Genomic DNA, 288,358 nt, shown 5'->3' with positions numbered 1-288,358 from the left:
CAAATTTATCAACCCATGGAGGTCTGGATTTGGAGTCACACTCAAAATTAAAGTGGAAAACCACACCACAGGCTGATCCAACTTTGATGTAATGTCCTTAAAACAAGTCAAAATGAGGCTCAGTGGTGTGTGTGGCCTCCATGTGCCTGTATGACCTCCCTACAACGCCTGGGCATGCTCCTGATGAGGTGGCGGATGGTCTCCTGAGGGATCTCCTCCCAGACCTGGACTAAAGCATCCGCCAACTCCTGGACAGTCTGTGGTGCAACGTGGCGTTGGTGGATGGAGCGAGACATGATGTCCCAGATGTGCTCAATTGGATTCAGGTCTGGGGAACGGGCGGGCCAGTCCATAGCATCAATGCCTTCCTCTTGCAGGAACTGCTGACACACTCCAGCCACATGAGGTCTAGCATTGTCTTGCATTAGGAGGAACCCAGGGCCAACCGCACCAGCATATGGTCTCACAATGGGTCTGAGGATCTCATCTCGGTACCTAATGGCAGTCAGGCTACCTCTGGCGAGCACATGGAGGGCTGTGCGGCCCCCAAAGAAATGCCACCCCACACCATGACTGACCTACCGCCAAACCGGTCATGCTGAAGGATGTTGCAGGCAGCAGAACATTCTCCACGGCGTCTCCAGACTCTGTCACGTCTGTCACATGTGCTCAGTGTGAACCTGCTTTCATCTGTGAAGAGCACAGGGCGCCAGTGGCGAATTTGCCAATCTTGGTGTTCTCTGGCAAATGCCAAACGTCCTGCACGGTGTTGGGCTGTAAGCACAACCCCCACCTGTGGACGTCGGGCCCTCATACCACCCTCGTGGAGTCTGTTTCTGACCGTTTGAGCAGACACATGCACATTTGTGGCCTGCTGGAGGTCATTTTGCAGGGCTCTGGCAGTGCTCCTCCTGCTCCTCTTTGCACTAAGGCGGAGGTAACGGTCCTGCTGCTGGGTTATTGCCCTCCTACGGCCTCCTCCACGTCTCCTGATGTACTGGCCTGTCTCCTGGTAGCGCCCCATGCTCTGGACACCACGCTGACAGACACAGCAAACCTTCTTGCCACAGCTCGCATTGATGTGCCATCCTGGATGAGCTGCACTACCTGAGCCACTTGTGTGGGTTGCCACTTGCCACTTCTGTGGGTTGTAGACTCCGTCTCATGCTACCACTAGAGTGAAAGCACCGCCAGCATTCAAAAGTGACCAAAACATCAGCCAGGAAGCATAGGAACTGAGAAGTGGTCTGTGGTCACCACCTGCAGAACCACACCTTTATTGGGGGTGTCTTGCTAATTGCCTAATTGACAGTTTGATTTCACAGAAGTGTGATTGACTTGGAGTTACATTATGTTGTTTAAGTGTTCCCTTTATTTTTTGAGCAGTGTATATATACACATGCATGCATGAATCTTAACCAAATACATTTAAACTAAGTTTTTCACAATTCCTGACATTTAATCCTAGTAAAAATTCCCCGTCTTAGGTCAGTTCGGATCACCACTTTATTTTATGAATGTGAAATATCAGAATAACAGTAGAGAGAATGATTTATTTCAGCTTTTATTTCTTTCATCACATTCCCAGTGGGTCAGAAGTTTACATACACTCAATTAGTATTTGATAGCATTGCCTTTAAATTGTTTAACTTGGGTCAAACATTTCAGGTAGCCTTCCACAAGCTTCCCACAATAAATTGGGTGAATTTTGGCCCAGTCACTGAGTCAGGTTTGTAGGCCACCTTGCTCGCACACACTTTTTCAGTTCTGCCCTCAAATTTTCTGTAGGATTGAGGTTAGGGCTTTATAATGGCCACTCCAATTGTTGGAAAAAATTACTTGTGTCATGCACAAAGTAGATGTCCTAACCGACTTGCCAAAACTATAGTTTGTTAACAAGAAATTTGTGGAGTGGTTGAAAAACGAGTTTTAATGACTCCAACCTAAGTGTAAGTAAACTTCCGACTTGCACAAAACAATATCCCATTAGCAAGGAAGCTATGGCCGCTACTAAAGTAGTGGATAAAGATCTATGGGACATGGGTATAGTTGAAAAGACACCATGTAATCCAGCTACTCTGATGTATCCTCCAGACACCACATTACTTGAACACGACTGTTGTGAGTTGTTTTGGATCAGCTCTCTGATGGGTTTATAGAGTCATTTGTTGGAAAACCCAGAGTTTATCTTATACACAGTCGGTTCAAGCATTGTTGAGCGGGGTGTGAGGAAGGTAGGCTGGTCAGTTCCTACAATGGACCCATGTCACTACCAGGCACGTTAGATTTGAGAAAAGCAGACGTTCACTTTATGTAACTATTGCATACAACTCTCTAATGGGGAATAACTCCCGAGTGGGGACATGACATAGTGCCAGGACAGTGGGTGATGGTGAAAAAATATGTGACGGACACATTAGGGCCAAAATGGGAAGGTCCTTACCAAGTTTTGCTCATAACGAGGACAGCAGTAAAAGTTCAGGGAAATTGACGATGGATACATGTCATTCATTGCAAGGTTGTCCATTTTGATGACAAAGCTGAGCCTGGAGAATAAAGAATGATTGATTAGCAATCGGGGCCAATCTCAGGTGAAGAAGCATAGTAAGATGGCCCCGTGTGGCTCAGTTGGTAGAGCATGGCGCTTGCAACGCCAGGGTTGTGGGTTCGATTCCCACGGGGGGCCAGTACAAAAAAAGTATGAATGTATGTACTTGTAAGTCGCTCTGGATAAGAGCGTCTGCTAAATGACTTAAATGTAAGATGATCAGAACCTGATAAGCTTCTATGTTGTATACCGCAGTCGTCATATTAGGAAAAAAATTCACTTTTTTGTTTCCTTCTTTACAGGTTATGAGAATCTATCGCCTGAGGCTGCAGAAAAATCCTTGACTGTACCTAAAACTATACAAGATCACCGGTGAAGTGCAACCAGTGGGACGGAAGAAGAATTCCTCATTACCGGCAGACTGTCAGAACATAATTTCTAATAGTGGGACTGATACCAGTGTGGAAGAGCTGGTCACTTTTAAAGGACTTTGTGAATGATTACCTTGATAATAGGATGATTGAATATTATTGTCTTGCAGACAAGTGAAAGATGTTTGAAGTTATTTTCCTTGTGAGTTTCCTCCTAATACAGGATGTGGGTGGTGTTTCCATTTCTAACACAGAGATGCATCAGCAGGATGAGGGACACTCGGGCATCAATACGTTTCTAGCCCTCTCTCTACACTATGCCAGAGTAGTCAATCAAAGTAGTTGAGTTTGTACGTCTGCTCCATTCACATCATGGGCAGGTATTCCATTAGGGGCTATACCTTTTAACCAGAGTGAAATGTTGGGTATCATGGTTGTGTTATTTGGGATATGTAGTACCCCATGTAAGACATTCTGTGAATTCTCCTTTTTCACACCGTCATAAACGTGTGATTACAGAAACGGGAGGTGTTCTTTGCGATTGCTTTTCCCTCATATGGTATTTCTAAAATAGCACAGGAAGTTATGAATATGGCTAACTCTTTGGAAATCCTAGCTAATTAAATCCTAGCTAACTAAATAGTTCATTTTTTATACATTTGCAAAAATTAAAAAACAGTTTTTTAAATTTAATTCATTTTAGAATAAGGCTGTAACGTAAACAAAATGTTGAAAAAGTCAAGGGGTCTGAAAACTTTCCGAATGCACTGTATGCATTCATAAATCGACTCCCATCCTACCTGTGTAATCTATGGCAGGTGCGTTTGCAAGTGTGTGGGTTGTGAACTTGTGTATATGCAAGCGTGTGCAAGTGCATGTTTTGTTTCTAAGAGACAGAGTATTAATGACCTGTTCCATGTAGTAGGGTGACTGAGTCAGATCGATGACCACCAGGACACAGTATCTGTCCTGTATGCCTCTCAGGAGGCAAGGAGCAGAACTCCTCACTAACTCCCTGCTCTGGTCTTAATTAGCTCACTTTGTTAGTGTCCATGCTCAAGGTTCCCTGAGTTTGGAGATCATGCATCTAGCCTTGTTAGTGACCAGAACATGTCCCTCAATTCGGTTCAAAGGCCTCCTACGCTGCCTAGAGAATGTGGACTTTTTCCCTCCAGCAGGAAACCGAAGCTTGATGTGATTATTCAATTGATCGGGTTGTTGATTGATACCTCAGGGATGTTAGAGATGCCTGTGATATCCTTCAATGCTAGGTCAACTTAATCTAATTTGTGTGTGTGTGTGTGTGTGTGTGTGTGTGTGTGTGTGTGTGTGTGTGTGTGTGTGTGTGTGTGTGTGTGTGTGTGTTTGTGTGTGTGTGTGTGTGTGTGTGTGTGTGTGTGTGTGTGTGTTGTAGCAGCAAACAGCTAGGGTGATAACTGGCTGTTTTGATTTTCACTTGAATGCAATAACTTACCTTTCAGAACTTAACCTTTTTTTCTCCAAAGATCTAAATAAACAAATTTGAAAAACTTAAAAGCAGCTCTGATGTTCCTCGCTTTCATTTGGCATCTCCTCAGGGTTGCGTTGAATTGTTTTGTCTCTTAATGTTCGTCAAAGTTGTAGTTTATTTTGCTAAACCTTTGTGACAAGGCCCCTGCTCTGCTCTGACTGACTCATTAACTCATATGAGTACAGCTGTGGTTCAAGGGAGGGTGAAATTATCAATAATATTTTATCGAAGATGAATTTTTCAGTGTTAATACTACGAGCTACTTAGCAATTTTATGAAGTTGGCTTTAGCTAGCCTACATAGATAGATAGATAGATAGATAGATAGATAGATAGATAGATAGATAGGTTCCCAATCTCCCAACCTCATAACTAGCTACCTAGAAGCCATTTCAGGCTATCAATCAGTTTAGAGTAGCTTGTACTGAATATATTTTACCCAGATTTTAGCAGAGAAGCATATTTCAAGCCACCAGTCGGGAGGATACAGACAACGCAATAGTTATGCTTAGATATGCAGAAAAATATAATTAAGCATAATGATTAGGTCTCTAGATGCAGAAAAAATCTTTCAGGTGTTTGAATTATCAAATTTCCTCACATACTTTGTGCCCTGTTGGATTTTCGGGGTGCATGACGCCCCTGAATGTGCTACCTCCAGGGGGTGAGAGTATGTGGACAATCTCGAGGATCCCGGCTCCAGTGTCAAAAAATCCTCAAACTTATCAGACGACCAGGACCCATCAATGTCACATCTCTCATAGTGGACAAGCCTCACCCAGTCCACCCCTCTGAATATCAGTCAACCCCTCACGCTCGCTACTGGCTGTTGCTCCTGTCGAACAGAACATGTGGTGAAGTTTTATGGCGTCCGCAAGCAGTCATCCTCTGTCTGTGTTTGCGTGTGTCTGAGGACTCAATCAAAAACGAGGTGACAGACCCCCTCTGTCTGACAGACCCATACACACACATTTCAAATGTGGCTTGAAATATCAGATTCCATGTGCCTTTTGGATGTTCAGACTGCAGGAAAAAGAACAGAGTTGAATCGGATATGCAAATATAGGATTTGAGTCACTTCAAACTGCCAATGTGAACACGGCTTTAGTGTAGCGAGCTGAGAGGGATGTGAGTGTGTATGGGGTAGGGGGGGGGGTCACTCCACCGGGTCTGTCAGACTGGGGGGGTTCGTCATCGCTTTTTTTTATTTGGTCCTCAGACACTGATTGACTGCTTGCAGGTAACTTCACCAAACGTCTGATTTCTGGCCATGTGACTTGTCTAAATTAAATGTATTTGCCCTCAAGTGGTTTTTAGACTGTTATTCGGCATATCTTGTTGCTTGCTAGCTACTCTGTTGACAGTTTTGACAATAACATGTGGCTAACTAGCTTGTTAATTGTTTACAAACACATTAGTGAATGTGCTAGAAAGCTAAACGGATACCTAGCTAGCTAGTTGACTGCTGTGGCCAAAAAGGACTTGTTTTGAAAGTTGTATCTTATCCTTTGAGGCTTTAAAAGTGTTCTTACGCTATGATTTTGAATATTCAAAGCAACTGGGAAACGTCCATGGCAGGCATTCTTGTCACCTTAGCTTGCTACATAACTTCTGAGTGATAGAAAGCAGTGTTGCCAACTCCTCAGTAAGGAAAGTAGCTATTGGCTGTCCTAAAAGTCGCTAAATGATGCCATCACCTAATTTGCATAATTTGCCATGTGCATGTAATTGTGATGGACGCTGTAGGAGAGAGGAATAACGTGGGAGAGACAAAAAGTGAGTAAAAAACACCCGAAATATGTTTAGATCTACAAATGAGCAAGCTGCAGAGAGTGGCACACACAGCGAATAAGAACCAGATATTTGAGGCCATACTCCTCCTTCAGCACTTTATGGACCCCATTTTCATTTTTTATTATTTTTTATTATAAATTTTACCCTCTTTTCTCCACAATTTTTTCGTGGTATCCAATCGCTAGTAATTACTATCTTGTCTCATCGCTACAACTCCCGTACGGGCTCGGGAGAGACGAAGGTCGAAAGCCATGCGTCCTCCAAAGCACAACCCAACCAAGCCGCACTGCTTCTTAACAAAGCGCGTATCCAACCCGGAAGCCAGCCGCACCAATGTGTCGGAGGAAACACCGTGCACCTGGCCCCCTCGGTTAGCGCACACTGCGCCCGGCCCGCCACAGGAGTCGCTGGAGCGCGATGAGACAAGGATATCCCTACCGGCCAAACCCTCCCTAACCCGGACGACGCTAGGCCAATTGTGCGTCGCCCCACGGACCTCCCGGTCGCGGCCGGCTGCGACAGAGCCTGGGCGCGAACCCAGAGACTCTGGTGGCGAAGCTAGCGCTGCGATGCAATGCCCTAGACCACTGCGCCACCCGGGAGGCCCATGGACCCCATTTTTAATCCTCGTCATAAATGAGGCATTGTCAGTCCCTATCCCCAGGAGTTTCTCTTTTTTAAGACAACACTTCTCGAGGAAAGCCACAACAGCCCGGGCTATAGATTTGGCATCTCCTCCCTCCAACTCAACAAGCCCCAGAGAGTCTGCTTGGTGTCACTAAAGTACCTTATCACAACCCCCAGGTACTTAGAAACACTAACATCCGTGGACTCATCGAGGAGGAGGCTGAAACGCTGGTCACCCACATCTGCGACCAACTTTTTCAGAAAGTATGGTGCTGGAATACCATTCATCATTTCTGTGCACTTTGTCCTGTGCATTTTGAAGTGGGTAGCAGCAGTGGAGTCTGAGAAAGCAGCTCTACATGCTTCTCCAATGTGATCACATGCCAGCATGGAACAATGTTCAGCGATAGCTAATGCCATGGTGGCCTCAGCCTTTTTTTGCAGAGTAATTTTTTTAAACCAAAAATGGCAGCTTGTTTTGGGTGGAACTGTTATAAGGCTTTGCCTTTTGAGTATGTTTTTGAGTTGTCATGTGTTTTTTTACATCACTAAGTTTGGCGTAGAAATCAGCCTTACAATACAGGCAGTATGCCCGTGTATCATCTCCAATAAACGGCTTCAACCAGCCTTTGAATTCAGGATTTGATTCCCACTCCTTTCTGGATTTTTGAATGTACAGTTTAGACTGAGCCAGCTAGATGTTTAGCTTATGTCACAGAGAGGCACACACACAGTGGACAAGGTGACTACGTGACTGAGGCTGTGTGAGTCAAATGCAGTGATTTATTTTTGTGCAGTGATTTATTTTAGACAAAACATTTTACATTTAAATCCAGTGGAGGGGTGAATATCTCCTGCTCTGACTGCAGCGTGAGGACTGGGCTGCCTGCGATTGCTTTGAGACAGGGGTGGGGCCCACGGCAGCTTGGGGTGGGGCCCAGACACTTGTAACTTCCTTTTTTGGACAGTCAGTAGTACAAAACGGATTTGAAAGACAAAACTGATGTGAGCATTGAGGCTTAATAGCTTCTCATGTTCTAACCTTGTACCCTGTATCAGGGTGGACTCTGTTTGCTCAAACTTGCATTGATGCATGTATATTCATGTTTATGTAAATGCACAAACATTTCTGTTGCCTAGGGGAGGTTTTTTCTATGGAGAAATTGTGATACAGAACATGCTTTTTTCTTTTTACTTCTGCAGTAACTTTGAGTTAGGGTGAAGAGGACTAATGTGTGTAATTATGGCACAGCATTGTGTACCCAGAATACTAAGTCCATATTCTGTTCATTAAGTTGCATTCAGTAGTCTGTATGATGTCTTTCACCTAAAGTAATTAATTTGATTATTTGACGTTGATCCTAACATTGCAGTAAAAAGCAATGCTGAGTCTAAGTCAGAGATCACAGAATGCATCCCATTTAGGATATAGTGATGGAACATCATCTTATTCAATCCTTTGTAAACTAAATGCACTTCAAAGCGCCATTTCTTTGTCTATGATTCACAATCGGCTTGTTTGTGAGTGTCCATATTGTAATGGGTGATGTCACGTCTATCACTTTGTCTTTGTGGCCTCTCTTCTCTGATGGATGATGACACCCTAGCACTTGGGGACTTGTGACTCAAAGGGTTCAGTGGAATGGGCAGTCACTGTGGCAGGGACAGCCTTCCCTATTAGTGGGTTTGGCTGGGTTCCTTGGTAGGGGGAATATAGGGACACCAGCTAAAAGGTGAGGAAGAAGGGATGAGGATGGAGGGTTTTCCCCTCGTTTTCTACTTTACCATAGAGGGTTGTTGCAGAGAAAAAAGAGGAATCATGGTTTTCTTGGACTAGAAATTATAAATACATTGCCTTGACAGGTTCTACAGAACATGGAAAGGTACACTATACATTTAAAGTAATGTTGTCAAAAAAAACTGAGACGGCAAGGAAGGTTTTTCCAGGACGCTGACTTATGTATTTCAGTGTACTTCCAGGGAAATATAGGCATGAGAGAATTGCAACTCATTTCTCATGGGTTCACCTGTGTGTTAGCTGATTAGGATATATGAGAGGAGGAGGGGAGAGGGGTTACAGACAATTGGGCTCTGTCTCTTGTTTCTCTATAAGCTGGTCCCTGACTGATGATGTCAAGCCAGACAGACTGAATAGACACATGCCTCCACACAGCCAGGGCCTCACAGATCTGCCTCTCGTCTCCAAACACTTTTCTTTTCAAAGCGTTGTATGATGTGTCAAAAGCTCTCGGCTTCATTGTGTGACATGAACTGGCCCGCCACATCAACGCCACCAGCAGAGCCCCTGCTTGGTGAACAGAGAAACCGAGCCACAGAGTAAGCTATCAGGCTTTGTCTTCACACCAATCTCAGATGCAATTTCCGACTGCGTTGATTGCGGTCTGATTGCCATGCAGAGTGGGCCTAGTTTACCTGGCATTGTGTTTCTCCTGTGGTACACACTTTCTATTTTCTCTGAGATAGAGCAAGAAGGAGAGAGAGAAAGACAGACAGGCACTTCATCAGTTCAAGGTTTACTTTCTCTCTTGTCTGATAAGCTCCACTGGAGGCCTGTCTGTTAGCTTTTCTTTGAGAGAGAACTGTGATGGTTGGAGCCTAATGATTCAGCGTATTCCTGCCCATGGTCACAGTAATAATAGGTCATGGGACTTGTATAGCGCTTTTCCAGGACTGAAAGTCGTGTTACAATTGTAGAAATGAAACAAGAAACAGTAGTCAAAACAAAACGCCAGACCAAACAAAAACATGAAACAAAGCAAAGAGTGGGCTCAAGGAAGGGAAAGTGTGTGATGGATCACTGTATGTAGTGTGAGAGTGTGTGTCTCTGGAGGGGGGAAGTGGGGCTTTAAAAGGGACTGAAAGATGGTGATGGACTAAGTCATGGATGGCTGGAGGGAGTAGTGAGTTGCAGTAGACTGGAGGAGATGAATGCATGTATGAGGGTTTCAGTGGCAGGACAGGAGATGGAAGACCTGACTTTGGCCAGGTTCCCAAGGTGTAAGAATGAGGATTTGACAGTCTGTCTTATGTGGAGGTCAAAGGAGAGGGTGGAGTCCAGGATGATGCAAAGGTTACGTGCAGAGAGACAGTGGTGAGAGTGGATTTGGTATCTGCAGTATGAGAAGGAGTTCCGTTTTATCACTGTATTGCTTGAGGAAGTTTTTTTGCATCCATGTTTTTATTGCAGAGAGGCAGGATTCAATGTGGGTTGATGAGTGATTTGGTGCTGAAGTAGATCTGGGTGCCATCGGTATGGCAGGGGAAGTCAAGGTTTACGTGACAGAGGATCTGACCAAGGGTGACGTTGTAGATGAATAGTAAGAGCCCTGGGGGACACCCTGTCTAACTGTAGCTGAGGCTGAGGTGTGGCCATTGAGGGAGCTGTAGTGGGTCCGGTTTATGAGGTACGATTGAGGCCAGGGGAATACAGTGCCCTCAACACCCAGACCTTCAAGCCTGGTGAGGAGGATCTGATGGCTCACTGTGTCAAATGCGGCACTCCGGTCAAGGAGAATCAGGGTGTTGAGGGCACTAGCATCAGCAGAGGTAAGGAGCTCATCGACAACTTTGAGGAGTGCAGTTTCAGTACTGTGGAGGGGGTGGAAACCAGACTAGAGGGGCTTGAATAGGTTGTTGCATATCAGGTGGGTTTGTAATTGGGAGGCAACAGTCTGTTCGAGTTTTGGCAAAGAAGGTTGGAAATGGGGCAAAAGTTATTGAGGATGGTGGTGTCCAGTCCCCGCATTTTCATGATAGGGGTGACTGCAGCTGTTTTGTAGTTAGAGGGGACAGTCCATGGGAGAGGTTGATGTTCTGTGTGATATATATGGACAGAGAGCAGGCAGGCAGGCAGGCTTTGATGAGAACTTTGACGGCTTTCCCACGGGGGGACCAGGATGAATATGTATGAACTTTCCAATTTGTAAGTCGCTCTGGATAAGAGCGTCTGCTAAATGACTTAAATGTAAATGTAAATGAGAACCGTGTGGAGGGGGATCCAGGTAGCAGGTTGTAGTTTTGAAATAGAGGGAGAGTCAATGGGGGGGAATTCGGAAAGCTGCATCCCCATCGATGCGGAAAGCTGTGTTTTCATGGGTGACGGTTGGGAGGTTGACGGGGAGGGGCAGCTGAGGAAGATTGATCAGTCAGTGATGAGTTTATTTTAGTGATCTTGTCCTTGGAAAAAGTGAAGAAATGAGTTGCAGAGTTCAGTGGAGGGAGTAGCGAAGGTGTCGTTACGGGGCGGAAGTAGTTTGCTGACAGTGAAGAACAGAGTCCTAGTTCTTATTGGAGCTGTTGATGATGTTGGTGAAGTAGGTGGACCTGGCAGCACTCAGGGCATCTCTGTAGGTGAAGAGGGAGTGTTTGTAGGCTTCAGCAGGGGGTATGGTAATTGGAGGGTGAGAAGTATGACTGATTGTATAATCACACTGCCTTCAGAAAGTATTTACACCCCTTTACTTTTTCCACATTTTGTTACATTACAGCCTGAATTTATGGATTAATGGATTACATTAATAATTTGTGTCAGTGACCTACACACAATACCCCATAATGTCAAAGTGGAATTTTGCTTGTAGACATTTTTTTAAATGAATAAAGTTGATGTCTTGAGTCAATAAGTATTCAACCCCTTTGTTATGGCAAGCATAAATAAGTTCAGGAGTAAAAATATGCTTCACAAATCGCATAGTAAGTTGCAAGGACACATAGGGGTTAACCTGATAATAGGGGTTAACCTGATAACATCTCTGTACCCCACACATACAATTATCTGTAAGGTCCCTCAATCAAGTAGTGAATTTCAAGCACAGATTCAACCACAAAGACCAGGGAGGTTTTTCAATGCCTCTCAAAAAAGGGCACTGATTGGTAGATGTGTAAAAAACAACAGACATCCCTTTGAGCATGGTGAAGTTAGTAATTTGGCTTTGGATGGTAGTGTATCAATACACCAATTCACTTCAAAGGTACAAGCGTCCTTCCTAACTCATTATGTACTTCCGGCGCCGACAGAGATGGCCGCCTTGCTTCGCGTTCCTAGGAAACTATGCAGTAATTCGTTTTTTACGTGTTATTTCTTACATTGGTACCCCAGGTAATCTTAGGTTTTATTACATACAGTCGGGAGGAACTACTGAATATAAGAGCAACGTCAACTCACCATCATTACGACCAGGAATATGACTTTCCCGAAGCGGATCCTGTGTTTTACCTTCCACCCAGGACAATGGATCTGATCCCAGCCGGCGAACCTAAACAACATCGCCGTAAAAGGGGCAAACAAAGCGGTCTTCTGGTCAGGCTACGGAGACGGGCACATCGCGCTCCACTCCCTAGCATACTACTCGCCAATGTCCAGTCTCTTGACAACAAGGTTGATGAAATCCGAGCAAGGGTTGCCTTCCAGAGAGACATCCGAGACTGTAACGTTCTTTTGCTTCACGGAAACATGGCTCACTCGAGAGACGCTATCGGAGTCGGTGCAGCCAGCTGGTTTCTTCACGCATCACGCCGACAGAAACAAGCATCTTTCTGGTAAGAAGAGGGGCGGGGGGGTATGCCTTATGATTAACGAGACGTGGTGTGATCATAACAACATACAGGAACTCAAGTCCTTCTGTTCACCTGACTTAGAATTCCTCACAATCAAATGTCGACCGCATTATCTACCAAGGGAATTCTCTTCGATTATAATCACAGCCGTATATATTCCCCCCAAGCAGACACATCGATGGCCCTGAACAAACTTTATTTGAATCTATGTAAACTGGAAACCACATATCCTGAGGCTGCATTCATTGTAGCTGAGGATTTTAACAAGGCTAATCTGAAAACATGACTCCCTAAATTCTATCAGCATATCGATTGCGCAACCAGGGCTGGTAAAACCCTGGATCATTGTTATTCTAACTTCCGCGGCGCATATAAGGCCCTACCCCGCCCTCCTTTCGGAAAAGCTGACCACGACTCCATTTTGTTGCTTCCAGCCTACAGACAGAAACTAAAACAAGAAGCTCCCGCGCTCAGGTCTGTTCAACGCTGGTCCGACCAATCTAAATCCACGCTTCAAGACTGCTTCGATCACGTGGATTGGGATATGTTACGCATTGCGTCCAACAACAACATTGACGAATACGCTGATTCGGTGAGCAAGTTCATTAGAAAGTGCATCGGCGATGTCGTACCCACAGCAACTATTAAAACATTCCCCAACCAGAAACCGTGGATTGATGGCAGCATTCGCGCGAAACTGAAAGCGCGAACCACTGCTTTTAACCAGGGCACGGTGACCGGAAACATGACCGAATACAAACAGTGTAGCTATTCCCTCCGCAAGGCAATCAAACAAGCTAAGTGTCAGTATAGAGACAAAGTAGAGTTGCAATTCAATGGCTCAGACACAAGAGGTATGTGGCAGGGTCTACAGTCAATCACGGATTACAAAAAGAAAACCAGCACCGTCGCGGACCAGGATGTCTTGCTCCTAGACAGACTAAATAACTTCTTTGCTCGCTTTGAGGACAATACAGTGCCACTGACACGGCCCGCTACCAAAACCTGCGGACTCTCCTTCACTGCAGCCGACGTGAGTAAAACATTTAAACGTGTTCACCCTCGCAAGGCTGCAGGCCCAGACGCGTCCTCAGAGCATGCGCAGACCAGCTGGCTGGTGTGTTTAAGGACATATTCAATCAATCCTTATCCCAGTCTGCTGTTCCCACATGCTTCAAGAGGGCCACCATTGTTCCTGTTCCCAAGAAAGCTAAGGTAACTGAGCTAAACGACTACCGCCCCGTAGCACTCACTTCCGTCATCATGAAGTGCTTTGAGAGACTAGTCAAGGACCATATCACCTCCACCCTACCTGACACCCTAGACCCACTCCAATTTGCTTACCGCCCCAATAGGTCCACAGACGACGCAATCACACTGCACACTGCCCTAACCCATCTGGACAAGAGGAATACCTATGTGAGAATGCTGTTCATCAACTACAGCTCAGCATTTAACACCATAGTACTATCCAAACTCGTCATCAAGCTTGAGATCCTTGGTCTCGACCCCGCCCTGTGCAACTGGGTACTGGACTTCCTGACAGGCTGCCCCCAGGTGGTGAGGGTAGCTAACAACATCTCCACCCCGCTGATCCTCAACACTGGGGCCCCACAAGGGTGTGTTCTGAGCCCTCTCCTGTACTCCCTGTTCACCCATGACTGCGTGGCCATGCACGCCTCCAACTCAATCATCAAGTCCACCCACACAGACAGTGTTGTGAAGAAGGTGCAAACTGTAGTCTGGCTTTTTATGGCGGTTTTGGATCAGTGGCTTCCTCCTTACTGAGCGGTCTTTCAGGTTATGTCGATACAGGACTTGTTTTTTCTGTGGATATGCTGTTGTTCTGGGATTGATTTGCTCTTTTCGCACCAAAGTACATTCATCTCTAGGAGACAGAACACGTCTCCTTCCTTAACGGTTTGAAGACTGCGTGGTCCCATGGTGTTTATACTTACGTACTATTGTTTGGACAGATGAACGTGGTACCTTCAGGAGTTTGGAAATTGCTCCCAAGGATGAACCAGACTTGTGGAGGTCTACAATTTTTTTTCTGAGGTCTTGGCTGATTTCTTTTGATTTTCCAATGATGTCAAGCAAAGAGGCACTGAGTTTGAAGGTAGGCCTTGAAATACATCCACAGGTACACCTCCAATTGACTCAAATGATGTCAATTAGCCTATCAGAAGCTTCTAAAGCCATGACATCATTTTCCAAGCTGTTTAAAGGCACCGTCAACTTAGTGTATGTAAACTTCTGACCCACTGGAATTGTGATACAGTGAACTATAAGTGAAGTAATCTGTCTGTAAACAATTGTTGGAACAATTACTTGTGTCATGCACAAAGTAGTTGTCCTAACTGACTTGCCAAAACTATAGTTTGTTAACAAAGTAAATCTCAGTAAGACCAAGGAACTGTTGGTGGACTACAGGAAAGGGGGGGGATCATGCCCCCATCCACATCGATGGGGATGCAATGGAGCAGGTTGAGAGCGTCAAGTTCCTCGGTGTCCAAATCACTAAGAATTTAAAATTGTCCAGGCACACGCACAGTCATTAAGGTGTAACAGCGCCTCTTCCCCTTCAGGAGGTTGAACAGATTTGGCATTGGCCCTCAAATCCTCAAAACATTCTACAGCTGCACCATTGAGAGCATCTTGACTGGCTGCATTACTGCTTAGTATGGCAATATCACTGCCCTCGATCGCATGGAGCTACAGAGGGTGGTGCAGACAGCCCAGTACATCACTGGGGCCGGGCTCCTTGCCATCCAGGACCTCCAACCCCTTGCCATTAAAGACTCCAACCACCCAAGCTATAGACTGTTCCCTCTCCTTTCACACGGCAAGCGGTACCGGTGCATCAAGTCTGACACCAACAGGCTCCTGAAGAGCTTCTATCCCCATGCCATAGCTAACAAAATGGCTACACGGACTATCTGAGTTGACCTTTGTATTTATTCATTTTTTTGCGCCGTGTCTATGCTCACTCACAGGGCCCTACACACTATGCACACTGATACTCCATTACACATACAAACACTCACTCCATAATTTGCTCACACACACTTAATATGCACATACATTTTTACTGACTCTTCACACACACACCCACTCACATGCAATCATTATATACTCTGCTGCTACTCTGTTTATCATATCCTGATGCCGAGTGAAACCTATACATATCTACCTATATTGATCCAGTATCCCTGCACGTTGCAAATATGGTACTGACCCTGTGTATAGTATACTTACTTTATCGTGGTGTTCTTATTTGTTTATCCCGGTAGAATTGCTAGCCATTGCTAGCATTCACTGGTTGAAATTGAAATTACTTGAGAGTATAATGGAGATGACTGGTGACTATGAAATGAATGCTGTATATACATGTATCATTCACAACATTTGGGCGGGAGCTATAATTCAGTTATAATACAACACATTTTTTAACTACATGTATGTGTATTGCTTTTGCAATTGCTTGAAATCAGGCTTGGCTGCACTGGTTTCAATGGGTAAAGATTGCTTCTGTACCCTGCTCGTCAATGCTTTAGTTAAAAGCGTAACTTTGTCGTATGGACCTCTAGGGTTTCTGAGTCTGGCAGGTAAATGCTGCCAGGAGATGACAATGTTTTTAAATAGGCCTAGCTTGTGCATCATCACTTGCTGTCTCTCTAGACCAGGGATGGGCAACTGTCGCTAACATTTTTTTAATTGGTATATTAGTCTAGTGGCCAGCTAGCTAAACTTGTAGTAATCTTGGCCAAATTACCGACCAGGGGCCCCCCATAGATTTGTTTAATCACTCTCACACAGATATCATATTAAAAACTGCAACAAAAAACGTTTCCACCCTATAACAAAATTTGTAGAATTGCATGAAATGAGTGATACAACTGCAAAATCTTTTCTCCAACCCATTGCAAAATATGTAGAATTGCAGGAAATTAACTCTAAAACAAAAAAAATTACTTAGGGCCCCCAAAAGGCTAGGGCCGGCTCCGACTGCATGTGTGGGTATGGATGTGGGTACTCAGACCCGCGAGCCACTGCGGCCCCTCATGATGATTTCCGATTTGTTTTGGTGCTCTAGAGAGACGCGTTGCGTTTTCACAATGTATCAATGTTCCAGTATACATGTCTGGACAAGTACCTGCGTCAGTTAGGACACAGGTAAACATCCCTGCCAAACACAGTAGTATACTGTAGTATACTACATGAACAAAAGTATGTGGACACCTGCTTGTTGAACATCTCATTCCAAAATCATGGGCATTAATATATAGTTGGTCCCCCCTTTGCTGCTATAACAGCCTCCACTCTTCTGGGAAGGCTTTCCACTAGATGTTGGAACACAGCTGCGGGGACTTGCTGTTGGGCGATTAGGGCTTGGCAGAGGCGTTCCAATTCATCCCAAAGGTGTTCAATTGAGTTGAGGTCAGGGTTCTGTGCAGGCCAGTCAAGTTCTTCCACACCAATCTCGACAACCCATTTCTGCATGGACTTGCTTTGCGCAGGGGGGCATTGTCATGCTGAAACAGGAAAGGGCCTTCCCCAAACTGTTGCAACAAAGTTAGAAGCAGACAATGGTCTAGAATGTCATTGTATGCTGTCGCATTAAGATTTTCCTGCACTGGAACTAAGCATATAGTCTCTCTCTCATTCTAGCCTGAACCATGAAAAACAGCCCCAGACCATTATTCGTCCTCTACCAAACTTTACAGTTGGTACGATGCATTCGGGCAGGTAGCATTCTCTTGCCATCTGCCAAACCCAAGATAATCCATCCACCTGATAGGTGTGGCAAACCAAGAAGCTGATTAAACAGCATGATCATTACACAGGTGCATCTTGTGCTGGGGACAATAAAAGGCCACTATGAACTTCTATGAATTGTAACTCAGTAATATCTTTGAAATTGTTGCATGTTACGTTTTATTTTTGTTCAGTATACTTACATCACATAAATGGCTCCTATCCTCCCATGCTACTTTCTGTCCTTAACACTAAAAGTAAATAATATAAAAATGAAACTGAAATGTATTTATCAAACTAAAACTGAATAAAAACAGTAAATAAAGTCGGAAAACTAACTGAAACTGAATTTCAAATAAAAATGTAAAAAAACGAATAAGAATGAAGATATAAGAATGAAGACAAAATAACCATGGCTGTCACACACAGTTAGATACTACAGTATATTACACATTGTCCTCATTATGAAAGCATATAGTCTCTCTCTCATTCTGTTTCTGTGTTCTTAATTTCTGCTGTTCTTCTCAGACATCATGAGAGTGTCCCTTGAGGACAGCGATGCCCATACGGCAGAGAGAGAGAGTGGTCAGAGAGAGTAATCCTCTCAGCCTAATTGGCCATTGTGAGCCGTTTGGAGCGCTGGACTGTTAGTTGGAGAGAGCAAATTCCCCCAAGGTTCTCAGCTGGACGTGGCTGCTTTTGTTTCCCTTTTGTTTTGGTACTGAATTTGTTTGTGCTCTTCTCTCTCGCTCCCTCGTTGAAAAGCAAATGCTGGAATGCTGGCCGAGCTGTTGGAGAGAGCGGGGCACCGTGGGGGTTTGCCTGGCTGAGCGGGCCTGGAGGGGCTCATATCCCACACGCCTCGCGTGGACTGTTCACATGCAAAGACAGAACCACCTTTCCATGGACTCTTCTCCCCCAAAGGAGCCGTGCAGAACAGCCTTTGTCCGCCCAAAACACAACCCTTTCCGTTCTCTGTGGTTCTAGACCTTGAAAAAGGCCCGCTCATCCAGACAATGGCCCTGAGTAGCTGTGTCAAAAATGCAGCCAGCCCCTGTTTTATTAGAAAAGAGCAGTAATGAATGAAGCTAAGTTTGTTGGCATGGTGGAGCGTAACGTCTGGAGCAAGATGTGTGTGTGTGTGTTTGAAGAAGCCTTGGGAGTGTTTTGTATGTACGGTTTATTGACATAAACTCATGTGGAATATTTGTTATTGTCTCTGTGAGTGTCAATCGAAGGTCAAAGTAATATTGACTCAACAGTGTGTGTGTGTGTGTGTGTGTGTGTGTGTGTGTGTGTGTGTGTGTGTGTGTGTGTGTGTGTGTGTGTGTGCGCATTTGTTTTTGTGTACATGCACAGGCTAGCGCTCCATGCAAGAAGTTTTTAATTTCTATGGACTCCCAAGGACAGTCTGACAATCTCTTATCTGGCTTGCGTCATTGCTCGAGGCATTCAATATATTTACAAAGGCACACATCTCCTTATACTGTATGTAACACCAACAATCTCCAGTCTTTTTCTGGTTAGTGTGGCACTTTGAATTATTTTGTGTCTATTCAGCCCACTCTCCTGTCTCCCCTCTCTCCCCTAACCATGAGTTGTATCAGTGTTTAGTGGGTTGATGTGGTCCCGCTCTTTGATCGAACGTCACACAGTCAGTGTGGTTTTATCCTTTCACTTCCTGTCTAGCTAAAGAAAATCTTTCCTGATGGGCTCAAGGGAGATTAAGGGTTTATTGGTTTATTATTGGTTTATTCAGATCCTCATTATCTCTTGCCAAAGCAGCAGCTATTCTTCCTGGAGTCCACACAAAAACATAAAACATGACAAGTAACAAAACACTGATGGACAGGAGCAGTCACACAAAAAAGATTTGGGTTTAAGAGAGGAACCTGCCCTCCCACTAAACAGAGACACTAACCGCACTAAAATGGATTACAGCACCTTACAGCAGGTGAATGTGATTAAGAGAGGGGAGGAAGGGTGAGAGGGGAAGGCAAGGGGGTGAAGAGGTGGGATAGTAGGATGGAGTTCACCATCTGCGGTGAGTGCAATTTAGCTCATTCACTGGAGTGGTGGTTGTGGTAAGCCTCTGGATCCGGGGAGTTATTGCTCCTGTGGGCGGCAGGTAGCCTAGCAGTTAAGAGAGTTGGGCTAGTAACCGAAAGGTCGCTGGTTCAAATCCCTGGTCCAACTAGGTGACAAAATGTGTCTGTGCCCTTGAGCAAGGCACTTAACCATAATTGCTCCTGTAAGTCCCTCTGGATAAGAGTGTCTGCTAATTGACAAAAAGGTAATGCCAAGGGACCGACGTTGGATTCTTTTTAGAGTTTCCTGTTGACCTTTGACCTCAGATCATATGACCCTCATGCCACTGCTTCTGGGTTCCCAGTGGTCCAATGCTGTGATATACTTTCATCCTGTAAGACATCTATCCCCCAGTGGACCTCCAGTGCTCTCCTCCCCACTCTGATGTTCTACTCCAGCACACACCCAACTTTAAACAAAAAGACAGTGGGGGTCTCAACCTGTTTTGGCTTGATTCTGAATGGCAGCTGGAATCAGCCCTGCTGGTTCCCTCTGGCAATGGGGTACGAAAATGGTTTGCTTTAACACCATAACCTCCACCACTGAGGCAGACACCAGCAACAAACGATAACAGCTCTGCCACTGTCCTTCGGTGCATTCGGCCAGGATATTGTCTTTTGGACTGTCACTGACTCACGGATCGGACCTCTCCCGCTGCATGCACCATTTAGTGGTATTATTGTTCAAACATGTCCTACTGGCTGCAGTTAAAGCACAGTCTTCTGGGATCTTCTGGTCATCTCAACGTTGGTAGCAGGACGCAGAGCTAAAATATAGAAGGTAGAAGGTGCGGTCCAATGCAGGCGACTGCTCAGAGTTTAACGGCCATGGCCATGTTTAATTATTAGAGAGCCCGGCCCAGGGAAATGGCTCATGTTTCTGGTTAAACACGCTAGCTCACTCTGCCCGCTACATGTACCATGTGTTGCGGGTCACAGGTCGGGCTGGGCTGGGGTTTCCTGTATGGGTTGTGTGTGGGTGAAGTAATCTGTGTGGGTGATGTGTTTGGGTCTGGGGTGAGTCCGCATGTATGTGTGAACAGCGCACATTCAGGGAGGATCTGGCTGGCCCCATGCACCTGTCTCTGCACGCCCCATGCACGTTATCATGCCAGACATCGCAAATCTCATGTTTTGGCTATCCTCAGCCAATGTTTTGAAAACTATCTGAACAGTGAATCAGTACAGGATTTTCTTTCAATAGTGAGTAATTCATGGAAAACCCTCATCTCAGGAGGGCTTTCAGTTTACAGTGTAGTGGTTTATTGGGACTGGGGAATTGACTGTATGTATGAAGTGTTGTTTTCTCTACTTTGTGTTGTTACTATTCACTCTCCCTGATTTTCCACTGTGATTACTCCAAAATAACTGCCTTTTTCAGAGCCAACTTTCAGAGAAGCTGGTCATCATTGTCTTGTTGTTCATTCAGACACCTCATTGGCCTAGGACTTTAGAGCTACATTTTTTCTGATTGGTGAAGAATTTAGAGTGGGTGGACCTGAGGGTGGATTATACAATTGTTATTTATACTTTATATTACCAAGGACCTATGTTGATCTCCATATCTATTCAAACAGGAGTTAGGAAAAGTACAAACAGTACCTCCAGCTACAGTGAGCTCCAAAAGTATTGGGACATTGAATAATTATTGTGTTGTTGTTTGGCTCTGTACTCCAGTACTTTGGATTTGAAATGATTCAATGACAATGAGGTTAAAGTGCAGACCGTCAGCTTTAATTTGAGGGTATTTTCATCCATATCGGCTGAACCGTTTAGTAATTACACCACTTTTTATACATAGTCCCCCCAAAAGTATTCGGACAAATTCACTTATGTGTATTAAAGTAGTCAAAAGTTGAGTATTTGGTGCCATATTCCTTGCACGCAATAAATATATAAAGCTTGTGATATCTATGTCTCTAACTTTCTCACTCATCATTACTCATGATTAGCATCCGCATTAATGTAGAAGTGTTTAGAAACATATTCTATTCTTATTTACAATAAAAGTGACTCCAAAATGAAACAATACATTATTTACCATTCATTTATATTGGGCACAGAATAATCTGAAACACAACCAAAACAAACAGCAAATGCATCCAACAAATTTGAAGAGTCACAAGCTTCATGTAGTTATTGTGCACTAGGAATATGGGACCAAATACTTAACTTTTGACTACTTTAATACACATATAAGTTAATTCCCCCCAATACTTTTGGTCCCCTAAAATGGGGGACTATGTACAAGAAGTGCAATAATTTATAAATGGTTCACCCGATATGGAAGAAAATACCCTTGAATTAAAGCTGACAGTCTGCACTTTAACCTCATAGTCAGTGTTATTGTATCAGTGCTGGAGTACAGAGCCAAAAAACAACTTAACGTGTCACTGTCCCAGTACTTTTGGAGCTCACCAGCGTGAATATTCACAGCTTTTTGTCAAGGATTCCTGTTTTCTAAAAGGGAAACAAGTTTCTATTCATCGAAGCGGCTCCATTCTCCATGCAAGAGGTTGTTGTTGAAGACAAGAGTACTTTTACAGCTTGGCTCTTGTCAGCTCATGTTGTTGATCTTTAATACGTTTGGCACTGGCACTGGGGTCTGCATTAAACAGAGAAATGGATCGTTTTTTTCTCCCTTGTGAAGTGAGCCCTGGAGAGGCGTCCTGGGTTTCACTGCCTATTGTGGAGCTGCTTTTAGGAAAGCACTCTGTGAGAGGCTTCGAGTGTCTACTGGCCAGGCATTCAGGAGGGGAAGCACTCCCAATGCTCCTCAACGTGTCGCCCCCCCCCCCCCCCCCCCCCCCACACACACACACACAAGGACCACAGAACAACATTATTTCCAAATCCAAGCCCAGCCCTTGTCCCACTTTGGAATTCGTTATCCTGCCAAGCGGATGGAGTGGCTGTAGTCAGTCGTGACCCCCAGACATGCAGCTCAACAGGATTCAATTGCCCCAAATAGACTGAAACAGGGATATATTTTATCTGATGTTTTTCTTTTTCGGTCCAGATTGTAACTTGGTTGTACAATAAGGTGACCCTGATTTTGGTGGCCTGTCCCCGGCTAGAGCTGTCCGTGGAAAGGTCCCTGATTAGCCCTCAGAAAGACAAAAGCAACTCAGAAGTTCAATTGAGGCTGATGTTTCAAAAATGAAATGCTGTATCCAATCGGATGAGCATGTAAAAATGATGTCTATCACTGTACCCGACTTGTTTGCTCCCCAATTTTAATTTCCAATATCTGGTCTCCTTAATGCGTAATCAATTTTTAATGGATAAGAAATAGGCTTTGAAAAAAGCACAGTCTGTTTCACAAAGGTTGCTTTATTGAGTTTCAATAAGAAACTAGGCCTTTTTTCTCATATTTATGAAATATAGTTCACTTAAATACATTTGGCTTGTTTTTATTCCTTTTCCATTCTGTTCTACAAAGGGCCTTTTCCCACTTCTTATAGCACATTGCAGTAAAACTGTTATTGGTTGGAGTGCCCAATTAGTGGAGAGGAAAAGAGATTCACATTTTGTGTTTTGTGGGTTGGTGTGCTCACTTTGAAAGCCCTCCAACCCTTATTTATGTGGGGCTGGCATGATGGGGGCATGGGCCTCTTGTAGAACTGGATTAAATCACTGTGTGAATGTTTGAATATCAACATAAGCAAAATGCGGGCCTCTGTGTGAATATTTGAATATAAATGTGTAGAGTTATCCACATGTGAATGTTTGAATCTCAACGTAAATTATGATTATCAGAGCACAGGAGCTGTGGATGAGTGAGAGATGTTCCTGGTGTCATAAGACCTTGCCCCCTTGGTGACTTGAAGCACAATGGCATCAGTAATGTTTGTTGTCATAATGAGTCTCATGCTATTCATGAGCATCATCGCAGTGACATCAGCAAAGCATGCCTTTCACTGGCCACTTAAAACCACGTTTTAAAACCACGTTATGTCATATTATAAGATTATTCCCGTAAAGTGTGGAGTAGGTGCAACATTAAAAAAATATATGAATAAGCGGACTAACTGGTGTCTCCAAATAGCCACACACCCATGAATTGTGCACAGTTACTAAGTAATGTAAATGCACTTTTATGACTCAAAGAAGAGTGATTACTCCTGAGGTAATGACCTGTTGCACCCTCTACAACCACTGTGATTACTATTTGACCCTGAACGTTTGAACATCTTGAAGAACAATCTGGCCTTAATGGCCATGTACTCTAATAATCTCCACCCAGTGTAACAGGGTTGGTTATGTTTTCACTTGCCTCTAAAGAAATGTGTATTTAATGTTCAAGCATTCTTATTGGTTAGTTCAACTCTGATGACAATAAGGTGTGTTGTGATTGGCCCCGCTTGCAGATAGGGGGAGATCGCGAACGTCAGGTCTTCCCAGTATGAAAATGTGATGCAAAGGGGTAGGTCACGTTCTGAATACTGTTTTCTATTTTCTATTTTACAATGTGTACAAGTTTGCTGTACGTTACTGATTTATACATGTGTGGGTATATGGTACCTGTTAGGGATTGAGGGGCTTTCTGGGATGTGCTTTGGCATATGATTGCTGTAAATAAGTGTGTTAGCTAGCATACACCGATGTCATGGTCATATAAGCCACGGCTAACACAGTTGTCTTCATGCTACAGATTTTGCCATCGACAGCCATCAATACCGTTAAGCCCTGCACAACTAACGTGCTGTTTCCCATTTAACAACAGGTATTTACACATGTTATATTTTGTATTGTATTTTTGTATTTTGTTCACCCAGTATGAAAATGTGATGCAAGGGATTTTGCCATTGACAGCCATCAATACCGTTAAGCCCTGCACAACTAACGTGCTTCCCAGAACAACAGAAAAATGATGCTCAACTGGGACCACTGGCCGAAGTGATTTATTTTGAGAAAACACAACGCATGGAGAGTACATATACATAAGTTACACCAGCACAGCCCGATGAGGACTGGCCACCCCTCAGAGCCTGGTTCCTCTCTAGGTTTCTTCCTAGGTTCCTGCCTTTCTAGGGAGTTTTTCCTGGCCACCGTGCTTCTAGCGTAGCATCCCTTATAATCGGCATATTTAACAGCATTTAAGAAATATAATACCTTCAACAGTGTTATCTTGCGATCAAGCCATCAATGTTTTGTGATTATTGGTGTCGTAAAAATGTTAGCTAACGGGTTAGCAATTAGCATGTTTGACATTTCAGTGGAAATACTACCTTTATCAGCTTTTTGATAAGCAGTTTAGCAAATAAATTTGTCACGTATTATCGACATACGGTCCCCAGTTATTGGCCACCTAACTATTTTGTTCAATTACCCGATATATCCGTTTAATTTTGTTCAAAAAAAATGCACCAACCTTGTATCCGAAATGTTTACTGGATATTTCCAGTAAAAAATAAATTGCTTGCCTTTCAACTTTTCATTGCGTAGCTCGGTGCGCCCTCCTGTAGACTCTTAAAAATGGTTCTTCACCAACATCTTCAGTGTTGTAACTAAATAATGTCTCATTATTTGTTTTACAGATTAATCTTATGTTTTGAGAAAGTAGATAAGTTTAAAACTATAACATATAAATGAGTATGAATAATTTAGGTAAAAAGTTGGATAGTAAATGATGTCTGGTCCGTTGCGCAGTCGAATTTTACAATATACAGCGTGTCCCACAAGATGTGTATATATATATAACTTTTTTTGAAAACTCTCAAAACCTAACTTAACTTACATAAACTGCAATGAAAATCATTGGTCAGCTGACTAGAAAGGTGTCTTTAGTCGCAAACCATACCGTTATTTTCCAAATGTTGAGCTTGAGGTGATTTAGTCCTCCAACCGCTAGAGACTGTCCGAAGTTAGGGGGTGTCTGATGTTGGGGGGAAATCTGTTTTGCTTCCTGTTTGGGGTTTTAGGCTGGGTTTCTGTATAGCACTTGGTGACATCTGATTTAATTGATTGATTGTTCAACTATAAGGTTATTTTTTGATCTATCCTAGCTGTGCCATTGAGGATCATTGAGCAAACACACATGTAGTTGTTTTGTTTGGAAAAGTACAGAGCAGGGTTGGGTTATAAAAAAAAGATCATAAACTTTGAACATCACACGGAGCACCAATTAAATCCATTATTTAAAAAATGTAAGAATATGGCACCACAACAAACCTGCCGGGGGGAGGAACGCCCACCAAAACTCACGGACCAGGCAAGGAGGGCATTAATCAGAGAGGCAACAAAGAGACGAAAGATAACCCTGAAGGAGCTGCAAAGCTCCACAGCAGAGATTGGAGTATCTGTCCATAGGACCACTTTAAGCCGTACACTCCACAGAGCTGGGCTTTACGGAAGACTGGCCAGAAAGAGCCATTGCTTAAAGAAAAAATAAGAAAACATGTTTGGTGTTCGCCATAAGGCATTTGTCAGACTCCCCAAACATATGGAAGAAAATACTCGGGTCAGATGAGACTAAAATTTAGCTTTTTGGCCATCAAGGAAAACGCTATGTCTGGCGCAAACTCAACACCTCTCATTACCCCGATAACACCATCCATGTTTTTTATTGGCAGGGACTGGGAAACTGGTCAGAATTTAGGGAATGATGGATGGTGCTAAATACAGGGAAATTCTTTAGGGAAACCTGTGTCAGTCTTCCAGAGATTTGAGACTGGGACGGAGGTTCACCTTCCAACAGGACAATGACCCTAAGCATACTGCTAAAGCAACACTTGAGTGGTTTAAGGGGAAACATGTAAATGTCTTGGAATGGTCTATTCAAAGCCCAGACCTCAATCCAATTGAGAATCTGTGGTATGACTTAAAGATTGCTGTACATCAGTGGAACCCATTCAACATGAAGGACCTGGAGAAGATTTGCCTTGAAGAATGCGCAAAAATCCCAGTGGCTAGATGTGCCAAGCTTATAGAGACATACCCCAAGAGACTTGCAGCCGTAATTGCTGCACAAGGTGTCTCTACAAAGTATTGACTTTGGGAGGTGAATAGTTACGCACGCTCAAGTTTCAGTCTTATTTCTTGTTTGTTTCACAATAAAAAATATTTTGCATCTTCAAAGTGGTAAGCATGTTGTGTAAAGTAAATGATACAAACCCCCAAAAAATCCATTTTAATTCCAGGTTGTAAGGCAATAAAATAGGAAAAATGCCAAGGAGGGTTAATACTTTCACAAGCCACTGAACATCAAACATAGTGATCATAAACGTTGACACTGTATATGACATGAGTTTTATGCAATGAAAATGTTAAGTACACATTTGGCTTGCTTGTATGACATCAAAGCGCTATTTATTTTAGTCTTTAACATCTCATCTTTCAAAATACATCAAGTCCTCTAAAATGTACAGCATTTCCCTCACTCAGAGAACAAACAATTTGCAAAAGTGACCCAATTAGCAGGAAGGTTGTGGGCAACTTCTTGTTGTGTACGGTGCTCAAGTTCAGAACAGCTGTCAGTCAAAACCCATACAGCACTGTAAAGCGAAGAGTTCTGATGTCATTTATAGTGTGTTACTATACAGGCATTGTGTTCCAAGTTAGGCGCTTATCATTGCCCAAATCTGCCATTTTCAACCTGTATATGGGTACGAGTGTAAAGGGTTAATTGGGTGTTGGGCCACCACGAGCCAGAAGGTCTTTAATGCAACTTGGCATAGATTATCGAAGTGTCTGGAACTCTATTGGAAGAATTTAACACCATTCTTCCATCATTTGGTGTTTTGTTGATGGTGGTAGAAAACGCTGCCTCGGGTGCCGCTCCAGAATCTCTCATAGGGGACAGATCGAAATGTACAGAATGTTTACCTGAAGGAAAATGGGGGAGGGTCATGCGCTTTCAATTTCAGTCAAGGGGAGGGTTTAGTGTTTTTGAATCTAGTCCAGGGGAGAGTCATGTCATTTGTAATTCATGAAATTTCAATATTTCTCAGTGTGTCACGTCTACCCCCACTCTGTCGCTCGATGTCGCCGGGTTTACTAACCACCGGTCCTGGCAACCCTCATGCACACCTGCGCCCCATCATGAGGCACCCCTGGACTTCATCACTACCATGATTACTTCCCCTGTATCTAGCACTCCTTAGCATCAGTCTTCAGGCAGTATTGGTTCTGTTTTCATGTCCAGATGCTTCTCTTGTTTTGAATCGCTCTGTATCATTCATTATTCTTAAACTCACCAACTGCACCTGCTTCCTGACTCCCAGTGTCTTCGTTACACAGCGTTTTAGAATTAGTTTCTTATTAGGTTATATATCAATGTGGCCCGATGCCGCCCTTCATCTCTGATTCTCCGCCGGGCTCACAATATCAATTGTGCCTATAGGCTATTTATTGTGGTCTCAATCAAAGGATCAATAACCTATAGGCTATGAAGTGCATGCTCTGAGAATCAGGGAGCAAAGTTATATTTCTCAGATAGCTGCTGGGATGGTGTAAATAAAACTAGGCTGCATTACACACTGCAATGTTTATACCGACCCTGAGCCCCAACCTGCTCTGCTGTTGCTGATCAAAAACATGTTTGTGTGCTGCTTAAGCAATGGCTGGGCTGTGTAGGCCTACAGTGCCAGTTCAGGAGGAGAGTACAAGGTTGATTCTGAAAATAATTGTTGATAAATCTTAGACCAAAAAATGCATTATCTTGTGTGCGGACTAGCCTATAGCCTATCTTTTCAGTTTGAGAAGGAGAGCGTGAAGAGGAGAATAACCAGAGGTCAACTTTGATAGCTTGCTACTACTATAATTGATTTGATTAAAAACCATATGTTTCTTGCCCGTGATCTATTTATCAGAGTTATTGACCTCACAATAATCCAGACTTGAGTAATTTACATTGTGGTGTTAAACCTTGAAGCAGCAGCCCCGGCACAATCAATGGGAAATGGACAGCTCATTGTGCTGAAAGTAGGCAAATTCGAGTAGGTATAATTAATTTAAACCGTCTTCATTTTAATTAGACTTTACTAACAACAAGAAGACTTTGTTGGAGCCTATTTTCTCCTATTTAAGAAATAAGAGGTAGGTCTACCTGTTTGACAGACGAAATTAGGCTATAGGCTAATACATCCATAGATTTGTCGGTCAATTCCTTCACCCTCCATGCATTCTTTAAATAGCCTACCTCCATGTCAGTGAAGGGCTATTAAGTTAAAACCAAAACTCGAATTGAGTTGGTCTGATGTGATTTATAAGGAGCATCCAGACGCTGCAATTGATGCGTTTATGAAATTGATAAACATGCACCTGAAACTGACTGTTAGAACTGTTAAGGCTCCATGGATTGACGAGGAATTGAAAAACTATGGTTGAAAGAGATGGGTAAAAAGGAGTGGCTAATAAACTACATGAGCAAAACTATGTGGACACCTGCTCATTCCAAAATCATGGGCATTAATATGGAGTTGGTCCCCCCTTTTATTTATTTTGTTTTATTTAACATTTGTTTAGACATAGAATCTGGTAATGAATGGTGTGGCTGTTGAACAAGTTGAGGAGACTAAATTACTTGGTGTTACCTTAGATTGTAAACTGTCATGGTCAAAACATGTAGATTATATGGTTGTAAAGATGGGGAGAGGTCTGTCCGTAATAAAGAGATGCTCTGCTTTTTTTGACACCACACTCCACACGGCAAGTCCTGCAGGCTCTAGTTGTATCTTATCTTGATTATTGTCCAGTCATATGGTCAAGTCCTGCAGGCTCTAGTTGTATTTTATCTTGATTATTGTCCAGTCATATGGTCAAGTGCTGCAAAGAAATGCCTAGTTAAGCTGCAGCTGGCCCAGAACAGAGCGACACGACTTGCTCTTCACTGTAATGCCTATGCATGCCAGTCTCTCTTGGCTAAGAGTTGAGGAAGACTGACAGCGTCACTTCTTGTTTTTATATGAAACATTAATGTGTTGGAAATTCCAAATTGTTTGCATAGTCAACTTACACACAGCATTGACACACACTTACCCCACCAGACATGCCAGCAGGTTTTTTTTCACAGTCCCCAGGTCCAGAAAAATATTTAATGAAACGTACAGTATTATACAGAGTCGTGAGTGCATGGAACTCCCTTCCATCTTATATAGTGCAAGTGAACGGCAAATCTGGATTCAAAACACAAATAAAGCAACACCTCATGGCACAACGCCTCCACAATGTGACCTACTTGTTGTGTGTGTGTACTGACATTATTGTGTAACTGATAGACGCGCGCACACACACACATTGTAATGTTTTTAAATGTATGTAAATTGTAAAGTCTTTTGTCTGTAATGTCTTTTCCTTTATGTGCCGGACCCCAGAAAGACTAGCTGTCGCCATTGGCATCGGCTAACGGGGATTCTAATAAACCAAATATAACCCTTATTATGAATTAATTCTCTCCCTTAGTGTTCAATTGGGTTGAGATCTGGTGACTGAGAGGGCCATTGCATATGGTTTACGTCATTTTCATGCTCATCAAACCATTCAGTGACCACCCATGCCCTGTGGGTGGGGGCATTGTCATCCTATAGGGGCATAGCCATGGTAGCAAAAATAATAGCCAAAATAATGCCCTGACCAGAGTTTTTATACATGACCCTAAACATGATTGGATGTTAATTGCTTAATGAACTCAGGTACCACACCTGTGTCTAAGCACCTGGTTTCAATGTACTTTGTATCCCTTATTTACTAAAGCGTTTCCGTTATTTTTGGTAGTTACCTGTATTTCTCTGTCCTCGCCATGCTCAGATATTCATCCAAATCTGCAAGCTTGTCATGCCTTCTCCCCTCCTCCTGACTCACATACACCTGTGTTTTTTCTCCACTTATAGAAAAAGTCAGATTAAGTGAGTAGGAGGAGAGAGAAATCGAGTAGGGTGACGCATCATCTCCATTCACAAAATGCCCCAATTACCGTATCGTGCATGTCCTCTTTCTCGACTCCCCTCCAGCCCTTACAGATACAGAAAAAGTGTAGTCAACTACATTTCAGACGGCTTTGTGTGTAGCATTAGCACCCTGAAACAAGATGTTCTGGTTCTACGTGGAAATCACAGTGGACCTTTGTACCGACAAAATACTCCAATTATTACATTCTGAACGGACCACTGCGTTAAGACTTGTTACCAATGGGATTCACTGTGAGTTCCTTCCAAGACAAAGCATAATGAGATTCTTCGATTCATAGATTTGTTCGCTTATGTTCTTGATGTATCGGTGTAGTTGTGATCAATCGCTCAAGTGCTGCAATGTACGGACCACATGCCCGATACACCATCAGGTAATATCAATAGATAGCACACCCAACTACCTCATCCCCGTATTGTTATTTATCCTCTGGCTCTTTTGCACCCCAGTATCTCAACTTGCACATCATCATCTGCACATCTATCACTCCAGTGTTAATGCTAAATTGTAATTATTTTACATCCATGGCCTATTTGTTGCCTACCCCCCTACACTTCTACATTTGCACACACTGTACATAGATTTTTCTGTTGTGTTATTGACTGTACGTTTGTTTATGTGTAACTCTGTGTTGTTGTTTTTGTCGCACTGCTTTGCTCTAACTTGGCCAGGTCGCAGTTGTAAATGAGAACTTGTTCTCAACTGGCCTACCTGGTTAAATAAAGGTGAAATAAAAAAATAAAAAAAGATTTGAATGGGCAATTTAGGTTGGCCTAAAAGCCCTGTTGAACTTGTCATTTTTCCAAATGCTTCCAAAAGACTAGCCATTTTTGCCCTTGACTTGAAAATGTGAATTGTCCATTGAGACAAATTGAATTAAAAAGTGGGTTATGAATCAGGTTTACTGATTTTTATGACAAAACTCTTGCTTGCAGTCTTATGAATATATGAGACCCAGAGAAAGTAGAGGCTGAAAACCCTTATTCATGTCCAAGGGCGAAGATTCGTCTCTCCGCGCCGACCTTGTAGGACACCTTTAAAGGAAAGCGGATGATCAAAAATGATGAAAAAGGGTGATTGCAAAGAAATGGCATTGATTCCACCCTGACTCCAATGAAGTACACTGCCACTGTCACATTTCTGACCGATCTAGCTTCAGCATGTGTGATGAATCTGATCACCAACAGGCAATGGGATTTAATTCTGTTTAGCGGTTTCCCATTTTAAATGGAAATGCAATCAAAAGATAATGAACACAACACAAGTGTCTGCATGAATCAGCTGCATTTCCATGACTGCAGAACCTAGTGTTGATTAGAGAGGTAGAGTTTAAATACGCAGTCTGATTGCTATGTTGTCTGGTTATAAGAAGTAGTATGTGAAACTTAGCTGCTGGGAAGAGGAGCAGTTAGACCTTTACTGAACTTAGTGGTTCAACAGTTTGTCTCTTAACTACGGGATCGGTGTCCCTATACCGGGACGGTTGTTGCTAACGTGCACTAATGTGACCAGAATTACATTGTAAGTAACAGACAACTTTCCAGGACATAAAGTTTAAATTATTGTTCAATCTAACTGAAGTGTTCAATTTACAGTAGCTATTACAGTGAAAAAATACCATGCTGTTGTTTGAGGAGAGTGCACAACAACAAAAAAACTTTTATCACGGCAACTGATTTGATACATTGACCTCTGAAGGTAAATAATGTACTTACATTCAGTAATCTTGCTCTGATTTGCCATCCTGAGGGTCCCAGAGATAAAATGTAGCATAGAATAAAAATATTTTTTTATATTCAAAAGTAGGTACTGGGTTCTACAGTTTGAACCACTGCTGTATCAGATGGGACGTTAAAAGGTGTCCTGACTCTCGGTGGTCTCTTAATTAAGATCCCATGGCACTTATCGTGAGAGTAGGGGTGTTAACCCAGGTGTCCTGGCTAAATTCCTAATCTGGCCCTCATACCATGGTCATCTAATCATCCCGTTTTTAATTGGCTCATTCATCCCCCTAGTCTCCCCTGTAACTATTCCACAGGTCGTTGCTGTAAATGATAATGTGTTCTCAGTGAACTTACCTGGTAAAATAAGGGTTAAATAAAATAAAACATTTAATAACATGAAACATATTTTTTTGAAAAGTTTGTGTTATCTTTTACCAGATCTAATGTGTTATATTCTCCTACATTCTCCCACAAACTTCAAAGTGTTTCCTTTCAAATGGTTTCAAGAATATGCATACAGTATCCTTGTTTCAGGTCCTGAGCTACAGGCAGTTAGATTTGGGTATGTCATTTTAGGCGACAATTGAAAAAAAGGGTCCGATCCTTATTAAGTCATGGACACTGTCATGGATACTGCGTGAGTCTCTCGTGTTAAATGCTCGGGCAGAGAAGAAAATCCTTGGTTTTCTTTTTTAATAGATGGATATCCTTTGCATGGATTGTCTTCCCAATGTCCTTGCTGGTGGAAAGGAACATTTGACAATGGCTGTCTCCACACAATGCCTCCCTCCACAAGCTTCCTCTGCCAGATCTCCATGCAGAACGTCAGCTGCATGGCCTGTCACAATGGAGTCCCTGGGCAGGATGAGGGGAGCAGCCAAATTCTCTCCTCTGATCCTATTGATGGCTGAGCTTAGCTCTAATTGAGGAGGTGCTTGCTCAGAGAGCACACAGCCGATTCCAACCCGCCCGCTTCCCTCCAGCTCCAACTCAGAGCACATTCTGAAACACATTTCATTATTAACAGATACATTTATTTTTTGGAGGAATGTCCTCAATGACTATGATGAGTGCATAGGGGGTTCGTGGAGAAGGAAGGATCCAGACAATTTAGAAAATTAAGTAAGACGGTAAAAAGACAAGCGACATGGAAGGGTTGTTCAGTGTCTACACTGGTAAAGTAAGACACATGCAGCTTTAATAGGGAGAAGCACTGACACACACAGAGCTACTGATTAATGGACTGGATTGGCCAACCACAGCCAATCTAGTCCATCAATCAGTAGCTCTGTTTGTGTCAGTGCATCTCCCTCTAAAAGCTGCATGTGTCTTACTTTACCAGGGTAGACACTGAACAACCTGTCCATGGCGTCTGAGTGCGTTTTATGGAGGGGTACAGGCTGTTTGTTTGTGTTTTGTTATGATGGTTGACATTCCCAGTGGATTGTTAATAGGTAGGAGGGTGTGGAGTGGAGAGAGGCTTTTCACATTCATAGGGATCTCCTTCATTCATATGACCAGGCTCTTTGTGGCCGCTGAAGGACGCTACTCGATGGCAAATAAACAGCTTGTGAATCTCTCTCAATTAAAAACACATGCTTTGTTTATGTAGTGCATGTCTGTCTGTCTGCATGGGTGTGTCAGACATAGAGAGTACATTCTACCCAATATGGTAGCTGTGTCCTTTTGTATCTAAGAACGCAGTTTAGATTAATATTCCCAATTGAAATATTGCATGTCGATTTTTGTCATTTAGCAGACATTTTCATCCAGAGCGATCAGGCTCTGATGCCTTCTTGTCGTGGGCTCAAAATGAAAGAGAAAATCATACCTACTTGCTCTAATTGTGTAGTACCTCGTCTGTTCTCCTTTTTGTTTTGTCAACTTTTTGGTATGTTCTCTGTTATTAAGTAGGCTACAAGATTTGTATACCTTTTTCCACCTTGGCTTAGTGCTAGCGTGCTAGCTGGCGGACATCTGGAATCTATCTATTTTGAATTTCCCGGACTTTCCCTCGACCCCCTCGCTTTGGTAGCTAACTCAGGCTGCACTCTTTTAAAAGTTTTACCATCTGATGGGCCCTAACCATCAAATCTGTAAGTCTCTGCTCTCTCTTGGCTTTGATTTGTGGTTATGTTTTAGTTGTGTTGTGTTCTAGCTGGTATGCAGTAGTTAGACTCTAGCTTACTGTGGTGGTTGTCTAGGCAGGCTACGCTAATAGCTTGTTCGATAAATAGCTAACGTTAGCAGGCCGGCTAGCTTGCTGGCTAACTAGCTTGCTGGCTAAGATAACCGCATATAGATTTTTTTAATTGATGACTGGTTAGATGGTGTTATATATTTCCAAAACTTTGGTTTATTTTAATGTAGCTGTAAGCTAGGTGTTGATCGCATCTGACTGACTCATGTAGTGCTAACGTAAAATTAGCAGGTTGATAGGGATAACGTTAGTAGGCAAGTTGATTTGTAACAATAAATTCATAAAGTACTTGCTTGTAAATTGGCTGAAAATGTAATTGAAACCAGTAGTCATGAGTGCAAATTATTTGGTTTAATTTTGAAGTTATACATTTGAAGTTATTTCTATTGGAGTTTACATTATATGGAACAGTCTGGCTTGCCGGGTGCTCCATATTACATCACACCCTGGCATTGGGTCAGGGGGTCATGCTAACTCATGCCTGCCGGGCATCATAGAGGGGCGATGGCAACATATGTAGCTCTGGTACGCTGACTTTGTCCATGTTCCTTCCACTCCAGCACAACATGACACACACCCACACACATCACGTTCTGTGCGCCGTGATCAGGGAAGTGTGTGTGTCTGTGACGCACGTCCCATATTAAGGGGATCAGAGGTCACGGGATTGACGTGTCATAGCATCTCTCCCTCAGGTCTAACAACGCCCCCACTGCGATGGCGAATCTCTCCTGATCGATGAGATCTGACGGACCGGCCCATCCAATAGCAACAGTACAGCCGAGGGCACTGAGAGGGAGTTTTGGGAATATCTTCATCTCGTTCAAGTGGAAAATGACACATCATGCCATCTCTATGGGAAATGTCCTGAACCATATGATGAGTGCCACCGCCTGAAATCCTCTGGTTCTCCAATCCCCCTCCCTTCAGCGCTCAATTGGGCTCTTTTATCTCTCAGCCCCGTATCCGTGCCCAACCGATGCTGGGCCAGAACCAAAATCCCTCTGCATGTATAATTCAGGGAGCCATGTTTGTGTGCAGCTGTTATGGGCTGATTAGATAGGAACGATATAGAAGCTAATGATACAGTGATGAATGAGCTGTCTCACACACTCTATCTTACAGTAAAGCAATATGGCATGTCTGTCAGAGGGAAGCTCGTAGTGCCAAAGCGCAAAAAAACAACAACATGAAGTTATAAAGTAGACGCAGAAGAAGCTGCTATCATTGACCATGCTGTTTCATTCATTCCATCTTCCAGACGAAGCAGTTGTGGACTGAAGCTGCTGCAGCAATTGAGGGAAAAGCCCCCCGGATCCTCCTCCCTTCCTGCTCCCCACCCCTCCATGTCACTCACTCTGTTCCTGCCTCTTGTTAAGTGAGTGCTTTGAAAAGGTCACCCAGCCCATCCACAGGGACACAAACATCAAGACCCTCTTTCTTTCAGTTGCTGTCCAAGTAGAAACGTCTCAGCAACTGGACAGCGACAAGTGGAGACCGGCGACTGGCAAACGCTGCAAGGATGCATGCGTGAGTGTGTGTGTGTGTCAGACGTGCATGAGTTTGTGTTGTGTTTGAGTGTTTTTTTTTCTGTTTGGCTGCACATGGGCTGGGCCCATTAACTAAATGGATTTGGGCAGCACAGAGAATGGGAGAGTGGAGGGGACAGAGGGAGGGGGGACAGTGGGGAGGGGGACAGAGATGGGAGCCAGTGAGGGTTAGTGGGGATGTGAAAGGGTGACTGCACTTTCTGATTTGGTTCATTAAGAAATGCAAGCAAGCCATGGCTAAATTCAACCTTGGGTTGGTTTCGGGGTGTGGTTTGATGTGAGTGTCTCTTGTGTGTGTTCGCAGGTGGGAAGAGTTAGCCAAATATTGGCAAAGTTGCTTGTCATAGTTAGGTCCCGTCAATAAATGACACAATGTAAATGGGACAATATTTTCATGTGTCACATCTTTTAGTTGTCTGATTAAATGCTTTCAATATACACATCTACAATTGAAAGTTGGTTTGAGGTTTTTACGTCATTGAAATTTGGAGCTATTGCTTATTATGATTGGATCACATGCAGCTGTGCTCCGAATTGATGATTACTTGGGTCCTGCCAGCTGTAGGAAGGTTAAAATAAACCCAACCCACGGAAAACTGTTACAGCACCCTTCATTCCGTGACATACCATTATTTTCCTATCATCTCGCAAATCTCAGTTTTGGACGGGACTGACTTTGACCAAAATGATCCTATTTACACATTGTAGTGGTGGTGACACTACAATAGGTGTTTCTGACTCATGTCGATGCCACATAATGTAGGTTGTTTTCAAAGAAGATGCTTTTTAGGGGCAGTCGCCATTTAATGGCTTCCTCTCTTTCCTTACTGAAGGGCAGAGAAGTGTCTGAGGCACACACACACAAAAAGCCTAATGTACATCCGAGAACGGGAAGCTTAGGCAATTTCACGGAGCCAAAGGAGACGATGATAATCCAGTTAAATTAAAAAATGTGAATGTCAATGGATCCTCGTTGATCCCCGTTTTAATCCATCTGTGTATTCATACACCCAGATAGTTTACATGATTAGAATTGACTTAGGTTTCTAATGTTTTCAATATATCGCTATGGTGAACTACTCTCTGTAGCCCTTGAGATGTTGACTAAATATTTGGTCATGGTGAAAAAAGAAATGGCCATTTGAAAGCTTTTAAATATAGAGAAGGCTGTTAACCCTGGCTCGGCAGAGTTGCTAGGGATAGGTCACCATGTTGTACATTGTGCAGTACCTCCAGAGTGCTTAATGGAACGGTTAAATGAAGGACTACAGGGAAGGTAACGGGGGGGCTGGTTAGACACAGACATGCACACTCACACATGCGCGCACACACACACACACATTCTTCTCGAGCACCAGCCTACATAGAACCTGTGGTCATGGAATCAACCTCTGTAACCACAAGCCACAGTAAACCTTTCCCATCTGTACCCTTCACTCATATCCCCTTGGTGCAGTTAATCAGGGTTAATGAAAGTTTTATGGCTGCCGTTGTTACCTCTGGACCACTCTTTGTATGATGGTAATGGTTGCTGTGTTATTTCCGCTCCTGATTCTAAACTGTGTGTGTCTACCATGACAAGCAATTTTTAAAAGTGTCTGGTTTGTAGTGCCTTATTTATCACTCCATAAGTGAGGGGGTAGGAGGAGGAGTCTGAGTTTATTGGTCACGTACACAGATGTTATAGCGGGTGCAGCGAAATGCTTATGTTACTAGCTCCTAACAATGCTGTAAAATGTCAAACAAGTACATAAATAAAAATAATACATTATTTTGTTTTAAATATATGAAATCCAATTCACTCAGATAGCACTGTAACAGTAATCAAAATCTATACGTATACACCAGATGAATTTACAGGACAATGACCCAACACACCTCCAGGCTGTGTAAGGGCTATTTGACCAAGAAGGAGAGTGATGGAGTGCTGCATCAGATGACCTAGCCTCCACAATCACCCGACCTCAACCCAATTGAGATGGTTTGGGATAAGTTGGACCACAGAGTGAAGGAAAAGCAGTCAAAACGTGCATAGCATAATGTGGGAACTCCTTCAAGACTGTTGGAATAGCATTCCAGGTGACTACCTCATGAAGCTGGTTGACAAAATGCCAAGAGTGTGCAAAGCAGTCATCAAGGCAAAGGGTGGCTACTTTGAAGAATCTAAAATATAAAATGTTTTTTGATTTGTTTAACACTTCTTTGGTTACGACATGATTCCATATGGTTTATTTCAGAATTTTGATGTCTTCACTATTATTCTACAATGTAGAAAATAGTACAAATAAAGAAAAACCCTTGAATGAGTAGGCATGTCAACTTTTGACTGGTACTGTATATTTGTGAGTTATGTCAAGAATCCAGTAAATAGATAAGTATATGGTGTGTATAAACAGTGTAACTAAAATCCAATAATATAAATACTAGAATGAGCTATGTCGAGAATACAGTATTAAAATACACAGTATAAAAGTGTCCGGAATACAGATATACAGTGCATTTGGAAAGTATTCAGATCCCTTGACCTTTTCCACATTTTGTTACGTTAGAGCCTTATTCTAAAATTAATTAAATAAAAAAACTCATTCATCTACACAATACCCCATAATGACCAAGTAAAAACTTTTTTTTGTTTTAATTTAGCAAATGATTTAAAAACGATATATATATCTTATTTACAATAACTATTCAGATCCTTTGCTATGGGACTCAAAATTTAGATCAGGTGCATCCTGTTTCCATTGATCATCCTCGAGATGTTTCTACAACATAATTGACTTGAAATTGAGCTCAGGTGCATCTTGTTTCCTTTGATCACCTTTGAGATGTTTCTACAACTTGATTGAAGTCCACCTATGGTAAATTCAATTGATTGAACATGATTTGGAAAGGCACACACCTGTCTATATAAGGTCCCACAGTTGACAGTTTATGTCAGAGCAAAAACCAAGCCATGAGGTCGAAGGATTTGTCTGTAGAGCTCCAAGACAGGATTGTGTGGAGACACAGAGCACAGTGAAAGTCCCCAAGAACACAGTGGTCGCCATCATTCTTAAATGGAAGGAGTTTGGAACCACCGAGACTCTTCCTAGAGCTGGCCGCCCGGCCAAACTGAGCAATCGGGGGAGAAGGGCCTTCGTCAGGGAGGTGACCAAGAACCCAATGGTCACTCTCACAGAGCTCCAGAGTTCCTCTGTGGAGATGGGAGAACCTTCCAGAAGGACAACCATATCTGCAGCAATCCACCAATCAGGCCTTTATGGTTGAATGGCCAGACAGAAGCCACCCTCAGTAAGAGGCACTTGACAGCCCGCTTGGAGATTGCCAAAAGGCACCGAAGGACTCTCAGACCATGAGAAAAAAGATTCTCTAGTCTGATGAAACTAAGATTGAACTCTCTGGCCTGAATGCCAAGCGTCACGTCTGGAGAAAACCTGGCACAACCTCTATGGTGAAGCATGGTGGTGGCAGCATAATGCTGTGGGGATGTTCTTCTGTGGCAGAGACTGGGAGACTAGTCAGGATCGAGGGAAAGATGAAGGGAGCAAAGTACAGTGAGATCCTTGATGAAAACCTGCTCCAGAGTGCTCAAGACCTCAAACCTTCTTGCCACAGCTCACATTGATGTGCCATCCTGGATGAACTGCACTACCTGAGCCACTTGTGTGGGTTGTAGACTCCGTCTCATGCTACCACTAGAGTGAAAGCACCGCCAGCATTCAAAAGTGACCAAAACATCAGCCAGGAAGCATAGGAACTGAGAAGTGGTCTGTGGTCACCACCTGCAGAACCATTCCTTTTTTGGGGGTGTCTTACTAATTGCCTATAATTTCCACCTTTTGTCTATTCCATTTGCACAACAGCATGTGAAATGTATTGTCAATCAGTGTTGCTTCCTAAGTGGACAGTTTGATTTCACAGAAGTGTGATTGACTTGGAGTTACATTGTGTTGTTTAAGTGTTCCCTTTATTTTTTTGAGCAGTGTACATCTAGATCTCCTTTACTTCACACACAGACACACATACAAAGCTCTCCCTCCATTTAGCAAATCTGACCATAACTCTATCCTCCTGATTCCGACTTACAAGCAACAACTCAAACAGGAAATACCAGTGTAGGTCCGATGAAGCGGATGCTAAGCTACAGGACTGTTTTGCTAGCACAGACTGGAATATGTTCCTGGATTTATCAGATGGCATTGAGGAGTTTACCACATTAGTTACCGGCTTCATTAATAAATGAAATGATTACGTCTTCCCCACAGTCACCGTACGCCATGCAGGAGCCATGGATTACAAGCAACATCCTCGTTGAGCTAAAGGCTAGAGCAGCCACTTTCAAGGAGCAGGACACTAACCCAGCTGCTTTTAATCATGAAACATACACCACCACCTTTCCTCTTCCCGGAGAGTTCTTTATTGCGCAATGTACTGAGAACCCAGCTGGCCATATGGACGGGGACAGTATCTCCGGAGAGAGCCATGATTCATTGAATACCTCTTCACTGCCAGCGGCGTCATGGAGCAGCCTCTGAGAAGTTCAATTGCCCTGGGGGGTACGAACAAAGGATCCATTTCGGGAAAGTCGTATTCCTGGTCGTAATGCTGGTGAGTTACAGCCACTCTGATATCCCAAAATTATTTCCGGCTGTAATAACAAACAAAAAACCTTCTGGGATAATAATGTAAGAAACAACACACAAAAAAACAAAATACTGCAATGTTGCTTAGGACCTAGAAGCAGAGCTGCCATGTCTGTCGGTGCAATCTTCAATGTGTGACTGTGTGGGTAGAGTTCAGTGCGTGTGCATAGAGTCAGTGCAAGTGAGTTAGTACAGAAAAGGGTCAATGCAGGTAGTCCGGTAGCCATTTGATTTGACATTTAGCAGTCTTGTTTGGAAGTCTTATGGCTTGGGGATAGAAGCTGTTTAGGGTCCTGTTTCCAGGCTTAGTGCATTGGTACGGCTTGCAACGCAATAGCAGAGAGAACAGTCTGTGGCTTCGGTGGCAGGAATCTTTGACAATTTATGGGGCCATCCTCTGACACCGCCTGGTATAGATGTCCTGGATGGCAGGTAGCTCGGCCCCAGTAATGTTCTGTGTCGTATGCACTTCCCTCTGTAGCACCTTGCAGTTGATGCATACCAAGCGGTGATGGGGCCAGTCAAGATGCTCTTGATGGTGCAGCTGTAGAACCTTTTGAGGATCTGAGGGCCCATGCAAATCTTTTCAGCCTCCTGAGGGGGAAGAGGCGTTGTCGTGCCCTTGCCCGACTGTGTTGGTGTGTTTGGACCATGATTGATCCTTAGTGATGTGGAAACCGAGGAACTCGAAGCTCTCGTTGTCACGCCCTGACCTTAGAGATCCTTTTAATTCTCTATTTGGTTAGGTCAGGGTGTGACTAGGGTGGGCAATCTATATTTTCTATTTCTTTGTTGGCCTGGTACGGTTCCCAATCAGAGGCAGCTGTCTATCGTTGTCTCTGATTGGGGATCATATTTAGGCAGCCTTTTCCCACCTGTTTGTGGGATCTTGTTTTTGTGTAGCTGCCTGTGAGCAGCCCAGAATGTCACGTTTAGTTTTCTTCTGTATTGTTTTTGGTGAGTTTCATATTTATTAAACATGTGGAACTCTAAGTACGCTGCGCCTTGGTCCATTCATTCAGACGATCGTGACACTCGTCCCGCTCCACTACAGCCCCGTTGATGTGAATGTAGTCCACAGTCAGCTCCTTTGTCTTACTGACGTTGAGGGAGAGGTTGTTGTCCTGGCGCCAGGTCTCTGACCTCCTCCCTATAAGCTTTCTCATCGTCGTTGGTGATCAGGCCTTCCACCGTTGTGTTGTTAGCAACCTTAATGATGATGGCGTTGGAGCCATGTGCAGCCGCGCAGTCATGGGTGAACCTGGAAGTACAGGAGGGGACTAAGCACGCACCCCTGTGGGGCCCCCGTTTTGAGAGTCAGCGTTGCAGATGTGTTGTTGCCTACCCTCACCACTTGGAGGTTGCCTACCCTCAGTCTAGGATCCAGTTGCAGAGGGAGGTGTTCAGTCCCAGGGACTTTAGCTTAGTGATGAGCTTAGATGGCACTATGGTGTGGAACGCTAAACTGTAGTCAGTGAACAGGTGTAGGTGTTCCTTTTGTCCAATTTGGAAAGGGCAGTGTGGAGTGCAATTGAGATTGCATCATCTGTGAATCTGTTGGGGCAGTCTGTGAAATGGAGTAGTTCCAGGGTGTCTGGATGTGAGCTATGACCAGCTTTTCAAAAAATGTAATGGCTACAGATGTGAGTGCTATGGGGTTAAATGACATTTTTCTCCCTGACCCAATCTGTAATACCTACATGTTTCAAGAAGACCACCATAGTCCCTGTACCCAAGAATACCAAGTTAAGACACCAGTTGGTCAGCGTATGCTCTGAGTATGCTTCCTGGTAAGCCATCTGGTAAGGTCTTACTCACATTGGCTACAGAGAGCGTGATCGCATAGTCATGCAGAACAGCTGGTGCTGTCATGCATGGTTCAGTGTTGCTTGCCTTGAAGCGAGTATAGAAGGTATTAGCTCGTCTGGTAGGCTTGTGTCACTGGGCAGCCCATGGCTGGGTTTCCCTTTGAAATCTGTGATAGTTTTTAAGCCCTGCCACATCCAAAGAGCGTCAGAGCCAGTGTAGTAGGATTTGATCTTAGTCCTGTATTGACGCTTTGCGTGTTTGATGGTTCGTCAGAGGGTGTAGCAGGATTTCTTAACTACTCATGGTGTGATTGTGATAATATACAGAAACTCAAGTCCTTTTGTTCATCAACCTAGAATACCTCAAAATCAAATACCTTCCAAGAGAATTCTCTTCGGTTATAGTCACAGCCATGTATAGTCCCCCTCAAGCCGATACCACGACGGCCCTCAAGGAACTACACTGAACTTTGTGCAAACTGGAAATCGCATATCCTGAGGCCGCATTTATTGTAACTGGGGATTTGAACAAAGCAAATCTGAGGAAAACGCAAACAAAGTTCTATCAACACATTCATTGACTGTAGTACTCACGCTGATAAAACACTCGACCACTGTTACTCCCCCTTCTGGGAAGCCTACAAGGCCCTCCCCAGCACTCCCTTTGGCAAATCAGATCACAACAAACATTTTCTCCTCCCGTCCGACAGGCAGAAACTCAAACAGGAAGTACCCGTGCTAAGGTCTATTCAACACTGGTCTGACCAATCGTAATCCATGTTTCAAGATTGTTTTGATCATGTGGACTGGGATGTGTTCCAGGTAGCCTCTGAGAATAACATTGACGTATACAAAGACACTATAACTGAGTTCATCAGGAACTGTATAGGGGATGTTGTTCCCACTGTGTCTATTAAAACCTACGCAAACCAGAAACCGTGGATAGATGGCAGAATTTGCACAAACCTTCTTCGCCCACTTTGAGGACAACACAGTGCCACCGACATGGCCCGCTCCCAAGGACTGTGGGCTCTCGTTCTCCGTGGCCGATGTGAGTAAGACATTTAAGCGTGTTAACTCCCAAGCCGGCAGCCCTAGCTGCATCCTCAGAGTGTCACGTTCCTGACCTATTTATGTTAGTTTGTTGTATGTGTTAGTTGGTCAGGACGTGAGTTTGGGTGGGCATTCTATGTTTTCTGTTTCTATGTTGGTTTATGGGTTGCCTGGTATGGCTCTTAATTAGAGGCAGGTGTTTGGCATTCCTCTAATTGAGAGTCATATTTAGGTAGGTTGTTTCACAGTGTTCGTTGTGGGTGGTTGTCTCCTGTGTCAGTGTTTGTCGCACCATACGGGACTGTTCGGTTTGTTTGTTCATCGTCATTTCTGTGTAGGCTATTTTCCCTGTTCGTGCGTTCTTCGTGTTTATGTGAGTTCGTCGTCCAGGTCTGTCTACACCGTTTGTTGTTTTGTTAGTTTATAGTCAAGTTCGTGTTTTCGTGTTTTCTTTAAATAAATTATGTGTTCACAACCCGCTGCGCCTTGGTTCCATCACTACTCCTCCTTTTCGGTTGAAGAGGAGGAGGACCACCGTTACACAGAGCATTCGCACATCAGCTGGCTGGAGTATTTACTGACGTATTCAATCTCTCCCTGTCCCAGTCTGCTGTCCCCACTTGCTTCAATATGTCCACCATTGTACCTGTACCCAAGAAAGCAAAGGTAACTGAACTAAATTACAATCGCCCCGTAGCACTCACTTCTGACATCAGGAAGTGCTTTGAGAGACTAGTCAAGGATCATATAACCTCTACACCTCGACCCCCTTTAATTTGCATACCATCCCAATAGATCCACAGATGATGCAATCGCCATCACACTGCCCTATCCCATCTGGACAAGAAGAATGCCTATGTAAAAATGCTGTTCATTGACTATAGCTCAGCCTTCAATACCATAGTTTAGCCAGCAGCATACCACCCTGCATACCACTGCTGGCTTACTTCTGAAGCTAAGCAGGGTTGGTCCTGGTCAGTCCCTGGATGGGAGACCAGATGTTGCTGGAAGTGGTGTTGGAGGGCCAGTAGGAGGCACTCTTTCCTCTGGTCTAAAAAAATATCCCAATGCCCCAGGGCAGTGATTGGGGATACTGCCCTGTGTAGGGTGCTGTCTTTCGGATGGGACGTTAACCTGTTGAGGATGGGGGCGCTGTTGTCACTATTTATGCTAATCGTGTAATTTTTGAAACGGCTTCCCACAAAATTCTTGATCGTACAATTTGCATATTATTATTATTATTGGATAGAAAACAGTCTATAGTTTCTATAGGAGTTGAAATTTTGTCTCTAAGTGGAACAGAAGTCATTCTACAGCAATTTCCCTGACATGGAGTCAGATTTCAGAAATTTTGGCCCCTGATCTGGAGTCAGTTAAAAGGTCACAGTTATTGCTATGAGTATACGGACACTGCTTACGTCTTCCCCTGGATGCCTTTACGTGATGACGATTTGAATGGGGTCGATTGCGCGTTCACAGGCACTACAAATTAAAAAACCCTGAGGCTAGTCACTCTTTTGGAGCTGCGTCATGCGCCTAGAGGACACCGACCCGCACCTGTTCCAAGCATTAGTGGAGGGAGTAATATTACTCTGGTCATGTTTCTACTCGTTATGGGAGTTAAAAACATCATAAGGTAGTTAATTTAAAGCGTTTTATAGCAATTTATATCCGTTTAGTGCGATTTTGGGACATTTATTTCTGAAACGCTGTGAATTGCTGGGCACGCTTCCAGTTCATCCCGAACGCAGTTGGCATTTCCACATGGCAAGAGGACAGCTTTCCACCAAAAGACGATTAGACCCAAGAAAGGATCCTTTGCCCAAGATACTGATGGAAGAACAGCTCAAAGTAGGACATTTTTATTATGATAAATCGTGTTTCTGTCGAAAAATGTTAGTGGCTTAGGACGCCATGTTTTTTGACGTAGCTTCGCTTGGCGCAAACTGTATTGAAAAGTAAGGATAATTTAAAAAATGTAATTCCGCGATTGTGTTAAGAATTAAATTGTCTATCAATCCCTGTCCACCCTATATTTTTTAGTCACGTTTATGAGTATTTATGTATAAGAGTAGATCACTGTCTAATATGGCGCACGGACATTTTCTCACCAGCTGGGCTACATTTCACATTGTCTAACCCTGATTTTGGTGGCTAAATATAAACATTTTCGATCAAACTCTATATGGATTGTGTAATATGATGTTACAGGAGTGTCACCCGAAGAATTCTGAGAAGGTTAGTGAAAAAATTAATATATTTTGGCGATGTTGACATCATCGCTCACTTTGGCTAGAATCAATGCTGGGCTGCTATGTGCTATGTGCTATGCTAATATAACGATTTATTGTGTTTTCGCTGTAAGACACTTAGAAAATCTGAAATGTTGTCTGTATTCACAGGATCTGTGTCTTTCGATTAGTGTATGCTGTGTATTTTTACGAAATGTTTGATGATTAGTAAGTAGGTAAACACGTTGCTCTATGTAGTTTTTCTTGTCCATTTGTGACGGTGGGTGCAATTGTAACCTATGCCATCTACCTGAAATATGCACTTTTTTCTAACAAAACCTATCCCATACCATAAATATGTTATCAGACTGTCATCTGATGAGTTTTTTTCTTGGTTAGGGGCTATAAATATCTTAGTTTAGCCGAATTGGTGATAGCTACTGGTGTTGGTGGACAAATAAAAGATGGTGGATTATGCTAATGTGTTTTTAGGTAATAGATGTACATCTTTACATATTGTGTCTTCCCTGTAAAACATTTTAAAAATCGGACATGTTGGCTGGATTCACAAGATCTGTGGGTTTCATTAGCTGTATTGGACTTTAATGTGTGAAAGTTAAATATTTAAAAAAAATATTTTTTTTGAATTTCGCGGCACTGGTTTTTCAGTGGGGGTGGGGGGGAGTGCCGCTAGCGGCACCCTCATCCTAGACAGGTTAAACGGGTGTCCTGACTGTAATGACCTGGGTGTCGGGGGGGTGCGAATGTAACGGATGTGAAATGGCTAGCTAGTTAGCGGGTACGCGCTAGTAGCATTTCAATCAGTTACGTCACTTGCTCTGAGACTTAAGTAGTGTTGCCCCTTGCTTTGCAAGGGCCGTGGCCTTTGTGGAGCGATGGGTAACGATGCTTCGTGGGCGACCGTCGTTGATGTGTGCAGAGGGTCCCTGTTCGCGCCCGTTTCGGGGCGAGGGGACGGTTTAAAGTTATACTGTTACATTGATGCTGTTGACCCGGATCACTGGTTGCTGCGGAAAAGGAGGAGGTTGAAAGGGGGGTGAGTGTAACGGATGTGAAATGGCTAGCTAGTTAGCGGGTACGCGCTAGTAGCATTTCAATCAGTTACGTCACTTGCTCTGAGACTTAAGTAGTGTTGCCCCTTGCTTTGCAAGGGCCGTGGCTTTTGTGGAGCGATGGGTAACGCTGCTTCGTGGGTGACTGTTGTCGATGTGTGCAGAGGGTCCCTGGTTCGCGCCCGTGTCGGGGCGAGGGGATGGTTTAAAGTTATACTGTTACACGAAGTCAAACGCAGGAGACAGCAGAGCTTCAATAAGTTGAGTCTTTTAATCCCCAACAGTCCAACACAAATGTCCAACACGGACGAACTGGGTGAACATACACTACGGTCCAACGACACGAGCAACAATCCCAGTCCACAAATATAATCTCCACTCCCGAAATCCAAAAGGTATACAAAGTAACAATCCCGCACAAAGACGCCTACGGGCTGGCTGACAAATAAAGCCATACTAATTACCCACTTAACTGAACACAGGTGTAACAAATAAACACATAAGGAGGGGGGAGGAAAAAGAGTCAGTGGCAGCTAGTAGGCTGGTGACGACGACCGCCGAACGCCACCCGAACGGGAAGGAGAGCCTGCCTCGGTTGAAGTCGTGACAGTACCCCCCCCTCTGACGCACGGCTCCCGCAGCGCGCCGACACCAGCCTCGAGGTCGACCCGGAGGACGAGGCGCGGGGCGATCCGGATGGAGGCGATGGAAATCCCTTAACATAGATGGATCCAAAATGTCCTCCACCGGTACCCAGCACCTCTCCTCCGGACCGTACCCCTCCCAGTCCACGAGGTACTGCAGGCCCCTCACCCGGCGTCTCGAGTCCAGAATGGCCCGTATCGTGTACGCCGGGGACCCCTTGATGTCCAGAGGGGGAGGAGGGACCTCCGGCACCTCACCGTCCTGCAGGGGACTAGCTACCACCGGCCTGAGGAGAGACACATGAAACGAGGGGTTAATCCGATAATAGGAAGGGAGTTTTAATCGATAACACACCTCGTTTATTCTCCTCAGGACTTTGAAGGGCCCTACACACTGCGGCCTCAGCTTCCGGCAGGGCAAGCGGAGGGGTAGGTTTCGGGTCGAGAGCCAGACCCTCTCCCCCGGTACAAACACGGGAGCCTCACTGCGGTGGCGGTCAGCGCTCCTCTTCTGCCTCCTAGTAGCTTGTTGAAGGGACTCCTGGACGGCCCTCCAGGTCTCTTTGGAGCGCTGCACCCACTCCTCCACCGCAGGAGCCTCGGTCTGGCTCGGATGCCATGGTGCCAGGACCGGCTGGTACCCCAACACACACTGAAAGGGGGACACATTAGTAGAGGAGTGGCGTAGTGAGTTCTGGGCCATCTCGGCCCAGGGAATGTATCTCGCCCACTCCCCTGGCCGGTCCTGGCAATAGGACCGCAGAAACCTACCCACCTCCTGGTTCACTCTCTCCACCTGCCCATTACTCTCGGGGTGAAAACCGGAAGTCAAGCTGACCGTGACCCCCAGACGCTCCATGAACGCCCTCCATACTCGGGACGTGAACTGGGGGCCCCGATCAGAAACGATGTCCTCCGGCACCCCGTAGTGCCGGAAGACGTGAGTGAATAAGGCCTCCGCAGTCTGTAGGGCAGTAGGGATACCGGGCAACGGGAGGAGACGACAGGACTTAGAAAACCGATCCACAATTACCGAACCGTAGTGTTTCCCTGAGAAGGGGGGAGATCGGTCAGGAAGTCCACGGACAGATGAGACCATGGCCGTTGTGGAACGGGGAGGGGTTGCAACTTCCCTCTAGGAAGGTGCCTAGGAGCCTTACTCTGAGCGCATACCGAACAGGAGGAGACATAAACCCTAACGTCCCGAGCTAAGGTAGGCCACCAATACCTTCCCCGAAGGCTCCCCACTGTCCTCGTCACCCCAGGGTGACCCGAGGAGGGTAGGACATGAGCCCACCGAATCAGTCGGTCCCGAACACCAAGCGGTACGTACTTACGGCCCGCCGGGCACTGAGGAGGCGCGGGTTCCGCCCGTAACGCCCGCTCGATGTCCGAGTCCACCTCCCATACCACTGGCGCTATCAGCCTCGAGGCGGGGATGATGGGAGTGGGCTCGGTGGTCCTATCCTCCGTGTCGTAAAGGCGAGACAGTGCGTCAGCCTTTACGTTTTGGGAGCCGGGTCTGTAGGACAACGTGAACCTAAACCGGGTGAAAAACATGGCCCACCTTGCCTGACGCGGGTTCAGTCTCCGAGCTGCCCGAATATACTCCAGATTCTGGTGGTCGGTCCAGATGAGAAAGGGGTGTTTAGCCCCCTCAAGCCAGTGTCTCCACACCTTCAGAGCCCTGACCACCGCTAACAACTCCCGATCCCCCACATCATAGTTACGCTCCGCTGCACTGAGCTTACTAGAGAAGAAAGCGCAGGGGCGGAGTTTTGGTGGCGTACCCGAGCGCTGTGATAGCACGGCACCCACCCCAGCCTCGGACGGGTCCACCTCCACTATGAATGCCAAAGAGGGATCCGGATGCGCCAACACGGGAGCATCCGTGAACAGAGCCTTCAACCTGTTGAAAGCTCCGTCCGCCGCCGCTGACCACCGCAACCGCACCGGGCCCCCCTTTAGCAGTGAGGTAATGGGAGCCGCCACCTGACCAAAACCCCGGATAAATCTCCGGTAGTAGTTGGCAAAACCCAAAAACCGCTGCACCTCTTTCACCGTGGTTGGAGTCGGCCAATTACGCACGGCCTTTATGCGGTCACTCTCCACCACCACCCCCGAGGTGGAAATGCGATAACCCAGGAAGGAGACGGCTTGTTTGGAGAACACACACTTCTCAGCCTTGACGTATAGGTCATGCTCCAGCAGTCTGCCAAGCACTTTGCGCACCAGAGATACATGCGCGGCTTGAGTAGTTGAGTAGATCAGAATGTCATCGATATACACAACTACCCCCTGCACGTGCAGGTCCCTGAGAATGTCGTCTACAAAGGATTGGAAAACAGCTGGAGCATTCTTTAACCCATACGGCATGACGCAGTACTCATAATGGCCCGATGTGGTACTAAATGCGGTTTTCCACTCGTCCCCCTCCCGAATACGCACCAGACTGTACGCGCTCCTGAGGTCCAGTTTTGTAAAGAACTGCGCTCCGTGAAATGATTCCACCGCCGAAGCGATGAGAGGTAGTGGGTAACTAAACCCCACTGTGATGGCATTTAGACCTCTATAATCAATACACGGACGCAAACCTCCCTCCTTCTTCTTCACAAAAAAGAAACTCGAGGAGACGGGTGAGATGGAGGGCCGAATGTACCCCTGTCCCAGAGACTCCGCGACATATGTCTCCATAGCCAACGTCTCCTCTTGGGACAAAGGATACACGTGACTCTTGGGAAGCGCAGCGTTAACCTGGAGATCTATCGCACAATCCCTACCCGGTCGATGTGGTGGTAATTTCGTCTCTTTCTTTTTACAGAAAGCGATTGCCAAATCGGCATACTCGGGGGGAATGCGCACCGTGGAACCCTGGTCTGGACTCTCCACCGACGTGGCACCAATGGAAACTCCCAGACACCTTCCAGAACACTCCTCTGACCACCCCTGGAGAACCCCCTGTCTCCACGAAATATTGGGATTGTGCCGGGCCAACCAGGGAATACCCAGCACCACTGGAAACGCAGGCGAATCAATAATAAAGAGACTGATACGTTCCCTATGATTCCCCTGCGTCACCATGTCCAGGGGAACTGTGGCCTCCCTGACCACCCCTGACCCTAATGGCCGGCTATCTAGGGAGTGCACGGGAAAGGGAGAATCTATCGGCACAAGCGGAACGCCCAACTCTCGGGCGAGTCCGCGATCCATAAAGTTCCCAGCTGTACCTGAATCTACTAGTGCCCTATGCTGGGAAGAGGGGAAAAATAAAGGGAAAAAAATTGAGACAAACATGTGACCAACAGGGGGTTCTGACTGAGTTTGGTGCTGACTCACCTGGGGTGATCGAGAAGCGTTCCGCCTGACATCTCGACTCCCAGACAGACCCCCCCAGCACCGATCGGCCGTGTGTCCTCTCCGACCACAGCTGGTGCAGGGGAGGCCTCCTCCTCCGGTACCCCTAGGCGCGGCCCCTCCCAACTCCATTGGGATGGGAGCCGGGGCGCTGGGTGGTGGAACGCACAGGACCCTCTCCGAACGCTCGCGGGCAGCCAGCAGATTGTCCAGTCGGATGGACATGTCGATAAGCTCATCCAAAGAAAGAGCGATGTCCCGACACGCTAGCTCCCTGCGGACGTCCTCCCGGAGACTACACCGGTAGTGGTCAATAAGGGCCCTGTCGTTCCACCCTGATCCCGCGGCCAATGTCCGGAACTCCAGCGCGAAATCCTGTGCGCTCCTCTTCTCCTGCCTAAGATGAAACAGTCTCTCACCCGCCGCTCGGCCCTCTGGGGGGTGGTCGAACACGGCACGAAAGCGACGGGTAAACTCTGGGTAGTGCTCCTTCGCTGAGTCCGGGCCATTCCAGACTGCGTTGGCCCACTCCAGAGCACGACCCGTTAGGCAGGAGACGAGGACACTCACCCTCTCCGCTCCCGAGGGAGTAGGGCGAACAGTGGCCAGGTATAGCTCCAGCTGGAGTAAAAACCCCTGGCACCCTGCCGCCGCTCCATCATAATCCCTCGGGAGCGTAAGACGGAGCGCGCTGGAGCCGGGGGATGAAGAGTCCTGAGGAAGGGGAGCTGAAGGTGGAGAGAGGAGCCCACTCCTCTCCCATCGCTCCATTCTCTCCATCATCTGGTCCATGGCGGATCCGATTCGATGGAGAACGGTGGTGTGGTGGAGAACCCGTTCCTCCATCGATGGGAGAGGGTTGGCTGCTGCTCCTGCTGACTCCATTCGAGGTGCGGGATTCTGTAATGACCTGGGTGTCGGGGGGGTGCGAAGTCAAACGCAGGAGACAGCAGAGCTTCAATAAGTTGAGTCTTTTAATCCCCAACAGTCCAACACAAATGTCCAACACGGACGAACTGGGTGAACATACACTACGGTCCAACGACACGAGCAACAATCCCAGTCCACAAATGTAATCTCCACTCCCGAAATCCAAAAGGTATACAAAGTAACAATCCCGCACAAAGACGCCTACGGGCTGGCTGACAAATAAAGCCATACTAATTACCCACTTAACTGAACACAGGTGTAACAAATAAACACATAAGGAGGGGGGAGGAAAAAGAGTCAGTGGCAGCTAGTAGGCTGGTGACGACGACCGCCGAACGCCACCCGAACGGGAAGGAGAGCCTGCCTCGGTTGAAGTCGTGACACTGACTCTCTGAGGTCATTAAAGATCCCATGGCACTTATTGTAAGAGTAGGGGTGTTAACCCCGGTGTCCTGGCTAAATTCCCAATCTGGCCCTCAAACCATCATGGTCACCTAATAATCCCCAGTTTACAATTGGCTAATTCATCCCCCTCCTCTCCCCTGTAACTATTCCCCAGGTCGTTGCTGCAAATGAGAATGTGTTCTCAGTCAACTTACCTGGTAAAATAATGGTAAAATAAAAAATAGTACCCTCCAAGCTCATCATTAACTTCTCTAGGGTAGGGGGCAGCATTTGGAATTTTGGATGAAAAGCATGCCCAAATTAAACTGCCAGCTACTCATCCCCAGAAGATAAGATATGCATATTATTTGTAAATGCAAATGAATTACTTAAAAATCATACAATGTGATTTTCAGGATTTTTGTTCTCTCACAGTTGAAGTGTACCTTTGATAAAAATTACAGACCTCTACATGCTTTGTAAGTAGGAAAACCTGCAAAATCGGCAGTGTATCAAATACTTGTTCTCCCCACTGTACGTGTATTGTGTAACATGAAGTCCTATGAGTGTCATCTGATGAAGATCATCAAAGGTTAGTGATTAATTTTATCTCTATTTCTGCTTTTTGTTACTCCTCTCTGGCTGGAAAAATGGCTGTCTTTTTCTGTGACTTGGCTCTGACCTAACATAATCGTTTGGTGTGCTTTCGTCGTGAAACCTTTTTGAAATCGGACACTGTGGCTGGATTTACAACAAGTGTATCTTTAAAATGGTGTAAAATACTTGTATGTTTGAGGGATTTAAATTATGGGATTTCTGTTGTTTTGAATTTGGCGCCCTGCAGTTTCACTGGCTGTTGACGAGGTGGGACGCTAGCGTCTACCCTAGAGAAGTTAAGCTCGGGGCCCTGGGTCTGAACCCCACCCTGTGCAACTGGGTCCTGGACTTCCTGACGGGCCACCCCCAGGTGGTGAAGGTAAGAAAGAACACCTCCACTTCGCTGATCCTCAACAAAGGGGCCCCACAAGGGTGCGTGCTCAACCCCCTCTTTTACTCCTTGTTCACCCATGACTGCGTGGCCATGCACGTCTCCAACTCAATCATCAAGTTTGCAGAAGACACAACAGTGATTACCAACAATGACAAAACAGCCTACAGGGAGGAGGTGATGGCCCTGGCGGTGTGGTGCCAGGAAAATAACCTCTCCCTCAACGTCAACAAAACAAAGGAGCTGATCGTGGACTTCAGGAAAAAGCAGAGGGAGCACGCCCCTATCCACATCGACGGGACCGCAGTGGAGAAGGTGAAAAGCTTCAAGTTCCTCAGCGTACACATCACTCAGCGTACACATCACTGATAGTGTCTCGGCTTGGCCCTTAAGGCCCTCACAAACTTTTACAGATGCACAATTGAGAGCATCCTGTCAACCTGTATCACCACCTTGTATGGCAACTGCACCGCCCGCAAACGCAGGGCTCTCCAGAGGCTGTTGCGGTCTGCCCAAAGCATCACTGGGGGCACACTGCCTGCCCTCCAGGACACCTACAGCACCCAATGTCACAGGAAGGCCAAAATGATCATCAAGGAGATCAACCACCCGAGCCACAGCCTGTTCACCCCGCTACTATCCAGAAGGCGAGGTCATTATAGGTGATCAAAGCTGGGACCGAGAGACTGAAAAACAGCTTCTATCTCAAGGCCTTCAGACTTAAATAGCCATCACTAGCTGGCTACCATCCAGTTACTCAACCCTGCACCTTAGAGGCTGCTGCCCTGGAAATAGACATGGAATCACTGGCCACTTTAATAATGTTTACATATTGTTTTCCAACAAGACAATGACCCAACACACTAAGTGCAGTCGCAAAAACCATCAAGTGCTATTATGAAACTGGCTTTCATGAAGACCACCTCTGCTGCAGAGGATAAATTCATTAGACTTAACCGCACCTCACATTGCAGGCTAAATAAGTGCTTCACAGAGTTCAAGTAACAGACACATCTCAACATCAACTGTTCAGAGGAGACTGTGTGAATCAGGACTTCATGGTCGAATTGCTCCAAAGAAAGCACTACTAAAGGACACGAATAAGAAGAGACTTGCTTGGGCCAAGAAACACAAGCAATTGATATTAGTCCAGTGGAAATCTGTCCTTTCGTCAGATGAGTCTGTCACGTTCGTCATAAGGATCGGACCACTGAATGAACACTGAACAAACTAACAAAATAACAAAACGAACCGTGAAGCTATACAAACGAGTGCTGACAGGCAACTACACATAGACAAGATCCCACAAACACCAAAGGAAAATGGCTACCTAAATATGATCCCCAATCAGAGACAACGATAAACAGCTGCCTCTGATTGGGAACCATATCAGGCCACCATAGACCTACAAATACCTAGACCTACAAAAACCCTAGACAATGCAAAAAATAGAGTACCCACCCTAGTCACGCCCTGACCTAACCAAAATATAAAGAAAAAAGAGATATTTAAGGTCAGGGCATGACAGAGTCCAAATTTTTGATTTTTTATTCCAACCGCCATATCTGTGTGAGACGCAAAGTAGGTGAACGGATGATCTCAGCATGTGTGGATCCCACAGTGAAGCATCGAGGAAGAGGTGTAATGGTGTGGGGGTGCTTTGATGGTGACACTGTCTGTGATGTATTTAGAATTGAAGGCACACTTAACCAGCATGGTTAACACAGCATTCTGCAGCGATTTGCTGTCCCATGTGGTTTGAAAGATGCACATCCCTAATAAGTTAGCAAGGGGAATGATATAGCAGGATAATTCAAGGATTCCAAGTCTGGATTGACAATACTTTTTTATGACCATCCTAAATGCTGTCTAATAACTTGTGCTTTGATTGATGTTTTGATATTGTTTCTTACTAGGGCATTGTTGGGATGACATATTTACTTTTGTAATTAAATTGTGAATGGAGAGAGTTGTCCTCAATTTATAGGTATGAGATCTTATTTCGCGCTCTGGGTCTTTGATCATCTGTGGTATCTTGTAATCAAAGCGCTTGTCTGGCAGAACCTGTAACACCTTGAGAAAGCATCTGGCTACGTCCAAAATGGCATCCTATTCCCTACATAGTGCACTACTTTTGATGGGCTCTGGTCGAAAGTAGTGCACTATATAGGAGATAGGGTGCCACTATATAGGAGATAGGGTATCTTATTATCCCTGTATAGCCCAGCGCTGTCAAAGTCTCCAAATACTATTCAAACAGTAGAAGTAGCTAGTTAATATTCACATACAGAGCTAGAGGTAACTACATACAACATTATTTATCTGATATTAATCAGATATAATTTACTTCGTGTTATTGAATGTTCTCCTTATAATTCAAGCAATAAGAGGAATGGTTTCTTTGTGCAGTTTGGGCACTGAGCTAAAACTGGTAGGTCTTTATCAATGACATGGATTTCCCAAGTCCATTTAACTTTCCTTGATCAATAGCTAAGTCCATTGACAGGAAGAGTGACAGGTGTATCTCACAATGTTAACTGTGAGCATGAATATATTTTTCCAAAGTGTGTGAAACCAGCAACAGAGCCAGGCTTGATTGTTTTTAACACTCCAGAGTATTGACTACACTCTAAGAAAAAGGTTCTTAGGGGTTCCTAAAAAATTGTTCTATATATACTGTAAACCCAGTTCATAAACCCAGTGAAGGCAAAGAACCTTGAGGGTTCTTTCTCTACCCCAGAGTGTAATTGTCACGCCCTGGCCTTAGTATTCTTTGTTTTCTTTATTATTTTAGTTAGGTCAGGGTGTGACATGGGGAATGTTTGTGTTTTGGGTGGTTAAATGGTAAAGGGGGTGTTGGGTGTAGTGAATGGGTTTGTGTTGAGTGAAGGTGTCTAGCTGTGTCTATGGTTGAGTGTAGGTTCTAGGAAAGTCTATGGTTGCCTGAATTGGGTCTCAATTAGAGACAGCTGGTTATTGTTGTCTCTGATTGGGAGCCATATTTAAGGCAACCATAGGCTTTAGCTGTTTGTGGGGAATTGTCTATGTCGATGTTCTATGTTGCATGTATGCACTAGTTCATTCTTAGCTTCACGTTCGTCAGTTGTTATTTTGTTAGTTTGTTAAAGTGGTTTCGTTTTGTGTTTGTTCTCTTCTAAATAAAAGAAGATGTTCTTTTCACGCGCTGCGCCTTGGTGTAACGGCGTTCCTCTCTCTCTTCATAAGAAGAGGTGGAGTAGTGATCGAGCCAAGGCGCAGCGGGTTGTGAATACATGATGAATTTATTAAATAAACAAAACAGACAAAGACGAAAACGAACTATACTTGATATAACTAACAAAATAACAAAACGATGTAGACAGACCTGAACAAACGAACTTACAAATACACGAAGCACGCTGACACAGGAACAGACTACATAAACGCACGAACAAACCGAAACAATCCCGTATGGTGTAACATCGACACAGACACAGGAGACAATCACCCACAAACAAACAGTGAGAACACCCTACCTAAATATGACTCTTAATTAGAGGAGAACGCAAAACACCTGCCTCTAATTAAGAGCCATACCAGGCAACCAAAACCAACATAGAAACAGATAACATAGACTGCCCACCCAAAACACATGCCCTGACCTAAACACATACAAAAACAACATAAAACAGGTCAGGACCGTTACAGAACCCCCCCCCCTCAAGGTGCGAACGCCGGGCGCACCAGCACAAAGTCCAGGGGAGGGTCTGGGTGGGCAGTTGACCACGGTGGTGGCTCCGGCTCTGGACGCTGTCCCCACACCACCATAGTCACCCAACGCTTCTGTCTACCCCTCCCAATGACCACCCTAAAACTCACATCCCCTAAATAAACGGCCAGCACCGGGACAAGGGGCAGCACCGGGACAAGGGGCAGCACCGGGACAAGGGGCAGCACCGGGACAAGGGGCAGCACCGGGACAAGGGGCAGCACCGGGACAAGGGGCAGCACCGGGACAAGGGGCAGCACCGGGACAAGGGGCAGCACCGGGACAAGGGGCAGCACCGGGACAAGGGGCAGCACCGGGACAAGGGGCAACACCGGGACAAGGGGCAACACCGGGACAAGGGGCAGGTCCCGGCTGATATACTCTGGCAGATCCTGGCTGAGGGACTCTGGCAGGTCTATGCAGGCTGACGGCTCTCGACGCTCATGGCAGGCTGACGGCTCTCGACGCTCATGGCGGGCTGACGGCTCTCGACGCTCATGGCGGGCTGACGGCTCTCGACGCTCATGGCGGGCTGACGGCTCTCGACGCTCATGGCGGGCTGACGGCTCTCGACGCTCATGGCGGGCTGACGGCTCTCGACGCTCATGGCGGGCTGACGGCTCTCGACGCTCATGGCGGGCTGACGGCTCTCGACGCTCATGGCGGGCTGACGGCTCTCGACGCTCATGGCGGGCTGACGGCTCTCGACGCTCATGGCTCTCTGACGGCTCTGGCAGATCCTGTCTGGTTGGCGGCTCTGGCAGATCCTGTCTGGTTGGCGGCTCTGGCAGATCCTGTCTGGTTGGCGGCTCTGGCAGATCCTGTCTGGTTGGCGGCTCTGGCAGATCCTGTCTGGTTGGCGGCTCTGGCAGATCCTGTCTGGTTGGCGGCTCTGGCAGATCCTGTCTGGCGGACGGCTCTAGCGGCTCCTGTCTGGCGGACGGCTCTAGCGGCTCCTGTCTGGCGGACGGCTCTGTAGGCTCATGGCAGACGGGCGGCTTTGCAGGCTCATGGCAGACGGGCGGCTTTGCAGGCTCATGGCAGACGGATGGCTCAGACGGCGCTGGGGAGACGGATGGCTCAGATGGCGCTGGGGAGACGGATGACTCAGATGGCGCTGGGGAGACGGATGACTCAGATGGCGCTGGGGAGACGGATGGCTCTGGCCGGATACGGCGCACTGTAGACCTGGTGCGTGGTGCCGGAACTGGAGGCACCGTGCTAAGGATAAGCACCTTCCTACTAGTGCGGGGAGCAGGGACAGGGCACACTGTACTCTCAAAGCCTACTCTATCCCTGATGCGAGGTACCGGCACTGGTGACACCGGGCTGAGGACAAGCACATCAGGATTAGTAGGGGGAGAAGATACAGTGTGTTCAGGGCTCTGGAGACGCACAGGAGGCTTAGTGCGTGGTGCCGGAACTGGAGGCACCGAACTGGATACACGCACTACAGAGAGAGTGCGTGGAGGAGGAACTGGGCTCAGGAGACACACTGATAGCCTAGTGCGTAGTGTAGGCACTGTAGGTACTAGGCTGGGGCGGGGAGGTGGTGCCGGAAATACCGGACCGTGGAGGCGTACTGGCACTCTTGAGCATTGAGCCTGCCCAACCTTACCTGGTTGAATACTCCCGGTTGCCCGACCAGTGCGGGGAGGTGGAATAACCCGCACCGGGCTATGTAGGCGAACCGGGGAAACCATGCGTAAGGCAGGTGCCATGTATGCCGGCCCGAGGAGACGCACTGGAGACCAGACGCGTTGAGCCGGCCTCATGACACCTGGCTCAATACCCAATCTAGCCCTACCAGTGCGGGGAGGTGGAATAACCCGCACTGGGCTATGCACTCGTACAGGAGACACCGTGCGCTCTACTGCGTAACACGGCGCCTGCCCGTACTCCCGCTCTCCACGGTAAGCCTGGGAAGTGGGCGCAGGTCTCCTACCTGCCCTTGGCCCACTACCTCCTAGCCCCCCCCCAAGAAATTTTTGGGAATTACTTACGGGCTTTTTGGGCTTCCGTGCCAGACGCGTTCCCTCATAGCTCCGGTTCCTCTCTCCGGTAGCCTCTGCTCTCCCCAGTGCCTCCAGCTGCTCCCATGGCTTTTCGGGCTTCCAGCCACGTCTCCTTGCTGCCTCCTCAAACCACCGCTCCTGGGCTTTAGCTGCCTCCCTCTCTTCCTGAGAGCGGCGATTCTCTCCTGCCTTAGCCCAGGGACCTTCTCCATTCAATATCTGCTCCCAAGTCCAGAAATCCTTGTTTTCCTGTCCCTTACTCCAATTACTCCGCTGCTTGGCTCTGGAAGGGTGGGTGATTCTGTAACGGTGTTCCTCTCTCTCTTCATAAGAAGAGGTGGAGTAGTGATCGAGCCAAGGCGCAGCGGGTTGTGAATACATGATGAATTTATTAAATAAACAAAACAGACAAAGACGAAAACGAACTATACTTGATATAACTAACAAAATAACAAAACGATGTAGACAGACCTGAACAAACGAACTTACAAATACACGAAGCACGCTGACACAGGAACAGACTACATAAACGCACGAACAAACCGAAACAATCCCGTATGGTGTAACATCGACACAGACACAGGAGACAATCACCCACAAACAAACAGTGAGAACACCCTACCTAAATATGACTCTTAATTAGAGGAGAACGCAAAACACCTGCCTCTAATTAAGAGCCATACCAGGCAACCAAAACCAACATAGAAACAGATAACATAGACTGCCCACCCAAAACACATGCCCTGACCTAAACACATACAAAAACAACATAAAACAGGTCAGGACCGTTACACTTGGTCCTCACTCTCTTCCTTTGACGATCGTGACAGTAATGTGGATTTTAGCCAACAACAGCTAACCAAAGCTAACATTAAATTCTAAATGACAGCTAACTAGATGCTTTTTATTTATTTTTACGTGATGTGCAGTGGGCTGACTGAGAGGAGGTACTGTATGTATCTAAATTATAATAAATTATTAATTATAAGTCTTGGTGATTCAATAGTTAATCATTACATGATTTGCTCATTCTGGCAGAGGATCTACTCTTTCGGCTACTGCTGTGGACAACAAAGGCATGTTCTTTTATTTAACATCATACGTATTATATGTCTTCATAGTGTTTAGTCTTCAATTTGGCAGATTAACTCATGTTTATTACTGACGATGAACTTGTTTATTTCTGAAGATGAACTAATGTTTTTGCTCCTCATTTTTTCTTCTCAAGAACCAGCCAGGAAACAACCCATACTGTACTGTTCCATAAAGGAGTCAGCCAGAGTTGCTACCAAGATTGACGTTGGCCATCATTCAAATAAAGAGATGCCTCCCTGGCTACCGGTGCATATAGTGACAATAAAATCTCAAAACTATGCTGGTATTCTTTTGTACATTATTCTATTGTTTATTATGTTATATTCTCAGCTAGAAATAGTACTATTTATTAGTATAAGCCATAATTCATGAATGGCACCGAACAGGGTTCTTTATGGAACCAATTTTGGTTCAGTGAAGAAGAACCCTTCGGGTTCTGTATTTAGTTCTGTGAATAAGAACCCATAGGGTTCTGATCAAGGAGCCCTATAAAAGGGTTATATTGTATATAAACCTTTTAGGGGTTTTATATATGAAGCAAACAATATAACTGTTTTTGCTTCTATATGAAACCTTTCTTTCTAAGAGTGTACGATTGCTACATCAATTAATTAAAGGAGCAACAGTACACCCTCTGTTTCTATACACAACACCTCACAATGATGTGGCATAGCTATACACAGCTGGAGCGAATAAGCACTGGGGCTTTAATTAAATGGCCAGAGAGAACCAGTGATGTAAAAGTATTGGCAAGTCAGTTCATTATGGGGAGTGTTTGTGTCCCTGAGAGGCAGCCCAGGCTGATGCAAGCCTCCATTAACCTGACAGCACCAGCTACAGGCCTGCCACGGGGAGACCAGCATAGTGCCAAGGGAGCACCAGGGCAACAACGGGCAAGGCACCACACTGTCATCAAGCCACCAGGGCTTTCTCTCTCTCTCTCTCTCTCTCTCTCTCTCTCTCTCTCTCTCTCTCTCTCTGCCCTAGCCCAGAGCCAGCTCTGCTAACAGCCATCGTACAAACCAGGCCCGTTACGTAGCCAACAAAGCTGTCAAACTCCACACCTCCGGCAGAATATACTCTTCTTTAAGTAACTGATGGGCTACTTCCTGCTTTTTATCAGCCCTGTTAAGCACCAGCGTTCCCCCCCAAAAGAGGGTTGATGACAGAGGTATAAAAACCTGTAATTGGAGGGGTAAAAAAATGATGTCATGGTTTTTAGGTGAACCTGTCCCCCGTCCATTTGGTCCCCCGTGCAGTTGGTGCCAAAGTGGGAGTGTTGACACAATTAGGGATCTTTTTTTATACAGGCACCTCGGGCCCAGCCTCTATGGGGCTTTGAGGAAGCTGTGGGCTGGTAATTAGCCGAATAACTAAAAAGTTATTAACCCCACAGTGTTTCACTGTTAGCGGCTAATATTATCCTGCCTAATTAGCCCTCTCGTTGCGTTATGTGGCCTAATTCCAGATATGTGCCACGATGTTCCCAGGAATGTGAGTAAGTATTTTGGAGCGTAACCATGCCCTGAAAATACCTCACTGAAATATGGAGAAGGGGATAGCTGCATCCCAACATGGTGACCGGAGTAAGGGTGAGTGGGTGTGCCAGAAGGAAAATAGTGGGAGTGTGGAAAGGAGTGGGTGTGTCAAAAGCTCTTTTCTGTTGGTTAGACGGTTTTGATTGAGCTGTGCTTTTTTTCTTCTGTTTCTTACCACGCAACTGCCGTACATTGAGCTACTGTACCGCCAGAGTTTGGTCTTCTGTTTTTCAGCCCAATTATGAGTCTGAGTCATAGTTCACTGTTAGTTTTAAGAAAATAATTGTACATTTTCAGTTATAAAACTGACGATTGTTCATTTTTTATGAAAAGTATTGATGATGGGTGTACTGTTGCTTCATGCGTTGTATGTGTGTGCTTACTGTGACTGTCACCCTGTTAGTGGCTAGGTAGCTACTGCCGGACAGAAGTGCTTGTCAAGTGTGAGTATTGATACAATGTTGCCGTTTTGTTATCGTTCATGCCCTTCTCATTGAGTAGTAGACTGTATGTATGTATCAACGTGAGATCTAGATGGTTATCAATAAGAGTTTTTTTATTGTTTAGGCTGCTATAGCTACTTGAAATAAAATCCTGTGAGAGAAAACATTTGCAACGTAGTTACCGCTGGCGACACGACCGTGATACCTAGTAGGAAACACTTAAAGTTGGCAGGCACAACATCGGTGCTGAGTGCACTGGTCACTGGTTTATCAACTCATCGTGATGCTGCCAAATCAACCACACAAAACAGTCTTGAGTGGCAACAGTACAGCCCAATTAGCTGATTAGCTTTCCATACACCCACTGCTTTCGACACTCCCAATCACCCATACCTCGGTTGCCATATTGGGCTGCAGCTACCCATACTTAGAAATATGAGTAAGCGCTACTGAGCAAACTCCACATAACTCCACTGGTACACACTCCAAGCAAAAATAGAGGGCTGTGGATTCTTCTTTTAATGTGCATGATGCAGAATTTCCTCTGCCATTTCCTGGTTGCAAAAATTCTAATAGTTTGCCTAATTTCAGTTTGTGTGACAAAACAAGCAATGTATAGGGTAGAGAATCTAAACCACTGTGAAATATCTTTTCAATAACCAATTATGATGTATTTTCAGCTGTTTGAAGCTGGTGTACAAAACCAAAAGACGCGAAAATGTAACTTCAGAACAGGAAGCATAGAAATAGCGTGCATAGAAAATATCTACTGCTTCTTTACCTTGCTTTTGATGAGAATGACAGATCTATAACTCACATATCTATGTGAATTTGGTCGGGTCACCCAAAGAGTTACATATTGCAGCTTTAACACTAAATGTGCTCGGCTAGGGTCTATTGTCCTGGGTTGCAGTCAGGTAAACAGGGCACATCTTGTTTTGAAGGGAATAACATGATGAGCCAAGCACCCATGAGAATGAGGGATCTCCTCTTTGAACTGCGGTGTGTGCTTAGCAAATACTGCTTGTTGATGTTTTAAATTGTCTTTGTGAAATGCAGCCGACCTTATTCAAAGGCTACTCACATTGATAAATACTGATAATGATGAGGACATTGGTGGTGGGATGGCAGGGGATTGTTGGGAAGGGAAGAAGGGGGAGGATTGAGAGGGTGGAGGACTGACTGGCGCATCAATTCCCAAGATGCATTCCTTTCCTGAATCCTCTGTGGCGAGGATGTTTGAAATCTGTCAGGGCTAGAGCACCATCTTACTGCTGTAGACCAAGAAACAATGTTAACTAGCCGAACCTACACACACACCACACACATACACACCACACACACACAGGAGTAGCATCAAGTTTTATTAGTCGTATGTAGGGATACGCATGGTATACAGTGCATTCGGAAAGTATTCAGACCCCTTGACTTTTTCTACATTTTGTTACGTTACAGCATTATTCTAAAACTGATTAAATTGTTGTTGTTTTATTGTCAATTTACACACAATACCCCATTAGACATTTTTGCACATAAAAAAATTATAATAACTGAAATATCACATTTACATAAGTATTCATACCCTTTACTCAGTACTTTGTTGATGCACCTTTGGCAGCGATTACAGCCTCGAGTCTTCTTGGGTGGGACGCTACAAGCTTGGCACACCTGTATTTGGGGAGTTTCTCCCATTCTTCTCTGCAGATCCTCTCAAGCTCTGTCAGGTTGGATGGGGTGCGCCGCTGCACAGCTATTTTCAGGTCTCTCCAGAGATTTTAGATCCTGGCTGGGCCACTCAAGGACATTCAGAGACTTGTCCCAAAACCCGACCTGCGTTGTCTTGGCTGTGTGCTTAGGGTCGTTGTCCTGTAGGAAGATGAACCTTCGCCAGTGCCTGAGGTACTGAGCACTCTGGAGCAGATTTTCATCAAGGAGCTCTCTGTACTTTACGCCGTTCATCTATCCCTCGATCCTTACTAGTCTCCCAGTCCCTGCTGCTGAAAAACATCCCCACAGCATGATGCTGCCACCACCATGCTTCAAGTTAAATCAAAGTTTATTTGTCACGTGCGCCGAATACAACAGGTGTAGTAGACCTTACAGTGAAATGCTTACTTACAGGCTTTAACCAATAGTGCAAAAACGTATTAGGGGAACAATAGGTAAGTGAGGAAATAAAAACAACAGTAAAAAGACAGTGAAAAACAGTAGCGAGGCTATATACAGTAGCGAGCCTATAAAAGTAGCGAGGCTACATACAGACACCGGTTAGTCAGGCTGACTGCGGTAGTATGTACATGTAGATATGGTTAAAGTGACTATGCGTATATGATGAACAGAGAGTAGCAGTAGCGTAAGAGGTGTTGGTGGGTGGTGGGTGGCAGGACACAATGCAGATAGCCCGGTTAGCCAATGTGCGGGAGCACTGGTTGGTCGGACCAATTGAGGAAGTATGTACATATGTACATGAATGTATAGTTAACTTCTCTAGGGTAGGGGGCAGCATTTTCACGTTTGGATGAAAAGCATACCCAAATTCAACTGCCAGTTACTCATCCCCAGGAGATAAGATATGCATATTATTAGTAGAATTGGATAGAAAACACTCTGAAGTTTCTAAAACTGTTTGAATCATGTCTGTGAGTATAACATAACTTATTTAGCAGGCGAAACCCCGAGGACAAACCATTCTGATTTCTTTTTTTTTGAGGTCACTGTCTTTTCAAGGAGTTTCATTGGGAAACCAGATTTCTAAACGAATTGCTTGCAGTTCCTACGGCTTCCACTAGATGTCAACAGTCATGAGAAATAGGTTGAGGTTATTCCTTTGTGTAATGAAGAAATACGGCCATCTTGAAGTCGAGGCACTCCAGGTGTCCTGGACATGCGCTTCAATCAAACAGAAGTCATGCAACATTTCATTTTAATCCTGTATTGAACACATATCATCCCGTCTTCAATTTGATTGATTATTAACGTTAACCTGTCTGGGACTAGAGTGCCGCTAGCGGCCCCCCCCCCCCCCCCACCCCCACTGAAAAGGCAGAGCCGCGAAATTCAAAAAACAATATTTTTTTTAAATATTTAACTTTCACACAATAAAGTCCAATACAGCTAATGAAAGACACAGATCTTGTGAATCCAGCCAACATGTCCGATTTTTAAAATGTTTTACAGGGAAGACACAATATGTAAAGATGTAAATCTATTAGCTAAAAACACATTAGCATAATCCACAATTTTTCTTTGTCCACCAACAACAGTAGCTATCACTAATTCGGCTAAACTAAGATATTTATAGCCCCTAACCAAGAAAAAAACTCATCAGATGACAGTCTGAGAACATATTTATGGTATGGGATAGGTTTTGTTAGAAAAATGTGCATATTTCAGGTAGATGGCATAGGTTACAATTGCACCCACCGTCACAAATGGACTAGAATAACTACATAGAGCAACGTGTTTACCTACTTACTAATCATCAAACATTTCGTAAAAATACACAGCATACACTAATCGAAAGACACAGATCCTGTGAATACAGACAATATTTCAGATTTTCTAAGTGTCTTACAGCGAAAACACAATAAATCGTTATATTAGCATAGCACATGTGCAAACATTACCCCAGCATTGATTCTAGCCAAAGAGAGCCATAACGTAAACATCGCCAAAATATATTATTTTTTTCACTAACCTTCTCAGAATTCTTCAGATGACACCCCTGTAACATCACATTACAACATACATATACAGTTTGTTCGAAAATGTGCATATTTAGCCACCAAAATCATGGTTACACAATGACAAAAGTAGCCCAGCTGGTGAGAAAATGTCCGTGCGCCATATTAGACAGTGATCTACTCGTATACATAAATACTCATAAACGTGACTAAAAAATATAGGGTGGACAGCGATTGATAGACAATTTAATTCTTAATACAATCGCGGAATTACATTTTTTAAATTATCCTTACTTTTCAATACAGTTTGCGCCAAGCGAAGCTACGTCAAAAAACATGGCGTCCTAAGCCACTAACATTTTTCGACAGAAACACGATTTATCATAATAAACATTTCCTACTTTGAGCTGTTCTTCCATCAGTATCTTGGGCAAAGGATCCTTTCTTGGGTCTAATCGTCTTTTGGTGGAAAGCTGTCCTCTTGCCATGTGGAAATGCCAACTGCGTTCGGGATGAACTGGAAGCGTGCCCAGCGATTCACAGCGTTTCAGAAATAAATGTCCCAAAATCGCACTAAACGGATATAAATTGCTATAAAACGCTTTAAATTAACTACCTTATGATGTTTTTAACTCCTATAACGAGTAAAAACATGACCAGAGAAATATAACAGGCTAAACTAACGCTTGGAAAAATAGCAGGTCGATGTCCTCCACGCGCATGACGCAGCTGGAAAGGAACTCCTACCTACAGGGTTTTTTAATTTATAGTGCCTGTGAACGCGCAATCGACCCCATTCAAATCGTCATCACGTAAAGGCATCCAGGGGAAGACGTAAGCAGTGTCCGTATACTCATAGGAATAACAGTGGGCTTAAAACTGACTCCAGAACAGTGGCCAAAATTTCTGAAATCTGACTCCATGTCAGGGAAATTGCTGTAGAATGGGTTCTGTTCCACTTAGAGACAAAAACTGTTTTCTATCCAATAATAATAATAATATGCATATTGTACGATCAAGAATTTTGTAGGAAGCCGTTTCAAAAATTACACGATTAGCATAAATAGTGACAACAGCGCCCCCAGCCTTAACAGGTTAAAAAATACCTAAAGTTGTATTGCAAAAGTAGTTTGACATTTTTTGGCAAAGTTTCAGGTAACCTTTGAGATATTTTGTCATCATGTTTGAGCAAGTTGGAACCGGTGTTTTTCTGGATCAAACGTGCCAAATAAATGGACATTTTGGATATATATCGACGGAATTAATCGAACAAAAGGACCATTTGTGATGTTTATGGGACATATTGGAGTGCCAACAACAGAAGCTTGTCAAAGGTAAGGCATGAATTATATTTTTATTTCTGCGTTTTGTGTCGCGCCTGCTGGTTTGAATTGTTTTCTCTCTTTTGTTTACTATAAGTGCTATGCTCAGATAATAGCATTGTATGCTTTCGCTGAAAAGCCTATTTGAATTCTGACATGTTCGCTGGATTCACAACCAGTGTAGGTTTAATTTGGTATATTTCATGTGTGATTTAATGAAAGTTTGATTTTATAGTAATTTTCTTAGTAAATCATTTTAATTTGGCGCTGTGCATTTATCAGGCTTTTTGCCAAGTGATACAGTAGCGTCTTGCCTAAACTCAGATTTTAGGATATAAATATGAACTTTACCAAACAAAAAATACATGTATTGTGTAACATGAAGTCCTATGAGTGTCATCTGATGAAGATTATCAAAGGTTAGTGATTAATTTATCTCTATTTCTGCTTTTTGTTAATGCTCTCTTTAGCTGGAAAAATGTCTGTCTTTTTCTGTGACTTGGTTCATACCTAACATAATCGTTTGGTGAGCTTTTGTCGTTAAACCGTTTTGAAATCGGACACTTTGGCTGGATTTACAACAAGTGTAGCTTTAAAATGGTGTAAAATACTTGTATGCTTGAGGAATTTAAATTATGAGATTTCTGTTGTTTTGAATTTGGCGCCCTGCAGTTTCACTGGCTGTTGACGAGGTGGGACGCTACCGTCCCACATACCCTAGAGAGGTTAAAGTGACTGTGCATATATGATAAACAGAGAGTAGCAGCAGCTTAAAAGAGGGGTTGGGGGGGCACACAATGCAGATAGTCCGGGTAGCCATTTGATTACCTGTTCAGGAGTCTTATGGCTTGGGGGTAAAAACTGTCGAGAAGCCTTCACCGTAAAGATGGTGCCAGGTTTCCTCCAAATGTGATGCTTGGCATTCAGGCCAAAGAGTTCAATCTTGTTTTCATCAGACCAGAGAATCTTGTTTCTCATGTTCTGAGAGTCCTTTAGTTGTCTTTTGGCAAACGCTAAGCGGGCTGTCAAGTGGCTTTAACTGAGGAGTGGCTTCCGTCTGGCCACTCTACCATAAAGGCCTGATTGGTGGTGTCACGCCCTGATCTGTTCGCATGTCTTTGTGCTTGTCTCAACCCCCCTCCAGGTGTTGCCCATCTTTCTCATTATACCGAGTGTATTTATAGCTGTGTTCTCTGTTTATTTGTTGCCAGTTCGTTTTGTTTCGTCAAGCCTACCAGTTTTTTCCCCGTGCTCCTGTCTGTCTCTAGTTCCTGTTTTCTAGCTTTCCCGGTTTTTGACCATTCTGCCTGCCCTGAGCCTGCATGTCTTTCTGTACCTTGCCATACCACCCTGGATTACTGACCTCTGCCTGCCCTGACCCTTAGCCTGCCTGTCGTTCTGTACCTTGCCATACCACCCTGGATTACTGACCTCTCCCTGCCCTGACCCTGAGGCTGCCTACCATTCTGTACCTTTCAGACTCTGCTCTGGACTACTGACCTCTGCACTTGACCTATCGTTTGCCTACCCCCCCCTGTTTTTGTAATAAGCTTTTGTTACTTCGAAACTCTGCATCTGGGTCTTCTCGTGAACATTGATAGGTGGAGTGTTGTAGAGATGGTAGTCCTTCTGGAAGGTTCTCCCATCTCCACAGGGGAACTCAGGAGCTCTGTCAGAGTGACCATCGGGTTCTTGGTCACATTCCTGACCAAGGGCCTTCTCCCCCGATTGCTCAGTTTGGCCAGTCGGCCAGCTCTAAGAAGAGTCTTGGTGGTTACAAACTTCTTCCATTTAAGAATGATGGAGGCCACTGTAAAGGTTATCAATGTCGTTCTCCTCCTCAGACGAGGAGGAGCATGGATCGGACCAAGATGCGGAGTAGGAGGTATTCATGATTTTAATGGCAAACCAACAAACACTACAAATTAACAAAACAACAAACGTGACTAACCTGCAACAGTCCTGTGTGGCCCAAACGCTAACACAGGAAACAAACACCCACAAAACACCAGTGAAACCCTGGCTGCCTTAGTATGACTCTCAATCAGAGACAAACGATACACACCTGTCTCTAATTGAGAATCATACCAGGCCGAACACAAAACCCCACATAGAAATAGAAAACATAGACTGCCCACCCAAAACTCACGCCCTGACCAAACTAAAACAAATACATAACAAAGGAAAACAGGTCAGGAACGTGACAGCCACTGTGTTTTTGGGGACCTTCAATGCTGCAGAAATGTTTTGGTACCCTTCCCCAAACCTATGCCTCGACACAATCCTGTCTCGCAGATCTATCGCAATTCCTTCATCTCACCTCATGTGGGACCTTATATAGACAGGTGTGTGCCTTTACAAATCATGTCTAATCAATTGAATTTACCACAGGTGGACTCCAGACAAGTTGTAGAAACATCTCAAGGATGATCTGTAACCCTGACCTGTTCACCGGACGTGCTACCTGTCCCAGACCTGCTGTTTTCAACTCTCTAGACACCGCAGGAGCGGTAGAGATACTCTTAATGATCGGCTATGAAAGCCAACTGACATTTACTCCTGAGGTGCTGCACCCTCGACAACTACTGTGATTATTATTATTTGACCATGCTGGTCATTTATGAACATTTGAACATCTTGGCCATGTTCTGTTATAATCTCCACCCGGCACAGCCAGAAGAGGACTGGTCACCCCTCAGCCTGGTTCCTCTCTAGGTTTCTTCCTAGGTTTTGGCCTTTCTAGGGAGTTTTTCCTAGCCACCGTGCTTCTACACCTGCATTGCTTGCTGTTTGGGGTTTTAGGCTGGGTTTCTGTACAGCACTTTGAGATATCAGCTGATGTACGAAGGGCTATATAAATACATTTGATTTGATTTGATGATCAATGGAAACAGGATGCACCTGAGTTCAATTTCAAGTCTCAAAGGTTCTGATTAGTTATGTAAATAATTATTTTTATTTTTAATACATTTGCAAAAATGTCTAAAAACCTGTTCTCGCAATGTCATTATGGGGTATTGTGTATAGATTGATGAGGGAAAAAAATGTATTAAATCAATTTTAGAATAAGGCTGTAACATAACAAAATGTGGAAAATGTCAAGAAGTCAGAATACTTTCCGAATGCACTGTACATCATCCAACGAAGTGCTTACTTGCAGGTCCCTTCTCGACAATGCAAACAACAATTAGAAGCAATAAAAGATAAGAATACGAATGTAAAGTAAATGGCAATCAAATTGAATAATTTTATCATAAGTATAATACAGAAAGGTTCAATTTATAGTCCAATATTTACATGTGTATTGGGGAAGGGGGGATTGAGGGGCAAATGTAGAAATTTAGCAGTGTAGTAAGAGTCTCGTAGCAGCAGTTGTGTGTGTGTGTGTGTGTGTGTGTGTGTGTGTGTGTGTGTGTGTGTGTGTGTGTGTGTGTGTGTGTGTGTGTGTGTGTGTGTGTGTGTGTGTGTGTGTGTGTGTGTGTGTGTGTGTAGATGTGTGCATGAGTGAGTGCATGTGTGCTGAAGTGCGGAGAATCAGTGCAGGTGGTCAGTCCAGTTCAAGTGTTCAGCAATCTGATGGCTTGTGGATAGAAACTGTCTCTGAGCCTGTTGGTACAGTATCAAACCTTAAACTCCTTTTACCGTCTGCCCAACGCTAAGGGAGAGAACAGCTTGTGGCTGGGGTGTGTGGGGCCCTTCCTCAGGCACCGTTTCGAGTAAATGTTCTGGATGGTATGGGTTCACGGTCCCAGTGATGTACTGGGCAGTCTTCACCTCCTGCTGGAGGCCCTTGCGGTCGTGGACGGAGCAATTCCCATAGCAGGCCGTGATGCAACCGGTCAGGCCGCCCTCGATGGTACAGCGGTAGTATTTGGAGAGGTCCCGGGGTGGCATGCCAAATTTCTTCAGCCGCCTTACAAAGTAGAGACACGGTTGCGCCCTCTTGACAAGAGTGGTGGTGTTGATGGTCAATTAAAATGTCCTCGGTGATGTGGACGCAGAGGAACTTAAAAGCTGTGGCTCTGTCTCCTGCAGTCCCGTTGATGTGGATCGGGGCTTGTTCCCTCCTCTGCTTCCTGAAGGAGTACTCAACTTACACAAGCACAAACGCACACACTCCGCTAGATTGCAATTGGAATCAGAGGACAATCTATGCTGTGCATTATTTGTTTTATTCAGTGTGTGTGTTCCCACTGGGAATGACAAGGGGGAGGTGAGAAATGAGATTACCTCTCTGCTGTTACAGACAAGCCTCTCTCTCAGGCAGCAGAGTACTACGTCCAATCTAGAAAACATCTCTCACAGAGAGACGCAACCGAGAGGGGTTACATTAGAGTCTGATTAACATGAGGAGATAAAAGGTGCATATGTATGGTGCACGTGTATATGTCCTCTGTCTGATTTCAATTTCCCAACGCTGATCTTCTTCAATTAGACACCAGGGATGAAGGTGGTGGGGGTAGATGGAATGAGGGGGGAAACGTGTATATCCACGGCTCTGAAGCATGAACGTTGTTACCCGCCGTCTCGAGCCATCTCTCACTGAGAGTATCAGATTTCATTATGCGATGTCGGCTTTTGGATAAGGCCGGAGATTTAATCAAATGAATAATCATCCGGTTGCCACTAATGATGAATCACAGAGCATTCACCGATCATTTTGCATGTCACAAAGGCAAAACTGCTAACACAAAGCACCTTGTGCATAGCGTGGCGTGTCTGGTGTGAAATCAAAAGTCAAATGTGGAGATCCATGGATTAAATATGGCCTCTAGTGAGTGGTACTGCTTACCCAGAAGGAGAATCCTCCATGTCCCCTGCTTCTATTCATCATGCCTAATCCATAACGTACCATAAATCAGCTTTGGAGCTTAATTTGATTAATTAGCTAATTAATTAAAGGCAAAATGATTGAGAGAATGCCTGGATGAGAGTCTGTTCCACGGGATGCTAGCACATGGTTTTTAGACTCTCGTAAATCCATCAATTTACATTTCGATAATAGATAAAGCACTGCCCAGCAATATACATGGAACAGATAATAGATGAAAAATGGCAAGGAAGAAAAACATGGATATGGGGCGTGGCGTTATAAGACAGGAGAAGGAGACTTTCCACTAGGTAATAAAATAGTACTGTAGCTCAAATGTACAAGTGGTGGTTAGGCAGGGCTTTCTGAACAATATAGCGACACTGAAATTATGCAAGGAATGAGGAAAAGCAGGGTTGATCATTCTTCAGAGATGTGTGAGGAGCGCTAGCTAGCTAACCCACCTGCGGCTCTTGCAGAGGAGGGGGAGAAGAGAGGGCTCCTAGTGTTGGTCTAAATCATTGATGGCTTATTCTGAGAACCTGCAGATCAGAGGAACAAGCTCCTAACACAGAGCGCCGTTTCACATTAAAGGAGTCGCAGGTAGAGGGCTCTATGAACTGCTGCTGCTGTTAAACGTTATAGTAACCGACACCAATGGATGTGAGAGGCCTAGGTGGGAAGGAATACTACTGTATGGTTAAAGATGGCTGTTTCTAAAAGAGAGACTGCAGGGAAAGGAAGATGGACGAGGGTAGTTGGAGTTCAGAGACTAAGCAGAGTAATGGGTGATAAGGGTCTATGTTTTTTTAGGGGATCAACTTGAATAGATCCTTCATGGATCACAAGAGACATGACAAAGCCATTTCCCCCAGGGATTACTGATAATAAACATCTGAGATTGGGTTGCAGAAGGGTTACCATCACTAATGAATGCATGTCAGTATGGTAATAGGTCAACTATTGATGCTGCCTAAGGTGCTGCCTGATTTCCCCAAGGGTGTATTCACCTGGGCATCTCAACCTGTAACCTCCCCTTCTCCTCTTGCCCTTCATCCTCCACCCCCACCTCCTCCTCCACCTCCTCCTCCTCCACCCCCACCTCCAAAAAAAATCAACCCAGACAGGAAGATCACGTCAATGACTCAACCCACTCAAGTGACGCACCCATCCTAGGGACGGCATGAAAGAGCACCAGTAAGCCAGTGACTCAGCCCCTGTAATAGGGTTAGAGGCAGAGAATCCCAGTGGAGAGAGGGGAACCGACCAGGCAGAGACAGCAAGGGTGGTTCGTTGCTTCAAAGCCTTTCCGTTCACTTTCACACTCCTGGGCCAGACTACACTCAATCATCCACCCCCACCTCCACCCCCACTTCCTCCTACTATCCTGTTCCTTACATTGTTGGCCTCGTTTATTTTTTTATTAACCTTTATTTAACTAGACAAGTCAGTTAAGAACAAATTCTTATTTACAATGACGGCCTACCCCGGCCAAACCCTCCACTAACCCGGATGACGCTGGGCCATTTGTGTGCTGCCCTATGGGACTCCCGATCACGGCTGGTTGTGCTAACACTTCTGTGGTGGCTAACAGACGGAGACAAGCTGAAGGGTGACATTGAGGAGGCAGGGAGGGTTGGACACCGCGGCCCATAAATCAGATCCTGTCTCGGGAGGCAGACACATGACCCCCCCCCCCCCCCCCCCCCCCCCCCCGCCTAGACCCTGCACCAGCCCTAGCCACTCCTCATCCGCCACAGACAGCCCCAGTCTGATCCAATCTGGTAAATGCTGACATGTATAACCCGTTTGATTTCCTCTCTTTGATTGAAACACACAATCTCATCTGCAGGGGAGGCAGTTCTGAAGGGTTTTAAATGAAAACAATTAAGGTAAGGAGCACTTTACTCCAAAGGTTGGGCAAATATTGATATGGCGGTTTTATTTGTTCTCCTGGTCTTTCTCTGCATGTTAGCATGCTTTTCTTATGGGTTTCTTTCATGTATGTTCATCCCACATAGTTGACAGTCTTGAAAGATCTACAACATCTCATCAAATGAAACATGAAAAAGTCACCAGTAGCATGTTTTCCCTGTTACCCACCATGTATCCCTATGGCTGACTCTATTGAAGATCAATCATTTTTTCCCAAGATAATTAATTAAAGATACTGTATGTCTGTTGGCCCAATATCTTTGAAAGAAGAGTACGAGCAAGTCCCTGCGTCATTATCTGATGTTATGGGTCATCCATGTATAATAATCCCTATGGGTTACGTCACACACACACACTCATACACACACACACCCAGGGATTGTCACGGAGTATATGGGTGTGTGTAACAAAAGGAAGCTTGACAGGTTGATAACAGCACTTACTTTCTTTTAAAAACGCTTTAAGGTGCTTCCATAAAGCAGAATAAAAAGCATGCATTGAAAGTACCAAAGCCAGACTCTCTCTCAGATAAGGTGTATTTTTTTTTACAGCTGCTCTGGACTGAATGTGAGTGGAGGGAGAAGGCATGATCGGAATGAAAAAAGAAGACACGTTCTCCGGGGAACTGAATAAATGTGACTTCATGTAATCTGTATGTGCATCACAACAATGCAAGACGGCCTTCATACTTTAGGCTATCTGTGTCTTCAGAGAGGGTTCTGGGGTCTTGCTAAGTCTGTTGATGAATAACATTATAGCCTTCTGCAAGAGAGAATATAACACAGGAATCGGATATGATGTGAATATTTCTCATTAACAGTGTAACCTCGACTTCTTGTGTGTGTATGGATCTATAGTATTTTTTATGTTCTACGGAATGCTATTGTCTTTAAGCTTTTTTGGTTATACTTCAGTACTCACACACACACACACACAGACAGACACACACAAAAAGCCAGAAAGTACAAAAGCCGAAGATATTCATTAATGCCCAGTTGACATGTACAGTATGTCTGTTTGTAAAGACTGTAATCTTAACCTGTCCAATGGGAATGCCCATTAGGCAGTGCTGGCAGTGGAGATGCACAGTGTGATAAACACAATTACAGGCAGACAGATACCGTCTCAGACACTGGCTCACAATTCTTTTATTTATATATAGCAAGAAAATATGTTAAAAAGTCCCTCAGCATGAATATCCATACTCAGAATAGACAAGATATAAACTGACAAGTAGACATGAAAACCTTGTGTTCCTTATACATATCCCAGGCTTGGCCTGAGAGGTGAAAAGATTACAGGGTTAGGCATGGTACCAAAACCTGCTCCAAAAATCCTTCAGGTTGTTACCAATAGAATGTCTCTTAAATGTTCTGTTTTGTTATACACAATCATTAAATTGCCTTAGGTCATGTTTGAGGTAATGTTATGTAATCTCACCAAATATGCAATAATTATGTTGCATCATCAGGACCGTAGCTACATATGAGCAGATCGAGGTCCAGACCTCTGTAATTTGGTTGTGCATCAGCAGTTTTCCTCTTGTTATATGTCATTCACTGACAGTCACTCAATTAGCCCATATCTGTTAAAACATTTTAGATTGGTATATTAGTCTAGTTAGTCTAGCCAGCTATCTAAACTTGTAGTAATCATCAAGTTTTTCAATTGTATAGCAATGCAGTGAATGAGCTCGAACTTTTTTTAAATTGGAAATTTGAATTGGAAACACAACATTTCAAAAACATTAATATAATGTTACAGCAATGTCTGCGACTTGAGATTGTAATGCGAGGATATTACCCCTTGGCTCAGATAACTTAATACTGCTTTTGTTGGGAACTAATAAAGCACAATGTATTTTTACATGTTTCAGCCCTCAAGGCTTCATATGAATGACAGTCAGACTGTTGTACCTGATCTGAATAGACAATGTGGGAAGAGAAGGTGTTTATGTGTATTGGCAATGCGTCTCTGGATAGCTTTAGGCCTCTTTTCATGCTTTTTGCATGAAATTGTGTTGATAATGATGGAGTCAAGGGTCAAACAGTCTGGTAGGAATTTTAACACCATCATAGAGACTGCTTAACCTCTCATGTTTTTCATTGAAAGGCTGTCTTTGTGCATATGATTTGAAACATTTCGTAAAAGTTTCAACAGACTATAGTTCAAACACGTTTACATTGTTATATTTGACATTTTAGTAATTCCAGAGCGACTTGAAGTAGCTATCAGCAAAGTCAGTGCTAGTTCACAAGAGGAACAATCTGTCTGTGCCCTTGAGCAAGGCACTTAACCCTAATTTGCTCCAGGGGTGCCATACTACGATGGCTGACCCTGTAAAACAACACATTTCATTGCACCTATCCAGTGTGTGACAATACAAGATCTATTTTCATTTAGTACGAAAAAGTGTTAGTTCCTGAAAGTTCCCCCCAAAAATAGTGGAGGGAGGGGTGCTGTGGGATTATTTAAGATATTCTTTGAAGGGGTAGGGTTTCAGATGTTTTTGGAACATGGGAGGTAGCATAATACAGACATACATACACGCTTACATACAAAGCTTGGTACAATAGGGCTGTCACTTTATTAATTAAACTTGTTTCACAGAGTCGCTCTCCTTACTGGTGACTTTCAACATCACAACACAAAGATGTCATAATTGTGTCTTTTATATTCACAACAACAAAGTGCTACTCATCTGCTATAGAAGAGTATGGATAATCTGATTGTCTGTTCTCCATTGCGAACCCTCTGATTTTGTGTAATTGTGATGATTTCTGCTTTTTTCCGAATTGATTTGTAGTTTTCTGTGATGTCTTTTGAAATACCAGAGTAATGAGGGGTAGAAAATAAAACAGCTTCTGTATTTCAGAGGCATTCGCACTCTTTTCAGTCCAAAGAGTTTGCTGCTGGCGATGTGTATATTTAATTGGGTGTCAGTTGGCTCCCTGAACACTCACTTGTATATTCTGGGGGCTCCTGGTCTCTAACGACAACAAAAAAGCCATAACATGTATCACTGGTTTGCTAAATACCCCAACTGATAAAAGATAATGATAATATCTATTTATGCTTTTATAGAGGAACCATATTTGAAATAAAGATCCATGGTTTTCGGAGGAATGGAGGAGACCTAACTATTCTTTAAAGCTAGAATCCTTTGTTACTACATCATTTCTGGGATTTATAAATGTATGATATACTGGTGGAAAAAGTACCCAATTTCTCAAACTTAAGTAAAAGTAAAGATACCTTAATAGAAAATGAATCAAGTGAAAGTGACCCAGTAAAATACTACGTGAGTAAGAGTATTTGGTTTTAAATATACTTAAGTATCAAAAGTAAATGTAGTTGATTGTTTTTTTTAAACACAAACCAGAAATCACAATTCTCTTTATTTATTTATTTATATATGAATAGGCAGGGTCACACTCCAACACTCAGACATAATTTACAAACAAAGCATTTGTGTTTAGTGAGTCCGCCAGATCAGTGGCAGTAGGGATGACCAGGGATGTTCTCTTGATAAGTGTGCGAGTTGGACCATTTTCTGTCCTGCTAAGTATTCAAAATGTAACGAGTAATTTTGGTCATCAGGGAAAATGTATGGAGTAAAAAGTACATAATTCTCTTTAGGTTTTGCAGTAAAGTAAAGGTTGTCAAAAATGTAAATAGTAAAGTACAGATACTGCAAAAAAACTACTTAAGTAGTACTTTAAAGGTATTTTTATTTATTAAGTACTTTACACCACTGATACTGTATACCCATTGATTCTTGAAGAACATAACTTATAAATGCCTCATGATCTTGGTTCAAATCTCATACCCAATCAGAACCCAAAATATAAGCTATTTCTACTCCAATGTTTGTAAACAATGTAAATGTAAACAAACTCCGAATAACCTCAAAAGTCATTGCATCAAAAGCTCTGTCTACACATTTGAGAATGGTTACATTTCTCCAGGCCAATCCCACAGCTTTTTACCAAAACAAAGGCTGCGTGGGTGTGTGTGCCAGACAAAAACAGTAACCTACATCAGTCAGTTGGCTCTATCTAGAACTGCAGGCTGGTGGGCCCTTACTGCATATCATCATTTTATAGGTACTGCAAGGCCCCATTTGTCAATCATTTCACAATGCTGTGTAAACTCCCCAGTGCCCCTTTAAGTCAGTCATCCCCAGAGTGCCTAACTCTTCAATGGAATGAGGGCACAAACACAGAAGGGCTTTACTAAAACATGTTAGTGTGCTTAGGTGTAAGAAGGATGCACTCTCCAAAATATATGTTACAAATGTGCTATAACCATTTCCATCCTTGAGGAATGGAGATGGCTATAATGTAAAACATATATATTATTGTGTATCTTGATCAACTAGGCCTTCTTCAATGTTAATGTCCTTGGAAGAAGCCAGGTGATTAATACCAATAGACATGTCAGACAGAAGACTCAAGGTCCTATCAGGAAACAGATAAGTTATTACCCAAACTAGTCAACGCACCATCTGTCTAACCTTGGTAGACCCATGGCTGTTATAATTATCATTATATGAGTTCAAATATTACAAAATCTCTCAACTTCGTAAAGGTTGAGAGCAGGGCCTAGCCTCGTCGACTTGTCCAACACGAATAGGCCCATGACATTGATGCGTAGTGTACTTCAAGAGACGTGAAGTTGAAATGCCTCGAGGCATGACTCATGTAAAGAATCAGACACCAGTTCGATACGTGTATATGTTTTTCTATAGATTAAACTTGAAGGCCAAAGAGAAATACTTAATAATGTTGACTGACTTCTGTTGACAGAAGCGGCGCAGTAAGGCGTAAAGGCTACCCACTGATTTCCCTCTGGTGAGACAGCGCGAACATGTTCTCTACAGTTTACCCTCTGCCCAGTGCCCAGGCGTTCACCTCACCTTCTGTACAACATGAGAGAAACCTGGGAGCCGAGGCTTCCTTCGTAGAGATACGTATTTATAATATGTGGCTGTCTTTCTCCTCACTCGTTTTCTCTCTCCGCGCGCATAACCTCGCACCAGGATATACTCAAACCTCTACTTCGTTATATGTTGTTTCCATGTAAGCTAGTCTACTGTAGGCTTGCATCACGTAGGCCAAGTAGGCTACACACAAGTTTTTGCAACATCATCTGGTCTTAAAACATATTGGTGTGCCTATATCAACTTTCTTGGTAGGTAAGCCTTTGAACTATGAGTAGCATCATGTGTAGGTCTATACGTTAATTTGGCTAATGATGAATTTATAGGCCTACGGGCTACATTTCACCCTGCGAAACAATACTTTTTTCATTTGAACAAAATGCAGAGATGGCATCTCTGTTGCGCATGTATAGGCATATCTGATGTGCACACTGTTGTACCTGCAACTCTGAAACCGAGGGTCTATATATTAAAAAGATGTCACAAATTCAATACTATGCACATTCTAAGTGGACTGAATAATGCGCCTTTTGTATCGCCTCCTCCCATTCTGCAACTGGCTAAATTCCTCTCCACTCTCTCATCGTGCGTCTGTCTCAGTCTCTGACACACCGCGCAGGGAGCACGAGCCTATCTCCTTTTGCTTGTGTTACAGAGGGAATATTTAACGGGTTAATTTTCTTTGCCTCATGGGCATATTGGATATTCTGAAATAAATGTAGACTCTTATGCCGGAAGTAGAAGTTATATTTCTTTGTAAATACTGGTAATCGTTGGCGTAATTGGGTGGTCCACCAAGGAACAGCAATGTGACTGAGATGGTTTTTCAGGACGCGGATCTTGATGAAAACGAACTGTTTAATGTTTTTAAAGACATTTTCGTCTCTATGTGATATGTGTTTCATGTGTTTACGCGCAACAGTGAGGTAGAATTCTCGTCCAAATTTGACCGCATATCAGAGGGATCCGGAGCTGGGTGATTTATTTGGTGAATGCGGCGGTCAGGGTCGGTGTTTGAGCGCTGCAGGAGCAGCGAGTGGCGGGGCATGATTTCTCAAATGTTTCAGTTCGCGCGGCGCATTTGGATTATTTCTCCAGAGATGTTCCTGCTTCCCATGTTTTGGTTTTTATCTCAGGCTCTTGCAGCACCATCTCTGACGGCCGAACAGATGGATATGGGGGTGGTAAGTGCCTATATTCTTCCGACACTTTACACTGAATATTTGAACATAGGCTACTGCAGTGGACACATTTTTCTTGGTTAAATAGGCTACGTAGCCTCCACAGTTCCTAGAATAATATAACTAAACTTTTATCCACATAGGCCGACAATAGGCTGTTGAAATAGGTGACCTCATATTAGTTCATTATCAGCATATCAAGACGATGCCAACTATGGTGTATAATAGTAGTGTAACTCCTGCGCTTTCAGTGAACATTGAGAAATTATATAGGTTGCTTTTTATTGTAGCCTTATGGCTTCAGTCGTTTAGAAACAGAAGATAAAAGGCAGAGTGAATAATTTTGACTGAGTATTGTTTCTGTGCCCTGTAGTCTCCCAGATGCATTTGCCTAATATATGAAATTAAATATTCAGTGAAATCAGTCTGACTTTCAGTAAATATTTTAATGGTAGGCTATCCATAATGATTTATTTGGACATCGGTCATGGGCTACTCTGCAATGTGAGCGACTGCTCCGTCCAACCTGGTCTCAGAGCATTTCGTATTATTCTGTATGAAAATCCGAGACACTCCATTTAGTATGATATGTTACGTTTCGTACAAGCTTGTATGAGTGAAAATATCTCTGCATGATCCTCGATATCACTGTGCAGACCGTATCAAAATGTTGTCAATCTTGTATAAGATTGTAATTACCCTGATTTATAATTTTTCACATGCACAATATGATGTAGGCTACAATTCCTATGACATATTACACATACCGTGGCCACTTTACACGCATGGCACAGAACGAGGAAGGAACGCTTTGAACTGTTTGTAAATGCAAATCAGAATCATGGCCGTCATTGCCTGCGGGTGGAGAGGTGAGAGAGGAAGAAATTGAAGAACGGTTGAAGAAAGGCTACCAAAATGTAAGCAGATTTCAAACGCAATATCGCTCAAGAGTGTAGGCCAATTGCCCTGTAGGCTATGGAGCTCATGGAGAAGTAACCCCCGAAGACATGTTTCACTTTGAAATGGCATTTCTGAGTGCCTCAATATTTCTGCTCGCCACAGGAGCCACGGGGTGATGGTGATGCGATGGCGAAGAAGCTCGCTCCTCTCAGCGAGTAGACAAAAATTGCTGCTTAAATAATCAGAGAGGACATTTACACTTTACACAATCATCCAAGCATTAAATTAGTTGAAAGTCGAGAAATTCTATAAATGGTCCTCATTTATCCCTTAAAGAAGTTCTCCAACGCCATTTAATTTAGACAGTACCATCAGAGTAAAATAGTTTTTTATGCAGGCCTGCATTCAAGAACCAGTACCCAAGCTTTACAATGATTTCCCCATTCTATAGAGAAGATTATTGTCCCCAAAATACTTTTGTACAGTATGACAGTCATCTGTAAAATGTCCTGCCACTACCTTACCCTCCCCCCCCAAACTCTCTCTCTCTCTCTCTCTCTCTCTCTCTCTCTCTCTCTCTCTCAACACACAATATGCAGATCTTCCTCCCTATGTTTTCAAAGTTCATTCACTAGCATGAAGGCTGTGAGGGCAGGGGGCAGAAGATGATCTTGTCTCACAGCTTTAGCTCATAAACAAGGGTCACACAAATGCTTTTTCATGTGCTGACCTCTACATGGCCCCCCTGGAGCCCCGTGAGTGGTGTAGGTGCTGTAAGCGTGCACATTTAACAAAGCTGCATCATGTCTCTGTGGAGCCGACACATTCAACACAGTGGACACTCTAATTGCCCGGTGTTACTGTGTGGGCCAGGGCCTGTCTGGCACCATTACTGGGATGTGTCTGTACAGACGATGGCCAGCTTAGCGGGGTAATAAGTTGGCCAATAACTGAACCTTATTAATGTGGCACAGCAAGGAGGCAGAAGGCTTAGGCGGGATCGTTCTGCACTAGTGGTGCGCGGGTCAGCTGTTTGTTCGCCCACAAATGCTAATAACCCATCTGCAACCGCCCGACTAGGCCTATTTTATGTGGTTGAAATACTATCAGCTTTTATGATGCTGATAAAGATAGCACCTCTACAGATGGTATCTCACTGCACATTCACATTCTCTCAAGATGTTGAAAGAAAGAAATCATATTTCTCCTCTCTTGTTGGTGTATCATTTTACTGCACGAAATGCTTAATTCTGCAGGAGTTAATATTAAGGCTATGTGAGACGTCAACCTACAGTTAGAGTCCAGATGTCAGTTTCCATTTAACCCATCTGAACAGTAGGCTACGGTTCCCTTGATGTGCCGTAGGCCTATTTGAAGTCCCCTTCTTGTGACTGTCGAATTTGTATAGCTCTTCACAATCATCACACATCATCTTTACCACTGCAACAACTCTTTGCCAAACATTACTTTTCTGGCCCTCCCTTCTCTTTATTTTCAACTCTCCATTTTGCAGCTTTTCTGTATTTGAATTAACCTCTGACGTTGTTATTTTTGTCTTGATGTTAGCTTTTTCTGCCCGTTCCCAAAAGCATTTGGCGATTGGCGTGAAGGCTATTTGGCGCGTGTACAGTTAGGCTCTAAATCTTAGGCTTACGCACCAATACCAGATAGACTAAAATAATGAAAGAAAAACCTCAATGTACCCTATAGATATAAATAGTTTTTTCTTTATTTAACCCGCCCGCCATCCACCCGCTCTTCATACACACAATATTTATTGACCCTAAACCCGGCCGCCCCATTGATATAACGGCAGGGACTGCGGGTTATGAGTCAACCAGCGCATCATTAATCTGCGCAACCAGCCCATCCACAACACAGGCTTTACAGCAGAGATGTGATCAGATGATTACAGAGACGATTCAACGCGTGTGCTGGTGCATGTCGGTGTGTACTGGTGCAAGTTGTGTGGGTGTGCATTTGGATGTGTCCGGCTCAGCTGGGCAGGCTCAGGTGCGTAGAAGTTACCGCTGCGGGAGGGCATTGGTCAATACTCAGACAGACAGATGTAAAGACTGCTATCCCCTGGAGTGCCACCCCATCTCACCCCCTTCTGCAGCCGGCTGGGATTAAAGTAAGGTTTACGTGGGGCAGGTGAGTGTGTTGCTCACTGATTAGGGTGGGAGGCCATTTCCCCTACTCAGCAGAACCATGTCGGAGACTGCTATTCACCAGGGGCTTGGGATAAGCCCCCTTCCAGACAGCCCACCAGAGACACACTAGACACTGTCTCGATGTCTGGGTTATTGTCATTGTACATCACATGCAAAGTCCGATTGGCAATTTTGTAACATTCTAGGAATTGGGATCAAATGGACACATGCAAGCTATAATCAGCACATATGCTTTCTGCTCATAATGTCATTTTCCCCCTGTGGATTACAGTCTGCTGATACTGAGAGCCCTAACTCACCAGTGGACAACTCTCACAGCTCTCAAGCATCTCTTTAGCTGTCATATAGACCAGTTGAGGAAGCACTGAGATTATGTTTTAATCAGCCAGCAAATCACTCCTGTAGCGAACGTGTAGTTGCAGTAGAGAGAAAACAGCATATTTTGCAAAACTAGAGTTATTATCAGTATAGTATTGCAGTAACGTTATAGTTCTCTGGCTAGTGTGAGCAAGCTGACTAGAAGGTAAGAAGCTAACGTTATAGTTCTCTGGCTAGTGTGAGCAAGCTGACTAGAAGGTAAGAAGCTAACGTTATAGTTCTCTGGCTAGTGTGAGCAAGCTGACTAGAAGGTAAGAAGCTAACGTTAAATGAAGCCTGACCTCAGCAGTAACAAAAGACAACTAAGTTCTCATCATAACTTTGCTTTACAGAGAGTACTAGTGAGACAGACAGTGGCGAGGCTGAGGCAGGCTGCGATGCATGCAGGAGTAGACAGAGGAGACGATGCGAGAGAGGTAGCGAGCAGAGAAAGAGGATACTACAGAGGTTCCCAAACTTGGTGCCGGAGCCCCATGTGGGGTCCCCTGAAAGAATCTGTACTAATTTTATCAAACAAATCAAGAAAAGAAAAATAAGATATGTTTCAATATGAATAACTCCCAATGGCCTACCTTCCCTATATATAGGCCGACATTAAAATGCAACCAAACTGCAAACAATACAGTTTTAAAAATGTTAGACGTTTAAGTTTATATCGGTGGTTGTTTGTCTTAACTCGATTGCCTACTGGAGTTTATGGTTTGCCCACTTCTTTTTACCACTACAACACTGGTTATTATCACACCCTAAATGTAGGCACAATGCTTATAAGAAACAGTGTGAAATGATTCCGGCTGAAATTTGTGTAGCTACGATGTGCCACTGTTTGAGTCCCCCATTCTGTTTGGAGTGTGGCAGGATGGTATCGATCTTACCAGCCCGTCTATATCCTAAAGCGGAGAATCTAATTTTGCTGTAATTTCTTTAATGAGAGCACCATCTGGTCCCATCTCCAGTGGAGTGGAGACGAGAGGAGGATACACGCCCCCCCCCCCCCCCCCAGTCCAGTCGTGTCACTTCCTCTCAGCTCACTCTGTCCCACCTATAGCATTTCTCCTCTGGAACTCTGTAGACAGGATGCATTCCTTTACCAACCCCAGTCTGCTCCAATTACACAGAGAGGCGTCGGGAACAGGTAAATGAAAGAGAGCGGGATTGATTGACGGGGGAAAGGAAAATGGGTAGGAGTTAGTGTAGCTCTAAAAGGAGAAATCAAACAGAGAGGCACAAAAGAAGCGCACACCAAACAAAAAAAGCTACCGCACCACTTAGACAAGTGGCAAACATGAAATCAATACCCTCTCTGCGGCTGGGATGGAACTGTCTCTTTGGGCTAATGCTCTTGGGAGAGATTTGCACCTGTGGAGAGGAGAGAGGATACATTTTTACTTAATTGTCCTCGTCAGCTGTAGTTGTGAGTCGTGACTCAAGTGTGTCTGAGTTATGGTATGTTACTATGGGCTCTATCCAATCCGTAACGTGGAAGTTCAGCATTACAGCATGATTGAAATTGAAAGGAAATGTTAGCGGAGACTGCATTCACGGTAAACGCTGCATATATCGGCGCAATCGGAAATCACCTTCACATTTCTATCGCTTAAATCATACAGATTTGAATAGAGCCCTAGATAAAAGTGATGTGGGATATTAATAATAATGGTATGCCTTCTCTTTCACACACTCCCCTGGTTCCTAGTCCACTTTTAGCACGTCTGTCCTACTTTCAGTTGGCACTTTGGACGCCTGTGACCATACGTCCATTGCACGGCATGGTTGGGACAGATTCCGGGCAAGGAGATTATTTCAGGAACAATGTCTAGGGAGAGGAGGCCGCAGTGCAGGAGAGAATATATTACTGTACAGAGAAGGAGGGATACCCAGCTAACAACAAATGTTCCCACAGCTTTAGAGAATGTTCTCTTAAGAGTCTCATTAGGTTATTACCTAATATTTTCATAGGAATGTTACAGTGATGTGCAAGGACGGTTTCCAAGAGATCATTGACCTTATTATCAAACAGAATTTACCCAGAACTTGGTTGCCATGTTCTCCAAATATAATATATTTATGTTCTAGACGCGTATCATGGGAACGTTGCAAAAGCATTGTATCCAGTTTTCTGTGGGATAGGAGAATATTCCATCAACATCCCACCAAACATACACAGAACATGGTTGCTATGTTCTCAGGACATAAGATATTAATGTTCTAGACACGTTTCATGGGAACAGTGCAAGAACATTTGTGTCCTAAAAATCTTCATTACAAATTATTAGACATTAATGTTGCTTTGCCAATCAAGGCCCTGATTGGTGAATCACTTATCCATTCATAGCTCTTTGTCTGTTAGCAAGGTAAAGGATGCTCACACACACAGTTATTTTAACATACAATTTTTAAAAAATGTATGGAAAATAAAACAATAATATACTGTACACTACATGACCGAAAGTATGTGGACACCTGCTCGTTGAACATCTCATTCTAAAATCATGGGCATGAATATGGAGTTGGTCCCTCCTTTGCCGCTATAACAGCCTCCAATCTTGTGGGAAGGCTTTCCACTAGATGTTGGAACATTGCAGCGGGGACTTGCATCCATTCAGCCGCAAGATCATTAGTGAGGTCGGGCACTGATCTTGGGTGATGAGGCCTGGCTCGCAGTCGGCGTTCCAATTCATCCCAAAGGTGTGCGATGGCGTTGAGGTCAGGGTGGTCCCGTTCTGTGAGCTTGTGTGGCCTACCACTTCGCGGCTGAGCCGTTGTTGCTCCTAGACGTTACCACTTCACAATAACAGCGCTTACAGTTGACCGGGGCAGCTCTAGCAGGGCAGAAATTTGACGAACTCTGTCATTTATGTTAATATATTTATCTAAGCCATTAAACTTTGTAACTGTTTTAAAGTCACCATTTGCCTCATGGTGAAATCCCTGAGCGGTTTCCTTCCTCTCCGGCAACTGAGTTAGGAAGGGTGCCTATAGCTTTGTAGTGACTGGGTGTATTGATACCCCATCCAAAGTGTAATTAAAAGCCCCACCATGCTCAACGTCTGCTTTAAACTAATAGGTACTGTACTACTAATAGGTACAGTACCCTTCTTTGCAAACCATTGGAAAACCTCTTTGCTCTGGTTGAATCTGTGCATAAAATTCACTGGTCGACTGAGGGACCATACAGATAATTGTATGTCTGGGGTACAGAGATGAGGTAGTCATTTAAAAATCATGTTAAACACCATTATTGCGTACAGAGGGAGTCCATGTAACTTATTATGTGACTTGTTAAGCAAATATTTACTCCTGAACTTATTTATGCTTGCCATAACAAAAGGGTTGAATACTTATTGACTCAGACATTTCAGCTTTCTCTTTTTTTATTAATTGTGACCCGTTTCAAGAAGCTAGCCGTATGTCCCGTATGTCGCATGTCACTACATCACAGAAGATGCATTTGAAAGTTTTTAGTTTTTTTATTAAAATGCGTTTTTTTTGGCAGAAATGTCTTCTTGAACATGTGAACTTTTATGTGCCTTAATACAAACTTGTATGCCATCTGTAAATATGAATAAAATTGTTAAATTACAAGCCTAGTTGGTTTAGCCACTCTAGCCATGATTGGCCTAGATAATGGCTAGGCTGGACATGCCGAAAGATGAGTTCATATTGATCTGCCATGTAGAATGCTTCTGTCTATAACATGAGCTGCTCAGCATGTGTAGTTAATCCTTTCTAATGCTACTTTTTTTGAAAGATATCATGAAGAAGTAAAAAAGTTTTGCTTCTGCTCTCAACATTGCCTCTCTGAAGTTATCAGGCGCTATCGACAGCGATCAGTGGGAAAAGGTTGTGATCGACTATTTTCTGGAGGACGATCTTGCCATTCTGACTCTGAAAATGAATCCGACAATGAGGAAATCCCAGATTTAGGTTAACCATTTTCATTGAACCAGACATTGTACAGTCGTGGCCAAAAGTTTTGAGAATGACACAAATATACATTTTCACAAAGTCTGCTGCCTCAGTTTGTATGATGGCAATTTGCATATACTCTAGAATGTTATGAAGAGTGATCAGATGAATTGCAATTCATTTCAAAGTCCCTCTTTGCATTGCAAATGAACTGAATCCCCCAAAAACATTTCCACTGCATTTCAGCCCTGCCACAAAAGGACCAGCTGACATCATGTCAGTGATTCTCTCGTTAACACAGGTGTGAGTGTTGACGAGGACAAGGCTGGAGATCACTCTGTCATGCTGATTGAGTTTGAATAACAGACTGGAAGCTTCAAAAGGAGGATGGTGCTTGGAATCATTGTTCTTCCTCTGTCAAACATGGTTACATGCAAGGAAACACATGCCGTCATCATTGCTTTGCACAAAAGGACTTCACAGGCAGGAATATTGCTGCCAGTAAGATTGCACCTAAATCAACCATTTATCGGATCATCAAGAACTTCAAGGAGAGCGGTTCAATTGTTGTGAAGAAGGCTTCAGGGCGCCCAAGAAAGTCCAGCAAGCGCCAGGACCGTCTACTAAAGTTGATTCAGCTGCGGGATCGGGGCACCACCAGTACAGAGCTTGCTCAGGAATGGCAGCAGGCAGGTGTGAGTGCATCTGCATGCACAGTGAGGCGAAGACTTTTGGAGGATATGCCTGGTGTCAAGAAGGGCAGCAAAGAAGCCACTTCTCTCCAGGAAAAACATCAGACTGATATTCTGCAAAAGGTACAGGGATTGGACTGCTGAGGACTGGGGTAAAGTCATTTTCTCTGATGAATCCCCTTTCCGATTGTTTGGGGCATCCGGGAAAAGCTTGTCCGGAGAAGACAAGGTGAGCGCTACCATCAGTCCTGTGTCACACCAACAGTAAAGCATCCTGAGACCATTCATGTGTGGGGTTGCTTCTCAGCCAAGGGAGTTTTGCCTAAGAACACAGCCATGAATAAAGAATGCTACAAACACATCCTCCGAGAGCAACTTCTCCCAACCATCCAGGAACAGTTTGGTGACAAACAATGCCTTTTCCAGCATGATGGAGCACCTTGCCATAAGGCAAAAGTGATAACTAAGTGGCTTGGGGAATAAAACATCGATATTTTGGGTCCATGGCCAGGAATCGCCCCAGACCTTAATCCCATTGAGAATTTGTGGTCAATCCTCAAGAGGCAGGTGGACAAACAAAAACCCACAAATTCTGACAAACTCCAAGCATTGATTATGCAAGAATGGGCTGCCATCAGTCAGGATGTGGCCCAGAAGTTAATTGACAGCATGCCAGGGCGGATTGCAGAGGTCTTGAAAAAGAAGGGTCAACGCTGCAGATATTGACTCTTTGCATCAACTTCATGTAATTGTCAATAAAAGCCTTTGACACTTATGAAATGCTTGTAATTATACTTCAGTATTCCATAGTAACATCTGACAAAAATATCTAAAGACACGGAAGCAGCAGACTTTGTGAAAATTAATGTTTGTGTCATTCTCAAAACTTTTGGCCACGACTGTAGAGTCTTCTAATGACAGTGATGGGGAATAAATGGAGATCAACAGTGTTGTTGTCACGGAAGAAGTTGACCGAGTTTTGAAATCAGTGGAATGGGGGGTGGAAGCAGAGAGATGATTACCAAATGCGGAGAGTCTCGAAAAGAGAACACAGAAGGCTGTTGTATAAAACACCTGTCCTCCGGATTACATCTTCAAACTAAGGGCAACAATGGGATCCATGGCAGAGAAGGAGAAGCGTTCATCCGTGTATATGGGTAAGAGTCTAGCTACATTTTCAGATATCCTGTTCTAATTTTGTCAGAAAGTTGTTTTCATTGCATGTTAAAGCGTACTGTTAGCTAGCTAGCGAACATTAGCTGGCTCGCTAGCTAACGTTAAGTGTATGACAGTGTTCTAGTACTCGAGACTGGTCTCGGTCTTGAGTCTGGTCTCAAGACCACACATTGAGTGTCTCGGTCTTGTCTCGGTGTGTCAGATACATTTTTACTCAGCCTTTACTCAGTCTAGGACAGTGAGGACTTGTAATAAAAAAATCTCCTCAAACTTTGTCCGAATTTCCTTGACTCGCTCGTAGGGAAGAGAGGGAGACAAAGTTGCGCACTCACTATTAGTAAGGGGAAACAGGGGGACATTGTAACAATTTTTATATCTATTATAGACATGTTTGTGCAATGGTGAACCTATTGGACCTAGGCCTTCAGTGTGTGACAAGCTCGCGGGGCCAATTATGAGCTGCCCTATGGGACTCCTGGTCACGGCTGGTTGTGAAGACAGAAGTGTCCATACGTTTTTGTTAAAACGGGCCCACCCATTACAAGTCAATATAATTGGTTGATTCCACTGTCAGTCCAAAATGTTGCCCTAATACAGTTGAATGGCAGATACCTTCTATCAAGCTTCTGATGGCCTAGCCAATTGCTGACTTAGCTAGCTATAATTATCTCCCCAAAGACCACAAAAAAAAAATCATGATTGGATATTTTTTTCTCGTCAGTGTTAACAGGCTGACTACACCGCTCGCGTGGCATGCGTGACCATTGCAAAATAAATAGAAATCTATATTATTCAATTATTGCGCCCACACTGCTCACGAGCGTCTGCGTTGCCAAGGGCTAAAATAGAAGTCAGTTTTATTTGTGACGCAGATCACGCTGCAAGTCCCGCCTCTCCCATCTCCACATTGGTTTATAGAAGCAGGTACCCATGTGCCAACTACTCATTGGTTATACCCACGTGGGTGACTGAAAGACGAACGAGATCAGTGGTGGAAATGCACCTAATTTATGAAAGTTGCCAATCGCAATATAAAGTCTAGAAGAAAAAGCCTGGAAGGAGGAGAAATGACTAGAAACAATTCGGTTGACCATTTTATGTGTGGATTAATTGGCGAGTAGAGTAGCTTGTGCATTTCCGGTAAAATAACAACAAAAAATGTTATATCCCAGGACAAATTAGCTAGCAACAGCAAGCTAGCTAAATAGGACAAGTTAGCTAGCAAGTGCAAGCTAGCTAGCCTAATTGCCATAAATGTTTAATGCTTTTTGACCTGTCCCCAAATTAATATAATTGGTTCAGAATTTGTTTTTATATTTTAACCTGCGTGTCGTGATCGCGTTTGGTGTGGTGCGACGTAATACATTTATGCACGATGGCGCACAATGGCGCATGCTCGCAGACGGTTTGGGATCCGTGTTAACCCTTTCCCTTTTCAAAAACTGAAGCGATTAAATCAGAACATAATTGAAAATAATATTATTATTATTATTTTATATATCCTTAGCCTTTCTCTGAAAGCATAGGAGGCCTTCATTGTTCCCAACTGTGTTTGGGTTAGTAAAAATGTGTAGAGAGGCTCTATTGTCCTTCAGCATGCATTTATTCTGAATGTTGATGTGAAATATGAACACAGAAATACTGGGCATTTTGAACACTTATTATGGTGACATTTTGACAAAATTACAGTCACGGTCTTGAATGTGGACTCTCCGTTTCTGGTCTTGGCATAGCCGCGGGAAGTAGGAGTGCTGAGGGTTCTACAGCACCCCCTGAAAAATAAAAAGAATAATTAAAAGCTACATAAAAATATTTTGAAATGTTTTTTTTAGAATAGTAGTGCGTGCGCTGGGCCTTTAATCCTTCAAATAAAAAAATAGCCGCACCCCCAAACTACTTCTCTATGGTTCTCGATCTTGACTCGGTCTCAGACCTCTCGTCCCCCTCCCGGTCTCGGTCTTGACTCCGACTCGATTCACTCCGGTCTTGATCTTGAATTGGTCTCACTTTAGGTGGTCTTGAACACAACACTGGTGTATGATCTGTGTAGTAATATTATTTGTATCTCAGAAAGCCATTTGCATTGCTAGTTATAGCCTAATGTTAGCTAGCTAGCTCAATTGAACCTAGTTGGTTATCTTTAGCTACCTGCAGATTCATGCATGGTGCATGGTAGTATGAGTTGGGATTATGGTTCATTGTTTAGCTAGCTAGTTACTGGACAAAACACTCCACTATGCAAGTAACCATTTTACTTTACCGTTTACACATTCTGTATCCTGTGCATGTGACAAATAAACATTCATTTTATTTCATATAGTGTGACTTTACCAGAGATGGTAATGTGAAGAACTGTCACGCCCTGACCTTAGTTATCTATGTTTTCTTTATTATTTTGGTTAGGTCAGGGTGTGACTAGGGTGGGTATGCTAGTTTTGTCTTGTCTAGGGTTTTTTGTAGGTCTAGGTATATATATGTCTATGGTGGCCTGATACGGTTCCCAATCAGAGGCAGCTGTTTATCCTTGTCTCTGATTGGGGACCATATTTAGGTAGCCATTTTCCCTTGGGTATTGTGGGTTCTTGTCTATGTGTAGTTGCCTGTTAGCACTCATTTTGAATAGCTTCACTGTTCGTTTTTGTTATTTTGTTAGTTTTGTTTAGTGTTCATCCTTAGAATAAAGAAAAATGTACGCATACCACGCTGCGCATTGGTCTCCTCCTATTGACGTCCGTGACAAGAACAACATGACCTGCACCAAAGTCAGATTAGCATATTGGCCAAGGACTAGATAAACATGTATTTTTACTACTACTTTTTGCTACTATATTCACCACTTTTAGCCTTGAAATATTTGGTTCTTTACTACACTAACTTATTCACTAACGTAAATAAATGGGTGGGGTTAAGCCTTAAGAGGGTGTGAATGATGCTGAATGGGTGCCATTCATGGGTAATCTTCTCAAAAGTGGGGTTACAAGTTTATCAACTTTCAAAGCAGAATTACTTTTCCATTGTTCCTCAACTACAGTGTATGATATACCTTTTCCTAGCTCTCTACTTTTATCCAATGTAAAAAACACAATTTCAAATTTTTCTACATAGGACCAAATCCAGGCGGTGGGTCACAATATGTAACCATTTCTTAAAACATAATTCCACTTTGGCGTTACGGGATGTTGTGTGTAGATCAGTGACACAAAATCAATTTAATTCATTTAAAATTTAGGCTGTAACACAACAACGTGAAAAAAGTTACAGGGTTTGAATACATTTTGAAGGCACTATATTACCCCCAACACTGGTCCCAAGTGATTCTGTTGTCTATTTTTCATGGACTGTGTTATGTACTGTTTTGGTATAACTGGCATCTTCATTGCTTAAATGGCAAATGTGAGAATGTACAAACATTCTACTGTAAATATACATATTTCTGATACTCTGAGAATACGGCAACCATGTTCTAGGTATGCTTCTGTCAGACGCAACACTCCCTCCTGGACCATGTTTAGGCAAAACATTTGGAATGTTCCAGATAGAAACATTATGACTAGAGCTGATGTGATTCCTTATCAGAGACACGTTTGTTCTACATCTATATGTGGTGTGGATAAAAAAAAAAACACATGATAGAGAGTTCCCTTTGAGATGCTCAGCTATCTGGAATTCTACCAATTCTTATCTTTCAATAAGAAACACATTTGAATTAGATCAGATAGGTGTGTTGTAACTGTTGCCAAACAATTTGGCTGGTGATGTAAGAGTAGGGTGATTCCCCTAGCGGGTCTCGAACCCAGGCCACAAGCACCAATGACAAATACCCTAACCACTGTTCCAATTACTGTTCCAATTCTCAAACTTTTTCACCCGGGCCCGCCTTTCATCAAACCTAGCTAAAACAACTTAGCTGACATTAACTAGTGGATCTAGACATTTCTGGAAAATTATAAATAGCTCTCTAAGGTCTGCAATGACTAAAATGACAAGAGCAAAACTGCTAATGCTCTACCCAATTTCGAAATTGTACGTTATGCAACTTGTCAGAATAACTATGGAGAGTAGTGAGTTCCTTAAAAACAATAATCTGCACCCTGGAGGGCGCACTAGTGATGCGTGGGTTGACTCATAAGCCGCAGTCCCCGCAGTTATATTCGCGGGGCGGCGGGGTTTAGAGTGATACATGTGTGGATGAAGGGCAGGTGGGTGGTGGGCGAGTTGAATAAAGAGAAAACAATACCTGAAAGAAATCCATAAATGTATCATTCTTGTGCAATTTATATCTAAACATTTAGGTTTTTCTTTCATTATTTTAGGCTATCTGGCATTAGTGCATAAGCCTAAGCTTTAGGGCCTAACTTTACACGCGTCAAATAGCCTTCACGCCAATCACCAAATGCTTTTGGGAACATCGATCCAAGTAGGCAAAAAGGACAATGTTGGAGTTGAATTCAATAAGAGAAAAGCTGCAAAATGGAGAGTTGAAAATAAAGAGAAAGGAGGGCCAGAAAAGTAATGTTTGGGAAATATTTGGTGAAGTGGTAAAAGAGGACGATAGCAGTGCCAGCTACTGTATGTTATGTGTGATGATTGTGAGGCGCTATACAAATTCGACAGTCACAAGACGGGACTTCAAATAGGCCTATGGCACGACAAGGGAACAATAGCCTACTGTTCAGATGGGTTAAATGGAAACTGAAATCTGGACACTCATAGCCTTAATATTAACTCCTGCAAGTGGTGAGCTGTCATTCAGGGCAGGTGGGTTAGAGCTTTAAACAAGTCAGCCATGTCAACTATATTTTTGAAAAAGGAAGTAAATGCTGAATTCACTGTTTCCTTGCCAGACAAGGCACCGCCAGGTGTAGTGGTGGTAGGGATTCACTCCATGGTGCTGAAAAGAAAGCTCTGCTGTTGGGACAGCTTTATGTAGGACCTAACAGTTTGTGGGCAACGTTTGTCATCGTTATAATGCAATGAATGTATTGTTTAGTGTTTTGTTGTGTTGTGTAGTGGCTTTGCTGGCATGCATAAAAAAAAAGATGTTGAGTTTGCTCCACCAAGATTTACGTGCTAAAAGCGCCAATGGTTTCTGCAGAATTAAGCATTTGATGCAGTAAAATCATTCACCAAATGTAGGCAATTTTTTTTACTGGGGAACATAAATGGAGAAATACGATTTCTTTCTTTCAGTATCTTGAGAGAATGCAAATGCACAGTGAGATGCTGTCTGTAGAGGTGCTATCTTTATCAGCATCATAGAAGTATTTCAACCACATAAAATATGCATCCAAGCCGAACTGAAATGATCAGACACATATTGGGTCATTTTCACAGCTTTTTATTTCCTTACAACCGGTCAAACTGATGTCATATGGACATTTTGCACAGAAAATCTTTTCATAATTTTATTTTCTCCCTGATCCCTAATCGTCTTTGCTCTGCAAAATTAACAGATTGAAGCATTCATTTTATTGATTTATTACGTTATTCTGGTGAGCGAGGGTTTATTTAGTCTTCTAAGGTAATATATAATGACAGAAGAGAAGCTACTATACATGTATCTAATTATAGACCAGTTGACTAACAAATAGCCTAGCAAAATATTGGATATTATAAGCAGAAACATATCTATTTTTTTTTTACACTTTTTTCCTCCCCAATTGGTAGTTACGGTCTTGTCCCATCGCTGCAACTCCCGTACGGACTCGGGAGAGGCGAAGGTAAAAAAAAAAATGTGTTTGTTTTCTCCCAGACCTAAAAAAAATTGTCTTCTGATGTGATGTAAGTATTGACCTGGACTCAAAACATCAGCTTTTTTTTGTGTTTCTCCATGAACAACTGTAATTTTGTGAGTGAAAAAAAAAGCATGGAAAAGTAAAACTTAGTGGTTAAAAAATCTCAGATTTCATAGAGTTGTTTATTAACCATTATTTTACCAGGTATATTGACAGAAAACATAGTCCACTACTTTCTCTTGTACACTAAGGACCCGGGGAAGAGTTGCAGGTGAGAGGAGAAAAGAAGAATGTGTCCATTTGAAAGCTAGAAAAAATGAGTAGCTCGCAACATGTTTCTTTTTAGCTCTTGTGCTAGAAGATATTGGAGACCCCTGAGTTAGGCCATGTCCAGAAGAAAACCTAACCCCTCCTCCCTAGGCACTTGATAGGTGTAAGCAATAGGGTGAACAAATTAAATCTCAGCTCTATTAAAAGTACATTCAATAAGAACTTTTATTGATCATAGTGATTCAAGAGTATCATTAAAACAGGTTCATATGCCCCAACAACATTAGACAACTATACAGAGAGCCCTTAAATTGTTTAAATAGTTCAATCAATGAGGAGAAAATAGTCAAATTAACTGATAGCTGGGCCTCCCGGGTGGCGCAGTAGTCCAAGGCACTGCATCGCAGTGCTAGCTGTGCCTCCAGAAATTCTGGGTTCGAGCCCAGGCTCTGTCGCGACAGCCGGCCGCGACCGGGAGGCCCATGGGGCGGCGTACAATTGGCCCAGCGTCATCCGGGTTAGGGGGGGTTTGGCCGGCAGGGATATCCTTGTCTCATCGCACACTAGCGACTCCTATGTCGGGCAGGGCGCAGTGCACGCTGACCAGGTCGCCAGGTGTACAGTGTTTCCTCCGACACATTGGTGCGGCTGGCTTCCGGGTTGGATGTGCATTGAGTCAAGAAGCAGTGCAGCTTGGTTTTGTTGTGTTTCGGAGGACGCATGGCTCTCGACCTTTGCCTCTCCACGTCTGTACAGGGGTTGCAGAGATGAGACAAGACTGTAACTACTACCAGTTGGATACCATGAAATTAGGGAGAAAAAAGGAGTAAAAAATAATAATAATTTAAAAAATAATAATAATCCAATATAACTGAGAGCTGACACAGACATGGTGGCGTAGAAGGAAGCGCTGAATGCCGTGAACCAAAAGGTTGTGAGTTCAAATCACAGGTGAGGACATGTTGAATATGAATTACTGTATAAATGAACATGCACAATGTAATCAATCGTGTCAATTCTATGTTTGGTGGGACATTGCTGGAATATTCTCCTTACCCTCAGAAAACTGGACACATAAATGTTCTTGTAATGTCCCATAAAACTCATATAGAACATTAATGTCGTACTGTATATTCTGAGGACATTGTATCCACGTTCTAGATAAGTTCTGCTTAACATTAAGGGAATGTTCTTCTAACTTCAACAACAAAACATGCTAAAAAGGTTTTTTGCTGACATAGATAGAATGTTCCCCAAACTAACGGAAAATGTTCTTGAGGAGATTGTCAGATTTGCTGAAGGGTTTAAGACAGCCTCAAATGCCCTATCCGTGAGGTTTTGCAGATCCTGACACATTGGCAGCCGCAGCAGCTCTGCAGTCTGGGATTACTGCACTGACCTCATCCAGACCCTATCGATCAGCACGAAGACAGGCATATTCAGACCGTTGATAGATCAAATATTCATACTTTGCAGTGAGGTTTAAGATAACAAGATGAAGAAGTTTGTTTTCCTGAAACAACCACACATGCAGAACAGCCACATAAGCATACATAAACTCACACACACCAAATGGGATTACCTCATAATATTCCAAGCAACATTGACTATGATCAGAGTGAAGCAATGGATCATAGCAATGGAACAGCGAAACAATACTTCACTGGCCAGAAATCTGCATTTGCAATCTCTAGACTTAATTCATGCCATTGTAATGTTGCTGGCGTCAAAAAAAGATGTTCAAGGGAATTCCAAATGCCAGAAAGTATGACTTACAGTGGTAATGAATCAAATTGTGTGGGCGAGGGAGTGGGAATTATTGTTCTCCGCAACAGAGCTGCAAGCGATCTCCCTCTCTCTATTGGCTCACATTGATTCCTGCACTCAACTGTGGTTTATGAACGAAGCTGCCACACTCCACGAAAACCCCAAATCAACTCCATGTGCTCCCTCCCAGGTCTTATTTTAGCCGAGGGGTCCCCCCTCTCCCCATCTCATCCCAGATCATGAAATAGTCACCATTGCCATCCAAATGACCAAGGAGCTTTTGTAATTACTGTGGTTACTGGTATTGCGCTGTCTTTCCTGTCACATCACATCTCAATACAGAGTCCAGACAGCTAATCTGGCGATGCCTGACCTTAAGGAAACCACAAAGCAACAACAGAGCTCTTCTTAGATTGTTTGCAGAAATTTGCGGAAGAATACAGAAAAAATTGTGTGCGTGTGTGTCTGCATGTGATCAGGTTTGTGTAGAATGTGTGTGGTATGCATAAAGCATCCGTGTGAGGGCAAGTACGTCAGTAAGGGCAAGTACGTCAGTAAGCTGACAAGCAGTCAGCTCCCACTATGAGTAAGCAGGAAAAATGAATGTAGAAAGCCACCTCGTTACTGATGCAGGTGACAGGACCCTTTGGCTTTTAGTAAGTTTGTTCATTTTCCAGGTTGTTCTAAGCCACACAGCAGGTGATGCCGCCGTTTGTCTCTCATTAGCATTTGTCAGTTCTTAACAAGACGAAAGGAGAGCGGAGCAGTGAAAAAAATGAAAGCGAAAAAGCTCCCTCAGAGAAATCATTATGGGGAATGAAGGCGTTTGATGTGTAGTGTAGAATCAGCTTCAAGCCCGCCGTGTAATGTTCTCACGACAAGACCCTATTCCCCTGCTGGTCCTTATGGAAGGAAGTTGGAAAGAGAAGGAGCAGGAGCAGGTTGGGTTAGCTAGCAGCTTGTTTTCAGAGGCCTACTAGTGCTAATTAGATAGAAGACACTGATAGGATCAGGGAATGAGCTAATAGGTGAAAATAATCAGACTGTGATGAAAATCATCTTAACCACACATATTGGAGAGTCACCATTAGTGGAACAATTCGTTGTTGACATGATTTTCTCTCAGCCGAGCCCATGGGAGAGAGAGAGAGAGTCTATTCTCTGGATGGATGGATGTCTTAATAACAATTTAATTCATTAAAGTGCTGTGCAAAAGTACTTCAGAATGAAACAAGTTACTCCTTGATTGACACTGCTTCTCTAGATTTCTGACAGCCCATACAAAGTCCAAGAACTACCAATTCATAAACCTGTATCAGTCTATAAAAAAAGTTATTGGTGTAGAAGGCAGGCAGGATACCTGTGTGGGCTGGGATTGGCTCAGCAGGGAGCCCACTAAAGGTAATGCCCCTCACTGTGTCCTTGATATGGACTCCTCACCTCACCGGCTTCGTTTAAAATGGATTTTCAGTAAATTGGTTACTGCCTCTGAGTTAACAACATTGTAAGTCACCCTGGGAAATTGTATCTGCTCAGAGAATACTGTGTATGAATGTAGCTAAGCGGGGATAGAAATGGGCTTTCTCTGTCTATATGGTTTATGCTTTCACTTCTTTGACCCCTGTGGCTTCTGGGTATTCCAGTGCTCACATACCTTTCACTGGCTTTGCAGAAAAGTCCACAGATCTGCTGAAGAGCTCTAGCCTTCACATATAAAGAAATAGTTAGTCCCACAAGCCAGAAACAAAGCAGAAGATTTGCTTTTTCTGAGTGGCCAAAGTACTGTTTTTACTGATTGGTTCATTCTCTGCTGATGTTGGGGGATCTTTATAACAGTGTTGCAGTACCTGCATTGCTTGCTGTTTGGGGTTTTAGGCCGGGTTTCTGTACAGCACTTTGAGATATCAGCTGATGTAAGAAGGGCTATATAAATACATTTGATTTGACTTGCAGTAGATTCTTGTCACGCCTGACCATAGAGAGTCCTTATTTTCTATGGTGGAGTAGGTCAGGGTGTGACCGGGGGGTTAGTCTAGTTTATATTTTCTATGTGGGGTTCTAGTTTTGTTATCTATGTTGGTTTTTGGTATGATTCCCAATTAGAGGCAGCTGGCTATTGTTGTCTCTAATTGGGGATCGTATTTAAGTAGCATTTTTTCCACCTGCGTTTTATGGGATATTGTATTTTGAGTAAGTGTATGTAGCACCTCTGTAGTCACGGTTCGTTGTTCATTTATTGTTTTTGTTAAGTTTCACTGTTAAATAATTATGTGGAACTCAACATTCGCTGCGCCTTGGTCAGATCATCATTCCAGCGAACGTGACAGAATATCCCATCAAACCAGGACCAAGCTGCGTGCCCAAAGAGGGAAGGATTTCTGGACTTGGGAAGAAGTGATGGGGAGATGCGAAACCATTCCTTGGTGACAGACGGAAAGAGATAATGGAGGACAGCAATGACGACAGGGTTCGCGGCTACAGAAAGCCCAAGGACAACCCCAAGTTTTTTGGGGGGGGCACATGGAGCTGGCGGCTGAGCAGAGGTAAGAGCCAGAGACTGTCAGGGAGGCAATGACGAAGTTGGGAGAGAGTGAGATGAGAGAGAGGTCCCCAGTCCAGAGCTTCCGGCGACGGTCCCCAGTCCAGAGCTTCCGGCGACGGTCCCCAGTCCAGAGCTTCCGGCGACGGTCCCCAGTCCAGAGCTTCCGGCGACGGTCCCCAGTCCAGAGCTTCCGGCGACGGTCCCCAGTCCAGAGCTTCCGGCGACGGTTCCCAGTCCAGAGCTTCCGGCGACGGTCCCCAGTCCAGAGCTTCCGGCGACGGTTCCCAGTCCAGAGCTTCCGGCGACGGTTCCCAGTCCAGAGCTTCCGGCGACGGTCCCCAGTCCAGAGCTTCCGGCGACGTTTCACAGTCCGGACCTCCAACGGCGGTCCACAGTCCGGAACCTCCTGAGATGGTCCACGGTCCGGAACCTCCTGAGACGGTCCGGAACGTCCTGAAACGGTCCACGGTCCGGAACCTCCGGAGACGGTCCGGAACCTCCTGAGACGGTCAACGGTCTGGAACCTCCAGCTCCATGGCCGGAGCCTTCCCCTGCGCCGATGCCCAGTCTAAGCATGGCGTCCAGTCCAGCTCCAAGGCCAGAGTCTTCTTCTGCATTGTTGCCCAGTCCAGGCACAGTGTCCAGTCCAGCTCCATGGCCGGAGCCTTCTCCTGTGCCGGTGCTCATTCCAGGTACGGCGTCCAGTCCTGCTCCATGGCAGGAGCCTTCCTCTGCACCGATGTCCAGGCCAGGGCCGGTGTCCAGTCCCGCTCCATGGCAAGACCCTTCCTCTGCGCCAATGCCCAGTCCGAGCACGGTGTCCAGTCCAGCTCCATGGCAGGAGCCCTGCTCTGCGCCGATGCCCAGTCCAGACACGGCATCCAGTCCCGCTCCATGGCAGGAGTCTTCCTCTGCACCGATGTCCAGGCCAGCGCCGGTGTCCAGTCCCGCTCCATGGCAGGAGCCTTCCTCGGCATCTAGGTACAGTCCAGGCACAGTGTTCAGCCTGGGTCCATGGCTGGATCCGCAGGATGAGCGGGTTCTTCGGCCCGCACCAGAGCCGCCACCAACACTAGACACCCCCCCCTAACCCTCCCTTTTGGTTTCAGGTTTTGCGGCCGGAGTCCGCACCTTTTGGGGGGGGGGGGGTACTGTCACATCCTGACCATAGAGAGTCCTTTTTTTCTATGGTGGAGTAGGTCAGGGCGTGACTGGGGGGTTAGTCTAGTTTATATTTTCTATGTGGGGTTCTAGGTTGTTTTTCTATGTTGGTGATTTTGTATGATTCCCAATTAGAGGCAGCTGGCTATTGTTGTCTCTAATTGGGGATCATATTTAAGTAGCATTTTTTCCACCTGCGTTTTATGGGATATTGTATTTTGAGTAAGTGTATGTAGCACCTCTGTAGTCACGGTTCGTTGTTCATTTATTGTTTTTGTTAAGTTTCACTATTAAATAATTATGTGGAACTCAACATTCGCTGCGCCTTGGCCCGATCATTATTCCAGTGAACGTGACATTTCTAGGCCTTTACAGGGAGTCTGTATAAATGCTTGATGTACACACTATGTTGTGTTGTGATGCAAGATACTCAATATCTTTACAATCTCTTTCTCCACTCCCTCTTATGGCTTTCATTTAAAAAATCTGAACCTTAGAGGGGGGGACCCTCTTCTCTTCTTCCATCCCCACTTTGGCTTTAGGATGGACACTTGTCCCTGTGAAGATGCATAGTGCTGCAACTGGAAGCTGGTTGGCATTTAATAACCTAGCAAGTCAATATGACCTTAATGGTTGGCCATTCATTCAGTTATGTGCCGGATCATCAGTTCCATAATTTTTTTATGCCCTTATTAATATGATTTCACGCCGGCGTTGATCTGATTGGTCGTTATTGGCACACCAACCAAGAGTAATGGGCCGAGCCCAGCTAGAATGAAGCTGGTGCACTTTAAAACAGGGGCACAGTAGGGTGTCTTATATATTTATGTATAGGAAAGGAAATGCAGCCTCACTAATACATTGCCCTCCAAATGACTCAAAGAGATGCTCCAGGTCCTTACTTGCGTTAAGACACCTTAAGAGCATGTAGCCCACAGAGATCCTACAAATTACTCATTTTTAATTCTATGATGTAGCCTATGTTCTGGGGAAAAACCTTGCCCTCTTCAACTCTGCCCTCCATCCAACATCTAACAAGAAGTGTTCGGCGAAAGAGAGATGTTGTTCTTCCCAGTCTTTTGTGGCACGACTGTTCCTTCCCAAGTCCATAAACAAGCGAACCCAGCTGAATCCTCTCATTTTGTGTCGTCTCTCATTGTTAAGTAGCACCCTGTAATGGACTAAATCAGGATTTGCTGCATAAAGTGAAGATAATAAAGAACAGGCCTACTGTGCTCAGCGCCGTGTTATTATCAATTTACCCAGATCAATTGTCTCCTCCATCTGTCTGTGGTTTGCATCCTGCAACCCTAACTGCCTTTTCCACTTTACGAATACACTGGTTTAATAAAACTCTGATTCACCTTGGAATTAAATGGTTCTGTTTCACCAAGTGCCAATATGTCAGTCTATGAATAAATTAGACCGGAAGACAGTCCCAAAAAATTGTTTTTATTCACACCGACAAATATATGCATTTTTCCCCCTGTTTTTGTGAAACGATCCAAGGTCGATGAATATGCATTGCGATAACTCATAGAAGTGTGTAAACATGCTGTGTGAAGTGCTGTATTTATCATTTAGCTCATCATGAGCACGCATTCTTCACATACAGTATATGTGTGAATGGGATTAGTCTTTTGGTAGGCGATTTGCATTTTTTTCATAGAGCGCCGCAGCCCACTGCTGTTGCCTGGCTGCCAGACTGTCATTAAGGTTACATTGATGTTTCCGTCCTCTTGGATCTCCTTGCTCTGCCTAGGGGTAAGTGTCTGGGCCTGTGGTTTGACAGCAGCCCTGCGGTGAGGTGAGCCCCCTGATCCCAGTCTGGCATCACAGACTAATCTGGGTCATTCCACAAAATGAGTTCCCTTTCATATTTTAAGTAGAAATTGTACACCAATATAGAATTTCAAAAGCCTGTTATATTAAATGAAGTGGCTTTTAATATAGACCACATGGAAAATTATGTTATATGAATAAAGACTTGCTAATGTGCCAAAATTCAGCATTTTGGCATGTCACTCTGTGCACTTGCTCTGACTTCTAGGGAGATTTTAACCCACATAAGTTTTCACCATTATTGTAAAGCCCTAGTTGTTCTGTTGTTTTGACAAAGTCATTTCTGGAGACTATTATTTATTTTAATGTGATCAGTGATTCATTTTAAGGTAAAACAAATATTAAATAATAACTGTCCCTGATTTTAAGGTTGACCCTATTACGTGGACTGAACTGGGGATTAATATGGAGAAACTATTCCTTTTAAAAAAAAATCAAAAGAAACATTGAACATCTAATAGTCAAATCATAATGTAAAAGCAGGTGATCTGATTTGACTCTTTTTGGACATTTTCTGGTGTTTTGTGGTGGAAAACTAAGTGGCATAACACGTCAAGAATAACATATGAAAAGCCATCTGACATTTACTCCTGAGGTACTGACCTGATGCACCCTCTATAACCAATGTGGTTATTATTTGACCCTGCTGGTCATCTATGAACGTTTGAACATTTTGAAGAACGATCTGGCATTAATGTTCATGTACTCGTATAATCTCCACCCGGCACAGCCAAAAGAGGACTGGCCACCCCTCAGAGCCTGGTTCCTCTCTAGGTTTCTTCCTAGGGAGTTTTTCCTAGCCACCGTGCTTCTACATCTGCATTGCTTACTCTTTGTAGTTTTATGCTGTTTCTGTATAAGCACTTTGTCACAACTGCTGATGTAAAAATTACTTTATAAATACATTTCATTGATTTATTGATATAGCAATTGTATTATTTAAAACATGTTTTTTATTAAGTTGAAGATTTGGTCTTGATGACATAATGTTAAAATTAGGGGAAATAAAAAAAACGATTAATCGAGTTACACTACCCAAAGGGCCTAATTCCGTCGAACGACCCATCTACATGATGACTGGCGAATCAAAGAGAGAGGAGACGGAGTAGCTTATTAGCAGTCATTAGTGAGATGGCTACTGTGATCAGTTGGTGCTGCGGGGCACCCACTAAACCCCCTGTGCCCTGTGTGGGGTGGGTATCACTACCCACCCTGCTATGCCAGCTAAACCCTGTATGGGCACCCCTCCTCACCATTCAGCACGGCAAATGAGATCTAATTTAGCATGAACTGAGTTATAGAAACTCACAGGCCACTGCATAAATTGGATCACTGACACACACACCCCAGCTAGCACATTTGGTTCCTTGTAAGTTGTGGGAAAGTACGTTTTTGGTTTCCCATTGGTTCTGGGAATGAAGCCATACGTTTCCTGAAAGGTAAAACATATATATTTTTTTGCATTCTGAGAACGGAAGTGAACATTTTACCTGATCTGGGAACGTACATTTTTAGGTTGCAGGGAGGTTCTGAGAAAAAGCTACTATGTTTCCCTAAAAAAATTCTGGGAGGTTGTACTAATGGTCAAAATGAATGTTTCAAAAACGCTTCTAATAACACTGCTATCTTATTAGAAATGCATTTCCTTAGGCATTAATCATGCAAATACATTTTTTTTTTATTGTGACATGGCATCAGTGAGATTCAAACCTACAGTATAATCCCCGGTTTCCCATCCATGGAATTAGAGCCTTCCGCCAGACAGGAGCAGCCAGAGCCTTCCGCCAGACAGGAGCAGCCAGAGCCTTCCGCCAGACAGGAGCAGCCAGAGCCTTCCGCCAGACAGGAGCAGCCAGAGCCTTCCGCCAGACAGGAGCAGCCAGAGCCTTCCGCCAGACAGGAGCAGCCAGAGCCTTCCGCCAGACAGGAGCAGCCAGAGCCTTCCGCCAGACAGGAGCAGCCAGAGCCTTCCGCCAGACAGGAGCAGCCCTCCAGTCATGAGCAGCCCTCCAGTCATGAGCAGCCCTCCAGTCATGAGCTGCCCTCCAGTCATGAGCTGCCCTCCAGTCCAGAGCGACCATTCAGTCCAGAGCTGCCTCTCTGTCCGGAGCTGCCTCTCTGTCCGGAGCTGCCTCTCTGTCCTGAGCTGCCTCTCTGTCCTGAGCTACCTCTCTGTCCTGGGCTACCTCTCTGTCCTGAGCTACCTCCTCTATCTAGGGGGGACCTTTGTGAAGGTTCCTAGACCAGGGTCGGGGGCGAGGTCGACTACTCGTCCTCGTCCTGCGCCGGAGCCGCCACCGCGGACAGATGCCCACCCAGACCCTCCCCTAAATTTTTAGGTGGTGCGCCCGGAGTTTGCACCTTGAGGGGGGGTTCTGTTACGTTCCTGACCTGTTTTCTGTTGTTTTTGTATTTGTTTAGTATGGTCAGGGTGTGAGTTGGGGTGGGCAGTCTGTTATTTGTTTCTTGTTTAGGTTCATGGTTAATTAGCCTTATATAGTTCTCAATCAGGGGCAGGTGTTTGACGTTTCCTCTGATTGAGAACCATATTAAGGTAGGCTGTTCTCACTGTTTGTTTGTGGGTGATTGTCTTCCGTGTCAGTGTTTGTACCACACGGGACTGTTTCGTTTTGTCTAGTCTGTTCCTGTTCGTGCGTTCTTCGTTTTATGTAAGTTCTCATGTTCAGGTCGGTCTACGTCGTTTTTGTTATTTTGTAATTTATTCAAGTGTACTTCGTGTTTCGTCTTGTCTAAATGAATTCATCATGTATTCATCACCCGCTGCATTTTGGTCCGATCCTTGCTCCTCCTCGTCCGAGGAGGAGAACGACTTAGACGTCCGTTACACTACTAACCAACCGGTCCTGGCAACCCATTTTCACGCACACCTGGCAACCACCATTACGCACACCTGTGTCTCATCCTCAGTCACACCTGGACTTCATTACGCCCTAATTACTTACCCTTCATATAGAACTCCTTTGTTATCACTCATCAGGTAGTATCTTTTGTATTTCCATATCAGACGCTGCTCTTGGTTTGTTCCATGCTCATTGTTATTAAACTCACTAACTACACCTGCTTCCTGACTCCCTGTGTCTACGTTACAACAGAAGAATGTTTCTTAATTCCAAAAATTCTTAATAAAAAAACAAAACAAGTCAGTATCTGTTGTGACCACCATTTGCCCCATGCAGCGCGACACATCTCCTTTGCATAGAGTTGATCAGGCTGTTGATTGTGGAATGTTGTCCCACTCCTCGTCAATGGCTGTGTGAAGTTGCTGGATATTGGCGGGAACTGGAACACGCTGTTGTACACGTCGATGCAGAGCAGTGAGTATGCAGGCCATGGAAGAACTAGGACATTTTCAGCTTCCAGGAATTGTGTACAGATCCTTGTGAGATGGGGCCGTGCATTATCATGCTGAAACATGAGGGGATGGTAGTAGATGAATGGCACGACAATGGACCTCAGGATCTTGTCACGGTATGTCTGTCCATTCAAATTGCCATTGATAAGATGCAATTGTGTCCGTTGTCTTTCGCCTATGTCTGCCCTTACCATAACCCCACCACCAACATGGGGCACTCTGTTAACAACGTTAACATGAGCAAACCGCTCACCCACATGACGCCATTGACAGTGTCTGCCATCTACCTGGTACAGTTGAAACCGGGATTCATCCATGAAGAGCACACTTCTCCAGCGTACCAGCTGCCATTGAAGTTGAGCATTTGCCCACTGAAGTAGGTTACGATGCCGAACTGCAGTTATGTTATGACCCTGGTGAGAGGACGACGAGCACGCAAATGAGCTTCCCTGAGACGGTTTCTGACAGTTTGTGCAGAAATTATTTGTTTGTGCAAACCCACAGTTTCATCAGCTGTCCGGTTGGCTGGTTTCAGGCGATCCCGCAGGTGACAAAGTCGGATGTGGAGGTCCTGGGCTGGCGTGGTTACACGTGGTCTATGGTTTTATTGTCCCCAACACAAAGTGCACCCGTGTAATGATCATGCTGTTTTATCAGCTTCTTGATTTGCCACACCTGTCAGGTGGATGGATTATCTTGGCAAAGGAGAAATGCTGCCAAACAGGGATGTAAACAAATTTGTGCCCAAAATTTGAGAGAAATTTGATTTTTGTGCGTATGGAAAATGTCTGTGAACTTTTATTTCAGGTCATGAAATATGGGACCAACACTTTACATGTTGGGTTTATATTTTTGTTCAGTGTATTTGAGAACATTCCCAATGTCAAACCAGTTGGATAACGTTCCTAGAACATTACCAAAAGTTAAATTAATGGTAACCATGTGTCACGTTCTGACTTTAGTTCCTTTGTTATGTCTTTATTTTAGTTTGGTCAGGGCGTGAGTTGGGGTGGGCATTCTATGTTGTTTTTTCTATGTTTTGTTCTATTGTTCTATTTCTATGTGTTGGGCCTAGTATGGTTCTCAATCAGAGGCAGGTGTCAGTCGTTGTCTCTGATTGGGAGCCATATTTAGGTAGGCTGTTTGTCATTGTGTGTTGTGGGTGATTATTTTCTGTTCTGTGTTTTGTTTCACCGTACAGGAGTGTTTGTTTGTCAGTTCGTATTAAAACAATATGGACACTTACCACGCTGCGCATTGGTCCTCCTCTTCTTCCAACCACGACAAGCGTTACACCATGTTTTAACTTTTTGGAAACGTTCTGTTAAAGTAATGAAATACCAAGAAAATATGTCTTTCTTAAGTTCCTTAAATGTGCTGAGAATATTCCAAAGCCAAGCAACTATCCTGGACCATTACCAGAAAGTTGTGGGAAGGTTGTATGCAAAATAACCAGCTCTAAGAAACACATGGTTCTCAGAACGTTATGTGCTAGCCGGGACACACCTAAAGTTCTGTGATGCCATAGCATTTGGGCTATTTTATTAATGGGAGTGTTGTTGGAGTTTGAACATTGACACCATTTCGAAGGACAATCCAGTCTAGGGGTGTTAGGTAGCAGCTAGTGTCCCCTCAGTCTCCAACCAATACACAATCTCCTGCTTTACCTTATTTCAACTGAATCAATTGTCCATTTTCAACTTAGGAGTTTTTTATTAGATTCAGCAGTACTTGTTTTCACTGTGTTCATTTGAAAGTCTTTAGTGAAGTCTTTGCCTCTGAAAATAGCCTTTTTCTCCACCTCTGGTTGATGGTGATTCACAGTGGGACATTGTCGTGCTGTTTTATGGCTCTGGGTTCTGTGTCCTCTCCACTTCTCTCCATGAACAAGGCACGCAGTATCTAGGCTATGTAGACTATCTCCGGCGGGCCATTCTAGTGGGCCCTGGCATTCCACCCACTCTCAAAGCTGCTGGCATGGTCCCCGTACTCAGGTAACACATGAAAACTTTGTCACAGTAAGCGCTTGTCACCCGGCACTGTGCTGCACTTTTCATCGCCGGTGGCTACTCTGAAATGTTGTTTTATTTGTCATGTGCTGTTTCCCTTCCTACCTTTCCTGGGGAAATTGCTGTTGTGTCTAATGTATAGTAGTAGTTTGTTGCAGCTAGGGGTTGTAATATCCCTGTATGTGAAGATGGCAGTAGAAACTCTCACACTGTCTGCCTTGCAGGATGAAAAGTTTGTTTATCCTGTGGCGTTGATGGGGCTTGTCTGTGTTTTTTTTATTGCTTTGGTTTGAGTATGTGAGAGTTGTAGGCCAGTTGCTGCTGTTACTCAGTGTGTTGTCAATGGGGCTCATGGCTTAGACTAGAAGGGCAAATCCATCTTTATGACACTGGTCACTACAGCAGCACACATCTGTCACACGGTTACTTTCCAGGCCATGAGTTACATACACATATTGTAGAGGCCTACGTAAATACTCACACACATAGTTATACAAAGACACACACACATTAATATACACGTACTGACACTCAACCTCATTCATAGAAATGGTAACAATAACACTCAGACATACGCAAATAAATGCATACTCATATGCATACAGTCACACTCGAGACACACGGTAAGAGACACACGGTAATAACTCAGAGACAAACACAAACCACTCCCCCATTCAAACAGTTCCAGCGTTTGCGTTCTCTCTTGCACAGACACACAATTTTATACTGTCCATGCATACATACACACACACACACTCAGGGATTCATCATAGCACTAGATGGCATCTAACAGTTATGCAGATTTTCCTTGGCAGGTCTCTGGTCGATGGCAGTCAGTCTGTGTGTGTGACTGTGCGTCTCTCTTTTCCCTCCGTGACATATGGACTAAATATCACAGTAGGGCACCAGGCCAGCTTTATTCAAGCCTTCTGTTTGTGGGCTTTGGCATGGTGCCACGTTAGATCGTTGCCCAAAAGAGATCAGACATCAAACAGTTGTGGAAGTTTGGACTCACTTTGGCAGTTAAATAAAACGACTGTTATAGGGCGTCTCCAAATTGGCTCCGACATCACGGTTTGTTTATTTTCTAACTTGAGCTGACTCTTGTTTACCGTGTGTGTTTTCCCTGGCAGGGTTTAATTCATAAGCACACGTATAAAACGCTGACTAACTGAGAGCCTCTGATGTGGGATTTGGTCTTTATTTTCACTGTAAATACTTGCCAAGGGGTGATGGGGGGGCAATTGTAGCGCACGCCGCGATGGTGCCAGGAAGAGGCACTTCCTCCACCAAAGTGAAAAGGTGCCAGTGATGGGATGGCTGAGATACCTTTATCAGAGGCTGTTCTTAGCCACGCCATAGCCTCCATCACTGTCACGTTACTGCAGTGAATCAGCCTACAGTTAGCCCTCTTTGGAAAGAACTGGGCGACGGAGGAACAGCTGCCATCCAGAACCATGTCTCCCCCCTACACACAACACACTCTCTTGACCAATCTGATGCAGATCGCTCTCATCGAGCTGACGACCATAGTTACCATTAACGGGTCGTAGGTATCCCCGCAGAAGATGGCCAGTGTGATGGATCTGCCATATTGATCCCCTCCCTCTGTCTACCGCCGTCCTTCTCTCGCTCTCCATCCTTCCCAGCAGATTTTAATGAATCACCTGTCCTGTGTCTATGAGGGGTGACCGTGCCTGTTCAATGGAGTCTGATACCCATTAGCCTCCTGTCACTGATGTACCTGATGGGACCACACTTACTGTCCCTTGATTTCCTTCTGTCTCTCTCTCTCTGTCTCTGTCTCTGTCTCTCTCTCTCTCTCTCTGTCTCTCTCTCTCTCTCTCTCTGTCTCTCTGTCTCTGTCTCTCTCTCTCGTTGTCTCTCTCTCTCTCTGTCTCTCCATTGCTCTCTCTCATTCTAATTCTCTCTTTCCCACTCCCTCTCGCCTCCCTACCACTGTCTCTCTTTCTTTCTTCCTTTCCTCCCTTTCTTTTTTTTGTCAGCAGTCAGTTCCCTCCTTAGGGACAGATAGGAGTTCTATCTCTTTTCCCTTACATCAAATGTCGAGATCCAGGGATTTAAGACTAACTTATCGGCTGCATTTTATACATGGGTCTCTGCCTGTGTGTTGCACATACACATTCCACATCACACTGGGGATCGCACCCCGAGAATCACACTTTTATGTGCGCGCGCACACATACACACACATGCACACAGACTCACTCTCAGAAGTGACGAGGTACACTCACAGACACACTCAGATACACCTTTTAGCATGTAAATCTTGGTGGGGCAAACTCAACATTACACTTGGAAATCAGCGGAGCCTTGTCTGGCAGTTCATTCAGCCTTATTTACTGTATTTAAAAAAAAAAACATAGCTGATATGGCTGACTTGCTTTAACAAATGTGGTTTCTACTGACAATTGAGATGTACAAACTATGGCATAAAGGAACAATGAGCGGATAAGAGGCAATCTGTAATTTCGATTAAGACATTAATGAGCAAGCTAAGATGGACGTAGTCAATAAACTATTTGTTCAGCACTTTTGAAATGTACAGTGACAGAATTCAGAACATGGGCCATTCTTACAGTATTCTCCCTGTACACCAAATCAGAACCATAGGATAAATAAAGGGGGCATATAAGCAGACAATGAAAGTTCTTCCAATATTCGATTATGATGTTTCTCTAAAACAGGCTATAGGCTACATGTGCAACACCAAGTCAGAACAGTAGGATAATTTATGAGGGGGAAAGGAACCAAATTATTAGGGTGAGGCACATGGGCTACTAACAGCTTACTACCCAACATACACTTTCTTAGCTACAGTATACATATCTCCCTGGTATATTACATAATTTATGCAGCAGCATGTTGTGTGCTGACTTGAATAGAAAGGTGTCACAGTAGTCCTTCTTGTGGGCAACTTTTGTCATGAAACTTTGTCATCAAAGTCTGGCATTCTCTTGATTTATGGTGCATTCAAGACAACTGGGATCTCTGAAAAAACAAGGTTGATTCATGACGTCAGTGATCTTCAGGTCAGAGCTCTAGAAAGAGGACCGAGTTCCCGACTTGTAATTCCAAGTTGGATGATCATTCAAAACATATTTTTTAAGAGTTCCCAGAGTTCCCAGTTGTCTCGAACTCACTGAAGTCTGAGATTTCCCAGTTCCCAGTTTCCAGTTGTTTTTAATGCGGCAGAAGTCATGCTCGATTGACAGCATGGCCAGTGTATTCAACCTTTTCTGGCCCATGGTGTTGCGTGTGAATGTTTATCCTTTTAAGCTTGGAAAAGAGACCCTTAATCCCAGACTTGGACTGCAAACCCTCTCCACCAAATATCAGGCAGGGGAAGAAAAATTGTGATTGCTTTGCAATGCTTGCAGTTAGCCACTGATTCCTTCCGAACCACATTGTTGAATTTGCAATTCCAGAACATTTCTGACCCCTACACATAGTATTTTCCGCTGACTGCCCCTCCACCACAGAAAGTACTGAGCTAGTCTGAAACACCTGTGTTTTGGAGCTGCCTTACTCAAGAAAGCAAAACAGAGACCATGTTTATATGTGGCTTTATTATCTCAAATGTCTTCTTTTTTTTTTACATTGTTTGCAAACTGATATGTGACACGTATTAACCTGTCTAGGATCAGCGTGGCGCTAGCGGCACTCCCCCCCCCCCCCCACTGAAAAACCAGTGCCGCGAAATTCAAAAAAAATATTTTTTTAAAATATTTAACTTTCACACATTAAAGTCCAATACAGCTAATGAAAGACACAGATCTTATGAATCCAGTCAACATTTCCGATTTTTAAAATGTTTTACAGGGAAGACACAATATGTAAAGATGTACATCTATTACCTAAAAAACACATTAGCATATTCCACCATCTTTTATTTGTCCACCAACACCAGTAGCCATCACCAATTCGGCTAAACTAAGATATTTATAGCCCCTAACCAACAAAAAAACTCATTAGATGACAGTCTGATAACATATTTATGGTATGGGATAGGTTTTGTTAGAAAAAAGTGCATATTTCAGGTATATGGCATAGTTTACAATTGCACCCACCATCACAAATGGACTAGAATAATTACAATGAGCAACGTGTTTACCTAACTACTAATCATCAAACATTTCGTAAAAATACACAGCATACACGAATCGAAAGACACAGATCCTGTGAATACAGACAATATTTCAGATTTTCTAAGTGTCTTACAGCGAAAACACAATAAATCGTTATATTAGCTTAGCACATAGCAATTAGCAGCCCAGCATTGATTCTAGCCAAAGTGAGCGATAAAAGTCAACATCGCCAAAAGATATTAATTTTTTCACTAACCTTCTCAGAATTCTTCCGATGACACTCCTGTAACATCACATTACAACATGCATATACAGTTTGATCGAAAATGTTTATATTTAGCCACCAAAATCATGGTTAGACAATGTGAAATGTAGACAAGCTGGTAAAGAAAACGTCCTTGCGCCACTTAGACAGTGATCTACTCTTATACATAAATACTCATAAACGTGACTAAAAAATATAGGGTGGACAGGGATTGATAGACAATTTAATTCTTAATACAATTGCGTTATTACATTTTTTTAATTTATCCTTACTTTTCAATACAGTTTGCGCCAAGCGAAGCTACGTCAAAAAACATGGCGTCCTAAGCCACTAAAATGTTTCGACAGAAACACGATTTATCATAATAAAAATGTCCTACCTTGAGCTGTTCTTCCATCAGTATCTTGGGCAAAGGATCCTTTCTTGGGAGAAATCGTCTTTTGGTGGAAAGCTGTCCTCTTGCCATGTGGAAATGTCAACTACGTTCGGGATGAACTGAAAAGCGTGACCAACTTTTCACATCGTTGCAAAAATAAATGTCCCAAAATCGCACTAAACGGATATAAATTGCTATAAAACGCTTTAAATTAACTACTTTGTGATGTTTGTAACTCCTATAACGAGTGAAAAGATGACCGGAGAAATATAACAGGCTAAACTAACGCTTGGAACAGGAGAGGGTCGGTGTCTTCCACGCGCGTTACGCAGCAAGAAAAGACTTGCTAGCTAAAGGTTTTTTTCATTTGTAGGGCCTGTGAACGAGCAATCGAGCCCGTTGGAATCGTCATCACGTAAAGGCATCCAGGGGAAGACGTAAGAAGTGTCCGTATAGTCATAGCAACGACAGTGCCCGTTTAAATGACTTCAGAAAAGTGGCCAACGTTTCTCAAATCTGACTCCATGTCAGGGAAATTGCTGTAGAATGGGCTCTGTTCCACTTAGAGACAAAATTTCAACTCCTATAGAAACTATAGACTGTTTTCTATCCAATAATAATAATAATATGCATATTGTACGATCAAGGATTTTGTGGGAAGCCGTTTAAAAAATTAGCCACATTAGCATAAATAGTCTAAACAGCGCCCCCATCCCCAACAGGTTAATGCCAAAATAACATGTTAAACAGGCAACAACAACAACAACAAAAATGTTTTTGTTTTTGTTTTTTAGCTAAACAGATGACGGGTCGCCACGGTACAGCTTAGACACACAAGTAAAAGCATAATCTCAGACAAACATGCCAAATATTGTCCACTCACTCCATTTCATACACACTCAAACACACATAAAATCATATTACAGTGAACAAGACCGGCAGGTGTTGTTACCTTGCTATGGTCTCTGTTTAAGGATGGGTTATGATGAAGCTGTTTCCTACTCAGGGTGTCAACCCACTAAGACACACACACGTTCACACACACACGCCCAATTGAACACACACCTGCATCACCGAACGCCAAAACGCCGCAGGCCTAAGAGGATAAGTGTAGCGTACTGTGTTGACGTGCACTTCCCCCAGCGAGCGCGCACGTGTCAGGGTTATCGCTGTCAGATTGTGTGTGTCTGGAAAGGTTAGTGTCGACTCCACACTGCTCGCTCCCTGAAGGGGCTTCTGAGAGGCTGATGACAGACCAGACACAAGTGCGACCCAAGAGAGTATGTAACGAAAATACATGGTGACACTCAAACACACACAGTCACACAGTCACATATGCACAGTGACACACACACACACACATCGCCCTCCGTAGCTTAGTGCATCTGGCTCATTTGATTTTCAAGTGGCAGTCTCTCTGACATTCACACCTCTTGGTGTGTGGACAGCGTGTGACTAAATAAACTCTCCCCGGTGTGTAGCGACCTCTCCCTCGTCATGTGAACCATACACTCTTGTGTCCTCTAGTATATAATTATAGAAGAGCTCTGAGACTACCCCCTGTGCCCCCTTTATCATGATGGACATCTCTACGTATACTAGATATACTGTGTAGTACCCTCTCCTGTGTGCACTTCTACAGTAGTACTCTAATAAAGGTGGTATGAAGGCAGGTATTGAAGTATTACAAGTGTGTGTGTTTACTCTTCAGTGGTGGATGGCTTCCTTCTGGTCTATGATTGATCAGTCTCTTGAGGTGTGTATTAATGTAGCTCTGTGTTGAATGCTAAGAGTTTCCATTGTATCGATCGATCCATACTTGTTGTTTGTGCTGCTACCTGCAGCCTGAATATGGATGTACTGGAACAATGGGACCGGCAGCAAGGTTCTCTCTCTCTCTCTTCTGCTGGTTAGCTTGTTTTCATTTTAGCTCTCTCTTCCTCTTCTTTTCTCTTACTCTATCTCTCTCTTTTCTATTTCTTTCTTTCTCTCTCTCTCTCTCTCTCTCTCTCTCTCTCTCTCTCTCTCTCTCTCTCTCTCTCTCTCTCTCTCTCTCTCTCTCTCTCTCTCTCTCTCTCTCTCTCTCTCTCTCTCTCTCTCTCTCTCTCTCTCTCTCTCTCTCTCTCTCTGTCTGTCTGTCATGCGGTTTATTGTTTACACAGTTGACACGTGACTGTTTTATGCATCATCCTGCATCTATCTTGGCTTCTGGTCCCCTAGAGAACTTGGCAACTCCTGATGGAAGTTACATCTATAAAGCTCTACCCGTCAGCCATCTTTAATCTGTCTTTCCTCTGGCGTTAGATGGAGGTGTGTGTTTGGACTGCTTGCACGCTGGGTTTCCATTCCCTGCTTCACTTGTTTTGCTGGTTAAATCCCCTCTTTCCCTTTGGCTGTTGTAGCTGTGTGTGTGTGTGTGTGTGTGTGTGTGTGTGTGTGTGTGTGTGTGTGTGTGTGTGTGTGTGAGCACCTCTGCACCTTGCTCATCCTCTGGTGATCGTTATGACCCGGGGCCAGCATGTGCTGTCAACATACTGCACACACAGCACAATATAGGAATGAACCAGCCCAGTCGGCCTATACGCTCCATAGCTTTAGTAAAGGTGAAACGTCATGTTTGGTCCTTTCTTATTTAATCAGAACTTGACAGGACATGCATTGTTAAAATGAAACTGATAGGTTGGGGTGAGGGTAAGCTGATTGTAGATCAGTTTCCACCGGCAACTTGTAGCCATAGTCGACAACCACAGTCAGCAAGCAGTGTTTAACTGTATTTTCCAGTTATCCGCCTCGGAGACAATGACATTTATTATGGGAATTGGTCCCTGGTGAGTTCAACTGAGAGAGTTGTGTTTGTAAGGAAACGTTTGATTATGGCAGCATGTGAACAGAGAACATTGGATTGACGAGGAGAGGTGAGAAGAAAAAGCATAAAAGATGCAAGATAGGATCAAGACAGTGATTCATTCTCACTTTTGCTTGTTTATAATCCACATCAAATCTGGTGTTGGATATTGGTGACAGTAAGGCTCCGAACCCCCCAGAGTGTCGCCTGCATGTGCTCTCTCTTCTCCCTGTCTTTTTCTCCTCCCTCGCTCATCCATCACTAAACTCTGTTTACTCTCAAAGACAAACTGTGTTTTGTTGTTTGGCTCCTCTCCTCAGCCAAGCTCAGAGCACACAATTGTTCTGAATCCTCCCATCAATGTATCACAGACACATTTTTTTTTTTAAGCTACATAAATCGTTTCTCTGAGATTATAGGGCTTTTGAGATGTAACGGCTTAGGGCAAACGATAATACGTTTTTGTCTGTAATGGAAAGGGATCTGGATGATTTTTGAAGACACCCAACTTCATCCCCCTCAAAAAAAATGTAAACTGAGATTGAATCTTTGCATCAGAAACAAATGGCCTCTGAATATTCTGAACCGGAACAGTTGTGTGTGTGTGCCTGTGTCTGTGTGTCTCTTGGTTAGGCTGTGTTTGTTTCTCTCTGTGACTTTTTACACCTAAAAAATATGCAAAGTAACCATCTGCCTTACTTCACTATCAGATTTGCAACTTTTCTGTTTACACTATCCTCACATTAGCTTTGAACGGGGTGTGGCCAAACCCATGTTCACACTTTATGTAAACTTCATACTACTTCAAGCCTCACGCTTCATTAGACTTCATATCGTGGAGGAACACGGTATCAGCTAGTTTGATCTGACCTGGCCTGGCCCTATCGTGAAATAGCTGTGTAAACGCTATTTTTCCACAACTGATATGGAGGGCTAGAGAGGGGTCAGCGGGTTAAGTCTGGCCGGATGATTCACTTCCTGTCACTAAGGCAGATAAAAGAACCTTGGTCTGCAGCTGGTACTGAGGGCCCCACAGAGGAGCATTGTGGAATGGAGAAGGTCATCAGAAGGGGACATATGGCTGTTCACGGCGGTTGTGTGTGGTGGCATGATGAGTAGAACCAGCTGACTAGTTAGAGTCAGCAGGGCAGCGGTGGAAGAGGAAGGGTTGTGCACTTTGACCTCTTAGAGCTCAGTGTGAGAGTCCTCCCTTGTTGTCCAATTGAATCTCCCCATATCATCAGATATCACGTGTTATGTGATCCTGCCAGTGTCCTAATCCACAACAGGAGGGATGAAGTGACTGGAACTACATTTTCTGTTTAGGACTGGTTCTCTCTTTCTCTCTATCTCTCTTTCTCTCCCCTTCTCCTCCACCCTTTCTATATGCTGTATCTCTCTCTCTGTCTCTTCCTCTGTCTCCCGGTCTCTCTCTCTTTATCTCTCTCTTGCCCCCCCCCCCCCCCCCCCCCCCAACTCATTTATTCCAAGATGTGCAGCTGGATATGATGCACCGCTGCATGTTTTAGACCATTAGGATTACTGTTGGTAACTGCTGATACTTAGGGATTACACAGAGAAAAGAGGGAAAGTCATTTCCTTACACTTGCGGAATAGGGGAAAAACCTATAACTCCCAATGTTACACAGAGTGGATACTAATCTGGTGACTCGCATGGGAGTGTGTGTGTGCAGGGATGTATGGGGGGAATGTGTGTGTGTACGTGCATGGTCTGCGTGTGTGTGAGTGTGTGTCTGTCTGTGTGTCCAGGCAGTGTGTGTGACAGAGTGTTAGGGGATTACAGGGTGTGTGTATGTGTGCCCATGTGCCGCCTGCCTGCTCTAAAGTCTGCTCTGACTCTGAACTGCATGTCCAAGGTCTCAGAACAACCCGGGGCAGTACAATAGCCACCAGTATCCTCCACATACCTTTTGGGTGTCCCTTTTTTAAGCCCTACACTTCCCTAATCTTCCTATTCTGTCCAACTAGGTTGTCAATTTGATCTGTGACCCTGGAAGTGATAGGGTCCAGTGGCGTACAGTCTGGCTCGCCCTTGGGGGGATTTATTTGTTTCGAGGAACAGGAGATGCAGGAGAAGCAATGCGTTTTGATGACATCATGAATGAATCAAACAGGCCAGTGCCGCATTTTGAGTTAGTTGCCACTAGGGATGTGATGAATGGAAGAATGTTCTTAACTTTTAAACAGTTTAAACATAAAAAATTATAAAATTCCACATGAATTCACAATGCAGAATATGGTTCTATTGCATATGATCACTAGTGTGCAATTAAGTTTTATCTACCACAGTCATAGATACAGTAGGCTACCGGTACGTTAAGTCAATTCTCAGAAGTTCAAAGTTCCTTCATAGAAGCCGCTCATCCGTAGGTATGATTCTGTGGGGCTAATTCAGATAGCTAATGCATGTCATAACAAGATGCCCAGTGCTCTGAGCCGAGCCTCCGCCTCCACCCTCTCTTGCTTTCTCCCCACCCGCAAAATTCCAGTAACGTCTCGCATCCTACATCTTTGTTTAACTAGGTGAGTTAAGAACAAATTCTTATTTACAATGAGGGCCTACCAAAAGGCAAAAGGCCTCCTGTGTGGACGCGGGCTGGGATTAAAAATAAATATAGGACAAAATACATCAAAATCACGACAAGAAAGACAACATAACACTACATAAAGAGAGACCTACGACAACAACACAGCATGGTAGCAGCACAACATGGTAGCAGCACAAAACAGGGTACTAACATTATTGGGCACAGACAACAGCACAAAGGGCAAGAAGGTAGAGACAACAATACATCACACAAAGCAGCCACAACTGTCAGTAAGTGTCCATGATTGAGTCTTTGAATGAAGAGATGGAGATAAAACGGTCCAGTTTGAGTGTTTGTTCTATCTCGTTCCAGTCGCTAGCTGCAGTGAACTGAAAAGACGAGTGACCCAAGGATGTGTGTGCTTTGGGGACTTTAAACAGCATGTGACTGGCAGAACGGGTGTTGTATGTGGAGGATGAGGGCTGCAGTAGATATCTCAGATGGGAGGTGTGATGCCTAAGAGGGTTTTACAAATAAGCATCAACCAGTGGGTCTTGTGGCGGGTAAACAGAGATGAGCAGTTTACAGAGGAGTATCAAGTGCATTGATGTGTCCTATAAGGAGCATTGGTGGCAAATCTGATGGCCGAATGGTAAAGTACATTTAGCCGCTCGAGAGCACCCTTACCTGTCGATCTATAAATTATGTCTACGTAATCTAGCATGGGTAAGGACGGGCAAGGAGGCATAGCTGAGTCAAATAGGAATCCTGACTTAATGAAGTGGTGATTATAGAGCTCAGCCATGTGCTTCTTGTCAGTAACAACCACATCATCAACTTTAAGGAGGGAGGGTTTATTCTCCAGGTCTTTAACCATTTTCCAGAAATTCTTGGATTTAGACCCACAGAGAGAAAACTGCTCCTTAAAGTAACTAACTTTGGCCTTCCGGATAGCCTGAGTGTAACGGTTTTCTTCCGTTGGTGAAGGAGAGGACCAAAATGCAGCGCGGCTAGTGTTCAACATGTTTAATAAACAAAGAGACGATAACGTGAACACTATACAAAACAATAAATGTGAAAACCGAGACAGTCCTATCTGGTGCAGAACACAAAGACAGAAGACAACCACCCACAAACCCCAACACAAAACAAGCCACCTAAATATGATTCCCAATCAGAGACAACACAAAACACCTGCCTCTGATTGAGAACCATATTAGGCCAAACATAGAAACAGACATACTAGACACACAACATAGAATGCCCACCCAGCTCACGTCCTGACCAACACTAAAACAAGTAAAACACACAAGAACTATGGTCAGAACGTGACACTGAGTGTACTTATTTCTCATTTGCCTGAGCGAGAGCCAGTCAGCCTGAGTAACCGTGTGCCGAGCCTTTCGCCAAATGCAATTCTTGAGATGGAATAGCTCTGCAAGATCATGGCCAGGGTCTGAACCTGTTTTAAATTCTCCTTTTCTTTATGGGGGCGTGTTTGTTAACAATACCACTGAAAATATCAAAAAGAAGGTCCAAGCGTCTTCGACAGAGGGGATCAAGCTGATTCTATACCATTTTACAGAGGCCAGGTCATGAAGGAAGGCTTGCTCATTAAAGTTTTTTACCAAGTGCCTATGACAAATCAGGACAGGTCATTTCACTGAGCAGCCATTACGAACACAGGCTGTAAAACAGTGATCACTAAGGTCATTACAGAAAACACCAGACTGATACCTATCAGGATTATTTGTGAGGATAACATCGAGGAGAGTAGCCTTTTCTGGGTGTTTTAGGGAGTACCATTGCATTAGGGCTTAGTCAGGTGGTTTAAGCATGTCTCAGTTTAGGTCACATAGCAGGACAAATTCAGACTTGGTGTAAGGGTCCAGGAGAGAGCTTAGGGCAGGACGATAACACACAGCAACAGTCAACAAAGAGCTATTTGAAAGTTGAATGCTTAAAACTAGCTAATCAAATTGTGTGGTAAACAACAATAGCTTGCCCGCTCCATATATCAAGCTGCTCTATCTGCACTGATTGGTGAAGGATTCAAAAGGAACAAAAAGGAACTACACTGCTCAAAAAAATAAAGGGAACACTTAAACAACACAATGTAACTCCAAGTCAATCACACTTCTGTGAAATCAAACTGTCCACTTAGGAAGCAACACTGATTGACAATAAATGTCACATGCTGTTGTGCAAATGGAATAGACAAAAGGTGTAAATTATAGGCAATTAGCAAGACACCCCCAATAAAGGAGTGATTCTGCAGGTGGTGACCACAGACCACTTCTCAGTTCCTATGCTTCCTGGCTTATGTTTTGGTCACTTTTGAATGCTGGCGGTGCTCTCACTCTAGTGGTAGCATGAGACGGAGTCTACAACCCACACAAGTGGCTCAGGTAGTGCAGCTCATCCAGGATGGCACATCAATGCGAGCTGTGGCAAGAAGGTTTGCTGTGTCTGTCAGCGTAGTGTCCAGAGCATGGAGGCGCTACCAGGAGACAGGCCAGTACATCAGGAGACGTGGAGGAGGCCGTAGGAGGGCAACAACCCAGCAGCAGGACCGCTACCTCCGCCTTTGAGCAGGAGAAGCACTGCCAGAGCCCTGCAAAATGACCTCCAGCAGGCCACAAGGGCTGGTCTCACAAGTGTTCCCTTTATTTTTTTGAGCAGTGTATATAAATCGTTACTTTTTTGGAGGTTCGAACTGATTCAAAACTTAATTTTGCTGGTCAGAACAGTGGAATAGAATGAAAGAAATTATGGTTTTGTTCAGAACAAAACAAAACAATTGGAAAATAATTTCAGTTCCAACCACTGACATGAAGTAACTAGTGATCTTAAGTTTAAATGCAACAATATTTTTACTTTCACACGCATTTTCAAAGAGATAGCTAACGGCACGCTAGCTGCAATAAAGAACAGTGCCACTTACCAGATGATGATCATTTGAAACGTAATTTATTGTTGAAAGTTCATCTTCAAAAGTCGATGATAACAAATTAGCAATATCCTCCGAGTCCTCGATAACATCTGCTGCTGCAGCCACAACCGCACATAACAAAAGTTAGCTATACCGTGGGAAAACTACTGCTGCTATTGTGCTCTCAGTACTGACGTCTCAGGGCCTTCGAGAATGTAGAAGTTTTTACCCAAACGTATGTAATAATGGTCCCACCCATTGCAAGTCTAAATCTAATTGGTTTTTCACCCTCACTCCAAAATTCTGTCATAATACAGTTGAATGGCCGATGCCTTCTATCTAGCTTCAGAGGGCCTAGCCAATGGCTGAGCTAGTTAGCTAGATTTTTCTCCCCAGAGACCAGCAAAGAAAAATCCTGATTGGATCTTTTTTTTCTCTGATGTGTTAATCCTTCCCTTTCCTACACAAACTGAATAGATATAATCAGAATATAATTTAAATTATTGAACAAATGAAATATATATTTAAAATAAATATAAATACTCAAATAAAATACAAATTCTATAAATCCTTAGGGCTTCACTGAAGGACTAGAAGGCCCTAATGAGACATACTCTACCAGCACACACAGCACACAGCTCACTATACTGTTTGTCAGGACCTGTTATGAACCCTATAATTCTTTCTCTGGTCTTGTATAACAAATAACATGTACAAATAGTATGTAAAAACACAAGCATATTGCCCTAGGGGCTGGTAAAAGACCAACAAATAGATGATAGGCGTGCCCTGTACAGTTACATTATAGCATCAACTCATTCCAGGGACATGAAAGACATGGACAGCTTTCCCCAGAGGGCTGAGAATACAGAGCATTCAGAAAGTATTCAGACCCCTTGACTTTTTCCACATTTTGTTACGATACAGCCGTATTCTAAAATTGATTAAACGCTTTTTTCCTTCATCAGTCTACACACAATACCCCATAATGACAAAGCAGAAGCACTGTTTAGAAATGTTTGCTACTTTGTTGAAGCACCTTTGGCAGTGATTACAGCCCGAGTCTTCTTGGGTATGAAGCTACAAGCTTGGCATACCTGTATTTGGGGAGTTTCTCCCACTCATCTCTGCAGATCCTCTCAAGCTCTGTCAGGTTGGATGGGGAGCGTTGCTGTACAGGTATTTTCAGGTCGATCTGGTTCAAGTCCGGGTTCTGGCTGGGCCACTCAAGGACATTCAGAGCCTTGTCCCGGAGCCACTCCTGCATTGTCTTGGCTGTGTGCTTAGGGTCATTGTCCTGTTGGAATGTAAACCTTCGCCCCAGTCTGAGGTCCTGGGGGCTCTGGAGCAGGTTTTCATCAAGGATCTCTCTGTACTTTGCTCCATTCATCTTTGCCTCGATCCTGACTAGTCTGACAGTCCCTAACGCTGAAAAACATCCCCACAGCATGATGCTGCCACCACCATGCTTCACCGTAGGGATGGTGCCAGGTTTCCTCCAGACGTGACGCTTGGCATTCAGACCAAAGAGTTCAGTCTTGGTTTCATCAAACCAGAGAATCTTGTTTCTCATGGTCTGAGTCTTTAGGTGCCTTTTGGCAAACTCCAAGCGGGCTGTCATGTGCCTTTTACTGAGGAGTGGCTTCCGTATGTCCACTATACCATAAAGGCCTGATTGGTGGAGTGTTGCAGAGATGGTTGTCCTTCTGGAAGGTTCTCCCATCTCCACAGAGGAACTTTAAAGCTCTGTCAGAGTGACCATCGGGTCATCGAGGAAGAGTCTTGGTGGTGACAAACTTTTCCCATTTATGAATGATGGAGGCCGCTGTGTACTTGGGGACCTTCAATTCCCCAGATCTGTGCCTCAGCACAATCCTATCTCCTTCGACCTCATGGCTTGGTGTTTGCTCTGACATGCGCTGCCAGCTGTGGGACCTTATATAGACAGGCATGTGCCTTTCCAAATCATGTCCAATCAATTGAATCAAGGGGTCTGAATACTTTCCGAAGACACTGTATGTCCTTACCCATCTGCCTTTCCTTCTCTCCTCCCCACTGCTGTCGTGGCTGCTAGGCATGTCTGCCGGTAAAGTGGGGAGCCAGGGGAGGGAGGAGGTGTAAGGGGTCAGGAAGGAGAAGCGGGGGCTGCTCAGGAAAGACTGACTGTTTCTGAGATAAGTGCAGGTGTCTATAGCCGGGAGACTTGCCGGCGGCAACAGACAGCAGGAAAAAAAGGAGCTCATCACCGACCACGCTTTGCTCCCACACTTTGCTCTGGATTGGATGAGATGGGATTGCGGAATACTGGGTCTCTCTCTCTCTCTCTCTCTTTCTCTCTCTCTCTCTCTCTCTCTCCCTCTCTCTAATTATTATTATTTTTGGCCAGACAGACCAGAAAAATTTTTGTATTGTATTGTATCTTTCAGAAGTGTTTCTGCAGCCAATACTTTGATTATTACTCTGAGACTGTAGCAGAGTTTGGTTTCGTTAGCCCCTCTTCCCTGTACCCATCGCCTGTCAACCCTCAGGGGTGCTCTTTCACTTTACATGCAGTAGGCCTATGGATGAAGCCCCCTGTGTCTCTCCTCCCTATCCAATCTGCCTATTAACCTTTCACTGTATCTGGTGAGAGGCACAGAGCCAGGCATCATGCCAGGTTAAACTGTCAGAGAGGGAAGAGAGAGAAGGAGGAAAGGAGAGAGGGAGGGGGTGACAGAGAGAGAAGGGGAAAAGGGATGTAAGGGAAATTGTAAGATAGTAGAAGACAGAGGCAGCAGGTAGGGAGAGAGAGAGAGAGAGAGAGAGAGAGAGAGAGAGAGATGGTAAGATAGTGGAAGACAGAGGCAGCAGGTAGGGAGAGAGAGAGAGAGAGAGAGAGAGAGAGAGAGAGAGAGAGAGAGAGAGAGAGAGAGAGAGAGAGAGAGAGAGAGAGAGAGAGAGAGATGGTAAGATAGTGGAAGACAGATGCTGTAAGAAGTAAGATAGTAGAAGACAGAGGCAGCAGGTGGGGAGAGAGAGAGAGAGAGAGAGAGAGAGAGAGAGAGAGAGAGAGAGAGAGAGAGAGAGAGAGAGAGAGAGAGAGAGAGAGAGAGAGAGAGAGAAAAATGGTAAGATAGTGGAAGACAAATGCTGCAGGTAGGACAGATTCAGGAGGATCGATGTGTCTGCTTTGTTTTGTCATTAAAGACCCCAAAGGTCAAGTGAGATTCCACACAGCAGCATGCCGCAGCAAGGTCTGAATAAAATACTTTACACACAAGGACAAAGGCACACACACACTCAGCTTTTTGTTTTGCCTTACAGCTAAACAAACATCAACCTTGCTGTAGGTTTTCAATTTGTTGGAGGACGACATGTTGGAGGTGATCCAGCCTGTTATTGCCCCTAGATTCTCTGGTGTTTTTTCATGGGGGGAGGGTGGGGTAGATCAGATTTAATCTTGCAGATAGATTGTGGGTTCTATCAATATAACTGTTTGCACAATTTATAATTCCCCTTGTATTTTCCCCCAACCCTGCCATCCCTACTCTGATTGGAACAATATAACAGACAACAATACTTCTACTGCTACATACAGCTATTTTCTCTCACATGTATGATGCATGTTATTAAATAATTATGCATATATTCCTAATTTCCTCTTTCTTCAAGTGCTGGGTTTTCACCCACAGCGGCCAATCCACCATTCAGTCTGATCTTAACTCCAGCTCTCCGATGTCCACAGATTAACTCATCTTTCCCAGTATAATGCCATTTTGCTATTTCCTTTTGCAATACATCCCTCCATTTTACTATGATGTCTTATGAGGTTCTCTGTTTCTCTCTCTCCATTTCTCTCTCTCTTTCTCTCTCCCTCTCTCCCTATCTCTCTCTCTCTTTCTCTCTCTTTCTTTCTCTCTATGTCTCGCTTGATGTGTAGCCTAAATACATTGGCTTTTTTGCTTGTTAGTGAGGACATACCGATCCCATTCCTGAGCTTTTGCGCATACAGACACACACCCGCACACACACACAAACAAACACACGCACACAGTTATAGTTCAGGTCTCTTACTGTAAGTAACTCAAGGAGAGGACAAAGTGCCTGTCTGCTTGACCCTTACATAGCTTTTTTTGTTGGAAGCTGGTTTTCTCATTGCTAGAGTGATGGACTAATTGTGTAGGTTGAAATCATCTGCGCTGTGATTGAGTCAAATCCCATACGATTATATTGGTATTCCCTTTCTCCATCACCCCAGTGGGGTATAACTCTGATCCTCAACGGTGTACGCTGGTTCTTGTCCTCGCCTTTTAATCAGAGGCTGGTTTAGAGTTGTGTTAGTAGATGAAAGGACTGTGGCAGTGCGGGTGTCCTGGTGTGGTGTGTGTGTGGCTGTGTAGTGTTGTTGCGGGTGATAGGAATCTCATCTCCCAGTGCTGAAGGAGCCCGCACTGTAGTTGATAACTGTGCCAGGTCAATGCCATGGAGGAGCTGTGTATTCTAACTTGTCATGCATCGATTTCCCAGCCAGCCAGAGGAGGAGAGCAGTCTCACTCACTCACTCACTCACTCACTCACTCACTCACTCACTCACACACTCACACAGACACACAGACACACAGAAACACAAACTCATGCACACACACAGACACACACACGGAGTGAGCCCTCTCTCCACAGAGAGACACAGCTGGATGCTTGGTCAACACAAACAGTGTCAGCAGGGAGTGTAGCACACCACAGTCAACATGAGACTGGGATTTAGTGAAGAGGAGAAGAGAGGATATTACTTGTTGTCCTCCTTGGGGGCTGTCCTTTCAGGACCAGGCACTGTCCTCTGTATTCTCACTCTCTCTCTCTCTCTCTCTCTGGGTATTAGGTGTGTCTCAGAGTCCGCATAGGGAATGCCCAAGCCAGTGTACTGTATGAAAAGCTTTAGATTTATACAATAGGCACTCATAGTTTACCAAACACTTTGCTCTACTGAATCTAATACATTAAAAACTGGATTGTGTGGTGGCAGTTGGACTTTTGGGCAACACAGAACCTATAAGCTCAGCAGAATGGCCCAGTAGCGCCCAAAACCCCTCGACCCACAAAACATCTCTCTCTATTCTCTCCACTCTCCAGTCAGCAGACGAGTGAAATGCTGATGTCGTCATTCTTCTAATTCAGCTGCTATAGATGGCAACGTTTTCCATTTTCCTTCTTTCTCCAGTAGCCTTCGCAGCTATCAGATGTGTTAGATTGGCTTCCATAGGTCAGGCAGTAGACTGAGGCTCTGGGCCAGTGGCTGTGTTTGAGTGTCCACATGTGGTAGTGTGGTGATATAGGGAGCTGGCTGCTGAATTAAGCAAGCAGGAAGTCAGAGTGCCCTGGTTTGACAGCACTGCTGAGGTGCAAACACACTGCTCCAGAATCAACACTTTCAGAAGTGTCACTTTTCTCTTTCACACTCCAAGAGTTGAGATGCCAAACACACGCGTGCATGTACACATGCTTGCGCACAGACACACACACACACACACACACACTGATTAGTGTAGTCATGGTGACTAACTTTCTAGTTTTGTTCGTTAGCTGGAGTTATGAATTGGTTTAAAATCAAAGGATTTTTTATTTATTTGATGAGGTAGAAGGATTTGTACATTTTGATTAGAAAACGTAACTTCATGTGCTTCCTAGTAAAAGTTAGAGTCCTTAAAATGTTGCACCAGAAACTTTTCCCAGTTTGCAGCCCTGAACTCTGCTAATACCATGAATGGGGAGGCACATATCATCGGTAGGATTGCGGTGTAAGCACAAAGCAATTTGGGTAATGGAATTTGTGGAGTGTTGTCAATAGAAGGGGTGGTCCTGGCTATCAGTGCAAGTTGTTCATCACTCAACGCTGATCAAAAGCCCATTTAAAACTAACCAACTCTGACTGCATGCTCAGAGATGGAGGAGAAAATGCTTGAGTGGTTAGAGAGGATGTCAGTACTTAACTTTCATTTTAGCCAGACATGATTAACTCTCAGATTTGTGCAACTGACTAGGCTTCCCCTTTCCCTTCCCTTTCCCAATGTTCTTATCCCTTGCTTGCTAGCTAGACAACTTCAGCTAACACAGTCACATCAAACAGTGCAGCCAGAATAACAGAATACATCCATAACAATAAGCTAATGATGCACGATTTCGCCTGGCATAGGAAATTTGCTCTCCCGCCAGGACACTGTTCAGAGAAGCTAGCCAACTAACTTAGACAGCTAACACAATCACTTCAAGTTTAATCTGGAATGACAGCAAACTAGCTGCATTTTGTGTTTTTCTATTGGGATTTCTTTGTATATATCCATAAAAATGATGCTGATTCATGATTTCGACTAGCTGAGAAAAGCTACCAGACTGGCTGTCTTGTCCCGACTCCTGGCACGTTCATTACTATGGGACAGCTGGAGATTGAATTTCAATATTTGAACAATGTTGCAAATGTCAGAGAGACAGACAGCAAGGTTAATACAAATCTCCGCTGTTGAAAACTAATTGTTAGTCTAAAATAAATGTGAGATAATGTCTAGAAGCTTTTTACAGTGGAGATCAAGTTTATAAATTGCCTGGCTGGGCTGATGAGACACTGTATTGCGCATTCAGATGGAACAGAGTAAATAGGCATTTTAACGTCATAGATTTAGCCGGTGTTAACTTGTGGAATAGACACCTGCTGGAACCCGGTTTTAACCAATCAGCATCTAGAATTAAACATACCCGTTGTATAACTTCAAATATTCTCATGCACGTGCTCAAATACACATCAAATGTATACTGTAGATGTTTAAATACACACACCTACACATTCATAACACTGACACATTCACAGGGGTTTGAAATGGCTGGAATGGTCCTTAACACTTCCTGTTTTGTCTCCTCCAGGATTGGCTGAGTAAGTTTGGGTATCTCCCACCCCCTGACCCGGTGACTGGACAGCTCCAGACCAAGGAGGCCCTGACCAAAGCCATCAAAGCTATGCAGAAGTTTGGAGGACTGGAGGAGACCGGAGTGCTGGGTGCGTGTGTGTGTGGCACGTATGCACACACTGTCTTTGTCTTTGTCTTGTTTACGTTCTGCTAAAACAATACAGCTTTAATTGATTAATGGATGGACATTCTCACTAGTTTACTACTCAATATGAACGTGTCCATCTGCGTATCTGTTCCCCTGCTCAGACCAAGCCACCCTGGGCCTGATGAAGACCCCGAGGTGTTCCCTCCCGGACCTTTCTGAGACCGAGGTGGTGGTGGGCCGCAGGAGACGAGCCCTGACGCCCCAGAACAAGTGGAGCAAGAGACACCTCTCCTGGAGGTACAGTACACTACCATAGAATAAACACACCTGGCCACAACGTCAGTCTGTGTGCTATCAGTGTGAGGCTGACCGGGGAGATGTTGAGTGGACTGGGTATGGTAGAGAGTATGGTACCAGGGATGGTAGGGAGCACATAACCTGCTTTGCATGTACAGTCTAGTCCATGGATAACGATTGCAACTGGTGTTGAGCAGGTGTGTTGGATTTCAGGGAGGATCAGCGTTGGATGTGTGAAGATACTTTATGAAATGGGTGAAACATTGTACAAACAGTCCCTACATGCGGACCGCTGTGCTGGACTGCAGATGGATGTGTGTGCAGGCCAGGGTCATGGGGAAGGGAAGCAAGGGGGAGGGGAGGGGTTGGCCTGGGTGGGCATAGGCCCACACACTTGGGAGCCAGACCCACCTACTGGGGAGCCAGGCCCAGCAAATTCAAATATGTTTATCTCCACAAAAGGGCTATATTACAGACAGAAATACTCCTCAGTTTCATTAGCTGTCTGGATTGCTGGTCTCAGATGATCCCGCAGGTGAAGAAGCCGGATGTGGAGGTTCTGGGCTGGCGTGGTTACACGTGGTGTGAGGTTGTGAGGCCAGTTGGACATACTGCCAACTTCTCTAAAACAACGTTGGTAGAGACATGCACATTAAATTCTCTGGCAACAGCTCTGGTGGACATTCCTGCAGTCAGCATGCCAATTGCACACTCCCTCAAAACTTAAAACATCTGTGGCATTGTGTTGTTTGACAAAACTGCACATTCTAGAGTGGCCTTTTATTGTCCCCAGCGAAAGGTGCACCTGTGTAATGCTCATGCGGTTTAATCAGCTTCTTGATATGCCACAACTGTCAGGTGGATGTATTATCTTGGCAAAGGATAAATACTCACTAACAGGGCTGTAAACACATTTGCGCACCAACATTTAGAGAAATACGCTTTTTGTGCATATGGAACATTTCTGTGTGCGTGCATACGTGTGCATGAAAGAGCTGAGAGAGATGGATTGTAAAGTTGCTGACACCTACATAGCCTCTATTACACACACACACACACACACACACACACACACACACACACACACACACACACACACACACACACACACACACACACACACACACACCTTTCTTCCCCCTCATTGACAGATCCTGCAGTTGTATCTATCTCTTTCCTTTTTTCCCTCTCTCTCTCTCTCTCTCCCTCTCTCCTTCTTTCGCCTGCATTCTAGTGCCAATCATATGCCTCGCTCCTGTCTGCTTGCTCCTGCTCTCCTCTCACCTCTCCTGTCTGCTGGCAGCCTGACTGTCTGTTGAGACCAGGGAGAATGTGTTTGTATTCACACTAGTACTGATTTGTACATAGTCCTGAAAACACTGTGCTCATTGGGTGCAGAGCTGGAGTTTTCTCTCACACATTTCTTGGTTTGGGCCGTAGAGCTCAGAGACCAAGCAGATCTTGTATACGCTTCTTTACCTGGGGGTTTGGAAAGTAGCACCCATTGATTATCTGTTGACTTGAACCCAGTCTTGCCTCACTGCACCGTGTAAATGAAAGCATCCCAGAAAAAAAAGCTTGAATCCATGTTCCTCCAGTCATCTAAAGAGTTAACAGAAGTTCTTTAAACAGGTGAAGTTCTCTCTCAGTCATTTCTACTTACCGCTCTCACAGACTGGCCTCGGGTCTACCAGCCCCAGTGAGAGTAAGGTCAGGGCTCAAACACTGTAATAATGTTCCTTAATGGTTTGTTTGAGAGCGCTGGAGATAAGGGGCTGGTGTAGAGCAGAGGGTCATGGGGCAGGGGCTTGGCTGGGAGCTGTGTGGAGAGGGATACACACAAACACACTCAGGGAATTTCAGTGGAGTCCACACTTCAATAGTTCCACATATAGATATATAGGGAGCTATTTTCAGCTGGTGTTAAGGCGGCGCTAGTGTCAAACGCACGTTAGTTGGCAATTTCATCATCTAAAAACTGTAATTTTCCAGACCTAACGCCAGGTTCGGCAATTGACCTGTCTTATATCAGCACACTTGCGCTCAGATGGGAGGGGTGGAAATATTTTAGACTTGTCCTTTACAACATGATCCAAAGTTCTAATTTCAGGCAGCGCTGGTAGGGATATTTAAGACCAAACAAAACTGTTTTTAGAAGTAACGCAGTTGGTTATGACATTAATTTTGAGAGCGGAAACACAGCCTATCCAGCCGTGACGCATACTGTCCATATTCGCGTCGAACAAGAGTAGACTAATGTGCCTTTGATGCATGTATACTTTGTATTTAGTTAAAATGCCCAATGCAATCGCGAAGTACTCAATACTGTCGATAAAGGGTTTGGCTCCTGAGACCGCTTGAAAATAAATCTTAAATCACCAAAGATTTATTAAAATATCAAGTGTGAGAGGAGTAAAACAGTGAGTAGACATTCCATTTTTATCTCTGCATTGCAGGCAGGCCCACATTATTTTAGCCATGCAGGTCCCGTGCGTTAAACCCCCTCCATGATGTAGGCTACATGTCATGCCCATCGTATTTAGAAGTTATCTGTAACCAATTGCTTGTTTTCCATTTAATATGTTCAAACCCCAGGCCCTCCCTACCAAAACAAATAGTATTTTTATCCTGGCGACTTTATGATGTCGTTACATTTGACATTTATTTATTGTTGTTGTTCAAAAAAACAGATTGAAGGGGCGGAGCTAGCATGTTGGAGTGAACGGCTGTGTTTGTGAAACATTCTAACTTAACATACTTTACTTTTTACAACAGTAGTTTCTTTCTAGTACAATATTGACATTTTTTATGTGAACATGCTGGGTAATAGGCGATTAAAGGACAATAAATCCTCATCGGAGGACTCCTCCCCACCAAACAACGAGACAGACATAGTGAAAGGCACAGGTAATAACGTGACACTTTCAGAACTTATCCGGGCTCTGGGAGAACTACGTGTTTTAAAGCTACTATTGCTGAACTGGACACCAAAATCAAGAGCACCATTCGAAAGGTTTCTTCGCAGGGCCAGAGTATTGGGAACCTTGAGAAGGCCTCTGAATTCAACCTGGTAGGATCGACGACTTAGAGAAGCTATGCACATCCTTTCAGGAGAGTGTGCAGGGGCTTTCTGTGAAAGTGGTCGGCCTAGAGGTTTGTCCAGACGTCATAACCTTCACGTTGTTGGTCAGGCAGAGGGAGTGGAGGCTGGCTCTCGCCCCACCGACTTCTTCGCCAAGCTATTGAGGGATACAATGGGATCGGATGTTTTGGCTTCGGACCCGCTGCTGGACCGTTCACATCGCGTTCTTGTCTCCGTGCCAGGACCGGGCCAACGTCCTCGCCCAGTTATCGTCTCTTGTGCCCATGCCACCCGGGCCAACGACCTCGCACAGTAATCATCTGTTGTCACGGTTTCAAGACCAAGGATCTTATCCTGCGTGAGGCTCGAATGAGGGGCAACCTGTTACATAAAGGACATCCCTTCTTTGTCTATGAGGATTATGCGCCCGATGTAGCAAAGCATCGCGCCGGCTACAGAGATGTCATGACCAAACTCTACAAACTCCATCTTCGCCCAGCCTTTCTCTTCCCACCCCCTTCTAGTGAGAAGATTTGGCTCTCCTCGGTTTTGGACGCAGAGAAGTTTATTTGGGAATATACAGCAATCCCCCGTACGGGTTAGAGCGCCTTGTCATTGTGTGTTAGGGTCTGCTCATGGACTCAAATCCATACTGCGCCATAGCGGGTGAAATCTTAATAAACTGTCTCAGCAAGTGCTGCCGACTGTAGTTGTATTGTTGCTCTCGGACATATTAGACGCTTAGCCGGGCCAATGGAGGGCGGTCAGAGCTTTCATTTCACTTTCATTTCACTTTCATTCTGGCTGGACGACTGCCCTGTCGTTGGAGGTTAGAGGATGCCTGTTCGAGTGGCTTGCCAGGTTCGATCATTGACACTTTCAGATGGATATTCTTCTAGTCCCCCATTTTTGTTTTGTCATTTATTTATTTATTTCTCAAATCTTGCATTATTATTAATACTATTATTAGTATTATTATCATACATTTTATTTATTGTTGGCAGAGGACTGGTGGTGATGGTTGGGGCGGGGCAGATGGGGTGGCATCAGACACCTGGATATCATGTTGGAGTTTTGTGCCGTTCTGCTTCTGTGATTGCCGCAGGCCCGTTCTACCCATTAGGTTCCCACCAGCCTCCTGTGGTGTTTGTGTATATATTTGTAGGTGTGTGTACATATAATTATTATTTGTACTTACATTTTTTTCTCTAAGCATTTTATTATTATTATTATGTGTATATTTTAATTTAGTTTTTGGTATAAATGTTTGTGTTTATATACAGTTGAAGTCGGAAGTTTACGTACACTTAGGTTGGAGTCATTAAAACTCATTTTTCAACCACTCCACAAATTTCTTGTTAACAAACTATAGTTTTGGCAAGTCGGTTAGGACATCTACTTTGTGCATGACACAAGTAATTTTTCCAACAAATGTTTACAGACAGATTATTTCACTTATAATTCACTGTATCACAGTTCCAGTGGATCAGAAGTTTACATATACTAAGTTGACTGTGCCTTTAAACAGCTTGATGATGTCATGGCTTTAGAAGCTTCTGATAGACTAATTGACATCATTTGAGTCAATTGGAGGTGTACCTGTGGATGTATTTCAAGGCCTACCTTCAAACTCAGTGCCTCTTTGCTTGACATCATGGGAAAATCAAAATAAATCAGCCAAGACCTCAGAAAAAGTACTGTAGACCTCCAGAAATCTGGTTCATCCTTGGGAGCAATTTCCAAATGCCTGAAGGTACCATGTTCATCTGTACAAGCAATAGTACACAAGTACAAGCAGCATGGGACCACGCAGCCGTCATACCGCTCAGGAAGGAGACGCGTTCTGTCTCCTAGAGATGAACATACTTTGATGCGAAAAGTGCAAATCAATCCCAGATCAACGGCAAAGGACCTTGTGAAGATGCTGGAGGAAACAGGTACAAAAGTATCTGTATCCACAGTAAAACGAGTCCTATATCGACATAACCTGAAAGGCCGCTCAGCAAGGAAGAAGCCACTACTCCAAAACCACCATAAAAAAACAGACTACGGTTTGCAACTGCAAATGGGGACAAAGGTCATACTTCATTGGAGAAATATCCTCTGGTCTGATGAAACAAAAATAGAACTGTTTGGCCATAATGACCATCGTTATGTTTGGAGTTAAAAGGAGGAGGCTTGCAAGTCGAAGGACACCATCCCAACCGTGAAACACGGGGTGGCAGCAACATGTTGTGGGGGTGCTTTGCTGCAGGAGGGACTGGTGCACTTCACAAAATAGATGGCATCACGAGAAAGGAAAATGATGTTGATATATTGAAGAAACATCTCAAGACATCAGTGAGGAAGGTAAAGCTTGGTTGCAAATGGGTGTTCCAAATGGACAATGACCCCAAGCATACTTCCAAAGTTGTGGCAAAATGGCTTAAGGACAAGTCAAGGTATTGGAGTGGCCATCACGAAGCCCTGACCTCAATCCTATTGAAAATTTGTGGGCAGAACTGAAAAAGTGTGTGTGAGCAAGGAGGCCTACAAACTGACTCTGTTACACCAGCTCTGTCAGGAGGAATGGGCCAAAATTCACCCAACTTATTGTGGAAAGCTTGTGGAAGGCTACTCGAAAGGTTTGACCCAGGTTTTCATAGGGCTAGGTCCTTTTTTTCTCAGTTTCCACCTGACTGATGTGCCCAAAGTAAACTGTCTGTTGCTCAGGCCCTGAAGCCAGGATATGCATACAATTGGTACCATTGGAAACAAAACACTTTGAAGTTTCTAGACATGTTAAAATAATGTAGGAGACTATAACACAATAGATATGTAAGGAGCAAATCCAAAGAAAAACCAACCAGAATTGTTTTTTTGAGAGACCATGCTCTTACAATGGAAACTAAAGGGGCATACTGAATTCTAGCTCCAAGGATGCAATTCCTATGGCTTCCACGGGGTGTCAGCAGTATATGCTCAAGGTTTCAGGCTTGTAACTTACAAAACGAATAAGAAATATCCGTTTTAGTACAGGGACACAGTCTTGGAAATTCGTGTTTGGGCGCGCGATGAAGACAAGACGCACCTTCTAAAATCGTTTTCCTATTTAACATACTTCTTTCCGTAAGAAATATTATAGTTTGATTACATTTTAGGGTATCTGAGGAGTAAATAGAAACGTATTTTGACTTGTTGAAACAAAGTGTAGCAGTAGATTTTCGGATTCCTTTCTCTGCATGTTCAACGAGTGGATTACTCAAATCGATGGTGACAGCTAAACTGACTTTTTTGGGATATAAAGAAGGATTTTATCTAACAAAATGACACTACATGTTATAGCTGGGACCCTTTAGATGACAAATCAGAGGAAGATTTTCAAAAAGTAAGTGAATATTTAATCGCTATTTGTGAATTTATGAAACCTGTGCCGGTGGAAAAATATTTTGATGTGGGGAGCCGTCCTCAAGCAATCGCATGGCATGCTTTCGCTGTAATGGCTACTGTAAATTGGACAGTGCAGTTTGATTAACAAGAATTTAAGCTTTCAACCGATATAAGACACTTGTATGTACCTAAATGTTTAATATCCATAATTTTTCTGATTATTTATTTGAATTGCGCACCCTCCAGTTTCACCGGAAGTTGTCCCGCTAGGACGCCTAGGCAGAGTAAAATGCAAATGAATTACTTGACCTTTACCGCTCCAGCGTTCCGCCAGCGGAACTCCTCCCACATTCCACTGAAAAGGCAAAGCGCGAAATTCAATATATATTTTTTAGAAATATTTAACTTTCACACATTAACAATTCCAATACAGCAAATGAAAGGTACACATCTTGTGAATCCAGCCAACATGTCCGATTTTTAAAATGTTTTACAGCGAAAACACCACATATATTTATGTTAGCTCACCACCAAATACAAAAAAGGACAGACATTTTTCACAGCACAGGTAGCATGCACAAAGCCAACCTAACTAACCAAGAACCAACCAAACTAACCAAGAAACAACTTCATCAGATGACAGTCTTATAACATGTTACACAATAAATCTATGTTTTGTTCAAAAAATGTGCATATTTGAGGTATAAATCAGTTTTACATTGCAGCTACCATCACGGCTACCGTCACAAAAAGGACCAAAGCAGCCAGAGTAATTACAGACACCAACGTCAAATACCTAATTACTCATCATAAAACATTTCTGAAAAATCGATGGTGTATAGCAAATTAAAGACAAACATCTTTTGAATCCAGCCAATATTTCCGATTTTTTAAGTGTTTTACAGCGAAAACACAATATAGCATTATATTAGCTTACTACAATAGCCTACCACACTACCGCATTCATTCATCAAGGCACGTTAGCGATAGCAATAGGCACGTTAGCGATAGCGAATAAACCAGCAAAAGATATATCATTTTTGACTAACCTTGATAAGCTTCATCAGAGGAGAGTCCTATAACATCAGGTTATACATACACTTATGTTTTGTTCGAAAATGTGCATATTTAGAGCTGAAATCAGTGGTTATACATTGTGCTAACGTAGCATCTTTTTCCCAGAATGTGCGGATATTTTTATGACACTCCAACTATTCTGACCAAATAACTATTCATAAACGTTACTAGAAAATACATGTTGTACAGGAAATGATAGATACACTAGTTCTTAAGTGTTTTACAGCGAAAACACAATATAGCGTTATATTAGCTTACCACAATAGCCAGAAACACAAGCCATTTCCCAGCAGTAAAAGTTAGCGATCGTAACAAACCAGTAAAGGATATATCATTTTTGACTAACCTTGATATTCTTCATCAGATGGCAGTCCTATAACATCAGGTTATACATACACTTATGTTTTGTTCGAAAATGTGCATATTTAGAGCTGAAATCAGTGGTTATACATGTTGCTATCGTAGCTACTTTTTCCACAACGTCCGGATATTTTTCTGACACTTTTTCTGACACACATATTCTGACCAAATAACTATTCATAAACATAACTAAAAAATACATGTTGTATAAGAAATGATAGATCCATTAGTTCTTTTATGAAATCGCAGTGTTAGAATTCTAAAACATAACTTCATTACGACATCCAGCTTCGGTATAGCTAGAGTACCCAAAAGTTGGGCGCCGACGACTAGTTCACATGTACGACAGATATATGAAATAGCATCATAAAATGTTTCTTACTTTTGCTGATCTTCCATCAGAATGTTGGACAAGGGGTCCTTTGTCAAGAACAATCGTTGTTTGGATTTAGAACGGCCTCTTTCCCTCTTGAATTAGCAAGCACACTTGCCAAGTGGCGCGAATCTCTCCATCGTCAACAAAGTCAGAGAACGGAACACGGCAAACTCCCGAAAGAATTTGAATAATCTGATTAAACTATATTGAAAAAACATACTTTACGATGATATGGTCACATGTATCAAATAAAATCAAAGCCGGAGATAGTAGTCGCCTATAACGGCAGCTAAACAGAAGGCAAATCCAGGTACCTCCTCGCACTCTCCAGAAAACAGGAAATGGGGGACACGTCATACAAAGGGCTTGTATTCCACTTCAGACCAAGATAAACACTCAATTTCTTCTCTCACCGCCTCTTGACATCCAGGGGAAGGTCTATGACGTGCATGTATACTAATACGTATCATGCCCATTTATAGGCAGGAAGTAGAACAGAGCCTCGATTTCAGACTTTCCACTTCCTGGTTAGGAAGTTTGTGCCAAATGAGTTCTGTTTGACTCACAGATATAATTCAAACGGTTTTAGAAACTAGAGAGTGTTTTCTATCCAATAGTAATAATAATATGCATATTGTACGAGCAAGAATTGAGTACGAGGCCGTTTGAAATGGGCACCTTTTATCTGGCTACTCAATACTGCCCCTGCAGCCCAAACAGGTTAATGCAATCGCCGTGTTAGAATTCTAAAAATAACTTCATTACGACATCCAGCTTAGGTATAGCGAGAGAGTACCCAAAATCTGGGCGCAAACGACTAGTACAACATGTTCGACAGATATATGAAATAGCATCATAAAATGGGTCCTACTTTTGATGATCTTTCATCAGAATGTTGTACAAGGGGTCCTTTGTCGGGAACAATCGTTGTTTGGATTTAGAATGTCCTCTTCTCCAGTCAATTAGCACGGAAAGCTAGCAAAGTAGCGCGAAGCTCTCATTCCTGAACAAAGGCACACAACGCAACACGCCTAACGTCCCGAAAAAATTTCAATAATCTAATAAAACTATATTGAAAAAACATGCTTTACGATGATATTGTCACATGTATCAAATAAAATCAAAGCCGGAGATATTAGTCGTCCATAACGACAGCTTATCAGAAGGCAAAACCAGGTCCCTTCACGCGCTCTCCAGAAAACAGGAAACTGGTGACACGTCATACCGAGAGCTTTTATTCGACCCCAGATCAAGTTATTCACTCCATTTCTTCTCTCACTGCCTGTCGACATCTAGTGGAAGACGTATGAAGTGCATCTATACTAATAAATATCAAGGACATTAATAGGCAGGCCCTAGAACAGAGCATCAATTTCAGATTTTCCACTTCCTGTCAGGAAGTTTGCTGCAAAATTAATTCTGTTTTACTCACAGATATAATTCAAACAGTTTTAGAAACTAGAGAGTGTTTTCTATCCAATGGTAATAATAATATGCATATTGTACGAGCAAGAATTGAGTATGATACTGCCCCTGCAGCCCAAACAGGTTAAATGACAGGTTTTAATGCAACAAAATAGGAAAAACGCCAAGGGGGATGAATACTTTTGCAAGCACTGTACCAACGACAACACAGAGACTAACCCCAGCATTATTGTGGGAAACAGTGAAAGCTTATTTGAGAGGCTGTATCATCTCCATTCAGGCTGCCAGGAGTAGGCAAAACAGAGAAAAATGAGTATAATTGGAGGGACAAATTCACTTACTGGATAGGGAGAATGCTAGTCATCCATCTACGGAGAATTATTTTTATTTTATTACCGCTTTGAAATTTGAATATAATCAGATTCTCTCAACTAAAATTGCTCAAACATATTTTGAGTTTGGTGGCAAACCACACAAATTACTTGCCAGACAACTTCGAAAAACTGAGAGTGACCGAGTGATTCACAAAGTTAACTGGGAAATGACTCTCTTCCCCAAGGACATCAATGACAATTTTGTCAGTTTTACGAGACATCTAAAGCAGATCCTAATCCCTGAACCAGGAAGATTCCAACTTCCTGAATAAGGTAATATCTCTTGGAGAAATTCGAGAAACAATTACATCTCTAAAGAGTGGCAAGACCCTAGGCCCAGATGGATTCCCTATAAAACATTCAGCAACATTCTCCCTACCTGCACAAAATGTTGGTTCAGGCTATTGAGGATGGAGATCTCCTACCTACTTTCGATGAGGCATTTATTACAGTTGTTCATAAAAAGGGTAAAGATCCGGAAGTGGTAGGGTCATGCAGATCAATATCTCTCCTTAATACAGACCAAAAGATTTGCACAAAAACTCTGGCTATTAGGCTTAGCACTTTATTGGGAAAATTGGTCCATTCGGACCAGACTGGCTTTATCCCTAACAGAAACTCATTTTTCAATCTCAGGCGCCTCTGCAACATTATGTATTCTCAGAGGTTACCCAACGTGGACCTTGCCGTTATATCTCTTGACGCCGAAAAGGGCTTTGACCAAGTTGAGTGGTCCTATCTATTCACGGTCCTACAGAAATTTAATATTGGAGATGGGTTCACGAAATGGATCCAGCTTTTATAGAGGAACCCCTGTGCGAGAATACTCACTAACCAATCATTGTCGCCCCGATTTAACCTTTATAGAGGGGCATGGTTGTGCACTGTTGCCTCTGCTTTTTGCTCTAATCATTGAACGTCTCGCTCAGGCAATCAGATCTCATGCAGCAATACACGGCTATAATACTGAAGATACTCTAAATAGGATTTCTCTATACGCAGATTACATTCTCCTCTATGTAAAATAACCCCAATCTAGTATTCCAGCTATTTTATGTATTTTATTAATTTGTTTGGTACCTTCTCAGGATATAGAATAAATTCTCAGGAAGGAAATTAAAGTCCACTTTGACCCTACACCAATATCATTCCTGCTCCCTGTTGCCAGGAATCCCTCCTTTGCCCCCTTTAACCTTGATAACACCTTTGAGCGATGGAGAGAACTAGGGATCAATACCACAGGGGATCTACAATATTTATAGAAGGGACCTTTGCCTCTGATTTGTTGAAGGAAACCTATAATCTTCCCAGAAGTAACTTTTTAAGATACCTGCAGATTGGAGGCTGTTAGAAAACATCTTCCTACATTTAGAAATGCTAAACCTTCCATGTTTGACGGATGCATCAACATTTGTCCCACCTCAGGCAAACTGATATCTCGTCTATATGACGCTTTTCAATCTGTTAGCACACCATCTACAGATGCCATTAATGCAAAATGGGAAGAAAAGCTAAGCACTAACATTTCTGTAGCAGACTGGGAAGATAGCTTGGAGTATATCCACACCTGCTCCATTAACTCCAGACACCGTCTCATACAATTCAAGATCTTACACAGATTACACTATTCCAAAACTAAGCTGCATAGGATATTTCCTGATACATCCCCTTTGTGTGATAAATGTCAGGCTGTGCAGGGTACACTACTCCACTGCTTTGCCCTATGCTCTAGCTTGTATGGTTACTGGTGTGGAATTGTTAGGATAGTCTCTGAAGTTCTGGAGACTTCAATTGACATCTGCCCTCTTTCTGTTTACATGTCCTTGTTTTGTATTATTTACTTTGTACCTAGAACTCTGGGTCTTTTTGTTTCTGTCTTCTCTTTTATGTTTAGATAAGAATTTCATCCTTGTCTTTTCTACAAAACACCTATACACCATTCTTGTGTGTGTTCAATAAAGAATATTTGAACAGCGAATTTATTTTTATAAACAGATTCCTTGTTTTTCATGACATTTTATTACAACCAATCTTATTATAATGATACACCTTCCTGGCTTTATGCGTTGCCGCATGCAATGCAACTTCTGGAGATGAGGGAATGCGATGTGATCTGTAAGATGGTTCCGATTATGTTCAGAAAATGTAGGCCTTTTTGGGAGCAGTATAACGGTGAGAGGACATTCTCCCTCTCTCTTTATATAGGATATTTGTTCAGCTACTGTGAGAAGTTTGGATGTGAGTAAAACCCCCCCATAGTCTGCTTTGTTTTAATATTTTATGCCCACGTGCCGAAGTTATGGTGCCTGTAAGTGTGACATAGCATATTTAAAACAAGGTGTTGTTTCGCTTTGTTTAGGCCTCATCAATAATGAATTGAATCTTGCTTATTGACAATGTTTGGCATGTCCCTGCTCAGCCGTAATGTAATGTACAGTAGGAGCCCCTATATCAGTGTGAATGCTATTGAAGACATGCAATTACTTAGAACAATGTGGACTGCAAATGGGTTCAAGTTAACGTATTTAGCAAAGATAGGTCTATATTTAGTTATTTTGTTTCTGAAAGCCATTTAACAGACTATAATGGACTAACATTGGAATTACAGTTGATTCCAAGGCAATACATGAAAGGATTGTAAATACACAACTGGAAGCAACCACATATTTCACCATGGAGCACGTTCTAATTGGCCAGTGAGGGGCCAAGCCTCGACACTACCACAACTTGTTTATTCATCAAACGCCAGCAAGTGCGCCGATAATTGTAATAGTGAAAAAAACTCAAATATTTATGACACACCCCAGAACCTATAGCGCTACAGCCTGCGCCTACATTTACCATTGCGTTGGGTTCGTTCAAATAGAGCCCATGGCACAGGAGGCTATGGGAAGAATGGGGCAAATGAAATGGAAACCTGGAAACCATGTGTTTGATGTATTTGTTACCATTCCACATATTGCGCTCCAGTCATTACCACGAGTCTGTCCTCCCCAATTAAGGTGCCACCAACCTCCTGTGGCCTATAGTATTGTTAGTGGGCTAGCAGCCTTAGCCTGTCAGCGAAGGTTATTCTCTATGGGGCTGGATTACCATAGCGACTCATTGAAGGAAGGGGTATTTGTAACAGAATCAATAGCAGAGGCTCACCTCCAAACCAAAACAGGCTCTATTTTAGGAACACACAAACATATAATACTGAATATTAAACCCCAAACTAGGGATTGATCTTGTGTCGTTTTGTTGTCCTTGTATCATATTTTTTTTTTAAAGTATGAGACTGGTTGATTTTGGTTTGATGTCAAAAGATAGACTAGTCACCTGTGAGACAACACTTAAAGGAATATTTCAGGATTTTGGCATTGAGGCCCTTTATCTGCATGCTAGCAGATACCCATATACCTCCAGTCATTGCTCTAACGCTAGTTAGAATTGGCTTGCGAAACTACCTCTAACTTGCTTCATACTGGACACAGAGACATAAACATGGTATCCACTAGTTCATCTGATTCTGTGGAAGTAAAATCCCAAAGTATCCCTTTAATAGTGAGAAGTATGGAACAATGATCATGGTAAATCCAGTAATAATGCTTGATGTCGTGAGACTCGCTATCGTTGACTGGAGTAATGTATAGGACACCACGATAGGCTGATTTCAGAACTGACTAATGTGGGGATGAAGATTGATTAGCTGGGGAGAGCAGAGGTTGGTGGACCTAGCTGTTGCGACATGAACCCGGAACAGCCCCAGCATTAGAGCCGGTTTATGGTCAATCCGCCATCTGCAGTGGCCTACAGCGATTCAGCTTCCACAGAAGTCAGAGCATTAATACTTCTTGCGCTTCGGGGAGCAGAAGATAGCGAAGTGAGTCATACACATCCAATAAATTGGTCTGCACCTCTTAAAACGCACCACTCGTAGTGATTCAGGGCTAAGAACACTGTTCTGTGCCCAAGAACACTAAGGTAACCTGCCTAAATTACTACTGACCCGTAGCACTCACGTCTGTAGCCATGAAGTGCTTTGAAAGGCTGCTCATGGCTCACATCAACACCATTATAGCCAGAAACCCTAGACCCACTCCAATTTGCATACCGTCCTAACAGATCCCCAGATGATGCAATCTCTATTGCACTCCACACTGCCCTTTCCCACCTGGACAAAAGGAACACGTATGTGAGAATGCTATTCATTGACTACAGTTCAGCGTTCAACACCATAGTGCCCTCAAAGCTCATCAATAAGCTTAGGCCCTGGGACTAAACACCTCCTTCTGCAACTGGATCCTGGACTTCCTGATGGTCGCCCCCAGGTGGTAAGGGTAGGTAACAACACATCCGCCACGCTGATCCTCAACACATGGCCCCTCAAGGGTGCGTGCTCAGGCCCCTCCTGTACTCCCTGTTGACTCATGACTGCACAGCCAGGCACAACTCCAACACCATCATTAAGTTTGCTGATGACACAACAGTGGTAGGCCTGATCACCTACAACAACGAAACAGCCTATAGGGAGAAGGTCAGAGACCTGGCCATGTGGTGCCAGGACAACAACCTCTCCCTCAACGTGATCAATACAAAGGAGATAATTGTGGACTACAGGAAAAGGAGGGCCAAGCACGCCCCCCATTCTCATCAACAGGACTGTAGTGGAGCAGGTTGAGAGCTTCAAGTTCCTTGGTGTCCACATCACCAACAGTCCAAGCACACCAAGACAGTCATGAAGAGGGCTCACCAAAGCCTATTCCCCCTCAGGAGATTGAAAAGATTTGGCATGGGTCCTCAGATCCTCAAAAGGTTCTACAGCTGCACCATCGAGAGCATCCTGACTGGTTGCATCACTGGCTGGTATGGCAACTGCTCGGCCTCCAACCACAAGGCATTAGAGGGTAGTGCGTACGGCCCAGTAATTCACTGGGGCCAAGCTTCCTGCCAAGACTTCAGCCACCCTAGTCATAGACTGTTCTCTCTGCTACCGCAAGGCAAGCGGTACCGGAGCGCCAAGTTTAAGTCCAAGAGGCTTCTAAACAGCTCTACCCCCAAGCCTTAAGACTCCTGAACATCTAATCAAATAGCTACCCAGACTATTTGCATTTTCATGTCTTTCAAATCCCTACACGAGGAATCATAAAGATGTTTATATTTGCGAACCCCTTTCATCAAAGTCCTCCATGTTTGTTGTGAAAGAAGTTGTCAAGAAAGTGAGTGTGTTTATACAGGATGTACCGCCCCCAGCTACCATCAACAAAATTTGGGAGGCGCACGGCATCGCCGTACTGAGCTCAATTTGGCCTCTGCAAGGCTCTGGAGGATCTGCTTTGGCGTCACCCCCTCCGTACAGAGCCTGCTGAATCAAGCATAAATCACATTATAGTTAGACAGAAGACACGGCCTCCTAATGACACACACAAGCACATACCTACACACAAACACACACACACACACAGTCCAGTTCATCGCACACTGTTAGGCCATTATCCCCCAGCAGACAGCCTCCTGCTCGTTAGCGGATGTATTAATCACCTGAACCGATAGGTGGGGAAAGCAGAGCAGCCTCCCTCCCTCCCTCCATCTCTCTCTCTCTCTCTCACGCTCTCTGTCAGTCTGTCTACTGCTCTAATTCACGTCCATGTCTATCTGTTTGTCTATCTGTCTGTCTTTCTGTCTACTGCTCTAATTCACTTTCCTGTCTGTCTGTCTGTCTGTCGGTCTCAAGCTCTGATTCACTCCCCTGTACTGTCTGTCTAGTCCAGCTGGCTGGCTGGCTGGGGTTAACATGCTGCAGTGGAGGAAGGAGATAGTCATTATAAGCATCAGTCACTCTGTCACCATGACCTTAGTGTACCCTCTGGTTCCTATTTGGATTTGAGTGACTTAATGCATACAATGGATCAGAGAAAGAGCATGGAAAAGAGTGATAAGTTGGATACAGTATAGGTTGTCACATATGTCCAGTGGTGTACACACACACAAGTGTTAAGGAAATATATATTTTAGGGATACAGTAGGGGAGGAGAGAGTCGGGTGTATGTGAACCAAAGGACAGACCCAAGGAACCTAAGGAAGCCCCATCACATCGTCATTGTACCATAGCTGGGTGATCTAATGATGAGGGTGTTACCGTAAAGTGATACTAATATAACGAGGGGACACCACATCAATTCCACCCTTCTCCCTGTGCTGTCATCATTAGAGCTGTGATTGACGGCTGGGATAGCCACTCTGACAGGGAGATGGAGGAAGATGGGCCTCACTCCCGACAAAGGATTTATCGAGGGACGGGAGTATTATCCTGCTGAAGGACACTATCTTTAAACCTCACAAGTTCACTGCATTTTAACTTTGCGATGATCTTTTTTAACACTCAGTTATTACTCAGACCAGTGTGTCAAAGTTAAAGAATAGAGTTACTGTTAAGTCCCTGTGTCAGCGATAATTCCTATTATTTTCTCATGGCCCTAGACAGTTTAGCAGGACAGAGGTGGCAGTCCCTTTCAGAGGAACAAAGAGAAGAAGACTTGTCTCGTTCAAGGCTGACAGAGACTCACGCAGGGCTCTCTCTGGAGCAGGGGTCTCCAACCTTTTCTAGCATGAGAGCTACTTTTAATTAAACATGTCGAGAGCTGCAATTTCTTCTCTAGCCTTCAAATAGGCACATCCTTCAAATAGTACCCCTGCAACTCTTCCCCAGGTCCTTAGTGTACAAGAGCACTATGTGTGTGTGTGTGTGTGTGTGTGTGTGTGTGTGTGTGTGTGTGTGTGTGTGTGTGTGTGTGTGTGTGTGTGTGTGTGTGTGTGTGTGTGTGTGTGTGTGTGTGTGTGCGTGCGTGCGTGCGTGCGTGTGTGTGTGTGTGTGTGTGTGTGTGTGTGTGTGTGTGTGTCCACTGAATAGCCGATCAGCTAGCTTTTCGTGTGGCGCAACTGATAAGAGTGGCAAAAGTCTCTGGGAGGGCGGTCACATGTGCTTTCAAAGCAGAGGTCCTGGGTCTGAGCCGAATCAGGAGGAATAGGTACTTGTTCAGCAAGAATCCGTGACATCCTTTAAACGCACCTGCGTGCGTCCATGTGTGTCTGCATATGTCTGTCAGTAGAGAGAATCTGTGTGTTTGCATATATAAGTTTCCATGAAGAGAGAAAGACAGCTCATTTCATATCAGGGCTAGGGAGGTTAATCCTGCTGAGAGATTTAAGTGAGAAAGAGAAAAATGACTTTGTTTCAACGTTCTTCGTTTTTTCCCCCACTCTTATTCTGAGTCATCAGACTATGGGAGTGCAGAAGTGCAGGTGCTGTGACTGGACTTTCCAACGAAAAGTCAACATTTGAGTTGCGCCTGGGAGTCTTGATTTACCATTTATTTCTATTGGGCACAAAGTAATGTGAAACACAACCAAAACAAACAGCAAATACATCCAACAAGTGTGTAGAGTGAGAAGCTTGATGTAATCATTGTGTGCTAAATACTAGGGGCCCAAATACTAAACTTTTGACTACTTTAATATACATATAAGTGAATTTTCCCCAAAACTGTTGGTCCCCTAAAATGGGGGGAAACTATATACAAAAAGGGATGTCATTTCTAAACGGTTCAGCCGATGTGGATGAAAATACCCTCAAACTAAAGCTGACAGTCTGCATATGATACATAGACATGCTACATAGTCATTTTATCAGGTCAAATTCAAAGTGCTTGAGTACAGATCCAAAACAACAAAAAATGTATCTATTTACAGTGGGGTCCAAAATGATCGACACGTCAACAAGACTGTACAATAACACTGAGCCATATTGAATGCTCAAAGAAATTGGGGACATCACATACCTCGCTTGTCAGATCTAGACTCTGTACATAGGGCAGCAGTCTTTAAGGTGCATCTGTGATGCAGGGGAGGCTGCCTCTGAGCTTGGCTAGCAAGCTGCTGTTCCTACACTACGGCTGACCAAGCAGCTGTAATAATGCTATTGAGCGTGTGTTTGGTCTGGGGTTGTTGCTGGGGAATGTGATAGTCCTGGTCTTAGTGGATAGAGAATGGAGGATGGCTAGCTAAGTGAATCTCACTCTGTGTGTGTTGGTCTGTGTGTGTGTGGGGGGATCTGTCTGTGGGTCTGTGTCTGTGTATGTGGTGGGGTGTGTGTGTGTGGGGGTCTGTGTGTGTGGGTGACTCCTAGCAGGCCTCAAGCAGGTGAACTTTACATACATTTCCTACCGATCTGGTCTGGGGTGGAGAGGCAAAAATGGCCCTCGCAGGAGAGGGGATGTGTGTGGGAGTGGCACGGTGGCTTCCCAATCACCCTCTGTATGGTTTGGACAAACACACACAGAGGAGAGTGAGAGAAGAGGGGTAGGAAATAGAGAGAGTGTATAGAGATGGCGAGAGTATGACTACCCCACTGTTTATTCAAATCCTATTACTGCTGCAGCAGAGGGAGAGATAGGGGGGAGGGGAGGAGAGGGAGGTAGGTAGGTAGGTAGACAGAGAACACGAGACAGAGAGAGAGAGAGAGAGAGCGAGAGAGAGAGAGAGAGAGAGACAGAGAGAGAGAGACAGAGAGAGAGAGGGGGGAGGGAGGAGAGTACCTCAAAAGTTATTCCTAAAAAATCTAATTTTGTGTCTTTCTCCTCTCTCTCCGCAACTCAGTTCAAAGATGTTGATGTATTCTAACACTATGGTCAATGTGTTTCCAGCTGCGAGGGCTCACCAAGCCATGAAATGGAAAAGGAGATACAATCAGTGGGTATCTGCAAACAAGCCCTGTAGTCATGCATGAACTGGCAATATTTTGGCATCAGCTAACATTTTGTTGAACAGTGAATGCAGCTCTGCCAGTGTACTTGTACTGTATTCTAATTTTGACCTCTCACGCTCTCTCCTCCTCTTATCTTTTTTCTCCTCTCTCCCTGTTCCTACTTCCATCTGCTTCCACTCTCCTCTCATCCTCTCCTCTTCTCCTCTCTTCTTCTCCCACCTGGTCCCCTCTCCCTCTTCTCTTCTCCTCTCCATCTCCAGGATTCGTACCTTTCCTAAGGAGTCTCCTCTGTTAGGTCGAGATACGGTACGAGCTCTCATGTACTATGCCCTCAAGGTCTGGAGTGACATCTCACCCCTCAACTTCCATGAAGTGGCGGGCAACGACGCAGACATCCAGATCGACTTCACCAAGGCCGACCACAACGACGGGTACCCTTTCGATGGGCCGGGAGGCACCGTGGCACACGCCTTCTTCCCCGGAGAGAGGTTCACGGCAGGGGACACCCACTTTGATGATGATGAGGCCTGGACCTTCAGATCACCAGGTGAGTGGTTGGTGGTTTACTGTACCTTTATTGACTAGTGTGTATTGTGCATGTATTGTATATGTGATATCATGTTCATTTGTTCATTATATTTATGTGTATGAAGTGCATTTCCAGGAGTTTGCACATGGGTGCATGTGTGTGATGCCCAGTGACACCTTGCAGCTCCAGCCATTGGTCGGTCAGCCATGGGTTGATCAGATCTACTAAATGCTCCCAGACACAGGGATGCTCTCATTAATCATTAAGTCTGCCTGCTGCTGCTCGGCTGCTTGGCTGAGGACTGCCCAACTCCTCTTCCCTCTCCCCTCTCCCATTCTCATTAGACTGAGTGGACTCAATGTGCTTCCCATCGCTCCCTCCCTGTCCATCTCTGATGGAGAAAGTCATGCCTTCTCTGTTATGACCTTACCTCTCCTTCCTTCCCGAGACAGACGGAGGAAGAGGGTGGCTATTTTGTTAGCTATTTATTAGTTGTATTGCTTGGGAATGGAAGCTGTTCAAAAGCCTGTTGGTGTCAGAAGCCCATTGGTACCTCTTGCCGTGCTGCAGCAGAGAAAATAGTCTATGGCTTGGGTGGTTGGGGTCTCATGATTTTCCAGGTCTTTTTTTTTAACACCGCCTGATAAAGAGGTCCTGGATGGCAGGGAGCTTGGCCCCGGTAATGTACAGGGCTGTCCGCACAACCCTCTGTTGCGCAAATGATCGAGGGCGGTGCTATTGACATACCAAGCAGTGATGCAGCCAGTCAAATGCTCTCAATGGTACATCGATAGAACCTTTTAAGGATTTGAGGGCCCATGGCAACCGTTTTCAACCTCCTGAGGGTGAAGAGGTGCTGTCACGCCTTCTCCTTGACTGTGTGGGTGTGTTTGGACCATTTTAAAGCTTTAGTGATTTGGACACTGAGCTGTCTACCTGCTCCATTGCCAACCCATCGATGTGCATAGGGGCATGCTCCCCCCCCCCCCCCCCCCCCCCCCGTTTCCTCTAGGTGGATGAGGGCAGTGTGGAGAGCAATTTAGATTGCGTCATCTATGGATTTGTTGGGGCAGTATGCAAATTGGAGTGGGTCTAGGGTGGCTGTGATGATGGAAAAAGTGTGTGCCGTAACCAGCCTCTCAAAGCACTTCATGGTTATGGAAGTGAGTGCTACAGGGTGGTAATCATTGTGGCATGAAGCCTTAGAGTTCTTATGAACATGGGTGACTGTTGTCATCTTAGAACATGTGGGGATTGCAGACTGGGACAAGGAGAAGTTGAAAATTACTCTGAGAACGCGCCCTGGAATACTGTCGGGGTCCGCGGCCTTGCGGGTGTTGACCTGATAAAGGACCCTTCTCACGGCTTTAGTTTGACCCAAACCTTGGTGTTAATACAGGGCTTTTGATTGGGGAAGCAGCGAACCCTGACAGTGGGTACAACATTGCCAATGCATTTTCTAATGAGCTGGTGACGGAGGTGGTTAGCTCGTCGATGCATATCCTCTGATTTTGGTGACCATTTCCCAACAAAGCGAATCACAGGTACGTTCTGTTTCAGCTTCTGCCTTTAAACAAGAAGCAAGAGTACGGAGTCATGATCTGATTTGCCGAATGGAGGACGAGGGAGGGCCTTGTATGCTTGCTTGTGGGACCCAGACCTTAGTGTGGGGGGTAGGAGGTGGGGGTAGGTGAGAAGCGGGGCTGTGTGATGCAGACTGGCCCAGCTTGTATGCCTGGTGATGGGGCCAGGCTGCCAGGCCGTGCCCTGGTCTCCCTCTGTCCTGCAGGAGGCCTGGGGGCCATATGCTCCTGGACAGTGGCTCATTCTGCTCCAATTAGGGCTCCCACCAGGCCAGACCAGGCCGGGCAGGCAGGCAGCAGCTGCCTACACAGGGACTGGCAGGTGGAGCAGACAGGGAGGGAGAGAGAGAGGCGGTGGGGGTCAAGGGAATACACTGAGAGGGTTGGCGGATGGAGGGTTAGATTTAATGAAGTGGGAGAAAGTGAAGGAAGATGATTGGAAAATCCAGCCTCTCTCCAAGCCATCTCACATCACTGCATGAATAAATGATGATGATGCGAAGGTGGAAGTGAAGGATAATGATGATGATAAATATTATGATTTACCCTTCTCAACCCACACAGGGAATGAGATCGCTCCAGTATTTGCTTATGATATGAACCCTTTTACTGAAACGAATAAACGCCCCAAACCACCATCTAGTCTTTCAGCACTTGGATTTATTTGTGCTTGTTTGCGTTTCGTGTTATCCTTGACTTTCTGGTGGCAGACGTGAGTCGCCGAGGCGTAGGAAAGACAGTTAATTAAACATCTCTTAACTTCTTCTCAACATCCCAGTCCGTTGGGTTAACACTGCGACTCTTAGCCCCCCCCACACAGTAGGATACTAATCTCAAAGATCACTTACTAAAACTGATACCAAAGCCTTACCTTGACGAATGTTATGTACATGTATGTGTGATATGGTTGTTGTTGTGTTTTAAGACACTGAAGGATTGGGTTCTTTGACATGCGTAATGAAAACATTGTTGGTGCTTTGGGTTAGAAAGGGGAGTTAAACCTTAACTAGTTGTCCCTCGTTCTCTGTCATAACAGCGAGCCGTACAGGTGCTTCTTTCATTGAGGTCCTTTTCAGTCAGTCTGCATCAGGATTCAAGGCCTGGCCCTGGCTTTTTTCCCCCAATATCCTAGATATTGGAGTGGGTTGTTGTTGCTGCAACTTTCCAACAGGAAGATCATCTTTGGAGAGGTTGGTAACTTGTAAGGTCAAGAGCTAGCAGTGAAACGCGGTGGTTCAGTAGACATCCTGGGCCCTAATCTTCTTAAGAAGGATGGACGTTATCAGAGGAATAAGGACTTGAGTAATTGCTTTTCCTCTCACCCTTTTTTTTCTCTCGCCCCTTGCCTATTCTCTGAAAACATCTCCCATTGTATTGTTCTTGTAAGGACCTTACAACTTTCCACCCTTTGAGGGCGATCTGCTAATGTATGTAATTACCACTGAATTTAAAATTGCCATTTGAAGAACAGTGGAGCTAGCAGAATGCTGAACGCTCCATTTAAGTTCGCTAGCATTCTGCTCCCCACTGGTTGATTGTAAGGGGTGACTTCAAATGTGGTGGCCAGGGTAGGCTCCTGGGGCCCGAGTCACATAAATGGAAGGCTGTTTTTGTTTTGACAGCAGACACATTGCTTTTATTCATTATCTTGCCGCTGATTGCTCGCTAATGCAGACAGCTTACGGTGGCCGAAACAAAAGGCTCATTAAGCAGGTGTGTTTTCAATTTGGCTTTGGTTCATGCCTGTGTGCGTGTGCACACTTGAGTGTGTTCATGTTTGTGTGAAACTGGGAGAGAGAAAGAAAGAGACAGAGAGACAGAGAAGAGAAGGTAGAAATTGCTCCACCCTGCTCATCCACATTATCAAGCTGTCAGCCAGTCATTTAGTCTCCTGCTCTGGCTGACTGGCTCCTCAGAGACCAGGGTACACCCCATGGCTAACAGGCTGTACGCCATCACCACCATCGCCATCACCACAGAGGAACAGCAGCCCTCTCCTGAGGGAGGAGAGAGACATCGAAATGGAGCCCTAGTCATATTTGGAGATGGTCACATGGGCATGGAGTCAGGTTCCACAAAGCTGGTAGCATTTTGGCTGAGTAAACAGTCACAGGGCTGAACCTGCTGTAGTCAGTGTACAAAGGACTCTAAAAGGGAATAGGGGATTGTTCCTCTCATCCTCCACAGACTCCTAAAGTTTTCCCAGCAGCACCCTTTTCTGGCCACCTGTGGCTTGCTTTTAGAATAGGTTCCCATCCCTAAATCTAATGGGACAGACAGACTCCATCTGGCCCTGTTGTACTCTCTCGCTCTCTCTCTCTCTGTACCTCCTGCTGCCACCCATCCCAGCCCAGATGCTTCCTCCTCCACCCTGCATACTCCTCGTAAAGGAAATAGCACCATGGTACCATAACCTCTCTCCCTCCTTTTATCCCTTCCTCTCTTCCTCCCTTCTCTCCCTTCCTCCTCCACCATTTCTCCATTCCATTTCTGCACAATGTGCTCCCTTAGATTACAACTAGTATTGGGCTTTCCTCGCCCTGGTGGCTACACTAACCAGGAGTGAATCTATCACCAACTCTCTCATTTGTCTGTGTTTGAGCATGACCCTGAGACGCAGCCAAGCCTGTGCTAATCTAAAGCTAGCCACACACAAAGCATCAGGGAACCTAGTTAGCTGTGGCACACGAACACACCACAGCGACTTTGGTGGATGGTAGAGCCGCAATCGAAATCTCTTAGCCACAGGTTAGAACTCTTGGTCTCGCTTAGCAGAGCCAGACGAACAGGTTTTCTTTCTTTTTTTTAAGCAAATTCAGCCGTGGAGGAGAGGAGCGGTATTTCTAGCATGCTGCCCTCGCTCCAGGTGTCCCTCCATGCTCATCTGTGACTGACAGCTCATGGATCAGACTGCATTTCCATAACTATCTCTCTGCACCACTACTCTAAAAGCATTAAAAGCCTCTGTGCCTGTCTGCCAGTCTTCTTAACTGTAACTATATGAAGATGAGTTTAGAAGTAAGAGAAAAACACTGTGTCTGCCCTGAGATTGAAAAGTTTGGAGGTTGATTCTCGGCCGAGTCATACCAAAGACTGTAAAAACTATTTGCTTTTTGCTTGACACTCAACATTAAGGAGATCAATTGGGGTTAAGGCCCTGCAATAGACTAGCGTCCTATCCAGGCGGTGTACTTGTACATCAAGCTGCCTCACGCTACAGAAACAGGAGATTGCCGTCATGGTTCCACCTGTCACAAGAGGGCGGCAGAGACCGCCCTAGAGACTATTATGACACTCAGGTGTTTTCTATTACTAATTATGATTCCCTTTTAAGAGATGTGTGTTTTCTGTTACCCTTTGCAGATGCTTGATTTGTTTGCTGTGTGTGTTTGTCTCCTGAGTAGGTTTTCGAGTTCTAGTGTTGGTTGTTGTCCCAGTTTTACTTTGTACCTACTGTCAAACTTTTTCCAAGTAAAGTATTTACGTTTATTCTTAACCACTGGTTCCTCGTCTGGTTCTCTTCTCTGCTCCTGGATTCTACCTAATGTCACAGCAGCGTCTGCCTCCAGCATGGACCCAGCAGAGATCGACCAGATCAAGAATGTTATAACCCACCAAGGAGCACTGCTGGGGTGACAGCAAGAACAACTTTCCCAAATATCAGAGACTCTCCGGCCACTTACCGACAACCCTCAAACCAATGCACATCCACAACCCAGGAGGAGCCACTGCCCAAGTCTCAGCGTCCAGTGCTCCAGTTGTCACCGTAGATTTCCCAGGGAACCTGCACCGAGAACCGAAGATCCCAGGCCCCGAATAGTATGACGGCCACCCGGGAAGATGCAAGGGGTTCCTAACACAGTGCTCTCTGGTGTTCGAGCTACAGTCCTTCTTGTTCCACACCGATCGGGCCAAGATCACCTATATACTCTCTCTACTCTCGGGTAAAGCCATGGCATGGGCAACGGTGGTGTGGGAACAGCAGCCACCATCCTGCAGCTCCATAGCATTTCTCTACACCCGCCATAACATCTGCTATATATGTGTATGTTGACCAATAAAATTTGATTTGATATCAGCCTTCATTTTCGAGTTGCAACGACCACCCAATCGGCAGATGAGAAGCAGCGAGCCGGCTCTTCAACCTCCGCGAAGGGACCAGACCAGTGGCTGACTTCACCATTAAGTTCTGCACCCTCGCTGCCGAGAGTGGGTGGAATACTGAGGCACTGGTCACCGCCTTCCACCAAGGTCTATCTAACTCTATCAAGGATGAACTGGCCTCTCAGAAACTGGGAGAGGAACTCGAGTCCCTGATAACGCTTGAATTCAAGATCGACAACCGCATCCAAGAATGAGTGAGACAGCGCCCCTTTGATACCATCCCAGTATCCTGGTTTCCCCAGTACTGAGGAGCCCATGCAGCTGGGACGCACTGAGCCCACAGAAAGGCGACAGGCGCATGTGCAAAGGCTGCTGTCCATTCTACATACCCAGAGCTTACAGGAAACACAGGAGCTCGCCAGGACAGGGGGAGACCCTGACAAGCTGTGTAGTCACTCCCAGGCTACCCAGTCACCGTCTGTCACTACCAGTGACCCTACGCTGGGACAACCATTAGCACCATATTCAAGCCTTTGTGGACTCTGGGGCCGCGGATCATTTCATTGATCAGGACCTCGCCAGATAATTACAAATCCCCTGCGTGAAATGCACCATTCCTCTGCAGATTCTGATTCTTTACTCCCTCTCGGCCACTGAAGCAGCAGCCATGGACGACTACGTCCAGGAGTCGCTGGAGGCAGGCTTCGTTCGTTCCTCAACATCCCCATCTGGCGCAAGCTTATTCTTCGTGGGAAAGAAGGATGGGGGTCTGTGCATCGATTACCAAGGGCTGAACAGGATTATGATTAAGAACCGTTACCCCCTACCCCTGATGTCCTCTGCCTTGGAGCTTGCCTAAGGGCCCCAGTTCTTCACCAAACTGGACCTGCGCAATGCTTACAATCTGGTGAGTATCAGTGAGGGAGATGAATGGAAAACTACCTTTAACACCCCTAGTGGCCACTATGATTATTTAGTCATGCCATTCGGATTATCGAACTTACCGGCATTGGTTAATGACACTCTTAGGGACATGTTGAATCGTTTCGTCTTTATTTACCCCGACGACATCCTGATCTTCTCCAAGACCCTTCCAGAACACATCCTGAATGTCTGCCAAGTCTGGAGACGCCTCCTGCAGAGTCAGCTATATGTCAAAATAGAGAAGTGTGAGTTCCACGTATCCCAAGTCTCATTCCTGGGCCAAATTATCTCTCATATTATCTCTCCCGCTGGCATCTAAATGGACCCCGTAAAAGTTACGGTGGTCACCGACTGGCCCCGTCCCGCCTCATTCAAACAAGGCCCGGGTTTTTCCAATTTTTACACGCAATTTTGGTGCAGTGGCAGCGCCTCTCACAGCCCTAACCCGTCAGTCCCAGACCCGGTTTTGCTGGAGCCCCGAGGCTGACAGGGCATTCAAGGAGCTCAAGGGACATTTCACCTCCGGACCCATCCTTGTTCATCCTGATCCTGCTCGTCCCTTCATGGTAGAGGTGGATGCCTCGGATACTGGAGCAGGGGCGGTCCTTTCACAGCGGAATGAGGGGGACAGGAAACTGCACCCATGTGCCTTTCTCTCCAAGCAGCTCTCAAAGGTGGAATGCAACTACGATGCTGGCAACCGGGAGTTCTTGGCAGTTAAGTGGGCCCTTGAGGAGTGGAGACACTGGTTGGTGGGGGCACCTCATTCCTTCGTGATCTGGATGGACCACAAGAACTTGGTCTCCATTCAAGAAGCCAAGAGGTTGAACACTCGCCAGGCTTGGTGGGCTCTGTTTTTTAACAGGTTCAACTTCACACTAGCCTATCACCTGGGATCCAAGAACCAGAAAGCAGACGCCCTGTCCCAACAACATGATGTCTCTAACGAGGAGAAAGACCCCGAGCCCATCATCCCCAGCTCCCGCATTGTTGCCCCTGTGGTCCCTGTGGTATTAAGACCACGGACCGACAAGCCCAGACAGAGAACCTGACTCCGGCAGGGGACCCACTAACAGACTTTATGTTCCACGCTCAACCCATTCCCGAGTACTACAATGGGGACACTCCTCTAAATGAACAGGGCATCCAGGGGTTAATCGGACACTGGAGTTCCTGAGGCGGAAATTCTGGTGGCACAACATGATTGAGGATCTGAGATCCTTCGCTACGACCTGCTTCATCTGTGCCCAAAGCAAGTCCTCACGTCAGCAACAGGCTGGGTTGCTCCAACCTCTGCCCATCCCCAAACGGCCCTGGTTCCCACCTGTCTCTAGACTTTATCATGGGGTTACCTCCATCCCAAGGGCTACCACTATCCTGGTGGTCGCCCATTTCATCGCCCTATGCAAGTTGCCCTCGGCCAAAGAGACAACTGATCTCATGATTAGCCATGTCTTCCGACTACAAGGACTCACACAGGACATTGTCTTGGACCGTGGCCCCCAATTCGTCATGCAGTATTGGAAAGCCTTCTGCTCCCTATTGGGGGTATCAGGAGTCTCTCCTCTGGGTTCCACCCACAGACGAATGGGCAGACTGAGCGGGTCAAACAGGAGCTGGAGAAGTTCCTCCGCTGTTTTGTCTCCACTCAAGTCACCAACTGGGGCAAGTTCCTCATCTGGGCCGAATATGCTTACAACACACTGCCGAACTGTCGCCTTTCGAGTGTCAGTTTGGGTCCGCCCCCCTCCCCCCTCCCGTTTCCTGAACAAGAGGCCGAAGCGGGGGTGCCCTCAGCAGAGGTGTTAATTTGACAAATTTGCCGCACCTGGACCAGAGCGCAATCCTCCTTGTTCCGCTCCTCTGTTTGAAAACAACACCAGGCAAACCGACAACGAAGGCCCCTTCGGCTCCTCCGACCTGGTCAGCGGGAGTGGCTGTCCACCCGTGATCTCCTCTTAAAAGTGGACTCTCAGAATCTCGCCCTGCACTACGCAGGACCATTCAAGATCCTGAGTCGCATCAACCCGGTCACTTATCGTCTGATTCTCTTCTCTGCTCCTGGGTCCTACCTCATCATGTCACAATAGGCTCCTGCTCCTATTAGCCATTCCAGTAAACACAAGCCAAGGCTTTCTAGGGCAGTCCAACACAACATTCTTCTGTTTTGTCTTGTCTATCAGTGAGGGGTGGGTTCATGATACAAAAGCTTTATTAAAGTAGTTCTCTGCCCCAATGGATGGAGAAATCTCACTGTTGTCTCTCTCACTTCTATACTTTCGCTCTCTCTCCTCAGACTCTCACGGGATGGATCTGTTTGCGGTAGCAGTGCATGAGTTTGGTCATGCTATTGGCCTGGCCCACACCTCAGCAATAGAGTCCATCATGAGGCCGTACTACCAGGGTCCTGTGGGGGACCCACTCAAGTACGACCTCCCCTATGAGGACAAGGTCCGCGTCTGGCAGCTCTACGGTACGTTCTCCAGCCCACGGCTCTCTCCTATACTATAACCAACACTTATCTTTCTCTCCTCCCCCTCTCCATCTCGTATATTCCAGTCATCTCTCTCCACTCTCCACCTATCTTTCCTATTTCAGTCATCTTTATCCTTCGGTTCACACATCTGAACACCTCTTGCCTAGCTACTCCTCCATAACTCTTCTATACCTGCCCCCGCCTACCTCACTTACACAGATCCCTGGACTGGCATCCTGCCATCCCTTCTATGTACACATGCTGTGTGGAAAATCCTTCCCACCGCCACCCCTCAACCACTCACTGCAAATGTCTCCTATAATTACCCATGATTCTAGCGGGATGTGGCCGCCCATCCCTCAGCGCAACATGGCGGTGCAGAGCAGAAAACCCAAGGCCTCAGCACAGGAAGCAGAATTGATTTGTTTATATGCAAGGAGCGAAGAGAGGGCTTTAATTGGTCATCCCTGTGGCACAGGCCCTGCTTATCACTGTGTGCCATGCTACTGAGAGAGGTAGGAGAGGAGGAGAGGAGAGGAAGACAGATACTTGAGGGGTGAAGAGAGAGGGAGGCGAGGAGGATAGGAAGACTGATAGGTGAGAGGGGATAAGTGGCTGGGGGAGAAGGAAAGAGACTCGAGTTAGCGGGCAAGGTAGGACAAAGAAGAGAGAGAGAGAGAGAGAGAGAGAGGGAGAGGGGGAGAGGGAGGGAGAGAGGGATGGAAGAGACCATGTTGAATCATTCTGGGGCTGTATGTCTGCGTTTACACAGGCAGCCCAATTCAAAAGAGCTGATCTGATTGGTCAAAAGACAACTACGTGAAAAATATATACAAATTGGGTTGCCTGTGTAAACGCAGCCTATGTGTGGATTATGTGTATCTGAATGTGGGGTTGCGTGTCAAGGTGCTGTTGACTTGACCCTTGCCCTCTCATCTTTCCCAGGAGTCAGAGATTCAGTGTCTCATACAGCGCGTCCTGATGATCCCTCCCAGACCGCTGACCCACCTGTACTACTGGACCTCCCTGAGAACAGATCTACTGTCCCGTAAGTCACACACACACACACACACACACACACTCACATGGACACACAGGCAGACACATTAAATCTACACACCCCTGTATACCTCCAAACTGAAGCTCAGAAACTTCCAGACCCATTTTCTCTCCCTCAGTCAGCTATCTGTCCTGGAGGTCACCGAGTTTGGACATTGTCACAACGCCGCAGCAGTGAGAGATAGCAGTCCTTATTTCACCTTGTTCTCCAGTCACAGTAAAGTACAGCCGAGCGTGTGCTCACAGTACAAAATGAGTCCATTTATACCAAATCCAGTCTCCAGATGACACAGCACTCATCTAATATAATAGATTTTCATACAAATCGGAGACTTTGTCCACTTTTCTGTAGCTTTCCCTTCTCATTTCTCCTCCACTCCATCTTGCTGGATGATGTGTGGACAAGGTGGATTTAGCCTGACAAAGGTCACTAATATAGTCGTCTCTTCGCAGCTCCTCTGTTAATAAGCCCTGAATAGAGATCTTTGTTAATAAGGATCTAGGCGAGTAGCCTCTCACAAAAGCAGCCCTGTCGTTGTAATTGCCTCGTCATTTGCAGCCAGGACACGTCAAGCGCTTAACTCAGTCATTAGCACTGGGATAATGCGTGTGAGGACCTCGGTCTCCTGCGTCAGGACGATAACATCTCCTCTGATGTTTGGCTCGTTTTTTAATTGACACGCATACGCAGTAAATAAACACAAATATAGTGCGCATGGGCGCTTTGCATACATGAAACAAACAGAGACACGCACACATTGGTTTAAGATGAGAAGACACTGATTTAGACTGGCATAGTAAAACGTACACACATTACAGTACGTCTGACTGGGGATAGAGAAGTGGTTTGGTGTACAGTACATTCTGTCTTAGTTTCTTCAATTAATTATATTATTCACTTTTGTCTCTCGCTCCCCCTCTCTCTCTCATTCTCTCCCCTCCCCCTCTCTCCCTTTCTTTCTTCTTTCTTCTCTTAGGCCGGCACGAGATGCCCCTAACAGGTGCACAAGTCACTTCGATGCAGTGGCCCAGATTCGTGGAGAGGCCTTCTTTTTCAAAGGTACAGAGGGCAGAAGGAGAGAACAGAGTGTGGCGCTGCCTGCGATCAATATAGAACCCAGCCAAGCATATCTCTCTGTTCCACACACACCTTCACACTCCCAGACAGGGGATAGCCCTAGAGGGGCCCCAGTTCCATCTGACTCACACAATCAATTGGATACATTTTACTGTCCAGTTATAAGGTTTTATGAGACAGGTCTCTCTTGCAAAAAAGAATCTTAATTAACATCGGTTAACCTCAAGAGAACTCCTGGTAATAATTAAAGTTAAGTATGTATGGACGCTGTTAATACCCTGTAGAGCTGCAGATTACAAAGTAATAATACACAGGCTGTGACCAAACTCAGACAAACTTAGACTAAGGCAGTCCGACACAGACACTGGGAGCTAGGCTGAATCTGCTTCTCCCTGTTCGCTTGGCTGGTTCCGCCAGCTGTGTGCCTGCCTGGGTACAATATGCCCTGAGGTGTCCACACATGTTTTCCCTGTGGACTATTTATCTTATTTCCTCTGGACAACACCCATTAACACACATACAATTAACACACATACAATGCATACAAACACACACACACACACATGCACTCCACATACAGTGCACAATCCTGTACAGACACACACAAACACTGAAACAGAGAGAGAAGGACTTTGTATTCTCTCTTCCACTTTTTTACATTTTCTTCCTACTTTTCTTTTACTATCTCTATTTTCCTCCTAGGGAAATATTTCTGGCGTCTGACGCGGGAGAAGCACCTGGTGTCTCTGCGTCCGGCTCAGACCCACAGGTTCTGGAGAGGCCTGCCTACCAACCTGGACAGTGTGGACGCTGTCTACGAGAGACCTGGGGACCACAAGATCGTCTTCTTCAAAGGTACATAACTCATAAACTCAGCCGTGGTCGTGGTTGAGGCAGGGAGGTCAGCTATTATACCAATGATGCTAACTATGAAAGGGAGTGTGTTGTTGTAATTTTGAAGGGTTTTGATATATTGGGGCTGGTCAAAAGAAGATGAATTTGTTCTGAGAAACACATGAAAAGAGGTCTATCAGTTGCTACTTCCATTTTTGGACTTACAAATGTATGATCTGTACCCATTGATTCTTGAAGAATATAACTTATAAATGCCTCATGAGCTTAGTTCAACTGTCACACCCCATCAGAACACAAAATATAAACTTGTTTTACTCCAATATTTGTAAATAAAGCACATGTAAACAAACACTACATAGCCTCAAACATGGTTAAAAGTATCATTTTATATCATGGATGGTCAGTCCTTGGAACCATAGCTCTGTCAATGAATTTCAGAGTGGTTACTTTTCTCCGGCTGCATCCCTCAGCTTTTTACCAAAAACAGGGGTGAGGAAACACTTTGTTTTTGTTTCAACTGCTGATTGCTGCTTTCATGTGTCATCATTGGCCTTGGAGGGTGTTTTGTGGATATCAGAGAGTTTAAAATTCAATCAAGATTACCAAAGCACAAAAACAAAAAAATACAAACCTGTATGTCTGTATTTCAGTCAATTGAATAGTTTAATCACAAAACACATTTAATCACAAGTCACTTTCATTCAGTTGAGTTATTACATTAAACAAGTTATCCAGTTCACTCTCGTTGATTGACATTCCTTTGTCCCGCCTCCTCAGGACTGAAGTATTGGATATTCAAGGACAACAACGTGGAGGAGGGTTATCCTCGGCCAATCAGTGACTTCGGCCTGCCTATGGAGGGTGTAGACGCAGCCTTCGTGTGGCTCCACAACGACAAGACCTACTTCTTCAAGGACAACCGCTACTGGCGCTATGACGACCATCTACGGCGTATGGATCAGGGCTACCCCAAAGACAGCACACTGTGGAAGGGGATCCCGTCCCAACTAGACGATGCCATGCGATGGTCTGACGGTGAGTATTAGACACACACATTTACTCACTACATATACACATATCGCTCACTTCGTAAAACTAAATACAAGCTGAAATACACATTCAGTACACTGCACTTGACAATACACAAAAATAACGGAAGCATTAGTACATTTACATTTTAGTCATTTAGCAGACACTCTTATCCAGAGCGACTTACAGTAGAGTGCATACATTTTATTACATTTTACATACTGAGACAACGATATCCCTACCGGCCAAACCCTCCCTAACCCGGACGACGCTATGCCAATTGTGCGTCCCCCCACGGACCTCCCGGTTGCGGCCGGCTGCGACAGAGCCTGGGCGCGAACCCAGAGACTCTGGTGGCGCAGCTAGCACTGCGATGCAGTGCCCTAGACCACTGCGCCACCCGGGAGGCTGTAGTAAAAAAGAATAGAGTACCTGAGTGTATGTCATTCATCCCTGCCCTCAGGGTCCTGACAGGTCTACTTCTACAGTATATCCACTACTAACCCACACTGGGTCCTTTTCCTCTCCAGCCCCCTTGCCCTCTAACTCTCTCAGACTGGAGACTAATCTAGTCAAAAACAGCCCAGGTCATTGGTCAGTCAAGCCTGCCTAAACCACAGTCGTGGTGGAGCCGCTATGCATTCTAAAGCCCTCAATGCAGACGGCCCCTAACATGTAATTTGATATTCGGTCTTTTGATCTGGAGTGTGATCTGGGAATGATAGGTGCTGTGTCCCAAATGGCATCCTATTCCCTATTTAAAGCGCTACTGTTAGCCAGGGCCCATAGTGCTCTGGTCAAAAGTAGTGCACTGTATAAGGAATGGGGTGTCATTTGGGATGCAACCATAGTGTTTTCATTGCTGAGCCTGTGTATTCATTGTTGGGTTGTCATGGCAGCAATTGCCTGCAGCTGGAGTGTGTGTGTGTGTGTGTGTGGGGGGGGGGGGGATGGTGCTAGGGCATCATGTCCCAGCTATTGCACAGCAGTGCCTATCTCAGTCAGACCCTAACCAGTGGAAGGCCAGTCTAACAGTAATTAAAGTACACTCAGTCTGACACATTGGTAAGTCATATCACACCAAAGCACACATGCAGTATACAGCCCTCACCTCTCTATCTGTCTCACAGAAACTCAAGCGCGCACACACACATACAAACAAGCATATAATGTAGCTACAAATACATCGAATAGCTTATAAAACATATTCATACAGTATAGTGAACACAAGTTATCAAAACCCCTTATTCAGTAACACACACAGCCATTTTACACACTCACTCTACAGTGCATAAACACACACACGCATGGCAAGCTCCAGCCGAGTCTCCACGTGAGCCAGTTAGATCCTTTCTCCCCTGTAGCGACTCCTGTGGCTGAGTGTATGTAAGCGCTTTCCTCCATGTGCTGGGCTCTGTACCGCTGCCAACTCTAGAGGTCCTGCTCGGAGCTGTTTGATGTCGGTGAGCACAGGCCACGCGCAAAAATGACAGTCTGAGCCACCAGAGGATTCATACATACACACGTGGACCCTGGGGGCCTGGGAACTGGAAGCACATCAAAGACCTCAGGGACAGAGGTGGATGTGGTGGCAGGGATGGAAAGAGTGGGAGAGATAGTGCTAGGGAGGATAAGAGCAAGGAAGGGAGAGAGAGAGAGGAAGAGATAGCGGCTTGTAGAGACAGGAGACAGATGGGGGGGAAAATATATTTGAGAGAGAGGAAGAGAATGAGAGTTTGTTGTGGGATTACGTACTGGTGTGGGAAAACAAACTGGTGAATAGAGAGAGGGACTGGATGAAAAACAGCGAGACAGAATCAAGTGAATGATGTATTACCATAGCAAAATCAATCATCACACCCTCTTTTTCACTTATGCAGCCTCTTTGTCTTCTTCCTCTTTTCATTAAGGCTCCTCATACTTCTTCAAGGGGAAGGAGTACTGGCGTGTGGTGGGCAGTGATATGGAGGTGGAGGCTGGGTACCCACGGTCCATAGGAAAGGACTGGCTGGTGTGTACAGAGATGCAGTCAGACTCCCCAGCCACAGAGGCCAATAACACGGCTAACACGCGGCTACACGGGCAGCATCATGCCGACCACGCAGAAAACGGCTACGAGGTGTGCTCCTGCACCTCCAACTCTGCCTCGCCCTTGGGAGCCCAGCCCTCACCCTCCCCCCTCTGGCTACTTGCCCTCTTGACTCTCTCTGGGGTACTATCCTACGTCCCTCTATGATGTAAGCAGAGGGGAGCGGCCACACTCTGTGACAGGAAGTACAGCAGCCAATCTGCTGAGAGCGGGGGAGTGGCTTAAGGGGCTTTTCGCCTGGGTACTGCCAGACCAGCTACACCATCGAATCAAAACGATGACTGGAGGAATTTGTTGTTATTGTTATCTTAATTGGGATCCTCATTGTTAATTTGTTTTATTTATTATACCAAATCCTTCTCAATGGATCAATATGCTTTCAAATGAATGATGTTTAAATTATGATACTGGATTGAATTAGAAATGTGATAACATGACGATAATGGAAATAGTATATAAACTTGATGATAATGATAATGATAACAAGTTTATAGCAAAATGTCCCTCCGTGACTAAGCAGTCTAGCAGGAGAGTGGTACTCTGGGATGCTGTGCTCCCTGTCCCCTTGTTCCTGCAATCACTATAAGAGCTTTAAAGTAACTCTCCAGGGTTTTGGGATTTCTGTGAAATATGACCTATTATTAATTAAAATATTAGTGAAATAGTTTTCCTTCCCCCAAAAAATGTATTATGTTAAAAAACAGCTTTTCTTTGTTGGAATGTTGTGGGGCGTGCCCCAACAACAGAATGGTGTTGGCGTATACCGGTCATTAAAAATATTCACACGAATAGACCACTGATTGGCTAGCTCATCCTCCTCAGGAAGATGACCATCCTCTCTGAGGAAATAACCAAGCATTTTTTTAACTGTTTGAGGTTGGGTTTTTCAAGTGTTTTGTCACCAATTTATGCTTTGGCCACAAATACTAGTATAGGATGAATCAACAGCATTATTTGCGTATGAGTTAGCAGAATATTAACTTGTAAGTGTTTTTTTACTGGAAAGTTACTTTAAGAACCCTCAAACACACACACACACACACACAGACCACTCCATGTGCTTTTTTTACAGTCTGAGCTAGCTGGACAAATGCTTCTGTCTCCTCTCACTCATTCAACTGGTAATGTGTGGGCTGGTCGGATGGACACTCCACTATAATTGGACAGCTTGTTCTCTCACTGAGTTTCTAATGTCAGGGCTATCTGGATGGAATGGACACTACTTCCTGTAATGACACTGACTCTCCTTCCTTGACTGCACTCGCGGGCCCTTTTGAGACCTTTGCACCTGTATCTTTCTTTTTTTCTCAGCTGAGATACAGTAGCACCTCCTGCCGTTATCAGAGAGGGTACCCTGTTAATTTGATTATTAGGATGTATTTTTGTAATAAGCACAGAGGGATTGTGGTCGAGCCCTACTCGGGGATGTGCTTGATGGGGTTTTCATGATGCCTTGGTCTGGTCTGGTCAGTGGTCACTGCAGCGGTCAGCGATACCCAGCGGTCACCCAGCTGCGCCGTTCTCCTTCTCCATTGTCTCTCCTAACATGAACTATCTCTAAGGATAGGAGGATGTCTGGGTACCAGTACAGTGACTGGACATGGATATCCACCAGAGACCTGCCTGCTGAGAGGAGGGCACCCACTCAAAACACAACTAGATTTATTAATATTCCTAAGATATATTTACTTACAGTCTATATATACAGATCTATTTGAGGTGAAAAGTTCTATGGCAGTTACAAAAAAAAACATGTACATTTCTCAGCCGTCTTTTCTAAGGTGAAATATTTTTGTAGCAAAATAAAGAGGGGGTAAGACAGAGGGTACTGGGTCGTGTAATGATTTTGTGTCACAGGGAGCCCAAGCTGAACAGAAAGAGGAGGACAATGCGTCGGCTGCCGTCACAGGCTGGCAGTTACTTTCTTGTCTGTGTTGTTGGGAGCCATGTTTCTTATGTACAGGCGCAGGTTATTGTTTCCTCATTGCAAAACAAACCATGCCAATCAAACTATGCCAATCTCGTCCTGGTAACAAGCCATCTTCTACATTCATTCCTTGTTTCAGACCTGTTTATTCAGGATTATGTGTAGTACATGTGTTTTGTGACAGAATTCAGTGACTAGAGCCAATAACACTCCAGATATTGTGTTATTGACTCAAGGAAAAATAAATGTGAGGCAGACACTCAAGCAGACACACAATGCATGGCATGAGGTTTGAAACAAACCGTTTTCCAGCAGAGGCTGATGAGGGGAGAACGGCTCATAATAATGGCTGGACTGGAGTGAATTAAATGGTATCAACCACATGGTTTTCATGTGTTTGATTCCATTCCATTCACTCCATTCCATCCATTACACTCCATTCCAGACATTATTATGAGCCGTCCTCCCCTCAGCAGCCTCCACTGTTTTCTAGCATTAAGAAAGGAGCACACAGAGAAAGCAGCAGTACGTGCCATGTGTTTTTTGAGGATCAGAGGCTGCAGCAGTTGAACTTGGGAAGAAACTGTCTGACTAATTTCATGGGTTACATAAGCAGCACAATGCCAGGTCAAAATAAAGAAATGGAGTTATTGCCAATTGACTACATTTAAAGTAGCAAAATACTCTTGAGGGGTCTTTGTACTGGGCAAAAGATCATTATGTTCAAAGGGATTCCAATTTCAAGGAAGATCATGACAAGTTGTTTCAACCAGAAAGGTAATGAACATGTGGTTGGAGTTGACCTCTGCACAACCCTGCTACACTACATACAACCCTTCTTACCTCCACGCACAGCTGTGCTCTGACCTGCAGGAGACACTGGGATCTAAACTCAGACACTAGCGGCAATGCCAGGTGTGCACTATAAGGGGGGAGGTGTGTGTGCGTGTGCGTGTGTGTGAGAGAGACAGTGACAGTGACACTCGGTGCCGTTTAAGATTAGGGAGGACATAGGTTTAGGCTACTACATGATACTTGAATTTGCCCTATACCCATCACAAATGAAAGTTTATAACTTAGGTGCGTAGGTCGAGAGACAAATTGGAGTAATCAAGTTGGCACATTCAATACTGCTTTGCACAGTCTTGCCTGCATCTAGCTGATCTGGCAGTAATCATTAGTCCAAACAGTTAGTCCAAACAAGGCAAGTTCATACTAAAACGAGAGTTTCAATTGGAGAAATTCAGGTAGGTCCCTCCTGGGTTTCGTTCCGTTTGCTTCTATTTAAGAAATGTTTTGCAACAGAACCTGCGGAATGAATACAGATCACCCGATCACCTGCAGTTCACTTTCATAGCAGCCACACACCATTTGGCTACACCATGGTGCTATCTTCATTGTAAAACAATGTGTTTTAATCAGTTACTTGACGTTTAGTATAGTTTTATCTAAAAAGGATAATTATTACATTTTTCGTATTTTTATTAAATTCACTGAGTAGGATGGTCCTCCCCTTACACCTCTGAGGAGAGCCTCCACTGGTCTCCACCTGTGTGTGTAATGTGTGTACGTGTGAGAACCTCAATCCCTTCACTGAGACTGACAGAACTGAGACCGCGAGGCTTTGGACTGCGAGGCTTTGGACCGAGCCACAGCAGGGTATCCTCCAGATGGGCCAGGGAGAGCCAATCAATCACCCCTGGGCTGCCACGATGCCGCTCCACATCCAAGACCAGAGAAAACACTTACAGAGCACAGCATCTGTGGTGATATTGGTAGCAATTACAGGAGATGGTGTTCCTTCCGACAGGTTACACCACCTGCACTGCTGGAAGGTTCTGACATGAAAATACACACCGGATCTGAGAACAGAACAACCACTGAATTTGCACATCTCAGTACTGTCTACATTGTATATAACATTATTTATATGAGCCATAAGCCAGCACATATCGCATGTCGCGCTGGGGTTTGCTGAGCAGGAATGCAGCAGTGGATGTTTCATGTGACATCCTGGTTATCATTTAGGCTACTACTGGGGAGGGTGAGGTGTTCTACTACTAGGCTACTACTGTAGTGCTGCATTTTCTTCCACCTAACACACCAGGGTGTCGCCAGTGTTGTATGTTAACGTCAGCTCTAGTGTAGTTGTGTTTCCATCAGCAGTGTGACATTAAAGACTTGGGGCGAGCAGAATCAACAACCTCTGCGTTATGAAGACAGTTGCTTTGTGAGAAGGTTTTCAAGTTCACAGTTATCCATTGTTATATATATGCCTGCTGAAAAGTACCAGTGGCCTTGCAATGGCCCCAAGTGAGAGCAGGTCCGCTGGAGCCATGGCCCAGTGAGTCAAGGGTGCCTGCCCGCGTAGATGGAAACAGAAAAGTCTGAGCCTTTTCGGTAAAACACTTTGGTATATCTCAGATGGAAACTCGCCATACTGTGCTGCTCATTTACAGTACCTCACCTCAAGCTTCCCGTCCTCACTTTAGTAGACCTGCACTGCCCCCTGGTGGTGGTGGTGGGGGGGGGGTTAAGTAAGCACTTGCAAAAACACTTGCAAAAAAATGACAATAATAGAAGGATAAAGGTGTATGGATGATGAACCAATCCAAGGGACAAAGGTAGCATATGGAACTCAGGTGGAGAAGACAGGAAATAAGCTCTGGCGTCTGAGAGGGAGGCCAGTGTCTAAATAGGAAAGCAAAGAATACATGAATTGAGAGGGTAAAGTGTGGTGGAGCAGCATATATGCCTAGTCAGTTGAAAACGTTCAATCTGAGAAACAGAACAGAAAGATTAGAAGTTAGAGTTTCACACATTAGTAGAATTACATACTGTTGACATTTGACAAGCAACTATGGAAAAATATACATAGTAGTAAGATTTTTTAAGTTACTCTCAGATAATGTACATACTGTACCTCAACTGTCTTTTCTGCCATATGCTCATGCATACTCTGTGAAGTCCTCTGTGACATACTCTGTGAAGTCCTCACAGAGTATGTCACAGAGGACTTCACAAAGTGACATACTCTGTGAAGTCCTCTGTGACATACTCTGTGAAGTCCTCTGTGACATACTCTGTGACTACTCTGTGAAGTCCTCTGTGAAGTCCTCTGTGACATACTCTGTGAAGGCCTCTGTGACATACTCTGTGAAGTCCTCTGTGACATACTCTGTGAAGTCCTCTGTGACATACTCTGTGAAGTCCTCTGTGACATACTCTGTGAAGTCCTCTGTGACATACTCTGTGAAGTCCTCTGTGAAGTCCTCTGTGACTACTCTGTGAAATCCTCTGTGACATACTCTGTGAAGTCCTCTGTGACATACTCTGTGAAGTCCTCTGTGAAGTCCTCTGTGACATACTCTGTGAAGTCCTCTGTGACATACTCTGTGAAGTCCTCTGTGACATACTCTGTGAAGTCCTCTGTGACATACTCTGTGAAGTCCTCTGTGACATACCTGTGAAGTCCTCTGTGACATACTCTGTGAAGTCCTCTGTGAAGTCCTCTGTGACATACTCTGTGAAGTCCTCTGTGACATACTCTGTGAAGTCCTCTGTGAAGTCCTCTGTGACTACTCTGTGAAGTCCTCTGTGACTACTCTGTGAAGTCCTCTGTGACATACTCTGTGAAGTCCTCTGTGAAGTCCTCTGTGACATACTCTGTGAAGTCCTCTGTGACATACTCTGTGAAGTCCTCTGTGACATACTCTTGCTGTTGGTCCTCACACACCTAGCCAGTCTCTCAGACCATATTGTTTTCTTTTGGCATCCCACCTCTCATACCTCTCCTCCCTGCTCAGTTCGTTTGGTCTTTCTTTCTGTCCTTCTCCTCAGCTCTCTCCCGCTAAAGTTTTTTACCAGGCCTCTTCCCATTTCTGCCTCTTCTCCTCTCCTCCTCCCTTATATGCTGCTTCCTCTTCTCCCTCTTTCGTTCCACTCTTGTTTTTCTGTTGATTCCTGACAGAGGAAAGAAACGGTTGGTATACAGTACCAGTCAAAAGTGGGATACAAATCAAATCAAATTTTATTAGTCACATGCGCCGAATACAACAGGTCACCTTACAGTGAAATGCTTACTTATGAGCCCCTAACCAACAATGCAGTTTTTTTTTAAATACAGCTAAGAATAAGAGCTAAAAGTCACAAGTAATTAAAGAGCAGCAGTGAAATAACAATAGCAAGACTATATACAGGGGGGTGCCGATACAGAGTCAATGTACGGGGGCACCGGTTATTTGAGGTAGTATGTACATGTAAGTAGAGTTATTAAAGTGACTATGCATAGATGACAACAGAGAGTAGGAGTGGTGTAAAGAGGGGGTGGGGGGGGGCACTGCAAATAGTCTGGGTAGCCATTTAACTAGTTCAGGAGTCTTATGGCTTGGGGGTAGAAGCTGTTTAGAAGCCTCTTGTACCTAGACTTGGTGCTCCGGTACCGCCTGCCGTGCGGTAGCAGAGAGAACAGTCTATGACTAGGGTGGCTGGAGTCTTTGAAAATGTTTAGGGCCTTCCTGCCTGGTATAGAGGTCCTGGATGGCAGGAAGCTTGGCCCCGGTGATGTACTGGGCCGTTTGCACTACCGTCTGTAGTGTCTTGCGGTCGGAGGCCGAGCAGTTGCCATACCAGACAGTGATGCAACCAGTCAGGATGCTCTCAATGGTGCAGATGCAGAACCTTTTGAGTATCTGAGGACCCATGCCAAATTTTTTCAGTCTCCTGGGGGGAATAGGTTTTATCGTGCACTCTTCACGACTGTCTTGGTGTGCTTGGAACATGTTAGTTTGTTGGTGATGTGGACACCAAGGAACTTGAAGCTCTCAACCTGCTCCACTGCAGCCCTGTCGATGAGAATGGGGGCGTGCTCTGTCCTCTTTTTCCTGCAGTCCACAATCAACTGCTTTGTCTTGATCACGTTGAGGAAGAGGTTGTTGCCTGGCACCACACAGTCCTACACCTACTCATTCAAGGGGTTTTCTTTATTTCTTATTATTTTCTACATTGTAGAATAATAGTAAAGACATAAAACTATGAAATAACACATATGGAATCATGTAGTAACCAAAAAAGTGTGGTCATCCTTTGCCTTGATGACAGCTTTGTACACTGTTGGTATTCTCTCAACCAGCTTCATGAGGTAGTCACCAGCAATGCATTTCAATTAACAGGTGTGCCTTGATAAAAGTTAATTTGAGGAATTTCTTTCCTTCTTAATACGTTTAAGCCAATCAGTTGTGTTGTGACAAGGTAGGGTTGGTATACATAAGATAGCCCTATTTGGTAAAAGACAAAGTCCATATTATGGCAAGAACAGCTCAAATAAGTAAAGAGAAACGACAGACCATCATTACTTTAAGACATGAAGGTCAGTTAATCAGGAACATTTCAAGAACTTTGAAAGTTTCTTCAAGTGCAGTCGCAAAAACCATCAAGCGCTATGATGAAACTGGCTCTCATGAGAACCGCCATAGGAAAGGAAGACCCAGAGTTACGTCTGCTGCAGAGGATACGTTCATTAAAGTTACCAGCCTCAGAAATCTGCAATTAACTGCACCTCAGATTGCAGCCCAAATAAATGCTTTATAGAGTTCAGGTAAGACACATCTCAATAACTGTACAGAAGAGACTGCGTGAAACAGGCCTTCATGGTCAAATTGCTGCAAAGAAACCACCACTAAAGGACACCAATAAGAACAAGAGACTTGATTGGGCCAAGAAACACGAGCAATGGACATTAGACCGGTGGAAATCTGTCCTTTGGTCTGATGAGTCCAAATTTGAGATTTTTGGCTCCCAACCGCTGTGTCTTTGTGAGACGCAGAGTAGGTGAACGGATGATCTCTGCATGTGTCGTTCAAACCGTGAAGCATGAAGGAGGAGGTGTGATGGTGTGGGGGTGCTTTGCTGATGACACTGTCTGTGATTTATTTAGAATGCAAGGCACACTTAACCAGCATGGCTACCACAGCATTCTGCAGCGATACGCCATCCCATCTGGTTTGTACTTAGTGGGACTATCATTTGTTTTTCAACAGGACAATAACCCAAAACACGCTTCCAGGCTGTGCAAGGACTATTTGACCAAGGGGAGTGATGGAGTGCTGCATCAAATGACCTGACCTCCACAATCACCCAACCTCAACCCAACTGAGATGGTTTGGGATGAGTTGGCCAGCAGAGTGAAGGAAAACCAGCCAACAAGTGCTCAGCATATGTGGGAACTCCTTCAAGACTGTTGGAAAAGTTTTACAGGTAAAGCTGGTTGAGAGAATGCCAAGAGTGTGCAAAGCTGTCATCAAGGCAAAGGGTGGCTACTTTAAAGAATCTCAAATATAAAATCTATTTTGATTTGTTTGACACATTTTTGATTCTATATTTGTTATTTCATAGTTTTGATGACTTCATTATTATTTTACAATGTAGGAAATAGTCAAACTAAAGAAAAACACTTGAATGAGTAGGTGTGTCCAAACGTTTGACTGGTATAGTATAATGAAACAATACCTAAGTCATGACATTTTTACTTCCTTTCTCAAAAAGGAACTTAACTATTGTTAGGTTCTTCTTTTTCAGAGTAAATAACTCAAGGACACTAGAGAAGCTTTAACCAAGTTTAATTCTTCCCAAAGGTTCTGTACAGCTGTAATCAGACAACCCAACATTTGTCCCATCCAGATATATATATCCCACTTAAGACACTCCTCCTTCTCTCCAATCCTTACATCTTATGGTTTAACAGGAAAAGAGTAACAAGATACCAAACCCTTATTACTCCCTTCAGGGGACCTGTCCTCACCTTCTGACCTCAACTAATCCACAGATGTCCATGAGTCTCCCCTGTATCAACACGCTGCTCTCCTCTTGTCCACCCAACACATTCCACAGCTATCTGTCTTTCTACAGATACCCAGTCTCTTTCACTCCTTAATATACTATGCTTCTGATCTATTATGTCTTTAATATCTCAATGTTCAAAATGTCGAATCCAAAACTATAAAGTATTTATACAACGGGTGGTTCTAATCCTGAATGCTGATTGATTAAAACCGCATTCCAGACAGTGTCTATTCCACAAGTTACCACCAGCTAAATCTATGACGTTAAAATGCCTATTTACTCTGTTCCATCTGACTGCGCAATCCACTGTCTCATCAGCCCAGCCAGGCAATTTATAAACTTGATCTCCACTATAAAAAGCATCTAGACATTATCTCACATTTCTTTTAGACCAACATTTAGTTTTCAACAGCGGAGATTTGTATAAACCTTGCTGTCTGTCTCAATATTCAAATTCGATCTCCAGCTGTTTCATAGTAATGAACGTGTCGGCACGAGACAGACAGGCAGGCACCGTTTCTCAGCCAGTCGAAATCATGAATCAGCTGGCATACTTTTTATGGATATATACAAAGAAATGTCAATTGAAAAAAGGTCAAACAAAACGAAGTGCAGCTCATTTGCAGTCTTTCCAGCTTCACTTTTAAGTGATTGTGTTAGCTGTGTTGTTGGCTAACTCCTCTGAACAACAGTGCCCTGACGAGAGAGCACATTTTCTGTGCCAAGGCGAAATCACGCCTCAGCTCGTTATGGATGTATCCAAATAAATGTCACTAGAAAACAGCTTAAACAAATGCAAATGCAGCTACTCTTGTTATTCTGGCTGACTGTAAGTTATCCGTAGTTGGCTAGCTAGCAAGAAAGGGATGAGAACGTTGCCAGCCAATATGGCAATGGAACATTTAGAACAAATGACTGGGTCGCATCCATAGACACCGAACAAAAAGAGTGAACGACTGGGTCGCATCTCTGGCAACCGAACCGATAGAACGAATGACCAGCCAGCTTGGGTAGCAACCCTAGACTTGTGTCGGGACTATATGTTGTGGAAGGATGACATAGTATGAATAAATTCATCAAAATACAGTTTTTAATGAAAATGTGTCAATCATTATTTGAATATGTTGGTAACCCATTGTAAAAAAGTGATAATGCCCTCGAAGCCAGTGTTTGAAGGATATGTTGGCACGGTTTGCCAGCCCTCGACTTCATCTCGGGCCTAACAACACCTGTGCCAATATATCCTCCAAACACCGGCTTCTCTGGCATTTTGACTTCAGTGGAAGAGATGGAAGCAACTAACTTACCTATGCTGTATAACTTAGGTACCACCTTCCTCCTCTGAAACGTTCTCTCGATTTTCCGTGTTTCTTTTTTCGATTTGATCATTTCCCCAGTTGATTTTCCTCCTGATGCTTTCTTTTTCTTTTTCTCTGTATGATTGTTTCCCTCAACATCATCCTTACTCTCTTCTGTCCTCATTTCCTCTTTGCTCTGCCACTCAATTTTCTTTACTCTTTTGTCTTTCAATCTGTTCTTGTCTTTCTTCCTTCTCTCTCCATCTTCCTTCTCCTGCTCTAATGCTCAATGTTTCTCTGCCTCTGCCTGTCTTTATTCAACTGTTCTTCAAACTGTTCTTCCAACCTTTTAACTCTGCTCTTTTTTCCCATCTCTGTCTCTATCTTCCTCTCCTGTTTTAATACTAGCTGTTTTTCCGCCTCTATACACAACTGAATTGTATTGCTACTGTGTAACCTCTGCTCTCCAATTCCCCTCCTCTCTGATTCATTTATGCACCCCTTTCTCTCTCTTTTCTCTCCATCCATTTGTTACCTTTATCCTCACATCCTTTTATTTCCGTCTTGTACTCTCTCTCTCATCCTCTCCCTTGCTTTTTCTAGTTCTGTCTGTTTTTTATCTTCATTATCAATCTCTTGTTGTCTTTCCTGCATTTCCACATCAGTTTCTTCTCCACTTTCTGGATTTTTCCTTTTCTCTTCATCCATTTGCTGAGTAGTTGCCTTCCACCTTTCCTCCTCTCATTGGCTCGACTCTGCTGTTCCCCACAGTTTATTTAGCTTGTTCTCTCTGTATTTTTATTATATTACTCTCTGTTTCTTCCTTTTCCCTTGCCATCCATTTATCCTCCATTCTCTGGACTATCTCCCTCTATCTGTTTTTGCCTGTCATCCAGCTCTCTTTGGACTTCCTTTGTTCTTCTACTATTTGTCTTGACTCTTCTCTTTTCCTCCAAGTAAATGAGCTTTTCTTGTTCTTTCTGTTGTTTCTCCTCCTCTTTCTGGATTCTCACTCTCTCCATTGCCTTCATTTTCTTCCACTCTATCTCCCTGTCTTTGTCTATTTTTTAAATCTTGAAAGCTTTTAAATTCATGTAGCCATGCTGTCTTTTCTGTTCTTCTGTCTGTCTTCATCTCTCTTTCCTCCCTCCTCTGTCTCCCCCGTTGCCATCACAAGATAGCTCTTAAGTGGTTTGTCCCTTTTTCTTTGTTCCCTGATGTTTGAAATTGTTTCCCTCTCTGACTCAATTTTTTGTAGGCCTACCTCCTCAATTATCAATGTATCTGCTGTTGTATCTTCCTTGTCCAGGCTCACATCCAGCCGTGATTGGGAGTCCCATAGGGCGGCGCACAATTGGCCCAGCGTCGTCCGGGTTTGGCCGTCATTGTAAATAAGAATTTGTTCTTAACTGACAGGCCTAGTTAAACAAGCTTTGCATTAAATATGTATGTTTTACTCTCTTCTCCCGTCCTCTCTTTCCTCCCCAATATCGCTTCTATCCGCCATTGTTGTCACTTCCTTCTGTCTTTGTGTCAATGACTCTCTCTCTCTCTCTCCCTCTCTCTCTCTCTCTCGTGTCACTTTCATTGTTTGATCTCTCTTTCCTCCTCCTCTCTCTCCTCTTTCCCTTTTGTTGTCATGACTGTCCACATCACTTTTCCCTATTGTTTTTAGGTAGTGTTGTCTCTGTTTCTTTTTTCTCTGATATTCTATATTTTCTATATATTCTATATATTCTATATTTTCAATTCTCATAGTTGTTTCCTTGCCACCATCCCTAAACATGCTTTGTATTAGATCGTCTTTTTCTCTCTTTTTGTCTTTCTGTCCCTCTTTCCTCCCACAATTTCCTCTCCTCCCCCCGACATTTTAGTCTTTGTGTCATTGAACCTCTCTCGCTCTTCGCCACTTTCATTCAGCTTGTTTGTTACGTTTGTATTCTGTTTCTCAGTTGTTGAATTTGTATTTCTCTCTTTCTCCATGTTTTGCCTCACCTCTCTAATCTCCACCTCTGTCTTTTATATAATTTATTTTGTTCTTGCATCTCCATGTTCCATCTTTCTTTGCGTCCCTTTGTCTCTCCATCTTCCTCAATAATTGATTCAGTCTATCTCCTTCTGCATCACATCCATCTCTCTTTCCGTTCTGGCCAGTGTCTCCATCACTTTCTGTTTCTCTTCATCACCCTTTCCCACCTTCTCTATGAGTCCTTCCATCTCCCTCTCCATCTCCCTGGGTTCACTCTCCATCCTCCATTGTTTCTTTCTGACTTTCCACCGTTCTCTAAACCTCTCCAAGCAGAGGCCTCAATAGCTCAACACCAACAATTTAAAATAGGCTACTAAAATCACTCCAATCCCGATTAAAAGGCAAACGCAGTGTAGCATTATTAGAAGCATGGCTTTAGGACCATGCGGGCGGTTCAGAGCAGGGCGGGAAGGCTGGACTTTGGTACTCCTTAAATACACAGCACTTTGATACAGCTACGACCGGAGTGACTTTTAATAGCAGGTTAGAAGTGCATTTTCCTAACCTTAACTTAATTTTCCTAACCTGCTACGTTAATTCTCCGAACCTGCTGCGTAAGTTCTCCTAACCTGCTACGATTTTGTTCAACTTCCGGTCGTAGCTGTATCGAAGTGGCATGTGTTATTAAGGGAATATCGACTATGGACAGCCAGAGAGGAATAGGCTAAGTGAGAGAGTTTACTCAAAATCTGTCCACAATAAGCAGACCGATAACCAGACTGCCTGTCTTCCCGCCTTTGGGACAATGACTCCCATTGTTTGGGCAGAGACAAGACCATCTCCTCATTATATACAGTATCTCTGGGACAGCGCATCGATGCAGCTCTGCAGTGAATAGCGCAACTTTTCTCTCAAAACAGCGCAGAGGTGGAAAATAGCTGTAGATAGGTAACTGTTGTTTGACTTGACATGAAACTAAACTAGAGTTTTTGATCCCGGGGGAGTACTAGCGCGTAGCAATTAATTGCTGTATGACGTGTTTGCAGAACGTTAAGTCCCCTATCGACTGAGATTGAATGAAGTTACAGCGGCCAAGGTGATAAGGGCGGAAGTAGGAATACAGAAAATGGGCTTCACTTTGCCATCCCTACGTATAGCTGAAATGACGCCCCTGTCTCCAAGTCTCTCAATCTCTTTCTGCATATCTTCCTTACCTCTCCATTTGTAGCAGTCTCTCTCTCTTTCTGCATATCGTCCTTCTCTCTCTCCATTTGTAGCAGTCTCTCTCTCTTTCTGCATATCTTCCTTCTCTCTCTCCATTTGTAGCAGTCTCTCAATCTCTTTCTGCATATCTTCCTTCTCTCTCTCCATTTGTAGCAGTCTCTCAATCTCTTTCTGCATATCTTCCTTCTCTCTCCATTTGTAGCAGTCTCTCTCTTTCTGCATATCTTCCTTCTTTCTCTCCATTTGTAGCAGTCTCTCTTTCTGCATATCTTCCTTCTTTCTCTCCATTTGTAGCAGTCTCTCTCTTTCTGCATATCTTCCTTCTTTCTCTCCATTTGTAGCAGTCTCTCTCTCTTTCTGCATATCTTCCTTCTCTCTCCATTTGTAGCAGTCTCTCTCTTTCTGCATATCTTCCTTCTTTCTCTCCATTTGTAGCAGTCTCTCTCTCTTTCTGCATATCTTCCTTCTCTCTCTCCATTTGTAGCAGTCTCTCAATCTCTTTCTGCATATCTTCCTTCTCTCTCCATTTGGAGCAGTCTCTCTCTCTTTCTGCATATTTTCCTTCTCTCTCTCCATTTGGAGCAGTCTCTCTCTCTTTATGCATATCTTTCTTCTCTCTCTCCATTTGTAGCAGTCTCTCAATCTCTTTCTGCATATCGTCCTTCTCTCTCTCCATTTGTAGCAGTCTCTCAATCTCTTTCTGCATATCGTCCTTCTCTCTCTCCATTTGTAGCAGTCTCTCAATCTCTTTCTGCATATCTTCTTTCTCTCTCTCCATTAGTAGCAGTCTCTCAATCTCTTTCTGCATATCTTCCTTCTCTCTCCATTTGTAGCAGTCTCTCTCTTTCTGCATATCTTCCTTCTTTCTCTCCATTTGTAGCAGTCTCTCTCTTTCTGCATATCTTCCTTCTTTCTCTCCATTTGTAGCAGTCTCTCTCTTTCTGCATATCTTCCTTCTCTCTCTCCATTTGTAGCAGTCTCTCAATCTCTTTCTGCATATCTTCCTTCTCTCTCCATTTGGAGCAGTCTCTCTCTCTTTCTGCATATCTTCCTTCTCTCGCCATTTGTATCAGTCTCTCTCTTTCTGCATATCTTCCTTCTTTCTCTCCATTTGTAGCAGTCTCTCTCTCTTTCTGCATATCTTCCTTCTTTCTCTCCATTTGTAGCAGTCTCTCTCTCTTTCTGCATATCTTCCTTCTCTCTCCATTTGTAGCAGTCTCTCAATCTCTTTCTGCATATCTTCCTTCTCTCTCCATTTGGAGCAGTCTCTCTCTCTTTCTGCATATCTTCCTTCTCTCTCTCCATTTGTAGCAGTCTCTCTCTTTCTGCATATCTTTCTTCTCTCTCTCCATTTGTAGCAGTCTCTCTCTCTTTCTGCATATCTTTCTTCTCTCTCTCCATTTGTAGCAGTCTCTCTCTTTCTGCATATCTTTCTTCTCTCTCTCCATTTGTAGCAGTCTCTCTCTTTCTGCATATCTTCCTTCTCTCTCTCCATTTGTAGCAGTCTCTCTCTCTTTCTGCATATCTTCCTTCTCTCTCTCCATTTGTAGCAGTCTCTCTCTTTCTGCATATCTTCCTTCTTTCTCTCCATTTTTAGCAGTCTCTCTCTTTCTGCATATCTTCCTTCTTTCTCTCCATTTGTAGCAGTCTCTCAATCTCTTTCTGCATACCTTCCTTCTTTCTCTCCATTTTTAGCAGTCTCTCTCTTTCTGCATATCTTCCTTCTCTCTCCATTTGTAGCAGTCTCTCTCTCTTTCTGCATATCTTCCTTCTCTCTCTCCATTTGTAGCAGTCTCTCTCTCTTTCTGCATATCTTCCTTCTCTCTCCATTTGTAGCAGTCTCTCTATCTTTCTGCATATCTTCCTTCTCTCTCCATTTGTAGCAGTCTCTCTATCTCTTTCTGACTTTGGCCATTTCTTCCCGTCTCTGTTAGTCTTTATCTTCCTCCGCATGTCTTCTATTTCTCTCTCCATGTGTATTAGTCTCTCTGTCCCTCTCAGACACGCCCTTTCTCACCATCTCTCTAAATATCTCAATCTCCCAGTGCATCTCCTTCATCTTTCTCTCATGCATCACATCTATCCTCTCTGCCGATGTCTTTCATTCCTGAATGTCCTTCCCTCTCCTGATGTTATCTTAAAACTGCTTCCATTATCGCCATCTCTCTGTCTCCCCTGTTGCCTCTCTGTAGACCAGTGTACATTTTATCTACTACTGGTACTGATGTTGGGCAATTAGGCCTGGCTAGCAGTCAACGTTCCAATTCCTCCCAAACATGTTCGATGGGGTTGAGGTCAGGGCTCTGTGCAGGCCAGTCAACTTCTTCCACACCGATCTCGACAAACCATTTCAGTATTGACCTCGCTTTGTGCACGGGGGCATTGTCATGCTGAAACAGGAAAGGTTCTTCCCCAAACTGTTGCCACAAAGTTGGAAGCACAGCATTGTCTAGAATGCTGTTGTATGCTGTAGCGTTAAGATTTCCCTTCACTAGTACTAACGGGCCTAGCCCGTACCATGAAAAACAGCCACAGACCATTATTCTTCCTACACCAAACTTTACAGTTAGCACCATGCATTGGGGCAGGTAGCGTTCTCCTGGTATCCGGCAAACCCAGATTAGTCCGTCGGACGGCCAGATGGTGAAGCGTGATTCATCACTCCAGAGAACGCGTTTCTGCTGTTCCAGAGTCCAATGGCTGTGAGCTTTACACCACTCCAGCCGACGCTTGGCATTGTGTATGGTGATCTTAGGCTTGTGTGCGGCTGCTTGACCTTGGAAATCTATTTTATGAAGCTCCCAACAAACGGTTCTTGTGCTGACGTTGCTTCCAGAGGCAGTTTGTAACTTGGTAGTGAGTGTTGCAACCGAGGACAGATGATTTTTACTCGCTACACGCTTCACCACTCAGTGGTCCCCTTCTGTGAGCTTGTGTTGCCTACCACTTCGTGGCTGAGTCATTGTTGATCCTAGATATTTCCACTTCACAATAACAGCACTTACAGTTGACCGGGGAAGCTCCAGCAGGGCAGAAATTTGTTGGAAAGGTGGCATCCTATGACGGTGCCAAGCTGAAAGTCACTAAGCTCTTTAGTAAGACCATTCTACTGCCAATGTTTGTCTTTGGAGATTGCATGGCTGTGTGCTCGATTTTATACACCTGTTAGCGACGGGTGTGGCTGAAAAAGCCGAATCCACTAATTTGAGTGGAATCCACTTTTGTAAATACTTGTGGCTACAGATTTGAATAGATCAATGATAGGATCCTCCATGCTTGTGACTTTCTATACATCAATGGTATTGATTATACAGAACTATTGAAACTGTGTCAATCACTCTCAACTTTCTCACAGGATGTTCCTGTCTCCAACTGCAAACTTTTTTTTTTGACCCCCTCATCTCTTTTTGCCTGTCCTCTTGAGATCTCATCTCTTTTTTTATTTTGCATCTCTGGAAAGTCCAAACAAATAACTCTAACCTACTCATATTTTATCACAGCTCAGCCAGCATTACATCGAAGTCATGGCCCATTTGTTCTGCAACAACAACCACTCAAACTAAAACTTGTAAATGCGTCCCCAATACTTATTTGGTTCCTGGATCGGTAATGTAAACACTGTTATTAGATTGTTGCACAACTAGCCCTAGTTGATTCAGGAACCAATGATAGAATTGTTCTGCTCCAACCCAAGTGGCTCGTCTGCCGCTGAGTAGAAACAAACATACTGCATCATGTCTTTAATCCCAATGCCTGATTATAGACCAATAAACCATTCAGTCCTCCTGTCCCAACATACTCATAATTTTGTTCAATGAAACTATTGGGCTAGCCCATTCCCCTCTGCCATGCTCGTTCATTGTCATGGCAAACAGACTGTTATCACATCAAGGTAAGTTAATACAGTTGAAGTCGGGAGTTTGCATACACTTTGGTTGGAGTCATTAAAACTAGTTTTGGCAAGTCAGTTAGGACATCTACTTTGTGCATGACACAAGTAATTTTTTCAACAATTGTTTACAGACAGATTATTTCACTTATAATTCACTGTATCACAATTCCAGTGGGTCAGAAATGTACATACACTAAGTTGACTGTGCCTTTAAACAGCTTGGAAAATTCCAGAAAAAGATGTCATGGCTTTAGAGGCTTCTGATAGGCTAATTGACATAATTTATCAGCAGCCTCTAAAGCCATGACATAATTTTCTGGAATTTTCCAAGCTGTTTAAAGGCACAGTCAACTTAGTGTATGTACATTCTCCTTGCTCGCACAGAGTTTCTATAGGTTGAGGTCAGGGCTTTGTGATGGCCACTCCAATACCTTGACTTTGTTGTCCTTAAGCCATTTTGCCACAACTTTGGAAGTATGCTTGGGGTCATTGTCCTTTTGGAAGACCCATTTGCGACCAAGCTTTAACTTCCTGACTGACGTCTTGAGATGTTGCTTCAATATATCCACATAATTTCCCTGCCTCATGATGCCATTGATTTTGTGAAGTGCACCAGTCCCTCCTGCAGCAAAGCACCCCCACAACATGATGCTGCCACCCCCGTTCTTCATGGTTGGGATGGTGTTCTTCGGCTTGCAAACCTCCTTTTTCCTCCAAACATAACAATGGTCATTATGGCCAAACGGTTCTATTTTTGTTTCATCAGACCAGAGGACATTTCTCCAAAAAGTACGATCTTTGTCCCCATGTGCAGATCAAACAAGACTCAGTTACACCAGCTCAGTCAGGAGGAATGGGACAAAATATACCCAACTTATTGTGGGAAGCTTGTGGAAGGCTACCCGAAACGTTTGACCCAAGTTAAACAATTTAAAGGCAATGCTACCAAATACTAATTGACTGTATGTAAACTTCTGACCCACTGGGAATGAAAAGCTGAAATAAATGATTCTCTCTACTATTATTCTGACATTTCACATTCTTAAAATAAAGTGGTGATCCTAACTGACCTAAGACAGGGAATTTTTACTTGGATTAAATGTCAGGAATTGTGAAAAACTGAGTTTAAATGTACTTGGCTAAAGTGTATGTAAACTTCTGACTTCAACTGTATATGGCTCAGTAGAGTATAAATAATATTTTAGCCTAAGTATAATACAGGAAGGCACAATTTATAGTCCAATACTTACACGTGTTTTGGGGAAGGGGGGATTGAGGGGCAAGTGTTTGAATTGTGCAGTATTTAGCGATCATAATCGGAGTCCTCGGTGGAGTCCATTGATGTGCTGGGCCGTCTTCACCACCGGCTAAAGGGCCTTGCGGTCATGGACGGAGCTATTCCCGTACCAGGCCGTGATGCAACCGGTCAGGACGCTCTCGATGGTGCAGCGGTAATATTTGGCGTGGACCCGGGGTGGCATGACACATTTCTTCAGCCGCCTTAGGAAGTAGAGATGCTATTGCACCCTCTTGACAAGAGTGGTGGTGTTGGTGGTCCATTACAAGTCCTCGCTGATGTGGACATAGACAGCAGAGGAACTTAAAACTGCTGACTCTCTCTACTACAGTCCTGTTGATGTGGATCGGGCCGTGTTCCCTCTGCTTCCTGAAGTCAACAATCAACTCCTTTGTTATATAAAGCATGCATGTTCAAGATATCATGCATAAGTCGTCGCAGGTCTGTGGAGATATTCAGAATTTCTGTAATAATCTGTGCAGAATCTCAAACGGCATTGATCACCTGCACCATGTACTTTTAATGTAATCTCAACTGCAATCCAGGTCATTTGGTTCTGCTATTTGAACTTTGCTGTGCTTATAAATGTTTGAAAGCATAGTGACAACATATTGGAAATTCAACTAACTTTTGGCTGTCTTTTTGAGTGTATGAGGCTTCAATTGTACCCACATTACGCAACACACAGCCAATAAAGCCAATGGTTTGTGATCAATAAATGCAGTAACAAACAGCTAATGTGTTTTATGCTTAATGATGCAGCCATATGATATTACTGCGTTTTATTTAATAGCCTATATTGGACAGTGTGACCATCCATGTAGCCTATTGCAACATTGCCATTACCACTTCTAACTAGCCTAATTATGAAGTTCCATCTGAGAATAATGAAGCAATGCTCTATTCAGTATTCAATTCTAATCTATTCTGATGTATTCTATATCTCACGTCCAAGACATTCGGAGCCATGACTAAATATTTTAGGCATATACACTACCGGTCAAACGTTTTAGAACACCTACTAATTCAAGGGTTTTTCTTTATTTTTACTATTCTACATTGTGGAAAAGTAGTGAAGACATCAAAACAAAGAAATACTTTGGGAAATTTGAATACAATCCAATGGTAGGTGCATTTTTTACCCTGTTCACACTGGCGTAATGCAGTTTCTCTGGACCCCCGCAAAGTTGGGGGGTCCATTCCCTATTTGTTTAAAATGTATTGGTAAATATGTTTTACAGTGGTAAATACAAAAATAAAAGTTTCCAAATTAACAGAACACCCCCACCTGTCTGTTATGGTTTAAACCATTTATTTCTATGTGGCAGTTGCTGTCCATTTCGTAGTGCTGAATTTCAGCCTCAAGCTGAGCTCCTTTATGCATAGATTTCCTTTGTACCTCGTCATATTCACCATCTGTTTTCCATGCGTCCTTGATAAAAAAAAAAAACTATGCCTTTATTCCAATGCATTAGATTTATCTGTTGATTTATCATTGTTTGCTTTTGTCAGTCATCTGTTTAGAGTGCTCAGGTGTGTGCATATGTTCTCTGTGCCATCCTTGGCCAGAAGTAGTAGACCACTTATTTAGCTCTATTATTTGTTTTCTTTCCCAGATGGTCAACAATATCACTAGACAACTAGCCTACAGCTAGACACCAATGCACATCCAATCCATCCAACAAGTAGCCTATACATAATGACAGTAAGGTGACTCTTTCGGTTAGAAGAATTTAAAGTTAGGTTAGAAGCATTCGATTTTGTAACGACATAGGACTACATTATTTTGGATTTGTGTGCCCATGAGAACTGTTTTCACAGTGAAACAATGAAATGATACACTGCCATAGTTACATTCACAGTGTATTTTTCGAGATCTCCAAGGTCCATGACTCATACAGGATTTAAGTTCAATGTTCTAATTCAATTGTTAAATGCTTAATAATGACAAATATACAACGGGTGGGTCTAATCTTGATGCTGATTGGTTAAAACCGCATTCCAGGCGGTGTCTATTCCACAAGTTACCACCGGCTAAATCTATGACATTAAAATGCCTATTTACTCTGTTCCATCTGACTACGCAATTCACTGTCTCATCAACCAAGCCAGGCAATTTATAAACTTGATCTCCACTATAAAAAAGTATCTAGACATTATCTCACACTTCTTTTAATCTAACATTTAGATTTGTATAACCTTGCTGTCTGTTTCTCCGACATTTGCAACATTGTTTCAATATTCAAATTAGATCTCCAGCTGTTCCATTGTAATGAGCGTGTTGGGAGTTGGGACGAGACAGACAGGCAGGCAGCGTTTCTCAGCCAGTCGAAATCATGAATCAGCTGGCATAATTTTTATGTATATATACAAAGGAATGTCAATTGAAAAAAGGTCAAACAAAACGAAGTGCAGCTAGTTTGCAGTCTTTCCAGCTTCAGTTTGAAGTGATTGTGTTTGCTGCGTTGTTGGCTAACTCCTCTGAACAACAGTGTCCTGATGAGTGAGCACATTTTCTTTGCCAGGGCGAAAACGCGCCTCATTAGCTCATTGTTATGGATGTATCCAAATAAATGTCACTAGAAAACAGCTTAAACAAATGCAAATGTGCCTACTTTGCTGTTATTCTGGCGGCACTGTTTGACATGACTGTAAATTAGCCGTAGTTGGCTGGCTAGCTAGCAAGCAAGTGATAAGAACGTTGCCAGCCAGTATGGCAATGGAACATTTAGAACAAACGACAGGGTCGGGTTCATAGACACAGAACAAAAAGAGTGAACAACTGGGTCGCGTCTTTAGCAACCAAGCCAATAGAATGAACGACCAGCCGGCTTGGGTAGCAACCCTAGATTTGTGCCGGGACTATATCTTGTGGAAGGATGAAATAGTATGAATAAATTGCTCAATATAACGTTTTTAATGAAAATATGTCAATCATTATTTGAACCTGTTGGCACAGTTTGCGTTTCGACCTGTTTAGACTCCAAGCATTAATTCATAAATTATGGACAACTCATAAACTAGGGTGTAAAAGATGTTTTGATCAAACTCATGTAGGCTATTATATTGTATGTAGGCAACTTGTTCTGTGTGTGTTCATGTGTGTTACAGCGTGTGTAAAATTGCCTCAGCTGAGAGGGTAGGCTATTGGCAGTGCTGTAGGTCTACTGAAGGGTAAGCGCAAGTTTACTCACCTTTTTCAGAAAAATGCATTGAAAGTACAGGGAGCATAACTTATTTTTTTACCGTGACAGTCAATAAGAGTTTACCCACCAATTGTTTTACCACTCCATCACTGGATACCAGAATGCCTATTAGAAGTTCATGGTAATACGTATTGTAGCCTGGTCTAGTAAATTGACCTAAATTGACCATGTGTGTTAGGGTGACCATCACGTTTTTCCCAGGACAGTTTCAGCCCCATTTCAGATGTCCCAACTTTTCAGGCTGCAAAAAAGGTAAATTTGTCAGCAAGATGCATCAATTAATGTAGGCCTAATCAATGGCACTTGCCGAAAGTCATTAGGCACAATTTTTGCTTGTAGCTTTGCTACAGCTAATGGATAAAGGTTTGATTTGGTCGTCCTTTTCTCATGTTAAGCCTAACATTTCACGAAGCTGTATACAGTGTCCTAATGCTGCCATTTTTAGAATGCTGGCTGGTGGCAATAATGTCATTACTTGTTCAGTAATTAAAGTTGCTATTGTAATAGCATACTAATCAGTTACAAATAGATTTTTTTAAATTTACAACTGTCCTGTATAGGCTACCTGAACCTATACACCCTCAAACCGATACCACGACGGCCCTCAAGGAACTACACTGGACTTTATGCAAACTGGAAACCACATATCCTGAGGCTGCATTTATTGTAGCTGGGGATTTTAACAAAGCACATTTTTGGAAAACGCTACCGAAGTTCTACCAACAGATTGACTGTAGTACTCACACTGGTAAAACACTGGACCATTGCTACTCTCCCATTCAAAATGCCTACGTGGCCATCTCCCACCCTCCCTTTGGCAAATCAGATTATGTATCCATTTTCCTCCTTCCTTCCTATAGGCAGAAATTCAAACAGGAAGTACCAGTCCTAAGGTTTATTCAATGCTGGTCTGACCGTATACATGGTCACGTGACTGAGTTCATAAATCAAATCAAATGTTATTGGTCACATACACATGGTTAGCAGATGTTAATGCGAGTGTAGCGAAATGCTTGTGCTTCTAGTTCCGACAATGCAAGTAATATCTAACAAGTAATCTAACAATTTCACAACAACTACCTTATACACACAAGTGTAAAGGAATGAATAACAATATGTATATATAAATATATGGATGAGCGATGGCCGTGCGGCATAGGCTAGATGCAGTAGATGGTATAGAGTACAGTATATACATATGAGATGAGTAATGTAGGGTATGTAAACATTATATAAAGTGGCATTGTTTAAAGTGACTAGTGATACATGTATTACATCCAATTTCTAATTATTAAAGTGGCTAGAGATTTGAGTCAGTATGTTGGCAGCAGCCACTCAATGTTAGTGATGGCTGTTTAACAGTCTGATGGCCTTGAGATAGAAGCTGTTTTTCAGTCTCTCGGTCCAAGCTTTGATGCACTTGTTACAATAATGATAAAGCGAAAAAGGTTTTTAGAAATTTGGAAAGGCACACATGTCTATATAAGGTCCCACAGTTGACAGTGCATGTCAGAGCAAAACCAAGCCATGAGGTCGAAATAATTGTCAGTAGAGCTCCGAGACAGGATTGTTTCGATGCACAGATCTGGGGAAGGGTACCAAACAATTTCTGCGTCATTGAAGGTCCCCAAGACCACAGTGGCCTCCATCATTCTTAAATGGAAGAGGTTTAGAACCACCAAGACTCTTTCTAGAGCTGGCTGCCTGGCCAAACTGAGCAATCGGGGGAGAAGGGCCTTGGTCAGGGAGGTGATCAAGAACCCGATGGTCACTGACAGAGCTCTAGAATTCCTCTGTGGAGATGGGAGAACCTTCCAGAAGGACAATATTTGCAGCACTCTACCAATCAGGCCTTTATGGTAGAGTGACCAGACAGAAGCCACTCCTCAGTAAAAGTCACATGACAGCCCGCTTGGAGTTTGCCAAAAGGCACCTAAAGGACTCAGACCATGAGAAACACGATTCTTTGGTTTGATTAAACCAATATTGAACTCTTTGGCCTGAATGCCAAACGTCACGTCTGGAGGAAACCTGACACCATCCATACGGTGAAGCATGGTGGTGAGGCATCATACTGTGGGGATGATTTTCAGTGGCAGGGACTTGGAGACTAGTCAGGATTGAGGGAAAGCTGAATATAACAAAGTACAGAGAGATTCTTGATGAAAACCTGCTCCAGAGCGCTCAGGAACTCAGACTGGGACAAAGGTTCACATTCCAACAGGACAACGACCCTAAGCACACAGCCAAGACAACGCAGGAGTGGCTTCGGAAACAAGTCTTTGAATGTCCTTGAGTGGCCCAGCCAGAGCCCAACCAGGTCCAATGTTAGCTAGCTAACATTAGGCTATAACTAGCAATGCAAATCTGACCAAATTAGAAATGTGTATTATTTGAAAATGTATGCGTGTGCAGAATCATATTTCAGACACATCAGATGATAAAGTGTCCCGTTAAGCGGAATAGGCACCTTCTAAAGTAAACAATCCCAGATCCCCTTTCTTGTAATCTAATCATTTTGACCTGTTGCACTGACATAATATGTCCTGTACTGACAGTCCCTGTGACATAAACTAGCCAAAATATGAAACCTGTTGTTTAACTAATATGATAGGTCCTTCAAAAAGTTGGTGCTGGCTTTATTCGGTACTAAAAACATTTACTTGGATCTAGTTCAATTTTGGACACAGTTCCACATAATGGAAACAGATTCTTGTTTTAGATGACGTTACCTTCTTACTTAAATCACTGGTTTACCCAAACTATAGAATTCAGTAATAATAATAGGAAATAGTCAAAAACGTCTTTTATTCAATTATTCATACCTCTGCCTAAACGTCCCACTGTGTCCCTTAGAGCCTGTTTGAGTTCAGTGAGTACCATTCATTTTCACTAGCTGCTTATCTATTTGTCCACAGGAAGCTTATATCTAACCCAAACACCAGATGGCAGCCTCTAATATAATCAGTCCCAAGGCTCAATCCCTCTGTTCTTCATGTGACCTTATATTGAAACATTTACTTCTTCAAATTACTAAAGTATTGCATTATTAGAGTGATATCTGAAAGCCACTAATATTACCATTAAATGTGTTACCTTCACTATTGTCCATATCTGTTTCCTTCAACTAGGAGTCTTTCTTCCCAATAGGAAGACCCTCTCAATCACTACTGCTAATACACACGGATCACTCTCAAACAATGTTCTTCTTTTACCCTTATTGTAATGTTAAAAAAGTAAACAAAAAAGTAAACAAACATGATAACATTATTATTATCATAACCTTATTGGAAGGCATTGTTTTCATTTTAGTCTACCCTAACAATATTACTCTATATATTTATTACAAATCTCTGTTATATATTTACTTTCTGCTTCAAACTTATTAAAAACCTCTATGGGATCGGTGTCCCTAAACCGCGGCGGTTGTTGCTCAATATGTGTAGTGGGGTAATCTTCACTGGATCAGTCTGAAACTTTGAAACTGCTGCCATCTTGTGGACAAAATCTAAATTACACCTAGAATCCTATCTTAATAAAAGTGTCTTAATAAAAAATGACTTCAGGTGTCCCTTGTGTTGAATTTCCACAACACAAGTCAGATAATAAGTTACATAGACTCACTCTGTGAATCACACATTGGATGGTGTATCAATACACCCAGTCACTACAAAGATACAGATGATTCAGTGTTCAGAGAGGAAGGACACCACTCAGGGATTTCACCATGAGGGCAATTGTGATTTTAACCCAGTTACAGAGTTAAATGGCTGTGATAGGAGAAAACTGAGGATGGATCAACAACATTGTAGTTACTCCACAATACTAACCTAAACGAAGGAAACCTGTACAGAATGAAAATATTCAAAAAACATGCATCCTGTTTGCAATAAGGCACTAAAGCAATACTTGAAAAAAAGTTTTGTTCTGAATACAAAGCATTATGTTTGGGGCAAAGCATGGCGGTGGCTGCATCATGTTCTGCTTGTCATCGGCAAGAACCAAGGAGTTTTTTTAGGATGAAAAGAAATAGAATGAAGCTAAGCACAGGCAAAGTCCGAGAGGAAATCCTGGTTCAGTTGGCTTACAAAAGACAGTGGGAGACAAATCCACCTTTCAGCAGGACAATAACCTAAAGCGCAAGGCCAAATATACACTAGAGTTACTTACCAAGACGACATTTGAATGTTCCTGAGTGGCCTAGTTACAGTTTTGACTTAAATCGGCTTGAAAATCTATGGCAAGACTTTAAAATGGCTGTCTAGCAATGATCAACAACCAACTTGACAGAGCTTCAATAATTTTTTAAAAGAATAATCGGCAAATATTGTACAAGGTTTGCAAAGCTCTTAGAGACTTACCCAGAAAGACTCACAGCTGTAATCTATGCCAAAGGTGATTCTAACAAGTATTGACTCAGGGGGTTGAATACTTATCTAATCTATTTTCCAATAATAATAATAATTTAAAAAAATGTTCTTCCACTTTGACATAAGAGAGTATTTTTTGTAGATCGTTGACAAAGACAATTAATCCCACTTTGTAACACAACAAAATGTGGAAATAGTCAAGGGGTGTGAATAATTTCTGAATGCAATGTACATGTGACCACCACAAAGCTCGAACTTGCTTTACTGACCATGTTGATACTTTTACACAAATGTGCCTATGAAACGAATCAATAATGACAAGATAGGCTAATGAGATCATTTAGTAGAAGCCTGAACTAGATAATTAGGCCTAGATCATTATCGTCATTAATAACCACACTGCAATTGAGCTCATTCTACTTTAAATGCTTCCACATTCCATTTAGTAGCTTATCTTTTCTTCACCCTTGTACTGCATGCGTTGAATCGCACATCCAACTTGCAGTGCTGAGATGTCAATTTGGTTAAGATTGACAGTAGGAAACTCATTTCAGGACATTAGGTTACTGTAATACGTCATGTTGTAGGTAGATTCTGACTGTGTCCTCTAAGCACCCATAATAAGTAGCCTAGCCTTTAGATTTTTTAGTTTTTTATGTACAAAATAAAGATTCTTAACCAATACATTACTTGCCTCATAAGTGGTTTCCACTGGGCACACACTGGTTGAATCAACGTTGTTTCCACTGGTTGAACCAACGTGGAATAGATGGTGAATTGACGTCTGTGCCGTGGGTTGTACTTTCTGGGGTTTGAAAAAAAAACTATGTTTTTAAAAGAATGGCAAACAAATATCAACATGAGCTAACCTTATCTGCTGTAAGCTGCTGTTCTTGATATTTTGTTCTCTATGTCCTGCACTCTGTTATTTTAGTCTGTGATGTCTTCTACGTAGCCTCCTCAAATTCCATCAAGGGAAAATACTGTACATTGCATCGAATTGAAGTACTGTCTGTTAGTCAGTTTGTCCCTAGAATTAGAAACATTGCCCAATCTACTGCAGAGTAGACAACATTATATTCTCACATTCTATTCTATTGTGGTGTCAAACCTCATTATTAGCCAAGATTATGTTTTGTAGCCATGATAGAAGACTCAGGACAATACATACTCATATTTTAATAGGCGTGCAGCTAGTATTCATAGTAATAGCCCTTTCTTACATGTTCTTATTCAATATTCATATTATAAACTATAATAATTAGGCATAATTCACATGCACACGCACACAGACAATGTGGGAGATGTGTCAGGTAGCCTAGCGGTTAGGAGCATTGGGCCAGTAACCGAAAGGTCACTGGTTTGAATCCCCAAACTGACTAGGTGAAAAATCTGTTGACATGGCCTTAAGCACAACCTGGTCTCAGAGGATTTTGGATTATTCTGTACATAAATCCGAACACTCCATTTAGTATGGTTAGTATTCATTTGTTGATATCCATTTTGTATGATATGTTATGAATTACAATTCGCACAATATGTTTGCAAAACGTACAATATGTTACGAATTTGCAAAAGACATGATTTGTTACGCTAGGTGGCCAACGCTAACATTAGCTACCTGGCTAACATTAGCTAGGCTAGGTGTTAGGGTTAAGGTTAGGAGTTAGGTTAAAGGGCTAAGATTAAGGTTAGGAGAAGGGTTAGCTAAATGGTTAAGGTTAGGATTAGCCAACATTCTATGTATTTGCAAAGTAGCTATAAAGTAGTAAGTAGTTGCTAACTAGCTAAAATGCTAAAGTTGTCCTCGATGAGATGCAAACACGCATCCTTTGCAACGTCTAGCAATCCAAAGTTTGCATATTAAAATCTCATGATGGACAATTTTATCTAATTAGTAACTTTGCAACTACTTACTACTTTTTAGCTACTTTGCAACTTCTTAGCATCTTAGTTAACCCTTCCCCTAACCATTTTAGCTAACCCTAACCTGAACCTGTTGCTGGATGTTCACATTATATGCACACTAATCCTCCTTGACCAACCACCCTCCTTTCATTTTTGCCTTAAGTAACCTTCTGTCTTATGTAACATATCATACTAATTTTAGCATCCCGGATTTACATGTAATACGTCTAGTCTATGAGACCAGGCTTTTGAGCAAGGCCCTTAACCTCAATTGCTCCTTGTAAGTGTCTGCTAAATTAAATTTTTTGTGTTGTGTCTGGTCTGCCGCTTGCATGACCTTCATGCAACACTGATTTATAACACATGGTGCCAGTAGAGATGTAAACTTGGTTTCAACTAAAGACAGTTAATGATTGACTCAGCCCATACCTGTTCTTATGAGAACATCATATAAACACACATCATGTTATTTCACTTCACCAAAAATGTGTATAGGCTATAAAAGATTCCATACAATTTGTGCTTGGGCCATAATAACACACTACATCAGTTCTGCTATCAAATATAGCAGGCAATTTCTGTTGACGTCAGCCAATTGTAGGTTAGGTTACTGTTCTTTACTTTGCTTTCCAGGTAATAGGTCTAGTCTAGGTGGTTGCACGCAGAAAAGTGGGCCAACAAAAACAACAGCACACTTGATATGACACCACCCTAGTTTGACGTAAAAGAAAATACAGCTGTAGCTTTGTGCGCGTGCGCAAAATTGCGGGACTTGGAGAGCAACCTTGTTGTAGACCATAATCGATACGAGGGTTCCTCTGAGGGGGAACTATTAGCTTCTCAATTGACCATTGAAAATATTACGCTTGCATAAATGTTATGGACTTGCGTTGGAACAAATTAAAACACATCATTGAACGGGTTGCAACGGAGCCAACGATATCCTCTGTATACCAACAAAAACACCCAGGCTTGCCTTCTGTTTTTAAGGTGGATATGTTTTGCTAGTACCTAGCTAGCTTACATTGGGGCATTGTGTCTTTGTAAACACTGCGTCAGTTGTGTTAGCTAGCTAGCTACCAAAACCAAAAAAACATGGGACTCGTATATTGTTAAAAGGAGGCTGACTCCTTTCCATTCGTTACCTAAACATGAGAGAGGAAAGTCGTTCTTTCTTAAGGAGGCAGTTCATGGCAATTGAAAGACGGGGTGAACTTTCCTGCTGCCCCGACTTCACGGAGGAGAAAGGGACTTCCGAGAGAGATGATATGCGACCGTGCAACGCTTGTAATTTTACTTCAAAATAAAACCCAGAGGTTCTGGAGCGATGGAGACCGTGGGGAAATTCGAGTTCAGCAGGAAGGACTTGATAGGACACGGTGCATTTGCGGTGGTGTTCAAAGGCAGGAATATAGAGGTGAGGGACCGATGTGTCAATGTTATTGTGAAAATCTAGATAGTGAAAATTTTGCTATTATCCAAATTAAATATTTGCGTCTGCATTGTTATCATTTTTATGTTGTCGTACGTCCTTAATTTGGACATGGCAGCTGAAACATGCAATCATCTGGGTTGAGGATGAAAAATATGAACAGCCATTTGCAGATGAAATATGAGTAATAATTTATTACAAGTGCATTATGAACCTAAATTACAATATTTGTCTTTCACATTTTTGGTTGGTGTGATGGGGATGGTCGAACATTGGGGGGACTTTTGTTTATTTCAAAAGTCCAAACTTGACCATTGATCACAATGGCATGTTGAGACATGTTTGTCCAACAACAACACACTTTATGCTGAGGAGGGAGAATTCTGGTCCACGGGGAAAATGGAAAGTCAGGCCTACCTTATTCGTTCTACTGTATGTTGTTACTAGTGATGGTGGGGATACAGTTACATATTGGGATATTATTTTTGATGATATTGTATCGTTTGGACAATATCGCCATATTATTTTAGCGCTAGTTGCCTGCACCTGTATCAGTATTTGTTTTTAATAGGGAGGCTTTTTTTTTTTTTTTCATGACTTATAAAAACGTTTTTTCTCATGCCTCTGTTGTCCCTCTACAGCAGATATATGGTGAGCAATATGTTTAGAACATCAAATCGGAATAAAATCACAGCATCGAATCGCAATACATAATTTAAGGTCCCTGCCAATTCCCAGCCCAAGTTGTTACCAATGTTCCGTCAAAAATTTCAGCACTGAGCAAATTTCAGGTCTGCTGAGTCAAACTTCAAAGTTGTGAAAATTCTGTGCAACTTCCAGTGTGCATTTACTGTGAACACTGAGGCTGTACCTGCTTTAAGTTAGTTTTAACAGTGGCCATGTAGACTACTGTGGCTATTTCATCATAATGTGGGCCTACCAGAGTGGCCTACCATCAAAAACAATGGAGAAAATGCATTAATTTTAACATGGCAATAGCTGTTCTGTCATTCAGCCTACAGTAGCAGCCAATGTGTGGTGTTCAATGTAGGCCTACATTCCATGAAACTTTATCATTCGCTCATTCACAACTTGACAAACACTTGATAATGCCTCGAATTTCCCGGCTGCATCCCCTTTGTGTGGCCGTAATGCCCCCTAAAATAATCCATGCCTTTTGCAGCCAGTGGCCGTTGTGCCCTTGGGCTGAACATAATAATGATAATTCCCTTCTCCCTGCTGCATGCTCCAAAGCTCCTCTCACTCAAATGGCTCTCCGTCAAGTGATTGGTTCTTTCTCACAGGCTATAAGTAAAGACAGACACATCAGGGACGAGGCGCATATTGAAGATATTGGAAGATGAGGAACTGTCCACATTTCATTTTCATCAACCAACAAGATGAGTAGGCCTAACGAACAGCAAAAGCTCTTGCCTATGTCAATCTACTATCCCCCATAGTACAAAAGTTTAGCTATTATATTCTGTGAGAAAGAAATTCCAAACAGTCTGTGACAGTTGTGGGATAGATCCCAAATGAATTCAACCACAAGCATCAAAAAAAAAATTGGGATGCAATGAGGCTGACACAAATCAGAACATTTAGCTTAAAATGTTGATAAACTATTAGAGCATTTCTTCACATTATGCAGCAATGCTCACATGGCAGTAGGCTATAAGCGCAAATGTTCCATTAGCTGGAAAACACCATTCCCAAAAGTGACCACAAATGCAATTTATGCATGTAATGCTTTTATTCTAAAGGGCTATGGGCTAGGCTACATGAGGGGTGCGACTATGATTAGAAAAGTCACACAAAAAAGGCATGTGTTTTTTTTACTGCACACAATCTGGGAATTATTCACAAGCTATAGGCTAATGTTGTCACCCATCGGACTGTTCTTGATATAATCTTGTCTTTACATATACTAATAACATACAGTACCAGTCAAAAGTTTGGACAAACCTACTCATTCAAGGGGTTTTCTTTCTTTTTACTATTTTCTACATTGTAGAATAATAGTGAAGACATCAAAACTATTAAATAACACAAATGACAGCTTTGGACATTCTTGGCATTCTCTCAACCAGCTTCATGAGGTAGTCACCTGGAATGCATTTCAATTAACAGGTGTGCCTGCATATTGTCTTTCCTTGAATTGCATTGTTTGGGCCATTAAAAAAAAAAAAATCAACATTTGAGGTTGGCTATATGATCACACCGGTAATACATCTGTTGTTGTATTACTTGTGAAGCACAGCTAAGTGAGAATACATTTAAATAATGTACTTTTTATTTTAATTTGACTGGGCTGATGGTGCCTGCATCTGAGGGCCCGCCTCTCAACATCCCTCCTTTGCTCGACTGACACTGACCAAAAAAGGACACTGTCTTCCAGCTGATGGCGAAACTCGAGTCGCACCGCATTATTTCTGCCTCATGCACAAATTCTTGTTGTTACTCCTATGAACAGAGAAAGTGAAATATTCCGCAATATTAAAAAATACCCAAACCGCTAACAATAATAACAACAATGCAAGCCTACAGATACACTTTCCTACTCGTTCCTTACTGCTGCAGTGCTTGTTGTAGCGCTCAGGAAGAACGTGTTAATGTGTGAAAGTTAAATATTTCAAAAAAATATTTTTTGAATTTCGCGCGCTGCCTTTTCAGTGGAATGTGGGGGGGGTTCCGCTAGACAGGTTTAAGACACATCCTATCCCCTCAACCCTCAATTAAGGGGACACTTCTGATGACATATCATGACGTCTGACGAGTATACACTTGCAGGGCAAGGGGTGAGGGAATGATTTCTCAATGGACCACCTTTGGCTGGAAATTCTTCACTCGTTCATCCCGCGATGATTGTGTTTTCAGCCACCAATAGCTTGTGGGTGCTTTGCTACAGTCAATTATGAGTGCATGTCTACTTATATTAAATATGTAATTATTAATATATGCCTACTGTATTATAGCTAGCAAATTAATTAGCTAACTAACGTTAGCCTGCCTTGCTGGAACTTCTGAAAAATGTTTTCTTTCTGCAATTTCCAAAAGATAACCAAACAAGAAACATATTTACTTTTTACATAGTAGCAAAATTTCTAACTTATTTGCATTTGTTTTTACTTACACTTGTATGTTGACTTCTCCATTGATTTTGTTTTTAACTTTTCGCTGACTTTTCTTAGTAGATGTGCAGTAGTCATAAATTGAATTATGGGGAGTTTAAGGCCCTGAAGTAAACATAATTGTACACTCGCAAAGCCGACTAAAATCGAGGGCTGAGGGGCTTACGTTGCAAACTTTCCTTGCTTGGCTAATCATTTGGACCACCCTCCAAGATGGCGACGGGGATTCCCCTAAGGGCATAAGGCAAGGGTAAATGGATGAGGGTGTATCTTTAAGTGTTTGGACCGCAGCCTATGTCTTAAGGCGTCTGCATGCTTTGCTTTTCATCCAGAACAGTTTGTGCATATATTATGACGCCAATGACATTTTGTGTAGTTTTGGTCTTCAGCAAGGGTTTTTTCGGCTGTTCGTGCAGACATTTTTTTCCCGAGGTAAACCGAAGTCTGTAGCCGAAGTCTACGCCCCTTCGTTGGTGATTGGTCAACATTAGGGATTATTCAATGAACTGTTTGTCATACAACGAGAGACGAATAGTTTTCATGCACGTTTTTTCAGATATAGAGATATACTGCACCAAACATCTTAGATGTAAAATTGCGTGACTAAGAGCTTCTCTGCAAAAAATGTCAAAATGAATGACAGATTTCTTGAGTTATCTTAGATTGATTCAGACTATTTTGAGGAAGTATATACTGGCTATGGTGTCTCACGATGGGCAAACAGTACTATTGCTGCTTTTTTCTAGTTTTTCAAGTGAAGGTCTTTTAAGGGAGTATGCAAGCACACTCATTCGGTTTGCCTAGCCACCAGCCGAACCAAAGCACGCAGAAGGCTTTATAGTAGGCTACCTTTCCACTTCCTTATGTTCCACGCCTTTCACCGATAAGCATTCATTAAACGGTATTACATGCACCCAGAAAACATTAGGGAAAATGTGTATTATCATTTTTCATAATTATTTTTGTTTGTCTATAGAAACACGACTGGGAGGTGGCTGTGAAATGCATAAACAAGAAAAACTTGGCAAAAACTCAGACCCTTTTGGGAAAAGAGATCAAGATACTCAAGGTAAGGCAACCCGTTTTATTTTCGATAGTGTATACCATAAGACTTTCAATTTGAATAGCTGTAAACTTGCATTTCCCATTTATTTTCCCCAGGAACTAAAACATGAGAACATTGTTGCATTACATGACTTTCAGGTATGTATTAAGCCAAATCCTTAAAGGTGCAATGTGACGAAATCACTCCGGAAATTTCATGGTTTCAAAAATTCGAATAGTTGTGACAAACAAGTGTAGAGAATTATTGTACCATCTTAACCGCTGTGAAAGACATTGTCAATAACCAAAAATATTGTATTTTCAGCTGTTTGAAGCGGGTGTACAAAAATAGAACAGATCTACCCCTTCTTAGACTTGCTTTCAATGAGAATGACTTTAACTCTATAACTCAAATTTGGATGTGAACTTGGAAGCAACAACATGTCATTTTTTGGACAGCTTGACCAAATTCACACACGTGTGTTATAGATCTGTCATTCTCATTGAAACCAAGTCTGAAGTGGTAGATTTGTTCTATCTGCCTATTTATATATCTCCTGGTCTTAAGTTTCATTTTGGTGTCTTTTACTTTCGTTTTATTACACCAGCTTCAAACAGCTGAAAATACAATATTTTGTGTTATTGAAAATATATTTCACAGCTGTTTATATGGTACAATGATTCTCTACATCATACATTGCTTGTTTTGTCAGATAAACTGAAGATAGGCTATCTATTCAAATTTCTTCAAGGGGGGAGGGGTGAAATGCATATTTTGACCCACTTTTTCATGTTTCATGTTATATTTGTTGCATTACCTGCTGGTTGTTACACAAGTTTGTTGTTCTGTACAATTCATTTATCAATCATTATACGACAGGTGGCACTAATTCTGAATGCTGATTGGTTAAAACCGCATTCCAGCCGGTGTCTATTATCTCACATTTCTTTTAGACTAACATTTCATTTTCAACAGCGGATGTTTGTATAAACCTTGTTGTCTGTCTCTCTGACATTTGCAACATTGTTTCAATATTCAAATTCGATCTCCAGCTGTCCCGTAGTAATGAACTTGTCGGGATGAGGCAGGCAGTGTTTCCCAGCCAGTCGAAATCATGAATCAGCTGGCATAGTTTTTATGGGTATACAGTGCCTTCGGAAAGTATTCACACCCCTTGACTTTTTCCACATTTTGTTAGGTATTCAAAAATATATTGAATTGTTTTTTTTTCTCATCAATCTACACACAATACCCCGTAATGACAAGGCAAAAACAAGTTTTTAGAAATGTTTAATTTATTAAAAACATAAATATCACATTTACATAAGTATTCAGACCCTTTAATCAGTACTTTGTTGAAGCACCTTTGGCAGCGATTACAGCCTTGAGTCTTATTGGGTATGACGCTACAAGCTTTGCACACCTGTATTTGGGGAGTTTCTCCCATTATTCTCTGCAGATCCTCTCAAGCTCTGTCAGGTTGGATGGGGAGCGTTGCTGCACAGCTATTTTCAGGTCTCTCCAGAGATGTTAGATCGGGTTCAAGTCCGGGCTCTGGCTGTGCCACTCAAGGACATTCAGAGACTTGTCCCGAAGCCACTCCTGCGATGTCTTGGCTGTGTGGTTAGCGTCATTGTCCTGTTGGAAGGTGATTCTCCAGTCTGAGGTCCTGAGCGCTCTGGAGCAGGTTTCCATCAAGGATATCTCTGTACTTTGCTCCGTTCATCTGTACCTCGATCCTGACTAGTCTCCCAGTCCCTGCCGCTGAAGAACATCCCCACAGCATGATGCTGCCACCATCATCATGCTTCACCCAAGAGATGGTTTTGGCCATGTGATTAGCAGTGCTTGGTTTCCTCTAGACGTGACACCTGCATTGCTTGCTGTTTGGGGTTTTAGGCTGGGTTTCTGTACAGCACTTTGTGACATCAGCTGATATAAGAAGGGCTTTATAAACTAATGTGATTAAATTGATTGATTGACTTGGCATTGAGGCCAAAGTGTTCAATCTTGGTTTCATCAGACCAGAGAATCTTGTTACTCATGGTCTGAGAGTCCTTTAGGTTCCTTTTGGCAAACTCCAAGCGGGCTGTCATGTGCCTTTTACTGAGGAGTGGCTTCTATCTGGCCACTCTACCATAAAGGCCTGATTGGTGGAGTGCTACAGAGATGGTTGTCCTTCTGGAAGGTTCTCCCATCTCCACAGAGGAGCTCTGTCAGAATGACCATTGGGTTCTTGATCTCCTCCCTGACCAAGGCCCTTCTCACCCGACTGCTCAGTTTGGCTGGGCGGCCAGTTCAAGGAAGAGTCTTGGTGGTTCCAAACTTCTTCCATTTAAGAATGAAGGAGGCCACTGTTCTTGGGTACCTTCAATGCTGCAGAATTGTTTTGGTTTTTGCTCTGACATGCACTGTCAACTGTGGGACCTTATGTGGACCGGTGTGTGCCTTTCCAGATCATCATGTGGGGCGGCAGGGTAGCCTAGTGGTTAGACTAGTAACCGACAAGTTGCAAAATCGAATCCCCGAGCTGACAAGGTAAAAATCTCTCGTTCTTCCCCTGAACAGGGCAGTTAACCCACTGTTCCTAGACATTCATTGAAAATAAGAATTTGTTCTTAACTGACTTGCCTAGTTAAATAAAGGTAAAATAATCATGTCCAATCAATTTACTTTCCCACCGGTGGAGTCCAATCATGTTGTAGAACCATCTCAAGGAAGATCAATGGAAACAGGATGTACCTGAGCTCAATTTCGAGTCACATAGCAAAGGGTCTGAATACTTATGGAAATAAGATATTTCTGTTTTTTATTTTGTATAAATTACAAAAAACTTCTTAAAACCCATTTTCGCTTTGTAATTATGGGATAATCAATCAATCAAATGTATTTATAAATCCCTTTTTACATCAGCCAATGTCACAAAGTTCTATACAGAAACCCAGAAGCACGGTGGCTAGGAAAAACCTAGGTACCTAGGAAATAACCTAGAGAGGAACCAGGCTCTGAGGGCTGGCCAGTCCTCTTTTGGCTATGCCAGGAGGAGATTATAACATTACATGGCCAAGATGTTCAAACGTTCATAGATGACCAACAGGGTCAAATAATAATAAGCACAGTGGTTGCAGAGGGTGCAACAGGTCAGCAACCCAGAAGTAAATGTCAGTTGGCTTTTCATAGCCGATCATTCAGAGTTAGAGACAGCAGGTGCAGTAGAGAGAGTTGAAAACAGCAGGTCTGGGACAAGGTAGCACGTCCGGTGAACAGGTCAGGGTTCCATTACCTAGCTCCCCGACACAAACTATTGCAGCATAATTACTGGAGGCTGAGACAGGAAGGGTCAGGAGACACTGCCACCGTCCAACGATACCTCCGGACGGGGCCAACCAGGCAGGATATAACCCCACCCACTTTGCCAAAGCACAACCCCCACACCACTAGAGGGATATCTTCAACCACCAATTTACTACCGTGAGACGAGGCAGAGTATAGTCCACGAAGATCTCCCCCACGACACGAACCCGAGGTGGGGCGCCAACCCGGACAGGAAGATCACATCAGTGACTCAACCCACTCAAGTGACGCACCCCTCCTAGGGACGACATAGAAGAGCACCAGTAAGCCAGTGACTCAGTCCCCGTAATAGGGTTAGAGGCAGATAATCCCAGTGAAGGGAGGGGAATCGGCCAGGCAAAGACAGCAAGGGCGGTTCGTCGCTCCAGTGCCTTTCCGTTCACCTTGACACCCCTGGGCCAGACTACCCTCAATTATAGGACCTACTGAAGAGATGAGTGTTCAATAAAGACTTAAAGGTCGAGACAGAGTCTGTGTCTCTCACTTGGATAGGCAGACCATTCCATAAACATGGAGCTTTATAGGAGAAAGCCCTGCCTCCAGCTGTTTGCTTAGAAATTCTAGGCACAATAAGGAGGCCTGTGTCTTGTGACCGTAGCGTACGTGTAGGTATGTATGGGAGGACCAAATCGGAAAGATAGGTAGGAGCAAGCCCATGTAATGCTTTGTAGGTTAGCAGTAAAACCTTTGAATCAGCCCTAGCCTTAACAGGAAGCCAGTGTAGAGAGGCTAGCACTGGAGTAATATGATACATTTTTTATGTTCTAGTCAAGATACTAGCAGTCGTGTTTAGCACTAACTGAAGTTTATTTAGTGCAGGTAGCCGGAGAGTAGAGCATTGCAGTAGTCTAATCTAGAAGTGACGAAAGCGGGGCCTCCCGGGTGGCGCAGTGGTCTAGGGCACTGCATCGCAGTGCTAGCTGCGCCACCAGAGTCTCTGGGTTCGCGCCCAGGCTCTGTCGAAAACGCGGGCCGCGACCGGGAGGTCCGTGGGGCGACGCACAATTGGCATAGCGTCGTCCGGGTTAGGGAGGGTTTGGCCGGTAGGGATATCCTTGTCTCATCGCGCTCCAGTTACTCCTGTGGTGGGCCGGGCGCAGTGTGCGCTAACCGAGGGGGCCAGGTGCACGGTGTTTCCTCCGACACATTGGTGCGGCATGCTTCCGGGTTGGAGGCGCGCTGTGTTAAGAAGCAGTGCGGCTTGGTTGGGTTGTGCTTCGGAGGACGCATGGCTTTCGACCTTCGTCTCTCCCAAGCCCGTACGGGAGTTGTAGCGATGAGACAAGATAGTAATTACTAGCGATTGGATACCACGAAAAATTGGGGAGAAAAGGGGAGAAAATTTAAAAAATAAAAGAAGTGACAAAAGCATGGATACATTTTTCTGCACCATTTTTAGACAGAAAGTTTCAGATTTTTGCAATGTTACGAAGATGCGAAGATGTCCTTGAAACAGTCTTGATATGTTAGTCAAAAGAGAGATCAGGGTCCAGAGTAACGCCGAGGTCCTTCACAGTTTTATTTGAGATGACTGTACAACCATCAAGATTAATTGTCAGATCCAACAGAAGATGTTTTTGTTTCTTGGGACCAAGAACTAAGAACTCTGTTTTGTCCGAGTTTAAAAGTTAAAAACAATTGCTGCCATCCACTTCCTTATGTCTGAAACAACGGCTTTGCAGGGAGGGCAATTTTGGAACTTCACCATGTTTCATCAAAATGTACAGCTGTGTATTGTCCGCATAGCAGTGAAAGTTAACATTATGTTTCCGAATGATATCACCAACACCGAAATGTACAGTTGATTTGTCAGAGGACAAAGCATCCACAGAGACAAACTGATATCTTTCCGACAGATAAGATCTAAACCAGCCCAGAACTGGTCCGTGTAGACCAATTTGGATTTCCAATCTCTCCAAAAGAATGTGGTGATCGATGGTATCAAAAGCAGCACTAAGGTCTAGGAGCACAAGGACAGATGCAGAGCCTTGGTCTGACTCCATTAAAAGGTGATTTACCACCTTCACGAGTGCAGTCAGTGCTATGTTGGGGTCTGAAACCAGACTGAAGCATTTCGTATACATTGTTTGTTTTCGGGAAGGGAGTGAGTTGCTGCACAACAGCTTTTTCAAAAAGAATTCAGAGGAATGGGAGATTCGATATAGGCCGATAGAATTTTATATTTTCTGGGTCAAGGTTTGGGTTTTTCAAGAGAGGCTTTATTACTGCCACTTTTAAAGAGGAGTCCGTAATTTGCTTTCTAATGATCATGATCTTTTCGTCAAAGAAGTTCATGTCACTGCTGAAGTGAAAAGCCATCCTCTCTTGGGGAATGCTGCTTTTTAGTTAGCTTTGCGGCAGTATCAAAAATACATTTTGGTTTGTACTTATTCTACTCAAGTTGTAAAAATAGGATGATCGAGCAGCAGTGAGGGCTCTTTGATACTGCACGGTACTGTCTTTCCAAGCTAATTGGAAGACTTCCAGTTTGGTGTAGCGCCATTTCCGTTTCAATTTTCTGTAAGCTTGCTTCAGGGCTCAGGTATTTTCTGTATACCAGGGAGCTAGTTTCTTATGACAAATGTTTTTTGTTTTTAGGGGTGCGACTGCATCTAGGGTATTACGCAAGGTTAAATTTAATTCCTCAGTTAGGTGGTTAACCGATTGTTGTACTCTGACGTCCTTGGGTAGGTGGAGGTAGTCTGGAAGGGCATCTAGGAATCTTTGGGTTGTCCAAGAATTTATAGCATGGATTTTGAGGATCCTTGGGCCTGAGCAGATTATTTGTTGCGATTGCAAATGTAATAAAAAGGTGGTCCGATAGTCCAGGATTATGAGGAAAGACATTAAGATTAGTGATGCACCAACATTACATTTTCGGCTGAAACCGATATCCCATATTTTCCTGTTCTGTTATCTCCACCCGGCACAGCCAGAAGAGGACTGGCCACCCCTCATAGCCTGGTTCCTCTCTAGGTTTCTTCCTGGGTTCTGGCCTCTCTATGGAGTTTTTCCTAGCCACCGTGCTTCTACACCTGCATTGCTTGCTGTTTGGGGTTTTAGGCTGGGTTTCTGTACAGCACTTTGTGACATCAGCTGATGTAAGAAGGGCTTTATAAATATATTTGATTGATTTGTCACATGCGCCGAACACAACAAGTGTATACTTTACCATGAAATGCTTACTTACAAGCCCTTAACCAACAGTGCAGTTCAAGAAGAAGAAAATAATGTAAATGTAAATTGTCCAGTGGCGATTTTATGAATTGTTCAGCAGTCTTATGGCTTGGGGGTAGAAGCTGTTGAGCAGCCTTTTGGTCATAGACTTGGCGCTCCGGTACCGCTTGCCATGCGGTAGCAGAGAAAACCGTCTATAACTTGGGTGACTGGAGTCTCTGACAATTTCATGGGCTTTCCCCTGACACTGCCTATTATATAGGTCCTGATGGCAGGAAGCTTGGTCCCAATGATGTATTGGGCCGTTCGCACTACCCTATGTAGTGCCTTTACGGTCATATGCCGAGCAGTTTCCATACCAGGAGGTGATACAACCGGTCAGGATGCTCTTGTTGGTGCAGCTGTAGAACCTTTTGAGGATATGGGGACCCATGCCAAATCTTTTCAGTCTCCTGAGGGGGAAAAGGTTTTGTTGTGCCCTCTTCATGACTGTCTTGGTATGTTTGGACCATGATAGTTTGTTGGTGATGTGGACACCAAGGAACTTAAATCTCGGCCCGCTCCACTACAGCCCCGTTGATGTTAATGGGTGTCATTTCGGACCGCCTTTTCCTATGGTCCACGATCAGCTCCTTTGTATTGCTCACATTGAGGGAGAGGTTGTTGTCCTGGCACCACACTGACAGTTCTCTGACCTCCTCCCTATAGGCCGTCTCATCGTTGTCAGTGATCAGGCCTACCACTGTTGTGTCGTCAGCAAACTTAATGATGGTGTTGGAGTCGTGTTTACCCACGCAGTCGTGGGTGAATAGGGAGTAGAGAAGGGGACTAAGTACACACGCCTGAGGGGCCCCAGTGTTAAGGATCAGCGTGGCAAATGTGTTGTTGCCTACTCTTACCACCTGGGGGTGGCCCATCAGGAAGTCCAGGATCCAGTTGCAGAGGGAGGTGTTTAGTCCCAGGGTCCTTAGCTTGGTGATGAGCTTTGTGGGCACTATGGTGTTGAATGCTGATCTGTAGTCAATGAACAGCATTCTCACATAGGTGTTCCTTTTGTCCAGGTGAGAAAGGGCAGTGTGGAGTGCGATTGAGATTGCGTCATCTGTGGATTTGTTGGGGCGGTATGCGAATTGGAGTGGGTCTAGGGTGTCCGGGAGGATGCTGTTGATGTGAGCCATGACCAGCCTTTCAAAGCACTTCATGGCTACCGACGTGAGTGCCATGGGGCGGTAATCATTTAGGCGGGTTACCATTGCTTCCTTGGGCACAGGGACTATGGTGGTCTGCTTGAAACATGTAGGTATTACAGACTCGGTCAGGGAGAGGTTGAAACTGTCAGTGAAGACACTTGGTCCACGCATGCCTTAAGTACACGTCCTGGTAATCTGTCTGGCCCAGCAGCTTTGTGAATGTTGACCTGTTTAAAGGTTTTGTTCACATCTGCTACCAAGAGGGTTATCACACAGTCATCCAGAACAGCTGGTGCTCTCGTGCATGCTTCAGTGTTGCTTGCCTTGAAGCGAGCATATTAGGAATTTAGCTTGTCTGGTAGGCTCACGTCACTGGGCAGCTCGTGTCTGGGTTTCCCTTTGTAGTCCATAATAGTTTTCAAGCCCTGCCACATCCGACGTGCATCAGAGCCGGTGTAGTAGGATTCAATCTTAATCCTGTATTGACGCTTTGCTTGTTTGATGGTTTGTCTGAGGGCATAGCAGGATTCCTTATAAGCGTCCGGATTAGTCTCCCGCTCCTTGAAAGCGGCAGCTCTAGCCTTTAGCTCAATGCGGATGTTGCCTGTAATCCATAGCTTCTGGTTGGGATATGTACATACAGTCACTGTAGGGACGACGTCACCAATGTACTTATTGATGAAGCCGATGCCTGAGTTGGTTTATTCCTCAATGCCATTGGATGAATCCCGGAACATATTCCAGTCTGTTCTAGCATCCGTGTCATCTGACCACTTCCGTATAGAGCGAATCACTGGTACTTCCTGCTTTAGTTTTTGCTTGTAAGCAGGAATCAGGAGGAAAGAATTATGGTCAGATTTGCCAAATGGAGGACGGGGGAGAGCCTTGTATGCATCTCTGTGTGTGGAGTAAAGGTTGTCTAGGATTTATTTTCATTGGTTGCACATGTGACATGCTGGTAAAAAGTTGGTAAAACTGATTTAAGTTTGCCTGCATTAAAGTCCCCGGACACTAGGAGCGCCGCTTCTGGGTGAGCATTTTCTTCTTTGCTTATGGCCTTATAGAGTTTTTTGAGAACAGTCTTAGTGCCAGCTTCGTTTTGTGGTGGTAAGTAGACGGCTACGAATAATACACATGAGAACTCTCTTGGTAGATAGTGCGGTCTACAGCTTATTATAAAGTACTCTGCCTCAGGCAAGCAAGACCTCGTGACGTCTTTAAGATTAGACATTGCGCACCAACTGTTATTGACAAAAAGACACCCCCCCACCCCCTTACCAGAGGTAGCGTATCTGTTCTGCCGGGATATGGAAAATCCTGCTAGCTCTATGTTGTCCATATCTTCGTTCAGCCACGTCTCGGTGAAACATAAGATGTTACCATTGGTAAAATAATCTTAATCGTAGGTTGTCCAATGATTGCACATTAGCAAGAAGAATTGAAGGCAGTGGGAGTTTACTCGCTCGCCTCCGGATTTTCAGAAGGATGCCCGATCTGCGAACCCTTTTCTGGCGTCTTTTCTTCACGAAAAAGGCGTGGATCTGGGCCTGTTCCAGTGAACGCAGGATATCCTTCTCGTCGGATTCATTAAAGGAAAGAATTTATTCCAGTCTGCGGTGAGTAATCGCTTTTCTGATGTCCAGAAGTTCTTTTCGGTCATAAGAGGCGGTAGCAGCAACATTATGTACACAATAATTAAAAAAATAAGACACAAAACGCAAAAAAAATAAAAAATAGCACAAGTGGTTGGGAGAATGTAAAATGTCAGCCATGTTCTTCGGCGTCATCCTTAACACTACACATAACACTACACAACATATAACCCGGTCCGGTCGAGCCTCACTAGCCAGATGAAGCTAGCTGGCTGCTTATAACGTTAGCTTTGGGCAACAGGGTTAAGTATCTGGCTAGCTATTTATTTTCATGTACTGAAGTTCCATTTCAATAGGTGAACAACAAGTGGCAACCTAGCTAATACTTACTCACAGGGATTCCTAAATCATTGCTAAGAATAATGAAAATGACTGCAGTTTCTACTGGTCATTGTTTTTAGGCTGGTTGTATTGGTGCTAGCTAGGTACCAAGCTAAAGCTAGCTACCCCAGAAGCTGCGGTGGAACAATTGATGCTTATTACCAACGCGGTATTATAAACACATCGTTCGTGGCCGGCGTTTGCTTGTTTGCAGACTTTTTTGTGCAGCTTTGACAGTGCTACTGTATATTTTTTGACACGCAAAGACCCAAACAACGTTCCATTGTATGTATGTCGTGAAGCTTATGGCAGTGACACTATTACTGCGTAACTCCGGTAGGGCAACATCTGAAAAATAGCACACTTGGTAGTGTGTACCGGTGCTCGACCAGTCGGCGAAAGCCAACATCACCGAGTTGACTGCTCGATCCACACAGCAGACGTTGTTGGCTAGAGTGCTGTGTTGGATGTGTAGTGCAAAAGTTTACATGGCGTCATTACGTCATGTACCTACGTTACATAGGTATGCGCGGTAGCTTTGACATCGGTTTTTAACATCCACGTTAAACTAGACATCGGGCCGATACCGATGTTGCCATTTTTAGCTAATATCGTCCGATTCTTATATATCGTGCATCCCTAATTAAGAGCCACAATATTCCACGGGACAAACTAGGTCCAGAATATGGTTGTGGCAGTGAGTAGGTCCAGAGACATGTTGGACAAAACCCACTGAGTCGATGATGGCTCCGAAACCCTTTTGGAGTGGGTCTGTGGACTTTGTGAATTTTAAAGTCACCAAAAATGTGAATATCTGCTATGACTACAAGGTCCAATAGGAACTCAGTGAGGAACGCTGTATACGGCCCAGGAGGCCTGTAAACAGTAGCTGTGAAAAGTGATTGAGTAATGTGTGTAGACTGATGAGGCCATTTTTTTGTTTAATCCATTTTAGAATAAGGCTATAACGTAACAAAATGTAGAAAAAGTGAAGGGGTCTGAATACTTTCCAAATGCACTGTATATGAAAAAATATAAGTTAAAAAAAAAAATTGGTCGAAAGAACAGAAAACTTTCAGTTTACCAATATTTTTTCCCGGCGTGGACAGCCCTAACACCGTTGTTAACTTTGAGTTCCCACACTCTTGCAAGGGTACGAACTAGGCTAGGGTAACAGTGTTGTGGAACGGGATGCTAACCAAAGTCATGAGGCCTACTTTGTTAGCAAACAGAGGGAGACCTATTTGGAAGGGTCCAATTAGAGGGGTAGTGTATTGTCCTACTCTACACTCCAGTTGGTGAGCTCTGCCAATCACTAAAGTGTTAATATGTCCTGTTATCCTGTGTACAGTATCTCAGCCCCTGCAGGATTATAGAGCAGGGCAGTTTTATCACCTCCCTGGCTGGCATGTAGGCCTACACTTTTCTCGGCACGTAGCATTGGGGAGGAGTGCTGCATGATTTTACACAGCTGACACTGTTTGTGCTCTGTTATAGGCTGGTTGTCATAAACAGGAGATGTTACCAGGTCAGTAAGCCAAAACCACCTCGGGTAGACAAGTATGTCTGGCCCTGCCTGCCTGGCAAAACACAATGGAAACCAGATGGCTGGCTTGCTGGCTGCAATCACCAACATGGCCAAAAAGACAACTTCAGAAGCGCTGACTCGGCAGTAGTTAACTCTGGGATGAGCCATTACTCAGCTCTGATTGGCTGTTGAAAGAGACCTAGAGAGGGAGAAAGAGCAGAGTCATCTGTTGCTATTTGATAAGAGGGCTTTTTCAAGTGGGCTGCACTGTCTTGTTTTTGTAAGGCCTGTGCTATGGCTGACATGCTGTTGGTAAAAATGAGAGAGACAAAATGGTTGTTTGGGCTCAGTAATGCCCATTTTGTTTTTAGTGGCAAAAAGCAGCCAAGCTTCTGAGGTTGGCATAATATGATGGTGTGACTCGGGCTTATGACTCTGTTTGTTTGTGCTCTCTCGAAGAGCATTAGTTGTGGTTTCAGACAACAGACTTGTACCCTCTCTTTAACAGTGAACCTCCCTGGTGATCCAATATTTTGCCTTTGTCAGCCAAGTCGAGCTGTCCCCCCCACCACAAAATCCAATTAGTTGTAATGCAGACTCAGCCTGATGTGCCAACTTGTTGCTATGGGCGACGACTGGCCTATTAGTTCCGAAATTGTCATTTTCCTGTTTGTTTGTCATGCACCCCCCATGTTGTTTGCTCTTGATATGGCTCTGTGGCCTAATCCTTGCTCTCAGTGCGATGAGCTCAGTTCTATTGTTGTTCTATTGTTGTAGAGAACCCTGATATTGATCCTCTTTACATTTAGCTGAATGAGTGTGACGACTCAGACAATTCCTTTAGCTTTAGCATAGTTCACACTTCAGCCGGCACAACGGGGGGAGGTTTTGTGACCTCTTGACCACTCCTGTTCTGCACTAACCTCAGTGACTTCCGAGCAGACATGGCCCGTACCTTAAACCTGTTAACTCCGCATGGATGACCCAGAGATTTAGGCTAGCGAGTAGCGACGTGTCATTAATTCTTTACCTCCGGGTTGATCTCAAACCACTTGAAAGGTCAGTAGTCATTATAGTGGATTATGTCAAATAAGATGGGAACATAAGTTCCAGTGAGGACTTTTATTTGACTAACATCAACTTCTGACTGAACATATCCTTCTCTAGAAGTGTCCCTGTTCACAGTAGTCATCACTTTTCATTTACCTCTCCTACTTCAGGGAAACAGTAACCATCTAGTTATGTCACCGAGCACAAGTATGTGCGTTCAGCACCTCCTGCTCTATAACACACAGTCACAACATTCCTATTGTAAGTGTTGACATGCTAAAACCCCAGACACCTGTATTGTTTTTTTTCTCTTGGTGTCTGTCACAACCCTGACTTGTGTTTGTTTGTCTCTCTCTAGGAAACGGCCAGTTCTGTGTACCTGGTCATGGAGGTAAGCTACTTGTGTCATTTTTGTATTTTGTCCTTGTTTTGGTGTCAGGTTCAACACACACACTCCTGCTCTAACTCAGTGGTTCTCATCCCGGTGGTCGCAAGAAGGTTTTGATAGAGGTCGCAAGTGTGAAGCTGAATAGGAAAAATACATATTGTTTTCTATATATATTAATAGGCTACATATACCTATTTTATATTTATGTCTTTGCCTATTCTATTTGGTTACTAACATAGGCCTATGGTATTGCACCAAATTCTTGTCTCAAAGACATATAACATGCTTCAGAACCAAAATATTGTGTGTCTTGACTGTTGACCAATGACCAGTCATCAGCATTGGCGCGCAAAGGCACTTATGCAGATTAGTGACCAGAAAGCACCTGTTTTATTTTCTCCGGTTTTGTCTGGCAAAAACATAGTAGGCCTACAGTTATATTCTCCATATAAAATACAGTTTAGCAATCTGCTACGGACGCATCTTTGCCAGAACAATAGGGTACCTGGTGATTTCATTGATTATTTTCATATTTCAGATAGGCCTTGTTTGGGAGGCTACTGACTATATACAGTGCATTTGGAAAGTATTCAGACCTCTTGACTTTTTCCACATTTTGTTATGGTACAGCCTTATTCTAAAATGTATTAAATTGTATTTTTCCCCTCACCAATCTACACACAATATCCCATAATGACAAAGCAAAAACAGGTTTTTAGACATTTTTTAAAATGTATTAAAAAAATTAAATATAGCTTTACTCAGTACTTTGTTGAAGCACCTTTGGCAGCAATTACAGCCTCAAGTCTTCTAGGGTATGAAGCTATAAGCTTGGCACACCTGTATTTGGGGAGTTTCTCCCATTCTTCTCTGCAGATCCTCTCAAGCTCTGTGAGGTTGGATGGGGAGCGTCGCTGCACAGCTATTTTCAGGTCTATCCAGAGATGTTTGATCGGGTTCAAGTCCGGGCTCTGGCTAGGCCACTCAAGGACCTTCAGAGACATGTCCCGGGGTCACTCCTGCATTGTCTTGGATGTGTGCTTAGGGGTCATTGTCCTGTTGGAAGATGAACCTTCGCCCCAGTCTGAGGTCCTGAGCGCTATGGAGCAGGATTTCATCAAGGATCTTTCTGTACTTTGCTCTGTTCATCTTTCCCTCGATCCTGACTAGTCTCCCAGTCCCTGCCGCTGAAGAACATCCCCACAGCATGATGCTGCCACCACCATGCTTCACCGTAGGGATGGTGCCAGGTTTCCTCCAGACGTGATGCTTGGCATTCAGGCCAAAGAAATCAATCTTGGTTTCATCAGACCCGAGAATCTTGTTTCTCATGGTCTGCGAGTCTTTTAAGTGCATATTTGGCAAACTCCAAGTGGGCTATCATAGGGCTTTTACTGAGGAGTGGCTTCTGTCTTTTTTACATTTATTTTTAGGCAAGTCAGTTAACCAATTCTTAATAATAATGACGGCCTACCCCGGCCAAACCTGGATGATGCTGAGCCAATTGTGTGCCACCCTATGGGACTTCCAATCACGGCCGGATGTGTCACTCTACCATAAAGGCCTGATTGGTGGAGTGCTGCAGAGATAGTTGTCCTTCTTGAAGGTTCCACAGAGGAACTGTGGAGCTCTGTCAGTGACCATCGGGTTCTTGGTCACCTCCCTGACCAGTACCCTTCTCCCCCGGTTGCTCAGTTTGGCCAGGCGGCCAGCTCTAGGAAGAGCCTTGGTGGTTCCATACTTCTTCCATTTTAAGAATGATGGAGGCCACTGTGTTCTTGGGGACCTTCAATGCTGCAGGTATTTTTTGGTATCTTTGCCCAGATCTGTGCCTCAACACAATCCTGTCTTGAAGCTCTTCAGGGAATTCCTGAGACCTCATGGCTTGGTTTTTGATCAGACTTGCACTGTCAACTATGGGACCTACAGTTGAAGTTGGAAGTTTACATACACTTAGGTTGGAGTCATTAAAACTCGTTTTTCAACCACTCCACAAATTTCTTGTTAACAAACTATAGTTTTTGCAAATCAGTTAGGACATCTACTTTGTGCAAGACAAGTAATTTTTCCAACAATTTTTTAGACAGATTATTTCACTTAATAATTCACTGTATCACAATTCCAGTGGGTCAGAAATGTACACACACTAAGTTGACTGTGCCTTTAAACAGCTTAGAAAATTCCAGAAAAGGATGTCATGGCTTTAGAAGCTTCTGATGGGCTAATTGACATCATTTGAGTCAATTGGAGGTGTACCTGTGGATGTATTTCAAGGCCTACCTTCAGACTCCATGCCTCTTTGCTTGTCATCATGGGAAATCAAAAGAAATCAGCCAAGACATCAGAAAAGAATTGTAGACCTCCACAAATCTGGTCCATCCTTGGGAGCAATTTCCAAACACCTGAAGGTACCACGTTCATCTGTACAAACAATAGTACGCAAGTTTAAACACCACGGGACCAAGCAGCCGTTAAACCGTTAAGGAAGGAGACACGTTCTGTCTACTAGAGATGAACGTAGTTTGGTTTCGAAAAGTGCAAATCAATCCCAGAACGACAGCAAACAACCTTGTGGAGATGCTGGAGGAAACAGGTACAAAAGTATCTATATCCACAGTAAAACGAGTCCTATATCGACATAACCTGAAAGGCCGCTCAGCAAGGAAGAAGCCACTGCTCCAAAACCACCATTAAAAAAAGCCAGACTACGGTTTGCAACTGCACATGGGGACAAAGATCGTACTTTTTGGAGAAATGTCCTCTGGTCTGATGAAACAAAAATAGAACTGTTTGCCCATAATGACCATCATTATGTTCGGAGGAAAAAGGGGGATGCTTGCAAGCCGAAGAACACCATCCCAACCGTGAAGTACGGGGGTGGCATTATCATGTTGTGGGGGTGCTTTGCTGCAGGATTGGCTGGTGCACTTCACAAAATAGATTGCTTCATGAGGCAGGAAAATTCTGTGAATATATTGAAGCAACATCTCAAGACATCAGTCAGGAAGTTAAAGCCTGTTCGCAAATGGGTCTTCCAAGTGGACAATGACCCCAAGCATACTTCCAAAGTTGTGGCAAAATGGCTTAAGGACAACAAAGTCAAGGTATTGGAGTGGCCATCACAAAGCCCTGACCTCAATCCCATAGAAAATGTGTGAGCAGAACTGAAAAAGCATGTGCAAGCAAGGAGGCCGACAAACCTTACTCAGTTACACCAGCTCTGTCAGGAGGAATGGGCCAAAATTCACCCAACTTATTATGGGAAGCTTGTGGAAGGATACCCAAAACATTTGACCCAAGTTAAACAATTTTAAGGCAATGCTACCAAATACTAATTGAGTGTATGTAAACGTCTGACCCACTGGGAATGTGATGAAAGAAATAAAAGCTGAAATAAATGATTCTCTCTACTATTATTCTGACATTTCACATTCTTAAAATAAAGTGGGGATCCTAACTGACCTAAGACAGGGAATTTTTACTAGGATTAAATGTCAGGAATTGTGAAAAACTGAGTTTAAATGTATTTGGCTAAGGTGTCTGTAAAATTCCGACTTCAACTGTATATAGACCGGTGTGTGTGCCTTACCAAATCATTGAATCAATTGAATTTACCACAGGTGGACTCCAAGTACTAGAAACATCTCAAGGATGCTCAATGGAAACAGTATGCACCTGAGCTCAATTTCGAGTCTCATAGCAAAGGGTCTGAATATTAATGTAAATAAGGTATTTCTTTTTTATTTGAAATACATTTTCAAAAACGTCTATACACCTGTTTTTGCTTTGTCATTATGCGGTGTTGTGTGTAGATTGATGAGTAAAAAATATATTTTTATCAATTTTAGGATAAGGCTGTAACGTAACAAAATGTGGAAAAAGTGAAGGGGTTTGAATACTTTCCCAATGCACTGTATGTCTCCTAATGTCATTCTTTTTTATTTCCATCTTTCTCTAGTACTGCAATGGTGGGGACCTGGCGGACTATCTGCACTGTAAGTGGACTGTTTCAACTGTCAAACGCCCAGGGAAGCTCTCAGGTCTTTCTTGAATTAAGGTGGCATTTGTGCATAGCATTTTGGAAAAAATGAACTGTCATCTTCTAAATCAACTCATCTGGTAGCTCAATGACTTCAAAGTATATGTACCATTATGATAACATTGTGCCACCAGTAGGAGTAGTAACACCAATGAGATATTTTAGGTATGTGAGAATTTTCTGAAATGGAGGCCACAAATGTTCTAAGGTCATTAAATCCTTTAAAAATAATTTTGTGAAGTGATATGATTCATCATTTTGCTCACAATGTTATTTACTTTCATTTAAATTGAGTAACACCAAGTGACACTTTGGATTTAGACACACCAAATTATCAATGGAATCTTACAAATAATGACATACTAAAAGGGTGTGATTAGCTAATCATTTTCTTTAATGTAGACCCCTCCCCCAATACATTTGCCACAGGAGAGAATGCTCAAGGTCCTTGTAATTGTTTGTAATGAGTGATTTTCAAGGCGGTAACACCAATGACACATTATACTAGTAAAATAAATAGGTATTTGAATAGCCTTTTTTTGTTGATCTATACAATATATTAAATACTTTTTTTCACTTTCTAGCATTCAAAATAAATAGATATCTTTCAAGCAGGACACACACACATAGAGGATTGTCTACCGATCGCTAGCCAGGGGGGAATTAGCACCTCTGAACAGTGTCAGCAGTCAATCTCTTTTGTGTTCACACAACAAAGACCTTGAAGTCGTCATCCACAAAGCTTTGTTAAAATACTCCAAACCATAATGTGGCAGAAGCGTTGTTTGGCAATGCATGTATGTGTTGCTTAGTTTATGGTCTAGATTCCAATGTTGGCTGGCTAGCTAGCTAGCTAGCTAGCTAGCTGAGCTAATGTTGCTATTTTGTAGAAAGCCCTTGTTGAGACTAGCCAGATGCCACAGCTAGATAAATACCTAGTAAAATGACGAAGAAACTTTTGATTCACTCTCCATAATCACATACTCCCAGTGCCAGCCCATTGCCAAATGTTTAAATAGCTAGCTAATGTTAGCATATTCACTAGCTACCACAACATTATGTACTAGCTAGCTAGCTAATTTGTTTACTTCCTTCCCTGTTACTGAGTATTTTTCCTTTGCCAAGATAATCCATCCACCTGACAGGTGTAGCATATCAAGAAGCTGATTAAACAGCATGATCATTACACAGGTGCACCTTGTGCTGGGAACAATAAAAGGCCATTCTAAAATGTGCAGTTTTGTCACACAACACAATGCCACAGCTATCTCAGATTGCCCAGTAATCTGAAATCAATAGATTAGGGCCTAAATTAATTTATTTCAATTGACTGATTTCCTTATATGAACTGTAACTCAGTAAAATCATTGAAAATGTTACGTTGAAATTGTCGCAATACTTACGGCTCCCGAGTGGGGCAGCGGTCTAAGGCACTGCATCTCAGTGCAAGAGGCGTCACTACAGTCCCTGGTTCGAGTCCAGGCTATATCACATCCGGCTGGGATTGGTAGTCCCATAGGGCGGCGCACAATTGGCCCAGCGTCGTCTGGATTTCACCGGGGTAGCTACAGCTTGGAGAAAGTATGTGTGTTTTGCGCATTGCGCCTGTGCACTTAGCTAGCTACCATCACATAGCCTACATTGCATATAAAGTGCGACTGGCTCATGACATAGAAAATGCCCTCTTTTTTCCCCTTTTTGTTGTCATTCCTGTTGGCTCCCCCACCTGGGGGGGTTGGTGCTCTCTGATTGGCGCAAAATCAAGTTTTTAGTCCACTGACAAGCATTGCGGAATCTGCAGGTTTGTCGCTACAACCGGGTCGGCACGCAGCAGGGACCAATTTGTTTTAACAAGAGAAGGAACGGAGGCCGTTCTGTGTTTTATGCTTAAATGCCCAAAACATATCACTACAACTCTAAACATCACTACAGGGACCCTAAGTACCTTAAACAAAGCATTGTAACATAATGTTTTGCAGTATAAAGGACTTCCATTATGTTTTATCATTGATAAACAGTTCAATATAAAAATATGCCACTGTAATTCAAGGACGACCCTCCCATTAGAATTGCTTGCTAGACTTTCCTTAATTTGGGCCTCTGGCACATAGTGGGGCAAACTCAATGGGGGAAGGTTTCAGAGCGCACCATGACTGGAGCTGGCTTGTGTGGTTTAAGCCTGTGTTAGGGTTAGTTGTTAATTGAACGTCACCTAGAGCATTGAGGCAAACTATCAGAATAAGGGTATGTTAGCAAAGTGAAAATGAAAGCCAGGGTAATGTATCATTGGATAATGAGGGTATGGGCTGAACCAACCAGGTCGTGAATTTAGCACAGAAAGTTTAGGCCCCCTCTCCCTGGGCTGCTTATTTATTTAGACTGCAGTCCTAGGCTTCAGGGAAGCTGTGTTTTCATAGGTTGCCGTGGAACAGGAACAAGTCAGATTTTTCTGTTAATATAGTTTGTTTTATTTTCCCTTACCGAATGTCCTGTCCCACCCCTCCACCCTTGTTTCTCCCCTAGCCAAGGGCACCCTGAGTGAGGACACCATCCGGGTGTTTCTGCAGCAGATAGCCGGAGCCATGAGGGTGCTGCAGGTCAAGGATATCATCCACCGAGATCTCAAACCCCAGAACATCCTGCTCTCCTACCACACAGGACGCAAGTCCCACTCCACCAACACCTGCATCAAGATAGGTGTGTGCGCGCATTCAACTCGGAAAGTATTTAGACCCCTTGACTTTTTCCACATTTTGTTAGTTTACAGCCTTATTCTAAAATGGATTACATTTTAAAAACAATCTATCAATCTACATGCAATGTCACATAATGACAAAGCAAAAACGTTTTTTAGAATTTCTTGCAAATGTATTAAAAATAAAAAACAAATACCTTATTTACATAAATATTCAGACCCTTTTCTGAGATTCGAAATTGAGCTCAGGTGCATCCTGTTTCCATTGATCATCCTTGATGTTTTTACAGCTTGATTGGAGTCCACCTATAGTAAATTCAATTGAATGGACATGATTTGGAAAGGCATGCACCTGTCTATATAAGGTCCCACAGTTGACAGTTTATGTCAGAGCAAAAACCAAGCCATGAGGTCGAAGGAATTGTCCGTAGAGCACCATGACAAATGTGTCGGCACAGATCTGGGGAAGGGTATCAAAAGATGTCTGCAGAGGGCCTCCCGAGTGGCGCAGTGGTCTAAGGCACTGCATCACAGTGCTAGAGGCATCACTACAGACCCGGGTTTGATCCCGGGCTGTATCACAACCGGTCATGATCGGAAGTTCCATAGGGCGGCGCACAATTGACCCAGCGTCGCCCGGGTTAGGGGAGGGATTGGCCGGGGGGGGCTTTACTTGGCTCAGCGCTCTCTAGCGACTCCTTGTAGCGGGCCGGGTGCCTGCAGGCTGACCTCGGTCGTCAGGTAAATGGTGTTTTCCTCCGACACATTGGTGCGGCTGGCTTCCGGGTTAAGTGGTTGGGTGTTAGGAAGCGGGGTTTGGCGGGTCATGTTTCGGGGGACACATGACTCGACCTTCGCCTCTCGCCCATTGGGGAGTTGCACCGATGGGACAAGATCGAAATCGTGGAGAAAAAGGGGGTGGTAATAATAAAATAACAACATGTCTGCAGCATTGAAGGTCCCGAAGAACACAGTGGACACATCATTCTTAAATGGAAAAAGTTTGGAATCACCAAGACTCTTCCTAGAGCTGGCCACCCAATCGGGGAAGAAGGGCTTTGGTCAGGGAGGAGATCAACAACCCAATGGTCATTCTGACAGAGCTCCAGAGTTCCTCTGTGGAGATGGGAGAACCTTCCAAAAGGACAACAATCTCTGCAGTACTCTACCAATCAGGCCTTTATGGTATAGTGGCCAGACGGAAGCCACTCAGTAAAAGGCACATGACAGCCCGCTTGAAGTTTGCCAATAAGACACCTTAAGGACTCTCAGACCATGAGAAACAAGATTCTCTGGTCTGATGAAACCAAGATTCAACTGTTTTTGGCCTGAATGCCAAGCGTCACGTCTGGAGGAAACCTGGCACCATGGTGGTGGCAGCTTCATGCTATGGGGATGTTTTTCAGTGGCAGGGACTGGGAGACTAGTCAGGATCGAGGGAAAGATGAACGGAGCAAAGTACAGAGAGATCCTTGATGAAAACCTGCCCTGGAGCACTCAAGACCTCAGACTGGGGCGAAGGTTCGCCTTCCAACAAGACAATGACCCTAAGCACACAGCCAAGACAACGCAGGAGTGGCTTCGACACAAGTCTCTGAATGTCCTTGTGTCCCAGTCAGAGCCCGGACTTGAACCCAATCGAACATCTCTGGATAGACCTGAAAATAGCTGTGCAGCAACGCTCCCCATCCAACCTGACCGAGCTTGAGAGGATATGCAGAGAAGAATGGGAGAAACTCCCCAAATACATGTGTGCCAAGCTTGTGTAGCATCCTACCCAAGAAGACTCGAGGCTGTAATCGCTGCCAAAGGTGCTTCAACAAAGTACTTGGTAAAGGGCCTGAATACTTATGTAAATGTAATATTTCAATTTTTTTTAAATATATATACATTTGCAAACATTTCTAAAAACCTGTTTTTGCATTATGGGGCAAATTGATTACAAAACAATTGAATCAATTTCAGAGTAAGGCTGTGATATAACAAAATGTGGAAAAAGTCAAGGTGTCTGAATACTTCTCATGTGTGTGTGCGGGTGTGGGTGCATGCACGTGCACTATAATGCATCATATAAATTATAGCGACGAGTTCCATCTTTCCACCGAATTAATTGACACCCATGTAATAGCTGATAATCACCATTGTGTGAAGAATGAATTAGTACAGGGCTGAAGACAAAAGAGCAGCGTTTTTTGCATGTGTTTAAAACTCACTCGTATTAATCCCTCGCAAGCCCATTTATCCTGCAGACAGAATGTATTGCCTTTGTGAAGGCTGAAGCATACCTCACAACAGTGTTATAATCCTCATGCCGCTGTTGAACGTTGCTCAGGTCCAAGATCACCCGCACACACTCTTAAAGCTGCAATTTGTTTTTTTGGGGGGTGACCCAACAAAAAGCACATAGAAATGTGAGTTATTGGTCTGTCATTCTTATTGAAAGCAAGTCTAAAAAGCGGTAGATAACCAGAAAAGGGTATTTCTTTTGCCTCTTTTACTTTTGGTTTTGTACACCAGTTTCAAATAGCTGAAAATACAATATTTTTGGTTATGGAAAATATATTTTACAGCAGTTTAGATGGTACAATGATTCTCTACACTATACTTGCTTGTTTTGTCACATAAACGGAAGTTAGGCAAACTATTAGAATTATAGCAACCAGGAAATGGCAGAGGGATTTCTGCATAGTACATCTTTAAACAGTTGTGTGTGTGGATCGCTCACTTTGAAAGGAAGTTAGCAGTGCAACACTGTAGTTAGTTAGTGGTGATGATGACATGTGTTTTTGTGTGGATATTTCTCATTGCCCATTGATCTTGAATGTTAGGCTTTTTAGCTACCACTGGTGATTTTGTTTTTCCCTGTGACCGTGTGATATTCTGAAGTAGGACCGTTACTAGTATCATTTAAAGGTGTTCCAGTGCCTGTCAATTAAGAGTAAGATGACAGGTTTCAAAAATCTCTTACAAAACCTCCAGTCACTGGCCCTCTTGGTGGCTCAGTGGAAAATCAATTGAGTCCTCTCTCCACTGTAACCTCTTCAGTCGTTCCCAGCTGGTATTACATTTTTCCGCTCAGTGCAAACATTTTGTGATCGCCCCAAGGTTTTGCTGAGTATCTGAGTACACAGCTGTGGTCTCCACTTGTACATTGCTAACTCAACTTATTTTTTACCCCCCCCCCCCTTTTGCTGTCCTCCTTCTAACCCTCTCTCCAGCTGACTTTGGGTTTGCCCGCTACCTTCAGAACAACATGATGGCTGCCACTCTGTGTGGGTCCCCTATGTACATGGTGAGCACCTCTAGGTCATTACAGCCTGACCATAGGCAGGCAGAGGGTGTGTATCTGTCCCATTAGGTACCGTGTCTGACGTGTGTGCATCTCTGAAATGTTTCCCCCGTATCTACCAGGCACCTGAAGTCATCATGTCTCAGAACTATGATGCCAAGGCTGACCTGTGGAGCATCGGTACCATTTTGTTCCAGTGTCTGACTGGGAAAGCCCCGTTTCAGGTGAGCACCAGAGTCCTCATGATATAGGACTCAAATCATAACCACATATACCCGTCTCAAAGGGTTAATCAAAGGGGCGGTGTTTTAATGGTTAAAATGAATCCACTCAATGCAGAAAGGGGTCATTCAGTGAGAGAGTGATAGAAACAGTCATTTCCACAGTTTGTTTTTTGACTTGCCATGCAATATTTAAGACTGGCGTGACAGCAATCAGCTTTGGTTTTCTCTTAGGCTTAGCCCGAACAGACTGGCTTTTCTTTCCACATAATGTGAGAGATCGCAAACTGTAGACGAGCTAGAGTTAAAACAACAAGACTATTTATCCAGCCTTTCCTAAGGCTCTTAGGAAAGCAAGTAATCCAAACTGGCAGACAGGATCAGCTGACTGTGTTTCCTCTTCAGATCTTTACACTCCCTTTTTAAACTAACTTGTGTGCATGCGAACACTGAAGTTTGCACAGTTGATTTGTTCTGTTAACATTTGTGTGTATGTGTCTGTGTGTGCTACCCACAGGCTAGCAGTCCCCAGGACCTCCGGCTGTTTTATGAGAAAAACAAGAACCTCAGCCCCAAGTCAGTGTTGATCAGCTCTAGTAGTTGTGTGTGTTTTTAGAAATAGAGAGTACAGATTCCTTTCACATGAGAGTGTGTATTGAATGGTGCTTCCATGTTAATTAACTAATGCTGTGGTAGACTGGATTTGACCACAGGATATGTTACAAATGACTTATGATTATCATAGTCTCACGCACTGCTTTTAACATTTGATTAGGATCAGCTACCACAATCCTAACATGAACCATTTGTGGGGAAATGCAAAACAGGCCCCCGATCAATTGTTACAGCAGGAATGAAGTGTGAAGTACCATCATGCATTCATGGTGACTTGTTTGTCTCCCCTCCCAGCATCCCCAGAGAGACCTCCTGTCACCTGAGGAATCTGCTGCTGGGTCTTCTACAGCGCAACCACAAGGACCGCATGGACTTTGGTCAGTGGGGACACACTCACAGGGGTCATACCAGTGCTTATTATTTAAGAGATATTTAAAATTGAGTAGGAAGTTCCTCACTTTCAATCTTTTTCTCTTGTCATTGTAGAGGAGTTCTTCTGTCACCCCTTCCTAGAGACGAGCTCGTCCATGAAGAAGAGTGAGTAACGGCCCTTATGCATCCATCTTCTCAACCCTAATTGAAACATCCAAACCAATCTATCATATGAAGAGGACAGTGTGAGAAATGAAAGAATGTATTTATTATTTTGAGAATTTATAATTATATTTTTATTTTATACAGCTCCTGCTGTGACCATGACATGCTTTCCCAGCTCTGCTTCAGCAAGCTCCTGTAGCAGCTCTTCCAACTCACATTTAGCCTCCCCACCGGTGAGTGTGTGTGTGTGTGTGTGTGTGTGTGTGTGTGTGTGTACATGCTTGTATGCGTGCTATACACTTTCCTAATATTAATTTGCACTCCCTTTTTCCCTCAGAACAGCCTCGATTCGTCGGGACATGGACTCTACAAGGTGTCGTAAGCATTCCACAGGGATGTTGGCCCATGTTGACTCCCATGTTTCCGACATGTGTGTCAAGTTGGCTGGATGCCCTTTGGGTGGTGAACCATTCTTGATACACACGGGAAACTGTTGAGTGTGAAAAACCTAGCAGCGTTGCAGTTCTTGACACAAACCGGTGCGCTTGGCACCTACTACCATACCCCATTAAAAGGCACTTAAAACTTTTGTCTGGCCCATTCACCCTCTGAATGGCACACATACACAATCCATGTCTCAATTGTCTCAAGGCTTAAAAGTCCTTCTTTAACCTGTCTCCTCTTCTTCATGAAGTGGATTTAACAAGTGACATCAATAAGGGATCATAGCTTTCACCTGGATTCACCTGGTCAGTCTACAGCAGTGGTTCCCAAACTTTTTAGTCCCGTACCCCTTCAAACATTCAACTTCCAGATGCCTACCCCCTCTAGCACCAGGGTCAGCGCACTCTCAAATGTTGTTTTTTGACATCACTGTAAGCCTGCCACACACACACACACACACACTATACAATACATTTATTAAACAGAAGAATGAGTGAGTTTTGTCACAACCCGGCTCATGGGAAGTGACAAAGAGCTCTTATAGGACTAGGGCACAAATAATAATATAATAATAATCAATCATTTTGCTCTTTATTTAACCATCTTACATATAAAACTTTATTTGTTCATCGGCAATTGTGAATAACTCACCACAGGTTAATGAGAAGGGTGTGCTTGAAAGGATGCACATAACTCTGCAATGCTGGGTTGTACTGGAGAGAGTCTCAGTCTTAAATAATTTTCCACACACAGTCTGTGCCTGCATTTAGTTGTCATGCTAGTGAGGGCCGAGAATCCACTCTCACATAGGTATGTGGTTGCAAAGAGCATCAATGTCTTCACAACGCGATTTGCCAAAACAGGATAATCTGAGCGCAGCCCAATCCAGAAATCTGGCAGTGGCTTCTGATTAAATTACATTTTCACAGAACTGCTTGTTGCAATTTCGATGAGGTTCTCTTGTTCAGATATCAGTAAGTGGACTGGAGGCAGGACATGAAAGGGATAACGAATCCAGTTGTTTGTGTGATCCGTTTCGGGAAAGTACCTGCGTAATTGCGCACCCAACTCACTCAGGTGCTTCGCTATATCACATTTGACATTGTCCATAAGCGTGAGTTAATTTGCACACAGAAAATCATACAATGATGGAAAGACCTGTGTGTTGTCCTCGTTAATGCAGACAGAGAAGAGCTCCAACTTCTTAATCATAGCCTCAATTCTGTCCCGCACATTGAATATAGTTGTGGAGCGTCCCTGTAATCCTAGATTCAGATCATTCAGGCTAGAAAAAACATCACCCAGATAGGACAGTCGTGTGAGAAACTCGTCATCATGCAAGCGGTCAGACAAGTGAAAATGATGATCAGTAAAGAAAACTTTAAACTCGTCAATACTTTCCAGTATGTTGTAAATGATGATAACCAGTATGTTGTAAAAGCGTTACATGGTCGCTGCCCATATCATTGCATAGTCCAGAAAATACAGGAGAGTTCAGGGGCCTTGCTTTAACCCTCCTGTTGTGTTCGTTTCATGTTAATTATTTCTGTTCCCGGTCCAAAATGACTGCCCCATTATAGCTGATTATAAATCCATAATAATACATATATTATTATTATTATAAACTGATGTTGTGTTAGATCTTTTTATCAACCTAAGTTCTTATGAACATTACAAGTTTTGAACTTCTGTTTGCTATTTATGGCATGTAGGCCTCATTGACCTGAGCTCATACAACTCGTTTTTGAGTTTTAAAAAAGCATAATGAATGGATTATTTTGACTATAAAAAAACTAACCGGTATGATTTTATTAGTAAAGAAAGGACATAGGCCCAAAACTACAGATGATTTACCATATTACAAAATTAATACCTGAACACATTAAAGAACAACAGTAACAATAACCGTATTACTAACAATAACAAAAACATTCAAATGTTCACAAATCCTTCAATCAATGGTGGTTAGATTTTGTGTGTTCTCATGCACATGTTGGATAATATATGGTGGTTGTTGCATGTGCCTTACAAATATATGCACTGCATTTATGGCACATACTGCTCGTTTTGACATCTCTTGGTGCACACAGATTGCACCTCCTTCCTTTTGTCTCTGGCAGTCGTAGATCTAGCTTCTGGCCCTTGTATATCTTTCACCAATCCAGCAGAGGATGGTGTTGGAGGAAGGTGTTGGCGCCTTTGAATGAGGGGTGCCACGATGGCTTTCCCCAACTCTTCTAGGAATAGTCTTCTCTTGAAGAATTTCCTCTGCTTCCAGCCTGGATTCAACTCCATCCACACCACAAACGTGTTGTTGGCCGACACATCTAGGATGTTGAAGAACACCACCATGGGCCAACGTGCCGTCATCCTCTTACAAGAGTATGTGCCAGTAACCTGCAAAAGTGCAACAATCAGTAAATAAAATAATGAGTACATACAAGTGATACTTCATGTCATGCATAGTAACATGTGAAAAATTGTATCAAAGCGTTGTTTTAATTTATCACATCTAAAACATATTTACATATTCAAATGAATAGAAGTGACTCCATATTGTTCACAAATTCAATGAGCATTTCACTAAACAACAACATGTCTTGTTTTTATGGTGCACATAAAACAATCTGGTAATAGAAAAAAAAAAGTACATGAGACTTGAAAGACAAAGTAACATACCTTATCAAGGCTGTCAACTCCCCCTTTGTTCCTGTTGTAATCCAGGACAGTGTTGGGCTTCTTGCCTCCCAGGTATTCACAGCGGCATCCCGGTGCAGAGTTGTCAACAGGAGCACATTCTTCTTTTTCTTCGGCAGGAGGACACAAGAGTGTGTGTATCGGTGAAGGCAAATTTAGAGGAAAAACGATCCCTGTCCTTGGTAGTGAGTAAGGCAGGAGGCAACTCAGGCTTGTTCCTTCTGACCGTCCCCACCGTGGTCATTTTCTTTTGGAGCTGCTCCTGACCAAAAGCATATGAGGTGAAGAAATTCTCACATGTTATGTTGTACCCCTGGAGACCTGCAGTCATTTCCAGAACCACCGCTTCCCCTGGTTCCTTTCGGGAACACCGTAAACAGGTTTCCGGGGGGAAACATGCATGTTCCAGGCATAACTTGTCCTGGCATTACATGCTGCCCATATCTTCACTCCAAATTTAGACGGTTGGCTTAGCATGTACTGTTTGAATGGGCAACGTCCCCTAAAAGCGACCAGATGCTCATCCACTGTGATGTCTGGACTTGGGTTATAGATGAGTGGCAGGCGCTTCACCCACTCGTGCCAAACCTCTCTGATCGCTGCCAGCTTGTCTTGTTGATGGCTGGCCTGGTCTTGCATCACAGTTGTCGAAGCGAATCACCCATGAAAACACGTGAAATGTCTGGAGAATCCGGCATGCTGGCCTTCTAGGCAGAGTTGCAAATAAAAAGCAATTTCTCAGACTGGCCAATAAAAAGAAAAGATTAAGATGGGCAAAAGAACACAAACACTGGACAGAGGAACTCTGCCTTGAAGGCCAGCATCCCGGAGTCGCCTCTTCACTGTTGACATTGAGACTGGTGTTTTGCGGGTACTATTTAATGAAGCTGCCAGTTGAGGACTTGTGAGGCATCTGTTTCTCAAACTAGACACTCTAATGTTCTTGTCCTCTTGCTCAGTTGTGCACCGGGGCCTCCCACTCTTTCTAATCTGGTTAGAGCCAGTTTGCTCTTCTTTCAAAAACAAGGACATTTCTAAGTGACCCCAAACTTTTTAACGCAAGTGTACTACTGGTAGTGTACTATATAGTGGGTTGTTCAGAGTCAGTGCTGTGGTCATAGTTCCTCTCTCTCTCTGCAGCAGTCTCTGGCTGAGGTCCAGCAGTTCCGCGCCAAAACCCTTGCCTCCCCTACCCAGGATGCCCCTGGCTTTCTCCTCAAGGACTCATCTGGAGGAGGCTGCAGCAGCAAGAACTCCTCTTGTGACACAGACGACTTTGTCATGGTGCCCGTCCACTTTCCCAGTAAGCGCATCCTCATTCCTCAACCACTAAGTGGTGTTCTTATAGCTCTTCAGTCTGTCATGTGTATAGAATCCAGAGGTTGTGAGAGAAGTAGTTTAGATGACTTTCATTCTGAAGGTATAATAGCAGTGTAGTCCACTTTCTGAGATGATTCTGAGGTTCATCAGTTTGGCTGGTCATTGCTCTTTGACATGTTGCCATGGTTTCTCAGCAGGTGAGCTCACCTCTGACGGGCCTACTGGGAAGGTGTTCCACGACAGTCTGATGAACAGCGGGTGAGTTTAATGGACATGGTCTTTAGAGATGGGGGCAAAAATCGATACGGTTACATATCGTAATATTATTTAGGATGATTTTACACTGAACAAATATATAAACGCAACCTGCAACAATTTCAACGATTTTACTGAATTACAGTTCATATAAGGAAATCAAGTCACTTGAAATAAATAAATTGGGCCCTAATCTCTGGATTTCACATGACTGGTAATACAGATATGCATCTGTTGGTCATAGAAACCTTTAAAAAAAGGTAGGGGCGTGGATCAGAAAACCAGTCAGTATCTGGTGTGACCACCATTTTCCTCATGCAGCACAACACATCTCCTTCACATAGAGTTGATCAGGCTGTTGATTGTGCCCTGTGGAATGTTGTCCTACTCCTCTTCAATGGCTGTGCGAAGTTGCTGGATATTGGCTGGAACTGGAACACGCTGTCGTACACGTCGATCCATAGCATCCCAAACATGCTTAATGGGTGAGTATGCAGGCCATGGAAGAACTGGGACATTTTCAGCTTCTAGGAATTGTCTACAGATCCTTGAGACATGGGCCTGTGCATTATCATGCTGAAACATCATGTGATGGCGGCGGATGAAAGGCACAACAATGGGCCTCAGGATCTTGTCACGGTATCTTTGTGCATTCATTATATGAAATCGGTTTCATATTGCCATCGATAAAATGTAATTGTGTTCGTTGTCTGTGGCTTATGCCTGCCCATACCATAACACCACCACCATGGGGCACTCTGTTCACAACTTTGACATCAGCAAACCGTTCGCCCACACGCCATCTGCCCGGTACAATTGAAACCAGGATTAATCCATGAAGAGCACACTTCTCCAGCGTGCCAGTGGCCATCAACAGTGAGCATTTGCCCCCTGGAATCAGTTCCGGTTACGATGTCGAACTGCAGTCAGGTCAAGACTCTGGTGAGGACAACGAGCACGCAGATGAGCTTCCCTGAGGCGGTTTCTGACAGTTTGTGCATAAATTCTTCACTTGTGCAAACCCACCATTTCATCAGTTGTCGAGGTGGCTCGTCTCAGGCAACCCCGCAGGTGAAGAAGCCGGATGTGGAGGTCCTGGGCTGGCGTGGTTACATGTGGTCTGCGGTTGTGAGACCGGTTGGCCGTACTGCCAAATTCTCTAAAACGATGTTGGTAGAGAAATTAAATTATCTGACAACAGCTCTGGTGGACATTCCTGCCGTCAGGATGCCAATTGCATGCTCCCTCAACTTGAGACATCTGTTTCATTGTGTTGTGTGGCATTGTGTTATGGCCTTGTATTGTCCCCAGCACAAGCTGCACTTGTGTATTGATCATGCTGTTTAATCAGCTTCTTGGTATGCCTCACCTGTCAGGTGGATGGATCATCTTGGCAAAGGAGAAATGCTCACTAACAGGGATGTAAACAAATTTGTGCCCAAAATTTGAGAGAAATAAGATTTTTGTGCGTATGGAACATTTCCCAGGATCTTCACCTCATGAAACATGGGACCAGCACTTTACATGTTGCGTTTATATTTTTGTTCAGTGTATATCGATACTTTCATTCCAACTATCGATTTGTAAAAAAATATAGATATAAACTCAGCAAAAAAAGAAACGTCCTCTCACTGTCAACTGCGTTTATTTTCAGCAAACTTAACGTGTAAATATTTGTATGAACATAAGATTCAACAACTGAGACATAAACTGAACAAGTTCCACAGACATGTGACTAACAGAAATGAAATAATGTATCCCTGAACAAAGGGGCGGTCAAAATCAAAAGTAACAGTCAGTATCTTGTGTGGTCACCAGCTGCATTAAACACCGTTTCCCATGCTTGTTCAATTAACCATAAACAATTAATGAACATGCACATGTGGAACGGTCGTTAAGACATTAACAGCTTACAGATGGTAGGCAATTAAGGTCACAGTTATGAAAACTTAGGACACTAAAGAGGCATTTCTACTGACTCTGAAAAACACAAAAAGAAAGATGCCCAGGGTCCCTGCTCATTTGCGTGAACGTGCCTTAGGAATGCTGCAAGGAGGCATGGGGACTGCAGATGTGGCCAGGGCAAGAAATTGCAATATTTGTACTGTGAGACGCCTAAGACAGTGCTACAGGGAGACAGGATGGACAGCTGATCATCCTCGCAGTGGCAGACCACGTGTAACAACACCTGCACAGGATCGGTACATCCGAACATCATACCTGCGGGACAGGTACAGTATAGCAACAACAACTGCCCGAGTTACACCAGGAACGCACAATCCCTCCATCAGTGCTCAGACTGTCCGCAATAGGCTGAGTCAGGCTGGACTGAGGGCTTGTAGGCCTGTTGTAAGGCAGCTCCTCACCAGACATCACCGGCAACCACGTTGCCTATGGGTACAAACCCACCGTCGCTGGACCAGACAGGACTGGCAAAAAGTGCTCTTCACTGACAAGTCACGGTTTTGTCTCACCGGGGGTGATGGTCGGATTCGCGTTTATCGTTGAAGGAATGAGCGTTACACCAAGGCCTGTACTCTGGAGCGGAATCGATGTGGAGGGTCAGTCATGGTCTGGGGCGGTGTGTCACAGCATCATTGGACTGAGCTTGTTGTCATTGCAGGAAATCTCAACGCTGTGTGTTACCTCCTCCCTCATGTGGTACCCTTCCTGCAGGCTCATCCTGACATGACCCTCCAGCATGACAATGCCACCAGCCATACTGCTCGTTCTGTGCGTGATTTCCTGCAAGACAGGAATGTCAGTTTTCTGCCATGGCTAGCGAAGAGCCTGGATCTGAATCCCATTGAGCACGTCTGGGACCTGTTGGATCGGAGGGTGAGAGGGCTAGTGCCTGCAAGTTCCCGGGCATTTCTGGGGGAAATGGTGCCTTGGTGGAAGAGTGGGGTAACACCTCACAGCAAGAACTGGCAAATCTGGTGCAGTCCATGAGGAGGAGTACTTAAACCCTTTACAATGAAGATCTGTGAAGTTATTTGGATTTTTACAAATTATCTTTGAAAGACAGGGTGCTGAAAAAGTGACGTTTCTTTTTTTGTTAAGTTTATATATCTATCTATCTATAGCTCAGCTGTTCCTGCGCCAAAACTCTGGTATCTTTCATTCTATAGCTTTTTCTTTTTTTTAAATAGTAAGCCATGTTTTCAGCACTTTTATTTCCTGACTGATCAAAATGTATTTTCCCATGCTATCTCTTGTCTCTGCAGCATACTTATACTGAGCAATATGTTTGGAACATCAAATTACAATAAAATAGCAGTATCGAATTGCTTTACATATAGAATCGTGGGAATCGCAATACATATCGTATTGGCACCTAAGTATCGCAAGGTCCCTGGCATTCCCCAGCCCTAGCATTGGTCTTATGTGGGCACCTGTACACAATGCTGTTGGGAAATGCCAATGTGAACCGGCTTAACAACAATCCCACTTATTAATAATATATTAGAGCCACTAAACTCTTGTCTCCTCCTCAGCTCTCTACTGGCCTCTGGTAGCCTGGGCAGTCAGGGCAAGACCCCACCCCACTCCCCCTCCTACAGTGGCTCCCGCAGTCCCATCAGGTAAGATCTGATCACACTCTTACTGGAGAGGGATTCACTTATTCTCAGTGTTCAGACATACTTAAACCATGACATGCTAATGCCAGTTCCCTCACTCTGGCAGCTGGGTGAGTCAATGTGTATTGTGCACTGGAAGCCCAGGCCAATGATACCCTTCTAGAGTAGGGGGATTCGTTTGAAAGGCTTGATGGCAAAAAGATGTTAGGTCAGTAGTAGTGATGGGTACGGCTGTTACGGTGACCATATTACCGCCACACCGGCGGTCACAGGTCATGACCGCAGTCAAATTCCACGTGACCGTTTAGTCTCTTGATGCTGCTGATGGTCATTTAGTAGCCTACCAAACTTGCTAACTGCCTGGTACTCAGCACTCTGTCACTCTAATCACTCTGACATCAGCAAATGTCTTATCAAACACTGCATGAGAGCTCATGTTGCGCAACATTTCTATAGGCTATGCAATTGTGTGAGAGAACAGAGTTTTGATGGCCTCAATTAAAAAGAGCATGATCCCATTCTACAGGCTAGGCCTACTACAGTGCATTCGGAAAGTATTCAGATCCCTTGACTTTTTCCACGTTTTGTTACGTTCCAGCCTTATTCTAAAATGTATTAAATTATTTGTTTTCCTCATCAATCTACACAGCAAAAAAATATATATATATATTTTTTTAAGTAGTGAGCCAATATGTTTTCAGCTCTTATTTCCATGACTGATTTTAAACTAATTTTCTCTCTGCAGCAGTGAGCAATATTTTTGGAAAATCAAATAGCAATAAAATTGCATTATCAAATCGGAATCCATATAGAATTGTGAGAATTGTGAGAATCACAATACACATTGTATCAGCACCTAAGTATCGTGATAATATCGTGTCATGAGGTCCCTGGCAATTCCCAGCCCTTTTCAGTAGGTCAAGCTGATCATCATCATCTCCCCTCTCTACCAAAGCAATCACAAATCAAGGGCTCACATTGCTCTTTCTCTCTCTATCTTTCACTCTCACTATTACATAATGTTTTGTCTGTTACTATTTTCTCAGTATTTTTGCTGTTTCACTCGCTTTGTTAATGCATTGATTAGACAGGGAATGGTTAAACGTAGCTAACTCCCGCTTTCTCTCTTCTTTCAGTCGGCCAAGTGAGTTCTCTGGCAGTAACTGTGGTAACTATGGTAACTACGGTCAGTCGGTGCCCATTCCCGTTCCCACTCAGGTCCCCAACTACCAGCGCATGGAGCAGAACCTTCATTCCCTCAGCCATGATGGCTCCCCACAGTCAGTATATACATACACTGAGTGTACAAGACATTAAGGACACCTTCCTACTATTGAGTTGCACACACCCCATTTTGCCCTCAGAACAGCCTCAATTCGTCAGGGCATGGACTCTACATGGTGTTGAAAGTGTTCCACAGGGATGCTGGCCCACAGGGATGCTGGCCCAAGTTGGCTGGATGTCCTTTGGGTGGTAGACCATTTCTGTTACCACTGAAGCTGTTGAACGTGAGAAAACCAGCAGCGTTGCAGTTCTTGATGGTGCCGGAGGAGATGGCTGCCATTTTACGGTCCCCTAAACAATTGTGCTATTGTGTGTGTTTTTTCGTGTTATTTGTAACTTATTTTGTACATAATGTTTCTGCCACTGTTTCTTATGACCGAAAAGAGCTTCTAGATATCAGGACAGTGATTACTCACCTCGTACTGGAAGAAGATTTTTTCTGTAACGAGTCTGATGCAAAGGATTTATTTCAGACACCCGACAAGGCCCCCATCCCCGTCATTCGCCGGAGAAAGAGACAGAGATATCGGGGACGTAGGCCCAGGTGCCTTGTAAGGATCCAACGGCGAGTGGGTAATCTGCCTTTACCATCGGTCCTATTAGCCAACGTACAATCATTGGATAATAAAATAGACGAACTACGATCATGTATATCCTACCAACGGGACAATAAAAACTGTAATATCTTATTTTTCACTGAGTCGTGGCTGAACGACGAGATTAATAACATACAGCTGGTGGGTTGTACGATGTATCGGCAGGATAGAACAGCCGTCTCTGGTAAGACAAGGGGTGGCGGTCTATGTATATTTGTAAACAACAGCTTGTGCACAAAATGTAATAGTAAGGAAGTCTCGAGGTTTTGGTGGAGTATCTCATGATAAGCTGTAGACCACACTATTTACCAAGAGAGTTTTCATCTATGTTCTTCGTAGCTGTCTATTTACCACCACAAACCGATGCTTTCACTAAGTCCGCACTCAAATGCTCATACAGGCGGCGTTCCTGGTGGCCGGGGACTTTAATGCAGGCAAACTTAAATCCGTTCTACCTAATTTCTACCAGCATGTTAAATGTGCAACCAGAGGGGGGAAAAACACCTTTAGACCACCTTTACTCGACATACAGAGACGCGATTTAAAGCTCTCCTTCGCTCTCCATTTGGCAAATCTGACCATAATCCTATCCTCCTGATTCCTGCTTACAAGCAAAAACTAAAGGACGTGTACTCCGAGCATGTGCGGGCCAACTGGCAAGTGTCTTCACTGACATGTTCAACCTGTCTCAGACTGAGTCTGTAATACCAACATGTTTCAAGTAGACCACCATAGTTCCTGTGCCCAAGAACACTAAGGCAACCTGCCTAAATGACTATCGCCCCGTAGCACTCACGTCTGTAGCCATGAAGTGCTTTGAAAGGCTGGTCATGGCTCACATCAACAACATCATCCCAGAAACCTTAGACCCACATCATTTGCATACTGCTCCAACAGATCCACAGATGATGCAATCTCTATTGCACTCCACACTGCCCTTTCCAACCTGAACAAAAGGAACACCTATGTGAGAACACCTTCTGCAACTGGATCCTGGACTTCCTGACGGGACGCCCCCAGGTTGTAAGGGTAGGTAGCAACACATCCGCCACGCTGTTCCTCAACTCAGGGGCCCCTCTGGGGTACGTGCTCATGCCCCTCCTGTACTCCCTATTCTCTCATGACTGCACGGCCAGGCATGACTCCAACACCATCGTTAAGTTTGCCAATGACACAACAGTCGTTGTGAAAACATATTGGTTCACAATTTTTTTTTAAATATATATATATATATTTTGCTGTGTAGATTGATGAGGAAAACTAATACATTTAATACAGTCGTAGACCTGATCACCGACAATGATGATGATAATCAGAGACCTGGCTGTGTGGTGCCAGGACAACAACCTAACCTCTCCCTCAACGTGATCAAGACAAAGATGATGATTGTGGACGACAGGAAAAGGAGGACCGAGCACGCCCTCATTCTCATCGAGAGGGCTGAAATGGAGCAGGTTGAGAGCTTCAAGTTCCTTGGTGTCCACATCACCAACAAACTATCATGGTCCAAACACACCAAGACAGTCATGAAGAGGGCACACCAAAGCCTATTCCCCCTCAGGAGACTGAAAAGATTTGGCATGGATATTCAGATCCTCAAAAAGTTCTACAGCTGCACCATCGAGAGCATTCTTACGGGTTGCATCACTGCCTGGTATGGCAACTGCTCGGCCTCCAACCGCAAGGCAATACAGAGGGTAGTGCATACGGCCTAGTACATCACTGCGGCCAAGCTTCCTGCCATCCAGGACCTCTATACCAGGAGGTGTCAGAGGAAGGCCCTAAAAATTGTCAAAGACTCCAGCCACCCTAGTCATAGACTGTTCCCTCTGCTAATGCATGACAAGCGGTACCGGAGCGCCAAGTCTAGGTCCAAAAGGCTTCTTAACAGCTTCTACCCCCAAGTCATAAGACTCCTGAACAGCTAATCAAATGCCTACCCAGACTATTTGCATTGCCCCCCCCCCCCCTCTTTTTACTCTGCTGCTACTCTCACTTTAACTCTACCTACATGTACATATTACCTCAATTACCTCGACTAACCAGTGCCCCCGCACATTGACTCTGTACCGGTACCCCCTGTATATAGCCTCGTTACTGTTATTTTACTGCTGCTCTTTAATTATTTTATAAATTTATAAATTTCCAATCTGGCCCTCAAACCATCATGGTCACCTAATAATCCCCAGTTTACAATTGGCTCATTCATCCCCCTCCTCTACCCTGTAACTATTCCCCAGGTCGTTGCTGCAAATGAGAACGTGTTCTCAGTCAACTTACCTGGTAAAATAACGGTAAAATAAAATAAAAATAATAATAATAATTTGTTACTTAGAATTTTTTTTTTTTTTTTTACTTGTCTATTTTTTTTACTTAACATTTTTCTTAACTGCATTGTTGGTTAATGGCTTGTAAGTAAGCATTTCACTGTAAGGTCTACAGCTGTTCTATTCGGCGCATGTGACAAATTAAATTTGACACACCCGTGCGCCTGGAACCTACTAACATAACCTGTTCAAAGGCACTTAACTCTGTGCTAGAGGCGTTACTACAGACCCTGGTTCGATTCCAGGCTGTATCACAACCGGGCGTGATTGGGAGTCCCATAGGGCGGCGTACAATTGGCCCAGCGTCGTCCGGGTTAGGGTTTGGCCGGGGTAGGCCGTCATTGTAAATAAGAATTTGTTATTAACTTAATAATTATAAAAATTATAAAAATGTAAAATACAATTCATCGACACTGATTGAAGTGGATTTAACAAGTGACATCAATAAGGGATCATAGCTTTCACCTGGATTCACCTGGTCAGTCTGTCATGGAAAGATCAGGTGTCCTTAATGTTTTGTACACTCAGTATACATGCATTACTTACACACACAAGCTTATATAAACACACAGTCTCTTCTGTGGTGCAGTAGTAACATTGCTAGCTTGGAGATAACAGGGAATATTGTCTTTGTGACTATGTTCTTCCCCCTGCCACAGACTGTCTACTCTGGTGCGCGGCTGCAGCAGCAATAGTTCCCTGGGATTCGGAAGGACTGGCCCATCGCTGCCTTACCCAGGAGGCCACGGGACCTTAGCTGGGCCCCACAGGCTGTCTGTAGGAGGGGCCAGACCCTTCCAGCTTTCTCCTCAAGGTATGTCTGCCAGAGTGCATTGATGTGTCAAAATGTCCCCTCTTCTTTCTTTCCTCTCCTTCTTTTTTCTTGTCCCCCTCTCTCGTCTCCCTCTGTGTCTGAAATGGACACCATCCCTGAGCTGCCAGGGCAAACACGCCCGTTGGACACGGGCAGCGGGGGTCACAGGGCGAGGTGCGAATCCGGGGTTCCCCTCCCTCCTTCCCTGTCCGTCGCTCCAAATTTTGGGCTGATTGTTTTAGTGTTTTGTTAGTAGTGGAAATGGTTAAACTGGTCAGGGGCATTGGGGAGTTGCTCTGTAGTAGACCAAGGCTATTCACTTCCTGTTGTCTTGATCAGAGGGGTTTTAACCTGACTTAAAGGAACCATCACCTTTTTAGATGTTTTACTTCCCTGTGTCTTTCCTTCAGCTGTATAGTTAGTAACACATCTTGATAATGTAAAGATAACATTGTGCTGTAACTTCTAACCCCTGTCCATCTCCAGCTCTCCAATTCCCCGACACACAGCCTCCCCCTCAGCAGCAAGGCCTGGGCACCCGGCTCCACAGCGCCCCCTGTCTCCTGGAGGCCACTAGTGGTGGCGGCAGGCAGAAGATCAGGAAGCAGCACTCTGACCCCATGGTGGTCAACCTGCAGGCAGGCAAGATGGCTATGCGGCCCCTGCACTCCTCCCCCAGGCTGAGTGAACTCATGCAGCGCAGCCCCCTCCCCACCATCCTGGGATCCCCCTCTAGAGTGAGTTCATGTTTTGGACACAGCTAGTACAACGCCTGTGTTTTAGAGGAAACTGAACTATTCAGCAATTGTACTATTGCTTTAAACACTTCAATTCCACTGTCTATAGTCTCTCGACTCTACTTTGCATCTGACACTGATATCCTGTCCACAGGCCATACCACCCTTTGAGTTCCCCAAACCTCCCAGCTCCCCCAACCTGGTGACTTTCTTGGCCCAGCAGGGTCTGGTTCTAGCCCCGCCCGGCAGCAGGGCTGCCTCAAACCCCAGGTACCCAGGACAGCCGCCTACTGGCCAGCTTGGGCAATACAGCCAGAGGACTACAGAAGACAAGAGCTTCGGCAGGTCTCAGAGTGCAGGTCGTCTGTCTGACATGCTGCTGATGGCTGCGTTTGGAGGACCGCTGGGGGAGCACGGCAGCAGTGAGAACCTCAGCTCAAACAGAGACATCACAGGTGAGCATAGTAGACCTATTCACCAAGTTTTACCCTTCAGTAATTGTCTACCTGAATGACTAAAGCATAAAGAGCTGTTATATTCACCAACCGAGGTTGACTAGATAGTTAATATCACAGTGACTTACTCGGTTTTTCCTTTGTGTGGATGTGGGTCACTCCGTATAGATCTGTTTGGGGGTTAGAACTTGGCGCTTCCAAGGTCAGCAGAGCTGTGCATATTTCCTCTCTTATTTTTTAGACTGGAGTCACAGTATCAATTGGGTGAAGTTCCACAGGACTCAATTCCAACACAAAAACGTTTTAATGGGTGACTGCGCTTCCTGATTTGATCTTGTGTTGGTGGTTCATTAAGAAACGCTAGCAGCAATGACTGAAGCCAAACGAGTTGTCTTGGGGATGTGGTTTGATGTGGGTGTGTTATGTTCGAATATCGTATCATGGCAGGTACTGTTGTTTGTCCCTATTGAATCACCGTAGCAACAACATGGCCAGCCACTTCCTCGAAATAATAACTTCCTTAAAATCTATCATGAAGGGAAAGTCTGGCTGCGAGCTGAAAACTGGTTTCTGAGAACAATAACATGTCTACAACTTCATCTGCAAGCTGCCAAACTATCTTAAATAAAGCACAAGCTACGCACTGTTTATCAGTGCCCAAAATCAATTGCTAGCTAAGTTCCAACTTGTGTGTTTGTCAATGAAGCTAGCAAGTACGGTAGTAGCTAGCAGGCACATTCAGTAGCTTTGGTTTATCAAGTCACTGGCGAGTGATGGCGTTTGTGCTTCGGCGCCGTTTTTATATACAGTGAGGAGAACAAGTATTTGATACACTGACAATTTTGCAGGTTTTCCTACTTACAAAGCATGTAGAGGTCTGTAATTTTTATCATAGGTACACTTAAACTGTGAGAGACGGAATCTAAAACAAAAATCCAGAAAATCACATTGTATGGTTTTTAAGTAATTTGCATGCATGCATCCCCCGAAACACCACCCTGCCAAGCCGCCCTGCCTTTTGACACACTGCTCGCTTAACCCAGAAGCCAGCCGCACCAATGTGTCGGAGGAAACACCGTACAACTGGCGACCGAGTCCATGCTCCCAGCCTGCCGCAGGAATCACTGAAGAGTGATGGGACAAAGACATCCCGGCCGACCAAACCCTCCCCTAACCCGGATGACGCTGGGCCAAAGGTGCGTCGCCTCATAGGTCACGGCCGGCTGCGACACAGCCCGGGATAGAACCCGGATCTGTAGTGACGCCTCAAGCACCGCAGTGCCTTAAACCGCTGCGCCACCACTAGAACTTTCTCACTACCTATGACCAGAGTGTGTGTCTGTCTGACAGTGTTGTATAGGGAATAATGTTACAAAACAGGTTGCGGGTGGACACAAAATGCTTGCAAATGGGTTTTGGAATATTGACAAGTTGCAGTTTTGATACATGCGCTCTGATCATCTCAATTCTTATTTTGCCCCAGAAAGTGGCAGACTCGAGTGATTGGCACTATCAAACATCAGCAAGTGAGCACTCCATAAAGGGCTTAAGGGTTCTTTCAACATAACATTGGTGAGGTGTTGTCTTATGTAAACAAGCCTGAGGCGCAGTGTAATCTGCAGGTCTGGAGGTTCTGGCTGCTATGATTGGATAGAGCACGCACAGCGCAATCAGCACAGCTGATTATCTCATATTAGTGGGCATGGGCAAATGGGCATGATTGTATCCATACCCACCCCTCCAGTAAGTCGTGACAACTCACTTACAAAACTCAGTTTTAGACGAGACTGACTTTATGACCAAAATGATCCTATCTACACTTTGTAGTCAATTTTGACACTATTTTCGGACTCATGTCGATCAAATCAAATGTATTTATATAGCCCTTCGTACATCAGCTGATATCTCAAAGTGCTGTACAGAAACCAAGCCTAAAACCCCTAACAGCAAGCAATGCAGGTGTAGAAGCACGGTGGCTAGGAAAAACTCCCTAGAAAGGCCAAAACCTAGGAAGAAATCTAGAGAGGAACCATGCTGAGGGGTGGCCAGTCCTCTTCTGGCTGTGCCGGGTGGAGATTATAACAGAACATGGCCAAGATGTTAAAATGTTCATAAATGACCAGCATGGTCAAATAATAATTATCACAGTAGTTGTCGAGGATGCAGCAAGCCAGCACCTCAGGAGTAAATGTCATTTGGCTTTTCATAGCCAATCATCGATGCCACATAGGCCATTTAAAACCAGAGAAGTTGGTTCTAAGGTGATGAGGACTGTTGTATTTTTTAAAAGAATTATGTATTCTTTTTTGTTTTTGCTCAATCTGATTGGGTGGGCCTGGCAGGGCCCCAGTGGGTGGGGATATGCCACCCAGGCCCACCCAAGCCTACTCCTCCGCTCTAATAGAACATTCCTTTTTTCTATAGGAACTGAAATGTGTTTCTACAGCTCACACGTGGGTGCGTAGAGAAACATTATCTTTCAAATATCCCTGTTATAGGTTTTGAATGGGGAAGGTAACGGTTGTACGTATACTGGTCTGATAATAATATGGGCAAACAGGACTTTTAAAGCAGTAACACTAATTACCAGGGTAAATTACTAACTTGCTCCACTGCATGTAGCTAGGTCATTACCGTGATTCATCCTCCCTGTGTTATGTCTGATGAGTTCTGTGTCTCTGTCCTCAGCACCCTCTGGTGTTGGAGCCATGGCAGCAGGCTCAGCCCACCCAGCCCAGGTGGTGTTCACTGTGGGCTCCCCACCCAGTGGCAGCATCCCTCCACAGCCCTCCAGGACCAGACAGTTCTCAGGTGAGATGATTGGCTCAGCAGCTAGGTGTCATTGCTCCGCACAGCATCCAAATACATTATAGTGTCCTAGGGATGCTGATCTTAGTGGCAATGAAATGCACAATACACTACTCTGTGTAAGTTAAACAACTGTCAGTTTACACTAAGTGCCATCAAGGGCCTGTTCTGAGGTACTTTCCATGCTCTAACCACAATACCACTTATTTCTATAGCAGGCTCCTCCAGCTCCATAAGCCCAGTGGGGTCATTCACCAGCCGATTTCAGACAGGTACCTATCTGGACGGCTCTGAGGGTCCTTCCGGACCACGCTACAGCTTCACAGACCCAATTACAGCCAACATGGGGGGACCTGTTAGCTTCCTGGCCCCTGAGCTGCCAGAGGAGACCCTGATGGAGGTGAGAAGAGGAGTAGGGGTTGGGAGGTGGGGTTGCTGCTGTCTGTTTCTCTGAGTTTGTATCTGCATGTTTTTTCTGTCCATCTCGGTCTCTGTTTTGAAGAACGCACATCTCCCTGTAGGCTATATTTTATGACGTTCAATGTGCGTGACCTTGTCTCTCTCTCTCCATCTGTCTGTCTGAGTTCAGCAGGAGCACACAGACACCCTGAGGAGCCTGCGCTTCACCCTGGACTTTGCCTGCTGTCTGATGGAGGTGGCAGGGGTCAGGGGGGCTGGGGCGAAGCACGGGGACACATCCCCGCCCTCCCTCCTGCAGCAGCAAAGCCTAGTGGCTGACCAGATCAGTTCCCTCAGCCGGGAGTGGAGGTGAGAGCCACCAGCTAGTGAAGCTAAACCATTGTTACTGAAACAACTTTGTCTAGAGTCTTTCCTTTTCATGGAATATGAGTTCTTTACCAATGGATGATAAAAGCGAGTCAGACTTGGTTACTGTTCACTTTGAGATTTAGAGACACTTTGCAATGACTGTAGCGTCAGCTACAAATCATGACTCTGATCTGTGTGCGTGTGTGTGTGTCTCAGCTATGCGGAGCAGCTGGTGTTGTACATGAAGACTGCAGAGCTTCTGTCGTCTGCCTTGCACACAGCCATGGAGCGCGTCAAACAGGGAAAGCTGTACCCCTCTGCTACTGTCAAACAAGGTGAGACCCAACAACTTTAGAACACGGCTGATTAAAAGCCAACATTTAGGATAAGGATATAACATTACACTCAAATGGCAGATGTATCATTAAAAAATGTTTTATTGAGCCCAACCCTGCTGTGGAGTAGGACTGCTCTCTCTATTTCCAACGTGAACACTGCTCCACTCTCAGCCCTCTCCTCTGTGACTGTGTGTTTAGTGGTCAAGAGGCTGAACGAGCTGTACAAGTCCAGCGTGTCGTCCTGCCTCTCCCTCAACGCACGGCTGGAGCATTTCTTCTCCCGCAAGCACCGTCTCATGGACCACGTCAATACCATCACCGCCGAGAGGCTGCTGTTTAGCCACACTGTTCAGATGGTAAGGGAGACACTGTGTTTAGCTCAACTGTTTCTGTCGTGTCAGCATCTGGGGCCATGTGTATCAAGCTTCTCAGAGAAGGAGGGCTTATCTAGGATCCGGTCCATATAATCTTTTTCATTGTAACCTAAAAGGCTAAACTGATCCCAAATCAGCACTCCTACTCTGAGATGTTTTATACGGCCCCTGATCTCTTCTTCGCCCTCTACTCGGCTTGTGGTTGACCCGTTGCACCATTTATACAGCTACATGTTTAAGATCACTGTATATAGTGTGTTGCTGTAGTAAGGTGATATTTAAATAATTGCTCTTTGCTATTATTCAGCCATACTGCCAAATGGAATCCCATGCTGTATTCAAACCTATATACAAACCTTTATCGTGCCATTTTTCCTCTCTCCTCCCTGACCCCCCCCCCAGGTGCAGGCTGCTGCTCTGGATGAGATGTTCCACCAGGGAGAGGCGTCGGTGCTGCGCTACCACAAGGCTCTGCTGCTGATGGAGGGCCTGTCCCTGCTCCTCACCGAGCAAAACGACATCCTCAGCGTTAGCAAGTGTGAGTCACCTCAGAACTTTCACCTCTGACCCACCACATCCATTAAGCCTGAACTGCAGTAGCGTATCTGTTCGTTTTTTTTACATTTTACAATGTAGTAATTTTGCAGACTCTTATCCAGAGCGACTTACAGGAGATAGTTAGGGTTAGTGCCTTGCTCAAGGGCACATTGCCAGATTTGTTCACCTTGTCGGCTCGGGGATTTGAACCTGCGTCCTTTCTGTTCATCTCTGTCTGGCCCAACACTCGAACCACTAAGCTACCTGCCTCTAGGCTACCTGTATAAAACATGACTTTATTTCCATGACTACACAGGTAATTACAAGGTAATTGGACACTTTTGGCTGTTCTTTTTTACTTACTGGTAGCTTTGTGAGTTGTCCCTTTCACATCAATCAATGAATAAGACTACTTCTACTTTCTCTCTCGGCAGGTAAGGAATGCATTGAGCGTCGCCTCACAGCTCTGCAGTCAGGGCTATGTGTTTGAGGACTCTGCTCAGCACCCGTGATGCTGCTATGCTATGATGTCACTCATTCTGGACTGGCACTACCATGCCCAATCAACCTCCCAACCAACTCCGTATCTTCCCCCCACCCTCTAGTTTCCATGGAGATGTCAGCCGGTGGGGTGGGGGGGTTGTTAAGAAGGGCCTGTAGTCTGGAATGGGTAGACTCTGGACTGGTGGTTTCTGTGTCTGCCCCACCACCAAGCACTCTTAGGTGAACTGATGTTGGAGATGAAGGGCTTGTGAGGGGGCAACTACACACTCATCTGTGTGTCAGACAGGACCCCACTAAACGGACTGACTCTCTGCAGAGCCACACACACACACACACAGCCCCTTACCGTCTGGAACGCTACCCTGACCAATCACAGTCAAGCTGTCTGCAGGACGATGCTACTGCAGTCAGTCTCGCTCCATTTAATCCTGTCAGTAATTCAGCGCAAAGCAATCACAAATGAACCTTCACTCCTTAGACATGAAGTCTCACTATATAAGAAGCCACTCAGTGTAAAAATATAATATATATCTTTTTTGGTGTGTTTTTCAGGGAAACCAGAAGAGTTTAAGAATGTTAACCCAATTGCATGGCCTGTCACAGCCCACTGGCCTGTTTGTGTACATTTTGAGTTGTATGTAGAAAATAGGTCATTTTAAGTTATGGACCTTACCTGTGATAGAACCATATATAGGTGCTGTTACAGAAGTGTTTTACTTTATTTATCCCTGTCTATGACACTTTATTGATGCTTCATTTGCCATATTAAGAATGAGAATGTGGCCCAGTAGGTAGATTGTTGGACCATAGACAGGAGAATCTAGAATGGTTTGTCTGTGCCACTGGGCCTTTGACAGGATATTAAATATGAACAGGAAATGGGCCTCGCTGAGCATTTCCCTTTGACCAGTGTTTGATATGGCAGCCATGTTGGAAGAACAGCTGGAACCACATACTCCCCATTCAGCTTTTTAGTCAGAGTGCTTGAGATGAATCATCATCTTAATATTATTTCCTAAAGTTGTTCTTAACCAGTAAAAAGCCAGGAATATCATTTTGTAGACAAATTAGGAAACCAATTGCCACTGATCTCTGACCAAACACGTGAGAATTAGTTGAGCTTTATTTATTTCATATTTTCCCATTCAAACCTCTTATGGAGTACAGCCGTCACAATCAGTGTCAATGTGGGTCTGCTTGTAAAACTTGCAGTAGAGTTGCCGGACTGGACTACACCTGTCAATGACTACTGGTGTTATTGCACTGTGTTGAGGTTTATCAGTACTGTACAGAAAGAAGAGGGCGGGGGGGTGAGTTATAAGATGTACATGAAACATATATGTTCAGTTTTTCATGTACATGCTTGGAGAGAATTTTGTTTTGGGAGTTATTTCTATGGTTTTTATTGTAGTTTTAGGCAGTTTTGTGTTAGATTTATTCATTGTCAGATGTTGAAGTGTGATGGTTGTCTTAATCTTGACAGGGAAATGTCATAAGCTATTAAACTTTGAAAGGTGCCTTTGAAGAAGAAGGAAAAAAAGAAGAAAAATGCTAAATGTGTAAACTGAAAAAATATTTTTGTTGTATTGAGCAGCCAAACTGAGGAGTGATGCTTGTGTTGGATTTTGAAAAGCAGTACAGTTTATTTAATTGTAGTGGATCGGTTGTGTAATTTATATTAGAGGTGGGTGGATATATCCCTAACCACAGCTTGTATCCTCAACAATAACCAATAGGGGATGGACAAAATATCTCACTGTGCAATGTGGTTAGAGTTAGAGGTGGTTAGAGGCAACCTATATGCACTCGAAGAAGTTTGTGTGTTTTGTGTGAAACTGTTTGAAAGAGTGAATGAATGGCTTTTATATTTCCTCACTACAGGGAACTAACAGAAACAAGAGCGGGGGAGCATTTTCCCTTGTGAAGATTGTCTGAATATTCTGGTTTGCCCATAGATGTTTTCTTGCCTTTTTCCTTTCACCAGTCAGCAAAATATACCAAAAAATAAATCACTCTGAAATTCTGCTGCACAAGCATACAGAGTTAAATGGCTAGTTTATATTATACATCCTAGATGAATGATGTGGTCATGTCTAGTGACTCATATGACTTATCATCAGCTTATCAGTTGTTATAAAATGGGAAATGTTCAATGACTGGCTGGTAGCAAGGCAATGGTAGACCTTTTAGTTTTTTTTTTATATACATGTGTCACTATATACATGCAGCCATCCTAATGTTGTGTAAGAATCTAAAGCAACACATGTCATGTAAGTCACTCTGTAGAAGAAGGACAACTTACAAGGCGGGTTGATTGAAAAGGCCCATGAAGTAAAAGCTTGATCTGCACTCCAGTGCTTGCTTACGTGACACTAATGATATCACTGAAAACAAGGTTTTGCCAACTTAAGACGTTTGCAGTTTTGCTTTTGGCTTTATAAATGCAGTACACCTGAAAGTTTCTTCCACACTGCTGATTTGAATATTGACCATACTATCTCAGTATCACTTGTACATAAGAATAGTAAATGAAGTTATTTCTCTGAATGTGTATATATAACAAAGCATGGACAGAATTTCCCCACCCATCCAAAGAAAAGTATTAGAAATAGAAACTTTCCCTACTATCAATTCTAGACTGTTGTTGGAGCTATATCTCTGACTGTACATTTAAGCCTGTAAAAAGGAAAAAAAAACTATACACACTATTACAATGTCTGAACATTTCTCGTTTGAAAGGCACTGCAGAAATAAAATTGTGAAAGGAATTAGGTTGTGTATGTTGATTTTTACTGGTGGTTCTTTCTTGAAAATAAAAGAGTTTCATACTTCTGGAGGTGAGGTACAAAATGTCTAAATTATTTGAAAGGATGTTAATAGCTTACTTCTACAATTATTACGTTGATATGCTAATTGTAACCATTGGCATGTTACAATTTCAAGGTGTCTTTAGTGGTAGCCATGCAAACAGCACTTGTTTGCGCTTGCACAAATGACCGTATGGCAGGGTTCATCAACTACAGTAGATTCAACTGCGGGATGCTTATTAAAAAAAAATTGTAACATATTTTCAGGGGGCCGGAAAATAATTACAAATTTATACAAATTGACCACAAAAAGGCCAAACAGATATACACTGAACAAAAATATAACTGTTGGTCCCATGTTTCATAAGTTGAAATAAAATATCCCAGAAATGTTCCATTCAAACAAAAAACGTATTTCTCTGATGTTGTGTACACATTTGTTTACATCCCTGTTAGTGAGCATTTCTCCTTTGCCAAGATAATCCATCCAGTTGACAGGTGTGGCATCAAGAAGCTGATTAAACAGCACTATCATTACACAGGTGAACCTTGTGCTGGGGACAATAAAAGGCCACTCTAAAATGTGCAGTTTTGTCACACAACACAATGCCACAGATGTCTCAAGTTTTGAGGGAGCTGATGAAACTGGGTTTGCACACCTGAAGAATGTTTGCACAAACTGTCAGAAACCGTCTCAAGCAAGCTCATCTGCCTGCTCGTCGTCCTCACCAGGTTCTTGACCTGACTGCAGTTCGGTGTCATGACCGTCTTCAGTGGGCCTTCGATGGATGAATCCCGGTTTCAACTGTACCGGGCAGATGGCAGATAGTGTGTATGGCGTCATGTGGGCGAGCGGTTTGCTGATGTTAGCATTGTGAACGGAGTGCCCCATGGTGGTGGTGGGGTTATGGCATAAGCTACAGACAACGCACACAATTGCATTTTATCAATGGCAATTTGAATGCACAGAGATAACGTGACGAGATCCTGGAGCCCATTTTCGTGCCATTCATCCGCCGCCTTCACCTCATACTTAAGCATGATAATGATAATGATAATGCACGGCCCCATGTCGCAAGGATCTGTACACAATTCCTGGAATCTGAAAATGTCCCAGTTCTTCCATGGCCTGCATACTCACCAAACATGTCACCCATTGAGCATGTTTGGGATGCTCTGGGTTGACATGTACAATAGCGATTTCCAGTTCCCGCCAATATCCAGCAACTTGGCTCAGCCATTGAAGGAGAGTGGGATAACATTCCACAGGCCACAATCAACAGCCTGCGCTGCATGAGGCAAAATGTTGTCACACCAGACACTGACTGGTTTTCTGATCCATGCACATATCTTTTTTTAAATTAGGAATGTAGTGAAGTAAAAGTTGTAAAAAAATATAAATAGTAAAGGTACCCCAAAAAACGACTTAAGTAATACTTTAAAGTATTTTTACTTAAAGTACTTTACACCACTGCCTGGATTCACCTGGTCAGTCTATGTCATGGAACAAGCAGGTGTTCTTAATGTTTTATATACATAGTGTATGTGATCATAAAAAAATGTAAGCAAGGTTCAAAATTATTGTTTTAGTCAAATATTACACTGAACAAAAATATAAACGCAACAATTTTAAAGATTTTACTGTTACAGTTCATTTAAGGAAATCAGTCAATTGAAATGAATGCATTAGGCATTAATCTATGGATTTCACATGACTGGGAATACAGATACGCATTTGTTGGTCACAGATACCTTTAAAAAAATAATGTACTTTTTAGTCTACATTTTCCCAAAAGTACTTGTTACATTTTGAATGCTTAGCAGGATAGGAAAATAGTCAAGTATGACAATTGGGTACTTTTTCTACCACTGAATCCAGGTGAAAGCAATAATCCCTTATTGATGTAATTTTTAAAATCCACTTCAATCAGTGTAGATCAGGGCTCTCCAACCCTGTTCCTGGAGAGCTACCCTCCTGTGGTTTACAACAGAATACAACAGGTGTAGAATTTACAGTGAAATGCTTACTTACAAGCCCTTAACCAACAATGCAGTTTTAATAAAAATAAGTGTGAAGAAAGTATTTACTAAAATAAACTGAAGTTAAAAAAAATAATACATGTATATATATAGAAGGAAATAAATAATTCAAGAGCAACAATAAAATTAAAAGAGCAACAACAAAACAATAGTAGCGAGGCTATATACAGGTGTACTAGATTAGGGTTGAAATGAAAACCTACAGGACAGTATCTCTCCAGGAACAGGGTTAAAGAGCCCTAGTGTCAATGAAGGGGAGGAGACTGGTTAAAGAAGGATTTTTAAGCCTTGAGACAATTGAGACATGGATTGTGTATGTGTGCCATTCAGAGGGTGAATGGGCCAGACAAAAATGTAAATGCCTTTGAACGGGGTATGATAGTGAGTGCCAGGCGCACAGGTTTGTGTCATGAACTGCAATGCTGCTGGGGTTTTCATGCTCAACCGTTTCCTGTCTGTATCAAGAATGGTCCACCATAGAGACTAACATGGGAACAGGATCAACGGTCTACAGCAGGGATCATCAACTACATTCAGCCGCGGGCCATTTTTTTTCTTGAGCAGATGGTCAGGGGGCCGGAACATAATTAAAAATAATTTGTAGACAAAAAATTGACCACAAGAAGTCCAAACAGATAAATCTTGCTTACATTTGTATACGATCACATATATCTCTTATGTGTGGGAATACTTTGGACGAGATTTCCTAAATTAAAATCCCTTGGAGCTGGTGTTTTAACAGTCCTTTCTGTCTACCATTATATTTTATTATAAAAAAAATAAGTTAGTTTTGTTTTGCCCAGAATACTTGAGGGACCAAATAAAATTACCCTTGGGCCAAATTCGGCCTGTGGGCTGCCAGTTGGGGAACCCTGGTCTAAAGGAACAGGTAGTACAGTATAAAATAAGTTTTTGGGGCGGAATTGTGTCATGTGTGGAGCATTATTTGTTGCAAGCCCAATTGTTCGCATATTTAACTAAACCCGTGCCACCTGAGGTGAAGAGTGAAATAAAACCAGACTGCATATGTATTTTTAATGTTCATGTTGTAAATGTAAATGTGTTGTAAATGTTCATCTGTGGCAATGCTCAGCTGTAGGCTACAGATTTATGCCGGTGCTGTGCTGAGGAGACCATCCTGCTGGGGTCTCTGTCCTCATCCAGCCTTATTCGATATACATTTAGGTCATTTATACTGACCAAAAATGTAAAGGCAACATGCAACAATTTCAAAGATTTTACTGAGTTACAGTTCATATAGGGAAATCCGTCAATTGAAATAAATCCATTAGGCCCTAATCTATTGATTTCACATGACTTGGCCTTGGAGGGCATAGGCCCACCCACTTGGTAGCCAGGCCCACCCACTGGGGAGCCAGGTCCAGCCAATCAGAATGAGTTTTCCCTCACAACAGTGTTTTATTAAGGACAGAAATACTTCTCAATTTCTGGGATTTTTTATTCCAGCTCATGAAATGTGGGACCAACACTTTACATGTTGTGTTTATATTTTTGTGCAGTGTAGAATACCCTCTTATCCAGAGTGACTTAGGCCTACAGTCAGTGCATTTAACTAAAATAGGCTAGACAACCACATATCACAGTCGCATATTGCATTACTGAAATGATTTTAAGTACTTCCTAAACAAACACAGCCTACATATTTCTACGTGCAAAAAATGAGCATGGGATGAGACTGGATTTGTTTTTATCAGGAAGGAACAAGAAAGTTCCGGTGTTATAGAAATGTTGCGGGCTCAGGACAGAACAGGAAAACAATTCACAGGACAGTAATGAATTTTAAACCCCGTGTCAACTTCTACTCCACCACCCAAAGGACATCCAGCCAACCTGACACAAGTGCATTGGAGTCAACATGGGCCTGTGGAACGATTTCGACACCTTGTAAAGTCCATGCCCCCAACGAATTAAGGCTGTTCTGAGGGCAAAAGTGACGGTGAACTGAATATTAGGAAGGTGTTCCTAATGTTTAGTGTACTTGGTGTATATCTCTATTAGGTGTGGGAATACTTTGGAACCGATTTACAACATTAAAATCACTTGGAGATTATTTGCTTGTGTTTTTACAGTCTTATATGTACAACAATAAACCAAATCATAAACAATTTGTTTTGCTCAGAAAATGTTAGGTCAAAATAAAAACACTTACACAGTTGGGTAACCCTGATGTAGGCTTGCACCTCCCTCTCTCTTGACGAGTAGGGCGCATGCGGTGTATGGGGATTTTGCTAGCCTAGCTGTAGGAAGCTGTGTCCCTCTGTGTGAAACGATCAACCAATAGGGCCTTGTTGAAACATCGGTAACAAGCTAGCTAGGTCTCTCTCTCTCCAATTCTTTGTTCTGTTATATTTTATGTTAGAGGCAGTTCAGGTCGTTGTCTTTATAGGTAGGCTAATCCACATAAAATGACCGATCAATCATCACTGTTGCTTCGAAAACAACTGGCAGGTAAGCTAGCACCTAACGTTAGCTAAATTAAGCCGAGTTGAACAAGTGTAGTAGTTACCTGTAACTTGGCTAGCTAGTGGCCAACTTGGCTAGCTTGTAGTCAAATAATGTTTGTTTTACTTGTATTTAAATGTCAACGTAGCTACGGCTAGTACGCAATGCAAATTCCCAGCTGGTGTATGTTTAGCTAGCTAACGCGTGACATACCATTTTGCTAACCAGTTAAAGTTAACTAGCTAGCAAAACACAACAGGGGTGGTGACGTTATGTTCGCTAGCTAAGACTTGTAGAAGTGTGCCATTTATGTAATCGTAGCCACACGTCTAGGTAATTTCCTCAAGCTAAATAACATTCAATGTTCATTTTAACTGGTCCGTTAGCTGAATTCTCAACTGACGTTTATGAAAAGCTTGACAACACGCATGACATGGCATCAAGTAGATCACACTTTCAGGGGTGGGTATTGGGTAATAATGTCCGCGTGTTTGTTTACCCCTTTTTAGAGCTCAACAAGAACCCTGTGGAGGGATTTTCTGCCGGTCTCATAGACGATGATAACATCCATCAGTGGGAGGTGGTTGTTATTGGCCCTCAAGATACATTATTGTGAGTGTTTTACAAATCTGCTATGTTTGTTGAAGGCATAACCTGGAGACCCCACGTTGAATTGCATTCGATTCAACGTTGGGGATAAATGAGCGTTAGGATCATGAAAGTTTACTCTTACGATCTCTACAAGCCAGAATATATATTGTATATTTACTTTACTAGTTGTCCATGTGGTTGGTCCTTTTTCAGGTAGGAATGAGACAATATATCCACATGAAAGAATAATTCCAACGTTTGTAAATGTGTTCAGATTTTCTATCACCTGAAGAATGTGCACAAGATGAAAAATACATGCACTAGGCATGCATACTTGCTGAGCTTGTGCAAGTGTTTACGTGATTCTGCCACATGCTTCAGGTGATAGAATTCTGAACTCACTACCAGCTTTTTAAAAAGTTGGTGTACAGTGCATTCGGAAAGTTTTCAGACCCCTTCACTATTTCCACATTTTGTTACCTTACAGCCTTATTCTAAAATTGATCAAATAAAATAAATTCCTCATCAATCTACACACAATACCCCACCTTATTTACATAAGTATTCAGACCCTTTGCTATGAGATTTGAAATTGAGCTCTGGTACATCCTGTTTCCATTGATCATCCTTGAGATGTTTTTACAACTTGATTGGAGTCCACCTATGGTAAATTCAATTGATTGGACATTATTTGGAAAGGCACACACCTGTCTATATAAGGTCCCACAGTTGACAGTGCATGTCAGAGCAAAAACCAAGCCATGAGGTCGATGGAATTGGCCGTAGAGCTCCGAGACAGGATTGTGTCGAGGCACAGATCTGGGGAAGGATACCAAAACATTCATGCAGCACTAAAGGTCCCCAAGAACAGTGGCCTCATAATTCTGAAATGGAAGAAGTTTGGAACCCCCAAGACACTTCCTAGAGCTGGCCGCCCGGCCAAACTGAGCAATCGGGGGAGAAGGGCCTTGGTCAGGGAGGTGACCAAGAACCCGATTGTGTTCTTGGTCCAACAGGACAATGACCCTAAGTGCACAGCCAAGACAAGGCAGAAGTGGCTTCGGGACAAGTCTTTGATGAATGTCGTTGAGTGGCCCAGCCAGAGCCCGGACTTGAACCCGATCAAACATCTCTGGAGAGACCTGAAAATAGCTGTGCAGCGACGCTCCCCAACCACCCTGACAGATCTTAAGAGGCTCTGCAGAGAAAAATGGGAGAAACTCCCCAAATACAGGTGTGCCAAGCTTGTAGCATCATACCCAAGAAGACTCAAGGCTGTAATCGCTGCCAAAGGTGCTTCAACAAAGTACTGAGTAAAGGGTCTGAATACTTTTGTGAAAGTGATATTTCAGTTTGTTTAATACATTTTAGAATAAGGCTGTAACGTAACAAAATGTGGAAAAAGTAAAGGGGTCTAAATACACTGCTCAAAAAAATAAAGGGAACACTTAAACAACACAATGTAACTCCAAGTCAATCACACTTCTGTGAAATCAAACTGTCCACTTAGGAAGCAACACTGATTGACAATACATTTCACATGCTGTTGTGCAAATGGAATAGACAAAAGGTGGAAATTATAGGCAATTAGCAAGACACCCCCAAAAAAGGAGTGATTCTGCAGGTGGTGACCACAGACCACTTCTCAGTTCCTATGCTTCCTGGCTGATGTTTTGGTCACTTTTGAATGCTGGCGGTGCTCTCACTCTAGTGGTAGCATGAGACGGAGTCTACAACCCACACAAGTGGCTCAGGTAGTGCAGTTCATCCAGGATGGCATCCTGGTAGCGCCTCCATGCTCTGGACACTACGCTGACAGACACAGCAAACCTTTTTGCCACAGCTCGCATTGATATTCCATCCTGGATGAGCTGCACTACCTGAGCCACTTGTGTGGGTTGTAGACTCCGTCTCATGCTACCACTAGAGTAAAAGCACCGCCAGCATTCAAAAGTGACCAAAACATCAGCCAGGAAGCATAGGAACTGAGAAGTGGTCTGTGGTCACCACCTGCAGAATCACTCCTTTTTTGGGGGTGTCTTGCTAATTGCCTATAATTTCCACCTTTTGTCTATTCCATTTGCACAACAGCATGTGACATGTATTGTCAATCAGTGTTGCTTCCTAAGTGGACAGTTTGATTTCACAGAAGTGTGATTGACTTGGAGTTACATTGTGTTGTTTAAGTGTTCCCTTTATTTTTTGGAGCAGTGTACTTTCCGAATGCACTGTACCTTTCATAACGTTTCCCCTAAGGTTATTAGCCTACCTCCTCTTTCTCTCCCTTGTTGCTACTATCCTTCCTCGCTTTCAACAGTTAAGGACAACAACTTATTTAATTTATCTTCGTCATTCTAATGACATCCTTGAATAATATAGGACTAGAAATATGCAGGAGGCTTTCACTTCTCTTCCAGATTGAATGGTTATGTGTCTGAATACATTTCTGCTATAGCTTACCGTGCATTCGCTTTTCTTTCATACTATCCGTGAGTTTTATTGGCTGCTGTATTTAACATTCAGCAAAAAAAGAGATTGCGTCCCTCTTCGAATAGCCTATTGGTATAAGTTATGCCAAAAACAAAGGTCCAGCAAGCTATTCTAGTCTAACTAGTTCTGCATGGGACTCCAAGAGCTAAGGGGTGTTTTTTAAGGAGACACCAGCGGATCACAGGCACTTGCGTATAGGGCAAGAGACAGAGGCTATAAATTAGAAGGTTATTATGCATAACCCATCTTTAATTAGCTAAATATAAGGCTAATACTGCATTGAATTTATTACCTTAAGAGGTAGGCTAGGAGAACGTACTCGCACGTGCAGATTTAAAGCAACGATATTCGAGTGATAGGCTGTTTTAAAACTTTACAACAAAAAAAGGTGACCCCCGAAAGCCAGATGGAGATGGGTAAATTAGAAGCGCATTTGGTCTTTATATTATTATAGCATAGACTATGTTGCAAAAAGATATAGGCCTACCAATCACAATTTTAAAAAAGTTCCCTTGATGAGATGATAGGTCTACATGCATTATGACCTGCGCTCCATACTGAGATGGGCTGTCTGTCCCCACCCTGAGCATTGATGATTCATCATGTAGAGGCCGTAGAAAAACCAGATTTGACAGCGCATATAATTTAACAGTTCTATTTCACGCCATGCTGTTCATATAAATAATTTATTATCATTTACCGGTTTGTCAGTTATTATCCCGTGAAAAGGGACTGGTTTTGGGCGGTAAATCTATGTAACTGGGTACCTGCCATTCAACCCTATTATCTATGTTACCAGAGCCTCATCTTAATCTCGTCAAACTGTTTCTATGGTGGATTCTCGGCCGCAATTTATGGAATATGCCAAAACTTTGGAGATGGCAAAGTCAGAGATAAGCCAGTGGTTTCCATCAGTGGCAACGTTTTCCCTAAATCAATGCTTATGACAAATACAGAACCAGACATAGTCCAATTCATGAATATGTATAAGTAGACTTCATCATTCTTCGGAGGTAGAACCTAAATGTGCATTTCATCTCTAGGACAGGAAATTAAATAGTGGTGGCAACTTCCTCTGGGGGTGGAAGGGGTCCTTTTTAAGAAGAGGAATTGTATAAATAGGCGGGGTTTACTTTGTGTCTGTGGTAAATAGTGACGGGCACTTAGCACCTCCTATATGAGTGACACTAATTTTCTCATCTTGTCTCTTTACAGCGAGGGTGGTTTCTTTAAAGCCTACTTGACCTTTCCCCATGACTACCCACATAGGCCTCCAAAGATGAAGTTCATCACAGAAATATGGCATCCCAATGGTAAGTGGTTTCATTGATTAATCACCTTCGTCTCTTTCTGTGCTATTTACTCTCGGCCTTGCCATGGCACACCTCCTGCCTTCATCTCCTGCTCTGTGCTTGATCTCCAGGTGGTTCTAGGCCTTCCTCTTTTGTGTTTGCCTTGTGGGTTCCATGCTGGAGCCTGTTTTGTGATTGATTTTGTTTCTTCTTAGTGTGTCCTATCCAGCTCCACTTCCTTCTCTCATTGTGCTTCCTATTGGGTCTTGTTTTGTAATTTCCCACAGCCTGATGTTGCTGATGTATTCTGGGAGTCTACTGGCCAGACACCATCTGAGACAGTGGTTAAATAATTACTTAAGTTTGTTCAGCATGTTCAAAGTGTTCTCCATGTTTCAGATCCATACAGAAACATGGATTTGACATTTGAGTTGAAGATTTTCAGTTTTGTTCCATGTGCTATACAGCTGACGACTAAAGACCTGTGTGTTAGTAAGATGGTCAGCAGTTTATGATTCCTGTACTCCTCTCTTTCAGTTGCAAAGAATGGTGACGTGTGTATCTCCATCCTGCACGAGCCCGGAGAGGACAAGTTTGGCTATGAGAAGCCTGAGGAGCGCTGGCTGCCCATTCACACTGTAGAGACCATCATGATCAGTGTCATCTCCATGCTGGCCGACCCGAACGGCGACTCACCCGCCAATGTGGACGCAGCCGTAAGTCCCAGACTTACACCCTCGCAGACGGGGGAATTCAATGAGAAAAAGCTGAAACATCGCATATGGTGCTGTTTTTTTCTTGTTTTTATGGCCTCAACTAATTTACAGAAACAAGTGAAATGTCAGTGCTCATATAGTTTTTGACTTGATTTTGTAGAACAACATTTTTGATAGTAGTGCGGGATTATCTACCAGTTTAGTTGATTGTAGTGCTTGTGAAGCTCGAGTTTTTAATGTACAGTTGTGTTGTGCCCTGCAGAAAGAATGGAGAGAGGATCCTTGTGGAGAGTTCAAGAGGAAGGTGGCTCGCTGTGTACGAAAGAGTCAGGAGATGGCGTTTGACTAGGCCCCCTCCCCCACCATTGCCACACACCCAGTGAGTACCTTTCTGGATCCACACAGCGCTCGGCTATAATCTCACGTTGCAGAATTTGAGACCCATTCAGTGCCTTGGCTGGATAGTACATCTTCAATTGTTTGTTTCCCTATTAGTCTTGATGCTGCTTTGATTATCGTTTCCCTTGATTTATATTTTGTCTGCAAGCTAATTGTTATGTTTTTTTTGCTAGAATTTTAACATCGGGAGATCGATCATGTCACTCTTCAATAAAGACTTTTGCACCAGTGCTCTGCTCTTAGGAAGATGTGGAATAAAAAGCCAGCCCTTTTTCTTTAGTTGTGTAAATAGGGTCATCTCATTTCTTCTATGTGGATGTGTGGAGGAAAAAACATCCCCTCATGGTTATTGCCCAGTTCTCACCTTAGACTTATTTATTTAAATGATAATGACAACTCAAGATGCATGTTTTTGTTTAAGAGCTTATTCTTTATTTTCAACCTGCCACTGAGCCATCTACTTTTGACTTGTCTCTTATGCAATTGGAGTTTTGGAGCAATTGTGGTCAATGAAGAGATACCAACCAACAATGGCTATCGTTGCCCCCGTTCTTTACCTATGGAAGCCCATTCCTTCCAGTGTTCTGCAAAGTCCTTTCTCTCAAAAGGGTTAATACACTCTGCTGCCTTAAGTTGTTTCCCTGTTAGCTAAGGAAACTGTCTCCGGTGATGTCTGTTTTCTTCAATTTTTGATCAATAATTTTTTTGGGATAAACAAACCTAAGAATATTAGCACGAGGAAAATAATATTTTTTGTAATAAAGATCTCAGCTCTAATTGTATATGTAAATATTATGTACTGTATATCAGATCTCAAGTTATGTCTTTTGGTTTTCCCCTTCGTGTATTATCAGTGAAGTTTGTATACTTGATTTTCCTTGCTGTTAGTCTTGATTTCCTTCTAGGATATTTTTCAGGGACATGTGTTCAGTGTCATTTTTCCTTTGTCTATCCTTGTGTGATTTAATTATTTAAGCTTTGGTCACCTGTTAACATCTACAGAATGAAAAGTAATCACATTTCAGATGGTTGTAGTTTGTGTAGTTTCAAGGATGTGAATAAGGTGATGCCAGTTTTGGTTGAATGTCCACACCAGTATTGCCATTTTCTCCTGTGGAAGCAGATTACACTAGCCCTTTGCAACAGCACAATTTCTATCCACGAGGAGAAGCTTTTGAGTGTTACGCAAGTTATTCATGCAATGCAAAGGATCAAAATAATGAAAGTGGTGATGGATTGTTAGAACAAGCAATAAGACTTGTAGCTCAATAGTTTAACTGATCGTACCAATAGTTATACCTATTCACCTGTGTGGAGTGAGGACTGGCATGAGTTGTGAAATCACAGGTTTTTACACCCACATTGTTTAACTTGAGCCCAATAAAGTTTTTAAAACGGTAATATCTTCATGTTTGACAATGTAACCACTCTTCCTTGATTGTGTAAGAGACCAACCGAGACATGTTTTCATAAATGTTTTATTGCATTAAGCAATCGCTTAACATGATCAAAGAAGCCACCTGACAACAGCATGTCCATGTACTCTTCAGTATAAAATCATCTTGGAGGCACAAAAATCCATCTGCCTTGCACTAGTTTAGTTCCTAGTTATCTACTGTCCAGGAGCTGAAAGGCTTTTGTTCATGAACTGTTTCTTAACAAAGCACACCCACCACTGAAAAAGAGGTCACAGTCAGGGTTAGTCCATCAATCCATACAAAAAAATTGTGACCGGAGCGGTCGGGTGTCTCACCTTGCTGGGTTTATCTGTCTGGGGGTCAAACACACGGTCACACAGCCTCAGCCCTGTCTCCTGGCGGATCTGCTGCAGGTACGCCCTCATGGTCTCTGATCAGGAAAAACCACGGGGGGGGGGGGTATTTAATTACTATACAGTGCAGCCTAAAACACTAATGTACTGTTAGTGTGGCACCTCTATCAGTCTACTCAAGTGTTACTAATACTGAAATGTTATTACTGTAGTTCCTTACCTTCTTCCTGCTTGTTGCTGGGCTTTGCATACATGGCGTTGAGAGGGAAACCAGGTTCTCCAGGGATGGGGAAGTTGGTGATGCCCAGGGTGTACATCTCCTTCTCTCCCTGACCCCTGGAGCTGCACTGCAAATAAACATCACATAAGAATTCAGGAGGGGAGTTCAGAGGCTAATGTTCAGAGGACCCAACATTCCATATCACTAAGGGAGGGGGTCATTTGGAATCAATAGCTATTTACTATTAGAAAAGCCTGTTGGCGATCAATTCGATTTTGTTACCTTCTGTAGCTTCTTCAGGCATTCAGAAATGTACAGGGTGACGTAGATCAGTGTCCTGTCTGCCTCATTCTGGGGAGAAAAAAAAAACAGGTTGATAACTCCAATGATACACCAGGCCTTGTGACCGACGGACTTAAGTCCATAGTAATGAGAATACTGTATCTGTTGTCAACATGCTGTGTCCAGGGTTGTCTCAGGCAGGGGTTCCCAGACTCTCAAAATACTTTTTATATTTACAAAATATTACTAACAGAAAACAAATTCCAAGGGATCAGTGGAATAAGTTTAGAGCAATGGTTTTCAAACTTTCAGCTTGAGACCACTTTTTCCTGACAGAATTTCTGGGGGACCCCATTTTCCTCATTACCCTACCACACCCAATGACAACCTAAAAACGGTACATTTATATTTTTTCATCGGCAAATAACCTTCAATTCATTACGTTTTAATCTTATAATTTTTTTTTAAACGGAATCAAATTTTATTTATCAAATACAATATGTACTTGTAATTTCCCTCCACTTTTAGCTTGTGGGCACTACTTTCAGAACTACTGCCTAGAAAGTATACAAAAGTACTGGAGAATCCCTTTAACCCTGGGCAACATGGGCCTAGGAGGCTCACAGGGATATTGGTATCCACTACAGTACTCCAATTATACATTTGATACTTTTTATTCCCCCAATATTTGTTTATTTTATAAAACAGCAAAGTTTTCTTTCTGCTCCATGACAAAATTAGTAGAATTGCAGGAAATTTGCAAAGGGTTCTCGCTATGGCAAAAGGCGGGCTTTTAAAATGGTCCCACTGCCGAAGTCATAGTAAAACTCCTTATATTCGCTCGAGTTATGTTCCGATTATGAAGGGTCCCTGTGGAATTTGCTATCAAAAAGTTTGAGTACTGCTTGTCTATGGGTGTATGAGAGCAGATCCTAGTTTTAGTCACTGCCTAACTAAGCGCTGCTAACAGAGCTGTGAGAAGACTATTGCCGAGGGCAATATTCAGAGAAGCAGGCTGGGGCATGCGGAATACCACAAGCCAAACCACTCTAGAAAGGGGGGAGGTACACAAGCCAAACCACTGTAGAAAGGGGGGAGGTACTTTAAAAACATTAACTTCCTTTTAACATGTAGTCTACTCTATTATACTCAGACAGCATTCCATAAATAGCAGATGACCACTTCCATTTTTAACAGTCACCATTTTGCAAAAAAAATTGCACATTTCAATGTTGCCATACCTTGATTTCATAATTCTTAAAGAAGACATTAGCTTTGAAATAGTAGATGGCCTCCTCAATGATGTCTGAATCTTTGGCTGAAACAAAGACAAGTTGAAAATAGAGGAAGTTAGGGGATGCTGGCCAAGTTCTTCAAAATAAAGAGAATAAACACTTGAGTGACTCATGGCACCTAATAAGTAAGCAACATGCACCACCAGGCAACCACAGTCAGTCAAGTGGAATTCAAGAACGTAGGATATCTAAAACTTCTTCATATCACACAAGAACTTTGTGCATTCTTGTAGGCTATTTTCTAAACTCCATGGATGGAGCATGGTAAATTAGGAAAGAACGTCAACACCAGCTCTTTAAAGTTGGTCAGTAAATTGTTACGTTTGCTAGCTGAAACATACTCTCTTTCGCTGCAGGGCCCTTGAATTGGGTTTTTAGTGGCAGCATAGCCATGTTCCCCACCATCTTGGTGTCCCCATCCATCAAGCCAGAGTGATACGCCTGCAAAGGAAACAGTTGATGCATATATAATGATGACCATGAGATTATCTTTCTGACAAAATGAAAACGACAACACTCTACTGGATAGCGGTCAGAGCTATAGCTACTAAACTAGCAGATTAGCTAGCAGTTAAACCCACCAAACAACTAACTCCATTGGCTGCATAAATTAACATGTCTATTTTACCGGTTTTCATTCAATTGGCAACTACAGACCAATATCAAGCAATATTTTTACAATTTCGTTGCCACGTTATTTTGGGTGATCCAAAGCATTGTTAGACTGAAATGACTAACGTTAGCTAACTAGAAAATGCTACGGTCGATACAGATTTGGGAAGATATAAATAATTACATTTCAGCGAACACACTTAAAGGTAGTTCATTTAAGAAGTGGTCGTAATATTTTATGTACTTACCGGCATTTTGAGAGATTAATGTAAATCTTTCAGCCCCAGCAAACTAAAAATGTAAGCGTTTGTCAGGACACTACTGCTACTAGTGCTGCTGCTTCCGCCTGTCCCACCCAACAGAATTGACAGGAAATAGACCAACGAATAGAGACGCGGTGTGTACAATAAATGAATGACCACAGGGTGGCGCAACTGATCACCATTTTCATCGCAATAAATGTCAAAACGTTGTTTTACAATAGTTTAATTACAAAAACATAATCCAGATATTCAACAAGAAACGTTTTCTTAATTTCCATTAAATTCTGCTTACAGTCAAAAACCAACAGGTCACGTGGTGGTGCTTCACAGACAGGGATGGGGAGGGATTGGGTGAAATTGAGAACACCTTCCTAATATTGAGTTGCACCCCCCTTTTTCCCTCAGAACAGACTCAATTCGCCGGGCATGGACTCGAAAGCGTTCCACAGGGATGCTGGCCCATGTTGACTCCAATGCTTCCCACAGTTGTGTCAAGTTGGCTGGATGTCATTTGAGTAGAGGACCTTTATCGATACATATGGGAAACTGTTGAGTGTGAAAACCCAGCACACATACACAATCCATGTCTCAATTATCTTAAGGCTTAAAAATCCTTCTATTACCCATCTCCTCCCCTTCATCTACACTAATTTAAGTGACATCAATAAAGGATCATAGCTTTCACCTGGATTCACCTGGATTCAGTCTGTCATGGAAAGAGCAGGTGCACTTAATATTTTGTAATGTATACCATCTCAGTCCTCTTTGTCCTGGAAGAAATCATCATAATTTGTGTTGTCTGGCTCCTCGTCAGGCTCCTTAGGAGAGAGAAAAAAGGAGAGTGAGTGAAAGGTTTTGGTTAATTGGAGAGTCGACTTAGTAACTTAGTACATTATTTCCCAAAACAGGATTAGAGTTAGTCTGCTCTACTAACCTCTAGGGCTAAGCATACATTTCAGTCCACAAAGTAGTGTATTTGTTTTGTATTTACCTTTGGCTCTTTGAACTCCAAGTCTTCTCCATACTGTATGGAAAAGTCGATGTGCTGAAGCACTATGTTGATGCCTTCCTCGTCTGTGCGATCAAAAGGCAAGAATCTCACCATGCTGTAGTCATCAATCTAGAAAACACAAACTAGGGGTCATGACTTATTTATGGACACCAATGCTGCCCTCTCTCTATGCACGGTTGTGTACGGCATAGGGCTGTCAAATGATAAAAACATTGAATCGAGTTAATAGCACGATTGTACATGCGTGAAATAGGACCAATTACACACTAAATTATTATTATTATTTGTAAATTCTGAATTTGCTCAAATTAAGCTGTAATTAAAGATTTTTCATACAAAAAAACGTTACAAGACCCTTGACGTCTTGATTTTGTCGAAAGGAACGATTAGCAAAATTAGGTAAATTGAGAGAGCATACTTTCTTTAACCTCAATGTCAACTTGTTTTTACATTGCATTGTTGTTTTTAGCTGTATAGACGTATTTTAGGATGTTTTCAGTGTATTTTGAAAGCTTTCAGACAATGCGATTAATTACAATAAAACTTACCAAACCACAGATGGCTTTGGTCAGCTTCTTGAACTTCTTGCTCCTAATGGTGACAGAGTTGTCCTCCATCATTGAGTACATGTCAGGGTCCAGGTACCTGCATGGAGAGAGCGGGATCTGTCAGTGTCAGCCAATACAGATCCGCTGAGCTTGTACATAGGATGCATTCAGAGCCAAACACACACACAGACATAAAACCAGATGGACATAGACCACAGCAACAGATACACACATAAAAAGGAGGAATTCCATAATTCTGACACCTACTTTTCAATTTCCTTCTTGGCCTTGGGACTGAGCAGGTCCATTTTGGTCATGATGTTGACTGTTGGGATCTCCAAGGACACCATGGCACTCAACGCAGCCATGATACCAGAGATGAACTGGGTTTTTGAGACAATTGTTTTGCAATTAACTTAAAATACAACTGTTAAAGCATATTATAAAGACTGTATAAAAGGCAGCGTGGGATTGGAAATAAGATGTGTTAGCAGAGGACATATTACCTTGAAGGTCTCCACCATGAACTGTGAGTCCACCAGGAAGACGCCACAGACACGGAATTCCCATTGCTGGAGCTGCTCTACCAGCTGCCTCATCACAGGGAGGTGTGTGTAGAGCTCTATTTGACCTGCAGACATCACTAACACCATCATCATCAATACCATTCTCACCACATCACTTCCAGCACAAACTTCTCAACCGCCATCACCATCATCATCATGGTCAACATCAAAATCAGATCCATATTATTCACTTAATCTCCATCATCATCATCATCCAGGCCACGTTCCTTGCCCTCCTCTATGAAAAGCACCTTACCAGGACAGTCAAACAGTATGTAGTCGTCCTCCACGTGACCCAGACTCTCCTCCAGCCAGTCAAAGTTGTTGGCAAAGTACTCCATGCAGAACACCAGCCCTCCATTTGGGCCAAACCTCAGTGACTCATCCTCCATCACGTCATCCACCATGATGAGCTCCCGGATATCTGAGGGTAGGAAAAAGGCCATCAGTGCCACTCAATGTTAGAGAAACAGGACTATCACAGTATCAGAACTCCTAAGAGATGGGTTTTCTTACCTGCCATGACTGGGTAATCAAAGTGTTCAGCGGCTGGGTCTAGGTTGACCACCTGTACTGAGCGGTTTATGGCTTCTGCATGCTGGATCAGTGTAGAGCAGTAGGTACTCTGAGGAGAGGCGGGATATATATATATATAAACCACAGCTGACTTTAATATCAGTGGCAAAAACATACATGATGATATGAGAACAGTGAATAGGATAAATCAAGTAACAGCTACAGTACAACCACATTATTAAAGTGCTAGAATTGCATTTCTGAAATGGCAATGGCAGTGCCTGTAGTAGTTTAGACCTTGAAATTGCAACCAATAGTGTATATAAATATTTGGTTGCAACTCTAGCCCACTAACAATCCAGCAAGTGGTATCGCTAGATATGTTAATGATATGTGAATTGGCAAAAATAGTCAAACCTAGCCTAGCCCTGCTCATTTTGCTACATTTTGGAATCGACATGGAACAACCAACAAACACCTATTTAGTTAGCTAGTTTAATAGCTAACTACCCACTGAAAATAACCGTAGCATTTCAGCACAACAGGCTGTGTGGATAAATAACGTTACTTTACTAACGTAGCTATAATCTCGTAGCTACCTTTCCACTTCCAGCGGGGCCCATCACCAGTTGAGCATAACGAGGCATTTCTGCTATCCTATCCCGAAAACTACATGGACTGAAATGACCAAAAAAAGTGTCGCTTAATTATTCAAGACTAATATTGCAAAACAATGAAGGCGAGTAAATGCACAGCCAACATGCTTGCAGACAGCAAACTTTCACTAACTACGGGTATCGTTTCGGGACAAAAGCTGTCGTTCGAACCAGGGCGAGAGGTATATTTTCACGCATGCGCACAAACAATTATGCCTTTTGTAGCGGCAATACAACTTTAACTTTTTTTAAATTTTTATGTAAGCTTTATTTAACTAGGCAAGTCAGTTAAGAACAAATTCTTATTGACAATGACGGCCTACACCGGCCAAACCCGGACGACGCTGGGCCAATTGTGCGCCGCTCTATGGGACTCCAATCACGGCCGGTTGTGATACAGCCTGGATACCTTTTTGGATGAAGTCCACCAATAAAACCTTAAAGAAGAAGAAGAAGAATTTCACCTGCGCGCCGATATCTAAATATAAACGCAACATGTAAAGTGTTGGTCCCATGTTTCAGCTGAAATAAAACATCCCAGAAATGTGCCATATACACAAACATTTTGTGCAGAAGTTTGTTAACATCCCTGTCAGTGAGCATTTCTCCTTTGCAATCAACCTGACAGTGTGGCATATCAAGAAGCTGATTAAACGTCAAGATCATTACACAGGTGTACCTTGTGCTTATGTAACAGTATAACTTTACTGCGTCCCCTCGCCCCGAAACGGGCGCGAACCTGGGACCCTCTGCACACATCAACAACGGTCGCCCACGAAGCATCGTTACCCATCGCTCCACAAAGGCCGCGGCTCTTGCAGAGCAAGGGGCAACACTACTTAAGTCTCAGAGCAAGTGACGTAACTGATTGAAATGCTACTAGCGCGTACCCGCTAACCATTTCACATCCGTTACACTCACCCCCCTTTCAACCTCAACCTCCTCCTTTTCCGCAGCAACCAGTGATCCGGGTCAACAGCATCAATGTAACAGTATAAACTTTACGTCGTCCCCTCGCCCCGACACGGGCGCGAACCAGGGAACCTCTGCACACATCAACAACGGTTGCCCACGAAGCGTCGTTACCCATCGCTCCACAAAAGCCGCGGCCCTTGCAGAGCAAGGGGCAACACTACTTAAGTCTCAGAGAAAGTGACGTAACTGATTGAAATGCTACTAGCGCGTACCCGCTAACTAGCTAGCCATTTCACATCCGTTACACTTACGACAAATCACATTTGATTTTAGAATGCTACACCACAGGACTGTTTTGCTTGCACAGACTGGAATTTATTTTCATTTTATTTTACCTTCATTTAACTAGACAAGTCAGTTAAAAACAAATTCTTATTTTCAATGACAGCCTAGGAACAGTGGATTAACTGCCTTGTTCAGGGGCAGAACGACAGATTTGGGGGATTCAATTTTGCAACAATTTTGGTTACTAGTCCAACGCTCTAACCACTAGGCTACCTGCCACCCTGGGATTCATCCAATGGCATTGATCGGCTTCATCAATAAGTGCATCGACGAAGTGCATACACAGTAACTGTACGTACATATCCCAACCAGAAGCCATGGATTACAGGCAACATCCGCATCGAGCTAAAGGCTAGAGCTGACGCTTTCAAGGAGCGGGGACTAATCCGGCGCATATAAGAAATCCCGCTATGCCCTCAGACGAACCATCAAACAAGCAAAGCGTCAATACAGGATTACGATTGAATCCTACTACACTGGCTCTGAAGCAAGTCGGATGTGGCAGGGCTCGAAAACTATTATGGACTACAAAGGGAAACCCAGACGGCAGCTGCCCAGTGACGTCAGCCTACCAGACAAGCTAAATGCCTTTTATGCTCGCTTCGAGGCAAGCAACACTGAAGCATGCACGAGACCACCAGCTGTTCTGGATGACTGTGTGATAACCCTCTCGGTAGCCGATGTGAACAAAACCTTTAAACAGGTCAACATTCACAAAGCCGCTGGGCCAGATGGATTACCAGGACGTGTACTCAAAGCATGCACATACCAACTGGCAGGTGTCTTCACTGACATTTTCAACCTCTCCCTGACCGAGTCTGTAATAGCTACACGTTTCAAGCAGACCACCATAGTCCCTGTGCCCAAGGAAGCAAAGGTAACCTGCCTAAATGATTACTGCCCCATGGCAGTTACGTCGGTAGCCATGAAGTGCTTTGAAAGGCTGGTCATGGCTCACATCAACAGCATCCTCCTGGACACCCTAGACCCACTCCAATTCGCATACTGTCCCAACAGATCCACAGATTATGCAATCTTAATCGCACTCCACACTGCCCTTTCTCACCTGGACAAAAGGAACACCTATGTGAGAATGCTGTTCATTGACTGCAGATCAGCATTCAACACCATAGTGCCCACGCAGCTCATCACTAAGCTAAGAACTCTGGGACTAAACACCTCCCTCTGCAACTGGATCCTGAACTTCCTGACGGGCCATCCCCAGGTGGTAAGAGTAGGCAACAACACATCTTCCACGCAGATCCTTAACATTGGGGCCCCTCGGGGTTGTGTACTTAGTCCCCTTCTGTATTACCTGTTCACCCACGACTGCGTGGTCAAACACGACTCCAACACCATCATTACGTTTGCTGACGACACAACAGTGGTAGGCCTGATCACCGACAACGATGAGACCGCCTATAGGGAGGAGGTCAGAGAACTGGCAGTGTGGTGCCAGGACAACAACCTCTCCCTCAATGTGAGCAAGACTAAGGATCGTGGACTACAGGAAAAGGCGGGCCGAACAGGCCCCCATTAACATCGACGGGGCTGTAGTGGAGTGAGTCGAGAGTTGCAAGTTCCTTGGTGTCCACATCACCAACAAACTATCATGGTCCAAACATACCAAGACAGTTGTGAAGAGGGCACAACAAAACCTTTTCCCCCTCAGGAGACTGAAAATATTTGGCATGGGTCCACAGATCCTCAAAAGGTTCTACAGCTGCACCATCAAGAGCATCCTGACCGGTTGCATCACCGCCTGGTATGGCAACTGCTCGGCATCTGACTGTAAGGCACTAGAGAGGGTCGTGCGAACGGCACAGTACATCACTGGGGCTAAGCTTCCTGCCATCCAGGACCTATATAATAGGCGGTGTCAGAGGAAAGCCCATAAAATTGTCAGAGACTCCAGTCACCCAAGTTATAGACTATTTTCTCTGCTACCACGCGGCAAGCGGTACCGGAGCGCCAAGTCTAGGACCAAGAGGCACCTCAACAGCTTCTACCCCCAAGCCATAAGTCTGCCGAACAATTAATAAAATCGCCACCAGAAAATTTACATTGACCCCCCCCTTTTGTACACTGCTGCTACTCACTGTTTATTATCATGCATAGTCACTTCACCCCCACCTACATGTACAAATTACCTCAACTAACCTGTACCCCCGCACACTGACTCGGTACCGGTGCCCCCTGTATATAACCTCATTATTGTTATTCTTATTGTGTTACCTTTTAATTATTGCTTTTTATTTTAGTCTACTTGGTAAATATTTTCTTAACTCTTCTTGAACTACACTGTTGGTTAAGGGCTTGTAAAGTAAGCATTTCACGGTAAAGTCTACACTTGTTGTATTCGGGCCCATGTGACAAATAACGTTTGATTTGATTTGAACCACAGACCACATGTAACCACGCCAGCCCAGGAACTCCACATCCGATTTCTTTACCTGCGAGATCGTCTGAGACCAGCAACCCGGACAGCTGATGAAACTCCGGGTTTGTAAAAACTGTCAGAAACCATCTCAGGGAAGCTCATCTGAGTGCTTGTCATCTTGACCTGACATCCAGAGTCTTGACCTGACTGGTCAGTGGTTTGCTGATGTCAACGTTGTGAACAGAGTGCCCCATGGTGGCGGTGGGGTTATGGTATTTGGGATGCTCTCGATCGACGTGTAGACGTGTAGAACACCGTGTTCCAGTTCCCACTAATATCCGGCAACTTTGCACAGTCATTGAATAGGAGTGTGACAACAGTCTACAGGCTACAATCCACAACCTGATCAACTCTGTGAAAAGGAGATGTGTCGTGCTGCATGAGGCAAATGGTGGTCACACCAGATACTGACTGGTTTTCTGATCCACGCCCCTACCTTTTTTAAAGGTATCTGTGACAGATACTAAACAAAAATATAAACGCAACATGTAAAGTGTTGGTCCCATGTTCCATGAGCTGAAATGAGAGATCCCAGACATTTTCACTACGCACAAACATTTTGTGCACAAATTTGTTTACATCCCTGTTAGTTAACATTTCTTATTTGCCAAGATAATCCATCCACCTGACAGGTGTGACATATCAAGAAGCTGATTAAACAGGATGACACATGCACCTTGTGCTGGGGACAATAAAAGGCCACTCTACACAACTCAACACAATGCCACAGATGTCTCAAGTTTTGAGGGAGTGTGCAATTGGCGTTCTGACTGCAAGAATGTCCACCAGAGCTGTTGCCAGAGAATTGAATGTTAATTTCTCTACCATAATCCGCCTACAACGTTGTTTTAAAGAATTTGACAGTACGTCCAACCGGTCTCACAACCGAAGACCACGTGTATGGCGTTGTGTGGGCGAGTGGTTTGCTGATGTCAACGTTGTGAACAGAGTGACCCATGGTGGGGTTATGGTATTTGAATTTGTATTTATTAGGGATCCCCATTACTCTTCCTGGGGTTCAAACACATTAAGGCACTTACATTACATATAAAACAAAAAATAAAACAGTACATCATAACATTAATACACATCTACAATACAAAATGTATAATACCCGGCACAGCGAGAAGAGGACTGGCCACCCCTCATAGCCTTGTTCCTCTCTAGGTTTCTTCCTAGGTTCCGGACTTTCTAGGGAGTTTTTCCTAGCCACTGTGCTTCTGCACCTGCATTGCTTGCTGTTTGGGGTTTAAGGCTGGGTTTCTGTACAGCACTTTGTGACTTAAGCTGATGTAAGAAGGGCTTTATAAATAAATGTGATTGATAATACCACCATATAACAATATTACAATATACGTGTGTGAAGACTGCGTGTGCTAGCGCTTGTGTGCTTATGCGTGTGTCTGTAGCTTTGTGTGTGTCTCTTCACAGTCCCCACTGTTCCATAAGGTGTATTGTTACCCGTTTGTTTTTTTATCTGATTCTACTGCTTGCATCAGTTACCTGATGTGGAATAGAGTTCCATGTAGTCATGGCTCTGTGTAGTTCTGTGCGCCTCCCATAGTCTGTTCTGGACTTGTGAAGAGATCTCTGATGGCATGTCTTGTGGGGTATGCATTGGTGTCTGGGGCTGTGTGCTAGTAGTCTAAACAGACAGCTCAGTATATTCAGTATATATGCTTGTCAACATTTCTTACAAAAACAAGTAGTGAGGAAGTCAATCTCTTTTCCACTTTGAGCCATGAGAGATTGACATGCATTTCATTAATGTTAGCTCTCCATGTACTTTTAAAGGCCAGCCGCGCTGCCCTGTTCTGAGCCAATTGTAATTTTCCTAAGTCCCTCTTTGTGGCATCTGACCACCCGACTGAACAGTAGTCTAGGTGCGACAAAACTATGGCTGTAGGACCTGCCTTGTTGATAGTGTTGTTAAGAAGGCAGAGCAGCGCTTTATTATGGACAGACTTCTCCACATCTTAGATACTGTTGTATCAATGTTTTGAGCAGGACTGTTTACAATCCAGGGTTACTCCAAGCAGTTTAGTCACCTCAACTTGCTCAATTTCCACATTATTCCTAACAAAATGTAGTTAGGGTTTAGTGAATGATTTCTCCCAAATACAATGCTTTTAGTTTTTGAAATATTTAGAACTAACTTATTCCTTGACACCCATTGTGAAACTAACTGCAGCTCTTTGTTAAGTGTTTCAGTCATTTCAGTTGCTGTAGTAGCTGACGTGTATAGTGTTGAGTCATCCGCATACATAGACACACTGGCTTTGCTCAAAGCCATTGGCATGTAGTTAATAAAGATTGAAAAAAGTAAGGGGCCTAAACAGCTACCCTGGGAAATTCCTGATTCCACCTGGAATATTTTAGAGAGGCTTCCATTAAAGAACACCCTCTTTGTTCTGTTAGACAAGTAACTCTTTATCCACAAGCAGGGGGTGTAAAGCCATAACACAAGTTTTTCCAGCAGCAGACTATGATCGATAATGTCAAAAGCCCCACTGAAGTCTAACAAAACAGCCCCCACAAACTTATCAATTTCTCTCAGCCAATCTTGAATCATTTGTGTAAGTGCTGTGCTTGTTGAATGTCCTTCCTTATAAGCAGGCTGAAAGTCTGTTGTCATTTTGTTAACTTTAAATTAGAATTGTATCTGGTCAAACACAATTTTTTCCAGAAGTTTACTAAGGTTTGGTAACAGGCTGATTGGTCTGCTATTTGAGCCAGTAACGGGGTTATGGGCAGGCATAAGCTACAGACAACGAACATAATTGCATTTTATCGAAGGCAATTCATGACGAGATCCAGAAGCCCATTGTGAGTTCTTTTAAGATATCTGTGACCAACAGATGCATATCTGTATTCCCAATCATGTGAAATCCATGGATTAGGGCCTAATTAATTTATTTAAATTGACTGATTTCCTCAAATGAGCTGTAACTCAGTAAAAATTTTGAAAATGTTGCATGTTTTGTTTAATCATTTTGTTCAGTATATATACACAGACCCAGTCAAAGGTTTGGACACACCTACTCATTCAAGGGTTTACCCATCTTCATCACAGCCTGGAGGTGTGTTGGGTCATTGTCCTGATGAAAAACAAATGATAGTCCCACTAAGCGCAAACCAAAAGGGATGGTGTATCGCTGCAGAATGCTGTGGTAGCCATACTGGTTAAGTGTGCCGTAAAATCTAAATAAATCACTGACATTGTCACCGGAAAAGTACCATCACACCTCCTCCTCCATGCTTCACGGTGGGAACCACACATGTGGAGATCATCCATTCACCTACTCTGCGTTTCACAAAGACAATTCTCAAATTTGGCCTCATAAGACCAAAGGACAGATTTCCACCAGTCTAATGTCCATTGCTTGTGTTTCTTGGCCCAAGCAAGTCTCTTATTTTTATTGGTGTCCTTTCGTAGTGGTTTCTTCGCAGCAATTCGACCATGAAGGCCTGATTCACATAAGTATTCAGACCCTTTGCTGTGAGACTCGATCTGTACCTCGACACAATCCTGTCTCGGAGCTCTACGGACAATTCCTTCGACCTCATGGCTTGTTTTTTGCTCTGAAATGCACTGTCAACTGTGGGACCTTATATAGACAGGTGTGTGTGCCTTTCCAAATCATGTCCAATCAATTCAATTCACCACAGGTGGTCCAATCAAGTTGTAAAAACATCGCAAGGATGATCAATGAAAACAGGATGCACCTGAGCTCAATTGAGTCTCATAGCAAAGGGTCTGAATACTTATTGTAAATAAGGTATCTGTTTTTAATACATTTGCTAAATTTCTAAAAATAACTTTTTGCTTTGTCATTATGGGGTATTGTGTGTAGATTGCTGAGGAAATTTGGTAATTTAATCCATTTTAGAACAAGGCTGTAATGTAACAAAATGTGGAAAAAGTCAAGGGGTCTGAATACTTTCCGAAGGCACTGTTTGTTTGAAAGCGCTCAGGGCAGTTATTGAAGCTTCAGTATTGCACAATATTTGTTCTAACCTAAATTATGCCATGTTTACATCTGTGCCTTTGTCATCAGGGTTCAACCAGTGGGAAGATGACCTGGAGTTAGAGGAGATGAGTGAATGCATGAGCTCACTGTTCATGGGGGAGATGACTAATTCACTAACTTATCGGATACATGACAGCAACGCTCATTTGTTGTCACAGTGTTTTTACACGTGGTGACATTTTCTATAGGTGTTAGTCTTACAACTTAATAACAACAAGTGGCTGAAAGTGAAATGGGATTTTTATTGTGGGGAAAATGAGTGAGAGAAGGTCCACTACAGGAAGATAAAGGCCATGGAGTTACATGTAATTACAGGACATTTTATATCCCAATACGTAAAATTAAAAATATTTATTTTAATGACATTACGCAAACTCGTGACCTTATGGCATTCTCTACAGACACCAGATGGTGGGTAAAACACAAGCAAATGCTGATGAAATAAACAATATTATACATTTCTTTATAGAGTTAAGTGGCAAACAGTTATGGTACAGCATTAGCATTGTGGTGACCAGTGCTCGACTTGGACTGAAATAGGTTCCAGTATTCATTTTGTGTGCTGGTACTGTTTATATATAGGTGCAGGAGCTCCACAATACTTTGGCGCTATTATTCTATAAGAGGAACAGGAACTCAAGCAATAGCACATTTGAGGTGCAGATACTCAGCTCCGGGTTAGCTCCTGCCCAAGTCAAGCATTAATGGTGACGTAGTTGGAGCTGCAGGTAGAAAGGAATGAAACGATACGCTTAGTGAACAACAGAACCCCCTACTTCAGCCCTGGTTTTAGGATTTCTTGTACTCAATCCTTTCCACTTTTACGTCATCTCCGATGAGCTGGTAGACGTACGTCACCACTGTGGATGCTTGGATGTCCATCAATACAAAGGATGGGATGATGTTGCTGAGAAGAAACCAAACAAAAGAGAGGAAGGCTCAGTTTAATGCTAGCGGTTAGCAACTTACCAAGTCACCTGCTAAATGACCCAATAAATATGTGAACGGCTTAATCTGTAAAATGCCTCCATTACCTTTCCAGTGCGTTATAGGCTCCAGTTGCTGAGCCGGGGTTGATGTAGAACTTGTTCTCGTTTTCGAAAGCCTCAAACTTGTGCGTGTGTCCAGAGATGAGGATGTCGACGTCAAGCTGCCTCTGCAGCAGAGCCAGGCTTGCCATGTCCCCCCAGGGGATCACCTGGTGCCCATGGATCAGGCCGATCTTAAACTGACCCACCGTCACCACCTTCTGCTCCGGATAGTTCAGGTTCTGTAGGGCAGAGAAGGCCAAAAACACACTACAGTTCATCCACTGTTCTAACCCATTAAAGGATTACATATAAGTTTCAAGATAATGGATCATGTAATAAAGCAGAAGGGAAGCAGATACAAAAACCTCATCAAAGTCTCCCCTGACGATGTGTACATCCCCAGCCAGGGTCTTCAGGTAGTCATAGCTCTCCTTGGTGCAAAGGTTGCCTGTACAGAGGATGTGCTGGATTTTGCCTGGCACTAGCAGCTTCTTGAACTTGGCTGGTAGGGTGTTGCATCGGTGGGGAATGTGCAGATCACCTAACACCAGGACCAACTGTCATCAAACAGTGGATGGAGAGTTATGTTAGCAACAGTATTTATGTTAGCAACAGTTACGGGAGGGGTCTCAGTCATACTTACGAAATGTAGGCTGTCAATTAGGGTGACATTAAGTTTGGAATCTATACCATTTCAGCTCAGTCAACTCAGGAAATTAATTGAAATTCAACATGTGACTTGCACATTTTCAACAAGTCTGTTGTATTGAATGTCAATTCATCATAAAAAAATACCACAACATTGGTCATTGAGTTGGATGATCACTTTTTTTGCTTTACTAAAATTGTATGTTCTCTTAGGTAGGGTATATCAATACTCCATCGTAATTAGCACTGGAAGAGAAGATTGTGTTTTGCCAATTTGGTCAAGGACTAAAGCTTCTTGTCTCCTTAGGGACAAGGCTATCCCCACATTTGGATCAGTTTGTCTGACCCACGACTAATCAAAATAAGCCTTGTTTCAGACAAACAAGAAAAGTGGTTTATTTTTGGTACTTTTACCCCTTTTTCGTGATAGCCAATTGGTAGATACAGTCTTGTCCCATCCCTGCAACTCCCCTACGGACTCGGGAAAGGCAAAGATCGAGAGCCATGCATCCTCCGAAACACGACCCTGCCACCCGCATTGCTCGCTTAACCTGGAAGCCAGCCACACCAATGTGTCGGAGGAAACACCGTCCAGTTGGCAACCGAGGTCAGCTTGCAGGCTCCCGACCTGCCACAAGGAGTCAGTAGAGCATGATGGGACAAGTAAACCCCGGACGGTCAAACCCTCCCCTAACCCGGACGACGCTGGCCCAATTGTGCGCCGTCTTATAGGTCTCCCGGTCACGGCCGGCTGTAACACAGCCTGGGATCGAACCCAGGTCTGTATGACACCTCATGCACTGCAATGTAGTGCCTTAGACCTCTGTGCCACTCAGAATGCCTAAACAAGAAAAGTTTATTGATTTTTCCACACCACAATCAGACATCAGAAAAGTCCTCCTACATCACCATGAAACCAGCCCAAAAGGTCAGTGCATCCAAACTCCATAATCACAGACTATAGCTACAGTTGAAGTCGGAAGTTTACATACACCTTAGCCAAATACATTTCAACTCAGTTTCACAATTCCTGACATTTAATCCTAGTAAGAATTCCGTCTTAGGTCAGTTAGGATCACCACTTTATTTTAAGAATGTGAAATGTCAGAATAACAATAGAGAATTATTTAATTTAGCTTTACTTTCTTTCATCACATTCCCAGTGGGTCAGAAGTTTACATACAGTCAATTAGTATTTGGTAGCATTGCCTTTAAATTGTTTAACTTGGGTCAAACGTTCCGGGTAGCCTTCCACAAGCTTCCCACAATAAGTTGGGTGAATTTTGGCCCATTCCTCCTGACAGAGCTGGTGTAACTGAGTCAGGTTTGTAGGCCTCCTTGCTCGCACACGCTTTTCAGTTCTGCCCACACATTTTTTATGTGATTGAGGTCAGGGCTTTGTGATGGCCACTCCAATACCTTGACTTTGTTGTGCTTAAGCCATTTTGCAACAACTTTGGAGGTATGCTTGGGGTCATTGTCCATTTGGAAGACCCATTTGCGACCAAGCTTCAACTTCCTAACTGATGTCTTGAGATGTTCCTTCAATATATTCACATAATTTTCCTGCCTCATGATGCCATCTATTTTGTGAAGTGCACCAGTCCCTCCTGCAGCAAAGCACCCCCACAACATGATACTGCCACCCCCGTGCTTCACGGTTGGGATGGTGTTCTTTGTCTCGCAAGCCTCCAACTTTTTCCTCTAAACCTGAGGATGGTCATTATGGCCAAACAGTTGTTTTTGTTTCATCAGACCAGAGGACATTTCTCCAAAAAGTACAATATTTGTCCCCATGTGCAGTTGCAAACCGTTGTCTGGCTTTTTTATAGCAGTTTTGGAGCAGTGGCTTCTTCCTTGCTGGGCAGCCTTTCAGATTATGTCGATATAGGACTCATTTTACTTTGGATATAGATACTTCTGTACCTGTTTCCTCCAGCATCTTCACAAGGTCCTTTGCTGTTGTTCTGGGATTTATTTGCACTTTCCGCACCAAAGTACATTCATCTCTAGGAGACAGAACGTGTCTCCTTCCTGAGCGGTATGACGGCTGCGTGGGCCCATGGTGTTCATACTTGCGCACTATTGTTTGTACAGATGAACTTGGTACCTTCAGGCGTTTGGAAATTGCTCCCAAGGATGAACCAGACTTTTGTATGTCTACAATTTTTTTCTGAGGTCTTGGCTGATTTCCTTTGATTTTCCCATGATGTCAAGCAAAGAGGCACTGAGTTTGAAGGTAGGCCTGGAAATACATCCACAGGTACACCTCCAATTGACTCAAATTATGTCAATTAGCCTATCATAAGCTTCTAAAGCCATTTTCCAATCTGTTTAAAGGCACAGTCAACTTAGTGTATGTAAACTTCTGAGACACTGGAATTGTGGTACAGTGAATTATAAGTGAAATAATCTGTCTGTAAACAATTGTTGGAAAAATGACTTGTGTCATGCACAAAGTAGATGTCCTAACCGACTTGCCAAAACTATAGTTTGTTAACAAGAAATTTGTGGAGTGGTTCAAAAAACTAGTTTTAATGACTCCAACCTAAGTGTATGTAAACTTCCGACTTCAACTGTAGGTTTCCATCCAATTAGTGAAATTGTATGGGAACTTCCTGTTTCCATCACAGCTGTTGTGATTTTTCTTTTAATAAACAGTATGACTTGACTCGCATAAAAACAGGATGGAAATGTGGTTACTAGCTAGGTTTCCATCCAATTGGCGACAGATTTTCATGTGAATATTCTAAAATCCGCATAAAGAAAATGATATGTATTTTCCCACCAATTGGGTTTCCAACAAAATTCAGTGTGTGATGACGTAGACGTAGTGCACACAAAATGCACGTTTTCACTTAAGTTTTCATGTACTGAATAAAAATCTAAAGTTCAATGCGCTTCGATCGCACTTTTAACTATACCGATAGTTTTGTCACAAAAACTGTTGTGTTAAATAGCAAATGTGCCTAGGCTGGTTTTAGCACCTGCGCTCTTTCCAAAAGCTTGCAGATACAGTGCTGGTAGGATGGCCTACATGATGAGATTATTATGGATAATGGTTACTTGTATTTATGCAAATTGGGCACAAATAATTGTCTTTATTTTTAACACTATTTTTTATTACCTGATACCATTAGAAAAAGTATATTTCAGTGCATTCTATAAATAAACAAAGTGAAATCTGACAATCCCTGAACGCAATTCATTATTTGTCCTTGCCAGTAAACATTGTGTGTGCTATAATTCAGTAAATATCTAATGGATTAAAAACAATTAAACGGCTTGGAGTATCTTTATCCATTTTCCAACTATTGCATTTATTAGAATTATTTTAAAACCTTTGACAATTTTGATGACCGTTGCTACTTTACTCACATAAAAACTGTGGAGGGAAATGTGGTTACTGATAAATAAAAAAAATCAGAATTGCTCAATATTCTCACCTGAATGGAATGCAGCATTCTAATTGTCTATGTGTGTTAGTGGATGAATGCAATAAATTAAGATCTATTTGATATTAGGGAATCATTATAGGCCTAACCTGCAGAGAATAGTGAGGTGTGGAGTGTTACTATGACAGCCATCTCCCCCGCAAAACAAGCCTACAGAACGGGCAGAGGACAAGATCCAACACAGAGAGTGGGGCACTTACCCGGTGAACAGCCTGAATAAAAGCAGAGGTTGATTGGAGACAGGGAGTGTTGGGAGGGTGGGAAGGGAGTGGTGGGTGAAAGGGGTGGAAAGCAGGATGTGCGTGGAGAGATTTACATGAAGCATGGTCAAAGATTGGAAAGGAAAAAAGAACAAGGGACAAGAGTGAAAACTGAAATTAAAAATTAAAAGTGGATGAATAAAGTAATGAAATATTCATAACAAATAAGAAGTGTTAGCTAGGCGACAATAGTAAATCGCCTTAATTGTTAGTGGGTTGCAGGTTATATCAAAACTAGAGTGTGAGTGATGAAGTGTCCCTACCAAGCACTAACGTTTGGTTGGTGCACTGACACAAAACGTTAAAAGGGCCATAAAGTTCAAATCAAACAAATACAAAAACGTACATTACTGAATTTATATTCGAAGATAACTGTGATGTGTAAAGCACATGGTGTGGTAACGTTAGTTAAACCAGATTTTGTTTTTGAAAATCACAAGCTAGCTAGCATTTCTGACTAGTTAGCTACTGTCTGAAGCTTGCTAACAATTTGAGAAGGTAATTAAATAACGTTAGCTAGCTACTCGAGCAAGCTCATCAGACAGATTTGCAAAAACGAACAAATAATGACAAACTTAAAGTACAACCGAATACAGGTGGTGTTTTGAGGTATGATGCTTATTCAGATCACATTTTCAACTGTCATGTGATCGTAGCTAGCTAACTTAGCAGACTAACATACTTCACAAGTTTTATTTACCGGGATCTAGAGGTAGATTTTACGGTAACAAGGCTAGTGCTCACGTCTTCATACAAGTAATGTTCACGAAACATAAATAAGCCTCGAAATCTAATATTTACTGTCTTTTTAGACTTACCATCTTCTATTTTGCTGGATCTGCTAAGCTTCAGGAAGCAGCTACGCGTATTGACGTAAGCAGTGACAACAATCATGCAATCAGCCAATGAATGCCGAGCAATCCTACGGATTCCAATGTAGGACACGCTCATGTGAGAAAAGTGGAATCTAATCTAATGCAATAGGGTTTTCGAAATATATGGACCTAATCTTTCAACAGCGAGAAAGAATCCTTTAAATAAAAAAATATACACGTTCTGTAGTAGTTTTGCACAGACTCATACAGCTATGGGTACCTTCCTCCTCCGGTACACTAACTCTGTAAAAGTGGGTATCAATTGAATCAATTTGTTTTCTGAAAATGATTTCTGACTGATATGAAAGACAAGGTCCTTATGTTTCCTAAACCGTACTGCAAGTTTTGTGCGTTGATGTTGAGACCAAGCATCTAAGCGCTTAACAAAACTCCCCTGTACAGAAGACGCTTAATGACTGTGTAATGTAATGTAACAGAATCATGATCAAACTCTAGGTGGATTTCTGACATTTCTGAACAACTTCATTGCCTTATTTATATATCTCAATGCACCCATTCAAATGCATTATAAACATGGTGCATAGAGTTGTGAATGTATCTTTCAAGTGCAACTAGCTCCCTGTCAAACTTTATCTGACTTCTGCTTAAAATGGTTATAGAAATTGTATCATTCCACGTCCAACAGAGATTGCACACATGCATACCAATGTCAACATCTCCAAAACATTGTAGATCTTATCTGACAATAAGCCTCAATTATAAACACAGCACACAGTTTTCTAGAAAGGTTTATATTTTTCATTGAACCTTTATTTCACTAGGCAAGTCGGTTAAGAACAAATTCTTATTTACAATGACAGCCTGCCCCGGCCAAACCCGAACAACGCTGGGCCAATTGTGCGCCACCCTATGGGACTCCCGATCACGGCTGGTTGTGATACAGCCTGGGATCGAACCAGGATCTGTAGTGATGCCTCTAGCACTGAGATGCAGTGACTTAGACCACCACTGCGCCACTCGGGAAACACACATGATTGAAGTACAATGAATCCAAAACAGAAAACAAGAGAAAAATGTGGAGCTGAAATATAAAGGGGGTATCGGAGAGAGGTCCAAAGAGCTGGGTGTATGAATGTCCTGGTGCTGGTTGTCTCTACTCTAGAGAGAAGTGCGGGCCCAGCACCCCCACTCCTCCAGTGGTTGTCTCTACTCTAGAGAGAAGTGCAGGCCCAGCACCCCCACTCCTCCAGTAGCTTGATGGCATGGTCCACAGTCTTGCTCTGCTTCAGGTCCCGCTCCATCTGCTATGTGCACAGACATGGAAACACATTCCATCAATAACATGGTGACAAACACCAATATAAAAATACATGTGAAGAAATTATAACAAAGAAAGAATCCACACCAGACATTATATCCTAACCAACCAATAAAAAAACGTTTGGAATTTTAAACCACAAGGGGGACCAAAGAGTGGCTGAAGAAAATCACTGTTTGGAGATGTCACCTCACCTCATAGGTGGATAACTCCAGGACCTCGCTGACGTCATCCTTCTGCTGTGACAGGGGCTTGTTGATCGCCATGGCAGCCTTGGCCACATCAGGCTGACAATGCTTCTGAAGAGTCTATACTCAGGAGGAAAGCAAGAGTAAAAAGTTAAGAGCAATGAGTGAGATTTCGTTGTGTTCATCTCTATGGATCATGTGTGTTTCTCTGGATATCCCTACATACCTGTAGCTCCCACAGGCTGCTTTCCAGGGCATAGCACTGGGTGGGGTCCTCCATCAGGTAGGGGTCATCACAGGCTTCTGTTCAAGCACACACACAAGAAATGACAAACAATCTGCTGTCTATTGGAAAGCCCTTTGAGACCTTGCCTAAATGTAAACCCACCACAACATTACAATAAGTATCTAATTCATTCCCATCTCCAGACAGGTGAGTGTATGGGGTGAAATGGGAACACCCTACCGTCTGCTGCACTGGGGCGGTGAATGAGGACTCGGCAGGCAGGATGGCGGCGGATCAGGTTGCAGATGAAGGGTATTACCATGAGCAAGGCAGCAGGCAGCGCCGTGATGGCCAGGCGGGACAGACGCTTGGCAAACGCTGCCACCAAATAGACTGGCAGGTGACTTCGAGAGAAAGATGAGACACAATGGACAAAAGGTGTTGTTGACTGTTAATAGATTTACAGCAAATGTGAGGATGAAATGCCAGTCATCGATAGTTAATGGAGTAAGCACAAAAGAGAGGTCTACTCTCTTTCAGTACAGCATAGCATCCACTCAGATTGTCTTCTATAGAACAGTCTATGAAAACAGACGATGGAAACCCAACTCGCCAACATCATAGGCTGCAGCCAGGAAGTCGACCATCAGTGTGGGATTGCTATGTGGGGCAGGATGGAGTCACGGAGGATCACCAGCACCTTCTTGTACATGCTGTTGGGTAACTACAGGGGGCGACAGACAGACATGAGAAGGAAAATGTAATTCTGGGCTGCAGACTCCAGTCCAAACAAGGTGGTCTATATGTTATAGTTGATCTTATACCTTATACTTCAGAAACCCAAGCCACGACAGCTCAAAGGCACGCGTGTCTTCCTGATGGGAAGGAGAGATGATCATTACATTCACACTTACAGCGATACAAATACTTAACACCAGACACAAAAATGCAGTTTCTTGTAGTTGATAGGAGACTTTGCTTACTTTTAGTTTGGCTGCTTTCCAGTCTTCGTGTTTAGCTGTAGAATGAATCAAGGGGCAATAAAATCACACAGTCAGTTAAGGCTGAGGCTGCGCGATTCAAGGTAACCGCCATGCTTCAAAATAGTCTAGCCCAAATCCAACCAAACGTGCAGGCAATTACTTTACAAAGACTTCCATATGCTATTGAAACAAATAGCCTTTATCTCCCAACAACTTTCTTTCATTGTCCAGTAGCCAAATGCATAATCCTAGTCATATTAGCAAGCATCCCATGCTCGTTGTTGCATATTTAGATCTCCCGTCTTTCAACATTTCTATCGGATATTGTCATCCGTCACAATGGTGTTTTCCCCGTTAATTGCATTATGGAATGAACATTTGTGAGTGTCCTACTGCCTTGTGCTCTGCTTTTAATGTGAAGAAATAATTTTGCGGTGTAGCCTAGGCCTACTGGTTGTATGAATTTGGGATCTATCATCCCACAACTGTACCAGAGTCTGTTTGGAATAGGCCTTTTCTTTCTCGCACAGAACGACAAGCTGACCAATAGAATAGGTCATCTTTTCTACTATGGGGGATAGCAGATTGACATATGCTAGTGATTTTGCTGGTCATTACTCGTCTTGTTGGCTGAGGAAAAGTAAATGTAGGCTGTTATTCTAACATAGGCAGAGCGTGGGTTTAAATTTGAGAAGCTAATATTTACCATAAAAATGCACCTTTATAATAAAGCATTACATGCATTCTCGCATTTGCAGACTTATGTAAGATAGCCTTCTATTCCTAATATGACGATTGGATAGTCATCATTTAGGCTAATAATATAACTCAATCATTGTTCGCAAAAAAGACTGCTTGTCTGTGTCGTGCTTATATTTGTAATTACCTACTGTTATGGACAGAAGTTTGTTCTACAACATGTCGAAGTTTATAGGCTACACAGACAAAGACATCCGATAATGGCTGCGGTGAGGAAGGAGCAGCAGCTACGTAAAAAATGTCAAAATCCCACACATGCACCGAAGCTTCAGGTGTTTGGCTATTGGGAAGAGGCGTCCAGAGAATTTGGCATCTCTGCCACTCTGATAAGTTAATGGCACCTTTTCACTCTTGAGCCCCTTGCAGTAACAATGGAATAATATGGCCAATTTCAAATTCTTGCATACAAGTTACAAAAAATAATTTGTTATCCTTTAATATATAGTAGAAGAGCACAACAGCAGGCTGGAAGGGACTGACCTTCCTGTTTAACCAGGAAGTTGGTGAGTTCTGACTCCTGGCTAGGCCTGTTGACATTGGACAGTAGCGTGAAAACGTTGTTCTGGTAAATGGGCATCACTGCCTGAAGAGACAAGACCATTCTAAACAAACAACATCAGTCAGACAACACAGTCCAACACTTGAGCGAAGGTGTGGAGCACAGGTCAACTGAGGTGATTGAAGAGAAAAGAGTGAAGAATGTTTACAATACATAACCGCTATAAAACAGACAACTAAACAAGCTACGATAAACCATCTCATTTAGAACCTCCAATCACAAGACACCAGTCCTGTTGGGGCTCACCCCTTTGTTTCTGTCCATCACCCTGCCCACCGTTCTCACGGACGGAGCTCAAGACGTACTGACGCACATCCTCCATATCCAGGTACTCCTGAAATCTGGAGATAAGAAGCGCCATATCCTCCTCCTGAGAGAGCAGCCACTCCACCACTGCCTGTTCACAGAGCAATGGATTGCTACAGACTGACAAAATCTAAACGTTTCAGGGCTGGCTCTGTTAGTAGAGCATGGCGTGGCTCAGTTAGTAGAGCATGGCGCTTGCAACGCCAAGAATCATGGGTTCAATTCTTGCTGGGGCCACCCATACTAACAATGTATGTAAGCATGACTGTCTGCTAAACAATTATGTATATAATATCAGTGCTGCTAAATGTCATAAATACAGGTGGGTCCAGTTTCATACTTGCCTCTTTGGTATACCAATGAACCCTAATGATCGCTTAAATGGTGTAACATTCGCGCAAGGCAACTAACATGTAGTATTTCATTGAACCCCCTACCTGGGTGAGTTTCCTTGGGAAGCTGTAGTGTTCACTCCAGTTCAAGTCATGGAGGGGGAACTTCCCTTATGTGGAGGCAAACTTCATCAGTGCACTCTCCTGCATTGGAATAAATAGCATCATCACACTCAACATTTGACTAAATCCATGAAAATACATTTCACACACCACTCCAATGTTTTTTTAGTTACCTGTGACCCAGCAGACCTGAGAAAAACACCAGGCCCTAATCATCATAATTTATGAAGCGGTCGGACCATCAAATAATTGGCATACACAGTACCATTCAAAAGTTTCACACACTTACTCATGTTTTTTTCTGTATTTTTTATTATTTTCTACATTGTAGAATAATAGTGAATACATCAAAACTATGAAATAACACATATGGAATCATGTAGTAACCAAAAAAGTGTTAAACAAATCAACATATATTTGAGATTCTTCAAAGTAACCACCCTTTGCACATGTTTGGCATTCTCTCAACCAGCTTCATGAGGTAGTCACCTGGAATGCATTTCAATTAACAGGTGTGCCTTGCTAAAAGTTAATTTGTGGAATTTCTTTCCTTCTTAATGCTTTTGAGCCAATCAGTTGTGTTGTGACAAGATAGGGGTGGAATACAGAAGATAGCCCTATTTGGTAAAAGACCAAGTCCATATTATGGCAGGAACAGCTCAAATAAGCAAAGAGAAACGACAGTCCATCATTACTTTAAGACGTGAAGGTCAGTCGCAAAACCATCAAGCGCAATGATGAAACTGGCTCTCATCAGGACCACCACAGGAAAGGAAGACCTAACTTAACTCTGCTGCAGAGGATAAGTTAATTAGTTACCAGCCTCAGAAATTGCAGCCCAAATAAATGCTTCACAGAGTTCAAGTAACAGACACATCTCAACATCAACTGTTCAGAGACTGCGTGATTCAAGCCTGCATGGTTGAATTGCTGCAAAGAAACCACTACTAAAGGACACCAATCGCTGAGTCTTTGTGAGACGCAGAGTAGGTGAACGGATGATCTCTGCATGTGTGATTCCCACCGTGAAGCATGGAGGTTGTGTGATGGTGCTTTGCTGGTGACACTGTCAGTGATTTATTTAGAATGCAAGGCACACTTAACCAGCATGGCTTCCACAGTATTCTGCAGCGATACGCCCCTGTGACAACAATTTTGGACCCCCTTGTGGCCCCCCTAAATGTGGAGTACGAAATCATTTTTTACATAACTAATGCCTGCAATGCAGTGAAGAAAACGATATGACAACAATAACGTCTAATGTAACCAGCCCCTCTAACAGTACAACTGGCCCCAGCTTGGCCCCCCCAGTTGAAATGGTCTAGAACCGCCATTGCTAATGATTAACATTACAGTTTACTACATCCATTGATAGCACAAACAACTTTCTTCTCTTTCTTTGACTGAGGATGAAAGTGAAGAATGTGCATTGATATCGAATATGGATCGGCAATAACCAACACAACTATCAGGGCAAAATTAACATGGGGTCTGATTAGCTAGCTTTCAAAACGCAACGATAACACAGACCACACAGAACGTTTTTGTTTAGTTACATACCTGAAGATAGTCAAGAACGTCTTACACATCGTTGGCATGTTTCCTGCTCTAAATAATAATTTATTTATATTTCGGGTGTTTTTATACCATCTTCCTAACTCATCTTGCGCCTCTGAAGTTGTCCTCTTGTTTTCAGTTGTGGATCCTATAGACGTACTTAAAATTCTAATTTCGCAACCTTGCGGTCGGTAGGTATATCGTGCTGGGCATGGCCAAATAATATTCCAAGTATCTCAAATATTCTAGAAGTACTGTAATGAAATATACTTCCATAATTAATTAACATAATCAAATACCATAATTAATTTCATGGCAACCCAACATAAACCTGTCTGTCTTCTCAAGCTGTGTTTGTTTTATGAATGCTTCCAGCTAACAAATCCGCCAAAATACAATGTGTTAAAGATTACTAATGGAAAGGATTCACGCTCAATGGTTTAACTGAAAGAACAAAATGTTTATTCAAATGTATTATGTAAAATCAGTGGCATTATTGACAAAGCATTTCCATAGCAAAACAAAAGCTCATTCTTGAGAGATACAGCAAAGGGTGTCTTTCTACTCGCTGGAGACTTCAAAGTGCAGAATCTGAACCATTACCCTCATCATCATCCTGAAAATTGAAACATTTTATGGGTTAAAAAAAAAAGAGAGGGTGATGGCATCTCCCAAAAAGACAGCAGGTTTTATGACTCCTCAGTGTGAACTGCTCCTAGTTGATGATTAAGCTACTAATGTTGAACATTTTGTAGGACTTACAAAAACAACCACTGACAATTGAACTGGCAAATATTATTCTGTTGTATTCACCCACCTGCCCCCTGTCCTTATCCTGAGCCCCTTTTGCAGTGGCCTCAAAGTCATGTATGGGCAGTGTGGCCATCCAGCTGGCCATGGACCCTTCCTGGCACTCAGTCTCCACAATGCTGGGGTAGATGTGTTCCTCCTTGAAGGCCAAGATAGCCTGCTCCTCTTCAGTCCACTCCAGGCACTCATGGAGGCCGTCCCCACCAAAGCGCTTGTTGTACCTGTCAAAGTGCACCTTCTCGAGCACCAGGCCCAGCCCGGGGGCCTTGGGCACATCCACCTTCTCCTCGCCCCAGCTTCGCTTTAACACCTCATCCCCAGAATAGCCCTTCACCACAGCTATCACCAGGCCAATCATTTTCCGGATTTGATGCATCATGAAGCTCTGGCCACGCACGGTAATCTCAGCAAACTCAGCGCCGCCACGCACAAAGGGTTCGCCACAGGTCATCTCTGTGATGTAGCGGCGGGCGCTGGGGTCCCGCGCGGCCTTCTGGGAGGTGAAGTTGTGAAAGTTATGAGTGCCCTTGTAGCTGCCAAACAGACGGTTTACTCTCTGCAGTGTCTCTGGCTCCAGGCGGAATGCAGCGGAATTCTCAGTGCTATAATCTTTTGGGGCGAAGGCCACAGTGGGGAGCATGTAGGAATATGTGCGGGCATCACAGCTGTTTTTAGAATTGAAGCCCCCAGTCACTCGTTTCAGACCTACCGGGACAAAAAAAATATCACAAACTATGTGGAACCACACTGGTAACCAAAGCGACCCAAGTTATTTTTTAGATAATTTAAAAAAAAGTATATATTCAAGACAATAAGCAGAATAAACAGCATGAGACCATTAACTCCATTGGCATCCCACGTCCAACATATTTTCACAAAAAGTGGAATCAATGACTTCCCAAAAGCAACCACCTAGACTTCAAAAACATATTCTTAATTCTGACACCATGGGCTTCCTTGTGAAGGGTTTAGCCTCATCTCCAACACTTTTAACTGGAAGCAGTGCGATCTCACCCAGCACTCTGATCTGTGGTGGAAGATTGGAGTTGAGCTTTTCCTTTACGTCTTCAATCATCCATAGTTTTAGAGAGACCACTTGACCTGCTGCAGAAACACCCTGACAAAACAAATTGAGCTCATCACAAAGCAAGGTAATAATCCATTTGTGTTTGAGGCCACACACAGTGCATGTCTTATCCTGTGCATTCCATTACTTCAGGTATAAAACACAGGTATGCAAGACTACTTGCTCAAGGGACGCATTTATGCAGACAGCAACTAAGCCCTTTCCATGTTTGTCTCCCATACCTTGTCCGTTCTTGCACATCTTTGGAATGACATTTTTTTCATATCATCTCCATGGTTGTCTGGGATGCACCCAGACTTAATCAGTGCTGTAACCAGCTCATCCTCAATGGTTTTGAACTGGGAAGATCCAGCATTTCTCTGAAACACAAAACAGATTAAGAATTTAGAAAGTAGCAATTTTGTTTAAAAACATCCCTCAATGGGATACGATTCATGGAAAGATTAAGAGGGTTAATACCAACCTGCATACCGTAGTAACCTTTGCCTGAATACGCCAAAAGCAGGACCACTTTTCTTTTGGGGTGTTTCCTCTCATCCCCAGTCTGTTCTACATCAGACTTAAGCTTCTTTCTGATGTGCCCATTCTCACCCGACTCGCCATTTCCCTCCTCCACTCGTTTCAGTGGCTTGGTCTGCGCATTCCCTGACTCTTCACTCATTATCCACCTTATCCCTGCACACTTGTAAAGCCAACCTGATAAAAACACAAAAATAGCTAGTGAGTGAAGGGATGTATTTAATTCAAGTTATGACATTTCAGCCCTGTTCATTCACTACCAGGGTAAGTGTGCACTCACACCTAGTTATTACAAGTATACAATTCCTTGATCTCAGATATGATTTTCAGATAAGGGGAGTGAAGATAACCAGACGGGAGGGAACAACTTCCTGAAATTAAATCCAGCCTTGGGCTGAAATCAATACGTGTAACCGTCACCATAGGTACTATGGTGAAGGTGGGTAGGTACTAATCTAAAAGGTATGGACATGTAAATACAATACGGTTAATCACTACAGGTGACATCCTTCCAATAATGTCAGATCTTCAGGACTAACGTTACCTGGAGGAGGTGCCAACAAATGGTCATCATTACTTGACCGCTTAACACGAGTTAACGTTAGAACACCAGCTACTATAATATCGATGACATACTCAAATCGACTTTCCTCCGAACTAGTCAGATAATTTTGCTAAATTAGGCTTACCGTTGCTTTTGATACTCAACACTCGTGGACTTGCTATCAAGGCGCGAATTTTCTGCATTGCTCATGTCTTCATTGAATGTTAAGAAGTTTAACAAGCTTTATGATAATGTTAAAGTTCTGAAGAACAAAATTAGGAGATAGCTAGCTATCGTTACTGATTCAGCTAGCTAACTAAACTAGCTTTATCACAAGACATTTCCTATGGTTAGCTAGCTAGCTACCATGACAAGCAATAACACTTTTGCTATAAGACGAAACAAATCATTTGCAGGAGACTCACGAGTGATCCACGAACAATCGTTAAATACACGCCTTGCTTATAGCACAAAGTCAGGAGTTTATCCAGTTACGACATTTGTACAATCACAAAAATGCAAGATGAAACCCTTTTACAAGTAGCTCGCTAACTACCGCTGACCAACACACACACACATGGACAAGATCAACTTTGACCTTTCTTCTTCGTGTGACTTTCTGGCAAACTGGACTATTCTGCCTTTTCTTCTTCTTCTTCTTTGGGATTTGTTTGGCAGATCGCATCCAACTTTTAGGTGCATACACCACCACCTACTGTACTGGTGTGTGAGGCCATTAACGGTCTAGCTACATTATATTCTTTGATATGATAATACAAAAATTGCCCTGGCATTTATTACTCCTCTCAACAACAACAAAAAACGCCACCCACCTCACTATTCAACCCTATCTAGTCCTACTCCAGACCAATGGTCTGAGAGGACATTACACTACCACTCAACACCCCTTGCAGATGTTCTGCAGCAAATCCTCGCAATCCCAAGTACTTCTCTGCTGCTGCCACAACAACCTCTATTTCTGTGACTTTCGCTTAATTTCTACAGTACAATTGACAACCATGGCTATAAATGCTAAAACTTACAGAAGCACATGTTATTCCTATCACTCTCTATTGACTTCGGCCTACTCACAGGGATGCTCTTAGGATCCCTCACCCTGGACCCATCTTCCACTACTTCTCTCTTCCCTGCCTCAGCATATGACACCTTCTGCACTACTCTGATCCTGGCAACCTCAACCTGTCTTTCTCTCACTGGGCATCTCTGATCTCCAGCACCATGGGTACCCCTACAGTTTACACTAGGGATCATCAACTAGATTCAGTCGCAGTCTGATTTTTTCTTGAGCGGCTGGTCAGGGGGCTGGAACATAATTACAAACAAAGGGCAAATTGACAGCAAGAAGCCCAAACAGATATCATGTTTGTCTAAAATAATCATTTCAAACTGTGCTCACATTTGTATATGATCACTTCTTCTCTATTATGTGTGGGAATACTTGGGGACAGATTTCTTTAAAATAAATAAATAATTGGAGCCGATTTCCTGCTGTTTTTTGTCTATTGTGCCCCCCCCCCTCAAAAAAAATGCTTATATATGTATATGTCGTAACTGTACATATATATATATATATACAGTACCAGTCAAAAGTTTGGACACACCTACTCATTCAAGGGATTTTCTTTATTTTTACTATTTTCTACATCAGACCAAAGGACAGATTTCCACCGGGCTCATGTTTCTTGGCCCAAGCAAGTCTCTTAATCTTTTTGGTGTCTTTTAGTGGTGGTTTCTTTGCAGCAATTTGACCATGAAGGCCTGATTCTCCTCTGAACAGTTGATGTTGAGATGTGTCTGAACTCTGTGAAGCATTTATTTGGGCTGCAATTTCTGAGGCTGAACCTATCCTCTGCAGCAGAGGTAACTCTGGGTCTTCCTTTTCTGTGGCGGTCCTGATGAGTGCCAGTTTCATCATTGTGCTTGATGGTTTTTGCGACTGACCTTCATGTCTTAAAGTAATGATGGACTGTCATTTCTCTTGTATTGAATATGGTGGGGCAGAAGAGGGAGGTACTTTTAAGGGAGGATCAAGTGCAAAAGACCTGGCAAAAAAATGCAGCGGTAGACAGCTGTGGAGAAAGCCAGGAGGAAAGAAGAAAAATGATGTAGGAGAAAACAAAATGGCGTCTCACATCTTGGTTCAGGAAATAGAAAATAGATAAAAGAGGAGCTCAATAAGCTGCACTGCTTTTTGAGAGAGGAAGAGGATGCCAGGCAAGCCGCTCTGAGGGAGGAAGAGGGAAAAAAGAGTACGCAGGGATTCACCTCTGGGACTACCACCGAAGAAGACACCTGTTCCACCGAAGAAGAAGACACCTCTGGGACTCATTGTTGGGACTTGGAGGTGAGGCACAATGTCAACTGGTTGGTAGGAGTGGCTAGTGAATCCATAAGCAGGAAAGGAAAGACAATTCTAAAGAGAACTACAAGGCTAGTCATTAGGTTGTAGGGGAGATTGATGGTGAGCTACAAGAATAAAGCAGAAACCTGGGAGGATCAGGGTTTGTCTGGACTTGGACAAAAGGGAGGTGTCCTTTATGGTCTTCCACACAAAGAGCACCTCCATACTTTAAAACCTAAAATACTGAGCCAATACCTACTTATTGGGAAGATATATCCATAGGCCTAGTTCTATACAAAGCTGAACCAATGAAGATCCTACCATTAAAGGTTTCTGTAAAGGAGGAAAACGTGTTAGTGAACTGTGATGACTTGTGTTATGGTTTGGATTGTTTCGCCAATCTCTGTAGAAGGGATGTAAAATCCCAATGAATTTGTTGTTTTTGTTATTGTTACCTTTGAATCTTTACTACCGGTATGTTCACTTCAATATGTTACCAAACAGTTTAAACAAAAGCATCTTAATAAATGTTTATTTGCCAGTACACACTTTTTGGACTCCTATTATTCCCTATTTTCATGCACTATCTATGTCCACTAGAGTGCAGTAGATTAGCACAGATATATGCCCATTGAAGAGTTAGGGCCACAGGGCTCAATTCCATCAAACGTGCATGGCAGCGGTCTATGTACATTTCTTCCCGGAGTCAAAAACAATCACAGAAAGGTTTTCGATAATGTTAGAATGCAAAGTAAACTCACCTAACAGATGGCAATTGTTTGTTGAGATAATGGCCATGACATGATATTTTACTCTGATGTGAAATCTACAACAGTCAGCGTGTCTGTGTCTCTCAACACTGATCCTGGGGACTCACTGTTTATGATGAATTTCACTCCATTTGAACATCAATAAGACACCAATAACCTTTAGCTATTAATTAACCTTTACATTGTATTAGAGTAATGTGCATTAAACATCTACTGCCAATTCAAAAAGGGTCTGGGACAAGTTAATTGGCAGATCGCCATAACAACCCCACATCAGCTGAACCATGTCACAGTATCTATAAATAACCACAATCTCAAGCAGACAATAGCCAGCTGCAAGAGACAGAAACCATCTCTTACTACAGTCCACACCCCTGTACAACTCACAACCAGGGACCAATGTCAATCATCACTGCTCAATTTTTCAAAAGCAATATTCTCACACAGAACATTCTGTACAGACTAGACTTCTTGGGGCAGTTTCCTGGACACAAATTATGCCTAATCCTGGTCTAAAAAGCATGTTAAATTGTGTATTGATCTTGCTTTTTATTCCAGGACTAGGCTTAATCTGTGTCCAGGAAACTGCACCCTCGTGTCAATGAAACAGAATGAAATAGAACTTTACAGGACTCTGTAACATCATTTCAGGTATTATTTTTAGCTGCCAGCTAATAGACACTGATATGGCCATAGATAGCCTTTGGGTAATGGGGTGACCTGTGCTGAATCTATGTCCATATCTATCAGGCCGTGGGACTTATCTCTCACAGCCCTAATAATACCAGTATCTGGGGGGAATCCATTGCAGACATATAGGCTAGTGATGTCATGATGACAGTGAGGCTCCTAAATAACTACATACAACTACATACAATAACTCCCGGGTGGCACAGTGGTCTAGGACACTGCATCGCAGTGCTAGCTGCGCCACCAGAGTCTCTGGGTTCGCGCCCAGGCTCTGTCGCAGCTGGCCGCAACCGGGAGGTCCGTGGGGCGACACACAATTGGCATAGCGCCGTCTGGGTTAGGGAGGGTTTGGCCGGTAGGGATATCCTTGTCTCAGTATGTAAAAAAAAAAATGTAATAAAATGTATGCACTCTACTGTAAGTCGCTCTGGATAAGAGCGTCTGCTAAATGACTAAAATGTAAAATGTACAAGCACAGACACGTCATATCCTACTCCCTAATGAACATGTACTACCAACCAAAAATACTATCCACTGCTTGCTTTGTGTTGAAAGTGGGTTACTTTGTGCAAGGTAGCTGTTACTGTATCCTTTCCACTCTCTGACTATCATCTTCCTGTAGAGTAGGGGTTTCATCCAAGCCATTTACTATTGGTGGTCTGAACATTACAGTAGGAGCCAATACATAGTGGCTCACACTGGGGAGGCTGAGGAACTATTTAACTACTGACTGACGTGACCTTGAATGGAGGAGGCAGCCTCTCATGTCCAGAATTGACAGAACGACTATTGTGAGTGAGAGAGAAGTGACAGGTCAATGACTCACATGAGCAGAGTCAACGGTTTACATTTTTGTTAATTTATAGGGAATAGGGGACTCTTTAGAGGGATTCTCAAGAAAGAAAACAAGTAGGCGGCCAGTACAACGCAGAAAACTTTACTGATAATATTGACAAAGA

General features: G+C 43.6%; 7 protein-coding genes, 1 non-coding gene and 1 pseudogene across 14 annotated transcripts; 4 read left to right on the top strand and 5 right to left on the bottom strand.

Moving 5' to 3' along the window:
- Positions 1–2,611: 2,611 nt before the first annotated feature.
- trnaa-ugc (transfer RNA alanine (anticodon UGC)) lies at positions 2,612–2,687 on the top strand. Its single transcript has one exon. It is a non-coding gene; the product is annotated as a tRNA-Ala (tRNA).
- A 76,060-nt stretch (positions 2,688–78,747) lies between these two features.
- LOC129863875 (matrix metalloproteinase-17-like) lies at positions 78,748–164,156 on the top strand. Its single transcript, XM_055936228.1, has 10 exons — positions 78,748–79,476; positions 127,369–127,501; positions 127,662–127,797; positions 146,867–147,153; positions 156,043–156,219; positions 157,168–157,270; positions 158,259–158,341; positions 159,062–159,214; positions 159,992–160,249; positions 162,154–164,156. The coding sequence occupies exons 1-10, from the start codon at positions 79,285–79,287 to the stop codon at positions 162,477–162,479; spliced, it is 1,848 nt and encodes a 615-aa protein (XP_055792203.1). The 5' UTR covers positions 78,748–79,284; the 3' UTR covers positions 162,480–164,156.
- Positions 164,157–191,004: 26,848 nt separating this feature from the next.
- Positions 191,005–242,534, top strand: LOC129863874 (serine/threonine-protein kinase ULK1-like). 4 transcript variants are annotated; one of them, XM_055936225.1, is made up of 26 exons: positions 191,005–191,680; positions 195,803–195,895; positions 195,988–196,029; positions 208,502–208,534; positions 212,490–212,526; positions 215,094–215,267; positions 218,484–218,557; positions 218,677–218,778; positions 219,293–219,351; positions 219,685–219,767; positions 219,877–219,927; positions 220,072–220,160; positions 224,212–224,371; positions 224,583–224,646; positions 228,141–228,227; positions 229,361–229,504; positions 233,091–233,245; positions 233,732–233,982; positions 234,137–234,437; positions 237,126–237,248; positions 237,461–237,645; positions 237,835–238,013; positions 238,230–238,348; positions 238,550–238,707; positions 239,128–239,263; positions 239,697–242,534. In XM_055936225.1, exons 1-26 carry the CDS (start codon positions 191,591–191,593, stop codon positions 239,750–239,752), a joined length of 3,045 nt encoding a protein of 1,014 aa, XP_055792200.1. In that variant the 5' UTR covers positions 191,005–191,590; the 3' UTR covers positions 239,753–242,534. The 4 variants fall into 4 exon arrangements, with proteins under 4 accessions (XP_055792200.1, XP_055792199.1, XP_055792198.1 ...); XM_055936224.1 differs by having other exon boundaries at positions 224,209–224,371; positions 237,464–237,645; XM_055936223.1 differs by having other exon boundaries at positions 224,209–224,371.
- Positions 242,535–246,841: 4,307 nt separating this feature from the next.
- LOC129863873 (ubiquitin-conjugating enzyme E2 G1-like) lies at positions 246,842–253,965 on the top strand. The gene is made up of 6 exons (XM_055936222.1): positions 246,842–247,082; positions 247,586–247,688; positions 251,373–251,470; positions 251,987–252,165; positions 252,428–252,544; positions 252,738–253,965. Exons 1-5 carry the CDS (start codon positions 247,040–247,042, stop codon positions 252,512–252,514), a joined length of 510 nt encoding a protein of 169 aa, XP_055792197.1. The 5' UTR covers positions 246,842–247,039; the 3' UTR covers positions 252,515–252,544; positions 252,738–253,965.
- Positions 253,966–254,026: 61 nt separating this feature from the next.
- Positions 254,027–257,114, bottom strand: LOC129863872 (actin-related protein 2/3 complex subunit 3-B-like). Its single transcript, XM_055936221.1, has 7 exons — positions 256,993–257,114; positions 256,474–256,573; positions 256,079–256,155; positions 254,838–254,906; positions 254,556–254,682; positions 254,318–254,412; positions 254,027–254,239 (listed from the first exon to the last, which is right to left on the bottom strand). The coding sequence occupies exons 1-7, from the start codon at positions 256,996–256,998 to the stop codon at positions 254,177–254,179; spliced, it is 537 nt and encodes a 178-aa protein (XP_055792196.1). The 5' UTR covers positions 256,999–257,114; the 3' UTR covers positions 254,027–254,176.
- Positions 257,115–257,214: 100 nt separating this feature from the next.
- LOC129863871 (GPN-loop GTPase 3) lies at positions 257,215–260,478 on the bottom strand. Of its 2 annotated transcripts, none has more exons than XM_055936219.1 (8): positions 260,249–260,478; positions 259,650–259,758; positions 259,390–259,557; positions 259,074–259,210; positions 258,835–258,950; positions 258,568–258,664; positions 257,999–258,127; positions 257,215–257,825 (listed from the first exon to the last, which is right to left on the bottom strand). In XM_055936219.1, exons 1-8 carry the CDS (start codon positions 260,294–260,296, stop codon positions 257,763–257,765), a joined length of 867 nt encoding a protein of 288 aa, XP_055792194.1. In that variant the 5' UTR covers positions 260,297–260,478; the 3' UTR covers positions 257,215–257,762. The 2 variants fall into 2 exon arrangements, with proteins under 2 accessions (XP_055792194.1, XP_055792195.1); XM_055936220.1 differs by having other exon boundaries at positions 259,074–259,198; positions 260,249–260,476.
- Positions 260,479–268,258: 7,780 nt separating this feature from the next.
- LOC129863870 (vacuolar protein sorting-associated protein 29) lies at positions 268,259–274,357 on the bottom strand. Its single transcript, XM_055936217.1, has 4 exons — positions 274,249–274,357; positions 269,433–269,624; positions 269,071–269,306; positions 268,259–268,943 (listed from the first exon to the last, which is right to left on the bottom strand). The coding sequence occupies exons 1-4, from the start codon at positions 274,249–274,251 to the stop codon at positions 268,826–268,828; spliced, it is 549 nt and encodes a 182-aa protein (XP_055792192.1). The 5' UTR covers positions 274,252–274,357; the 3' UTR covers positions 268,259–268,825.
- Positions 274,358–275,041: 684 nt separating this feature from the next.
- Positions 275,042–279,353, bottom strand: LOC129863256 (nucleolar complex protein 4 homolog; annotated as a pseudogene).
- A 1,703-nt stretch (positions 279,354–281,056) lies between these two features.
- Positions 281,057–284,177, bottom strand: LOC129863865 (pseudouridylate synthase 1 homolog). 3 transcript variants are annotated; one of them, XM_055936210.1, is made up of 6 exons: positions 283,723–284,177; positions 282,978–283,210; positions 282,736–282,873; positions 282,442–282,544; positions 281,435–282,132; positions 281,057–281,233 (listed from the first exon to the last, which is right to left on the bottom strand). In XM_055936210.1, the coding sequence occupies exons 1-6, from the start codon at positions 283,778–283,780 to the stop codon at positions 281,195–281,197; spliced, it is 1,269 nt and encodes a 422-aa protein (XP_055792185.1). In that variant the 5' UTR covers positions 283,781–284,177; the 3' UTR covers positions 281,057–281,194. The 3 variants fall into 3 exon arrangements, with proteins under 3 accessions (XP_055792185.1, XP_055792183.1, XP_055792186.1); XM_055936208.1 differs by lacking the exon at positions 281,057–281,233 and having other exon boundaries at positions 281,240–282,132; XM_055936211.1 differs by lacking the exon at positions 281,057–281,233 and having other exon boundaries at positions 281,240–282,132; positions 284,003–284,177.
- Between the last annotated feature and the right edge of the window lie 4,181 nt (positions 284,178–288,358).

The sequence above is a fragment of the Salvelinus fontinalis genome, chromosome 10 (assembly GCF_029448725.1).
Source record: "Salvelinus fontinalis isolate EN_2023a chromosome 10, ASM2944872v1, whole genome shotgun sequence".
NCBI classification, from domain to species: Eukaryota; Metazoa; Chordata; class Actinopteri; order Salmoniformes; family Salmonidae; genus Salvelinus; species Salvelinus fontinalis.
Note: the sequence above shows the minus strand (reverse complement) of the source record. Positions and strands in the feature narration are given on the sequence as shown.

Excerpts from the sequence above, each read along its gene's own strand:
- LOC129863872 (XM_055936221.1), bottom strand. Across the intron at positions 256,156-256,473 it reads GGGCCCTGCAGCGAAAGAGA|CCAAAGATTCAGACATCATT; the intron begins GTATGTTTCAGC and ends TCTTTGTTTCAG. Across the intron at positions 254,240-254,317 it reads AGACAGATAAACCCAGCAAG|TGGTGGGTGTGCTTTGTTAA; the intron begins GTGAGACACCCG and ends CCTCTTTTTCAG.
- LOC129863875 (XM_055936228.1), top strand. The coding sequence starts at position 79,285 with ATGCGGCGGTCAGGGTCGGTGTTTGAGCGCTGCAGGAGCAGCGAGTGG. Across the intron at positions 127,798-146,866 it reads AAGAGACACCTCTCCTGGAG|GATTCGTACCTTTCCTAAGG; the intron begins GTACAGTACACT and ends CTCCATCTCCAG. Across the intron at positions 147,154-156,042 it reads CTGGACCTTCAGATCACCAG|ACTCTCACGGGATGGATCTG; the intron begins GTGAGTGGTTGG and ends CTCTCTCCTCAG.
- LOC129863865 (XM_055936208.1), bottom strand. The coding sequence starts at position 283,780 with ATGCAGAAAATTCGCGCCTTGATAGCAAGTCCACGAGTGTTGAGTATC. Across the intron at positions 282,545-282,735 it reads GATGTGCAAGAACGGACAAG|GGTGTTTCTGCAGCAGGTCA; the intron begins GTATGGGAGACA and ends TTGTTTTGTCAG. Across the intron at positions 282,133-282,441 it reads ACCACAGATCAGAGTGCTGG|GTCTGAAACGAGTGACTGGG; the intron begins GTGAGATCGCAC and ends TTGTCCCGGTAG.
- LOC129863870 (XM_055936217.1), bottom strand. Across the intron at positions 269,307-269,432 it reads TCAGGGGAGACTTTGATGAG|AACCTGAACTATCCGGAGCA; the intron begins GTTTTTGTATCT and ends TCTGCCCTACAG. Across the intron at positions 268,944-269,070 it reads GCCTATAACGCACTGGAAAG|CAACATCATCCCATCCTTTG; the intron begins GTAATGGAGGCA and ends GTTTCTTCTCAG.
- LOC129863873 (XM_055936222.1), top strand. The coding sequence starts at position 247,040 with ATGACCGATCAATCATCACTGTTGCTTCGAAAACAACTGGCAG. Across the intron at positions 247,689-251,372 it reads GGCCCTCAAGATACATTATT|CGAGGGTGGTTTCTTTAAAG; the intron begins GTGAGTGTTTTA and ends GTCTCTTTACAG. Across the intron at positions 251,471-251,986 it reads AGAAATATGGCATCCCAATG|TTGCAAAGAATGGTGACGTG; the intron begins GTAAGTGGTTTC and ends CCTCTCTTTCAG.
- LOC129863874 (XM_055936223.1), top strand. The coding sequence starts at position 191,591 with ATGGAGACCGTGGGGAAATTCGAGTTCAGCAGGAAGGACTTGATAGGA. Across the intron at positions 212,527-215,093 it reads CCTGGCGGACTATCTGCACT|CCAAGGGCACCCTGAGTGAG; the intron begins GTAAGTGGACTG and ends TTTCTCCCCTAG. Across the intron at positions 228,228-229,360 it reads GGCTCCCGCAGTCCCATCAG|TCGGCCAAGTGAGTTCTCTG; the intron begins GTAAGATCTGAT and ends CTCTTCTTTCAG.
- LOC129863871 (XM_055936219.1), bottom strand. The coding sequence starts at position 260,296 with ATGCCTCGTTATGCTCAACTGGTGATGGGCCCCGCTGGAAGTGGAAAG. Across the intron at positions 259,759-260,248 it reads GCCCCGCTGGAAGTGGAAAG|AGTACCTACTGCTCTACACT; the intron begins GTAGCTACGAGA and ends GCCTCTCCTCAG. Across the intron at positions 258,128-258,567 it reads CCAAAGCCATCTGTGGTTTG|ATTGATGACTACAGCATGGT; the intron begins GTAAGTTTTATT and ends TGTGTTTTCTAG.